Raw genomic sequence first — 238,206 nt, forward strand, 5'->3', positions numbered from 1 at the left:
AATAAACCTTAAGTGTTTCACTTCTGTGTAAATCACTATCCCACCTAGGATACATGGCGGTAGGCACTACCTCCCTGTGACAACTTTCAGTGAACCCTCCCTCTTCTACTAAATGGTCCTTGTTGCGAGCTAACCATTACAACCTTGTAGAGGTGTGACCTCTTACTAAATATATCGGGAAACTTACTACTCCCACATTTATATCTGAGTGCAGGCCTGACCTCACCCCCTTAACCATTGCTGAGGCATGACCTCATATAACATCTTCTTTGGGCATGACCTCTGCTTCACATCCCTACTTTAATCTGACACCCAGATTCTCAATGTGGGAGGCACAACCTCCCTTTATTTAAGTATATTAGGCACAACCTCAACTTAAACTTTCGAGGGTACACGACTCTTGCACATTTTCTGACATAATCACTCTGATCTCTCTGTCATCCTTGGTACATTTCAGATCACTTAGCGCTATACTTCCATCCTTACCAAGAATGATCTACACGTTCAAATTATTACAATTTGGTTTCGTTTTGCTAGGACCAAACAAAAACATGCATGGTGAAAAGTCATGTTGTAGTGCTAAAAGTCTTTGTTATATTGCACAACATAAACCCTTCAATGCCTCAAAAAAGTATTAGCTTTATCCCACTTATACTGGCTCAAACATCTTGCCGTACCAGGCATACATCACGCAGATACAATTGTCTAGCAAGACAATAACTGATTTCTATAAAGTCCATAAATGTCCATTAATAATCTACAGATAGTGCCTTTGACATAGTAAACCACAACATCCTGATCGCACATCTCTGTCACACCCTGGGAATCACAGGTCAGGCTCTGGTGTGGTTAACCTCCTTCCTTTCCAACCACCCATCCCAGGTGGAACTTCGTTCCTTTCTCTCTACTATCACCCTCTCAACCTGCGGCATTCCCCCCGGTTCTAACCTATCCTCCTGGTTCTTCAATGTCTACATGGCTACCCTGGATCGTGTGATTGCCACTTTCATCTCTAACTTCTATTGTTATGTGGATAACATGCAACGCTCCTTCAGGCTACCCTCAGCCACCTCCTGTACCTCGCTCGTATCTGAGGGTCTGTCCGCACTTCAGTCATGGTGTGCTGCAAACGACCTCTGCCTCAACGCCAGTAAGACGGAGATAGTTCACATTGGGACTCGTGCTCCCGCTTTCCCACTCTCACTCTGACCGGCCTCCCTTGGCCCTGCGCCTGCAACCACCTGCGAAGCAAAAAACCTTGGGGTGATCTTCGACTTCACTCTCTCCTTCTCCACTCACATTTCGGACATCTCTATAAAGTCCAACTACCAGCTCTTCCTTTTCTCACCTTCCCCCAGCGGATCACTGTCATCAGAGCCCTGGTTCTCTCAAGGCTGGACTACTGCAACAGCCTCTTCCTCATCCTCCCTGCTTCCGCCCTGCGCCCTCTGCAACTCATCCAGAACAGAACCGCAAGACTTATCCTTGACCTCAAGCCCAGGTACTGCATCTCTCTGGCGCTTAAATCCCTCCACAGGCTCCCTGTGGCTGCAAGGATCAAGTTCAAGACCCTCTGCATTGTCCACAAGGCTTTCTGTAACCTGGGGACTACCCTACCCAAATACTGTCCCTCCCGAGCCCTACGTTCATCTACCTCCAACCTTCTTTGAGTGAGCCAGTTCTCCAAGCAGGGATTTGGAGGGAGATCTTTATCTTCTGCAGGGGCATCCCTCTGGAGTAGCCTCCCTGCCGCCCTCCGTCTTGAGCCTGATCTCCTTAAGTTCTGGAAACTCCTTAAGACATTCCTCTTCTCCTTTTCCTTCTCTCTCCCTCTACCCTGCTAACCTCTCTCTCTTCTCTATCCCTCTCTCTCTCCTTTTTCCACACAGCATGCCGACTCGCCGCCGGGTGTAGCTCAGAGTCTCACAAGTCCCTGGCACCCTTGCCAGTCCTCTCGCACTTGCCTCCGGGCCTGCACTTGCCCCATTGCTACTGCACTTGGTCAATGCAACTCTCAGCACTTACCCAGTTTATGACTGACTGGGCACACTTGATTCCCCCCTGCACTCACCCCCCCAACCAGGTACTGTCTGTGCACTTGTACGATCTGAACGCACCATGCCTTGAAGATCGTCTATCTTCCATGTCTCCCCTCCTTGCATGGTGGGGCCTCAATGCACTTCGAAAAACTGCAGAATCGTCGTCAGACCTATTTGCTGTTATATACACTGTTAATTGTATTATATGCACTTACTCTGCCTGTGCAGACTTGTATCATTGGGAAATTCAAGGGCTCTGAATGACTGTGTTTCTCCTTGTTCCCTCCCTCCTTGAGCCCTTTGAAACACTTGCCTTGTGAATAGGCGCTTTACAAATGAACATTACCATACTAAACCATACCATTATTTTTCAAAAGGCAGCCTACATGGAATGCCGCTCCGGCAAAAACAAATGTTTGCTGAAGCAGCGGTCTGTCTTCTTACGGCCCAATTTCCCCCGTGTGTGGGGTTGACTTGTTTGAGGGCACTGTGGCAGACGTGGCGCACAGAATGGGCCAGAGGAACTGAACACAGAATGGGGGAAGTGAGAGCAGGGAAAGTGAGACTGGTGAGGTGAGCCCCGAGGGGGGAGGAAGAGCTGACAGAGAGGGTCAATGGGGGATTACTTCAAGCCAGTATGTGGGAACAACGTGGGCGAAGGAGGCGTCTCCCCTTCCATGTATGATCCACCAGCGACAGCAAGAGAGCACGGGTGAGTAAGAAGGTAGTGCGGAGCAGATCCGAATCAGTTTTATTCTCACTCCAGTGTCCCGTAGGGCTTTCCCTCATGTGACCCAGGCTACCGTTCCTGCAGTGACCCATAGTACACACACTCCAGGGAACCATGGTGCCCTGCTTCCAGTGGCCTGTGCTACTCTTCTTCCACTGACCCCTTCGAACCCTCCCAGTTGCAGAGGCAGCTCTTCCTCCACTTAGCATGGAGATGCTTACCACTCTCCAGTGATACTCTGCCCCCTCTCATACCGGTCAACACACACGCTTTACGCAGGTATCACCCACATATGGAATCAATTCACTCACCCGCCAAGCCCCTTGCCTATCCATAAACTTCAACGGGCTCTCACCAAAAACGAAATCCTCTGTTATCACCCGCCATAGCGGTTCAAAAGGTTTAGAGGTATGACCCTCGCCACTGAGAAGGCCCTGCTCTCACAGTACCACAATAGGCAGAAAGAAAGAGACTTTAATTCAGCTGTAAGGTTTCTGGAACCCATTTATTGGATTAAAAAGCACATAATGACACAAATGAAAACCTCCTTCCCAAAGCTTCAGGCTTGTTTATATTTGCCTGCACATCCCCTGTGGATTAACTTTTTCAGTTTCATTCAGTTAATTTATGCTTTTAGTTGCTGCTCTGATGTTTTGCTTCCTCGTTTCCTCAGCATGTGCACGCAAGCACAGTACTCAGGCTAACGCCACTTCCGGGATGGGCGGGAGCTGAAAGACCTCTGACATCTTCCGACTTCCGGGAGCACCGTCGCTGTCTGGCTCTGCATCTTCCGTGCTGTCATCATCCTGCGGGGATGAGAAAGAGGATTTTACTCTGAAAGCAGCGATGTAACTCCCCGCCCGGGTCCCTGTATCGGCTGAGCATGTATGGCTATTGTGCCAAGGAGAGAGCACAGGAGTGGCCATATTTGAAAAGTGCCATTTACATCCACACTAGAACTGACCACACATAGGCCAAGCTGCTATATATGGGCCATCACATAGCACACAGAGTTCTATTATTTTAGATGCTCTAAAACAATTATACTTCATACATCAACAAGAAAATGTTATTATGTTTGCAGTACTGTTGCATTATTGAGGGAGTGTAAAACCAGATTGTGCTCCAATTCAATATGTGCACCACAGGTTTGCATTCAGTGATGTATAGAGTGGCAGTGAATACAAGTGTAAATTGAAGCAATGATCAGCATTCTAAAACAATACATCGACAGCACCACAAGTGAAAGCACTGAAAGTTGGGGCAGAGAGCGGCAATGCTATGGGCAAGAAGTGCCAGGTATTGGTTGAACAGCCAGGGAGAGAAGTTAGACCCTTGGGGAACACCACAGGTAGAGATGGAGATAAATCAGAGGAAGGACCCAAGTTGGACCTGGGAGGATCGATCAGAGAGGAAAGAAGTCAGCCAAGCCAGGGCCTGATCGGTGATCCCCAGATTATCACAGAGACGTTGAGCGGGATGGCATGGTTGACTGTGTCAAAGGCAGAAGAGAGATCAAGTAAGATGAGGACACAGGGGGTGTTGGAATAGAGGTTGGAGAGCAGGTTTTCACGGATGTTCAGGAGAGCAGTTTCTGTGATTCTGGCAGCTCTGAAGCCAGACTGATGGTCCTGGGGACAAGCAACAGATTCAGTATGAAGATTAAGCTGGGAGATGGTCAGCTTTTCCAGGAGTTTGCCCAGGAAAGGAGTGATAGCGATTGGGCCATAGTTAGCCAGGTAGGACGGGTTGGCAGAGGGTTTCTTAAAAAGAGGGTGCACAAGGGAGTGCTTCAGGGGGGAAGGAGAAGACTCCAGTGGCGAAGGAGTGGCTGCAGAAGTCAGCCAGAGCAGGAGCCAGGGTGTCAATGTGGTCCTTGATGGATTTGGAGCAACAGGGGTGAACCTGTTTTGACGAAACTTTCATAGATCAGACTTGTCTAGAAACCTTGTCTGGGGAGACAGAGGAAAGGCAGAGAAGGGCCTGAGGAAGAGCATGGAGTAGAGGGAGGAGGAGGAGAGGAAGAGAGAGAGGGGAGGATGTCCTGAGTTTTAGAGATGAAATAAGAAGCCAGAGCCATGCAGAAGGCCTGGAGAGGTAGAGACTGCAGCAGGATTGGCCTGTTCCTTTCGGATTCTAAAGAGCTCTGCCGAGTTGTTAGATGCAGCAGAGAGACGCAGGCTTGGATGTGGGCTCTCTTCTTGGTGTGGACAGAGAGCTGGTATTGCCTTTGGAGCAGGCGGCAGGCCAGTTTGACAGAGGATGTACCGGAATCACACCATTTCCTCTCAGCCACCCTACACTTGGGTTTAAATGCTGTGCCCGGGACCCCTCTCTGCTTGCACAGAGAGAGGTCCTCTCCTCATGAAAAGTATCATGGATCTGATCGCCCCTGAAAAGCCAGTGACCTGGGGTTAGACCTGGCATTCTCCAGCATGGGGTCTGGCATGGATTCACATGCTCATGAATATTCCCCATCGTCAGGCTGGGAATCCTCGGTAAAGAAAAAATCAGTATCAGTTTCGTTTCTGATCTGTCTTTCGTAGTAGTAACCAATCACTGATATCTGCGTCATACTGACCACAGCCAATGACTGCCCTCTACCTAAGCCCCGCCTCTGGCAGCCATCTTCAGATTTTTACCGCACGTTCAAGTGTTGGGATCCTCGTGCTATTGCTCTCGAGCGTTAGTGCTATTTTTTCACGTTTTTTTCTCAAAAAACTTCTATTTTTCGGTCAACAGAGCCTCAAGCTCCACCGTTTCTTCATCCGATCAACGGGGACCCGTGTCGGATTCGTCTACGCCCCTCAAGGGTGAAGATTTCGTCGAGCCACACTTTTGGAGGACTCCAGAAGTTTCTCAGGCCCATCTCGGACATGGCCCAGGAGAAGGGAAGCTCGACGCCCGGAAAGCTGTTCAGGGTCTGCCCTGGATGCCAGCTTCAGAATGTCTTTAAGGAGGACGAACACTCCCTTTGTCTTTACTGCCTACATGAGGACAAGACGCACGTGGAGAAGGACTGTGCGTTTTGCGGCAATATGTCGGAGCGGACCATGAAGGACCGCCATCAACGTCTCGCCAACTGGCTGGAAGGGAAGAGCCCGTCAGGCGAGAAGAAGAAGAAGAAGTCCGAGCGGTCTTCGAAGACCTTTGAGGACGCCCCGACGGGGGTCCAACACAAGGCCAAGCACCGCGAGTCCGCTGGAACCGTGAGCGCCGAACGGTCGGGCTCTATGGGCGCCAGGCAGGGCGCATCCTCCCCGGCGCCATCAACCACGAGCCAACGCTCTGGCTCGGGTAAGAGGAAGGCCGAGCACCCGGCGAAGCTCCTGGAGAGACCCCGGTCGAGCTCGAAGGTCCCATCGGAGGGGGAGCGAGGCAGTGACCCTCCCCCCAAGGAGAAGGCGGTGAGCGCACCTAAGGTGGTGAAAGCCTTAATCCATCCGGCCAAGGCCTCTATCGAGACAGTCGCGGCGGCCCTGGCACAGCCTGTGGAGGCTACACCAGTGGTGGCAACCTCGGGGCTCAGAGTCTCCCTGCCACCGCGGAGGGAGTCCTCTTTTATGCCCATCGACAGGACCCCCGTGAAACCTCCGACGGAGAAGAAAAAGGGGGGGCAGGAGGTCGTCGTGGATTCGGCCTCAATCTCTGAGGAAGAGCTGATCGAAGTCTTAAGCCACGGCGTTGGCGTGGAAGAAGACCAGCCCGTCGGGAGGGACCCCGACATAGGAGACGACGATAACGTCGAGGGTGCCGACAGGGCCCCTGACCGCCCGTCGGACTCCCCTCAACCAGTGCCGCAAGACAACTCGGCGGACATTTTGTTGGCTATACAGTCCTTATGCTCGGAGATAAGGATGAGACTGCCGTTACCACCAGCGGAGGAACCGCTCCCGACGGGGGACCCGGAGCCAGGCCCTTCTGGGAGCCCTCCCCCTAAGAGAAGAAGGATTCATCCTCCACCTCCTTTTCAGCCATCGCGCCCTGTTCAGCCCTCCTCCCCGTCCACGACTCGTGGGGATGATACGGGGACTGACACGGCCGCGACGGGTACGGACGACGAGGTTTACGACGAGGATCTGCCGTCGTCACCTCCCACCCGGGCTTCCCCGCCCGATGAGATTGGATCGTTTCACTCCATGATCGCCAGGGCATCCGAGCTTTTCCAGCTCTGCCCGGAAGAGAAGAAGAAGGTAGGTTTCCTTTATCAACGGCGCGAGGCCAAGAGGAAGACGGTCCTCTCTGTACCTCTACTGGACGATATTTGGGATGAGGGCCTCGCCCTCCTCAAGAACCCATCCATGACGCCGGCTAGAAGGGATCGGTACGAGAAGAAGTACCGGGTCCCGGACGCGGACCCCTTGTGCCTTCGGGCACAGCCGACCCCGGACTCGGTCGTCTCCGTGGCGGCCAGGAAGAAAGCGGGGGGGCGCGGCCTCTACGTCGACCTCTCCGCCGGACGGCGAGGGAAAGAAATTAGATACGATGGGACGCAGAGTCATCTCGTCTGCAGCGACGACGATTAAGGCGGCCAACGCCTTGGCTATCGTAGCCCGCTACGACAGGGAGTTGTGGTACAAACTGGCCCCCCTGCTGGACTTCCTACCGGACGACAAGAGGGTGGAAACCCTAGAGATCTTGCAGGAAGGAGAGGTGGCTTCGGACCACGCCATTACGATTGCGAGAGACATCGCTGACACTGGATTTCGCCAGTTGGGCAACGGCGTGTGCCTTAGGCGGCGTGGATGGCTCAAGGCTACTGACTTTCGTCAGGACGTGCAGACCAGAGTCTTGGACATGCCATTCGACGGAAACAACCTGTTTGGGAAAACAGTGGACGATTCCCTTCAAGCCATCAAGGCAGACACGGAGACGGCCCGGGCTCTTGAGGTTCTCCAGCAACGGCGGCCGCCCTTTCGGAGAGGCGGAGGCAAACAGGGTGCCTCCAAAGGTTCCGGCGGCGGATTTTCCACCTACCGTCAAGCGGCCCGTTCGTCGTCGCAGGAAGCTTACAGGGGACGAGACAAGTCGGGCGGACCCCGCCGTCGTCGCCAAGGAGGACAAGGCAGCAAAGCCTCCTCGAAGCAGGACTGAACCGGCCATGGGGTCGGGCCCCCACCGAAGCACCCCGGTGGGAGGCTGGCTGGCGAGCTTCATCAGCGTGTGGGAGTCCATCTCCACCGACCGTTGGGTGCTGGACGCCCTAGCTCAGGGTCACGCGCTCGAGTTTCTAAAGAGGTGCCCGCGCGTCCCCCCTGTGGCCAGGAAAGAACATCACGTCCCTCAACTTCTCTTGGAGGTAAAGGCGATGCTCAAGAAGGGCGCCATCAAGCCCGTCCCAAAGAGGCTTCGGGGCTCCAGAGTTTACTCAAGATACTTCCTCGTGAAGAAGAAGACGGGAGGATGGCGTCCCATCCTGGACCTACGACGGCTGAACAAATTCATCAAGGCACAGAAGTTCCGGATGGTCACCCTCCAACACGTCCTGGGTCAGCTGGAGGAGGGCGATTTCCTGTCGTCGTTGGATTTGGAGGATGCCTACTTCCATATTCCCATCCTAAAGGGACACCGAAAGTTTCTCAGGTTCGTGGTCCAAGGGCGTCACTACCAGTTCAGAGCCCTTCCCTTCGGACTGAGGTCGGCACCCAGGGTGTTCACCAAGTGCCTCGCATCGGTGGCGGCGCAGCTGCGCCGAGAGGGGATCCACGTCTACCCCTACCTGGACGACTGGCTCATCTGAGCGAAGACGAAGGAGCTCGCCGTGGAGCACACAGCAAGGACCGTCCAACTTCTCACGGACCTGGGTTTCTCCATAAACTACGCCAAGTCCCACCTGGTGCCCACGCAAGACGCACTGTTTCTGGGAGCGAAGCTCGACACAGTGTCGCTTCTGGCCTCTCCGTCGGAGGAAAGGACGAGGGCCATCTTGGGCAAGGTGCAACGGATGCTGGTTGCGGACGAGGCCAGAGTGAGGTCCCTCAAGTCCCTCCTCGGAATTATGTCTTCTTGCATTTACCTCATCCGCCTGTGCAGGCTCCGGATGCGCCCGTTGCAGGAGTTCCTGGACGCGTGCTGGATCCAGACGACGGGCAGCTTCGAGGAGAGGATCACACTCGACGAGAGTTTCCGACGAGCAATCCGGTGGTGGGGCACCCGAGCGCATCTGACGGCAGGCATGGACTTCCAGACCCCCGGCCACCAGGAGACAGTGACCACAGATGCCTCCCTGGAAGGGTGGGGAGCGCACACCGAAAATCTGCACGCGAGAGGCATTTGGCTCCTGACGGAGAAGTCCCTCCATATCAACGTCCTGGAGCTCCGTGCAGTATTTTGAGCCCTCAGGTCCTTTCATCCGTCCTTCAAGGGCAAGGTGGTGAGGATCTTCACCGACAACACCACCACCATGTTCTACATCAGGAAACAGGGCGGAACCAGGTCCCCAGCCCTGTCCATGGAGGCGCAGGATCTGTGGCATTGGGCCATCGCCCAAGGGATGTTTCTGGTGGCGTTTCATCTGGCGGGGATAAAAAACACCATCGCCGACTCACTCAGCAGGGAGCTGCGCTCGTGCCACGAGTGGGAACTATGACAGGATCTAGTGGACCGCCTCTTCCGACGGTGGGGCACACCCCAGATCGATCTGTTCGCGACGGCGACGAACTCCAAGTGCCAGAGGTTCGCCAGCAGGTTTCCCCAGCCGAGGAGCATGGGCGATGCTTTCTCGTTCCCCTGGGAGGGCCTGTTTCTATACGCGTTCCCTCCATTGCCATTGCTGATTCGGCTCATCAACCAGCTGAAGAGGTCACGGTGCAGGATGATCCTCGTCGCACCTGCGTGGCCGAGGCAGATATGGTTCCCGGACCTTCTGGACTTGTCAGCGTCCCCGTCAATCAAGCTGCCAGTGGACGCGGATCTTCTCTCCAGGGAAGGAGGCGCCATCCTCCATCACGACCCAAAGTCGCTGAGCTTGCAGGCCTGGCTCCTGCAGCGTTAGAGTTTGGAGGATACGACATACCGGCCGACTGCAGAGAGGTTCTTGCAAAGGCCAGGGCGTCCTCAACTCTTAAATGCTACGGACACAAATGGAAGAGGTTCTCTGTCTGGTGCCACGCACAGAAGATTGACCCTCTACGGATTACGGCTCCCCAAGTACTGCCGTACCTACTGACGCTGGCCAAAGCTGGACTGGCACACGCGTCCATCAAGATTCATCTTGCTGCGATCTCCCGATACACCAGAACCACGGGGCGGACGTCTTTGTGGTCCCATCGTCTGGTGAAAGAGTTCATGAAGGGACTGTTCAGATCGTTCCCGCCGGTGAAGGCTCCGGCCCCGGCGTGGGAGCTCAACGTGGTGCTGACCAAGCTCATGGGACCTCCGTTCGAGCCTCTGCACTCGGCTCCGTTGAAGTTCTTGTTGTGGAAAACAGCGTTTCTTGTGGCCATCACCTCCGCACGACGGGTGGGAGAGATCCAGGCCCTTTCCTGCAAGGCCCCGTACTTGACTTTTCACGACACGAGGGTAGTGCTCAGGACGCACCCCTCCTTCATGCCCAAGGTGCCGTCGGACTTCCACCTCAACAAACCCTTGGTGTTGCCTGTTTTCTTCCCGTCGCCTTCGTCGCCGGCTGAAAGGACTTTGCACTCGCTGGATGTGGCCAGTGGCTGCATGACGCAATGTTGTTGGGGGGATGAGGGGAGAGCACATTATGGTGAATTACAGTCAGTGGCGTTGACTCTGAGAATATAGAAGATAATCCTACATGAGAGTGCCCCATGACCTACAGCCACAGCCAATGGCATGCATAGAAGATAAGGTGCGGCATGTGGCAGAGGGCCCACAGCTAGAAGTGATGAAGATGATCCTACAGAAGGGCAAGACGGAGGATCAAGAGAAATGTGAGCAGCTCCTGGGGGACCTGCAAGGGGAGGATGAACAAATGATGCCATATGTGAATGCGGAGAAAGAACAAGACAATTGTATCGGCGCACTACAGGGATGGCCAGGTGGCCCATGGCCACAGAGGACTGGCAGGAGCACGTGGACAGTTGCATGACTTGTTGGAAGAAGAAATAGAAACAGGAACTAAAGAATGAGCTGTTCAAGCCGATGCATGTGAAAGGCACGCAGTGGGACGACTGGCTGCCATTTGTCCTCAATGGCCAATGAGTGAGAGATGGGTCACCGACCAGGTATTCACCATACAAGATGTTATTTGGGAGAAATATGCCACACACTGAAAAGTTGTTGCTGCAACTCACTGCGGGTGTGCCTAAGGACTGAGAGAAACTAAAGACTGCCTATATACTGGATACAGAGACACAACTTGTGATTGACAGTGCAAATGAACATAAAAGACACATGATGGAGGTGTTGTTGGTTTTTAGAGTGACAGGAATGCTCAGAGATAGAAAGGGAGACATATAGCTATGACTGATTTTGTCGTTTTAGATGCACCCTAGATTATGGATGATGGTGGTGCAGAGTGTTCATGCTGTGCAATGCAGGGAAGTGTTTATGCAGTACAACGCAGGGAGGGATGGCTTTAGATGAGTTAGGACACAAATAAGTTGCCTTGTTTTGATAATGTTTTTCTGTTGCTTATTGTGTATGTATATTACAAAATAGTTTTATTGCAGTGTGCTCTATGTAGAAATAGTGCAAGGCTTTGGGCAGCGATTGTAGTGGATCATAGAAAAAATGAGAAGGAAGGAGAAAACAAGTGGGCATGTTACCAACTCTGATACTGCATTTTCCTTTGTTTTTTCTCGAGGCCCCTGTGATGCGATGAGACTGGGCTACAGCTGAACACTTGTGCCAAGCCAGGTTACAGTGCTGTGTAATGCGTATTACGCCTCAGGCAGCCCCTCCTGAGAAGTGCACAGCTGACAGCACTGCTGGATCGGATCCCCAAGGCCAGAGGTTGCCTTGCAGATATGACAGAGAAAGCATATTGCAACTGCGGCTATATTCCTTCCCCCTTTTTGTTATTATACATGCTGTTTCATGGGTGGAGAATGGGTTTAGCCACTCCATTCTTATATAAGGATGAACCACGCCATGGGGGGAGGGTCTACAGCAGTGAGCAGCCCTCCCATGCGCTGGTCTGTTTATATTACATGCCATTTCTCTCTACTTCTGGTCTCCTGTGCATTATTTGTGTCCTGAGTGCCTGAGATGTCGTGGGGGATCAGGATGCCCTGTAACAGAACCGAAAGCGGCTGTCATAAATCACCAATGTATCAATTGAAAAGGATACAGTAACCAAAAAAGGATACAATTGGTAGGGCTCTTCCGGATCCTTTTTCACACGACTTGATTGTAGGTAGGTCAAATTAGATCTTCCAAATGATACAACTCTCTGACTGATAAAACAGGCAGAGAGATGGATCACTGGAAAGGGCGTGGGTATTGTATCGTAAGTATGCCTAGGATAGATAAAGTATCATAAGAAACTGTCCCAAACTCAAATCACTATGATAGCACAGTATTAGCATTAATTCAAAACACTGACCTTATGGCAAAACTGAAGAATTCAACGAAAGTCTCTTGAAGAAAACCAGGAGTTGAAACAACGATAAAGGAGGGGAAGATTAGTAAGGGAGACTTATCCCGAACGGCACGAGGCTCACGCTAGATAGCGGGTGGGTGCACCACAGGATAGCGTCCAAAGTACTGTGCACAATCACCTTCCAATAGTTCATGAAATACTTCCTTTCCCACGAAGAACAAAATTAGATTTTCACCTGTTAACTGTCACAGGCACCAAAGGTTCAAAGTAGTTCAGAAAACCACGTGCAGGATTGCACGCGACAGCGTACACGCAGCCAGGCCAGCCGCGCTTGGAGACAGCGTTTCCGTGTAGAGATTTAGCAAGCGAACAGGATACATGCAGCTCAGGACAGCCGCGCTTGAAAACAGCGTCCGCGTGTGGAGATTTGGCACGCAAACAGGATACACGCAGCCCAGGACAGCCGCGCTTGAAAACAGCGTCCTTGTGTAGAGATTTGGTACGCGAACAGAATACACGCAGCTCAGGACAGCCGCGCTTGCAGACAGCGTCCGCGTGTAAAGATTTGGCACGCGAACAGGATACACGCAGCTCAGGACAGCCGCGCTTGCAGACAGCGTCCGTGTGGAGATTTGGCACGCGAACAGGATACATGCAGCTCAGGACAGTCGCACTTGCAGACAGCGTCCGCGTGGAGATTTGGCACGCGAACAGGATACACGCAGCTCAGGACAGCCGCGCTTGCAGACAGCGTCCACGTGGAGATTTGGTACGCAACCAGGATACACGCAGCTCAGGACAGCCACGCTTGCAGACAGCGTCCGCGTGGAGATTTGGTACGCAACCAGGATACACGCAGCTCAGGACAGCCATGCTTGCAGACAGCGTCCGCGTGGAGATTTGACACGCGAACAGGATACACGGCTCCAGGAATTAGCGTGTGGAGGAAAACACGCTCAAAAAAGGCCAAAGAAGTTGCTGAAGGGAATGCGAGGACGCAGGTCCGGAGTTCAGCTACAAAACGCCAAAAATGAATTAATCAGAAACAGCAATCGATGTTTCCACGCTGCTTATGTACGAACTGCCGTGATACACGTGACGGAACTAAGTCACGTGAATTTTAACGACGTGAAAAATGCAGACGTCTTTTTCCGGGCAATGCATCGAACAACCTCCATTTCAAATAGAATGGTCTAGTGGTTCTATGGGCGTAACTCATTTTGTATGGAGAGGTCGTTCCTGGTCCAGAGATATGTCCAGCAGGCATGACAGCGGCAGTGCCCAAAATGCTTTCCTTTATGCCACTCCGCATAGATCCTAACTAGGGCCATGAGCTGTTGTACTTGCCCCTTGTGTGACCTCCGATGGAGTCGAGTAACACGGCTGTGTGTTCTTCAGATATAAAAGCATATCTCAACCTGAGATAGGAAGTCCTTGAACTCTGGAACATTGTCCTTCATGTATGTCCAATGTAAACGCATCACCCCCAGTTATAGGCCTCAGCGGTGGGATACCATGAGTTTGTTTTCATCTGGATTTATTGTTAGCCACATAGCATTAAAGGTGTGCAGAAGATTCGATGGAATATCCACTTTAACTGGAATATGTTCAACCCATATCAAATAATGGGTTGAAGTTGAAAGCTCCAATCTCATAGATTTCATATCTGCACATAAATAACTAAATCAATAAGCATGTGGGTGTCCTGCAGTGCTGCAATCAGGTGGAGGGAGGATGACAGTCTTGTGTTCTTCGCCTCACTACTTTCACCAATGTTCAAGTGTAGAGTAGGGTGTGGGATGACCCATTAAGTCAAACCTTTGAGCTGCCGGGTAAGTTCATGCTGCTATGTTGCATGCTAATGGGTAATCAGATAATATATGAGAAACATGTACAATATTAGTCTGAGGAGATACTTCAAAAGGCAACACAAAAAAACACTCAAATATGGAAAAAGAATGTCATGGAGATGGAGTGTGTGTAAAAGGAGGCAGTGGATTGGCTAGGCTCAGATAAAGAACTGTGGACCACTCTTGTTATTCATACCCCAGACACTGTGCTACCCAATGTGTGGCTCAAATAAGTAACTCATGCAGGAGCACCCATGACTCTTCCCCTTGGGGGCCTCCCACATGGTCAATGTCTCTACTGCTCCACATACGGATGCTGTTCTTAGAGCTGCGTCAAGTGTTGAGTTGGAGAAGTGGGTGATCTTGGTTCTATTATCTTGATCTAGCACGAAATTGTATGCAAATGTACCTCCAATGATCCACCAGTGCATTTCAATCTGTGATGTGTACAGGCGCAATGCTTACTGTTTACTTCTCCAGCATGAGATCTGGCATGATTCACATACTCATGAATATTCCCGTCGTCAGGCTGGGAATCCCCAGTAAAAGAAGCTTTAAAACTATATTTCTCCTCTAAACCAATCACTGTCCTATGGGTCATACTGGACAGTCCTCTCCCTAAGCTCCACCCCTGGTGGTATTCTTCAGATTTTTACTGCATGCTTTAGTGTTGGGAGTGCTCTTGTTGCTCTCCAAGCTATTTTCATATTAAGAGGTCGGCGGAGATCGAACTACATCAGATCTTTCCAGAAGGCCTGGGGTTGGGCCTGCTGTGCGCCTTCCCACCATGGCTGAAGAAAAGAGATGCCTCTTTCAACTCTTTAAACTCTGCGCCAAGTGTGGATTAAGGGACGTGTATGTCGAGGATCGACTCCACAAATGCCTGTATTGCCTGCGTCCTGACCAGGATGAAGAGGTATGCAAGGTCTGCCAGGGATTTTGCAAAAAGACAGAAAAAGACAGCTACAGCAGACTGCCGGCCTGGTTAAAATTGGGTAAGGCCTCTGACTACACTTAGGGGGATGGTCAAGCTTCTCCCAGGGCTGGCCAATCCCATGAACGCACTCCCTCGGAAAACAGGTCAAGATCCTTTGAGGACGCCCCGCCTACAGGGGTCCAAAAGGAGGCCAGGCCTCCTGCCCACTGGGTTTGCCATGGCTGCAGGGCCCAGCGCGGGAAGGACAAGGTCGTTGTCACCATCTACTTTGACGGCAAGCCTACCGGTTAGGGGTGCTTCCTCTAAAAGAAAGTCCTTGACTCTGTCCAATCTCTGCCTGCCATCGGCGGATAAGACATCGAAGGAACAATCAAAAGGGGGCCCTTCAATGCCCCCCTCTGCGACACCATCAATATCGGCAGCTCTGCCAGCCAGGACAATTTCAGCATCCACATCCACCCCCATGAAGGCTCCTACTGCCCCATTGACCTCCTCGACAGCCATCACTTCTTCATTGAAGGCGGGGCTACCCACGAGGGTAGTGTCCATGGTCACGACCACAGTTATTCCTCGAGTGTTGTTGCCACCAAAGGCGTGAGACAACTGCTGTGACGCCTGCAAAGGCCCCTGAGATGAGGACAATTGCTCTGGCCTCCCCACCCAAGAAGTCAAGGGAGAGGGGAATAGCTCCTGCCGACCCTAAGAAGGGTGCAGGCCCGCGGGCTGCCCCAGAGAAGCCGGTACACATTTATACCAACTCGGACAAGGGCGACGATGATCTGCCCGAACGTTACTATTCAGACCATGAAGGGGGGGGGTCATGGACTCCTCTCAGTGGGAGGGTCCCCGCGGAGAGAGTCCAGTTCACCACATCGCTGAAGAAAGCACATCAGTCTGGAACTTCCAACACTCTTTCCTTTCACACCTCAACCGAGGGACATGTCCTTGGACATACTACCTCCACTGCACATGGTCTCCAAAATCCAGAAGAGGCTGCCTCCCACACCGGGCCCTGCTTGACCCAGGAGCCCTGCAAGGCAACCTCCAGAAAGTCTGCCATGGCGCAAATGCAAGGCTAAGCACCCACTTGGCCCTAGGCTTCACTCGACACCTCCGCCTCCACCTCCTCCTTGGGAGATAACTCCGGGAGATCCGGCAACGGACACCGACGAGGCAGATAACTACATACCAGCAGACGGGGAACTGTCAGGCACGGATGCACCCCACAGGGCCTCTCCCCCGGATGAGGTCGGCTCGTTCCATGCCATAATATCCAGGGCCTCGGAGCTGTTTCAGCTAGTGCCTGAGGAGACTAAAAGGGAAGGGTTCCTTTACCAGCGACAGGAGTCCATTCGGAAGGCCATCATGTGTGTCCCCTTGCTGTACGATATCTGGGAAGAGGGCTTGGCCCAAATGAAGACCTCAAGCACCGCTCCTCCTAAGCGTGATAGATTTCAGAAAAAGTACAGAGTCCCGGACTCGGCCCCCAAGTGCCTGAGGCCCCAGCCTTCGTCCGACTCTGTCGTCTCTGCTGCGGCCAGAAACCGGTCGGCTAACCCGTCGTCTGCATCCATGCTGCCTCCAGACCAGGAGGGGAAGAAGCTGGATGCGATGGGAAAGAGGGTAATCTATACTGCTGCCAGCACCATTAAGGCTGCTAATGCCTTGGCCGTTTTTCCAGCTATGACCGGGAACTATGGTACAAACTTGGTCCAGTTCTGGAATTCTTACCTGACGATAGGAATGTGGATGCTCTGGCGCTGTTCCAGGAGGGGGAAGTGGCCTCAGACCATGCCATCACAGTGGCTTTGGACATCGCAGACACAGGTTTCTGGCAAATGGGCAACGGAGTGTCTCTTCGGCGGATGGGATGGCTCAAAGCAACCAGCTTCAGACCGGACGTTTAGTCCAAGGTGTTGGATATGCCATTTGATGGTGAGAACCTGACAAGAATGTTGATGAGTCTCTGCAGGTGAACAAAATGGACACAGAGACTTCGCCTTCCCTGGGTACCCTCTATCAACGTTAGTCGTCCTTTCGTTCCTCGAGAGGAAAGTCTGGGCAGGTCCTCCAAGGGATATAACACCCCTTATCTTCAACCTTCACGCTCCTCATCACAGGAGGCGTACAGAGGTCACTCTCAGGCATACAGTGATGGAGAACAGCATCAGTGCCACCCCCACCAAAATGTGCCTGCACCGGCCGTGGACTCTGGCCTCCACTTGTGTACCCCAATGGGTGGCCAGCTGGCGAGTTTCGTCAGCATGTGGAAGACCATCACTACTGACCTCTGGGTGCTGGATGCTCTCTGCCAGGGGCACACCTTGGAGTTCCAGCACAGGTGCCCTTGTATTCCTGCTGTGGCTTGACGAGAACAGCACGTGGCGCAGCTGCTGCAGGAGGTCGATGTCATGTCCAAAAAGGGGGCGCTAGAGTCCGTACCCTAGTGCCTCTGGGGCTCTGGAGTATACTCGAGATACTTTCTGGTCTGAAAGAAGGCAGGATGGCGGAGGCCGAATCTAGACCTAAGACGCCTCAACAAGTACTTAAAGTCCCAGAAGTTCAGGATGGTCACATTGCAGCACATGCTCGGCCATCTGGAACAAGGCGACTTCCTGGCATCCCTGGATCTGAAGGACGCCTACTTCCACATCCCCATCCACCGGAAAAACCACAAATTCCTGAGGTTTGTGGTCACGGATAGCACTATCAGTTCAAGACGCTCAGCTTTGGCCTGAACTCAGCCCCAAAGATCTTTACAAAGTGCTTGGCTCTGGTGGTGGCGTATCTTCATCTCAAAAGCATCCCATTCTACCCTTATCTGGATGCTTGGCTCGTCCGATCCCACCCCCACAAATTGGTGAGCGAACACACAACAAGGACCGTGCAACTGCTAAAGGATCTGGGATTTTCCATAAATGATCCAAAGTCCTGCTTGGAGCCATTGCTGAACGGTCTATTTCTGGGTGCCTGTCTCAACAAAGAGACGTGTCTGGCATCACCCTCGGACGAGAGGGTGGTAGCCATCCTGGGGAAAGTACAGCATCTATCGTCAGCGTGGTCGGCTACGGTGCGATCCATGAAGTCACTGCTAGGCATGATATCCTCCTACATCAACCTTGTCCCTCTATGCGGGATACACATGAGCCCTCTCCAGGAGTTTCTGTATGCGAGGTGGCTGCGGGTCTCAGGATCCTGGATGGACAAGATCACCCTCAATGAGGAGTGTCGACGGACGATACGATGGATGGGCATGCGCCCTCACCTATCAGAAGGTGCCCCATTCCAAGTACTACCGTACCATGTAACGGTCCCCCCGGATGCTTCCTTGGAAAGTTGGGGGGCCCACACCGGACAGTTCCACGCCATAAGCCTCTGGATACCAGAAGAAAAGGCTCTTCACATCAACGTCCAGGAGCTTCGGGCCGTCTTTTGGTCCTCAAGTCCTTCCTGCCATCATTGAAGTGCAAGGTGAAGATACTCATTGACAACACCACCACCATGTTCAACAATCAGCAGCAGATTGGGGACCCGCTCGCCGGCTCTCTCCAAGGAGGCCCAGGAGCTGTGGCACTGGGCTATTCATCAGGACATGCTTCTCATCCCATTCCACCTGGCGGGCACCAAAACACCATTGCAGACTCGCTCAGCAGGGAGCTACGTTCTTGTCACGAGTGGGAGCTTCACCAAGCCCAAGTGGATCTTCTATTTCGCCAATGGGGCCGGCCCCAGATCGACCTCTTTGCGGCAGCGATCAACTCCAAGTGTCAGAGGTTCGCAAGCGGGTTCCCACGGCTGAAGAGTATGGTGGATGCTTTCTCGTTCCTGTGCGAAGGTCCCTTGCCTTACGCCTTCTGCTCCTGCTATGAGTGAGCAATACACTCGGTGTCACTGCAGGATGATAATGGTCATTACAGTGTGGCCGCGGCAGATCTGGTATCCAGACCTGCTACGTCTGTCGGCAGCACCATCCATCAGGCTTCTGCAACTTCCAGATCTGCTCGCCAGAGAAGGAGGAGCGATTCTACACCATGACCCAGCGTCGTTGAACCTCAGGGCCTGGCTCCTGCAGCCCTAGAATTTGGACATTATTTGTTACCTACGGAATGAAAGGACATCCTGGCCAAAGCCAGAGCTGCTTCCATTTTGAAGTGCTACAGCCATAAATGGAAGTGATTCTCCATGTGGTGTCGGGCGCAGAAGATCACTCCCCCGCAGCTCTTTCCATACCTGCTTTCCTTGGCCAACGCTGGACTGGCTCACGCCTCTATCAAGGTGCACTTGGCTGCCATATCCCGTTACACCAGGACACCGGGTAGACCTTCCTTGTGGTCTCACAGACTCGTCAAGGGGTTCATCAGGGGCCTCTTCAGGTCTTTTCCACCGGTGAAGGTTCCAGCTCCAGCTTCCGGTGAACCAATGCATCAGGCCCCCCTGAAGTTCATCTCGTGGAAAACAGCGTTCCTTGTGTCGATCACCTCGACCATGCCGAAAGTGCGAGTTCCATCTCAACAAGCCTTTGGTGTTGCCTGACTTCTTCCCGAATTTGTTGTTGCCAGCAGAGAGGGCATTGCATTCGCTGTACGTTGCTCATGCTTTGACGTTTTGCGTGACATGCACGAAGAGTTTTCGGAGGACTTCTCAGTTTTTTGTCAATTTTGGACCTATAACTCACAGAAAGGCCTTGTCAAAGGCTTTCATATTCAGGTGGATCTCGGGCTGCATCATGTACAGTCATCGGCTGGCAAGGCTAGCAGGACTCTTCCGGGCCGGCAGAGAGCCCGTTCCATCAGAGCTATCGCAGCAACAACAGCGTTTCTCTCTGGTTTGCCCCTGCTCGACATCTGCAGGGCTGCTGCATGGAGGTCCATGCACACATTCAAAATGTTCTACTGCGTCGACAGGGATGCCAGGGAGGGGTCCTGGGTCGGCCAAGCGGTTCTATGCAACCTGTTCACTTGAGGTGAGTCTGTTCCAGGGGTGAGTGTTTATTGCTTCTGTTGAGCCTTGCCACCTTCCATGGTTGTGTGTATGTACTGCTATGGAATTGTTAGTCATGAGCATGTGAATCCATGCCAGACCCCATACTGGAGAAGGTTTAAGGTACTTACCTGTAACTCTTGTTCTCCAGCATGGGTCTGGCATGCATTTACATGCAAACCCCCCCCTCCTTCCACTCTGTTACTCTTCTTGGTCCATACTGCCACTTTAGGTGCTTACCAAATCTGAAGATGGGAACTAGGGTTGGAGCTTAGGGAGAGGACTGTCATTGGATGGGGGCATTATGACCCAGAGGACAGTGATTGGTTTTGAGGAGAAATACAGTTTTAAAGCTAAAGTGAAACTGTCTTTCTTTCACAGAGGATTCCAGCCTTACGACAGGGAATATTCAGGAGCATGTGAATCCATGCCAGACCCCATGCTGGAGAACAGGAGTTAAAGGTATGTAACTTAAACCTTCTCTTACAATACCGACGCATTGAATTCCTCTGCAGTTGTCTATTCTCACGCCTATCAAATAATCAAACCTATTCTAGGGCTTCTGTATCTGGCCTCCAAGTGAATCCGATATTTAGCATGATGCAGGAGATTTTGGTTGGGGTGCCATTGTTACGGTTGCCCTTTTTGATAGACTAACCTTCCGATTTATTTTTATCCACAATCATACCCCATTTTCAGCATCGCGGTCCTTTCATCCTGTCTTCTCCTCTCCTTCTGTAGGATCTTTGCTGTTCTTTGGAGAGGCAGCCTTGAAATGATCTGATACTTTAGAATCCTATTTTGGGCACTTGTGTCCTGACCCAAGTGCCTACATATGTAAATCTATGGTTGGCAGCTTCAGACTGCTTCTGACCCTCCTCTTTCCCTTCTTCCCAGCATGCGGTCTACATCACAATAATGAATTACGGTAATAGCTAATATCTTCACTCTACAATTACCTCTTCCATGCACTGATTACACTATTACGTTTTGAGCTCTCCCTTGCAAGACATGTCTACAAAATGATAGGTGGTAACATAATGTGACCGGGAAGTGTATGTTTGAGAGTTGCGACCTAAGGAGACACCACGCTCCTTGTACCCTGGTTTGTGTGTCCACCTCTACTTCTAAGGTCTGACCTATGATTTAGTTGGTTCCATGTCATTTCATCGTGGGATGAAATTTCACTGGGTTTTTTTCCGCAGATATATTATAACAAAAAAACAATTTTTAATTTATTTTTTATTTTTAGGGGGTTCCCCCCTCGTTCCCCCATCCCCTTTAATTTTGTATCAATTCCCGAACACCCAAACCCCATATATTTTTCGAACCCCCTAAAAATTCGATGAGTTTTTTCGTTATGAAAACCGCAGCAAAAAAACCCATGATATTTCATCCTGCGATGAAAGGACGTCGTACCGATTTAGCTACCCTGCAATCGTATTCTCCAAACTCTGTCTTAATGTGTAGTTGGTGTCTGTGTTGGATCTCTTTGTGTCCCACTCCCCAGACCACAAAGCAAATGAAACATGTAAACCAGGGGGACCTTTGAGAGACAGCGAGATTAAGGGGATGGGAGAAAGAGGTGGACTCAGTCTCTGACCTTAAGCGCCAGTCCTTTGCCAATGGAGAAGGTGTAGGTGAACCGGGGCAGCTTCTGGCTTCTCGGGACCTCCGATAGTGGAGGCAGGTGGAAGGTCTTCTCCAGTTCCTCTTCCCTGTCAAACAGTGCCCGCCGTTTCTTCAGAAGGTGCTGGACCCTGAGCACTGTGGTAGGGGTGAGCAAATAATGACAGCGGATCAGACATTTGTGGAAGCTCTTTACAGTGTCTGCTTGCCTTTAATCACAGCTATATGGAGTGAAAAGAGAAATGAATCTTGCACATTCTTGCATACTACTACTCAAGGTGGATTGAAAGGATACGCGGCCTCTTTCAGAGGTTGTAGGTAAATCTGCCGACTTACAATTGAAATTGTACTTTGATTTCAGTTCAGCCTGTTACAGCTATGGCGAGTTTCCTAAGTATTTTTGCAATTTGATAAGACTTTTTGCTGGCTGCACCTGGAGCTTGGTACACTGCGACTGACCAGTGTCTTAAACAATAATGAAAAATAAACACAAGGGGCCTCATTACGAGGTAGGTGGTAAGGGATTACCGGCACCGGTAAGGGCACCGGTGCCGGTAATCCCTTACCACCCTATTCCGAGGTCCCTTAGCGGGTCCCTTCCTTAACACCTGGTTTTACCAAATTGCAGTACCGTTATTAGCTCCATACCCATTCCCATTGAGCCCTATGGGGGCTTGAATGGGGAATGGTTCCCGGAATGGGGACTTACCGGGTCCTCCAAGGTTGGAATGACCCGGTAAGTCCCTATTTCGGGAACCCGGACCCGGAATGCGGTAATGGGGTAGCCATGGTGCAAATAGCACCATGGCTACCTCCTACCTCATAATGAGGCCTAAGGCCTCCTTTAGGGGCGCTCCAAAGTTGATTTTATCTCAATTTGGTTCTTGCAGAATGTCAGTATTTACTCATGCATCAATTCAAAACATTAATCACTTCATGACTTGTCTTTTCCTCTTAGGTTTGTTCATACAGATTATCAATATTAACATGTATTCAATTCATACATATTGCATGATTTCATAATTTTTTTTTCCCTTGTCCTTCCCTCTACATGTGTTTCCCCATCCTTTTAGGTGGTTCTTCTGGAGGGATTGTTGTCTTTTCTGTGATTGTCTAAGTATTTTATAAGTGATTCCAATCTGAAAATATCTGTCTTTTGGCTGTGGGAACAAGAAATAGCTAGTCATTGACTCTGTCTACATAGGGTCCGTGTTATTGTATTGCATACCATTTGCATGTAATACATCATGTGTACTTACTTTAGCTAATTCATCAGTATCTCTTTATTATCCTTCCATAATATAACCTATTAGGTTCTGAGTAAATTGCGATTCCTTTCTCTTTGTCTGTGTTTGGCCATACGGTTTTTTATTCAATTAGCTCTAATTTTGAGTATTGAGTTTCTGTTCTGAAAAAGAGAGACAAAATGGAAATGTAGTATCCCATTCTATGTGGTGTTTTAATTATACATTCTATTTTGATCTATTATGAATTTCCTGTCAATCTGTTTATCAAAGATTGAAAATGTAATGTCCCATTCTAGGTGGTATTTTAATTATACATTCCATTTTACTCTATTTGGCATTTCGTTTCAATCTGTTAGCAAAGTTGTTACCATTGCCCATTTTTCTTACCTTATTTCTTTCTGGACGTCTTTCTTGTAGAAGTCTGAAACCGCATGTAGAATCGGATCGGATCATCCGATTCTAAGATGGCTGACTTGTTTATATGTGTCATTTACGTGATAGACGCGATGAAATCATGGCGTACTGAACGCGATTTGCGTCACGGTCGCCGTTTTCGTCGCGATTTGCATCACGATCGCCATTTTGTCTTGGGAGATGTGTTACACGGGCCCATGTTAATGCATATTATAAATACGGAGAAATACGGAGAAAGCTAAAAATGCGGAAGTTGTCATATCTGTTATCAAGTGATGTCTATAACTTACCATTTGGATTCTCAGCTATATATTATGAAGTATCATACATCTTACTTATTTAGGCATTTGTATATCCTAATATGTGTTGGGTGATATCTGTAAGGTGGCATCTGTCTTCTGAGGTGTATGTTGTGAAGTTATTCACAGATTCTGATTCATTCATCGAATAGATTATAAAAAGAAAAGAAGAACATTTTGATTATATAAGCAAATCTTGCTGGTCAAAAACCATTTTGCATTGTCTTATTGTTAGAACCTGATTCTATTTGACCGAAACATTACACAATAAGATATGTGCTAATCTACCAATTGTTAAAGAAAATGACCCATTTCTGTGTCACAATTCAGGCCACTATTGTAGCAGTCCAGATTGCAAATCCAAATTGCTTCTCTTTGATGTAGCATTTTTTCTCTGTTTCCTCCCCTTGGTGGTGCTTTGACTCGTTCCAATCCATAATATCTTATTCCTTCGATATTAGCGTTGCAATATTCAGATTCAAAATGTTGTCCTAATGGATATCTGAGGTCTTTGTTTTTGATTGTTCTTAAAAGTTCTGAAAACCTGATGTTGAGTGCCCAGACTGTACTTCCCACATACAGTTTGTCACAAATGCATTTTATCACATACACCACAAAGTTTGAATTGCAATTTATGAAGTCCTGAATTTCGTGTATTTTACCATTCGGTAATGTTATTTCCTTCTTCCCATTGTCTGCATGTTTGCAGTAGTTGCAGACACCACATTTGTAGTTACCTTTTAGTTTTTCTGTCGGCCATAATGTACTTTTTCCCTTAGTTGATTTTTTAAGTACAAAATGTGAAGGACATAGCATTTGCTTGAGGTTTTTGGCTATTCGATAAGTTATGCTTGGATTCTCATCGATTTAATCTGTTAGGTTAGTATCCCGTTTTAGTAAAAACCAATGTTTTTTGAGACTTTTTTTCAGGATCATATGGTCCGTGCTGTACGATGTGATGAATCCTATTGCATCTCTGGGTTGCTTGTTCGTTTTTTGAGGTTTGTTTTGAAGTAGTTAATTTCTTGTAAGTAACTTTGTTTTCTTGTAAGCTTTCATTAGTTGTCGTTTGCAATATCCTCTTGCATGAAATTTAGCAAGGGCTATGTCTATATGTTTTATCATTTCATCTTCCTGTGTACAATTTCTTTTTATCCTCAAGAATTGTCCAAAAGGTATGTTATGAATAATGTGTTGCGGATGATTACTGTCTGCATGTAGAATGCTGTTGCCAGACGTTGGTTTGGTGTATAGTGTGGATTGTATTTTATTATTTTCTATATAGAGCTCCAAGTCTAGAAAGTGGATTTGGTCAGTGCTCTCTTCCATTGTTAGTTTCAGATTGTATTCGTTATTGTTGAGGAACATGTGGTATTCTTGTAAAGCCTTTTGGCTGCCTCTCCAGATGACTAGAACATCATCTATATATCTCCCCCAGAATACAATGTTATTTTCCTTGTTGAATGCCTTGTGCTGCCATGCATGTTTTAGTTCGAAATTCCCCATACACAGGATTGCATAGGACGGGGCAAATTTCGCTCCCATTTCGATTCCTTGACGTTGATTGTAGATTGTATTGTTGAATAGAAAGATGTTGTTCAAAACAAAATTTAGCATTTCAAGTATCATGTTATTTTGTTCCAAGTATGAGATTGATCTTGCTTTGAGAAAGTAATTTGCTGTTTCCATTCATTGCAAGTGCAAAATACTTGTATAGAGTGCGGTTACATCAAAGGTTACCAATCTGAAATCGTCTTCCCAATCAATGAAGTCAAGCTGTTGTATGATATGTTTTGTGTCTTGCACATACAATGCAAGTCTTGCTGCTAAAGGTTGCAAGTGTCGGTCTATATAAGCCGATATTGGTTCACTCACTGATCCAATTCCATTAATGATTGGTCTACTGGACGGTATCTTGTTGTATTTTTTATGTATTTTGGGTAAGAAATATATTGTTGCTAGTACCGGGTGTTTATTTCTCACATAGTCATACTCAGCGTCTGTTAACAGTCCATTCTCATGCAAATGGGTACTCATGGTATTCCATTCCTCTGTGATTTTTTGTAAGGAGTTCTTCTTTAGCTTTTCATAACATTCACTGCCATTTGTATGTTGTCTGTTGTGTTTAAAAGGACAATTTTGCCTCCTTTGTCCGCCTCTTTTACTGTGATTTCATCTTTGTTACTTAGATCATAAATGGCTTTTCTTTCTTTAATATTCAAATGGTATGGGTTCCACTTGGTTGACTTCTTGGACATGTAGTTCCTTTTTAGGTCTTTCGGTACTGCCAGTACAAAGATGTCAATTGCATTTTCCATTGCTGTTTGCGGTGTGAATTTTGATTTAGGTTTTAATTTTGATGTTTCTATTAAACCAATGTCTAAGTGTAAATCTGACACTACTGTTTCCATTGTATGTAAATCCTCCATTTCTCCAATGTTTAGTAGATTGACTGTTTGTTCTGTATCTAACACTGTTAATTCCGATGGCTGTGGGTTTTCTATGTATGGTTTGTTCGTTTTGGTTGCTGTGGCAAAGAATATTTTCAGTTTTAGCAATCTACTGAATTTGAAGAGATCCAGGTATTTTTGGAAAAAAATTGATTGATTTGTTGGGCTAAAGGAGAGTACTTTGTTCAATGCTGTAACCAATTCTTCCGGTAGTTGAGTTTGTTAAATTGAGTACTAGGTTATCTTCTGGTGGGGATTTTTTGATCTCGTTTGCATCCTTGAATTTAGATTTACTCGTGTTTGGTCTTTTCTTGCCTCTTCTGCCCCTCTTTGTTGGCCACCATTTTTGTTTCCATTTTGTTGATGCTGGTTTCTCAATTGTTGTGTACTTTGTGTGCTTTGATAGAGTGAATTGAAATTTTTTACCGTTCGGTAATGTTATTTCCTTCTTCCCATTGCCACCCGATTCCATGATGTTACCATGGGATTAGAAGTAGTGGTAAGGCTGCGTAAATCCACATTTTTGGCGTCCGTAGGTCTTCATGGGGATATCTTATGGATTTACTATCAGCTGTAATACCGCATGGTAAATCTGCAGATTTTTGGCTTTAAAGTGGAGTATTTTTCTCGAGCATCGTGCCGGAGTTACATTTTCCACTTCAATGTAAAACATGGAATTCGGTGGGGTGGTGAAAGTGGAGGTAATTCAATTCCCGCCCTAAAAGTGGCAGTAGCAGAATTCCTGACTTTTTTACCACACTGCCGAACTCATAATGAGGCCCACGTATCTGACTTGTAACAATGTTGTCTCCGGCCACTTTAATGGGCAACATTAGTTATCTTTACCCATCAGGAACATTGCAACACAATCGGAAAAAGAGTGACGTTGGTCTTTTCTAAAAAGCACACCATCAGTAATCCTTCTTGAATAGGGCGAGGCCTGTATAGGGGTGCACATATGGTTTGCTTTGCAACCTTGTGTATGTTATAGGTCCCTTCTTCAGGAGGGGAAGTCTGATGTATATACGTCAATAAATATCATTTTACTATTTTTCATAATGAAGTGTGTCAGAGATATGTAATTTGGATCAATTAGATGAGATTCTGTGAGCAGGTACTCGGTGCAATTTCATGGGGAAGTACTGAGAAATGCAAATTGTGCACATGCTTGCATATTTTCATAGTTTTTATAGAAGGTACTGGAAGATGTGGCTGCATGCTTCACTCTGTTAAAATGTAGAAAAAACATCATCTGAAATTCTAATGGATTCCTTCCTCCAAGAAACTCCTCGTCTTGGGATGGATCGTCTCTAGCGCCAGCTATCTTTGAAAACTTTATTAACCACTGTTCTTGCTTTGTTCAGCGCCATTGATCACCCAGACGACAAACTTGACATTGCGGCCAGTATATATGGATTCACCACGCCCTATATGGATTCACCACTCCCTAGACCACAGCTCCTGTTTCCACACTCTATATGCTTCTGGAACGCCAGGTAGCTCTGCCGCCTCCTGAAGGCCTCAGGCTTCAAGCCCTCTTCAGACGGTGGAGGGCAAATGTCAATTTCGGATCACCACAAGTTGTGTTTACACCCTTGAGGAGGACCATGACATAGGATTGCGGCTCCTGCCAATCGATACACTCTGAGGCCATGAGGGCGTGTGCTACGAAGTGCTTTGCCTATTTCCACAAGGGTGGAAAGAGAACACCTTCGAAGTTCCTTGTATTGGAGTCCACGAAGGCCAACGTTGAAGAACCCGTCGGAGCGAACTTCATTCATTATGGATATGAAGAAGAAGAAACCACATAGGGACTCCGCCAGACATCATTCTTCCCTGTCCTCTAGGAGTCACCCCTGGCGCTCCACAGATACTTCTGAGGAATTACTCTCACGTTGAATGTACCTTTCCCCACCAAATCCGCGTCTGTGGCGGAGTGGGGTGCCTTCGAGCATCTGCTGCTTGACATGGTCACCATGGCCCTTGCTCCGGTGGTGGAGCCAGGGCCCATCTATCTTAGAGAAGGCAGCAGTGGCACCTCTTTGGACCACAACCGCACGCCTGTTGCCTCGGTTCTAGTTCCATGGTGAAAACTCCTCCATGCCGGGGTTGTCTGGCCCTGCATTCTGGTGCCAAATCCACAGCTCCAGACCCCGCCCCTCACTTCGGCGGGCCAGTGCCTCTGATGAAGTAAGTTTCTCTCAAAGATAACTAAGATCTTTGATGAGGATGGGGTTGCTATCCCTTGTTGCTTGGAGCCCTTATACTTTGGAGAGGCAGAGGACTTCCCTTGGGGGCTCTATGGTCAGGGTGCACTGTTTTTTTTCTGCTGACTGTGGTGAATCATGGGACGAGCAAGATGACATGTTTGATGACTGAACTATTTATTCACACAAATACTCCGCTCTATCCCTAAGAGTCTATGTCAGCACCTAAGGAAAGCTATATCTCGAAAGGGTGGTCGTCAGAATGTTCAGAAACATAAGATTGTTCCCTTGTCCAGAACCTAACTTACCCAGACCCCTATCCCTACCACTTATCCAGATAAGAAAGAACAATCCAACAAAACAAAGCAATGAGTTCCTGCCCTAAAGATCAAGTGGTGGTTGACTTCTGACCCCCTGTTCTGTCTATTGCTTCAGAAATGGCTCCCTGGCCCAATGTCCACTAAACACGATTGTCTTTTTCGCCTCCCCTGTATTGAATAAGTGTCTTTTTCCTTTCTCTGGTCTTACTGGTTTTTACTTTTATCTTATACCATATACCGGTTCCAGGTGTTTAGTACTTTTGGCTTTGGTAAATCTGATTACCGGTTGTCTATGTGGTTATGTATTTAACAGGTCCCCAGATCGTTTTCACCCCTTCCCGGGGTTGCCTCTGTCACCCATCTCCTGGTTGGTTTCCCTGTCTGCTTTGGAGACCTTTCGTTTGCAACACCCTTCCTGATGTTGTCTCTGTTTCACCCCCTATGAGGGTCTGTGTCTCACTCTGCTTCAGGGTCCTTTGGCTTTCACCACTTCTTGGGGACATATCTGTGGCACCCCCTCTAGGGGTCAGTTTCATACCTTGCTCCATGGTCCTTTTGTTTTCACCTCTTCTTCGGGTCTGTTTCACTCGTACCGCACACCCCCAAGCAAACATGTGCCTTTTGCTGTCCCGCGGTGCTCCTCCGATCAGGTCTGTTGGTGAGGCAGTGGGGCTTCTTTTCCTCATCTACTGATCATGTAGTGTGAGCTGCTCCACTCTTCTCACCAGTATCTAGCGGCTTCACAGAGGTGTCTCTGCATCTCCTCTTGCCCCAGAGACTCCAGCGTTTCCTGCCGAGCTGCCTGTGCCGGACCTCCTTCCTCTTTGATGCAGCTCATCGTCCGAGGCTCCTGCCCGTCACCGAAAAGCCTTGTGGTGCAAGCTGTCATGGAGGATCGGAAGATGACAACCTTCTTCACTTTGCCCCATTACAAGAAGCTGGATGCCATGGGGCTGAACGTTTTTGCATCGGGAAGCCTAACTTTTAGGGCTGTTAAAGCTACCTGCACTCTGGCCAGATACTTGTTCTCCCTGTGGAGTGTGATAGGTGAGGCTATGAAAAATGTGCTGACCCAGGAGATGAAGGGCTTAAACTCTCTAGTGGCAGATGGCATAGAGGCCGCAACACCACATCTTAGTCCGACCTTGACACAACGTACAGTGTGTCACGTGCGACCGGTGCTGGATCTGTCCTGTGGAGGCGATCTGGATGTGGACCTCTTGGTTCTCCCCAATGTCCGAGTCAAGCTTCTGGACGTGCCGTTCGATGGGAACAACATGTTTTGGGCAAATGCTGATGAGTCCTCACTGAAGCTCCAAACCTCTAATGCCACAGCCAATTCCTGGGTCTTGCGGTCCAGCAACCATCAACCTTCAAGGGGTCATTCATTTTGACCCGTCTCTGTTGCCCACCAGGGCACCCTTCAGCAAACAGTCGCAGCATCACACTACCTTCCCCAGCCAAGGGAAACACAGAGGCACCCGGAGATAAGGCTTTGCAGCCTCCACACTTTCAAGCAAAGGAAGTACTTGAGGTTCATGGTTGGCATCACCCACAAACAATTCTGTATTTTGCCGATCATCCTTACCTCTGCACCATGGGTCTTCCCCGAGCTCTTATCAGTTGTGGTGGGTCATCTCAGAAGGCAGAGGATTCGTGCCACCCCCTCCCCGCATCCTGAACAACTGGCTCATTCGGGCATGCTCACCAGACCTGGTGTCCAGCACGATTGTATCACACCTGCCCGCAGCTATGAACTTTAGGCTTCTGCCTGAACTTCAAGAAGTCTCATATTTTGCCATCCCAGGTTCTCCTGTTTATAGGAGCAGCCCTGGACAGCCGCTTTGTCCGGGCCTCCCAACCTATGGATTAGTTGATGAATGTCTTTCATATAGTGTGTATCTTCTGGTCCCAGAATGTGTTCCAGGCCTCTCTGCAGCGATTGCTTTCCTCCCCTCTGTGTGAAGCAAGTGTATCCTAGATCCGATGGGCAACACTGTGGCCATGCACTAACTCAAAAAACAGAATAGAAAATGCTATATACATAAACCCGCAGGGGATGCCTGTCCCACGCCGCCCTTGGACAATGCTCATTATGGACTTCATAGTAGAACTACACTCAGAAAACAGATTTGACATGATATGGGTGGTGACTAATTAATCTGATAAACTAGGGAAATGAATTCCCTGCAAAGGGTTACCCTCTGCGCCCAAGGTAGATGCTCTGTTTTTCTGTCATTGTTTTTGTTCATGTGGCCTTCCCACTATCGTCATTAAGGACCGAGGCACTCTTCATTTTATTTATTTACTTCCTTATAACATGCCAGCATCAGGGCGCACATTAACACAGTGGACATGACAGATGAGAACAGGACAAGCCCTGACCTGAGAGAAATGAGAGAGATTCTGGCAAGCCCGAATGAAGATCCTCAGGATAGACGCTTGTTCAACAGCCAATCGCCCTCAAACCAAAGGTCAGTGTTCACAAGGCCTGTGTAATCAGTACCATGAGGATTGGTTGCCAGTGCTACATATCACCAAAATTCCACACACAACGCCACAGGTTACTCTCCATTCTATGCCTTGCAAGTCCAAGATCCCACATCTCTTTCTGGTGGATACCAGACCTGTAGTACCAATCCATGCAGCCAATCATTGTATAGCCCATTTGTCAAGGGGCCATGCCTTTGTTTTGCAACACCTTCACAAAGCACAGGCAAGAGACTTGCTACAGTCAAACGAAAAGTGCTGTTCCGCTCCCGAGTACAGAATTAGTGTTCGGGTTTGGTTATCCATGAAATACCTGCATCTAGAAGGAAAATACAAAGTATTACCATTTTTTGTGGGCCTTATACAATAACGCAGGTCCTCAAACTGTTACTGTAAAACTCAGTCTGCCTCGTTCCTGGAAATTCCTCCCATATTCCATGTCTCCTTAGTAGCCCCCTGTATGCAAAAAGTACACATCCCTCATAAAGCACCACCAGTCATAGTGGAAGGGACAGAAGATATGAGGTTTACAAAGTGCTAGCGAGTGAGAGGAAAACTACAGCACTTACTGGATTGAAAGGTCTATGGCCCTGAAGATAGATCATGGGAATCGACAGACCAAGTCCACCCCCAATTGGTGGCATGATTCCATCGACTGCATCCTGCACACCTGCGTGGTACATGGGCATTGTGGAGTGGCACTGTCAGACCACCCCGGCGAGGCCGCTTCAGGAGCCGACCGTACGCCCATTCTGGCAGATTGCATGGTACCTTGGAGGGGGAGCAGGATTTCCAGAAAAAACATTTCCCTGCAGAGCCATGTGCGGTTGGTAACCCATTCACATGATCTGTGGCAATCACGTGACCCATGCAACTGACATACTACGAGGTTGCGCGGTTAAAGTTCTCTGCACCTAAACAATGCTTTTCAACATTGCCGGTGTCGAGGGCGCTAGAGAGCCGTCCAAGATGGCAGCCTCCCTGTGAGCTCGGTGTAGCTCCCACGAATATCCTGAAAAATCACTGCTTCCATGGGGTGTATTCCGACAGACGCTGCCTCCCCCTTGTAGAGAAAGCGATTCCTCGCAGGGGGATATATTTATTTCATCGATCCTGTGGACGTGCGTGGCGAATCTCCCACAAGAAGGTGCCACCCCCTCTTCTCCGCGGACGCAAGGCGTGGCCTGCGTGGGCATCCGCGCGGCCGGTGAAGGAGCGGCCCGCCGTGCGCTGACTCGACCCGGAGGGAGTTGGCGTCATCCAGCAGGTGCCCCGAGCGGCAAGAGGTCTGGCGGCCGCTGAGCCAACACGGAACCAGTGGAGCCTGGACGAGCTGACAGGAGAGAAAAAGAAGAAGGCAGTCGCCCGGCCCGGGCGGACAGGTACGAGCGCTCCGCGCGCCTCTCTGGCCCCCGTGGCCGCAGCAGCTGTCGCACAAATCCCTGGGTCTCCCCAAGTGACAATCATATGATCGGAGGCCATCGGAGCATTAGACGGCTCCCAGTCCGGGTCCGCACGCAAATTGGGGCCAGCGGCACTCCAGGAGCGCTGTCGCGCGGTGCCAGGAGGCGACGCTGGGCAGCATAGGAGGCCCAAGCAGCTGCAAAAACCCGGTCCCGGGGTGCGAGGAGGGGCGCACGCGAGTGGCAGCGGTGACAGGGCCGCGGTCCGTAAAGCGGCAGACACCGGCGGCACTGCACCTTCTCACCCCAATGAAAAAGACAACCACAGCCTTAAACAACCCAGTTTCTCAAAAGCCATCATAGACACGCCAAATCCTTACCTAACCTGCGAGGCAACAAGTCGACGCATCCCTCCGGGGGGGTCCAGGAATAGCGGTCACAGTAGTGGGACTAACATCAGTTTGTGAACGCAGACGCCTTAGCCAACGCTCCCGCTTCCAGTCGGCACGTTCCCACAGCCCCTCCCTACTTCCACCAGTAGGTCCTAGACCCGCACTGCTCACCAAAGGTGGTACAGGAGTTCCCATAACAACAGCAACTATGGGGAAGACAGACAGACTCCAGAAAAAATTCAACTTCGAGGGCTCTTCAACCAAAGCACCTGCAGCCAGTAGTCGCTCTCAGTCCCCTACTCACAGCACAATCCAAGATGAGGCTATGGCGCAGGATCTTGATATTAGAGAAATCCTGCTCGACCTGAAAGCCGGTATAGGCAGCCTTGGGAGCAAACTCGACACCCTCTCATCCTAAGTAGACATGCTCCAGCACAGAGTAGAAAAGGACGCAGACAGAATGGACACGGTGGAACAAAGGGTATTTAACCTCGAAGACGGCTCGACCTCCCTAACATCCAGAGCGACCACACTAGAATCACAAATGAAAGCGGTATGCGCCAAAAATGAAGACTTGGAAGGATGCTCTAGGCGTAATAACATCAGGATAGTGGCCGTTAGAGAGCACCAATTGGCTACTAGGATGGAAGATCATGTAGAAAAAATCAGCATCGAGCTGTTTGGAGAAGAGGTCCTTTCCAAGATGTTCGTTGTCGAAAGAGCCCAGAGAATACCGAATACGAGGCCAATCCCAGGAGCGAACCCTCGTCCAATCATAGCGAAGTTGCTTAATTATAAAGATCGCGACACAATTCTGAGAGCCGCCAGAGACAAAGGTGACCTCCAATTCGAGGGGGACAAAATTCAGTTTTTCCCAGACTTCTCTCAAGCGGTACAGGCGCAAAGACGATCGTTCACAACAGTGAAACGCAGGTTGCAGGAAAATCAAATTCAATACTCGATGCTGTTCCCAGCCAAGCTCCGCATCCAACACGAGGGCAGAACCCAATTTTTTAATACACCAGAAGAAACAAGTGACTACCTGGAACGCTCCGGATGCAGACCTGTCACAAATAACGGCAGATCACAAAGAGGCAATGGACCCAGAAGAGACCCTCTGTAACTTTCGCCAGACGGTTACACATTATTAAGGCAAAGTATCACCCAGGCGCAACTACTTTCACCACCACGGAACAAATCTAGTAACAGACGTGGAGAACCAGCCCCTCTTGGAGGGCCACCAGCGCCCCATGCACAGCAACATTGGCTGTTTTGCCAACTAGAGTTAGTTCAGTATGGGCCAGTTGGGGGTTGCCCACTCAAGGGAGAGATCCCAGTTCCAAGAAGTCACCAAGTATCTTGCACCCTCATCTCTCGCTAACCTCACCACGGAAATCAAGCAAGCAGAAGCCAAGACCTCAGATTCCCCCCGAATGCATTGACTCCACACCTACCGTTGAATCTCAGCCCAGCATGTCAATGAAATCTCCCTCACGAGACAATGACGACATATAAGATTGCCACATGGAATATTCGTGGGGGCAACCACCCGGCGAAAACGAGAAAGATCCTCCAATACTTGCGAAGACACAAAATTAGCATTGCCTTTCTACAAGAAACACATCTCACAAAGTCCTCGGAATCTCATTGGGCCAGATCATGGGGCTGCCACTGGTACTTCTCATCCTATTCGTCATATGCCAGGGGAGTCGCGATACTGATAGATAGGAGAACGAACTTCAGTCTGATCGACTCAAGGAGAGATACCGAGGGGAGAGCTCTGCTGGTGAGAGGAATACTAGCCGGAAAAGAGGTGGTCCTGGTTAACTCCTACGCTCCCAACACAGACAGACCAGATAACTTCAATTGGGTGTTGTCCAGAGTGGGAGAGATGATCGCAACGACCATTATATGGGGAGCGGACCTCAATACCCCACTCGACCCCAAGCTTGACAAATCACACAATACATCATGGTCGCCCTCGAAAGCCAGTGCCCACGTCAAAGAGATCTGCCACGCATTTGGTCTAACAGACACATGGAGAAACCATAACCAGAACACCAGAGAATACACATTCTACTCAACAGTTCACCACTCTAGTTCACGAATCGACTATATCCTAGCCTCAGCCCGAAGCCCGTTTGAATGGGGGAAAAGCCAAATCATGCCAAGGTCCTTTTCAGACCACTCCATGGCCGTACTTGAAACCACCCTAGCAGGCTCCACAATCCCTGGTCTTCATTGGAGATTTAAAACAGGTTCATTAACTGACTCCGTTTTCGCAGCAGAACTAAGCTAGGAAATAATCTCCTTCCTTGATACGAACAAAGACTCAGTCGCCTCAGCCAGTACAGTGTGGGAAACACTCAAATGCTATGTGAGAGGAATATGCCTGGCAAAAGAAAACTGCATGCTAAAGCAAATCCGCAGAGAACTCACGGATAATGAACATCGATTAAAGGACCTAGAACTCAAATCCTCTGTCTCCCCAGACCCACGACTCCAAGCTAAGATGAAAGTGGAACTCAAGAACTTTAGAGAAACAGCCGAAAGAGAACTAAAATTCTTGGGCCGCAGACATCAGATTAGACAATATGGAGAGGGTCAAAAGACTGGAGCCTTGCTGGCTCGCCTACTCGCGATCGATAAAGCTCCACCTCGCATCGAACGTATAAAGAATGCACAAGGCCAACTGGTATATACGGAAGAAAACATCTGCGAGGCATTCTGCGACTTCTACCGCACCCTGTACAGCTCAAAGGGTGCCGCAGATCCAGGAACAATACAAGAGTTTCTTAATGACACTGAACTTTACTGGGTCAGCGCAGAACTACGAGAACCCCTGAACGCCCCGATCTCACTGGAAGAGATCCAGGAAGCAATAAAGGCCCTCCCAAACACAAATGCTCCGGGTCCAGATGGACTTACTGGAGAATTTTACAAAGCACACGCTTCAATTGTGGCTACCCTTCTAGGTCAGGTCTTCGAGGAGTCGATAGAACGAGGTTCACTCCCACCCACGATGTGCGAAGCCAATGTGATGGTACTATATAAGACCGGCAAACCTGCAGAGGATTGTGCCTCATACAGGCCGATCTCTTTAATAAATCTAGACAATAAAATCCTGGCAAAGATTCTAGCAACAAGGTTGCTCCCTCTGATGCCGGCGCTGGTGCTCGGCGACCAGGCCGGCTTCATCCCAGGTCGTAGCACAACCTATGGCATCAGGAGGCTGTTCGGCGTGATTGAGGCTCTTGACCCGTCACAAAAGGCAATTGCAGTCCTCTTGGATGCCGAAAAAGCGTTCGATTCCGTCGAATGGCCCTTTATGTTTGCAACGCTCAGGCAGATGGGTCTAGGCAACTTCTTCCTTAAACTAGTGTCATTGTTGTACAACAAGCCACGCTCTTACATCACAGTAGGTAACACTAGGTCCCCAAGCATCACACTGGAACGCGGAACAAGACAGGGCTGCCCGCTCTCAGCCCTCATCTTCGCCGTGGTGATGGAGCCCTTGGCGTCGAGGCTACGGGCCGAACATCGTCACCGCGGATTGAAACTTGGGCCCCATAAATTGATAGTTTCTCTCTACGCCGACGACGTCATGTTATTCGTCAGCGATCCCCAAAAAAATCTGAACCCTGTAATGAGGGAAGTGATAAAATTCGGGAGAATGTCAGACCTCAAAACAAATCATTCTAAATCAATAGTGTTTCCTTTAACCCCTCACACGACAGAATTCAGGGATGATCATGGGTTCAAATGGGAAAAGTCCAAAGTGCGCTACCTGGGCATTTATATGTCCCGCAATCATCACAAGGCATTTAGAGACAACTACCAAACAGTGTTACACTCCATACAAGAACGTGTCCAGAGATGGAAGTCTCTTCCGCTGACGCTCTGGGGCAAGACCTCCCTGACGAAAATGGTTTTCCTCCCTAAACTGCTCTATCTCTTTACGAATATCCCACTACTCGTACCCAAATCCTTCTTTCAAAAAGTCAAGAGTTTGAATATAGAACCACTCTGGGCCGGGAAACCAGCACGAGTGGCCTACAGCACCCTAACGTTGCCAACAGCGAAGGGAGGCTTGGCTCTCACAGACGTTGAAAAATACTATTGGGCGGCCCAGGCACAATTTCTGAGTCATTGGTATTCGGCTCACTATATCCGCCCGCAAGTGCAAGTGGAAAGAGCCCTAGCGTCCCCTGACCTGCTTAGCGCGGTCATTATTAGCAATCTCCCCGTCCCACACAAGACACTAAACACAGTATTATCCACATACGCTATCTGGAAAAAGATGGCCAAAGAATATGGCATAACCATACGGTATTCCCCCCTACTTCCCATTAAATTCATCCCCGGAATACCCCTCACAAATGAAAAAGTGTTTCTCATATGGGTAGACAAATTGAACCTTCAATCTCTGGGAGATCTGTTCCCGGAGGGCACCTTTCTAACCCCACAAATGGCCAAGGACAGAGGAGCTAATTCTTCCCTAGATGTATTCCTTTATTTAGACTACGCCACACCCTCCAACGGGTATTCCCCACGTTCCCTCAGCAGCCTCCCACGTGGACCCTGCTACACAGTGTGATCCAAGCTCAGGGAGAGGGAAGATTGGTGTCAACCTTGTATAAATCCCTTCCACAAGACACTCGAAAGCCCAACCCCCGAGCCCAACGGAAGTGGGAAACAGCCATTCTGGAGCCAATACCCACAGAAGACTGGGCATACATCCTCCGACAAACCCAAAAAATCGCACTAAATACGAGAAATAAATTAATCCACTTTAACTTTATTTACCAAACGTACTACACTCCAGCCAAGAAAAAGAATCACCACCCAGAGACTTCGGCCCAATGCGAAAGATGCTCATCCGATAACGCAGATTTCTTCCACCTGGCATGGAGCTGCCCAGGCATGCACCGCTTCTGGTCCGCCGTCATTCAGAAAACTTCCAAAATTGTGGGAGAACAGGTAACCCTGCTCCCCCTGGGAGCCCTCCTGGGACTTACCAGACACATGCAACCAGCATCACACAGACTGACGGCACTCCTCATGGTCCTGGCCCGGAGAAGAGTAGCAATGACATGGGGCAAAGGCCCGCTTCCCAAGATTGAAGACTGGGAAAAAGATATCATATATTGTCAAGACCTGGACACAGAATTCATTAGAACGCTTCCATTACATGCGCGTCCCCCTGATATTTGGGGTCCATATGTGTCATACCTGATGAACAGCATAGAATCCTCAGACTCAGAAACCCCAAAATCTCAAATAGGACAGACCGGGATAATTGGTCCTTTAGAGAAGATCACTCAGGAGTGAAAGCATCGAACACAGTGTTGACAAGGCATCTGCACAGAATACGGGAGACGCTAGGGGGGGAGGTGACTGGGAAGGGATGGGTATGAGGGATATTGTTTAATGTGCACCCTGTTGGTGCAATGTTTGATTTCTCTTTTTGTTATGTACAGAAAATATTAAAAATAAAGTTAAAAAAAAAAACCATTGCCGGTGTCTTCGTTTGGTAAGCAGCACTTTGACGTCTTGTAGCAGTGAATTGGATTTCTGTTTTGTTTTTGGTCTGCTGTTGGATTTCTCCTTTTGGACTAGACGTTTGGGTCCTTTCTTCGGATAAAACAGACTTCTGACCTAGGCCCCTCTCTGGATCCCATCTTTGGATGCCCTCATCGGACTTAGGTATTTTGGTATTCTCTCTTGGAGATATTTTGTTTTATTAACTTTTCTGGATCCTCTCCTGTTTATCTGGACTTGCTCTACTGGAATCTTCTGTTGTTTCCCTTTAGTTGCTCCATTGTTCCACCTTCACTCTTTTCTTGTCTCTGTGTTGTTTGGCAAAAGGGTTTTCTGGCCTATGGACACTCATTTCCTGACACGTCCTGCAGAAAGGCTTCTTCTATTGCCAACAGTTGGCCAAGGTAAGGTCAGGAAGAGAGGGGGAGAGGAGAGCGGAAACCAAGAAGATATGAGGTATTCTAACCTGTTGTTGTTTTTCTTGCAGCTTGGGTGAGCATCCAACGCTGTGTTCCCCTGCCTTTCCATCGGATTCCTCCAATATCACGTGATTTCTCTGTGACTTTGGTGTGGTCGGAGGAAAGTCTCTCACCTCCAGGACTGCTTTGCGGTCTCTGTAACAAGGGCTTTTCCTTCTAAATCCACAATGGTATGCAGATTTTGAAGGGTTTATGTAACCAGTTACTCAAATACCATTTACTTGTTCCTTCATGGGATGTGAACTTGTCGTTGGGCTTCCTTATGGCGTCTTTGCTTGATCCTTTGCATTCTAGTTCTTTCAGATGCTTAAACTTCATCACTTCAGCAAGACGGGTGAGTCATGGCCGCTGTCTGTTAAACATTCATATTTGGTATTTTTTAAAAGGGAAGGTCACTTTGAGAGTCAAACCCAGTCGAGGTTGTGCCGGAATTTAATATCTCTCAGAAAATCCATCTTCCTGTGTCCTCCCGCCCTCGACTCATCATTCTAAATCGACGAAAATATACCATCATCTGTACCCTGTGAGGACTCTCAGCAATTGTTTCACTTGGATGAGGGACACCAGGAAAGATTACCATCTCTTAGTGAATTTCACTGGTGCTGCTGTGGGCTGGGCCCATCTTTAAACAGACCCTGTCCAGGTGGTCTGTCCACTGCCTTTCTGAATGTCATGGTCTGGCTGGGAAGGATGTACTTGATAGCAGAGGGACAACCCGCTGGTCTTGGAACCAAGACCACGCAGAGCAGCAGAGGTTTGAATCCCAGATCCACACTTAGAATCCAAACTCGGGTATGGTATTATGTGTGTTGTAAAAAAACAATTAAATAAATAAATGGTCTCTGGGCTCATTCCGCTAAAAGCCTGGTGGCAACTCTGCCTTGCATAGGCGATTCCTAATACTGGACATCTGCCGAGGGGCTGTGTGGGCTTCGCTGGACACGTTCGCCCAGCATCACTGCCTGGATTCCCGGTCAAAGCTTTGACGCTCACTTTGGCTGAGCTATTCTCAGGAGTTTTCTGTTGTAGGTGCTGGTTTCTCACTCTCCTCCCTCCTCCATATTTCTGTACTGTTGCTGTCAGTCTATATAATATGGTCATGTTCTTTTGTCGCCGTACCAACCTGCCCGTCTTGGTGAATAGCTTGTACACCACCTGCTTTTCTGCGTTCCCTCAACCCCTGCATGTTCGGGGAAAAGGAGCAAATGAGGTGACGGGGCGCCAAAGATCCATATGTACTAGCCCTGATGGCGCGTCTGGTAATCAGTGGCACTGGGCAGGACAGACACGGAGCAGCACTGAAACGCCTTGTGGCTGAGAAATGTTCAGAAGACAGCTGGCGCTGGCAAAGCTATATCTAAGATGAGGAATCTGTGGAAGGAAGCACTGATTTATCAGAAAGAACATTACTGAGAGGTCATTAATTTGTTCTTCTGGGAAACCGGTTCTTTATGGATGTTTGTTATGCACCCTAGGGTCGCGTGTCACCTCCTCCCCTGTGCTGTTCCTGAGAATTTATCAGAACTCCCGGTATTACAGGCCACTTGAGAAGCCTCTCATCTGAGTGATATCCTGGTACCCAGAAAGTGGGCCCAGGCCCTCTTAGGAGTTTGTGTAACATGAGCCTCTTGACAGCAAAAGAATGGCACAGATATAGAAAGAATTAAAAGAATGTCTGGTTATTGCAAAATATTGCAAACGCGCCACAAGCTTATGTAACATTTGAAAAACAATCAAATAAAATGAATCGAATCTATTTTAGAATATACAAATTAATTTAAAATAAAATCTGATTACAGCAGTGGTAAGTGAGCGCTCGTCTCGCTGATAGACCATACCTAGTTTGATGCTGTCAAACCACCAAGAACAGCGAGAACGTATTATGACTGTGAACTGCCTCCCGCTGCCCCACGCCCAGCCTTTCTTCTTTTTTGCACAAGAACATCTCTTTTCATGAACATAATGGCTGTTCAATTGCCTATCACCCCTGTTTTCTTACCCAGACTGCAACTTTCTATCTATTGCATAGGGCCTCATTACAACCCAGGCGCTCCCGTAATGAAGGGTGCCGGTACAGGACCGGCACCGTTCATTACGGGGCGCCCTATTAAGAGGTTCCCTTGCGGGACCCGGTAAGGACGCCTGGTAAAACCAGGCGTCCTCAGCGGGTCCCGCAGGGGGACCAAGGAGCTAATAACGGGCCTGTTATTAACAGGCCCGTTGTTAGCTCCCTCCCCATTCCCATTGAGCCCTATGGGGGCTCGAATGGAAATGGGGATGGACCGGGTCCGGTTTCCCTGAAGGAGGTAATACCGGGCCCGCAAAAGTCAGAATGGCCCGGTAGTTCCCCATTCAGGGAACCTGGACACGATTTTGGAGGCAGCTATGACTACCTCCAAACTCGTAATGAGGCCCATAGTCTGTGTTATTTCCACAGCAGTGGATTTTTGTAGTATTTTTCTATTAGTTGGTATTGCATATGGTGAGTTTAATATATATTTATATATATTTGTATGGAACCTTGATTTGACAGTCCTTTGTTTTGGAATGTTGTACTATTGTGTGAGTCGCTACTGTGGAAATAAGCCATGAGACGGAGGGCCAATACTGCCCCAGGTAATGCCCTCGGGGCCATAGTTACAGTTAATGAAGCCCCGGGGGCATTACTGTGGGTGGTATTGGCCCGTCGTCGAGGGGCTTATAGCCATTAGTACCCCGGCCCGTTACACCGGGGTACTAATAGCATTTTTTACTGTTCCGTGTTTCGGAAAAGAAAGAAAAAAAAATAATAATAAAATAGCCACCAGGAAAAGGAAAACGTAGTCTGTTTTCCCTTTCCATGGCGGCCATCGGGAGCGGATGCACTGGGAACAGAAGTGTTCCCAGCGCTTTCGCTCCTGAGAAAAGAAGAAAAAAGAAGGAAGTGGGGTTGTGGGGTGGGGAGGTGATAGTATGGAGGGGAGGAGGGAAAAAAAACTTACCTGAGTCCCCGGCGGGGGACGAAGGCAGCCTCCAGCCTTGGGGAGGCTCGGAGCGGGGATTGCCCCGTTTCGAGCCTCTTCATTGGCTAAGGCTGCCCCCCCATCGGCAACAAACGCAGGCACGTAGGTGCCTCCACGAGATTACACCGAAACGAGCCAATCACGTTACGTGTATCCCGTGGACACACCCACGCCGGGTACTAATGAATCACATTCACTCCCATCTTGAGAGTATAGCCTTCCCTCAGCCCACATTACCACAATAGGTGAAGGAGGTTTATTGCTTGACTGAGCCTGTTTCACCTTTATGATTGGGAACACTGTTGTTTTGTAGCAGTTTGAGGGCTCTACAGTTGCTTTAGCATCTACTCATCCTTGTACTCATGTGGGCAGAGGTCCTTTCGTCACATCGCCACCATCTCTTGTGCTCCGGTTTGGTCTATCTTTCGCAGAGGATGGTAAGAATTCATTAAAGGCAAGCATGCTGTATTATTGTTTGTCCTAGTTAGGGCATTTTCCTGAGTTTCTTTTTTGTTTTTTTATACAAGTAAAGTGCCTTTTTCTAAATAATGAATAATATTGTATCATTGTCATTGTTTTCTTATATATTGAGAATTTTCTGCAAGTTTTGATGTTCAGTATTTAGTATGGACTTGGCGTGAGCTGGCACATCGTCATTCTTTCACTATATCTTTCAAAAAATGGATTTAAACTAAAAATTTAGCAAATTAGAGTTAAAATGAGTCATTGTCTAATGTATCAATTCCCCTTGTTAGACTGCACTTCCCCCTCTCAAAACCAGCTGACATTTTATCTCAGGTTGCAGATAAATACTGCATCCGATGATGTTAGCGGTCCCAGGCTGCAATATGCTGTACTAACATTTTATAGCCCTTCAGGTTCATGCATTAAGTAAACCATCAGAGCATGCCCTCAGATATCACCAGAGCTGCTAAATTCAATCCGGAGAGAGAGGGGGATCATTCTGAACTTCCCAACAGGCAGGACAGTTTCTAGGCACTATGGTGCCAGGCGATCATTGCATCAATTCTTGAGAAACTAACCAAAGTACTCACTCAAGTATCCTTATCCTGGAAAAATCCTGGATGGGGAATCCCAAAGCAACTGTGGCAGTGCCAGGAAAGAGGTTGGGGCCTTTCAACCATTTCAATAGAAAAGGGCCTGGAGCCTCAGGCTGGCCCTAGCAACTGCCCTCAGGTTACCAGTCAGCAGTCTATAACACTGCAATATATTCCTTTATATATTACTTTTGTTTTGGGGTTAAAAAGGGGTAGTTCAGTCAGAAATGTTATTGGCCCAATCGATCGGGAATGTTTTTTAGAGTATACATCGATCATTCTTAAAACAAATTCCAATGTAACTTACCCGAGTATTTCTCACTTTAACACATGCGAAAACAACAGGTCGGGTACCGCCATCTTGTGCTAATGTTATCCGTTGAACGATCACCCTAAGTTCAAGTGCCCTTGCAGCACTAATTCAGATCACTCGCCCCTCAAGCTGACATCACTGGACGCTCATCATGAGCTCCACCTATTTTAATGACGTTAGTGGGCAGCGTAGCCAAACGTACCCTGTCATCACCAATGTTATATCGTTATCTAACGCAGAACTCGGAACATAAACATGCATATCCACAAACAGATGCAAAACTTTAATTTCTTTTTACAAAAATGATAAAAACGGTTTATTTTGAAAAAAAACAGCAATTGTCGTGAGCTTAACAAGTACTTTTAATTTTGTCATAACGCATGAAAAGAGGTAATTAAGCCCATGGAAACATGGGGTAACTTTTTCCAATAGAGGTCATAGCTAGCGAACATCGCCTGGGTCTCATTTGTTGCTTAACTGTGAACCGTGATCTTATAATGCTTACATTTCTGCTTCCGTTCATCGATCGATTAATCCGAGTATTTGCATTCTTCACAGAAAGTTGTTATCTTCCATCGCCGATCTCTGATCCGACGCACATGTCGTTCCGTTACAGAGAAGTAATGAGTGGTTTAAATTTGAAATGCAACACTTTCACTTCTGCACGTTTTCCGCAACCCCATACACGTGTTTCAACCTTGTTGGGCATCATCAGTGAGGTGAAGCTGCGCCCCTGGGTCTCACCCTAAGTTACCAGGGGAACCCAGACGTGGAGCCCTTACTCACTGTTCTTAGAGGGGCGCAGCTTCACCTCACTGATGATGCACACAGTTCATATTTATGTTAACTATCAATTTAAGTTACAATTAACACGTACAATGTCTATTATTTGCGTCAAATTGAGCATTCATCCGTTACAACGTAAATCATGTAGCGCACAGCACACTTGCCATCCTCACTTGCATCAATAGTATTTAAAACTTTGCTTAAATTGTGTCTTGTGTTTCTATTCTCCCTATGTGGCGGATGACCAACCGCTTCGAAAGACAGATCTCAGTAACAGAAACGTAACCTTCCTACGTAAGCATTCAATATAGTGAATCTTATCACTTCTTTGTGGATAGTCAACACATTTTGGCCTTCAAATTTGTAGTGCAGTGGATTCAAGAACACTTACCAGTGCAAACCCTTCATCCAGCGTTCACAGCGTGTTGGAGGGAGTTTCGTTTTGGGAACACATGTCACAAAATTGAACAATATTAATGGCAAGCTCTGCAGTGAAAAACAACAAAATATTTCAAGTATCCCACATATGAAAATATTTAGTTCCATTTGAATGCGATCATTGTGCCTTGTCCCACAAGATTTATGTATTATTTCAAAGATGACCCTAGGCGAGGTGCAGACAGGCTCGAATTTCCCTCTATTTCAATAGGGCAATACCCCAAAAAAGAAAGTGTGGCTCAGTTCTTTGGCCGAAAGTGGGCCACTACCTTTCTGAAATAAAAGGAATTCTAATGCAAAAGTGGTGGGTTAATATATAGAGATGGCACAGACGGACTGGGAAGGGAGGGGGGTAAAGGGGCGATTTCCCACCAGGGTGGGTGGACTGTTGCAGCTAGGGCAACACATGCAATGAGCAACAATAAAAAGAAAAAAGTTTACGCCACTAAAATTCCAGCGTGCCTCGCTTAAGTTCAGATTTGAGAGGCTTACTGGCGTCTGTGTATATCTATTCCAGCAATCATATTGATTTCTGCATTGATGCATGCGCGCCTGGTTGTCCTCCACGTGTGGGCCTCCACAGTAAGATGTAAATGTGCAAAGGCCACAGGCGCATGTTCATAGTGCACATTGGCAAGACATTCCTTTGCTCGTTATTTCAATGTTGGCTAACCCTGTGGCACATAAACCTTTAGTATATTGCAATCTGCAGCAACCTATCGTGATTCCTACTTTCCAGTGAGGTTAGACTTCATTTATTTTATTTATTTATTGGTTATTTGTAAAGCATCTCTACAAAAAACGGTCTTTCAAGGAGCCACAAGACAAAAGGGGAAGGGGGGCAGGGAATAAAAAAACAAGAACGGTCCTACTAGGCCTTGTGTCATTCGGATCAAACCTCGGGGTCATCTCCGACTCCACACTCTCCTTCTCTCCTCATATATCTGACGTCTGTAAGAAGTCACACTACCAGCTGCACCTCCTCAGAGGTATCCTTCCCTTCCTCTCCTTCCCCCAGAAGCTCACTGTCTCCAGAGCCCTGGTTCTCTCAAGGCTGGACTACTGTAACAGCCTCTATCTTAATCTGCCTGCCTCCACTCTCCGCCCTCTGCAACTTATCCAGAACATGACTGCGAGACTTGTCCTTGGCCTCAAGCCCAGGGACCGTATCTCTCCAGGACTGAAATCTCTACACTGGCTCCCAGTGGCTGCGAGGATTAAGTTCAAAACCCTCTGCATTGCCACAAGGACCTCTGGGGCCTGGGGCCTAAATACCTTCAACTCTCTCTTCCTAAATATCTTCCTTCCCGAGCCCTTCGCTCATCCGTCTCCAACTCCCACAGGGTCAGCCGCTTCTCCAAGCAACGAGCTGGGGGTAGATCTCTCCCCGCGGCAGGGGCCTCCCTCTGGAACAGCCTTCCTGCCTCCCTGAAACTTGAGGAGAACCATCTCCGGTTCCGGAAGCACCTCAAAATCTTCCTCTTTGCTTCTGCTTTCTCTCTCCCTCTCCCCTGCTAAATCCTTCACTGAAACTGCACTGAATCTGCAACTGGGCCACTCTCACCGACCTCGGTCCCTGGCCCAGCCACTCTCCACTTGCACTGCCTCCCTGGCAACCCCTGCACTGCGGGACTGTCTCTGTATCCCTACAACCCCCCCTTCCCAGCACTTGTCTGCACTTACCTTGCACTTGCCACCAGCTGCCCTATTTATTTATTTTTATTCTACTTACCCTGTACTGCACTTCCCCCCTCCCCTTCCCCTTGCACTTTTCCCTTCCCCCTACCCCTGCACTTGCGCGATCTAAATGACACCTGGCCTAGTAGGATCGTTGTCTGTCTTCCCCTTGTTCCCCCCACCCTGCCTCGTCACGCCTTGAAACACTTGTGTATAGGCACGTTACAAATGCCATATCATATCATATCATGCAAGAAAAATAGCAAGATGTGCAGGGGTAGGGGGAGAGGTGTAGGTCGGGACAGAAGGGAAAATGCTAGGGCTGGAGGGAGGTGCAGGGCTGGAGGAGGTATACAAGTGCAGAGGGGAGGAGGAGGGGGGGGAAGAGGGCCAATGGGGCTAAGCAAGCTCTAAGGCGAGGCCAGGTGGGCAAGTGCCAGGGGAAGCAGGGTGTGAGGACCACATGCAAAATGTGTGGATGGGGGCGGACCAGGCTCAGTAGGGATGCACACCCCGCCAGGCTTGTCAAGGGAAAGGGGCCCAGAAGGGCAAGTGCAGGTTGTGGGGCGGCAGGAAGACAGGGTGCTGGGGTATACTAGGCGTGGAGGGCCTGGTGACCTGTGGAGCTCAGAAAGGACCAGGCAGCCAGTCAATGAGACAGAGTGGGGGCTTTAGCAGGGGGGAGGGGGATTGAAGAAGAGAAAAGTTGGGTCTGGAGAATCTTCCGGAACGTAAGAAAATCAGGCAGAAGCCTGAGAGGGGCAGGGAGGCCATTACGAAGGGATGCTCCTGCCGAGGAAAGAGATCTACCCCAAACTCTCTGCTTGGAATAATGTCTGATCTGCAGAGAATTGCAGCTAGATGACCAAAGGTCTCTAAGAGGGAGGTATGTAGGGAAAGATCCGGATGTAGTTGGGTACCTGGTCTCAGAAAGCCTTGTGGATGATGCAGAGGGTCTTGAACTGGATGCCTGCAGCAGCCGGGAGCCAGAGGAGATATTTTTGGGTTTGAGAGATGCGGTCCCTGGTCTTGAGACCAAGGATAAGTCTCACAGTCCTATTCTGGATGAGTTGAAGGGGCGAAGGGAGGATTCATGCAGATTGATGAATAGGCTGTTGCAGTAGTACAGCCTGGAGAGCAGCAAAGCTCTGGAGACATGGAGTTTATTTATGTCTGCTGCTCCAAAGTTGTTCTTATATTCTTCAACTATTGTTCATTACAAACAGGGCTCGAAATTAGGATAAGTGTGCAGCTGGTGTAATCGCCAGGTAGTAGCTGCATCCTAGCATTTAGGTGCGGTGCTGGAGATGTCAGTTGGATGTGTGCAGTCTGGTGGGTAGACATCCAGACTGGGCTCTGGCTGCGTTAGACCTCTGAAGGACGCATATGTGAGCAGCTATGCTGGAATGTGCTCGGCTAGCTGCGTTTTATTAGGGTGATGAGGTCGTATTCGTAAGTGAACAGCTAGGCCAAATTACTCACGGGTGTAGCTGTGTTCTAGTTGAGTGATGGTGTATAGTAGAGAGTAAGAGTAGTGATGTGATGTGGTGGTTATCTTTAGCGCACCCAAGACCAGGCACTGTATCTGAATTTCCTGTTGTCTAAAGGAATATCTGTGAACAGGATGGTGGGAACATAGCAACAAACAGACACTTAGAGACAGGGGGCGATATGGTCTAGAGAGGGATACAGATATATAGCATATTTAGGGGGGATACAGATATATAAAAACAGCATGGGAACAGGGGGGCAGGGTGCACAGTGATACACGTGTGGGGCGAATTCCATCGAATTCTGCTAATTCCATCTGCCGCATTCATTCCGTCCGCTCCGTCCATTCCTTCTACTTCATCCACTCTATTCCATCCACTATATCCATACCATCTATTCCGCCTGTTCCATCCACTCTATCCATTCCACCTATTCATCCACTACCCATTTCAGCTATTCCATCCACTCTATCCATTCCTTTATTCCATCTACTCTATCCATTCCATCCACTCTATCCATTCGTCCATTCCATCCACTCTATCCATTCCGTCCATTCCATTCACTCTATTTAAAGGGCGCCTGGCGGAGTCCTGATATGCCCAGGAGGGTACCTGTATATGAAATGCTAGAAATCAGGATGAGAGATCCATATGCAGCTATCTGGTTAGGACACTTTTTTATTTTTATCTCCAACCAATTTTTTGCACAGATGATAAAATTAAATATTTACAAGACTTTCGATAAGCACAAAAGTAGTGTGGACAGATATTCCTTTAGACAACAGGAAATACAGATGTGTATCTACCTCTCTAATTTCGAGGTGGAGTTTCCAAAGTGATGCACAAGTACAATTTACAGATATGTAGGAACAAGATTCGACAGGGTGCTACCCAGGTCTGTAGTAGGTCCGGGGTTACTAAACAAAACGGTGTACACAAGACTATCTACAAAAACATATACAGGGTTTTAACAGTTGTGTCACAAAACATCGACCGTGAAGTGTTTCGGCCATCTATGGCTGGAGAGAAGCCCGAAGTAGCTGCAGCGTAAGGGGCACCAGGAGCAACCACTGCCACAAGGAGAACGGCCGATTTATTCACTCCGCTCCTAGACTCACCAGGCTTATTCTTCCAGCCTGCGGGACCCAAAAACTTCTGACTCGGTCCCAGTAACCTAGTGCAATGGGCACTTCACAGTCCTGTAAATAATTAAGGACCCTCAAGCACAGCGCCCCCGCTGCAACTCCAGCAGACAATCACTCTAACGGACAGTACCACGCTCAAAGCATTCATCCTGATGAAGGCCACCACTACTTCAGGCTTCGCTTCAGCCCTAGATGGCCGAAACACTTCAGTGTCAATGTTTTGTGACACAACTGTTAAAACCCTGTATATGTTTTTGTAGATAGTGTTGTGTACACCGTTTTGTTTAGTAACCCCGGACCTACTACAGCACCCTGTCGAATTGTGTTCCTACATATCTGTAAATTGTACTTGTGCATCACTTTGGAAATTCCACCTCGATATTAGAGAGGTAGATACACATCTGTATTTCCTGTTGTCTAAAGGAATATCTGTCCACACTACTTTCGTGCTTGTCGAAAGTCTTGTAAATATTTAATTTGATCATCTGTGCAAAAAGTTGGTTGGAGATAAAAATAAAAAGTGTCCTAACCAGATAGCGGCATATGGATCTCTCATCCTGATTTCTAGCATTTCATATACTCTATCCATTCCATCCACCTTATCCAATTCATCCATTCTATCCATTTCATCCACTCTATCCACTTCATCCATTCTATCTATTCCAGTACATCTATTCCATCCACTCCATCCACTCCATCCATTCTATCCATTCCGTCACTCTATCCATTCATCCACTCTATCCATTCCGTCCATTCCATTCACTCTAACCATTCCATCCATTCCATCAATTCCATCCACCCTATCCAATTCATCCATTCTATCCAAATCATCCATTCTATCCACTTCATCCATTCTATCTATTCCAGTACGTCTATTCCATCCACTCATCCTATCTATTCCATCCACTCTACCCATTCCATCTATCCCTCCCACTCTACCCATTCCATCGATTTAATCAACTCTCCCCATTCCATCTATCACACTCACTCTACCCATTCAATCTATCGCATCCACTCTGCCCATTCAATCTATCCAATCCACTTTACCCATTCAATCTATCCCATCCTTTCTACCTATTCAATCTATCCTATTCACCCTACCCATTCCATTTATTCCACTCACTCTACCACTCTATCCTTTCCATCCACTCTATCCGATTCCATCCACTCTATCCGATTCCAACCGCTCTGTCCATTCCAACCACTCTGTCCATTCCATCCGCTCTGTTCAGTTCATCCGTTCCATCTACTCTATCTGTTCTATCCACTCTATCCAGATCCATCCACTCCATCGAGTTCCATCCACTCCATCAAGCTCCATCCTCTCCATCCACTCCATCCGTTCCATCCACTCCATCCAGTTCCATCTACTCCATCCAGTTTCATCCAGTTCCATTCACTCTATCCGCTTCCATTCAGTCCATCCGGTTCCACCCACTCTATCCGTTCCATCCACTCTATCCATTTTGTTCGTTCCATCTACTCTATCCATTTCATTTGTTCCATCTATTCTATCCAATCCATCTGCTCAACCGATTCCATCCACTCTATCCATTCCATCGGTTCCATCTGCTCCATCCGTTCCATACACTCCATCCTTTCCATACACTCCATCCAGTTCCATCCACTCCATTCACTCCATCCACTCCATCCAGTTCCATCCACTCCATCCAGTTCCATCCATTTCATCCAGCTCGAGCCACTCCATCCACTTTATCCGTTCCATCCACTTTATCCATTCCATCCACTCTATCCGTTCCATCCACTCTATCCGTTCCATCCACTCCATCCACTACATCCAGTCCCATCCACTCTATCCAGTTCTTCCATGTCATCCAATTCAAGCTATTCTATCCATTCCATCCACTCCATCCATTCATTCGATACATTCGATCCACTCCATCTGTTCCATTCACTCTATGCAGTTCCCACCAATTCCATCCACTTCATCCAATTCCACTCCACCCATTCCACCTATTCCATCCAATCCTGTGGGTAGGATCGGAGGTCTTTGAACACCAGGTAGACACCAGGTAGACAGTCTCATTGTGTGTTTCGTCATTGGGTTGATGTGGGTTCAGACATATCTTTAGGGTGGTTGTTCGTTTTATGGGAAGAGCCATGTTTTTAGTAATTTGTGGAGTGATAAATAGTCTTGGGTGTGTCGGTCGTTAGGTGGAAGTGAGTTCCACAGAGTAGGGGCCATAACTGAGAAGGAGGATCCTGACGGAGCTGGTGGTTGGGATCACTAAAAGAAGGGCGGAGCTTGATCTTAGGCTGCGTGGTGGCAGGTAAGGTTTTAGCTTCTCTTGCAGGTATAGATGCCGGTCTTGTGCACTGCACGGTGAGTGATGCACAGGGTCTTGAAAGTGGCCCTTTGTCCAACTGGGAGGCAGTGGAGGGTTCTGAGAGCTGGAGAGGTGTGGTCTCTTGGACCCAGCGCTAGTAGCATTTTGGCAGCAGCGTTTTGCGCTCTTTGCAGTTTATTAAGGTGATATGCCGGGACTCCAGGGTAAAGGGAGTTAGCATAGCCCAGTCTCGAGATTATAATGGACAGAACAGCGGCAAGTCTGTTCGGGAAGGAGAGGTAGGGAAAAATGCGCATAAGAATTTTGAGATGGTAATGACAAGATTTAGATACACTGTTGATTTGTCGGGAGAGGGTTAGGTCAGAGTCCATAGTGCATCCAAGGTTTTTTACTGTGGTGGAGGGGGTGGGTGGTTGGCCCACGGATGGGGGCCAAGGCAGTGGACGGGGGAGAAGCTCAGTGTTGCCCCACACCATGATTTCGGTTTTAGTGGGGTTCAGGAGGAGGTGGTTTATAGTCATCCATCGGTCGATATCAAGGAGGCAGGCTGCGAGGTCGGGTTGAGAGTTGGAGTCTGAGTTGAGGAGTTTAAGGATGATTTGTGTATCATCGGCATAGTTGTAGCAGAGGATATTGTGCGAGCGGATGAGGGTGGACATATAGGGGTTGAATAGGAGGGCTGATAGACATCCGCCCTGCGGTACTCCAGTATTAACTGGGCGAGCTGCCGAGGCAAAAGGGGAGAGGAGGGTTATTTGTTTCCTGTTGTTGATGAAGGAGGTGATCCATTTGAGAGCGGTTCCATGGATTCCTAGGGAGTGGAGGCGGTCAAGAAGGATTAAGTGGTTAATTTTGTCGAAAGCGGCAGTGAGGTCTAGGAGAATTAGTGTAGCGCATCCTGCAGAGTCTGCAGTGATCTTAAGATCAACCCAGATTGAGTTCTGTGTCGCGGCTGAAGCCTGATTGGGCGGGGTCAAAGAGGTTGTTGGATTCAACAAAGTCGTTTAGTTGGGAGTATGCAGTTCGTCGATGAGTTTTGCAAGGAATCTGGTGTTAGAGATGGGGTGGTAATTTTTGGGTTCAAGGGGGTTGAGGGATGTTTTTATTTAGAAGAGGCTTGACATGGCCAATTTTGAAGGCATCAGGGAAGATTCTAGAGCTGAGGGAGTCATTTAGGATGGTTCTTGCATATTTTCCTGCGCAGGTGGATGAGAATATTTCTTTGAGGTCTGAGGCGGGGCGGGGGTTTATGGGGGAGCCAGAGGGTTTACAAGCAGAAAGAAGGTTGAGAAATTCATCTCTGGAGATTGGTTTGAAGGAGTCAAAAGTGGGTAAGGTCAGTGTTGCGGCAGCGGGCAGGGGGGTGGTTGATAGGGTGGTCGGATTTTGGGACGGGGAGAGGAGGGCCAGTTTGTTGTTAAGGGAAGTCATTCTGTTGAGAGCGGTGGTGTAGAAGTGGAGTGAGAGAGAGAGTCGCAGAGTGATTGCGATAGGGTAGATTGGGTAGAGGTACAGGTGGGTTTGACGAATTTGGATATGATTCTATGGAGTTCCTTGCTGCAGTTTACACAGTTGAGAATCTGATTGTTGTAATGGGCCTTTTTGACTTTTCGGATTTCTGCTTTATAGTTGCAATGGTGCAAGGCGAAGGTGGATCTACTGAGAGTGGTTTTTCGCCATTTACGTTCCAGGGATTTGTTTAGTTGTTTGACATTCCTCAGCTCAGGAGTAAACCATTTGGGAAATGGTCCAAGGCATTAGGAGGAGCGGCATGAGGGGGTGAGCGGAATTAGTGAGTCATTGAGCCATGCGTCGAAGGAGTCGATGGTTAGAGATTCATGAGGGGGGGTAGCTGTGGGGGGTCTGTGAAGCAGGGCTTCGGCTAGGTCATGGAGGATCTTTAGTTTGTTCCAGCATTTGCGGCGAAGGGGGGCGGTGGGTTTGGGGTTGGGGGCAAAGGCAGGGGAGAGGATGGAGAAAGGGACGACAAAGTGATCTGACCAGATGATTGGTAAGGGGGGGGGGTAGATGTATCAGGTCATGGGAGCTGAAGATAGCATCTCGGGTGTGCCCTTTAGAATGAGTTGGGCCGTTCATGGGAAGGGAGAGGTTAAGCGCATCTAGGCTGTTGACCAGTGATTGGGTCATGGGGTTAGTGGGGATGTATAACCAGATATTGAAATATCCTAGTAGAGTCATGGAGGGGTGGTTTACTTGGATGGTGGCTATAGAGTCACACAGGTTGGTTGTGAAATGTCTGTCATAACCGGGAGGTCTGTAGATGATTAGGAAGCTGTGGGAAAATGTCGGATGCAGTGAAAGTTTAACAAGAAGGGATTTGCATGATGGAGTGCATGTCTGGGAGTCGACGAGTGAGATGGAGAAGTGAGATTTGAAAAGGACTTCCAAGCCGCCTCCTGATGAGGGTCTGTTGAACGGGATGAGGGAGTAGTCGGGGGGGGGGGGGGGGGGAGCCTCATGAGCAACAGGGGCAAAGACGTCAGAGAACCAGGTTTCCGTGATTGTCAGAGGAGAGGAGGTCACAGATGCTGTGTCTGTTTTTTGCTACAGAGCGGGCATTAAAAAAGATGCATCTGACTTTGGAGTGGGGAGTTGTCGTGGAGGTTGTAGGGGTGTGTGTAACAGGTTTAAGGGGGTGGTGGGGGTGGGTGGGGGCATGGAGCTTTCAAGGTTGGTGGGGCAGTGAGAGGAAGGGGAGGTAGGGTGTCTGCGGTTTCCTGTTGATGAATGGTGGGGTCAGGTCGATGGAGGTTGGGAAGAGTAGGCGTGCAGAGGCGGATGTGAGAGGGGGCAAGTAGAGTTGGGAAGGCAGGTGCCGGTGGGCAGTTGGTCAGAGGGCGGGGAGGGATTAGGGTCCGGAGATTCTTGTGTGAATCTCAAGGGGCTGGCGATGTCAGGTGTGTGGGGGGAGAAGTCGAGTGAGAGGGGTTGGAAGCAGGGCGAGGGTAGGGGGGAGTGTGGTGATGGTGGCGGGTGGGAGATTGTGTGGTTGGGTCGAGGTAGGAGAGGTGAGGAGTAGATAGTCATAGAAGGGGACCAAGCTCATTTTCTACTTTTCAGGATTTTCAGGGCAGACATTGTGTGAGAGAGGGTGAAGGGGGTCGGAGGGTGATGGAGAGGAGGCCACTGTTCTTGCCAGGGCGAGACGTGCAGTTTTTAGAGAGGAGAAGGGATATGGCGGGGGGATGTTGGCTGGTGTCGATGGGGGGACAGGGCTGGGGGAGAGTGAAGGAGGAGGTGGGTCTGGGTGGGGGGGTTGGTGTTAATTCTGTGTTGGGTTGGGGGGTGGGGACTCTGGGCTCTCGTTTTAGATTTCGATGGGTGGTGGGAAGTGATGGTGTGGTGTAATGGTGCGTGCGGGGTCGGCATCGGAAGTGGTGGAGCCCTATGGGGTAGGTTTCCTCGTGATACAGACACTATTAGCGCCCGGCGGTAACTGCACCGGAATGAGGACTACTGCTGAGAAAGCGGCACTAATAGAGCTACCGGAGTCACCTGCATGGAGGAGGCACAGGCATTATACACTGGTAATCCCAGCGCTATTAGTGCCGGTGGAAATTGTATCACCGCCGGAAAGGGAATCATCATGGCAGCCATTTAAAAAAAAATCAGTCCATTAAATATCGCCACTTCCTGCGCCCATCCAGTCCTGAAAAAGCAGCAAAAATGTCCCAGGAGAGGATAAGAGGCAAAGGGGCCGAACAGCGCCTGCGAAAACCAAAATTCAGCTATGGGAGATGAGGTAATAGCCCACTGTGAGGAACTCTATGGAAGTCAGCAAAGGAAGACCACTGGGCAGCGACGGACAGCCATTTGGAACTCCATCTCCCAGTAGATGACAGTCTCAAGTGTCCCCATGATGGTGAGAACTGCCGCAAGCGGTGGAAGGACCTGAGGGTCAGGGTGCATTGACCGCTGTCCCAACACCGCCAGGAGTCCATGGCGACAGGAGGAGGCACTGTTGAGCCAATGGTCCTCACCGCCTTGGAGGAGAAATGCAGCACAGTGCTGGACCTTGAGGGGATAGAGGGAGGCGGCAGTGTGGAGTTGGGAGGCAAGAGGTGAGTGAACCCCCCATGTCTCAACAATAGCCGGTCATGTGGCACAGCAAGTAGAGCACTCGCTTTGACATCCGTGCAGAGCCTGCTAACGCAGGTTCGAATCCTGGCAGGGCCAAACTCAGCTTTTCATCCTTCCAAGGTCGATAAATGAGCACCACACACCGTGGGTAATAATAAGCAGCGCTCAGATACCTGAGGGTTCGTAGCACTGAATAAATGCTAAATTATTATTATGCACAAATGACAGCCCAGCATAAAATGCCCCAGTGGACAGGGACACAAGTCAGAAGACCCTGAAGCTGGGCATGCCAACAGGGCAGAGTGACGGGGTGGCACATCAGCCACCCTCCACAGCAGCCATCGGGCAAGGCACACAGGGCACCTCTGAGCATCACAGCATGGGAAGAGGAGGCAAGTGAACCAAACAAATCTCATGCGCACCACACCCCTACTGGTGCACCCTGTGCCAGTGGGATTGAGAGGCCTGAGCACACGTTCCCCACACCGACATGTGCCCAGCTTGCCAATAACTGTGCAGCACAGTACAGCCCTGCTGGCTGCGCAGCAGTGACCCATAGAGCCATGACAGTGCCATGGAAGAAGCCACCACCCCCCACCATGTGAGTGTCACCCGGGGAAGGGATGTGGGGCATGAAGGACCACAAGCATGCATGTCAGACATAAGCTGCCCCAGCATGGTCACCCTGCCCTACCCAAACACAGGCCCGTCGCCATAAGCAACCCCATGACTGTGGACCCACATGCATCCTTTCATGGCCAACAATGCCCACTTGCCCATATGTGTGGTGTCACACTCTGTACCATAGCAATTCTGCCAACACCCGCAGGGGAAACCATACCTGGCGACATTTCCTATGTTTCCTACAGGCACTCACGCATCGCCAGAGGCTTAAGAGGAGGATGAGGAGGTTTCAGGCCCATCAGGAGTGCCTCTTCCAGGCCCCAAGGTTTGCCACCACAGGCCCTACAACCCTGCAAAGGCCGACACAGGCCACACTAAGGCAGATGTCCCGGCGCATAACACTGCAGCAGGGCAGGGCCAAGTCGACACCATAGAGCACCAGGAGCGGTGCAGGGCACACTGCACCCACACCTGCAGCAGTAGGCACGGACACTGAGGCCACACCTGCTGCCAGGGCGACTCAGGAGCTACAGGGGGACTCTGCCAATTGTTACCACCTGCCGAATGCCAACAATCCCTAGTAAGCCCTCCATGCCGCCAGTGCAGAGGGACACCAGAGCCGGATGTTGACACTCCATCATATGGCTCCCCTGCATACAGCCCTGGCTCAGTGCAGAGGCCCTCACCTAAACAGCGCTGTCCGACTTGCAGCGTGCTGTTGCAAAGGCTCGGAGACATGGAGCACAGACTGCGGGAGGTGGAGGAGATTGGTCGGACTAACTCCGCACACCTGCAGGCCATCAGAGACAGTATCCAGGGGGCTACCCACAGGGTTGTGCGTGCCAATGGCGCGGAACAAGGCCGAGACTGCACTGATACTGTATGCACAATGTGTCAGGGAAATGACATAAGACGTCTCTGCACTAGCCAAAGCCATCCAGCAGAGGACAGAGCTCTGGTGACAGGCTCTGTCCCATTCACCTCCTCAACACCCACAGAGGGGTCACAGCAGGGCACACTGCGATGACAGTCGCAACGCCTTCTGTGCTCGAAATCACCAGTGGCAGGCAAGTAGGGGGGGTGAGGCTATGACTGTGAATGACTCTGGGACACTGATCGCCATGAGTGTCCATGCTGGGGAGTTGGTGATGAGCGGGGGATTGTGTGGTGGGGAGTTGGTGGTGGGAGGGGGAAAGGGGATTATTGGGGCACTTCTTTACATAAACACTGTTAAACTTTGCCATTTTGAGGACATTCATGGTTGTGTCATTGTCATTTTATTGTTTGGGTGGCGTTGAACAGTCATGCATGGCTTGTGCAATGTGAATGTGTCAAAAGAAATTGTGTATCAGTCCCTAACGTGCTAATCGCCCATCCCTCACGTCATTTGTGGCAATGCATGCATTTGCCTCAGCCTCAGGCACTGCTTCCTCATCCTCTGGGGGTGGCACATCCACATCAGGGGGTAGTGGGACATTTCTCCTCAGGCAGATATTGTGCAGCATGGCACACACAAGCACGATTTTCCCAACTTTCTCTGGAGCATACTTCATGGCTCCACCACTATGGTCGAGGCATCGGAACCATGCTTTTAGAAGGCCAAAGGTACGCTCGATGCACACACGGGTCCTGCTCACTGCAATATCCTGAAGTGTTTGTGGATCACGCATAGGGGTCCTTAGCAAGAGCAGCTGTGTGTATCCGGAGTCACCTGCATGACGGGAGGCACAGGCATTAGACACAGTGTAGGGTGTGGACTTACACAGTATCTGTTCAATGTGCTACTTGTGCATGCACATCAGCCTTCATTCCACGGTATTGGTCAATTCCATGTCTGTGCATGCGGTGTCACTTCTGTCATGCATTCTTAGTGACATGTGCAGCAGACATGGTGGCTGTCATGTGGCAGTGTATTTCCACCTTGCATGTGGCATGCTGGGTTCCCCATGGACCCTCCCTGGGCATCTGTGGGCTGATGGGTGGCCATTGTGGGCTGGCCACACATGGGTGCATGGCTGTGGTACTGGCAGGGTTGTTGTGTGTGGCAATGGGGCCATTTGTCAGCATTGATTTGGTAAATGCGTGTTGCATTGTGGTACCTGTAGTCATGTTGGTGTAAATGGTTGCTACTGTCTGTGTACTACTGCTTCTCCATGCAGGTAAGTCTGACATGTGCATGCTCCATGGCCTGTACTGTGGTGATAGTGTGGGTGGTGGCGGAGTTCAGATTTTGCGTTCACTTGTCATGCCATCCTTTGTGTATTCATTTGCATCCCAACCCCCTCCCCCCTTTTGGGCATGTGCTTTGCGGTGCCTGTGTGCTGGCTTTTCTACTCACCCGCTGTCCAGGTCCGTTGTCATCTGTGCCTCTCCATGTATCCTGGCAGTGTGCTGTTTTGTAGGACCATGGCATCATGGGTGGAATTAGGGTAGCTGGCACAGCAGTGGGTGATGTACAGGTTGAGGTCACAGGTCACCTGCACATTCGGTACACTGATTCTTGGGCCTGGCGGGCCACCAGCGCAATATGGTTGCAGTCCAGGGCAGCAATCACATTTGGCATTTGGGCAATGGCATAGAACTGTGCCTTCATGACATTGAGCTGTGCTGGGGTGGGTGGCAGTGAGATGTGTCATTGCCCTTGCCGCAGGACTTGAAGCACCTGGGCCAACACTGCACAGAATGTGGGCTGTGCCATGCCATGCATCATGGTCACAGAGTGCTAGAAGTGCTAGAAGGTGCCAGTTTCAAGAAATTGTAGGAATGACACTAGCCTCAGCAGTGGGCGTACAGCTGTCCGGATGTTGATCCTGCTCCCTATGTCGTCCTGTATTGTGGTGAGCAGCTCTGTTATGGTCTCCTTGTTGAGGTGGTACAGGGTGACCAACTGGCTGTCAGTGAGGGTCCAGGGGGAGGGCCTAACACCGGGGATCGGTGCACACCTTGCTTGGGCTCTCCTCCTCCACCTCCTCCCACCCCCTGTACTCCCGGTGCCCTGGCCTGTTTGTCCTGCCTCTCTATTTCCAGGTGCAGCATGAGCAGCTCACAGTGGCTAGTGGCAACATGTGGTGCAGAAACAGTGTTTGGGGTAGGGGAGTGCCTTATGTAGCCCTCTGGTTTGTATTGGGATCCCCTGTGGCTTCATTTCAGGCACATGTTGTCAGGGTGCCCAGGTCCTAGGCGCAGGAGCGACGAGGTACCAACCACCCCCTCAATGGTCTCAGTGCCTGCAAGTCAAAGCTTACACAGGCCTCTTGAACCAGAGCGGGGAAGGAGGGTTAGGATCTCGATGGGTGCATAGGTAGGGGGATTTTAGGGTAACCGGATTGAGGTTTAGGGAGAGATTATGGATGGGTATGGGGATTTTTGGGTGAACGATGGCTGCACACTTTCCTCAAAACTGGCTGAAGGTTCTGTTTAAACACCTCCACATGTAAAGATGTTTCCCTTCACATTTCCTTTCTGAACAAACAGTATGTGCCCCCCATGAACACGAAGACTAAACATGTTAAACATCAAACGATTATTGGCAAAAGCCCATCGCAGTTTCATGAGCACAGTCACATGCACAGCACACTTAGCTTTTGCTTCAGTATTTTTAGTCCTGTCCTGCAAAGGCTGTCGAGTCCTGTGCCACGTCCTTGCAATCTGAGTCCAGGTTCACATCAGGTTCAAACTAAAAGAAAACAAAGGACAAGCATTAGCGGATGCCTTTTGGCTCTGTCGGTCTCTCACTCCCATTCACTCGTAAAACACGCATTCAACACTTAGTGTGCTTCAAGATTCTCAAATTGCTATGGGCGCGTTGCCGCGCGTGGCTTGCTATTTCCAGGTTTAGCGGTTTGGCCCAAACGCGGTCTTTTAGTAGACCGGGGTTTTACGGTTGGCCCAAACACGGTCTTTCTTCAGACCGAGTGCCATAAGATGTACTTATCCGTCTCATGCGCCTTTCCGGCGTATTCTCCGCAAGACAAATGTAAAGTAAAGTATAACACACTCTTGTTGACTTTCACACATGCGCCAAAAGACTCCCATGAACCCGCTCACTTAGCTTTTTCGTGGTGCGCAGGGGCTCTGAAGGGGTCGGGAAATGCCCCCTGCGCTTCCCCTAAGGGTTTCAGGATCTGCTAGAGTTAAGCGGTACTTATCTTCTGTCTGCGAGGGGCCGGATCACTGTTCCAGAGGCTCTGGGCCCCTCGCGTGTGGATTCCGGGGAGCTGCTGGGCTCACGTCCTCACTCCTCAGCGTCTCAAGCACAAGCCCCGTGCCTTGGGGCTTGCGCATCCGCATTTGTCGCGCGCCACACCCAGCGCGGCTTCCCATTGGCTCGCGGGCCCGCGAAGCCTGCTGGGAATTGTAGTTCCGGCGGGCTGAACGCTGGATCAGTCTGCAGAAAGGGCACAACAGCCCTTTAAAGTACGGAAACCCTCTGGATCTGGGTTTCTTCATGGTCCCTGGCCCCACAGCCCCAATAGTACTGGGCCTAAGGCCAGTCTTACACCTGACACATGTGTTCATTTACTGCGCTGTGTTTGCAGCAGTATTAGCTCCAGTTTTTGGCGCTAATACCACCGAACATAGACGTGTGATGCAACTGTGTTTGCGCCACGTGTGGCCGGGGTGTAATAGCGCTGGGTGCTTTTACAGTCAGCAGTATTTGTGCCAGCTCATGATCCAGCAGGGTGGTATTGGTAGCGCTAATTCCGTTAGCATCATTTTTAAGGGTTACGTGCAGACTTGTGATGAGGCCCAATGTATTTAGGTTCCTTTATAGCCAATCATCCAGAGGCATAGTGGTTTGCGATTCCATGGTGGTGGATAAGTCCTCAACACTAGGAAGAGTGTAATCCACATCACGAGCACAATCGTCAATCAGTAGCAAAGATGCTTTAATTATTTCTGTGTGTGATATTTCCAATGTTTCCACAAGTATTAAACCAGGGAACATTATCTGTTTCTTAGATAGCATTGTTTTAGAGGGTGTGGATTGTCTGAGCGGTTCTGCAAGCAGTTCTAAAACTTCTTCTGTGTTGTCTGTTTCTTCTGGGTGCCGTTGTGTGCTGTAACAATGATCCAGGGTTACTTTCCATGGATCACTGCTGACATTGGGCCTCATTCCAAGTCTGGCGGTAATCCTGGCGGGTTGCCACTGGACTTGAAATATTTACCAATGCCTGGCTTACCGGAATCACCAGGGGATTACGACCCCGGCGATCGGGAAGTCTGGCACCTGTAAATTGTTAATCCACATTCCCATTTGAGTCCAACAAGCACCGGCACGATGCCGGTGCTTCCGTGAAAGTTTGCGGGCGGGTGCCGTTCCGCCCGCCCACAGACTCGTAGTGTGCCGGTCTGGTAATAACGGTGCACCATTGTTACCGGACCGGCACACTTGTAATGAGGCCCATTCAGTTCATAATCCGGCCACTGGACATCTACATCACGACACTGAATCTTGCGAGGACCCTGCTGAGCCTCAAAATGTAGCTGCTCCCAAGTGACAACGGTTTGGCAAGCGACATCATTAGTTTGTGTAGTTGTCTGAGTCTTTATGCTCCTCTTCTTCCTAGGCCTCTAATTGAGGAGAAAAAAACATGCTTAATTTATAGCACACATACAGAATATATGAATTACAACATGAAAATGTAATATCAATGAAATAACTGATAAACCACTTCTTTTGTAAATAAAACCGTTCTGTTATGTACCTTTGTTTTCCGATTTTTCCTTGAAACAGTCAAATTGGATTTGCCGACCACCAGCTGAAAAGCAGCATTTTGAAATTGTATAAATCTGTTATGCTCCCACAGGGGCGTCGGTCGGACCCGGACAGCTGCGGTCTCCACCCACATAATGCGTAGTGCAGCGATGACTGACTGGATCTGCCCTCCTAATCTTGTCTGCTTAACCCGTAGAAATATTCTCCTGCAAGTGGAGAGATGGATTTAGCCACTTGTGGATTGAAGTGATGGCACCCCCACAGTCCTCCCCAACTAATCACCTCCGAAATGCCCTCACAGCAATCTCACCTTATGTTCTTGAAAGATGAGCTCTCCATCCTGCGTGGATTTGCAGGGGTGCGTCGATTCCAGTTACTTCACTGGTTTGAAGGCTCGGGAGAGTTCCGGAGAGTATTGACTCTGAGGTTCCTGGTGAGGACCAGTATTAAGTTCATAGAGTTCAATATGGCCAATGTTCAATCTTGTTCCCCCCCCTTCCTTTCTTGTCTTGCAGCTGGCTTGTGAAAAGATGCTCTTGTGGCAGCTGGTGGCGCTCAGGTAAGAGTCTGTATTACCCGGCGCTGTCCGGTAAATGTTGCACGAGGAAAATGTGTTTTGTCTCTCTTTACAGATGCGGCATGTGAAAATATGGAGAGTCACAAAAGGATGCCTCCGGTGGTAAATCAGGTAAGTCTATGGTGGTAAGAATTATATTTGTTGGTTCCCTCGGCTCACCTTGTGGTTTTCTTTTGTCTCCTAGGTGCCGAAGTTCGGCGAAGAAATGATGGAGGAAGCGCCGACCCAAAGGATGCTGTGAAGACTGGTGAGTATGGCGCGGCGCTGCAGCTGGAGGTGCGGCGCATGCAGAAATGATGTTCTTTACAGGTCCGGAGACGAGATGGATCCAGAATCAGGTGTGGAATAGAAATAAGTTTGTTTTCTAACCTTGTCCCTTTCTTTCCTCTTTGTTTTAGGAGCTCCGGATTCGAGGCGGGCGTAGCAGAAGACTGGATGCAGGCTGCAGGCACGGTGAGCGTTACGCTGCTGGATGCAGAATAACGCGAAGCGTGTGTTGCTGGTTGGGTGTGGTTTAAATAGCCTCAAAAGTAGTCCCAGGTAAGAAGTCTCTAGAACCACACCCGAGTAAAAAATAGTCCCTGTAGAAAAATAGTCCCTTTCAGGCTTCATGTTGGATTGGAGTCATTTGCAGCATGGTCTGCCTGAGGTAAGTAATGACTAAGGCGCCAGGACTGATTCCTACTATGAGCCTGGCGCCTAAGGCGCCAGGACTGAACCCAGATAGCCCCTAGCCGGGGCTGCTGAGGTTTTACTAAATGTCTAGATGCCTGCTCCTGGGGCTGATGGGCTTGGTCCGGATGCCTGGGGGTAGGCATCATGACAAAATCTTGATATTTGCTCTTTTATTTAAAGAATTGTATATACATATATAAAAAAATGTCACTATGGAAACCATTAAATCATATTAAATATTACATCACAGTTAAAATGAATGATAACTGATATTTCATAATATCTTATGTATACCTCTTGTCCATGTGTCTCTTCAATTTCGACCGCTTCAGTGGTACATTCCTTGTACATAGCAAATTCAAAGAACATGGATTAAATTGTTAAACAATTTAATGTTAAAATATTTGATCTCACATCTTGAGAAAGTTGATTTAATGATTGTCGACCTTACAATATCAGTTAAACTATGTAAAAAGATATGATTTATTGCCTGATTAAAATGTTTAAATTAATATTGACATAAAGTTGAACACCGTGTACATGTACATTTTAAAAATACATATTTGAAAACTGTACCTGTAACCTTCAGAGATGTTGCAGGGAGTTGGTTGGAGTTCACCCTGCAAAACATATTGATTAAACTGTGACCCCTTTAATGCGTTGTAATGTTATTTTCTTTCACCGATTCCATTTTGCGCTAAGTAGCTAAAGGTGTATAAACGAAAACATACGCCATTAATATAGTGAAAGGGTCTGTTATTCAGTGACAAAGTACATTTATTTGAAGGTTTACTTCCATTGTTGCATGTGTTTCTGTGATAAATACATCACGGTTGTTGAACTAATGCTTTGCAATTTGCTGACAATATTGCAAATGATCAAAAGAATATGTTATCTTACATGTAAAAAAGATATTGTTAATCAATAACTATTAGTATATAGATCAATAAATGATCACTTCTCATACCTCATCCTCCAGACCGGTTGCAGTACAAGAATAGTACTTTGTTGAAGTTCCAAGCTTCGCCTATATAACAGGAATTGCAATAATAAAGATGAAACATCAGCAACAAAAAAATGAAATGTAAAAGATGGTCGATATTGACAAGGAAGACTACAAAAGTTAAAATTATACATAACAATAATGAAGGTTTTAAGTTGAACTTGAACAAATAATTATTTTGTATAGTCGCATCTGAAGGAATATTCTAAGAAATTACTTAATAGGTGAGTGAGGTTGCTGTTGACTCCGGAATAGGGGTCGATGTAGCATCACAGTCCTCTAATCTATGTATATATTCTCCAGCATGGGGTCTGGCATGGATTCACATGCTCATGAATATTCCCCGTCGTCAGACTGGGAATCCTCGGTAAAAGAAAAAATCAGTTTCAGTTTCGTTTCTGAACTGTCTTTCTCCTAATAGCCAATCACTGGTCTCTGGGTCATACTGCCCCCAGCCAATGACTGCCTCTACCTAAGCCCCTCCTCTGGCAGCCATCTTAAGATTTTTACTGCACGTTCAAGTGTTGGGAGTCCTCGTGCTTAGCTCTCGAGCTTTTATTGCGTATTGCGTTTTTTCAAAGAGTTTACTCTTATTTTTTCAGTCAAAATGAGCCTCAAGCTCCACCGATTCATCTTCCGATTAACAGGGACTCGTTTCGGAAATCTCTACGCCCCTCAAGGGTGAATGTTCGTCAAATCTCACTTTTTGAAGGATTCCAGAAGATCTTTGAGGCCTACCCCTCATGGACATGGCCGAAGACAAAGGAGACTCAACGCCTCTGTTTAGGATCGGCCCAGGATGTGGACTACAGAACGTCTTCAAGGAGGATGGGCACTCCTGGTGCCTCTACTGCCTGCACTCTGACAAATCGCACGTGGAGGAGGCCTGTGCTTTCTGCAAGGACATGTCCTCCCATACCATGAAGGAACGTCACAAGCGTCTCGCTGACTGGCTGGAGACGAACAGCCCGGCGACAGGTGAGCCCCAGCAACATTCTTCTCCCAAGAGAAAATCTGAGTGGTCTTCTAAGACCTTTGAGGGCGCTCTGGTGACGGGGTCCCAACACTAGACAAAGCACTGCGAGTCCGCGGGCACCGGGAGCGCTGTTGGTACGTGCTCCGCGGCTACTAGGCCGGGCGCAGCATTGCTGATGCTGTCAACCACGAGCCAATGCTCCGGCTCGACGAAAAGGAAGTCGGACAACCCGGGTAAGCTCTGGAGAAGGCCCGATCGGCTCAGACGGAGAAAGCCAGAGGGGAGCGAGGCATTGACCCTCCCCCCACGGTGAAGGCCTCAGACGCGCCTAAAGTCATGAAGGCCCAGATTCGCCAGACTAAGGCTTTGATTGAGGGAGTGGTAGCATCCCTGGCGAAAACCGCTGAGGCGGCCCCAGTGGAGACGGCCCCCAAGCCAAGAGTTTCCCTGCCCAACCGGAGGAAATCGTCTTTCCTGCCCATCGATAAGACCCCCGTGAATCCCCGAGCTGAGAAGAAGGGGGGGTGCGCGATAGTCCTACCGGACTCAGATATCTCCTCGGAGGACGAGCTTTCGGGCTTCAAGGCAGTCCTTGACAAAAGGTTTGTCGAGGTCAGGTCCTATGGGAAGGACCCCGATGAGGCGGATGTGGAGAGCGACGAGGGAGCCGACGAGGAATGGCAGGTCGACAAGGAACCGGAGGACGCCACTGCCAACGCTCCCGTCACAACTGCTGCCACCACCAACTAACAGGTCGGAGGACATCTTATTAGCCCTGCACACCCTGTGCTCAGAAATAAGGACAAGGATGCCCTTGCCTCCGTCGGGCGATCCAGCGGTGCTTGGACCATCAGGGAGCCCTCCATCAAAGCAGAGGCGAGTCCACCCACCCACGCCCTTCCATCCTTCTCCTCCTTCCCCTCCGCCAAGGGACGCGACGGAGACCGAGACGGCAACAACGGGAACGGACGACGGTGGCGACGACAGTACGGATATCCCGTTGCCTCCACCTTGCGTCACCTCCTGATGAAATTCTCATGTTTCACGCCATGATCGCTAGGGCCTCAGAGCTTTTTTAGCTACGCCCTGAAGAGCAGAAGAAGGAGGGAGTCCTTTATCAGCGACAAGAGGCCAAGAGGAAGACCGTGCTCTCGGCCCCGCTGTTGGACGACATCTGGGACGAAGGGCTGTCCCTCCTGAAGAACCCATCCTTGGCCCCGGCAAAGAGAGACTGGTACGAGAAGAAGTACCGGGTTCCAGACTCTGCACCTATGCGCCTCAGAGCACAGCTGTCCCCAGACTCGGTGGTCTCTGCGGTGGCCAAGAAGAAATCGGCAGGGGCACTGGCATCAACTTCCACTTCCATGGGACGCCGGGTCATCTCGTCTGCGGTGACGTCCATTAAGCCAGCTAACACTCTTGCTATCGTGGCCCACTACGATAGGGAGCTGTGGTTTAAAATCGCCTCACCCCTAGACTTCCTCCCAAATGACAAGAGGGCAGAGGCCCTTGAAATCTTGCAAGAAGGGGAGGTGGCTTTGGACCATGCCGTAACGGTGGCCACGGACATCGCCGACACCGGCTCCCGCCAGATGGGCAACGTCATTTGCCTTCGCCGTCGTGGTTGGCTCAGGGCCACCGACTTCCATCAAGACGTACAGGCGAGGGTACTGGACACTGCAGGCCATCAAGGCAGACACCGAGACGGAGACAGAGCATCCATCACAGCGTGCCTCCAAAGGATTCAGTGGCAGCTCTTCTTCACAACCGTCAAGCGGCCCGTTCTTCGTACCAGGAACCCTACAGAGGCCGCAGCAAGGCCGGAGGACATCGTTGTCGTCGCCTACGGGCCCACAGTGGTAAGGCCTCGGCGTAGCAGGACGGAACCAGCAGTGACATTGGTCCCCCACCCGAGCGCCCCGGTGGGAGGACGGCTGGGGAATTTTGGCAGAGCGCGGAAGTCCATCTTCGCTGACCGTTGGGTGCTGGATGCCCTAGCCCACGGACACACTCTGGAGTTCCAAAGGAAGTGTCCCTGTTTCCCACCTGTGGCCAGGAAAGAAAGCCACATTCCGCAGCTGCTGCTGGAGGTGCGAGCAATGCTGAAAAAGGGCGCAATAGAACTCGTCCCAAAGAGGCTCCGGTGCTCCGGAGTATACTCGTGGTACTTCATCGTCCGAAAGAAGACCGGCGGTTGGTGGCCCATTCTAGATCTTCGCCGCCTCAACAAATACATAAAATCCCAGAAGTTCCAGATGGTCACCCTTCAGCATGTGCTGGGACAGCTGGAGGAGGGCGACTTCCTGTCGTCGCTGGATTTGGATGATGTCTATTTCCACATCCGCATTCTCAAGGGGCATCGAAAGTTTCTACGCTTTGTGGTCCAAGTGCGGCACTACCAGCTCAAGGCCCTTCCCTTCTGTTTGAAGTTGGCCCCAAGGGTCTTCACCAAGTGCCTGACACCGGTGGCGGCGCGGCTGCGCCTGCAGGGGATCCACGTCTACCCCTATCTGGATGATTGGCTCATCCAAGCGAAGTCAAGGGAACTCGCCGTCGAACACACAACAAGGACTGTCCGCCTGCTCACGGAACTGGGGTTCTCGATAAACTATGCTAAGTCCTGCTTGGAGCCATCACAGGATGCTCAGTTCCTGGGAGCCAGACTCAACGCGGTGGTGCACCTAGCTTCGCCGTCGGAGGACAGGATAAAGGCCATCCTGGGCAAGGTACAATGGCTGTTGACCATGAAGGTTGCCAGAGTGAGGTCCATCAAGTCCCTGCTTGGCATGATGTCGTCATGCATCTACCTCGTTCGGCTGTGTATTAGTTCCTCGACGCCCAGTGGATGCAAGCAGCGGGAAGCTTCGAGGACAAGATCGCCCTTAACAAGACATTCCGTCGAGCGATTCGGTGGTGGGGTGTCCGTGCTCATCTCGCGGCGGGCACGGACATCCAAACCCCAGCGCATCATGAGACGGTGATGACGGACGCCTCCCTGGAGGGATGGGTTGCGCATACCGGAAATCTCCAGGCAAGAGGCCTGTGGCTTCCAGAGGAGAGAACGTTACACATCAATGTTCTGGAGCTCTGAGCCATGTTTTTGGCCCTCCAGTAATTCCTTCTGTCCCTCAACGGCAAGGTGGTGCGGGTCTTCACCAACAACACCACCACAATGATCTACATTCGGAAGCAGGGGGGCACCAGATCCCCATCTCTCTCCATGGAAGCGCAGGACCTATGGCACTGGGCCATTGCCTAGAGGATGTTCCTGGTACCCTTTCACCTGGCAGGAGTGAAAAACACTGTCGCCGACTCACTCATTAGGGAGCTGCGCTCTTGCCACGAGTGGGAACTTCAGCAGGATCAGGTGGATCTACTGTTTCGATGATAGGGCAATCCCCAGATCGATCTGTTTGTGATGGCGACGAACACCAAGTGGCGGATGTTCGCCAGCAGGTTTCCCCAGCCGGGGAGCATGGGGGATGCGTTTTCATTCCCCTGGGACGGCCTGTTTCTCTATGCGTTCCCACCATTGCCGTTGCTCCTACGATTCATCAGTCAACTCAGACGGTCCCGGTGCAGGATGATTCTCATTGCACTGGCGTGGCTGAGGCAGATATGGTACCCAGACCTTCTGGACATGTCAGCGTCCCCTCCAGTCAAGCTTCTAGCGGACGCAGATCTTCTCGCCAGGGAAGGAGAGCGATTCTGCACCACGACCCGGGGTCGCTGAACCTGCAGGCCTGGCTCCTGCAGCGCTAGAGTTTGGAGGATACGAGAGCCCAGCAAACTGCAAGGCGGTTCTTGCCAAGGCCAGGGCTTCTTTGACTCTTAAGTGCTACGGACATAAATGGAAGAGGTTCACCGTCTGGTACCGTGCACAGAAGATAAACCCTCTACGGATTACGGCCCCTCAAGTGCTGCCGTACTTGCTGTTGCTGGCCAAGGCAGGGCTGGCGCATGCCTCTATCAAGATCCATCTTGCGGCTATCTGGCGGTATCTACCGCTACACCAGAACTCTGGAGTGATCGTCGCTGTGGTCGCATCGCCTGGTTAAGGAGTTCATGAAAGGACTTTTCTGCTTGTTCCCGCCGTTGAAGACTCCGGGCCCCTTGAAGTGTACATGATATTCTGCACCTTGAGCTATCCCATCCACCCAGCCCCCTTGTGAGTACGGTCACAAGTGTGGACTGCCATTGATACCAGAGGGTGGATGGGTGTGAATGAGGCGAGCTCAATAGGCCCGGAACAATGTTCAAGGGACACATACTTAAGCTGATTGAGGGGACAGGGTCTTCAAAGGGGAGTCTGGAGACACCGGGTCTGGGGTGGCCATGTGGATAAGGGTACCCATGTGAAATAACCCTTTGTGGTGTACATGATATTCGGCACCTTGAGCGTTCCCATCCTCCCAGCCCCCTTGCGAGCGCACGCCTACAGGTGCGAACTGTCATTGATGGCGGAGGGGCATGGATGTGGATGAAGCAAGCGCGATAGGCCAGTAAACCTGTTATAGCACAAACATCTTTTACAATACTCTTAGATGTTTGGGCATGTTGTGGACTTACAAAAAATGTCTAACAACTTTTCAGATTAACTAATTTGTTATTGTTTTTGTTTAGTTTGGTAAAGTGGATGGCAATGACACTACAAATGATACTGCTGCGGTCGAGGTACTGTCTGTATAAATCCACAGTATTGTGCATGGTCACTGGGGAATTTGTCACAAATGGCTCGAACCACACATGTAGGTATAACTCGTCAAATGCGAAATCCCTGTCTTCCATGAATCCCCCATGTAAAGGCACGACATGCCACAAGTCTGTACCACCTGTGTAGTAGATACCGAAAGAGTTTATTCAGTGGTCGAAGTGAGCGGGAGCGGTTGGGATCGGTGCGCCTCTACTTTTTTTAATTACCTTTTACAGCTCCAATACTTTTATTTTAAAAAGAAGCCATTCCGGAATAGTTTAGTTTTAAAATAAAAGTGTAGGAAGAAGTTGAAACTTGCACTTTCAGTGCACTGCACTGAACGTTCCCTTAAACAGCAGGTGCAAGTGTTTGGGAGTGTGTATTGTGTGTGGGAGGTGACGTGGTGATGGGGTTTGTGAGGAGCTGGGGCAGGCCAGCAGGGAACATAGTTCCACAACTTCTTTCCATACACTTCGACCACTGAGTGTATTTGAATGAACCCAATAATTGCATTTTTCTTTTTTAACTACTTTGTCAAATGTAAGGCATTGTTATGCTTTAAAAAGTACCCTTTCATGCAAAGTACTGACAGTACTTGTGATTTCAAGTAGAGATCAAGTAGAAATGTGAACGCACATTCCAGCAAAAACAGTTTGGGAGACACTTCCAAGTGTGAGAAACTTAATTGTTCGGACGATTAATCTAAAGATGAACACTTTGGTTTCAGATTAGAATGATTATTCAATTTACTGAAAACTTCTCCCGTCAGTGATCCATCAAAGTTATATTGATGTAGGGGAATAACATATTATGTTAGCCGCCTCGGTCGTCAAACACACAACATAGAGTGAACGTACTCGTTACTTGGCTTACGAGGGTAAACTGTACCTCGAAGTTCCTGCATAAGGCCCATCATCATTCGGAACACAGATCTTGTAAGGCAGGCGGCCCTGAAGTCATGCAGCTCAGTAACACATTGCAGTGGTGTGTCTTCTTCTGCAGTGTAGGCCAAGCAGCCACAGTTTTCTCTGCAACAGCAGTTCTCCACCAGAGTAGGCATAAGCTTACAACGATCGCAGGTACACCAAGTGGAAACGTGTTCCATGCGACTGGGTTCAGGCTCCGGCGATTGATCCTCATGGCTTTCATCTGAATCCTCATTGCCTCAAGTTTTTTCCCTTTCAAGGATTTCCTCTTCTGAATATTCAGGCTTGTACAGGTAGGGCTGAATTGTTGCCTTTGTTCCTGAATAGTGAAGAAGCACAGAATCAACAGTGAGGTAAATAAAACGTGTTTGTTTATTTACTGTAAAAAAAAAAAAAGAGGTTTCCCATTAACATTGACCGTTAAAGAAAGGCAAGTGAAGATACAGCCATGTTACCTAAACACACCTGAAAAGACAAGATTAATGGGCTCAAACCTTACAAGTTTGCAAGGACACATGTTTAAATATGGTTTGGTAAAGACATTTGTCCATAACGTAAGAAATGAAAAGCAACTACTGAGTTCATTCATTTTAGGCAGCATAAGTGCCGGTTCTCAGTGTGTCGTCCTTGGCAGAGACCTGAGCAGAGCAGAAACAAGTCAGGGAGGCTCGAAATGAAATACGCTGACACGAAGGAAAAAGAAACTCCAACGATGTGTGATCTGAATGGGTTTGTTTACACTTGTCAAGGGACGAGGTGTCTTGCCATTTCCATGGAGACACGTCAATGGATTACGCACAGAGGACAATGACATGAGACGTGCATTGGCGTTGTGAAAAGGGGCATGAGTATCTAACGATGTCAGCTTGTAGGGCGGGTGATCTTAATTAGTGCCATGAGGGCACTTGAATTTAGGGCGATGGGTCAATGGATAAGATTAGCACAAGATGGCAATACCTGACCTGTCGTTTTGGCATGTGTTAAAGTGAGAAAAACTGGGTAAGTTGCTTTGGAATTTGCAGCTGCTTTTGCTGGAGCCCTTCCAGCCGTCACTTCCCTTGGGGTATACAGAAGTGTTAGCACCTTGTTGCCTATTTACACTGGTTGCTCCACATCAGCCATTCGTTGACAAATAAGGATTTATAGCTTTGCAGTGGCCATTTAGGAGCTCATGTTCCATAGGGGCATAACAATAAAGGAAGGCATAAAAGCATTGATTAAGTCTTTAATGCCATCCATTAACACCATGCCCCATTTTCAATCACTTGTTTGACTGAGAGGAAGGGCGGGATGCAACTTGTATATATTTATACACACACACAGGAGGAACAATGCTCTTTTGATCACAAAGGGAAGTACAATAGATAAGAAATCAGATCCATAACAAACGTGCTGTTTTTGCTCAAAATTATCAATAGGATTGCCTATATACAATACCAGAAGTTCATAGACACCAACAAACTCTTGGCTAATGAGCAATCCGGTAATAGGGCCAAACATGGAACAGAGATTGCGCTTCTGGATCTCCAGGCCAACATTGCTGGTTTGTTGAGAAAGGAAACACTGTCCTACTTATGTTACTTGATCTTTCCTCAGCATTTGATCTTATAGATCATGATCTCTTGGCTGAGAGATTGAAATCAATTGGCAGATGTTCCCCTCTAGCAATAAACTGGTTTAAATCTTTCTTAGGTCCAAGGACAGCCGCAGTTGTAAAAGGTCATTTCAGCTCCTTAAAAACACTGCTGACCTGTGGTGTACCGCAGGGTCCATGCATGTCAACTCTGCTTTTTAATATTTTCTCAAAACTCCTATGAGATATGCTTGAAAATATGGGTGTTCAATTCACAAATGACACTGATGATATCCAGCTGGTCTTTGAATCGTCAGGCTCCTATGAAAAGGATGTGCAAAGAATTAAAGTGTTCAATGCCATCCAAAAGTGGATGGCAAACAATTCTCTTGCTCTCAATGAGGCAAAAACAGAACTCCTGATTCTTGGCACACCTCAAAAAACAGGCAAACTAAATCAACAATACAAAAGAATCAAGATAAATAACAGTTTCATTGAAGTATCAAAACATGTTAAGACCTTGGGCATTTCTATGGACTCACATCTCTCGTATAAGAGACAAGTCTCCTACTTAAAATCCACATGCGCCTTCTACATCAATCTTATATGGCAAATTCAACCTTATCTATCACAGCAAAATCTAGTGCTGATTGCAGGAGCTATAATTAATTCCAGACTGGACTACTGATATAGCCTTTTGATGGGTACCTCTAAGGGTAACATCAAAAGATTGCGGAACATTCAGAATGGTGCAGTTAGAGCTGTCTGGGGCTTGAGCCGGCCGGGAAAAAACGTCAGTAGCCAGGAAAAAACTTCACTGGCTGCCAGTTCAACAGCGTATACAATTTAAATGCTCTGTATGACCTTTAAATGTCAGACAGGCATCGCTCCTAATTATCTCACCAAGAGATTAACTAAGGCTCCGGTCCAAAGAACTCTACGATCTAATGGAAAAAAAATCTCCAACAACCAGGTAAAACTTTGGAAACTGTGGGTGGTACAAATTTTACACACTGGCTCTGATGATCTGGAATGCTATGCCATCGCCCATAAAAAAACAGCACGTCTCTTACCATCTTTAAGAAACTGCTTAAGACGCACTTGTTTGACAAAGGAGAAGTCGAATAGAATCTCTTTTTCATTCTTCTTGCAATCTTGTGTTCCATGTTGTCATTGTTTTCGTTGTGAGCGCTCTGAGGCCTATGGGTGATAGGGTGCTATACAAAAATCAGGATAGATAGATAGATAGATAGATAGATAGATAGATAGATAGAGTTGACTGGCAGCTGTGAGCTTATTACAATGGGGTGAGTTTGAGAAATGTTCTGACAAGGTTGTTGAGAGAAATAAATGGAACAGTTACAGAGGACAATGTATAAGGACAATGAAAATTGGACATTTGTCTGCCACCTTCCTTCCTCTATGCCATACAAGCTGTCATGAGCACTGTTTCCAAGGAGTCAGGACAAGCCCAACATCCCCGGAAGCAGGCTCACAACCCCCGCCCCTGGTCCCAACCGACCCCTATCGGGGCCCTCTGGACCATGTCCTGGCGCCGTTGGCACCAGGCTCATAAGAATCACCAGTCCCGGCGCCAGAGGTGCCGGGCTCATACTTTGGATAAAGGTGCTTGGGTGGACTTACCTGTAGCAGACCATGCTGCATACTCACCTTCACAAGTCCTGGCAAAATGAAGCCCCAGCCTTCTGCTGGGTGGGACTATTTTTCCGAATCTGGAACTACTTTCTTACCTGGGTGGGGCTGGCATCACTCCTTGACTCTGGAACACAGGAACTCTTTTTCTCTTGGGTGAGGCTGAGGAGGAAGACACCTAATCACCTCAACACTATTTAAACCACACCCGATTGGAAGAATGTGCTTCGCGTTATTCTGCATCTGCAGCAGGACGCTCACCGAGTCAGCTCCAGTCTTCTAGTGATATCTTCTGCTCCAGCCTGTGAAAACAAGTCAGATCTTCACTTACCATCCAGGAATCCAGTCTCCGGCTGCACCTGTCAGCAAAGGAACATCAGGTTAGCAAAAGGCAACGCTTTAGCAGCCGCGCTTACTTACCTGAAACCACAGCATTTTCCGAATCCCGCGGCCTTTACCTGCAAGACAAAGAACTCCGGTCAACGTTTTAGCAGCCGCGCTTACTTACCTGAACCCACGGCATCTTCCGAATCCCGCGGCCTCTACCTGCAAGACAAAGAACTCCGGTTAGTGCAGAAAAGGGGGGAATTGGACGCAATTATATTTTCACTTACCGGAGCTGTGCGCTCCTCGCCATCTCCTCTTCTGCTGCATCTCCGCACCTGCAAATCAAGAAAAAGACATTAAGAGGTGCGAATAAACTTGTCAGCAAGCACATTACTTACGTGCTCCTCCACGTGCACGGACCTTCATACTTACGTGCTTCCGTATGCTCAGCATATAGCATTTCGGCACCTAAGAAATAAAGGCAAAGACTTCATTAAAAGGTGCTCTCGAACTTTCAAACCGACCAGCATCCGCTCATGCAGAAACGACGGCATCGCTTCTTCAGCAGCTTTAAACCTCTGAGGCTACAAGAGACTTAAAGCAGTCCCAGTGAAGTAACTGGAACCCAGCGCCCCTGCATCAGTCGCAGGATGGAGAGCCCAGCATTTACATATCTAAGGTGAGAGCTCATTCAGACTTTGGGCCTCAGGGAAAAGAACGAATAAGGAGGAGAAGCTCAACCAACAACCAGCCATTAATCCCTTTTTCTTCCGCCTGCAGACACCTTACTCTACAAGTCATACATTCCATAAGAGTAGGTCCGGTCCAGAGAACCATCCGAGTCCTGCGCTTCTCAATTGAAGACACGGTAACTGTCCAGCCAGGATCTGCGCCTCCGTGGGAACCAGGTGAGCGTTACAGAACGCAAAGCCCTCCAATAACTTCCTACCCAGGCGCAATGGAAACCTCAGACACTGACCAACTAGCCCAGCTATTAGGGGAATTAAGAGCAGAGGTACATGCAGCCCGCCAGGAAACGAATGCCCTGAGGAGAGAATTGATTGTATCAAAAGAACGAACTGATGATCTTGCCAGACAGTTGTTACAATCACAAGCGGGGCAAACCCCTTTGCCTACGGGAGGGAGCTACATTCCTGAAGCCTCGGCCAGTCCGGTACAAATCAACCTACCCGGAAACGTGCCTTTGGCTCCGCCCGAACGCTTCTCCGGTGATCCTAAGAGGTTTGCGGTTTTCATCAACCAGTGCCGATTGCACTTTCTGTGTAGACCAGCTGCTTTTCCGACGGACCAGACTAAGGTAGCCTTTGTGCTTTCATATCTTAGCGGCAGTGCTGCTGATTGGTTGGTTCCTCTAGTTGCACAGGATGATCTGATTCTTCACGATTTCCAAGCATTCCAGACCAGCATGGAAAGACTGTTTGCAAGACATTCCCAGGGCCAGGCCTTGGATAACGAACTCCTTTCCCTACGGCAAGGCAATCAGGATCTCCTGGCTTATATTGCGTCATTTAATAGGCTAGTAGTTGAAACCAGATGGCCCGAGGACAAGAGGATCACGCTGTTCCACAGAGGTCTGCGGGGAGAACTCAAAGATGTTCTAGCTCAGGTAGTGAATCCTCCTCAGGATTGTTCTGAATACATCGATTTAGTGGTCCAATTGGATCACAGATTGCAAAACAGGAAGGCAGACCGCTCCAGGTTCGAAACTCGAGTGTTCTCCAAACCACAGAATTCCACCAAGGGAACTGAAGCCGTAGAACCTATGCAAATAGGGGTCATGAAGGGCCCTTTAACCCAGAAAGTACGCGACAGGAGACGACAGTTGCAGTTATGCCTCTATTGTGGAAATTCAGGACATTTCCTTCGAGAATGCCCAGTGAAACCTTCAAAGAAGACAGTGGGAGCTTCTGATAAAAATACCGAAAGGCCGGAGCCGGGAAACAACCTCGTCCGACAAGTGTAGAGGTCCGCTTGCCGAGCATTAAAACCAGTTCTTTGACCTCGCATTTCATAGTTTCAATGGTCCTCATGAATCCAGAGCAACCGGATCGTTTGCATGCTATTAAAGCATACATTGATAGCGGAGCAATTGGTAATTATGTAGACCACGAAATGGCTTCCAGGATGAACCTACCCCTCTGTCCTAAGGCAATTAAAGATGTTATTACCACAGTGGATGGTACGGAAATAGCTTCTGGACCAATGACCCATACCACCACGGAAGTGACGTTATTAAGTCAAGATGGACATTGTGAGGTGATCATGTTCGATGTGATCAAGGCTCCTCAATTCCAAGTAATATTGGGGATTCCCTGGTTGGAGAAACACAATCCTCAAATTGATTGGCGAGCAAAGACAATACGGTTTCCAGAGTGTGCCCCCACTTGTTATCCTCGACCCAGTATTGGACTAGCAGCGACAACATCCGAAAGTCCGCAACTGCCTATAGAGTATCAGGAATTCCAAGACGTTTTTCAGAAGGAGCAGGTGAATACTCTACCTCCCCACAGGTCATACGACTGTCAGATAGACCTGATACCCGGATCCACTCCCCCCTGTAGTAGAATTTATGCCCTTACCGAGCCTGAAAATCTTAATTTGCGACAGTATCTGGACCAGTACCTAGCCAACGGATTCATCCGTCCTTCAAAGTCTCCAGTATCCTCAGCTCTGTTCTTCGTGCCGAAAAAAGAAGGTGACCTTAGGACCTGTATAGATTATCGTGCCCTGAACCAAACCACGGTAAAGAATAGGTATCCCTTACCTCTAATTCCGGAACTCCTTGACCAAGTTAAAAGCGCCTGTATATACACCAAGCTAGAACTTCGGGGAGCGTACCACTTGGTACGGATCAAAGAAGGCGACGAATGGAAGACGGCCTTTCGCACCAAGTATGGACTATTTGAATACCAAGTGATGCCCTTTGGTCTTTGCAATGCTCCGGCCGCCTTCCAGTACTTCATGAATGACGTTCTTAGAGAACTTATAGACGTTTGTGTAGTCGTCTACATTGATGACATCCTTGTGTACTCATCTTCTGAAGCAGATCATCAGAAACACGTAAGAGCTGTTCTTGAAAGGCTTCGCCAACATAAACTTTTTGCCAAGCTTGAAAAGTGTGTTTTTCATGTCACCGAGGTCGAATTTTTAGGTTTCATTTTGACACCCAACGGGGTCCACATGGACTCGAGGAAAGTTGACGCTATCATCAAGTGGCCATCACCAACTTCCGTGAAGGGAGTACAAAGCATGTTAGGTTTGGCCAACTTTTACCGCAGGTTTATCCCGGAATTTTCACGAATAGTTCAGCCCATTACGGCTCTTTTAAAAAAGAATAAACGTTTCGAGTGGACAGCAGAGGCAGAACAGGCCTTTCAGGAGTTAAAAGCCAAGTTTATCTCAGCACCTATATTAAAACACCCGCGCCCGGACCTTCCTTATATCGTTGAGACCGACGCCTCCAGCTTGGCAATGGGGGCGGTTTTATCACAGAGGGATCCAGAGACTAACCAGTTACACCCTGTGGCATTCTGGTCCCGCAAGTTCTCGGCGCCCGAAATCAACTACACCAACACTGATAAAGAACTTCTAGCTATTAAGTCCGCCTTCAAGGCCTGGCGGCACTACCTCCTTGGAGCCAAACACACAGTCACAGTAATCACCGATCATCGCAACTGACAGTATTTGAAGACTGCTAAAGCTCAATCCTCCAGACAACTTCGCTGGGCTCTGTTTTTTGCCGAATTTGACTTTGTAATCACTTATCGTCCAGGCAACAAGAATGGCAAAGCAGATGCCCTTTCCCGGATTGGAATGGAGGAACACATGGTCAATCCTGAACCCGTACCTATAATTCCCGAACAAAGAATCCTGGGCCTGGTTTCCTCGCAATCCATCGAAGATATCGAAGCAAAGGCCAAACAACTTGTGACTCCTTCAGATCTACAGAACTGGCAACAGAAAGGAAAGGACTTCACCGTGTCTAAGGATTTGCTTTATTTTGAAGGACGACTATACTTACCTGGTACTGATTTACCAAGACAGGTAATCTCTTGCTACCATGATTCTTTAATGGAAGGACATCCTGGCATTGCCAAAACCTCAGAAAAGATCAAGAGACACTTCTGGTGGCCGTCATGGAGAAAGGATATCAAGGACTTTGTAATGTCTTGTGGGGTGTGCGCCCAAAACAAAAGTCAGAAAGAAAAACCAGCAGGCCTATTACACCCACTAGACATCCCGCCACACCCCTGGCATACCCTTTCCATGGACTTCATTACTGATTTACCCTCATGCTCCGGATACAACACCATTTTAGTAATCGTGGATTTGTTTTCTAAAATGGCCCACTTCATCCCACTGAAGGGCTTACCCTCAGCTTCAGTCCTGGCCCGAGAATTCCTCGAAAACATTGTTCGGTTACATGATTTCCCTTCAATATTGATCTCAGATAGGGGAAGCCAGTTTATATCGCACTTTTGGCGAAATTGCTGTCGTCTAGCTCAAATCGATGTGAGACTTTCAACCAGCCATCACCCCCAGACCGATGGGCAAACCGAGAGGACAAATCAAACTCTGGAACAATATTTACGTTGCATGCTGCAACAGTCGGAAAGTAATTTGAAAGACATCCTTTGGATCGCCGAATATGCCTACAACAATTCGATCCATTCAGGAACCGGAAAAAGTCCCTTTTACCTCTTATACGGGATTCACCCTCGAACCTCCAATCTTGATCCACCTCAGGATCTCGGAACACCTGCCGTAGATCATCTACACACTGCTATCACTCAAGCTTTCAAGGAAGCCACGACCCATCTTCAACTAGCCAAAGAACAGTATAAAAAGGGAGCAGACCGACATCGAAGGGAGGCCCCCCAATACCGGGTTGGAGACCTAGTTTGGTTATCCACTAAACATTTAACTCTTAAAGGACCTCGCACCTTCAATCCAAAATATCTGGGATCATATCCTGTCACCGCCATAATAAATCCAGTGGCTGTCAAATTGGGCTTGCCGTCCCACATGAAAATACATCCAGTTTTCCACGTATCTCTACTAAAACCAATGCAGCCTGGAACCCGATTGGCTAAAGCTCCAGAACCTATTCAAGTTAATGGAGAACTCGAATTTGAGGTTAAAAACATCCTGGACTCCAAGATCATTAAGTCCAAGCTATACTATCTGATTGACTGGAAGGGCTATGGGCCTCAAGAACGATCATGGGAACCCTCTGAATACGTCCACGCACCTCGCCTAATCAAAAGATTCCACCGAACTTTTCCCGACAAACCAAAACCCCCGGGGGAGACAATTTTGGGAGGGGCCTTGAGGGGGGGGGGTGCTGTCATGAGCACTGTTTCCAAGGAGACAGGACAAGCCCAACATCCCCGGAAGCAGGCTCACAACCCCCGCCCCTGGTCCCAACCGACCCCTATCGGGGCCCTCTGGACCATGTCCTGGCGCCGTTGGCGCCAGGCTCATAAGAATCACCAGTCCCGGCGCCAGAGGTGCCGGGCTCATACTTTGGATAAAGGTGCTTGGGTGGACTTACCTGTATCAGACCATGCTGCATACTCACCTTCACAAGTCCTGGCAAAATGAAGCCCCAGCCTTCTGCTGGGTGGGACTTTTTTTTCCGAATCTGGAACTACTTTCTTACCTGGGTGGGGCTGGCATCACTCCTTGACTCTGGAACACAGGAACTCTTTTTCTCTTGGGCGAGGCTGAGGAGGAAGACACCTAATCACCTCAACACTATTTAAACCACACCCGATTGGAAGAATGTGCTTCGCGTTATTCTGCATCTGCAGCAGGACGCTCACCGAGTCAGCTCCAGTCTTCTAGTGATATCTTCTGCTCCAGCCTGTGATAACAAGTCAGATCTTCACTTACCATCCAGGGATCCAGTCTCCGGCTGCACCTGTCAGCAAAGGAACATCAGGTTAGCAAAAGGCAACGCTTTAGCAGCCGCGCTTACTTACCTGAAACCACGGCATTTTCCGAATCCCGCGGCCTTTACCTGCAAGACAAAGAACTCCGGTCAACGTTTTAGCAGCCGCGCTTACTTACCTGAACCCACGGCATCTTCCGAATCCCGCGGCCTCTACCTGCAAGACAAAGAACTCTGGTTAGTGCAGAAAAGGGGGGAATTGGACGCAATTATATTTTCACTTACCGGAGCTGTGCGCTCCTCGCCATCTCCTCTTCTGCTGCATCTCCGCACCTGCAAATCAAGAAAAAGACATTAAGAGGTGCGAATAAACTTGTCAGCAAGCACATTACTTACGTGCTCCTCCACGTGCACGGACATTCATACTTACGTGCTTCCGTATGCTCAGCATATAGCATTTCGGCACCTAAGAAATAAAGGCAAAGACTTCATTAAAAGGTGCTCTCGAACTTTCAAACCGACCAGCATCCGCTCGTGCAGAAACGACGGCATCGCTTCTTCAGCAGCTTTAAACCTCTGAGGCTACAAGAGACTTAAAGCAGTCTCAGTGAAGTAACTGGAACCCAGCGCCCCTGCATCAGTCGCAGGATCGAGAGCCCAGCATTTACATATCTAAGGTGAGAGCTCATTCAGACTTTGGGCCTCAGGGAAAAGAACGAATAAGGAGGAGAAGCTCAACCAACAACCAGCCATTAATCCCTTTTTCTTCCGCCTGCAGACACCTTACTCTACAAGTCAGACATTCCATAAAAGGAGGTCCGGTCCAGAGAACCATCCGAGTCCTGCGCTTCTCAATTGAAGACACGGTAACTGTCCAGCCAGGATCTGCGCCTCTGTGGGAACCAGGTGAGCATTACAGAAAATGTTCCAGCATGCATTTTAAAGTCAGCGCTAATGCTGGAGATCCCTATGGAGTCTGCTGGCTTTATGCAGCATCATAAAGCCAGCAAAGCCCATAGGGATCCATTTTACATGCAGCGTGTACATTTACAATTGAATGATGTCAGGCATCGGGCAGCGTTCAATTGTGAATACTGCTTACCATGCATGTACGGTAAGCAGCGTTCACAATTAAAAGTAAACGCTGCTTGGCATGACGGAGAGAAAATATGCAGTGTAAAAGTCGTGCGTGTAGGCCGCCATTTGCCGTGCACATTTGCACTCTTCCATGCAAATGATGAAATTTGGCGGCAGGGACCTGCCTACGCCTGAGTGCAAACGTATCAGGTTCCTGCCGTCCAATTACGAATAGGAGCAACATTAGCTGTTTAGTGCTTCAACTCCCTGCTGGCTAGCCGGCCGCCTCAACCCCTGACGCTGTGTCTTTATTATAAAGTATATACCCCACGGGTGCCTCAGACTGTTTACTGCTCTAATTAAAATGGTTCTTTTATAACGCGCTTAATACCAGGAGTGGTTTCTAAGCGCGGGATCGAGATTTGATCCTATGTTGCGCTGCATTGTCTGGCTTCCAAGACAAACACGTTGCCCCTGAACTAGCCTTCCTAAACAAGGAGGAGCCCCCAACCAGTGCTTTAAGTGGGGTGAGACATCGAGGTGGGGGCGGCTCTCAAACGGGGCATGTCCTAAGAGGTAGGTGTGGCCTAAATAGTGCTACCATACATTTTAAGAGGAATTGGAATACCGTGTTGTCGAGGTGAACACTGCAGGTTTTTTTTTAAAGTAAACAATCAATTCAGGATCTGCTGAGTTAATACCTTTTATGCCTGTATAAAAGCTGTTGATTCTTAAGAACCTGTTCTTTTTTTTTAAAGCAAAACACAATCCGCACTGTTCGTCTTCATAGCAAGGTAGTCCAGCCAAAAAAAATGGATTAAACGAAGCTACGAAGTAAAACTTCCCTTTAATTGAAAGTCAGTTTGAATAATTCATCCAGCAGCATAGTCCTCAATGGTGTGATGGGCCTAACAGCTTGTCACAGCAGGTGGGTATTAATGGTCGCCTATCACGCTGCTGGGGCCCCTGCTTTGGCTGTTGCTGGCAGCAGTTAATCGCTGTGGGCTTGGGCCAGAAGAAGGAAACAAGCAGCCCAGCGCCCATTACCCATCACTACATCTGGCAGTCTTTGGTGGTGACCGAGTGGGCAAAAACGGAAACGCGGCCATCCCCAGTAAATGTGCCTGCACTACCAACAAGCACTTCACGTTTTCAGCCACACGATGGCTACTTCGCATAACGTTTTCTATTGCAGAAATCATTAGTGGGGCTTGAGGCCTGGGTCAATAGCAGCTTTTTGATGCTACCAGGGCTCTGCCCTGATGAGATCCGGCCCACTTAAAAACCATGTCCCCAACTAGCCTATAAGGGGAACAAATTAAGAAAGCGAATGTCCATACTAAAGTTATGGAGAATGTTTCAGGACGAGGAAGAGGGCCTGATCCAGCGACAGCGGATGCTGAGCCAACAGGATCCAGAAGGCGAACGGAGTTCGCTTCCCCTACGCCCCCTCAAACTGCGGGTGTAGACGCAGTAATTGTACCCCGTAAGGGAGTTATAGGCAGCAGCGGGATACACCAATCCCACCTTCTCACCTCCAGCGTATAGCCGCGAAGCGGGGGCAGAATGGGACCCGCGAGTGAAAGGAGCGCAGCGAAATGCAGGCGAAGTTAAAGAAGGATGACAGGGGTTAACAAGGGACATGAATTAATAGGTCAGAGCAAATGGGTAGGCGGACAAATATTACTTACACTGGATGGGAAGGCCGCCAGTGAGACAGGGTGCGAGACTGGATGGGAAGGCCGCCAGTGAGACAGGGTGCGGGACTGGATGGGAACGCCGCCAGTGAGACAGGGTGCGGGACTGGATGGGAAGGCTGCCAGTGAGACAGGGTGCAGCACTTGATGGGAAGGCCGCCAGTGAGACAGGGTGCAGCACTTGATGGGAAGCCTGCCAGTGCGACAGGGTGCGGGACTTGATGGGAAGACCGCCAGTGAGACAGGGTGCGGCACTTGATGGGAAGCCCGCCAGTGAGACAGGGTGCGGCACTTGATGGGAAGGCTGCCAGTGCGACAGGGTGCGGCACTTGATGGAAAGCCCGCCAGTGAGACAGGGTGCGGCACTTGATGGGAAGCCCGCCAGTGAGACAGGGTGCGGGACTGGATGGGAAGGCCGCCAGTGAGACAGGATGCAGCACTTGATGGGAAGGCCGCCAGTGAGACAGGGTGCGGCACTTGATGGGAAGCCCGCCAGTGAGACAGGGTGCAGGACTGGATGGGAAGGCCGCCAGTGAGACAGGGTGCGGGACTGGATGGGAAGCCTGCCAGTGAGACAGGGTGCGGTACTGGATGGGAAGCCCGCCAGTGAGACAGGGTGCGGCACTTGATGGGAAGGCCGCCAGTGAGACAGGGTGCGGCACTGGATGGGAAGGCTGCCAGTGAGACAGGGTGCGGCACTTGATGGGAAGCCCGCCAGTGAGGCAGGGTGCGGCACTTGATGGGAAGGCCGCCAGTGAGGCAGGGTGCGGTACTTGATGGGAAGCCCGCCAGTGAGACAGGGTGCGGCACTTGATGGGAAGCCCGCCAGTGAGACAGGGTGCGGCACTTGATGGGAAGCCTGCCAGTGAGACAGGGTGCGGCACTTGATGGGAAGGCCGCCAGTGTGACAGGGTGCGGGACTGGATGGGAAGGCCGCCAGTGAGACAGGGTGCGAGACTGGATGGGAAGCCCGCCAGTGCGACAGGGTGCGGTACTGGATGGGAAGGACGCCAGTGAGACAGGGTGCGGCACTTGATGGGAAGCCCGCAAGTGCGACAGGGTGCGGTACTGGATGGGAAGGACACCAGTGAGACAGGGTGCGGCACTTGATGGGAAGCCCGCAAGTGCGACAGGGTGCGGTACTGGATGGGAAGGACGCCAGTGAGACAGGGTGCGGCACTTGATGGGAAGGCCGCCAGTGAGACAGGGTGCGGGACTGGATGGGAAGGCCGCCAGTGAGACAGGGTGCGGGACTGGATGGGAAGCCCGCCAGTGAGGCAGGGTGCGGCACTTGATGGGAAGCCTGCAAGTGCGACAGGGTGCGGTACTGGATGGGAAGGACGCCAGTGAGACAGGGTGCGGCACTTGATGGGAAGGCCGCCAGTGAGACAGGGTGCGGGACTGGATGGGAAGGACGCCAGTGAGACAGGGTGCGGCACTTGATGGGAAGCCCGCAAGTGCGACAGGGTGCGGTACTGGATGGGAAGGACGCCAGTGAGACAGGGTGAGGCACTTGATGGGAAGGCCGCCAGTGAGACAGGGTGCGGGACTGGATGGGAAGGCCGCCAGTGAGACAGGGTGCGGCACTTGATGGGAAGCCCGCCAGTGAGGCAGGGTGCGGCACTTGATGGGAAGCCCGCCAGTGAGGCAGGGTGCGGTACTGGATGGGAAGTCTGCCAGTGAGACAGGGTGCGGCACTTGATGGGAAGCCCGCCAGTGAGACAGGGTGCGGCACTTGATGGGAAGCCTGCCAGTGAGACAGGGTGCGCCACTTGATGGGAAGCCCGCCAGTGAGACAGGGTGTGGCACTTGATGGGAAGGCCGCCAGTGAGACAGGGTGTGGCACTTGATGGTAAGGCCGCCAGTGAGACAGGGTGCGGGACTGGATGGGAAGGCCGCCTGTGAGACAGGGTGTGGGACATGATGGGAAGGCCGCCAGTGAGACAGGGTGTGGCACTTGATGGGAAGGCTGCCAGTGAGACAGGGTGTGGCACTTGATGGGAAGGCTGCCAGTGAGACAGGGTGTGGGACATGATGGGAAGCCCGCCAGTGAGACAGGGTGCGGGACTGGATGGGAAGGCCGCCAGTGAGACAGGATGCAGCACTTGATGGGAAGGCCGCCAGTGAGACAGGGTGCAAGACTGGATGGGAAGCCCGCCAGTGCGACAGGGTGCGGTACTGGATGGGAAGGACGCCAGTGAGACAGGGTGCGGCACTTGATGGGAAGCCCGCAAGTGCGACAGGGTGCGGTACTGGATGGGAAGGACACCAGTGAGACAGGGTGCGGCACTTGATGGGAAGCCCGCAAGTGCGACAGGGTGCGGTACTGGATGGGAAGGACGCCAGTGAGACAGGGTGCGGCACTTGATGGGAAGGCTGCCAGTGAGACAGGGTGCGGGACTGGATGGGAAGGCCGCCAGTGAGACAGGGTGCGGGACTGGATGGGAAGCCCGCCAGTGAGGCAGGGTGCGGCACTTGATGGGAAGCCTGCAAGTGCGACAGGGTGCGGTACTGGATGGGAAGGACGCCAGTGAGACAGGGTGCGGCACTTGATGGGAAGGCCGCCAGTGAGACAGGGTGCGGGACTGGATGGGAAGGACGCCAGTGAGACAGGGTGCGGCACTTGATGGGAAGCCCGCAAGTGCGACAGGGTGCGGTACTGGATGGGAAGGACGCCAGTGAGACAGGGTGAGGCACTTGATGGGAAGGCCGCCAGTGAGACAGGGTGCGGGACTGGATGGTAAGGCCGCCAGTGAGACAGGGTGCGGCACTTGATGGGAAGCCCGCCAGTGAGGCAGGGTGCGGCACTTGATGGGAAGCCCGCCAGTGAGACAGGGTGCGGTACTGGATGGGAAGTCTGCCAGTGAGACAGGGTGCGGCACTTGATGGGAAGCCCGCCAGTGAGACAGGGTGCGGCACTTGATGGGAAGCCTGCCAGTGAGACAGGGTGCGCCACTTGATGGGAAGCCCGCCAGTGAGACAGGGTGTGGCACTTGATGGGAAGGCCGCCAGTGAGACAGGGTGTGGCACTTGATGGGAAGGCCGCCAGTGAGACAGGGTGCGGGACTGGATGGGAAGGCCGCCAGTGAGACAGGGTGTGGGACATGATGGGAAGGCCGCCAGTGAGACAGGGTGTGGCACTTGATGGGAAGGCTGCCAGTGAGACAGGGTGTGGCACTTGATGGGAAGGCTGCCAGTGAGACAGGGTGTGGGACATGATGGGAAGGCCGCCAGTGAGACAGGGTGTGGCACTTGATGGGAAGGCTGCCAGTGAGACAGGGTGTGGCACTTGATGGGAAGCCTGCCAGTGAGACAGGGTGTGGGACATGATGGGAAGGCCGCCAGTGAGACAGGGTGTGGCACTTGATGGGAAGGCTGCCAGTGAGACAGGGTGTGGGACATGATGGGAAGGCCGCCAGTGAGACAGGGTGTGGCACTTGATGGGAAGGCTGCCAGTGAGACAGGGTGTGGCACTTGATGGGAAGCCTGCCAGTGAGACAGGGTGTGGGACATGATGGGAAGCCTGCCAGTGAGACAGGGTGTGGGACATGATGGGAAGGCCGCCAGTGAGACAGGGTGTGGGAGCAAAGAAGTGCAGAGAAACAAAGACGCAGAGGAAGAAGCGAGAGAATGGGTAGAGATAATGGAGGAAGTGCAGAGAAGGGAAAGGGGAGAAAGGGAAGAAAACGCAAGGGTATGTAAAGAAAGGGAGCCAGCAGAAGCATGAGAAAGGGAAGAAAGGGAAAAGGGAAAACAGAGCTCGAGGACGTAGCAAAAAGTAAATCGGAGGAAGAGCAGGAAAGGCAAGCAAAGGAGGTTAGAAGTCGAGAGGCTCTTTAAAGAACGTTGATGCAAGGAAAAGGATGAACGAAGAGCTGAGCGAGATAGAGAAGAGAGCAGAGAGGGACTTTCTGAGGTCTTTTGCACTGGATGTGTGGGTCTCAGTAGCTGAACAGCAGAGGGCGCTGCCGGTCAGTACTGAGGTCTTTTGCTCTGGATGTGTGGGTCGGTCTCAGTAGCTGAACAGCAGAGGGCGCTGCCGGTCAGTACTGAGGTCTTTTGCTCTGGATGTGTGGGTCGGTCTCAGTAGCTGAACAGCAGAGGGCGCTGCCGGTCAGTACTGAGGTCTTTTGCTCTGGATGTGTGGGTCGGTCTCAGTAGCTGAACAGCAGAAGGCGCTGCCGGTCAGTACTGAGGTCTTTTGCACTGGATGTGTGGGTCGGTCGGTCTCAGTAGCTGAACAGCAGAGGGCGCTGCTGGTCAGTACTGAGGTCTTTTGCTCTGGATGTGTCGGTCTCAGTAGCTGAACAGCAGAGGGCGCTGCCGGTCAGTACTGAGGTCTTTTGCTCTGGATGTGTGGGTCGGTCTCAGTAGCTGAACAGCAGAGAGCGCTGCCGGTCAGTACTGAGGTCTTTTGCTCTGGATGTGTGGGTCGGTCTCAGTAGCTGAACAGCAGAGAGCGCTGCCGGTCAGTACTGAGGTCTTTTGCTCTGGATGTGTGGGTCTCAGTAGCTGAACAGCAGAGAGCGCTGCAGGTCAATACTGAGGTCTTTTGCACTGGATGTGTGGGTCGGTCTCAGTAGCTGAACAGCAGAGGGCGCTGCCGGTCAGTACTGAGGTCTTTTGCACTGGATGTGTGGGTCGGTCGGTCTCAGTAGCTGAACAGCAGAGGGCGCTGCCGGTCAGTACTGAGGTCTTTTGCACTGGATGTGTGGGTCGGTCTCAGTAGCTGAACAGCAGAGGGCGCTGCCGGTCAGTACTGAGGTCTTTTGCTCTGGATGTGTGGGTCGGTCTCAGTAGCTGAACAGCAGAGAGCGCTGCCGGTCACTACTGAGGTCTTTTGCTCTGGATGTGTGGGTCTCAGTAGCTGAACAGAAGAGAGCGCTGCCGGTCAGTACTGGGGTCTTTTGCTCTGGATGTGTGGGTCTCAGTAGCTGAACAGCAGAGGGCGCTGCCGGTCAGTACTGAGGTCTTTTGCACTGGATGTGTGGGTCGGTCGGTCTCAGTAGCTGAACAGCAGAGGGCGCTGCCGGTCAGTACTGAGGTCTTTTGCTCTGGATGTGTGGGTCTCAGTAGCTGAATGTCATGTCCTCGGGTAGTTCCTACGACCTTGTCCCGACACCCAGTCCAGTGTCCTACCCCTCCCATTCACCTGTCTCCCGGTGCTCACGTAGGCAACCCCGGTTGGCTCGCGCGCTGGCCAAACAAACGCCATACACCCTGCAGTCACGATTGCGGCCGTTTCTCCATTGGCAGTTGCCTTGGAGATTAGGCCACCGCTGGAGCAGTAACACACTCGCTCGTGCTGTTTTGGCCCGATCACGTGACCCGAGGAAACGGTCACGTGCCCCGGTTTCGCGGTCACGTGACTCCGGTTGACATCATGTGACCAGGAAGTGGACAATATATAAGCAGTGCAGTGCCGGTATCCTACGCTTCACAGCTGGTTTACCAGGAGTACTCTGTTTGACCTTCTTACCTGTATTGCTTACCTGGCTTCCTTGGACTTGGCTTATGTTTACTGGACTTCTTGTGGATCACGTTTGGATTTGGCTACATCGGCTTTTCTGCTCATCACGGCTCCTGACCCCGGACTGAACTACGGACTTCCTCTGGATCTCGTTCTTGTTTATCCCATTGGTGTAGACTGCTCTTCCTGGCCTCAGACCTTCGTCTGCAACGGATCTCTGTTGGGCCTCTCTGGTTGCACCTCTACACGGGGAATCTCACTCTCCAGTTGGTGGCTGCCACCTGATTACCTGGGGCCCTCTTCAATACACTCTCCAGGTGGAGACTGGCGAGGTACATCTAGACCTATCCCGCAGGGTGGGTCTTTTGCCTACGTGAGTCCCGGAACCATCCTCCCGTTCAGGTTTTCCATCCCTTTCATCAGGTCCCCGGTAAGACTCTGACTGTATTCGGATTATTGTATGTAGTGTCCTGACTGCTTGGTATCTAATCATTGCCTTTTTCCACAGCTGCCTTGGGGTTCCTAGTACTTCGGTTCCGGCTTCGGATTATCTCCACCTGTGGCCGCAAAGGTTGCACAGGGAGTGATTTAGTGATTCTCCCTGTGCGGCACTTGGGGACAGAGGTCTTCTATATCTTCACGACTCTCAACACAAGACAGACTGTGAAGCCTTGTCGTGCAAGATATGGAGGGTGCCGCCGAAGACCCCCTGACTGCTGTCATCCAAGCAATCACGTTACTACGAGCCGATATGGTGGCGGCTAATACCGTGGTCCATCAGCGTCTTGACCTGTTACAAAGCACCCAACACCCCTTACCCTTGGACCCGGAGCTCGGAGACGCCCCTCCAGCATCGATACCCCTTGTACACCCAATCCCGACTCCCTCGGCTCCTGTTCCGGTGGTTTTGCCTTCTCCCTTTCCTTTGGCTGCCCCAGAAAAGTTCCATGGGGACCCAAGAAGGTTTAGGACTTTCCTTAACCAGTGTAAGTTGCACTTCTTGTGTCGACCCCTTGTTTTTCCGGATCCTACCACCAAGGCGGCATTCACTCTCTCTCACCTAGCCGGCACGGCTGCTGCTTGGGCAAACCTGCTGTTAGAAACCAACCATCCTGCCCTCTATGATTTCGATCAGCTAGTATTGGAAATGTCCCGAGTGTTCGACACCAGGTATAAAGCACAATCCCATGATCTAGAACTACTGGACCTGTCCCAGGGGAAGGGCTCTCTTATTGAATACATCACAAGATTTAACCAACTGGCAGCAGAGACCTCCTGGCCTGAAAGTAAGAGATCGGTGGTATTCTATAGAGGACTAAGCAGCCCTATGAAAGACGCCTTGGCTATGGTTCCGTCTCTGCCAGTCCAGTTCCCGGCCCTGGTGGACCTGGCTCTCCAAGTAGACGCACGACGCTCCGAACGCAGGGCTGAGGCCGGGTTTTCCCAAACGGCCAGCTCTGCTATTCCGTCGTCGTCCTCTGAAGCCACCGGTGAGCCGATGCAAATAGGAGGTGTTAGGAGTCCCATCACCTCGAGAGAGAGGGAGCGCAGAAGGGCTGAGAATGCCTGCTTTTATTGCGGCTTAGGGGGGCATTTTGTGAAGGAGTGTCCCCGGAGACCCAGACCCAAGAAGCAGGTTTTTCATCCAGCTCGATCCTAGATACGGGGGTAGGATCGAGCTCCCCATGCCTTTCCCCGAAAATCGTTCCGTCATTTGGTCAGATCAGGCCCATTCAGGTAGATGCCACCATACAGCATGCCCCTGGGATTATCCACCCCGTGCGGATTATTATCGATTCCGGGGCCTCCGGGAACTATATTGATATCGCTCTGGCTCGGACATTGAACCTACCCCTGATCAATAAACCCCGACCCGAACCAGTTCAAGCAGTTGATGGGACGGAACTCGCTTCTGGTCCCATTAAGCAACAGACCACCCCCCTCGTCCTCACTATCCTGTCAGTCCATAGGGAAATCCTCCATTTTGATCTGATATCCACGCCTCAGTTCGGCGTCATAGTAGGCATACCCTGGTTACGAGAACATAACCCGCATATAGATTGGGGAACGGGACACGTCCATTTCGAATCTGAACTCTGTCAGAACTACTGCCTCCCCGTGGACAGTGAAACAGACACACCAGCATTAGCACTCGGTGCTGTCGCCCAACTCACGATACTGGGCGACGACATTCCCCCTGCCTCACACATAGTGGGTTTAGTCACCGCTCCCATCCCTGTGGCTTATCAGGATTACACTTTGCTATTCGATCAGGGCTCCTCTGAAGTACTCCCTCCTCACCGCTCCTATGACTGTCCAATCGACCTTGTGCCTGGGGCCTTGGTACCTTCAGGCCGCATCTATTCTTTGTCCCTATCGGAAGACCTGACTCTTAAGGAGTACATTGATAAGGCGCTGCGTTTGGGTCACATTCGTCCTTCCAAGTCGGCTGCAGCCAGTCCCATATTCTTCGTGCCCAAAAAAGAAGGCGACCTTCGTCCCTGTGTGGATTACCGTCGGCTTAACGCCGTCACGGTGAAGAACCATTATCCGATTCCACTCATCTCTCCCCTCCTGGACCGGTTAACCCACGCCTCCATTTATACCAAGCTGGATTTGCGGGGGGCATATAACCTCGTCCGCATCCGAAAGGGTGACGAATGGAAGACCGCCTTCTGTACGCGGTATGGCCTTTTTGAGTATACGGTCATGCCCTTCGGCCTGTGCAACGCCCCTGCCACCTTCCAACATTTCATGAACAACATCTTCTCGGACATATTAGACACGTTTGTGGTGGTGTATCTTGATGACATTCTCGTCTTCTCTCACACCCTGGAAGAACACATACAACACGTACGAGAAGTATTGTCCCGACTGCAAGAACAATCATTGTTTATCAAACCCGAAAAATGTCTGTTCCATGTGTCTAACGTGGAGTTTCTAGGGTTTAACATCACACCTGGTGGTCTGGCCATGAATCATGCCAAGGTTCGAGCTATCCTCGATTGGCCAACACCAAAGACCCTAAAGACTTTGCAGTCTTTCTTGGGTTTCGCCAATTTCTATCAGCGCTTTATCTCTGGGTTCTCTTCTCTCGTGTCGCCTCTTACGTCCCTTACCAGTCCTCTTGTTCCTTTTGAATGGCAGGAGATACACCAGCAGGCTTTCGAGGCGTTGAAGAACGCTTTTACCACTGCCCCGGTACTCCAACACCCCGATCCCGAACAACCATACGTCGTTGAGGCCGATGCCTCTTCCTTTGCGTTGGGGGCGATTTTGTCACAGGTTTGTCCCTCTACAGGGCGGTTGCATCCTGTGGCCTTCCATTCGCGTAAGTTCAGCCCCGCAGAATCCCACTATACCGTAACCGAAAAGGAGCTACTGGCGGTAATGGACGCCTTCCGAACTTGGCGTCACCACCTGTTGGGGGCCAAACATAAGGTTACGGTATACACAGATCACAGGAACCTGCAAGACCTGGCGGCCTTGAAATGTGTAAACAGTAGACAGGTCAGGTGGCATCTGTTCTTCGCCGCTTTCGACTTTCAGATTAAACACCGCTCTGGTACAGAACATAGCAAGGCGGACGCTTTGTCTCGCTCCCCTGGGGGGGTTTCGTTACCGGTGTTTCCCGACACACTCTTACCCCGGGGACATGTTGTCTGTACATGCACACCCCCTCTGGCACTACTAGAAGACATTCGTTCCTGGGTTCAAAGGCACCCCGATCAGCTGTCAGAATGGGATCCCACCTATCACAACGGTTTGCCATATGTACAGGACCGTCTAGTACTCCCTACCACTGACACCAGAAACCTAGCCCTAGAGTGGTCCCATGACGCCCCGATCAATGGTCACCCGGGCCAGGCCCGCACCTTGGATCTCTTGAAACGATGGTGTTGGTGGCCGTCCATGAGGCACGACGTGGGCTGTTACGTCAACACATGCTCAGTCTGTGCTCAGGGTAAACATCGTAGGGGTCGTCCATTGGGGCTACTGCGACCCTTACCCGTGCCACCAAAACCCTGGCACACCCTGAGCATGGATTTCGTAACCGATTTACCCAAGATCCAGGGTTACGACACCATATGGGTAGTGGTCGATGTCTTCACCAAGATGGCTCAATTCATCCCTTGTCATGGTATCCCGTCTGCCCCTGCCTTGGCCAAGTTATTCTTTGATAACGTTTTCTGCCGCTACGGCCTTCCCTCTGTCCTGGTGTCCGATCGGGGCTCTCAGTTCACGTCCCGTTTTTGGCGTGCATTGACCGCTCTTCTAGGTATCGATGCCCGGTTCTCCTCCGCTTATCACCCGGAAACCGATGGCCAGACCGAGAGAACAAATCAGTCCATGGAACAATATCTGCGTTGTTTGATGCTACAACAACAATCAACCTGGTTCCAGAACATACATTACGCTGAGTTCGCCTACAACAACGCTACTCACTCCTCCACGGGTCTCTCTCCATTTTACGCCATGTATGGCCAGCATCCCAGGGTCCTCCCTATCCCCGACATCTCTCCCACCGAGAACCCTGCAGCAGTGGCCTGCGTTCGAGACATGTCAGCCCTCCATACCCAGGTCCTCGTTCATCTGCAGGAGGCACAGGCATCCATGAAGGCCTCCGGAGACGCTAGGCGTACCATGGCCCCGTTGTATCCGGTTGGGTCCCGGGTTTGGCTGTCCTCCCATCATCTCCACTTGAAGGGCTGCCGCAAACTCATGCCCCGTTTTGTGGGTCCTTATGTTGTTTCCCATGTCATCAACCCGGTGGCCTATCGCCTGGTTCTCCCCTCCTCTTGGCGGGTACATCCTGTGTTTCACACCTCCCTCCTCAAGCCCTGCCCGTCCTTGACGCGTCTTCGCCCTTCTCCTGCCCCCGTGTCCCTGGATGCACCTGATGTTTTCGAGGTCTCGGGCATATTGGGGTCCCGTTTCCTTCGGGGTCGCCTGCAGTACCTTGTTGACTGGTTGGGTTACGGTCCGGAGGAACGCACCTGGGTCCCCGCCTCGGATGTCCATGCCCCTCGCTTGATCTCCCGGTTTCATAGGGAACATCCTTCCTGCCCACGGGGTCGTGGGCCTTTGAGGGGGGGCTCTGTCATGTCCTCGGGTAGTTCCTACGACCTTGTCCCGACACCCAGTCCAGTGTCCTACCCCTCCCATTCACCTGTCTCCCGGTGCTCACGTAGGCAACCCCGGTTGGCTCGCGCGCTGGCCAAACAAACGCCATACACCCTGCAGTCACGATTGCGGCCGTTTCTCCATTGGCAGTTGCCTTGGAGATTAGGCCACCGCTGGAGCAGTAACACACTCGCTCGTGCTGTTTTGGCCCGATCACGTGACCCGAGGAAACGGTCACGTGCCCCGGTTTCGCGGTCACGTGACTCCGGTTGACATCATGTGACCAGGAAGTGGACAATATATAAGCAGTGCAGTGCCGGTATCCTACGCTTCACAGCTGGTTTACCAGGAGTACTCTGTTTGACCTTCTTACCTGTATTGCTTACCTGGCTTCCTTGGACTTGGCTTATGTTTACTGGACTTCTTGTGGATCACGTTTGGATTTGGCTACATCGGCTTTTCTGCTCATCACGGCTCCTGACCCTGGACTGAACTACGGACTTCCTCTGGATCTCGTTCTTGTTTATCCCATTGGTGTAGACTGCTCTTCCTGGCCTCAGACCTTCGTCTGCAACGGATCTCTGTTGGGCCTCTCTGGTTGCACCTCTACACGGGGAATCTCACTCTCCAGTTGGTGGCTGCCACCTGATTACCTGGGGCCCTCTTCAATACACTCTCCAGGTGGAGACTGGCGAGGTACATCTAGACCTATCCCGCAGGGTGGGTCTTTTGCCTACGTGAGTCCCGGAACCATCCTCCCGTTCAGGTTTTCCATCCCTTTCATCAGGTCCCCGGTAAGACTCTGACTGTATTCGGATTATTGTATGTAGTGTCCTGACTGCTTGGTATCTAATCATTGCCTTTTTCCACAGCTGCCTTGGGGTTCCTAGTACTTCGGTTCCGGCTTCGGATTATCTCCACCTGTGGCCGCAAAGGTTGCACAGGGAGTGATTTAGTGATTCTCCCTGTGCGGCACTTGGGGACAGAGGTCTTCTATATCTTCACGACTCTCAACACAAGACACTGAACAGCAGAGGGCGCTGCCGGTCAGTACTGAGGTCTTTTGCTCTGGATGTGTGGGTCGGTCTCAGTAGCTGAACAGCAGAAGGCGCTGCCGGTCAGTACTGAGGTCTTTTGCACTGGATGTGTGGGTCGGTCTCAGTAGCTGAACAGCAGAGAGCGCTGCCGGTCAGTACTGAGGTCTTTTGCTCTGGATGTGTGGGTCGGTCTCAGTAGCTGAACAGCAGAAGGCGCTGCCGGTCAGTACTGAGGTCTTTTGCACTGGATGTGTGGGTCGGTCTCAGTAGCTGAACAGCAGAGGGCGCTGCCGGTCAGTACTGGGGTCTTTTGCTCTGGATGTGTGGGTCTCAGTAGCTGAACAGCAGAGGGCGCTGCCGGTCAGTACTGAGGTCTTTTGCACTGGATGTGTGGGTCGGTCGGTCTCAGTAGCTGAACAGCAGAGGGCGCTGCCGGTCAGTACTGAGGTCTTTTGCTCTGGATGTGTGGGTCTCAGTAGCTGAACAGCAGAGGGCGCTGCCGGTCAGTACTGAGGTCTTTTGCTCTGGATGTGTGGGTCGGTCTCAGTAGCTGAACAGCAAAGGGCGCTGCCGGTCAGTACTGAGGTCTTTTGCACTGGATGTGTGGGTCGGTCTCAGTAGCTGAACAGCAGAGAGCGCTGCCGGTCAGTACTGAGGTCTTTTGCTCTGGATGTGTGGGTCGGTCTCAGTAGTTGAACAGCAGAGAGCGCTGCCGGTCAGTACTGAGGTCTTTTGCTCTGGATGTGTGGGTCGGTCTCAGTAGCTGAACAGCAGAGGGCGCTGCCGGTCAGTACTGAGGTCTTTTGCTCTGGATGTGTGGGTCGGTCTCAGTAGCTGAACAGCAGAAGGCGCTGCCGGTCAGTACTGAGGTCTTTTGCACTGGATGTGTGGGTCAGTCTCAGTAGCTGAACAGCAGAGAGCGCTGCCGGTCAGTACTGAGGTCTTTTGCTCTGGATGTGTGGGTCGGTCTCAGTAGCTGAACAGCAGAGAGCGCTGCCGGTCAGTACTGAGGTCTTTTGCTCTGGATGTGTGGGTCTCAGTAGCTGAACAGAAGAGAGCGCTGCCGGTCAGTACTGAGGTCTTTTGCTCTGGATGTGTGGGTCTCAGTAGCTGAACAGCAGAGGGCGCTGCCGGTCAGTACTGAGGTCTTTTGCTCTGGATGGGTCGGTCTCAGTAGCTGAACAGCAGAGAGCGCTGCCGGTCAGTACTGAGGTCTTTTGCTCTGGATGTGTGGGTCGGTCTCAGTAGCTGAACAGCAGAGAGCGCTGCCGGTCAGTACTGAGGTCTTTTGCTCTGGATGTGTGGGTCGGTCTCAGTAGCTGAACAGCAGAGAGCGCTGCCGGTCAGTACTGAGGTCTTTTGCTCTGGATGTGTGGGTCTCAGTAGCTGAACAGCAGAGGGCGCTGCCGGTCAGTACTGAGGTCTTTTGCTCTGGATGTGTGGGTCTCAGTAGCTGAACAGCAGAGGGCGCTGCCGGTCAGTACTGAGGTCTTTTGCTCTGGATGGGTCGGTCTCAGTAGCTGAACAGCAGAGAGCGCTGCCGGTCAGTACTGAGGTCTTTTGCTCTGGATGTGTGGGTCGGTCTCAGTAGCTGAACAGCAGAGAGCGCTGCCGGTCAGTACTGAGGTCTTTTGCTCTGGATGTGTGGGTCTCAGTAGCTGAACAGAAGAGAGCGCTGCCGGTCAGTACTGGGGTCTTTTGCTCTGGATGTGTGGGTCGGTCTCAGTAGCTGAACAGCAGAGAGCGCTGCCGGTCAGTACTGAGGTCTTTTGCTCTGGATGTGTGGGTCTCAGTAGCTGAACAGCAGAGAGCGCTGCCGGTCAGTACTGAGGTCTTTTGCTCTGGATGTGTGGGTCGGTCTCAGTAGCTGAACAGCAGAGGGCGCTGTCGGTCAGTACTGAGGTCTTTTGCTCTGGATGTGTGGGTCTCAGTAGCTGAACAGCAGAGAGCGCTGCCGGTCAGTACTGAGGTCTTTTGCTCTGGATGTGTGGGTCTCAGTAGCTGAACAGAAGAGAGCGCTGCCGGTCAGTACTGGGGTCTTTTGGCTGAGCTGTCTGCAGGTCGCTGAATCGGCACTGAACAGGGTCCTGTAAGGAAGGACTGGCCTGCATTGATGGAACTGGGTGTAAGGACTGGCCTGCATTGATGGGACTGGGCGGGCCTCTGTACTGAAATGTAGCAGGAGGGGGCGGGGCTGAGGTACCTTGGCAGATCTGTATGCGTCTGAGCACTGAAGTAACGAGGCGTGCCGCTTTTTGGCCCTGGTGGGAATGAGGTACATTGTCGGAGCTCTGTGCTAGCCTCACCTCAGTGATAGACATACATCGGCGGAGATGTTCAGGTCTACAAAATAGCAGGCCTTTCTGCGGGTGGGGGCCGAGGTGCATTGGAAGAGCTGCGGCATGGCCAGGTACTGCACTAGGAAGTGATTCTGCACAGCGGCTCCGGCACGGAGGGGCATTGCCTCTGCTATGCCTTCTTGGTCCTAGAATCGAGAACGGCGGAGTGGGGGTTGTTGTGGGGCCCTGTCCGGATCACCGGGCGGGCCCCTGCGAGTGCCGGGAGCACCCGATACGGACCATCCGCGCGGCGCTCATGCTGGGACAAAGGAGTGGGGGTCACCCCACTCGCTCCGGAGCACTGGAGCCACCCATGTGTCTGGGGGCACCCAGCACACGGCAGCCCCGGCTCTGGGGGCACCCAGGCCGGGGTTGCACAATCCAGCCATGATCTCATGGCTAGCCAACAGAGACGGCGGCGTTGCCCAGCAGGGGTGCCGACCTCATGGAGGGCCCCGTCCCTGGGCCTACTGCACGCGGTGCTGCACCAGCAGGGTGCACACAAACAACGACACCGGAGTCAGGATCACATGGACTGATGAGCCGGAAGCGGCTCCTTCGTTATATTAGATTGGGCACATGGTTCCCCCAGGTGACCAAGAAAACAACTCTAGGAGATACCATGTCTCCCAACAGGGGTGACATGCAACAGGGGTGGTCCTCTGGGTCTCGGTGGCAGAGGGCCTCCTACATGTCCCAGAACACTTCTAATTCTTCTGCATCAGAGGCAACTGGCTTCTGGCGGCTGCAGGCCAGGACTCACAGGATGGAACTGCAATAGGGGCAGCCATGCGTGGGTCCCAGCCATGGAACTGCGAAGGGGGTGTGAGGCAGGACTGAGGTACTTGGAGAGAGCAGTGTGTGGGTCCGGCCGGGGGTATGAGGACAGAGAACCGTCCTAAGATCCCACCATGAATGCATGCCTCACCCCAGCGTGTTAATGTTGGTGGGCCCCAACCCCAGCCCATTGCTGCTGCGTGGGCATCACCTGGCACTAGGCCAACCAGCTGGTTCACCTCACCCCCCTCAGACACGGGCAGCAGCAGCACATCCAGCTGGACTGAGGAGCCTTCTTACCCCCAATGATCTTTACATGGAAGCTCCAGGGGTGGGATGGAGGCCCTGCTGCGGTAAGCCGGACACACATCACTACCTTCAAGGTGTGCTGGGGGAGTGCTATGGCCACCTCAGGGCTTCTAGGCACGGATGTCGACTTTACCTTGAACTGAATCTCAGGCGATCGATTTCTTACCCATCTAATCGGGTGCCAAGACTCTGGGAGTCTATATAGTCCCCAAGCTCTCTTTCTGAAGAATATACGTGTTGTGTGTGACCCTCCCAAGTGTATTGCCCTTTTAAGATTGGGAGTGTTGTGTGTGACCCTTCCAAGTGTAATGCCCTTTTAAAATGGGGAGTGTTGTGTGTGTCCCTCCCAAGTGTATTGCCCTTTTAAGATTGGGAGTGTTGTGTGTGACCCTTCCAAGTGTAATGCCCTTTTAAAATGGGGAGTGTTGTGTGTGTCCCTCCCAAGTGTATTGCCCTTTTAAGATGGGGAGTGTTGTGTGTGTCCCTCCCAAGTGTATTTCCCTTTTAAGATGGGGAGTGTTGTGTGTGTGTCCCTCCCAATTGTATTGCCCTTTTAAGATGGGGATTGTTGTGTATCCCTCCCAAGTGTATTGCCCTTTTAAGGTGGGCTATGACTGTGTGATGGCCCCACCTAATAAAAGGAGCCCCTGCATGCCCGTGCCTCAGAACAGCTGCGGGCTCCAACAAAGGAACTGCTGGCTCCGTCCCTCATTTCAGGCCTGCAGGCCCATATCATGTGATCACGGTCATGCAGACCTGGCCTGCAGGCCCACAACATGTGACCACGGTCCTGCAGGTCCATGCTGGTCTGGGCCCCCCAGTCAGCTTGGTGCTCTGGGTCCACCCCAGGCACCCTCCATCTAGGATGCTCCTGGCATCCATGGTGCTCCTGGCACACAGGCGATGCCCCCATGGCTTATCAGGGTCCCGCCCTGAAACAATCATAAGTCCTGGTGATCCCAGCAATCCCAACAGGGTGCTGGGCCCCCCAGCATCTGTGGGGCTGGCCGTTTGCCCACGGCTAGTCACAATTATGGCGATGAGGAAGAAGAGACCACGGCGTGGTCGGTTGCCTACGAGGAGCAAAAAAGCGGATGCAGCATGCACCGCCATGAAAAAGGAGGAGTGGATGCCATGCCCAGCCCCTGCCAGCGGATCCTTCCTGGCCACGGCCCTCTGTGAAGAGGGTGCTTGTGCGGCCAGAGTGAGGGCCGGCCTGCAGCCCCTGGCGGCTGTCATCAAGTGTTGTCAGTTTATGAGGGAGAAGATGCCAAGCTCCAGGGTCGTAGCCCCCAAACGAACCTACCACCTGCGGCATCCACCGCCGAGTCATCTTGCCTGCTCCTGCTGTGGTAGAATGTGCGGGCTCCACGAGCAGTGTTTGCTGTTTCCAGACAGAAAGGAGGTGAGCGCTCATCCCGCCCCACCTAAGCCTTCAAAGAGATTCCGGGCGGGCGGACAACCGACCACCCCACAGGCTCTTCTTCCTCGTCGCCATTATTGCTTGGCCAGCTGTGGGCAAACGGCCAGTCTCACAGGTGCTGAGGGGCTCAGCACCCTGTTGGGATTACCGGGTTCACCCAGACTTATGATTGTTGCAGGGAGGGACCCTGATAGACCCTGGGGGCATCACCTGTGTGCCAGGGGCCGGAAAGTATAAGGGGACAAGGAGAAGCGACTGACCCTAAGGGAGTTGGAGGCAGATGAGCGAAGAGCTCGAGAAGGGAGATATTTAGGAAGAGAGAGGTGAAGGTATATCGGTCCCAGACCCCAGAAGGCCTTGTGTACAATGCAGAGGGTTTTGAACTTAATCCTCCCAGCCACTGGGAGCCAGTGCAGAGATTTCAGTCCTGGAGAGATACGATCCCTGGGCTTGAGGCCAAGGACAAGTCTCGCAGTCCTGTTCTGGATAAGTTGCAGAGGGCGGAGAGTAGAGGCAGGCAGATTTAGATAGAGGCTGTTACAGTAGTCCAGCTTGGAGAGGACCAGGGCTCTGGAGACAGTGAGCTTCTGGGGGAAGGAGAGGAAAGGAAGAATACCTCTAAGGAGGTGCAGCTGGTAGTGTGACTTCTTAGAGACGTCAGAGATGTGAAGGGAGAAGGAGAGTGCAGAGTCGAAGATGACCCTGAGGTTTTTAGCCTTGCAGGTGGGAGTGGCAGGAGGGCCAAGAGAGGCCGGCCAGAGAGCTGCAGGGAAGGAGGGAGTGGGTGTGCCGATGAGTAGAATCTCAATCTTACTGGCATTAAGGCAGAGGTCGTTGGCGGCACACCATTCCTCGATGGCTGACAGTCAGAGATGAGGGAAGGAGAGGAGGAGGCCGAGGGTAGCCTGAAAATGAGCTGGGTATCATCCGCATAGCACTGAAAGTTGGGACAGAGAGCGGCGATGCGGTGGGCAAGGAGTGCCAGGTATTGGTTGGACAGCCAGGGAGAGAGGTTAGATCCCTGGGGGACACCACAGGTAGAGAAAAAGATGTCGGAGAGGAAGGACTCAAATTGGACCTGGGAGGGTCGGTCGGAGAGGAACTAAGTCAGCCACGCCAGAGCCTGACCAGTGATACCCAGGTTATCACAGAGACGGTTGAGCAGGATGGCTTGGTTGACAGTGTCAAAGGCAGAAGAGAGATCAAGCAAGATAAGAACGCAAGGGGTGTTAGAGTCGAGGTTGGAGAGCAGGTCTTCACGGATGTTCAAAAGAGCAGTTTCCATGCTTCTAGCAGCTCTGAAGCCAGACTAATGGTCATGAAGACAACCAACAGATTCAGTGTAGGGATTGAGCTGGGAGATGGCCAGTTTCTACAGGAGTTTGCCCAGGAAGGGAGTAATGGAGATTGGGCACTAGTTAGCGGGCAGGAGGGGTCGGCAGAGGGTTTCTTAAGAAGAGGGTGCACAAGGGAGTGCTTCAGGGGGGAAGGGAAGACTCCAGTGGCAAAGGAGTGATTGCAGAAATCTGCCAGAGCAGGTGCCAGGGAGTCGATGTGATCCTTGATAGTTTTGGAGGAACAGGGGTGAACCTGTTTCGACGAGACTTTCATAGATCGGACCTGTCTAGAAACCTCGTCTGGAGAGAAAAGGGGAAAGGCAGAGAAGGAGGGAGGAGGGGTGGCTGCAGAAGGGCCGGAGGAAGAGCAGGGAATAGCGGGAGGGGGGTGAGAGACGGAGAGTGAGGACAGGATGTCCTGTGTTTTTGAAATGAAGTGAGAAGCCAGTGCCGTGCAGAGGGCCTGTGAAGGGACAGGAGAGGTAGAGACTGCGACAGGATTGGCCAGTTCCTTGCAGATTCAGCCAAGTTGTTAGATGCCGCAGAGATGCAGGCTTGGATATGGGCTCTCTTCTTGGTGAGGACGGAGAGCCGGTATTGCCTTTGCAGCAGGCGGCAGGCCAGTTTGTCAGAGGATGAACCTGAAGCACGCCATTTCCTCTCGGCAACCCTACACTTGCGTTTAAGGGTGAAAAGGTCTGAGTCGTACCAGGAGTTACACTTGGCTTTGGGCTTCAGGCGGATTCTCATGACAGGGGCAAGGATATCGAGAGTATCAGATATAGAAGAGTGGACCGTGGAGAGGGCTGTGTCAGGGTGAGAGTCAGCCAGGTGGAGTGGAGGGGGTGAGAATGTGGCGGCGAAAGCCTCAACTGACACACGCTTCATGGGTCGGGTGAACGAGAAGGTGGGTGGCAGTGACGGAGGTGGCTTCGCCTGCGGGGTAGGGAGGGTGAGATGGGAGGATAGGAGAAAGTGGTCACTCTAGGAGAGAGGAGTGGAGAGAGGGACAGAGAGGGAAGGTCTGAAGAGATCAGAACATGAAGAGTGTGCCCTGCAGAATGAGTCGGGCCAGAGGGGAGAATGGTGAGGGAGAGAGAGTCGCAGAGGTCGCAAAAGAGTTCAGAGGGGGGACAGAAGGCATCCAGGTGGATGTTGAAGTCTCCAAGAAGGAGGAGTTGAGTGGTTGAGGCCAGGAGTGAGGAGGAGAGGTCTGCCCACTCAGAGAGGAAGGAAGAAACCTACCCAGGTGGCCGATAGATAGTAGCCACAGTTAGGGAGTGGCTAGGCGAAAGAGAGAGCCTGCAGACGAGGCATTCAAAAGAGGAGTAGGCCTGCGTAGGGATGACAGAGGCAGGAATCCACATGTAAACATGTTTCCCGGGCCAGCTGGCGGTGAAAGAATGAAGCGCTCCAAGTCTGTGCAAAGAAAGAAGCGCTGCGCATCGGAGCAAATAAAACAAATGTATATGGCCCCCCACAGCGATCTCGGTCCCTAAGGCAGTGAGAATATACATGCTCCGGTGTCAGAGCTGTGAAAGTGAAAGCCCCAGTAATATCCCGGGATAAGAGGCAGTGACTAATGAAGTGCTCCACGTCGGAGTGTGCATGATAGAATGCACATGACGATCAACCGATCTCGGGGCCAACAGGCAGCGACATGAAAAGGGCTCTGTACTAGAGCTATGAGAGAAGAGGGAAAGTGCCTGATGTGGGTCTGTGCACGGTGCTCGAACAGCATGAAAAGAACTGGAAAGGTAAAGGTGCTCCGGTGTGTCCCTGTGCTCTGTGGCTGGAGAGAGTAACCATGCAACAAAGAAAGGCGTCTAATGCCTGGGGGAGAAAGGGTGCAGCACAGACCAGCAATGAATAAATGAGGGCAAAATATCCTGCCACTAGTGTCACACTGTCGGCCCTGAAAGTGGCCCCAACACCCTTCCACTAGTGTCACACTGTCTGCCCAGCAAGTGGCCCCAACACCCTGCCACTAGTGTCGCGCTGTCTGCCCAGCAAGTGGCCCTAACACCCTGCCACTAGTGTCACGCTGCCTGCCCAGCAAGTGGCCCTAACACCCTGCCACTAGTGTCGCGCTGCCTGCCCAGCAAGTGGCCCCAACACCCTGCCACTAGTGTCGCGCTGCCTGCCCAGCAAGTGGCTCCAACACCCTGCCACTAGTGTCACGCTGCCTGCCCAGCAAGTGGCCCTAACACCCTGCCACTGGTGTCGCCCTGCCTGCCCTACCATCCATGGACCCGGACGATGTGGCCCCGGGTGCGGGTCACTGCCAGCCCGTGAACTGGGATATCACCTGCCTAATTCTCCTGCCAGGGGAAAGGGAAGCTAGGACTGGCCATGACTGCTTCCCCATCAATAGCAGTGACTCCTGTCTGAGGGAGTGTGGCCCTGGCACCCGCCACTAAGAAGAACTGTAACAAGCAAGCAGGGGTTGCAGCTCTGTATGAATTCTTGTGTGCCCTCCTGTGCCACTACAGTAAAGTGACACTCCTGCCTGGGGGAGCGTAGCCAAGAAGAGGAGGTGAGTAACACTCTGCCACCCCATGCCCTGTCAACATCAAGAGGCATTCCCGCCAGGGGAACCTGAACGTGGCGCAACCTAGACACCCTGCTATCCGCGACTCGCTGCCTGCCCCCACATCAAGGGGGCCTGAACGTGGTGCATCCTAGATGCCCTGCTAGCTGTGTCTCATTGCCTGCCCCCACATAAAGGGACTGGCTGAGCCTGAATGTGGTGCAGTCTAGACACCCTGCTACCTCTGTCTCGCTGCCTGCCCTCACATCAAGGGACTGGCTGAGCCTGAATGTGGTGCAGTCTAGACGTCTTGCTACCTCTGTCTCGCTGCCTGCCCCCACATCAAGGGACTGGCTGAGCCTGAATGTGGCGCAGCCTAGACGCCCTGCTAGCTGCTAGCTGCGTCTCACTGCCTGCCCCAGCACCAAGAGACTAAGCCAATGTGGTCCCTGGTGCGGCTTTGCCGGCCTTTGAACTGTGCCATCAACGGACCTTGACCTGAACGGACACTGATGCAAAGTGTACTGGTCTCCTGCAGTCCTACAAGTGCTCGGAGAAACCTCAGTTTTTAGATGCTGTGAGCCTGCGTGTAAATTATATGCTTAAAGTGGTCCTAGGTAAATGGATGCAAAGCTGTTCTCCAATAGTTTGTTGGCATCCTCTAAATGGTGCCAACAGCTAACAATGGTGTCATTCAGTGGCGGAAGTCCCACTTACCGCAGGTTAATAAAGGGTCTTGTAAAACGTCCCCCCCCCCAACTGTCACCCCCTGAATATGTGCAGAGTGTTCGATATGTGTCATATATCTGCAACTAGTTGAGTCCCTATGTCTGTATCATTGGTCTGTCCTATGATTCGTCTACCCTACAATTCCCAAGTGGTACAAGTATTGTCCTGTAGTGGGGTGCGGGGGATCATGTATGTTTCGGTAACATTTGTTTTGTTTGTTATGAAAAAGGAGGAGTATTCTGTGTGACCCTCCCAAGTGTATTGCCCTTTTAAAATGGGTCATGACCTAATAAAAGGAGCCCCTGCCTGGCCGTGCCTCAGAACGGCTGCAGAGTCCAACAATGGAACTGCTGACTCCGGCTCCCATTTCGGGCCTGCAGGTCCACACCCTGTGATCATGGACCTGCAGGTCTGAGCCCCCCATATCTGCCTGGTGTCCTGGGTCTACCCAAGGCACCCTCCATCTAGGATGCTCCCGGCATCCATGGCGCCCCTGGCACCCAGGCCGTGCCCCCATGGCCTGTCAGGGTCCCGCCCTGCAACAATCAGAAGTCCGGGTGACCCTGGCAGTGTGCCCACAGCTGGCCCCCCAATAATATGAAAAGAAATCCAGGGTGCCTTCCACCCATAAAGTTCTGCTCAACCGTGCAAACCGTCCTCCTCCCACGGCAGATAGCCCTCCATTCTCACCCGGCCTCTATTCTCACCCTCTGAAGGCCGCTGTCTTCCTCTCCCATGCCGATGATGCTGCAGACAGCCCTCCATTCTCACCCGGCCTCTATTCTCACCCTCTGAAGGCCGCTGTCTTCCTCTTCCATGCTGATGGTCCTGCAGACAGGCCTCCATTCTCACCTGGCCTATAGTCTCACCCTGAATACCGCCATCTTCCTCTCCCATGCCGATGATACTGCAGACAGGCCTCCATTCTCACCCAGCCTCTATTTTTACCCTGAAGGCTGCTGTCTTCCTCTTCCATGCCGATGATGCTGCAGACAGGCCTCCATTCTCACCCAGCCTCTATTCTTACCCTGAAGGCTGCTGTCTTCCTCTTCCATGCTGATGATGCTGCAGACAGGCCTCCATTCTCACCCGGCCTCTATTCACACCCTGAAGGCCGCCGTCTTCCTCTCCCATGCCGATGGTCCTGCAGACAGGCCTTCCTTCTCACCCGGCCTCTATTCTCACCTTGAAGGCCGCCGTCTTCTTCTCCCATGCCGATGGTCCTGCAGACAGGCCTCCATTCTCACCCGGCCTCTATTCTCACCCTGAAGGCGCCGTCCTCTTTTTCCGATGCCGATGCTCCTGCAGACAGGCCTCCATTCTCACCGGCCCCCCATTCTGACACTGAAGGTCGCCGTCCTCCTTTTACCATGCCGAGGGAACTGCGGCAGGCCTCCATTCTCACTCTGGAGGCCACTGCACTCTTCTCCCACATCGATAGTCCCGCAGACAGGCCTCCATCCTCACTCGGCCTCTATTCACACCCTGAAGGCCGCCGTCTTCCTTTCCCATGCCGATGGTCCTGCAGACAGACCTCCATTCTCACCCGGCCTCTATTCTCACCCTGAAGGCCACTGCACTCCTCTCCCACATTGATAGTCCCGCAGACAAGCCTCCATTCTCACTCGGCATCTATTCACACCCTGAAGGCCGCCGTCTTCCTCTCCAATGCCGATGGTCCTGCAGACATGCCTCCATTCTCACCCGGCCTCTATTCTCACCCTGAAGACCACTGCACTCCTCTCCCACGTCGATAGTCCCGCTGCCAGGCATCCATTCTCACTCTGCCTCTACTCTCACCCTGAAGGCCGCCAGACTCCTCTCGCACGTCTCTTGGGAGGTTAGTTACAGAAGTCCTGATGACCCAGAAAGGGATGGGGAAACATCTCCTCGCTCTCTCCCGAACACCTGATATCTCAGGAGTGGGGCTTGGCTCTCTAATGAGATTGGGAAATGGCTCTCTGGAGGGCGAGGGGGTGGGTTACAGAAGGTGTGAAGACCCGGAAGGGGATGGGGAAACGTTCTCCTCTCTTTCCCCCGGTACACCTTGTAAAACCAGATATTGTATGGAGAAGCCTGGTTTGTTATCATGAGAGAATCATTACCCATTTAGGGATTTAGTTATCCATCATTCATTCTGATTAGTAGTGTGATATTAGATTATCCATATTATGTAGCCATTTGCGTTTGCTATAGAATGAGGCCTTTTGTATTTGAAGTGCCTTGTAGAGACATGTTAAGACATATGTATTATGTATGCATTGTAGAGACACCACGCATGAGTGTGCACTTAGAGTATGCATTGAGACAGTATGTATAGCGCTTGCCATTGCGAGAGAGAGTAAACGCTAGAATACATGAGACCTATGGCATTTTGAAGCCATTCTGAATGAGATAGAAGAGAAGCGCCACGGCCTGCGAAAGAATGTTTTGAGTCACAGGGGTATGAGGAATGAGTAAACAGTTTGGTTGTTCAGACACAGATAACGTGACTCTTGTGCGAGTGGAGAATCGGAGAAGGGATGGCTTTATTATCAGGCCCTGGGCTGTGTGCGCAGACAGAGAGCAAGGAGCTTTGCACAGAGAGACAGAAGAGAGGGATTTCAGTGGAGTGAATAGAGGAATATGGAAGGAGATGGTATGGTGTTATGTAACACAGATAGCATATACAGGATAGGCTGAAATGTCACGATGACAGAACACGCAGTGCATCACAGACTTTCAGGCACTGCTCGGATTTAGAAATGCTGACAGAGAGAGAAATTAGTGAATTCTTAATGTAACTATAGAGATGTATGTACATCATTTGACACTATAACTGAGCAGTACTGAATTTTTAGATGGCGATGGAGATGACTCTGAGATTGTAGATGTAGATAGAGCTGACTCTGAGATCGAGGGAGTTTGGATGGAGCTGGTCTCTGAGATTGAAGAGAGACGTTTGGCTGGCATGAGATCGAGAGGCGAATGAAAGGAAGTTGCCATTGAGGGAGAAGTGTTTTGGTGCAGCAGAATCCGATGGTTTTGGTAGTTCGGAAGCTTGGGGAAGCATTCTGATGAGAGCAGAGTCGAGGACTTGGCAGAGGGAGGTGGAGACAAGAGACATGGCAAGAGGGGAGTATTGCTGATATGAGACCTAATTGATCTGGATAAGACACGTGCCAATGAGGAATAAGGACAGATACTCACAAAGAGCTTTGGGTTTGGAGGATGGGGAAATCAGACAGGGATTGTCTAAGAGAGAGAGTGTGAAGTGTGGTGTGGATTGGAGAGGAATGATGAGGATTGGAGAGGAATGCTGAATGCTGACACTTGCCATATGTATGAATACACTGGATAAGGCGCTATTAGATGGCTTTCATTAGAAGCCTGTAAGGCTTACAGTTATTGTATTGCATTGTAGATTTGCACCCAAAGCATAAAAGGTGCACATTTGAGATTTGCATTATAGTAGTGTTTGCATCATGCATTGCTGTGCATGAATACATGTATTCTATTGTAATAATTGAAACTGACTTGTGTGTTTATATTCGTGTCCATTGTTATCTTATTTCTCGTGTTATTTCTTAGTGTTAGGTTATGTTTGTGTGTCCATAGCATAGTTGTCAGGGACTCAGGTAGGCAGAGACAAGGACAGGCTAGGCGTAGGGGTGTTGTGGGTACTGTTTTGGGTATTGGAGGGGAGAGACAAACAAAGATGCAACCATACAAAAGGCTGCTTTGCCCCATGTGCAGGAGAAAGGGACTAAAGACTGCGTTTCCCAGCAGCCGGCGCCAAAGGACTACAATCCCCAGCATGCCCAGGGACGTTTTGGGCCAATCAGGAACCAGGAAGGGCGCGGCCGCCCCATCGCGCATGCGCAGAGCCCCGAGCACGGGGCTTGCGCTTGAGACTCCATGCCGACAAGACGTGTGGACCGGAGCTCCAGCAAAACTACACGCGAGGGGCCCAGCCCCACCCGAGCAGCAGCCCGGCCCCTCGCCCACACGAGATAAGTACTCCTCTTTGCTCAGGGCCCAAAGGGATCGAGGGGGAAGTGCAGGGGGCGAATGCTTGCCACCCCAGAGCCCCTGCACAGCTACGAAAAGCTAAGTTTTTAGAACTTCGGCGCTCAATGTGCCGGCGGCATTCTTTTGGGATACATTGACCTGTGCACGGGCGTTTAGCCATTTGGGGTGTTTCCGCCTCTTGGAGACCAAAGCATATCCGTGAGGCGAAAACACAGCACCGGAGACACCTGCCACAGTTTTAGGGCACAAATCGATCACGAGGGTCTGCAGGAAGACTGCTTGTGCATTCGAACATGTTTGCAGGGATCTGCAAGGAGATCGCTTGCGTAGCATAGTGCAATAGCACTATACAGGTCTTGAGAGAGGCATTAGAGAGTGTGTCTGTGTGAGTGAGTCTGCATGAGGTGAATGCAGAGAGTAACAGAGGGCATGTTCTAATGCTTGTTAATTTCTTTTAGCTTGGACCTTTTGAAAACAACCCTTCAGACGTGCCAAGGACGTGACTGCTCTTCATGGACAGGACACAGAAGACCAGAGCTAAGTTGCATGCTAACTCCTGTACTGTTCCGATGACTTAGGGTTAGGCAGAGTTAAACTGTTCTTATGTGCAAATTGGTGCTTATGTACAAGTAGCTAGTAAGGGCTGAGAACACCAGAACAAAAGTGAGCAGCAACCAAACTTTCCCAGTAGAACTCCCCATTCCCACCCATAACCTCTACCTCACCCTCAATCCGGTTTACCTAACTCCCCCTACCTATCCAATCATCGAGACCCTAACCCTCCTTCCCTGCTCTGGTCCAGGAAACCCGTGTAAGCTCTGACTTGCGGGCTCCACGACCAAAGTGGGGGTGGTTGGTACTGCGTCGCTCCTGCGCCTTGGATTCTGGACTTCGTGACAATAGTAACGTAGGAGTAACACAGTGCACAATCGCCCTGAGATACAACAGCAGGGGGGGCATAGTGAACCACACCCCCCGAGGTCGATTTGGAGACTAGCAAGTGGTCGCCCATAAGGGGCTAGGCCACATGTAATCATGTTTTTAGGAACTAACAACCTGATATCCCAGGTGTTGGATATGCTTCTCTGGGGACATTTATTACAGAAGGTCCGATGACCTGAAAGAGATCGGGAAACCCCTCTACTCTCCCTCCCCTGAACACCTCATATCTCAGGAGTGGGACATACCTCTCTGGGGAGGTTGCTTACAGGCGGCCAGATTTCCTGGAAGAGGTTGAGGGAGCCCCACCCCTACATACCTGAACATCTGTTCTCTCTCTGGGGCCAGTCTCGAGGCATTGACTGAAACCTGCTGTAACCTCTTGACTCTGCGCACGTGGCAGCTTGACTGCATCCACTCTTCACTTAGCAGATGGGCCCCAAAGTCGCCATCTTGGAGAGTCCTCAAAACCCGCATCTTCTCCATTTTCTGATATTATAAATGTAATTTTTCTGTGCCACCCCCTGCACAATCTGCTCAAACCAGTCTCCGCAAGCGCAGCCTTGGGCACGGCTTAGTTAGGGAAAGAGCCCTGGAACAGGAGCTCGAGTTCGAGTGATCTGTTTTATATCATTGTAACCTGCAGAGCAAGCGCTATGAATTCAAGTCAGGGAAACTCAAACGTGTCCTTTTTGAGTTGCCTTTATCTCAGTTCATTAAAAAAAAATGCACCATGTACCACAAAAAGAGAAGTTCTAAAAAGGACAAGCTATACCTAATTGAAATAGGTGAGTTCAGAAAGCGTACAATACACCCTCTGAAATGGGGGAAGTCTTTACAAAGTCGTGGTGCAGGCTGTTTTTCTGCAACTTGGTACTCCTTTCATCAGTCGCAAAAGGCTTAAAGACAGCAGCAGTCACGTGGTATGACGTTGATCGGGGTTTAAGTGGGCCGGGACTCGGCTCTGCCATGGAACCACAATTGCTTCTTACAGGGGCCAAGCTCTCTGATCTGATTTCCGGGTCCTTATTTTCATAGAAGTCACTACATTCATGTAGTTTTGCATCTGAATCAAATGTATTTAGCAAATTATGATGTTTGAATGATATTGTCTCGTAATTGGTTCAGCTGTGACAGGCTTATTTTTGTAGCCTATAAGACAATAAAAAACAAAAAAGTCTCTACATTGATGTCTGGCAATACTGCTCCTGTCCAGTAGATGCCACTGTTCACCACTGTATCTTTTGTAATACTCTGAATGGAATATATAATAAATAATACACATGATATGTTTGTAACGGATAATATTTGTATTAATAACGTTAATAAATACCTAGGAATCCTGGTTTGCATTCGAAAGGACTGAGCGATTGGAACCTGCATTGACCTATTTTGATTTCATGTTGTTTCTGTATTTAATTAAATATTGTTATTCTCTTCATTTTTTGACTGCTCATTATATCATGTATGACGCACCTTTTTAAATCGATTTTGCTCCCTTTCATGTCCAGTAGGATAACCCACAAAACAAAGGAGGCGATTGCTGGAAGTTTTAGAATTAATCATAACCTCTGGCATTGCTCTGGGCCACCCTTCAGACCATCGTTCTTCGCCTGCCCAGCCATTACAGAAGGGGGAGTACAGTAACCCCACTGTGCCAGTTAGGCCTCCCAGCTGCTAGGCCACACGTCCATATGTTAATGTTAATGTTAAAGGAGATTTGTACCGCACTATCACCACCGGAGTGGTCCCCTGGCGCTCTGGCGGCTCTGAAAGAGGGAGGGAGGGCGGGTGAGTTAGTGGGTGGAGGTTGGAAAAGTGCAAGAGAGCAGTGATGTACTGTTGCCAGCCTCAGCCCGGTGGGTCCGTCGGCTGGGCCTGGGGTGTATGCAGCCGGTAGTCGTCGTGTACTGATGTGCGGGTCTATGTGCATTTATTGTTTTGTTGTTGCAGTGTGGTGAAGTTTGTGCGGTTTGTTGTGCTGGAGGTTTGTGGTTGTGTTTGGTGTTAGGGAGAATTCTCTCTTTAGGCTGAATTTCCTAACCTAGTGAGTCCCCCAGCAGCTTTGCTGGATTCCTGGAGTTGTTTTTTTTCTCCTGCCAAGAGTGAGACTCTTTTTCTCCCACTCTTGGACATGATTTGTGGTGTTCCTTTGACTGTTAATGTGTTTTATGGGCTATGGGGTCCTTTACTCCATAGGGTCTCATGTGTTTTTACTATGTGTGTTACACAGCACCCTCCGTGCAGTAACACAGGGGTGTCACAGTGACACCCCACCATAGACTCCATACCCTGGGACTGACTACTGTCTCCCAGGGCATGTAAAGTCACCATTGGCTTTACTAGTCCCAAATTATTAACAGAAACCAGTACAAACCATCATATTGTGGACCTACTGGTCGGGTCAATTCGATTGCCCCGGGGTCTGTTAGTCGAGGGGGCACGTCTCCGTCCCCCCTGATCGAGTTTTGGCTGGTGGCAGTGGAAACTTCTTTTTATATTCGACCGCAAATATTTTCTTTTGGGATTTTCCCATTGTTCGAGGCTACCAACTTTAATTATTTAATTCTCATAGCCTCGAACATACCGCCGGTTTATTTATTTAATAATAATTCGCCGGTTGGTATTTTTTGCCACGACTCAATTCTAAAATGCCGTTTGTGTTCTCTTCTGTGACTCCAACCCATGTCGAGCCCTTTGTTCCCCTTTTTGGCGGGCTTCTCCACAGAAGCCTCCAAAAGTGGTGCCACTCTGTCTGGGTACCACAGGGTGTGGGAGGGGTTTTAGGCACCCTGGACTGAGTTACCTTGGTAACTCAAGTCGCACTCTTGTGTGATTGGCCCAAGTGGTGAGCCGGCCGGCTCACCACTTAGCATGTTTGATTGACAGCTAGGCTGAATGAATGGGGGTTTCTTGCATAAAAGCAGGGCTTTTGGGACTGGAACTTCAGAAGTCACCACAGGACCTGAGAATCTGATGAGGGAGAAGCTGAGCCGACCTACCACGACGACACCACCGTTGGAGCCCTGCGGAACCGACTCACCACTTCCCGACGACAGAGAAGATCTCCCGGCTGGAGAGGCTTCTTCCCCTGACTGGTGGGCACAACCAGTTTTACCTTCTTTTCTTCTCACCCCAGACCGGTTTGTGGTCGAACTGCCCGTGCCAAGCACCCCGGCAGCCGGATAGCCACTCACCACTGAACCGCGAATCAACGGACCGCTCCTTGTACCTGAGAAACTCTGCGGCTGGTTTCTTCCCTGGCAGTGCAACGGACTCCTGTCTTCCTCCACGACGAGATCCTCTCTTCCCCCGGACGAAGGACCGACTTGCATCCGCTGCCAGGAACAACTGCCCCCACTGGAGCATTCTCACCACTTAAGGTACCGTGTCCGCCAGGCCTCCCTTTCTAAAGATTGCTACAAGGTAATAATAACCCCTTAACCTTCTGGACTGGCCGCCTTGACCCCCTAACTGGTCCCTTTCTTTGGTCCAACTCCTTTTTGAACCTTTACAAGACTTTTGTGCACTGCAACCGTGTGACCTTGGAAACATTTCGTTTCGATCCTCTTAAAGCGGATCCGGCCTACTGACTCTGAATTCACGGTTTTACTTTGCCTTCCTCTCTTGTCATGTTCTTGTAAAAGTGTTGGGATCTGTTTCAACTTATTCTCTGCTTTTCTCTCCCTTTTTAAACCGAATTATTAGAGTGCCATCTACGTTAAGCGCTCACCGCTGTCTGAAAATAAGTGGGGCTTTACTTAAGACTTGTCTTATATTCTTTTAAGGGAGTGTATATCTTTTAGTGACCGTGTTTTTGAATTGCTTACTATTAGTGCCTGTGTGTTTTCCTAGATGTGGTTTTAAATAAATAATTATATCTCTTTTACACCAAGCCCTGGTCAGCGTTTACTTGTTCTACTGTGTTCTCTTGACCTATTGTGAATACTCTGTATACTGCCTAACTCTTCTTGAGGGAAGTCTGACTGCTCAGCCACAGCTACCAAGTGAATCTGTGTGGTACAGACTGCTACCAAGTGGGTTTACTGCCAAACACCTGTAGTCCTAAATCTTTTGCAGTGGTCCCAGAGGGAACTGCACAGGTTTCTGCCTAACATTTGGTTTGGAGTTTGAGAGGTGTATGCGGAGGAGGAAATTGTTAGTGGTCTCGGTTAGTTGGCATCTATATCCTGGTTGACCAGTTGTGCTCGCGTAATCTCGCTCGATGGGGTGCTTGAGAATCATGTGCCTCTGGAGGTTCGTGCTCGTTTTGTATACGAGGCCCCTTGAGCATCTCACTGCCTCTTCTGCCCGTTCTGTCAACAGCGTTGCATGCTCCCCACCCCCACCCACATGGCCAGTGCACCTGCCAGTGTCCATATCGTAGTTAGTGCGGTCATTGGTGGTACCTAGTTGTAGCTATACAGCGGTTGGGGATGGTAAGAATTGGCTGGGGTTGTTGCCTCCGTGGTTCTCGCATGTGTACCACTCTGTCTGGCGTCACCCCTCCTAGTGCCCTGAGTGCTTATCAGTCGGTTCTGGGGCTTGTCAGTGTCCTTTCCGGTTTAGTTGTTTGTCTTACTGCTGCTTTGGTTTTAGTCTCTGGTATCGAAGAGCCAGGTTTTTAGTAATTTTCTGAATTTAAGGTGATCTTTGGTGTTCCTTATTTCTTTTGGGGTGTTGTTCCAGGTTTTTGCGGCTAAGTGGTAGAAGGCGGTGCCTCCGAGGTTTTTCTTGATGTAAGGTTTTAGTACTATAGTAGATGGCCACCGGCCCAGGTATTTTTCTCGGGCTGTCCTATTGTCCGGTGTAGATGCAGTGTGTCCCCTGCGACGGCAGTCGTCTGAGCTTCAAGAGTTGCAGCAGGAGCGGCCTCGGAAGGTGTGTGTCAGCCAGGGCCGAAGGGACCTCCTGCAGTGTGCCCTGGAGCTGTCATCTACAGCTCTGCTGTCAGAAAAGGGCTGCCCAGCGGGCACCATTTAATTCTGTGACATGGGGGCAAGTACACCTCCAGTGACCCTTTCACGTGCCAACTCTGCATGACAAGTGCTAATGTCGGGGCTGTTCATTTTGACGGCCCGTATGCATTTTCAAGGCAGGTGCCTCTCAAGCTATTTGGTGTGTTCGTGAAAGAATATGTCTACATAAAAAATGTACAAGCCGGTCTGCTTGTCTGAAAGTGCAAAAAAAAAAAGAAATACTTGTTTCTATACCGCCCATTTTATTCACACTGGCTGCCTGTTTTCAAAAAGGAAGGAAGCAAGCAGCCTTTATTAATAATACAACCACCCACAGCAGACTTCAGACGTCTCCTTCTTGCAGTGCCACGTGTGAATAGGGCACCCAGGCAAGCCTCCGTTTTTGAATTGTGTCACAGCTCTGCCGTGAGAAATGAGAAGCAAAACTACGAATACCAGGATGCACCACTCGCACCTGGCCTACACGGTGCGACGCAATATGCATCTCTGTTTCACAGCCAGCATACAGGCCAAGGAGGCAGGGGTGGGAAAGAAGCCGACTAGTGGGCAGGGTTGGCCTTTTAGCCAGTCGCAATCTGCATTTGCTTTGCGGTGCACACATTTGCGTGAACTACAAGTCCCAGAATGCAATCGGCAGTTGAATAAACAGCTCGGGCTGGATGGGAGGTGTCAGACATTTTATGAGACCTCTTCTCCATGCTTAAGCCCTTACTGGAATGTAGTTCCTTCTCTGTAGATTGGTCAGGCAGGCCAATTTCTAGAGAGAGTTACACCAGTCCTGGATTCCCGGCCCACCTCAACCTTCAAGGCTGCTGCTAAATGTAGAACTGCATTCCCATTGGGCACATGAAACGTCACTGTCGTGCAAGGGAGCGAGATGCCTGTTATATCGCTCTATGCTATGGATCCCAAGTACAACAACAAGGATAACATGGGAGATTTAATAACAGGCCAGGGGGAATGGGGGGAAGTCAGTCGCAGGTCAGAGTACCCTGCTCAGCCTCTTCTCATCTCACACAATGAATACGGTTCTGGTGGGAAATCTTATCTGGCAGGATTTCATGACTGCCCTATGTCTCTAGAAGGTTTGTAGGGTTTGTATAGTCGGCTTAATCCTAGATGTAGCTTATTGAGGTTTTAAACTGTCTTGCTCATATGAAATGAATGTGTTCGGGCAATATTGGCAATCTAACTCTCATTTTGTCACTATGCATTTCTTTTGGAATGTTGGCTTGGTGGGTTAACGTGCCAGCTGCTGTTATTTATATATATTCTCCAGCAGGGGCTTGACCCAATGAGCTATTCTAGGGATTTACTGACTCTCAAAAGTTAAGGTTTCTAGGAATGATTATACAGCTGCTTTTAAAACTAAGAATGTATTTTTAGACATTAAATGGTCAGTGCCATCTATTGATTTGGTAAGATAGACAAGTGGGTTAATGCACATCTTGATCCAAATCTGAACAGCACAATACAGATCAGCCTAACCCCCAGGATTGGCCCGGATACTTCAGGTTTTTGGAGACATTCCCTGGGGAGAGTGAGAGACCTACAGATTTCTGGTGTGCACAGACGTCTAAGTAGGGGCGGGGGGAATAAAGCTTGAACCCCCTACCGCCAATCAAACCGTGGCAGCGCACAGGGTCCTCAGCTCAGCAGGAGGAACGTTTCTATCATGCACGTACAATATGAGGTCAAGTCTCCAAGTGGTGGACTGGTCTCAAATCCTAGCTTCATCTTTTAACTAAAGTGTGTGATCCTGGGCAAATCAGTTTATCCTTCTGTGCCTTATCCAATCTGAACTACATAAGCCCTATGTTTTCATAAAATAGAGGAAGATGTAATATATATATATCAGATTTCCCCAGATGTAATGAATTAAAAGTCATGATTATAAATTACTATTGTTAAATTTCTTCTATTCTAGATCACTAAAAATGTTGGCATGAGTGTGTGTGTGTGTGTCGGTTAGTGTTATTATGCCCAATCTTTTTTATCCAGGGAAATGACAATGGCGCGCGGGGTTGGGCGCGCGCTGCAAATACCAGACATTTCAGAGTTTTTGATTTCAACTGTAGGCAGGTCTGGCTTGACAGAACCAGCTCAGCTGTCCATTGTTCCAAGGTAAAATAGTGTATGGCATATCATTTTGCGAAATGTCATTTTAGCCATGCATAAGACATGTTTTATTTTAATAATGCAGATTGCTTTTCAAAAAACGTACATAGGTCAGTTAAAAACATAATTGCTAGCATAATTTTTTAATTCCCCCTTGCTATTGTACTGCAGTTTTTGAATCCATGAAAGTGGTGTGACAGGAGGTGGGGTTTCTACAATGTGGGTGTGGCTAGTAGCCAGGTTTTTGCGTCAAACAAATGAGGCAACCCCAGTGTTTAGCTATTCACAGTTCTTAGTTTGTGCCAAAATATCGTTTTGTGACTGGTTTGCCCCCTGCCCCCAGATTCCATGTCTCACATAAAACACGTCTACATTTGAAAGGTGCATTAACCAGGGAGCTATTTTGCCATTTTATGAACCCTTGCTTTAATGACGAGCAGAGGGCTGTGCTGCATCCATACCTGGAGGCCTCTTGGCACTTGCCGGCGATCGTGTTGTCCACATCTTCCGGAACCCTGCCCAGAATGGCAGCAAACTTGCAAATACAGCCTCATGTAACTCGTGGAAGAGGTCGGGCGGGGGGGTGTGCACGTTGAGCGACTTCTCCACGGCCTCAATGGTTCTCTGCAGCAAATCCTCCTCCATGGCGAGCTGGAAAATCATTAGAAGGTTAAGGTAGGTTCACCTCTGATATAACCCTCCGCTGACACATTTTCACACCACGTGTCTCCCATAGACTTCAATGGACTCACCGCCCCACACTCAGTTACCATTGACTTCAATGGGAACATCACCACATTCCTATTGAAGTGGCTCATTTGAAATGGGGATGTAATCCCCCAAAGGACAATGTATGCGGTTCTCTCTGGGGGATTTTGATAGTTTTCTGGTTGTGGTGGTAATGACGGGCAAATGCGCTGTCAGGTCGGCAAACGGTGGGCGCCGCCCTTAGTGGGGACACCCACCCAGCGGACACAAGGGTGAAAGGAAGGAAGGACAAGGTGATGGCCCCCTTGCACGGGCGGGGTGGGGGGTGCAAGCACATCACAATGGGGGCAACGGAGGGGGAGCAGGACCAGGAGAGGGGCTATATAAGGCTTCCGGCCTCCTAGGTGCGCCCTCTTGGTCCGGCTGCCCCTTCCAGCTCAGAGGAAACCCACCCACGTGTCCCACTGCCGATTCATGGTTAAGTTACAGTCTTGAAATGAGTTGATGTTTTCTCTTCCAGAGCGCCCAGCGGATGTTATATGGGGACCCCAAGAAAAAGCACTGACCGATCCCAAAGGGGACTGCACAGCCAATAGCTTAGAAGTACGGCGCCCAGGGGTACTAGACTCAGGGGAGGCCTGGGGAAAAGGGCGGCTTTAGGGGGCTTGGAAGTCCTTCCAACACCAACGCGGGGGGTGTGGGAAAGTAATGGGAGAACGTAAACTGGGGGAAAGTGAGGGGAAGTTTTGGGGGACGGGAAGAATTTGGTTACAGGAACAATTGGGTAAAGGAAGGAAGGATTTCGGGGAATGGATAAGGAGGGGGTAAGGAAGGAGTTGGGTAAGGAAAGAATTGGGGGAAGGGGAAGTATCTGGGGGAATGTGAAGAGTGGGGGACGGAGAGGCATCTGGAGGGAGTAAGGATTGTCTGGTCTTGAAGGAATTAGTCGGTTGGAATAGACTTGCTGGCGGGTGAAGGTACTGGAAGACCCAGGGAAGAAGAATGCGGGGACTGGGGGATGGATTCGATTAGTATTAGAAGGATTTAGGGGGGCAGGCAAAAGCACTTGGGGAACCAAGAGGGGGCGCCTAGGAAGAACCGTGGGGGATGGTTAGGAATAGAAAGAACTGAGTAATGGAAACCAAGGGGAGGCAGAAATGGAATATAACCAAAGGGGGCGAAAGCACTGGGGGAGGAAGAAGAGACTCAGGAATGACAGAAGGGGGGGCGTTAGATGGGGAAAGAGGCCCGGGGGGGAGAAAGAAAGAAAAATTGGAAAATAGAACGAAAGTAAGAGAACAAAGAAGAAGGGTAGAATGGGAAGAAAGAAACTAAGCAATAGAAGTACAATGTTAGAATGTTAGAAAGAACAAATGAATAGAAAGATAGAATGGAAGAAACGTTCATGAATAGAAGAAAGAAAGAAGAAAAGAAAAGAAAAGAACAAAGAAAGGGCCATGAGCAGAGAGGTGCGGGTCTACTGACGGGGTCATCTGGACACTGACGGGGTGGGGGTGCTTAAGCAGCCACACCCAGCGTAGAATAATCCTGAGGTGTGGTGGAGAGACGGATAAGATAGCTCCTGGCTTCATGCTTCAATAAAGCTTTCTGCAGCTTTTGTGAGTTCCACCTTTGAAAACGGGTCCTGCCTCTTTATTTCAGGGAATCCTCAGGAGGTCTTTGCAGGGTGGGGCTGGGGGAGGGTAGTAGGCTGAATGAGGTGATGGATGCTACAACCATGGGAGGCACAGTTGTGGGCTGTCCCCGCTATGAGGCCCGTGAATCCCAATGGTCCAGAGTTTCCACCCCGACCACAAAAGAAGCCGCAATCCCGGCTGCCATGTATATGCACGCCGGCTGACATTACAGTGGGTCCCTACGGATGCCACCTGCTTTTTACAGGAGTGATTGACAGGCACGAATGGGGTTTGTAGCCTTTCTGTGTGCATCGAAATTAGATGGAGGCAGCTTTCCTGCACTGAGCAGGAAAACGCATGCAGCGGATTTTACAGGATGCGGTCCCACACATAAGCTCCCTTTTAGGTGGAGTATTTGCCCGCAGGAGAGGAAGAGCGAAGCAGAATCGTAAGTCATGACCGTGCCTCGGCTCCCCGTACAAAAAACCGAAAGTGAACCATAACGTGCATTTCATATATACAAATTGTACACTACACTTTTGCGCATGCAATTTCCTTCACGCTCAACAAACAATCGAACAATCGACCAATTGCCCACATATTTGCCCATTCTGCCGAAGCTGAGGCCCGTATCTTGCTTTGTACCATCTACAGCCCGCTGCAGCACCTCCCCTGTCCCCAAAATGGTGGACGCAATGCGGCACCACAGCGAGGCTGTGTCCTGTTGCTAAGCAACAGGGATGCTTTTAATTGTTTCAATTTCTCCCGGCAGGCGGATACGCTGGCGGCATACAGCAAAGGCCAGGACAAGGCCCTGTCTGCCCCTGTTCGCCACAGGGCGCAAAGAGTATGTCTTTCTACAACGGCCCGGCACCGTGCCTGCGAGCAGGCTACGCTGAAACGCAGGTACTGTGTCACCACGTAATCTGAAACAGCGTATGCTACTTACATACTGACGACAGCACTCAGATTCTGCCCACTTTGAAAAGACTTATTTGCTTCAACATACCTCGTTACTGCCCGGATTACTGCACAGCCCCACCGTTGCAAGCAGGGAACCATCTGAACATATTATTGAATATTGACATTGTGAAATACGATCCTTGCTTAACATGAAGGCGGCCATTACAGATTTGTCCTTTCATCTAGCATATCCCATGACTAGGTGCTAGCCTTCAGCATTACGTATCTGTCGGCAATCGGCCATGTTATTATCTCATCATCCGCCAGTAATCGGATCCTCCGATATATGACTTGTTCACACGCGTTATGAGTATTGCTCTGCTTATTACAACCCGTTAGTTCGCTTGCCTATCCATACCTTGAGCAACTCAAACACATGTGGTAATGTTATTTTGCCACATCATTTGTTTAGCATGTGCCTTGGCTTGATTCCCGCATTATCATTACTTCCCCATCGCATCGTATATTATCTAAAATTCCCCACTGCCTATCCAAGCAACGTGTGTTGGTCCGCCTTGTTCATGTTAAATGCGGTATAGGACTCCTCACTGCCCTTCCAAGCTACAACTGTAACTAAGTTGTCTATAGCTTACCCCACCAATTATTGCGCTAGCACTATATTTTGTAACTAGCACGCATCACCCCACACCGTGTTACCACGGAACTCTGCACTCATCACATTACTGTATCTCCCACTATAGTGTCAACATTGTGTACGGCACTGACTATTTTGCGTACCCGCACCGCATTTTGCTTATACTGTTACTGTATTTCATGTAGTGAGGAACAACAGAAATTGCATACTGCATTGTCTATATTGTGTACTGGACAGTATACTGCCCACATTGTGTACTACGCATTGCCTATATTGTGTACTGGACAGCAAGAAACTACATCATGCTTAATTTACTCTGTACTCTCCCATTTATACTTGCTATTGCCAGAACCCACACTAGGCAACCATTTGACTCTGATCAGATGGAACAACCACTGCCCCTTACCATGATCCCCGCCATAGCCACTTGCCCTAGGATCAAAGCCACCCCCTTCCTACCAGCACTCAACTTCAACAGCCTGGATGCCACACTCAGGCCGACCCTATTCCTACCCAACCTACTACCAATTCCACCATGGAATAACAAGGGTACGCCATCTAACCCCACTATCAATAAGAATACCTTAAGCCTCTTTACAGGCCTACCTACCGCCTGCCCTAATTTGAATGACAGACGGTCTATGCTCCCAGCGCACCCCCTGGTCTCACCACCTCACAGCCAGCATGCCAAATACGGCCCTAAAGTCTCAAGGGGCTTACAGACACTAAACCGACCCAACATAGACAAAACACTAATCAGAAAGAACCCACACCCAGAAACAGCCAACTCAGCAACCTGAAGCAGTCCATCAAAGGTGCCTTAATAAACGGCAGGTCCCTTGTAGCCCATGCGACCGAGATTGCAGACACCATCGTCTCCACCAACCTAGACTTCCTTGCAGTAACAGAATCCTGGCTGCAGGCTGCAGCAGGCCCCTCACTTGTACTAGCAGTCCCCGATAATGACTCCATCATCAGAGCTGACAGACCCAATTCCAGAGGAGGAGGCACCGCCATCATCTTCAGAGCTACGCTAGACATGAGAATAGCTCCCTCAGCTCCCCTCTCATCCTGCAAGCTTCTCTCAGCTAAACTCCAAATGTCGCACAAAAGTACCACCACAATACACCTAATATATAGGCCTCCTGGGCCCTTAGCCTCATCCGAGGAAGACATTATGACACTACTTACCGACAATACCAAAACAACTTTGCAAACCTTAATCTTAGGAGACTTCAATTTAGGCTATAACGATCCCAAGGACCCCCCAGCAATCTCCTGAGATAATGTCCAGAATGAACATGGACTTACACAAAAAATTACCCAACCTACTCACGAGAAAGGAAGGACCCTCGATTGGGTAGCAGATCTAAATTGTAACATCACAATGAATGAGATTATACCTCAAACATGGACCGACCACTACCTTCTCTCCTTTGAGCTTAGCATTAACAAGCTACTGAATAAATCGTGCCCTATGGCACCGCCGTGTCCCACCAAAACCAAACGTAACATCACGGCCGAGGCTATTTTACCGCTAGTAATCCCTGCACTTAGCACACTACCTATCACTAATGACCCCAACTTACTGGTAGACGCCTACAACGCATCAATGGCCAAAGCTATACATAGTCGCACCTCTTAAAATGCGCAACGGGAAACAAAGAGCACACATGAATTCCTGGTTCACCCCTGAATTAAAGATGCTACGATCTGAAAAGAGGAAACTTGAAACAATTTGGAAAAACATCCTTTCATTAGAGAACAAAACTAACATAGCTAACATTACTGCCAAATACAAAGACCCGATCCTCCACACTAAGCGGGATACCTTCAACAATAGAATAAAGCAAGCAGGATCCAGCACTAAAGAACCCTTCAACATACCAAGAGAGCTGGAGAACCCTAACCCACCCACAGATCTATGCCTAAAAGACAAACCTTGGTGCACAAGCATTCAAAATGTGCTCTCCAACAAAATTGCCAGCCTTCAGACTAAAATAGCAGACAAACAGTGTCAACTAATAGATTCTACTTCAACTTCACCTCCACCGGCAACCCCCTCGCAACAGCCCTCAGGCTTCAAATTTACTAATGTATCGGCACCAGAGGTACAAAACATTATAGCCTCATTGAAACCTTCTAATTGCCAGGGCGACAGTCGTCCAGGACAGATCATCAAAGACGCGGCCAGAGACCTGGCCCCATTTATTACCAAATGAATCAACGCATCATTCTCCAGCAGCATTGTACCTAGCAACCTGAAGGAATTGTGGGTACTACCGTTACTCAAAAAACAAACGCTAGACCCCACGATCCCTACTAACTACAGACCTATCACCACGGTCCCCTTCCTGTTAAAAATCCTAGATAGGGTTGCGTACTTGTGAATCCAAGACTATCTAGAGACTAATAAACTCCTGGGAACACGACAATCTGGATTTAGACCTCAACATGGGACAGAAACCACCCTTGTCCACCTCAGAGGCCAGATTGATGAACTTAGAAGATATAGGAAGCCTTGCCATCCTAATCCTCCTTGACCTGTCGTTGGCATTTGACCTTGTCAACCACAAGGTACTCTGTGATCACCTCGCCACGGCAGCGCATTACTCTAGGTCCGCCATCACCTGAATTCAATCTTTCCTCAACAATAGAACCATGCAGGTCTTCTCACCCTCTGCAGCTGCTGAACCCATACCCATCAATTGCGGCATTTCCCACGGTTCTTGCGTTTCGCCCACTTTGTATAATATGTTTACAAAGCCCCTGTTTGATAAACTAGACCGTCTCAGTGTCACCTACACAAACTATGCAGGTGACACCCAGATGCATATACAGGCAAGCTGATAAAGGCCTGTAGACCTCTGCATTCAACGGAAAGTTGTCTAATTCTAGCTAGAGCACTCATACAGTCCAAACTGGACTATTGTAATGGTCTCTACTTAGGTGCTAACAAGACTGTACTCAACAAACTCCAGATAATGCAGAACAACGCCTTCAGAGCTGCCTTAAATATGCCAAGAAGAGAGCATATCTCAGCTACCAGAAAACAATGCAAATGGCTGTCCATACAAGAAAAGATTGAACTCAAAACTCTATGTCTTACCCATAAAGTGTTGAACTACACAGCCCCTCCATATCTCACGGACAAAATCACAATGAGATCATCCACACAAATTACCAGATCGTCCAACACCTCCTGTCTAGTGGTCCCCAGTTATAATCGAAGAGAGCAGGCGGGTCCAGTTTACCGGTCTTGGCCGCCGAACTGTGGAACACTCTCCCCTCTGACATTAAATCCATCCAAATATTTGCCAACTTCAGGAGAAGTGTCATCTCGTGGTTACTGAGCAAGAACTAATCTGGTTCGTTCTTCATGTATCCTATCACTAAGATGTAACTGTACCTAGCAATCCCTCCATGTATGTACTCTCTGTTCTATTCACTGTAATCTGTAACTGTTATTATTATTGTAATCTGTAACCATATTCTTACTTCTTGAGCGTCCAGATACCCCTGGGTCAGGTGCGCTATATAAGTACAATAAACAAACAAATAAACAAACAAACATGAGCCCCTCTGGCTAGGAAATCCACCCAAGATGGCGCTGATGGTAAGTCAAAATGGATAGCTTGCCTCCACCTAAACTCCACTGGAGATCCCCCACACTACACACCCGCCACATGTGGTGGTGCTCTGGGACTGGAACCCCCAAAACACACACATTAAGCTATCACTGCTCACTCCGACTGTTAGGGAGAATTCTCATGTTATGGCTAATTTCCCTTACCTATAGAGTCCCCCAGCAGCTTTGCTGGATTTGAAGGGTTTATTTCTTTTTTACCTGCAAAGAGTGAGACTCTTTTTCCCACTCTTAGGCATTTTTGCTATGTGTGTTCTAGGCTATTTTTGTGTTTAATGCCTATGGGATCTTTTTCTCTCACCCATAGGAACCATCTTTATTCACATGTGTTACACAGCACCCTCCGTGCAGCGACACAGGGGTGTCGTAGCGATGCCCAAACATAGACTCCATACCCTGAGACTGACTACTGTCTCCCAGGGCATGTAAAGTCCCCATTGACTTTACTAGTCGATTATTATGAACTTAACCAGTACACCCCATCTTAAAATGGAAGTACTGGAAGGGGTTAATAATTTTTCCCCTATGTTCATTTTCGAGAGGATACCTTAAAGTCCCCCTCTACAAAGTTTCTGGCTGGTGGTAGTGGTTACTACCTTTTATATTCGACCGCAAATATTTCTCTATGGGATTTTCTCATTGTTCGAGGCTACCACTTTTACTGACAGCCTCTAACATACCGCCGGTTTATTTTATTATTAACTTTACTCCGGTAGGTTTTATTTGCCAGAACTTTGATAAAACTTCTTTCTCGAGTCTTACTCCATTTTCCTAACCCAGGTCGGGGATCCTTTGTTCGTCCTTTTGGCGGGCTTCTGCCAAGAAGCCCTCCTTTCAGCGCCACTGAGTCTGGGGTGGGTCTGTTGTTTGGGAGGGGGAGTAGAACCCCCGGACAGAGTTGCCGCAGCAACTCAGGTCACACTCTAACCTGATAGGCTGGAGGGTCTCCCGCCAAGAAGATCACTCCACTGTGTGAGTGACAGCTAGGCTGTATGAATGGGTCTCTTTCTGCTTAAAAGCAGGGTCCTGAGGACTGGAAGAGCAAGACGTCGCCACTGGAACTACGGAACTGAAGGGAAGAGAAGCCAGAGACATCTTCAGCATCTACACCAAAGGTGAAGCCCTGCCGGATCGTCTCACCACTTTTCTTCCACACGATGAGAGGAGATCTTCAGCGGAGGAGCTTCCTTCCCTTGAGCTGGTGGGGTCAACCAGTTCACCTATCGCACCCTCAGACCTGCCTTGGTTGACTTGACAGTGCCCCGCACTTGAAGACCGGATAGCCAGGCAGCTATCGACTACTTCGTTTGGCAGCACCGCGACTGGTTTCATCCCTGGGTAGTGCAGCGACTCGAACCTTCCTCCACGACGCGAGCCTCTCTTCTTCTGTTGGACCCCTCGACCTACAGGAACTACCAGGAACAACCGCCACCGCAGGAGCCACTTCTCCACGTTTAAGGTACATTGTTCCGCCAGGCCACCCTTTCTCTGTGGTAGCGCTCAAGGTGTTTTAAATCCTTTAACTACTTGTGGGGTCAGCCACCCTCTCTCTTAACATTGTCTTTCGCCTTGCATCTACCTCTTCAAAGGTTTTCTACTAAAGACTTGACTGCTGCTACAAGAACATTTTTGCTCCTAAGCTCTTGGTCCTGTACCACTGACTCTGGCTCAGACCTATTGACTCTGGCTGATTAGTTAGATCTGCTCTCACTAGATTAGTTTTCAATGAGAACTGTGTTGATGCACCTAAATCTTCTAAACCCCTCTTCCTTCCTACTGTTTTAACTTGTGGAGTGCCATTCTGCTCAGTTTTCATTCACTTGTCTTTTGGTTAAAGTGTTACTGTGCATTACTTGTTCACAAAACTTCAGGGAAGTGTTGCTAGGGGGTGTCTGAAGATATTTCGGTTTAACTTGTACTTTCTCTCCCTTTCGTTGAATGGGTAGAGTGCCATTTGTAGGAGGTTTTCACTGTTCCGTTTTGCTCAGTTTTCACTATACCGCAAACTTGTCCACAATTGAATAGGGAGTTGTATATGCTTTTCTTTTGACTAAACTTAACTTACTTTATTAACTGTGATCTATGTGTTGATTTAGAAGTGTATAAAATAAATATATATTCTCTTTTTAATACAAAGCTTTGGTCAGTGTTTCCTTGTTCCATAGTCTAATGGGCCTATTGTGTAAACCCTGAATACTGCTCATCCCCCTCTTGAGATAAGTCTGACTGCTCAGCCACAGCTACCAACTAAATATTTGTGGTACAGACGGATACCAAAGGGGATTTATTGCTCTCACCTGTAGTCCTAATCTGGGGTAGTGCTCCCTAAGGGAACTGCCCTGGAATCTGCCTAACACCGACACACCTCAAGACTCCCGTCCCCCTGCCCAGACCTACCAAACCAGCGCAGTGCAAAAGGATCCTTTCGAGGTCGATAAATGAGCCCCACTCACCGTGGGTAAAATAATAAGCAGCGCCCAGAAGCCTGAGCGTTCGCAGTGCTATATAAGTGCAAATTATTATCATTATCAGAGCTCTCTGCCCATCTCCCACACCATGAATCATAAAGTGTTTAAACAGCAGTGTCGAATAACAAGAAGACACCTTGCCCTCTGCGTTGAAGGTTGGCTGGTTGCAGTGAGCAGAGTTTAGCAGGCAAGGGTGAGGCCCAGGACAGGCCAGCCAGGCATGTCAGCCCCGTGTGCGCCTACCTGCAGGCCGTGTCCGCGAAGCCTTTGTAGGCTTCCAAGGTCTCCAGGAGCTCAAGGCGTTGGATGTCGGCCGGGTGACTTGCGTCTGGGGTGTTCCTCTGATAGTGTGAGGCTGGCTTGTCCAGCCTCCAGAGTTGCTTGCCGGGTCCTGATACCCTCCTTGTTGTGCTGCATGCAGCGTGCTCCCGCGGCAGGAAGGTTTGGTGGCTACGCATTTCCCAGGTGGTGCCACCATCTCACTTCCAGGTGGTCCACTCTCTTGGGAGGCCCATGGCATCTCCCATTTTTGATATACGGGGTAGGAGTTCTATAGGAGGGTGGTTCCTATTATTGGCCAAATCAAAGTGCCATTTTGTTTTCGTGCGCCTGCTCCTCTGGTCAAATAAGACTCTCTGGATTTCCACTCCACCACCTAAAGTCAGTGGAGTAACTTTGCTGAAAATGTTGGGGCTGGGGAGGGACATGACATCTAAAGGAAAGGGGCCCCTGCCAAATGAGGGTGGCAAACTGGTGTGCCACGAAAGTCAGGGGGAGGGGAGAGACAAACAGCCACTACACCCATCCCTACAGTGACAGCCTTAGCTAGGCTCATGAAGTATTGCATCTGTTGAGCACACATGCATGCAGTGGTGTGTGACTCAGGCGGCTGACTTGCCTGTTACACTCTATCGTCTCTCGGATTAACATGTGTACACATGTTGTGCCATACTGGGCCCTCAAGCAGCAAAACCTACCTAGCATTGCCACTGGCCCTGAGGAGCTCTAGAAGCGACTCCTCCATGCTGACAAAGTTGGCCCCTGACCTTGGCTAGATGCTGTGTCAGAGATGCCTGGGGCCCTCGACCCCTTCATGGACTTCACAAATGCCAACCTGCAATAGCTGGGGCTGGGGGTCTTTGAGAAAGCAAATGGCAACTTGGGAAACAGATTCACGAAGCCAATGCTTCCAGGTCGCTACTGATCAGGAGAAGGAGGGGCGAGGGGGGGGTTGCGTGGGATTGCTCCGAAGGGACAACCAAACTGTAAGTGCCAGGCTCCAGAGCTGCCTCCAGCGATGACAGTGCGCAAGCGCCACCATGCCAGTGTTCCCAGTCACATGTCGGAACCGTTACTGTGTTATCCCTCTCACGATGTTGTGATGGAACCTACAGGGGCCATGCCTGCTCCTCTTCCTCTGAAGGGGGGGTATTCGCCTGCTCGTCTTCCTCTACCCATACGCGCCGATTGCCTGCTCCTCACTACCCATGCATACTGATTGCCTGCTCCTCACTACCCATGCATACTGATTGCCTGGTCCTCACTACCCATGCATACTGATTGCCTGGTCCTCACTACCCATGCATACTGATTGCTTGGTCCTCACTACCAATGCGTACGGGTAGCATGGTCCTCACTACCCCTACATACTCATTGCCTGGTCCTCACTACCCATGCATACTGATTGCTTGGTCCTCACTACCAATGCGTACGGGTAGCATGGTCCTCACTACCCCTACATACTCATTGCCTGGTCCTCACTACCCATGCGTACTGATTGCCTGGTCCTCACTACCCATGCATACTGATTGCTTGGTCCTCACTACCAATGCGTACGGGTAGCATGGTCCTCACCACCCATACGCACCGATTGCCTGGTCCTCACTACCCATGCATACTGATTGCCTGGTCCTCACTACCCATGCATACTGATTGCCTGGTCCTCACTACCCATGCGTACTGATTGCTTGGTCCTCACTACCAATGCGTACGGGTAGCATGGTCCTCACTACCCCTACATACTCATTGCCTGGTCCTCACTACCCATGCGTACTGATTGCCTGGTCCTCACTACCCATGCATACTGATTGCTTGGTCCTCACTACCAATGCGTACGGGTAGCATGGTCCTCACCACCCATATGCACCGATTGCCTGGTCCTCACTACCCATGCATACTGATTGCCTGGTCCTCACTACCCATGCATACTGATTGCCTGGTCCTCACTACCCATGCGTACTGATTGCCTGGTCCTCACTACCCATGCGTACTGATTGCTTGGTCCTCACTACCAATGCGTACGGGTAGCATGGTCCTCACTACCCCTACATACTCATTGCCTGGTCCTCACTACCCATGCGTACTGATTGCCTGGTCCTCACTACCCATGCGTACTGATTGCTTGGTCCTCACTACCAATGCGTACGGGTAGCATGGTCCTCACTACCCCTACATACTCATTGCCTGGTCCTCACTACCCATGCGTACTGATTGCCTGGTCCTCACTACCCATGCATACTGATTGCTTGGTCCTCACTACCAATGCGTACGGGTAGCATGGTCCTCACCACCCATACGCACCGATTGCCTGGTCCTCACTACCCATGCATACTGATTGCCTGGTCCCCACTACCCATGCATACTGATTGCCTGGTCCTCACTACCCATGCGTACTGATTGCCTGGTCCTCACTACCCATGCGTACTGATTGCCTGGTCCTCACTACCCATGCATACTGATTGCTTGGTCCTCACTACCAATGCATACTGATTGCTTGGTCCTCACTACCAATGCGTACGGGTAGCATGGTCCTCACTACCCCTACATACTCATTGCCTGGTCCTCACTACCCATGCATACTAATTGCTTGGTCCTCACTACCAATGCATACTGATTGCTTGGTCCTCACTACCAATGCGTACGGGTAGCATGGTCCTCACTACCCCTACATACTCATTGCCTGGTCCTCACTACCCATGCATACTAATTGCTTGGTCTTCACTACCAGTGCATACTGATTGCTTGGTATTCACTACCAATGCATACTGATTGCCTGGTCCTCACTACCCCTACATACTCATTGCCTGGTCCTCACTACCCATACGCACCGATTGCCTGGTCCTCACTACCCATGCATACTGATTGCCTGCTCCTCACTACCCATGCATACTGATTGCTTGGTCCTCACTACCAATGCGTACGGGTAGCATGGTCCTCACTACACCTACATACTCATTGACTGGTACTCACTACCCACATGTACTGATTGCCTGGTCCAGGGTTGGACTGTCCACTAGGCCTCTCTGACCGTGGCCGGGCCGAAATCGTTCAGATTAACTTAACTGGTCTGCTGTTAAATCTCAGTTACCAGTTTAATGGTATCCACTACAGAATTATTGCTCATTTTACTATAGCCGGTATGATAGCTCAGTGGGTTGTGCGCTCGCTGCTGCGATGTATGTGTGATCTGCAGGTTCGAATCCGAGCAAGGCCATCTTGGCCTTTTATCCTTCTTAGGTCAATAAATGAGTACGAACACAGGTTGGGTGATATTGTGTGCATATTTGTTCTATAAAAAAGAGCTTAAGCGTAAGTGCTATACAATAACATATTATCATGTGGCCTTGGACGTCTGCTTGCATTCACAGTAATTTGACAATATGGATCTATACACACAGATATTAATGAGTCATATGGTGATCCATTCTTATATAAAATGTATATCACATTAGCGAAATAATAACCCTATTTTATGTAGTGTACTTAGGAACAATGCTATTTAATGGCACTTCCTGTTTTTTCAAGGGGTGAAAGGTCGTGTTTCATCGCTTCCCGGGACGTCATTTTGGGGTGGGGTCAAATGACATCACTTTTGGTGATGTCATCAGAGGTCAACTGTCGAGGGGCGAGGGGTGGGCCACTTTTTTGAGGCGAGCGGTGGGCCACTTTTATTTTGGGTGACCGGGCCAATTTCTTGTCCCAGTCCGACCCTGGCCTGGTCCTCACTACCCATATGTACTGATTGCCTGGTCCTTGCTACCATGATCTCTAAAGTCAGGTCCCACAAAGTCAATCAGATGGAGGTTGTGTGTCTGCTAGGTGTGTATTCTTCAAGAAAGGGGGCTGTGCTTCAAATCCTTAAGAGTTTGACTCTTTGACAGGAGACCTGGGATGAAAGACTGTGGGGTGGAGGGAACCTTTTGGTTGCATTCTAAGCCTCTGCTGTATGGAGGGCTTTTCAAGTGTGTTATTCCCTCAGTGGGCAAACTCTTCGTGTTTATAAATAAAGTCTGCGTGAAGACCTTAAAGCCCAGTGTCCAGCTGTGCTATTCCTCCCCATTGCCTACATCAGAGTTTGCACCTTGTAAAATGCAGGTGGTATAATGTGAGTCGTTGCCGTTCAGTCTATTAGTTAGGGACTGTGAAGATGCCGGAGGGCGGTGGCCTGTACCTCCGCTCTCTATATGGTAGAGGGGAGGCACAGAGGACCTCTGCCAAGATTCTCTATTATTGGTACGTAGTCGAGCAATCAAGGCCTAGCTTCTCGGGAGGGGATGCGGGCTGGTTCTTAAGTACAGTGCAGTCCCCAAGCACCCACAAAGGAATGTCCGCACACTGTATTGGTTAAAACACAGTCTTTATATAATTAATATTCAAGGTGATATACAGTTCTAAAGTGGTACCACTAACGTTATCAGATCTCATTAAAGTGCATACGGTCAGAATGTCACACAGATCAAAATAAAGAGGAAACCAGCAGTAGAGAGAGGAAGGAAAGCAAGATGGTTAAACAACTGGCAGAATACTGGTCACTACCGTTAAACACAGTTCTGTGTAGAGATCCCCCCACCAGGGCAACCTGTAAAGCAAAGATGTATCACAAGCCCAGTCCTTATATTGTTCACACTAGACTTCCCAATAGTTCTGCAACCCCAGAGTACCTGGCGTTGTAGTGTTCCTGGTCCGGGAATCAACAGCCCTTCTTGAGTGCCCTCCCTTTAAGGCAGGAGTCACGGGTCGTCAAACGTCTGACGGAGAACAGGTCGAGCTACGACGGTGAAGTGACAGCTTCGTTCCTAGCGGTGCTCATTGACGGGGAAGCGTAAACGTCCTGCAAGGAAGAGGCATGCGGGGCACCTCGGTGTCGATAGTTCTGGACCGCAAACAGTTTGAAGAACTGTGGCCTAGCAAGGGCGTTGAGTCGTCGGCGTCTCTGTGGTCTTCGGGTGGCGGGAAACCCACCGGTGGATGCTTCTCGGCGCGTCGTCGGTCAGGCCTTCTCCAGCAGGATACAGCGGCGACGATGCGGACGAGAGCGTCCTTGGATTCGAAAGTTCTTAGGCAAAACGGGAGCACGGCGGCTCCGGTCTGCGACAGCAGTCGTCGACAGTGGTGGACAACATTCCGAGCGCTTCTCCTTGGAGTTCTGCAGCAGTCCCTGTCTCGGGTCGGCAGCCTGTCGAAGGTCTGTCTACCAGGGAGCTTAGGCAAAGATCAGCTGGTGCACGATGGTCCCTCGTAGCTCGGGAAGAGGGCGCCTTACCAGGTCCTCTCTGGGTCAGTCCTTAGAGGCCCAGCAGCTTTCAGATTGCGAAGGAGAGCAACAGCAATTCTTCTTGTCCAGCAGAGCTTCAAGGTCAAGCTTTAGTTACTCCAGGTACTCGTCGTAGTAGACTTCAGCTTCTGAACACGATTCCTAGCAGTGAGAGGTCCCCAGATATACTGTTGATCTCCCATTCATTTCCGCTGGGTCACACTCAAGCAACCAATCACGACGAAGGGCATTCGTGCAGGCAGCCAATCAGGCACACGGTGCATTCAGGCCATTCACTTCTCTCCAGACACTCACAATAAGTTATGTGTATTGGGACAAGTACCGAGCCATTCAACAATCCACACTGCATTCATACCGGTTTCAGGCAGGGCTGTCTCAGTCATTGTGTCAACCACCAGATACTAGACACCCACAACATAGAATGCGTATTCGTCACACACTCCATTCACCCAGGTCCCACCCACAGGCGTACCCACAACATACGGTCGTTGAGAAGGCTCCAGTCAGTCTGGTCAGCACTTCCCCACACTACCATATATGGAACTTTCACCCAACAGCCAGCCAGGGGGAAGGGACAGAGGCAGGGCTTCCCGGGACTTCGGGAAGATCAAGGTAACAGGTGATGGAAGGCAAGAGGCTATGGGGGCCATTTTGTCTCCATCAGGAATCTACCGATTCCAATGACAGGGTCTGTGCATCCCAAAATGGAGGACGCTCAGGGCACCAGTCATTTCAGCACGGAGCTGCCACCAGCCCGTACCCTGCTCTGTGGGCCACACACAGGTGCCCAAAAACATACACTAGGGGCACAGGGTTGTACCCCCACCCATGGGTGCCATAAGGGTATCCCATGGGTCTGTTCACCAAACCAAAAGAGAGAGCTGCACCGCCAGGAGTCCCAGATGAACTCCTGCACGGAAAACACGACAGAACACACGATAAAAAGCAGGAAAGGACAAGGATACAGACCTTCCATGGAGACGAGATAATCGCTACGCTATGTACGATACATCCTAATATGGTCAGATCACTCCTTGGTCCTATTCTGGTTGCACTTTCCTAGGAAACCGTGGTACCTGATGACTCCACAGACAACAACCGTAGAGCAAAGCTGGAACACCATCCAATTGGAAATCGAGCAGAACGAATAAACTGTATATCCGCCAAGTTTGTCCAACTCCAGGCCCTGGGATAAATTTGCATGCAATGATTCTAAATGTAGGCATATTTTTCCTCATGAATATTAATGAGGGATATCCTGAAAACAGGTCAGGATCCCGGCCCACGCTATCGTATAGAAATGTCCATTATAGTAGTACAAAGGACACTGAAGCTCCTACTCAATGTCTTGAGATGTGCTTACTACACGCGTGTGATGCTCTTGCTTCTACCACAGCTGGGCAGGGCAAATCCCTATCAGGAAAATACCCTAATTGACCCCAGGGCATAGCTAGGCTTAATAACAGATCAGATGAGTGGAAATGGCCCAACCCATGTATCATAGAAAACCAAATGAATAGGCTCAAGGCAGGGGAAGGGAATGTTGTTACACCCAAAGTTTATAAACACCCCCCACAAAAGAGTTATTTAGAATCCTTAAGGAACTCTGAGCACTGTCATCATCTCAGCCCAAATCTCCTCTTCTTGAAGCATCTGTGAAGATCCTGCATCTCTCTGTAGCTCTACAGTACCTTCTACCTCTAATGATATTGCACCTAAACACAATACTACCCATCGATGCTAGCAATGAAAATGATCAAGAGAGAAGCCAGGAACCGACAAGCTGCTATACCTTCTATCCCTAATGATATTGCAGCTAAACACGCTACTACCCAACAGGGTAGCAATGAAAATGATCAAGAGAGAAGCCAGGAACCAACATGCCTTTATACCTTCTATCCCTAATGATATTGCAGTTAAACACGCTACTACCCAACAGGGTAGCAATGAAAATGATCAAGAGAGAAGCCAGGAACCAACAAGCTGCTATACCTTCTACCCCTAATGATATTGCAGCTAAACACGCTACCACCCAACAGGGTAGCAATGAAAATGATCAAGAGAGAAGGCAGGAACCAACATGCCTTTATACCTTCTATCCCTAATGATATTGCAGCTAAACATGCTACTACCCAACAGGGTAGCAATGAAAATGATCAAGAGAGAAGCCAGGAGCCAACACCCCTTTATACCTTCTATCCCTAATGATATTGCAGCTAAACATGCTACTACCCAACAGGGTAGCAATGAAAATGATCAAGAGAGAAACCAGGAACCAACCAGCCTTTATACCTTCTATCCCTAATGATATTGCAGCTAACCACGCTACCACCCAACAGGGTAGCAATGAAAATGATCAAGAGAGAAGCCAGGAACCAACACGCCTTTATACCTTCTATCCCTAATGATCTTGCAGCTAAACACACTACCAACCAACAGGGAAGCAATGAAAATGATCAAGAGAGAAGGCAGGAACCAACATGCCTTTAAACCTTCTATCCCTAATGATATTGCAGCTAAACACACTACTACCCAACAGGGTAGCAATGAAAATGATCAAGAGAGAAGCCAGGAACCAACACGCCTTTATACCTTCTACCCCTAATGATATTGCAGCTAAACACGCTACCACTCAACAGGGTAGCAATAAAAATGATCAAGAGAGAAAACAGGAACCAACACGCCTTTATACCTTCTATCCCTAATGATATTGAAGCTAAACACGCTACCACCCAACAGGGTAGCAATGAAAATGATCAAGAGAGAAGCCAGGAACCAACACGCCTTTATACCTTCTATCCCTAATGATAATGCAGCTAAACACACTACTTCCCAACAGGGTAGCAATGAAAATTATCAAGTGAGAAGCCAGGAACCAACACGCCTTTATACCTTCTATCCCTAATGATATTGAAGCTAAACACGCTACCACCCAACAGGGTAGCAAAGAAAATGATCAAGAAAGAAGCCAGGAACCAATCAGCCTTTATACCTTCTATCCCTAATGATATTGCAGCTAAACACGCTACCACCCAACAGGGCAGCAATGAAAATGATCAAGAGAGAAGCCAGGAACCAACACGCCTTTATACCTTCTATACCCAATTATATTGCAGCTAAACACACTACCACCCAACAGGGTAGCAATGAAAATGATCATGAGAGAAGCCAGGAACCAACACACATTTATACCTTCTATCCTTAATGATATTGCAGCTAAACACGCTACCACCCAACAGCGTAGCAATGAAAATGATCAAGAGAGAAGCCAGGAACCAATCAGCCTTTATACCTTCTATCCCTAATAATATTGCAGCTAAACACGCTACTACCCACCAGGGTAGCAATGAAAATGATCAAGAGAGAAGCCAGCAACCAACACCCCTTTATACCTTCTATCCCTAATAATAGTGCAGCTAAACACGCTACCACCCAACAGGGTAGCAATGAAAATGATCAAGAGAGAAGCCAAGAACCAACCAGCTGTTATTCGATTAAACCCATGGTCAGAGAATATATCCATGCCCTGGTTAATGGAAGCAAAATGTCTGGATCAGCACTAGACCTCTCGGGTTAAACGTGTTTCTCTGGTAGAAACCTCTTCTAATTGAACCAACTCCCCATTAATCTCAGGAGTGGTTTCGACGGATTATAAAATGTCCACTGATTTAAAATAAACCTCTCTAGATCCGACTGATTTGCTTAATAAAAAGCCAACATGGAGTCTTCCTTTCCTGGTAAAAGTTACTGAAAGGGCTGTAATAAGGCACGCTCAGGCTTCCATTGAGGCCAATCAGCTCGTCAGTCCCAGGTGGGGTTTAGACTGGAAAGGAGCACCCAATCAGTGGTTTTGCCCCTGCTGAAGGACCTCAGGCAAGACCTGGCGAAGGGCTAAACTCTGGTCTTTGTTCCAGTGGCTTTCTCTCTGCAGCATCCGACATGATGCCATTCTCATTAAGCGCGTCCACGCGGAGGCACTTGATGGGTGCAAATCTTTTCTTTCCGTGCACCTTGCGGCATTCAACGGGATGCGTGTTTTTCCTAATTGAAGACCGTGGCATGCAGCGTCCCATGCTGCTTAGCCAGATCGCCTCTGCCGTTCAATATATAGTTGCTTCCACCGATTGATCTGTTGGAGTCTTGCGGCTTTTTAGCGCATAACTACGTGGACGATGCCTAGTGGATGGTAGATCTCACAGCTGAGACCTAAAAGTGCCTATTTTCAACTTGGAGCAGTGAAAAGAGTCTATGGAGAGTACATGTGGCCATTGTACTTGTCTTGACAAGGATCAGCCATGCACAGTATTAAGCAGAGAGATGCAGGGCTCAGATGCCTTGACAAGGATCTGCCATGCACAGTATTAAGCATAGAGATGCAGGGCTCAGATGTTGTGACAAGGATCAGCCATGCACAGTATTAAGCAGAGAGATGCAGGGCTCAGATGCCTTGACAAGGATCTGCCATGCACAGTATTAAGCAGAGAGATGCAGGGCTCAGATGTCGTGACAAGGATCAGCCATGCACAGTATTAAGCAGAGAGATGCAGGGCTCAGATGCCTTGACAAGGATCTGCCATGCACAGTATTAAGCAGAGAGATGCAGGGCTCAGATGTCTTGACAAGGATCAGCTATGCACAGTATTAAGCAGAGAGATGCAGGGCTCAGATTTCGTGACAAGGATCAGCCATGCACAGTATTAAGCAGAGAGATGCAGGGCTCAGATGTTGTGACAAGGATCAGCCATGCACAGTAGTAAGCAGAGAGTTACAGGGCTCAGATGCCTTGACAAGGATTTGCCATGCACAGTATTAAGCTGAGAGATGCAGGGCTCAGATGTCGTGACAAGGATCAGCCATGCACAGTAGTAAGCAGAGAGATGCAGGGCTCAGATGTCGTGACAAGGATCAGCCATGCACAGAAGTAAGCAGAGATGTTGTGACAAGGATCAGCCATGCGCCGTAGTAAGCAGAGAGATGCAGGGCTCAGATGTCGTGACAAGGACCAACCATGCGCAGTATTAAGCAGAGAGATGCAGGGCTCTGATGTCTTGACAAGGATCAGCCATGCACAGTATTAAGCAGAGAGATGCAGGGCTCAGATGTCGTGACAAGGATCAGCCATGCACAGTATTAAGCAGAGAGATGCAGGGCTCAGATGTCGTTACAAGGATCAGTCATGCACAGTATTAAGCAGAGAGATGCAGGGCTCAGATGTCGTGACATGGATCAGCCATGCACAGTATTAAGCAGAGAGATGCAGGGCCCAGATGCCTTGACAAGGATCTGCCATGCACAGTATTAAGCAGAGAGATTCAGGTCTCAGATGTCGTGACAAGGATCTGCCATGCACAGTATTAAGCAGAGAGATGCAGGGAGCAGATTCCTTGACATGGATCTGCCAGGCATAGTATTAAGCATAGAGATGCAGGGCTCAGATACCTTGCCAAGGATCTGCCATGCACAGTATTAAGCAGAGAGATGCAGGGCTCAGATGTCTTGACAAGGATCAGCCATGCACAGTATTAAGCAGAGAGATGCAGGGCTCAGATGTTGTGACAAGGATCAGCCATGCACAGTATTAAGCAGAGAGATGCAGGGCTCAGATGTGGTGACATGGATCTGCCATGCACAGTATTAAGCAGAGAGATTCAGGTCTCAGATGTCGTGACAAGGATCTGCCATGCACAGTATTAAGCAGAGAGATGCAGGGCTCAGATGCCTTGACAAGGATCTGCCATGACCAGTATTAAGCAGAGAGATGCAGGGCTCAGATGTCCAATGCATGAGTTGTTAGTTTGAAGTGTACAGGGTTGTAGTTGCCAGTGCTTGGTTGCTCATTCCCGAGGATACCTGGGCCTGAATACCAACAAATGCAGGGCTTGGGGTGCATACCACCAGGGCATGATGCAGGCCTCTTCTGGCAAGGGCTATAGAGCTCTTTAGTTGGGGACCATCATGCTATTGAAGTCAATATATGTGTATATAGTGATAAAGGGGGCTCGCATTCTGGCCTCTCCGACATGTCGTCCAGCGGTGGCTGCTGAACAAGGGCATTGTTCTGTGCTGGTCATGTCCCGCACTGATGGGGTCTTCCTGTTCATCAAGCTTTCTGGCCTCCCGGAATCCATCACTATGTCTTCACTGGTGGCCATGCAGGGATGTTGGGGCATTCCAGCACTATGTCTTCACGGGTAGCCATGCAGGGATGTTGCGGTATTCCAGCACTATGTCTTCACTGGTGGCCATGCAGGGATGTTGGGGCATTCCAGCACTATGTCTTCACGGGTGGCCATGCAGGGATGTTGCGGCATTCCAGTACTATGTCTTCACTGGTGGCCATGCAGGGATTTTGCAGCATTCCAGCAGTATGTCTTCACGGGTGGCCATGCAGGCATGTTGCGGTATTCCAGCACTATGTCTTCGGGTGGCCATGCAGGGATGCTGCAGCATTCCAACACAATGTCTTTACTGGTGGCCATGCAGGGATGTTGAGGCATTCCAGCACTATGTCTTCACTGGTGGCCATGCAGGGATGTTGCAGCATTCCAGCACTATGTCTTCACTGGTGGCCATGCAGGAATGTTGAGGCATTCCAGCACTATGTCTTCACTGGTGGCCATGCAGGGATGTTGCAGCATTCCAGCACTATGTCTTCACTTCTGGCCATGCAGGGGTGTTGCGGCATTCCAGCACTATGTCTTCACTGGTGGCCATGTAGGGATGTTGCAGCATTCTAGCGCTATGTCTTCACTGGTGGACATGCAGGGATGTTGCGGCATTCCAGCACTATGTCTTCACGGGTGGCCATGCAGAGAAGTTGCAGCATTCCAGCACTATGTCTTCACGGGTGGCCATGCAGGAATGTTGCGACATTCCAGCACTATGTCTTCACTGGTGGCCATGCAGGGATGTTGCGGCATTCCAGCACTATGTCTTCACTTGTGGCCATGCAGGGGTGTTGCAGCATTCCAGCACTACGTCTTCACTGGTGGCCATGCAGGGGTGTTGCAGCATTCCAGCACTATGTCTTCACTGGTGGCCATGCAGGGATGTTGAGGCATTCCAGCACTATGTCTTCAATGGTGGCCATGCAGGGATGTTGAAGCATTACAGCACTATGTCTTCACTGGTGGCCATGCAGGGATGTTACAGCATTCCAGCACTATGTCTTCACTGGTGGCCATGCAGGGATGTTATGGCATTTCGGCACTATGTCTTCACGGGTGACCATGCAGGGATGTTGCGGCATTCCAGCACTATGTCTTCACGGGTGCCCATGCAGGGCTGTTGCGGCTCTCCAGCACTATGTCTTCACTGTTGGCCATGCAGGGGTGTTGCGGCATTCCAGCACTATATCATCACTGGTGGCCATGCATGGGTGTTGCAGCATTCCAGCACTATGTCGTCACTGGTGGCCATGCAGGGATGTTGAGGCATTCCAGCACTTTGTCTTCACTGGTGGCCATGCAGGGATGTTGCGGCATTCCTGCACTATGTCTTCACTAGTGGCCATGCAGGGATGTTGCAGCATTCCAGCAATATGTCTTCACTGGTGGCCATGCAGGGATGTTATGGCATTTCGGCACTATGTCTTCACGGGTGGCCATGCAGGGATGTTGCGGCGTTCTAGCACTATGTCTTCACTGGTGGCCATGTAGGGATGTTGCGGCATTCCAGCACTATGTCTTCACTGGTGGCCATGCAGGGATGTTGCGGCATTCCAGCCCTATGTCTTCACTGGTGGCCATGCAGGGATGTTGCAGCATTCCAGCACTATTTCATCACTGGTGGCCATGCAGGGATGTTGCGGCATTCCAGCACTATGTCTTTGCAGATCTTTCTCTCCTCTTTCTCCTTTTCTGATGCCTCCATGCCCGTATCTCTTCTTGACTCTCAGCGATCCAACCTTGGAAGTCCTCGCGCTACTTTTCCCTTAGCCCCTCAAAAACTGAAATCCTTTACTTCCCCCACTGCTCCCCCTCTCACGTAGTCCCTGTATCCTCTCTGTCTTCTTCCCTTTGATTTCCACTTTCCTTCAAGTGTTGCCATGGTCTTGCTCCCTCTGTCTCTCACATCTTGTCTCTCCTTACATCCCTGCACATGTTCTCTGCTCTCAACATCTTCATCTTCTTTCTTCTCTTAAGCCTACATGCGCTCCCTTGCAGCTCCGCTCGTTTTCCCTCATGGCCCCAAAACTCTAGAATGTCCTTCCTCCTGATATCCACCCATCCCCCTCTCTACACATCTTTCCTTCTCCTCTCAAGGCTCATCTTCTACATTGTGTGCCACCCGGGGTCTGTGTACACTGGGCATAGGCTCAGGATCTCCGGGTGCCTGCTAGGCAGTGCAATACATGTACCTTAAAATGGCTGAAGGAGGGTTACTAATTGCGGAACCTACAGAATGTCAATTTACAGAATGTGCAGGGGCAACCTTCCAGCCATAGGCATGTAATGGGATTTACAGCTGCATAAAGAAACATATTGTTCTTTGAAAACCAGTAGGCAGTTGTCAATTTGAATCGGTTACCGACGAGGCTGTCCTGACCGCTCTCTGTCAGCTTAAGTCGGCCTCGCCAGCTGACCCTGTTCCTCTCCATGTTATCCAGGCCCTTCCTCAGAAGCCAGACCTCTGTTCACAGCTGCTCTTCACTATTCCTTCTCTTCTGGGGGTGATTCCTGCTCCCTTGAAACATGCGATGGTCACCCCGCTTCTGAAGAACCCACACTTGGATCTTCTTTAGATGTTAACTATTGTCCTATACCTCTTGTCGGTTCTTATGCAGCTTATGGAGGTAATTGTAACTCCTCAACTCTCCCACTTCTTTGAGGCCATTCACCTTGTAAACCCTTTCCAGTCTGGTTTCAGACCTCTTATGGATACTGAATATATATATATGTATTCTCTGCTTAGTTTTAACGATTCCCTGGTGACCTTCATGAGCCAGACTTATCAGTCGCTCCCGGACCTTCTCAGGTGGAATGATTTTGTCACCACGCATCACCCTCCCTTCTTGGATGTAACATCTATCACATTCCATAAGGCTGGCAGACCTAGCCTCTCAAATATGTTTTCCAGTGAGGATTGTCTACTTCCAATTCTCGCTTGAGAATACTTCAACTTGTGTCCCCTTTCATCGCCTCTTCCAACTCTTCTCACGGGACAGGCACAGAAGTTATCTCCAAAACTGCTTCTTGGTCTGTTTCTTCATCATTCACTTCCACTGTGGATGTCATCCTCGATAGGCAATCTCGCGCAAATTTCTTCACTCCTTGTAAATATTTGACTACACAATTATATTCTGAACTCCTCATGCGAGCAGAGACCTTGTCTAAACCTTTCTACGCAATTATTTCTACCAGAGGTTTGTAATCAGTGCGAAACTCAAAGCGCGTGCCCCAAATGAAGTTGCTAAATTTCCCTGCAGCCCACTTGATAACGAGGGCTTCTTTTTCAATCGTAGCATACGCCTTTTCAGCTCCTTTCAATAATCGTGATGCGAAGGCTATGAGGAACTCTTTCCCACCTTCTTCTTGTGTCACCACCGCGCCTAGGCCACCATTGCTGGCATCCGTCACTATGATGGTCTTCCTGCCCCTTCTAAAGCTTTGCAGTACAGGAGCACTCGCCACGGCTTTCTTAATGAATTTAAATTGCACTTCACGTTCTCTACTCCACACAAATGCACTCTCTATTTTGACTTGTTCATGCATGGACACAGTGTGATAAGCAGAATCACAAATGATTTTGGAGTAATACTCTGCCATACCTAGTAAAGTTCGAACTTCTTCACGACATGGGGGACTTGGCATATTATCAATGGCTTCTACCAACTGTCTCTTAGGACGTATTCCTTCAGCAGTAATAACATGTCCTAGATACTCAATTTCTGTCTATTCATCTTGCATTTCTCACGATTTAATGGCATCCCTGCAGTATGTAGCTTCTTGAATACCTTATTCTTTTTTTTTTAAAAAACCTTTATTTTTGGTCTTTCAACACACCATACAAATACGCACCCACATTAGGGTGGATTTAACTTTACGCCGTCAACCAGTGCCCCAACCCCCCCCTCCGAGTCCCTCCCCCAGCCCTTGCCGCACCTCCGCATTGTCCCCATTGTGCATCATTTCAGCCTCCCTGCGACCCTGTGGTAATTTCTGTCGGCCCGAGTTAAGACTGCATCAGGGTGTGTTCCCAGCGTCTAGTGGTCCCTCTGAGGAGGTGTCGGCCTCACTTATCAGGAAGGATATCAGCGGGCCCCATATGTCGGGCGGCCGCGCGTGAAGCGGGAGGAGTTTTATGAAATCTGCTTCTGTGCCCTGGTAGTAGAGTAAGTCTTTCCGCCAAGCGGTGTAGGAAGTTGGGGGGCCGCGGCCCCATGCCATGGCAACTCCCCTGCGGGCTAGTGTCAGTAGGACTCCGGTCAGTTTCCTCGACGGCGTGGATAGCAATCTTGTCATTCCCAACAAAGCTGCTGCGCATCTCGGTTGTACTACTTCTCCCACGATTGTGGATGTCGATCTAACACTCGGTTCCAGAATGGGGCTACTTCAGGGCATTCCCATGCCAGGTGAATGAAGCTCGCTGATAGAGTACCACATCTCCTGCATTCGGCCTGGGTGTCGGGATGGTGTTTATTAGCTTTTTCCGGTGTATAATAGGTTTGGTGGAGGAAATTAAAATGGATAAGTTTGAGCTGGGAGTTAAGTGCAATTTTCTGGGTCTGATTCAGAATGTAGCCCCAATCAACCTCCGATATACTTGCATTTAGCGCTCGTTCCCATCTTGTTTTCGCTCCAGAGTTGACGGGGGGTGTTCCGGTGGTAAGTGCTTTGTAAATTTGCGACACCAGCCTGCCTTCCCCCTGTGGTTGAATGACATCATGCAGTAACTGCCAGGTCGGTGGCTGTCTCGGGAAACCAGGCAGGTGGAACTGCATAGTGTATCGAGTTCGGAAGTAGAGGAACACGTCCAGTGCTGAGTTGCCCCCTTTCTGTTTGGCTTGGTCAGGGGTCAGGAAGCCCTCCTCTGTGAATAGGTCTCCTAGGGATTGTATGTGTAGCTTGTCGACCCACTGGTGAAACACTTTCTCTGATGTTAGGGGGATTCCAGGAATAAACTTGACTGGCAAGAGGGGAGAGTACCTTATCTGCACCCCCAGTTTATTTGCTAGCGACTTCCAGACCTTGTATGTTGTGAGCATCACGTTCATTGTGCGGTTCGGAACGGGAAGTTGGCTGAAAACCACGGCAGTCAGCAAGTTGGGAGTTGCCAAGGCCCTCTCGACCTGTACATGGGGGCGAATCGTTTGCGTTGCGTACCAGTGGCTGAGGTACTGTGCTTGGGCTGCCCAGAAGTATTTTTCCATCTCGGGGAGGGCTAGACCACCGCTGGACACAGGAAGCGTCAGTATTGTGTACGCCACTCTGGCTGGTCTGCCAGCCCACAGTAGATCCAGAACCAAGCTTTTCAGCCTTTTCAAGAAGGATTGTGGTAGTAGCAGCGGGATATTGTTGAAGAGATACAGTAATTTTGGCAACATTACCATTTTGACTAAGGAGGTTCTGCCTCAGAGTGTCAGTGGGAGCGTCTTCCAGCGTGTGACCTTGTCCTGTAGGGACTTAAACACCTCCTCATAGTTGTCCCGGAATACCTCTTGTGGGTCCAGTGACAGTTGGATTCCAAGATAACGGACCCCCGAGGTTCTCCACTTGAGTCCGAAGTCGATAGCGAATTGTTTCGTGTCTCGGGTCCTTGGGAAGACGACTGATTTTGAGTGATTGGTTTTCAGTCCGGAGGCCGCCCCGAATCTGATGACTTCCCGCATGACCGGGTTCAGATTGACTTCTGGATCCCTTATGAATAGTGCTACGTCGTCGGCGTATAAGGATACGATGAGTTTGTGTGGGCCGATGGTGAGTCCCATTTGTTGGCGTAGTTCCCGCAGGTTGGAGGCCAGTGGCTCCATTACCAGAGCGAATATTAGTGCTGACAGGGGGCATCATTGTCTTGTACCGCGCTGCAGGTTTATTGATGCTGATTTTGCCTTGCCCACTATGATATTAGCTTGTGGATTGGTGTACAGGAGAGAGACAAGTTTGATAAAGCGGGCCCCTAGCCCCATTCTGGTGAGAACCATGAACATGAACGGCCACTCCACTGAGTCAAATGCTTTTTCTGCATCAAGCAGGACCGCGATTGCCTGGCCTGTAGGATCTAAAGCCTCGATGATTCCAAACATTCTCCGGATGCCGAAGGTCGTATTGCGGCCAGGTATGATACCTGCCTGGTCTGCTAGCACTAGGGCAGGCATCAGGGGAATCAATCTATTCGCCAGGATCTTAGCAAGAATTTTATTGTCCAGATTGAGCAGGGAGATCGGGCGATACGAGGCGCATTCGTCTGGTGGTTTTCCTGATTTGTGTAAAAGAATGACATTGGCCTCACGCGAAGAGTGAGGAAGGGTCCCAAGCTCTAGCGCTTCCTCGTACACCGCTGCCAGCAACGGAGCCAGGGGTTCTGCAAAGGCCTTATAAAATTCTCCCGTTAGGCCGTCAGGGCCTGGTGCTTTGGAGGGTGGTAGGGTCTTTATGGCTGCTTTAATATCTTCCTGTGAGATTAGTTTGTTCAGAGGTTCACGTAGTTGATGTTCGACCCAGTAGAGTTCTGTGTCTTCCAGATATTCAAGGGGGAGGTTTGAGTATTTCGGCAGCTTGGCACTGTAAAGATCTTTGTAGAATAGGCTGAATTCCTCTGCTATCTTTTCGTCAGTGTGGACCCCTTCCCCTTGCCTAGTTCTGATCCTTTCGATTTGGGACTGTTTATTGTCGGCTTTAATTAGATTTGCCAGTAAAGCTCTTGGTTTCTGGCCCTCGCCATATTGGCAGACTTGGTTGGTGCGGTGTAGAAATTTAACCTCACGTTCCTCTGCGTCGTTGAATTTCTGCAATTCCGTCTTCAATGCCGCTGCAGCTTCCGGGTTGTCTTTGTTCGCGTTCTGAGTTTCGAGCTGTTTTAATTTATTTTCGCTGTTTGCAAGCTCGCCCCTAATCAGCTTGAGAATGCCATTTTCTTTGGCGAGGCAGACTCCTCTGATAAAGCATTTAAATGATTCCCAAATTATGCTTGCCGAGGGGACCGAACCCAGGTTGGCTTCTAAGAACACGTCAATCTCCTCTCTTAATTCGGAGGTAAAGACCTCGTCCCGCAGTGATCCCTGTTTGAAGCGCCAACGTTGTAGCGGCGGGGTGAGGCTAGCTGGCTTGAGTTTAAGGAAGATTGGCGAGTGGTCCAAGAGTATTCTCGGGTGGATGTGGCACCGGCCACACGCCAGGGGGCTGTTAGTTGAGGTAAAAAAGTAGTAAATTCGGAGGCTTGTATTATGGACTGTAGAATGAAAGGTGTACTTGCGCCTTTCCCCATTGGAGACTCTCCACGTGTCCTGTAAATCAAATGCTTTGCAGATTCCTTTATCTGGAGAGCAGCTTTTGAGGTTGGTTGATGTATGGCCGATGATCTATCTCTCGTAGGGTCCATAACCGTGTTCATGTCGCCGCCCCAGACAACCGTGGCCGGGCCGAGCGCGGAGAGCTGTGTCAACACCCAGCCGAAGTTGTCAGGGCCATCCACATTCGGAGCATATGAATTGACAAAGGTCACTTTCTGACCTGCGACGATGCCACTCACCAGTAGTGCTCTGCCCTCCTCGTCTTTTGCCGTGTGCAGTAGCCGGTAACTGAGCCACCTTTGTATGAGGATCGCAACTCCTCCCGAGTACGTGGAGTAGGATGAAAAGTATCTGTGGCAGCCCCAGCTTTTGGCCCACTGGCGGTCTCTCCCCGGCGTAAAGTGCGTCTCTTGAATCAGGGCCACGTCTACATCGTGGCGTCTGAGATAGTGCAGAATTTTCCTAGATTTAGCCGGGATGTTACCTCCTCTTATATTCCATGCTAAAACGTTGAATGGGGCAACTTTGCTTTTATTTCGGATCTCATTTCTGATTCAGCTGGTGGCCGTGGTCTGGTTGAGCCAGAGCTGCTGACTGGGTCTGTATGTGAGGGATGGGAGTCATGATGCGATGATGAATATGGCAGCGAGTAGGCAGCAGGCAGCGAGCGGGACAATCGGGAACTGGTGGCGTTGAACTTCTCCATTAACTTTCTAATATTCAAACTTCTGGCAATTCCCAACTGGCCCAAGACGTAGCTCTCCCGAGGTTGGGCAACCCTGAACATGCTCACCGGGAGGTTCCGACTTTCCCAACCCCAAACCAAAACGGCCCTTGGAGTCTCCATGCCGAGACGTGTGGTCCACACCTCGCCGGGCAGACTCTACTCAGGCTAACAGTAACTTAACAGTAGCTGAGCTAGGGGCAACCGGGGTCTCCCAAGTGTCCCAGCCCCGACTTGTGCTGCTGTAAATGGTCTGGCCCACTCAATGCTGCTGTGCCGGGTCTTGTGTCCAGCTGTGTCCAACCGTTTAAGGAGGGTTCCTGGGGATTCTGTCTCTTTGTGGTCTGGGGCGAGCCTGATTCTGATCCGGGAGCCCTGGACGGTCCAGGAACAAATTTGCTTCATCTGGAGTTTGGAAAAATTGGACCTTTCCCTCGTGTTGGACTCTTAAGCGTGCTGGGTAAAGCATGGAATACGGCAGTTGGCTGTTGCGGAGTCTCTGTTTGACGCTTGCAAATGTTTTCCTTTGTGACTGTACTGCCGGGGAGAAGTCAGGGTAAAAATGGATTTTGTCCCCGTCGTGGCTCAGTTTGCCTTTTTCTCTGGCGAGGTGGAGCAAGGAGTCGCAATCTCTGTAGTTCAGCAGTCTTGCTATTATGGGCCTAGGGGGAGCCCCTGGAGCAGGTCTTGTCGCGGGAATCCTGTGGGCTCTCTCGATTATGAATAGGCGGGATAGGGTTTCGCGGCCAAATAGAGTGATGCATAAGGCTTCCACAAAGTCTTCCGTTTTCTCCTGCATTTGATGTTCTCTCACACCGACTATCCGTAGATTATTCCTCCTCGACCGACCTCCGAGATCCTCGCACTTGGCGGCGGTTAGTTTCATTTACGATTCCAGCTGCGAAACTCTATTAGTTAGGGTTGCCGAACTGTCATTGATATTTGACACACTCTGCTCCATCTCGTTTAGGCGTTCGGCCTGGGAGTCCATATGGTGTTGCATGAGATCGACTTTGGACGCGAGACCGTCCATTTTGTTACTCAGGCTGCCAATGCCTGCTTTTAAGTCAAGGAGGATTTCTTTGATTTCAAAGGGGTTCTCAGCCACTTCATCCTGGTGGGAGCATTTGGACGATGAAGCTTGATCTTTTGGGTGGTGAGGGGCTCTGGGGGTCGGGCCACTCTCAACGATTGCTTCCTCTGAGATTTATCGTTTTTTCCCATCTTGGCTGTGAGAATGGAAGCGTCGAAAATGGGTTGCAGGTGGTCTAGTTGTGCCTCGAACGCCCTCGGGACCCACCTCCGGATCGGGGTGGCCGCGGCTGGTTGTATGTGGTGCTTGATCAGCAATACGGGGTGGCGGGCGAATTTCGTCGTGCGCTGTGCTCTTCCACTGTTAGCGCAGCCCCCTTGGTGGGTTTCAGTGGAAGACTGGCGTAGGAAGTATGTTACCCGATATGCGAGCATGGGTTGACTGTTGAGGTGCTACGTTGGCTCGTGTCAAAGATGTTTACAGAGGCTTTCTGCCAGCTCTTCCTAATTCAGGGGGCGAAGTGTTGGACAATTCCTTGTGCCCCTGTTTTGTAGTACAGGGCAAGTGTTGGGCTGCGGCAGGGAGGATGCTCCACCCCAAGTGGTGGGGTTCAGGTCGTCCGTGTGTGCGGGTGCCGCACCCGTCCCGGCCCAGCGGGTTGCAGGAGTGAATGGTTTGCCGGGGGGCGCTGTGCTGCTTGCTTGCCCCTGCCACTGCGGGAGAGGCCGCCGCCGAGTCCCGAAGTCGGAGGGGGGCGGGGACCGCGCCGTCTCCCCACCACTCCTTACCTCCTGGGGCCCCGGGAACGACCCTTTCGCTCGTCGCCACTAGGTGGGTGTGGGGGTTCTTGCTGGGCCGTTGGACGCCGTCCGGGGTCTGTCGCTCCACGGCCCTCGGCTGGGAAGCCGGATGCCGGAGCCGCAGGTGCAGATCCCGGGCATGGGGGAGGCCCTGGCGTCTTACGGCTGACTCTTCCGCTCTGGCGATGGCTCCAGGTGGGGTGAGGGGGGTGGTCAGGATCTCCCGCCGGCCCTCCGCTTTTCGACGCGTGTTCCCCAGGCCGCTGTCGACTCCTTGCCAGGATACTGGGCCCCCGTCTCGTGGGTGGCTGGGGGGGCGCGTCGGGCTCCGCAGTGAAGGAGCTCAGCTCTTGATGCGCGGGGCTGAGTGGCCGACCCCGCGAGTCACGGCAGCCGGGCCTCTCGGGCCGAGTCTCGGGCTGGGAGCTCCGATTTTACATGAAACTTCGGGATGGCATAGCTGGGGACATCAGCAGTTCGTGTACAGGCAGACTGGGGGTCAGTAATGCCAGGATCCACAGGATTTTCCAGGATTGATGCAGGGCTACGAGGGAGCTCTGACCTAAGCGGCCATCTTGGATGGCCCTCTAGCGCCCTCTTTGAATACCTTATTCAATCTTTCATCGTGAAGTTCACGATTGTGTGCATAAATCAAGATGTCATCCTGAAAGCATAAAATACCTTTGTCCTCATTAAACAGTCTGTGCATGTCTTTCTGGAAGACCGAGGCTGCTGACACCAGGCCGAATGGCATTTGTTTGTATTGGAATAGCCCAAAATCTGTCAAACACTTGGATTCTTCATGGAATCTTACTTGATGATAGGTCGAGGTGAGATCTAAGGTTGAAAAATGTTTTGCAGGGCTTATAGTCGATATAATCTCATGAATGTTGGGTAATGGGTGTATCTCTCAGACTTCACATTTATTGAGTTCTCTCATGTCTACACAAATCCTGAGTTTTCCTGAGCTTTTCCATAAAACAACTAAGGGCGATACTCATTCCGCTGCATCTATACTCTCTATGATGTTTTGGTCTTATAATGTATTTAGTTCTCATTTGACTTCTTCTCTCATAGATAAAGGAACATTGCGTAGCTTCTGTGCCACCGGTATACAGTTGTCTTTCTTTATCTTATGCACAAACCAACGTAAGCAGCCTATTTGATCCTGGAACACTTCATCCATTATTTTCTCCCCGTCTTTAGCATTTTCAATAACAAGTACTGTCTCCTCTGCATTGGGGTCTAATTTCACTTTAAGCTTTCTTTGGTGTGTCCACCTGAACAAGGCTCTTTTTCCCTTTCTTGTTACATATACTTCTTCTTTGGCTTCCCTACTTTTAATTTTAAAGTGGCCCAGAACCACCCAATTAACTCCATTTTGACTCCTCTGTAACCTCTGAGATTGATATGAACTTCATTAAGATAGTCGCGACCCCTTCTCTCCCATTCATTCTGTGGTAAGAGTGTCTATTTAGCACCTGAATCAATCATCATGGATGGTGAAACTCTGTCCATCTGTAGAGTGGCTTTGGGACTGTCTATTTCTTCTTTGTCATCTACTATCATTGATATGCACTCATCACCCTCTTCCTCACTGTGATCACTAACAATCCAATTGGTGGAAATGTTTTTTGTTCCTCCAACACCTTGCGAGGTGACCTTTGCCTTTACATATCCTGCATATGATTTTCAAAGCAGGACATTCCGGGTTATCTGCCCAATGATCCGCACCATCACAGATGAAACATCTCCTTGGACTGCTCTGCTGTAGACTGTTTCTTACCCTTTCGTGAAAGGGCACTCTCCCTCGCCTGTCGCCTCTTCATGTGGGTTTAAGGCACTCTCTTCATTCTTTCCCCTGTTTTCTTCCTCCTATATGTACTATCATTGATGGTCGATGTGGCATAATTTACTTTTGGTGTGGCTGCAGGCTGCAGTACAACTTCTGTCTTTAAGTTAGTGTCCTTTATTCTGTTCTCCAGGACTTGGACACACTTTTCTGTGTATGACACTTCTTTGGTGACTCTCAGGACTGTGTCTAACGCGGGATCATCTTCTGCCCATTGTTTCTCTCTGACTTTTGCACTGCTGCACCCTAGCCTGAATTGATCTCTGAGACGTTTGCATGTTCTGCCCAACTTCCTTAGGCTTGTAATATATTGCTCCATACTTTCACCATCCACTTGTGGCATTCTAGTATTGTGCTTGATTTTTTTCAGAATGTTTACTCATCTTTTTGACTGTTTTTCCATATTCATTGAGGTTTTCACCCTCATTTTCCAGTAGATCTGATAGATTCTCAAGTTTGTCTTGCCCTGCGGCACCCAGACAATGTGGCAGCAGCGATCTCCTTCTCTCAACTCTGTGATTAGTTCCACGTATCACACTGGTGCAGTGTGCACATGATTGTATCCATCTCTTCCAGGGGATTCTGGACTCCCCTATCTCTGGTATAAACAAGGCCGGTGTGGGAACACCACCAAATGCCCTTGTAGTTGTTAGGAAGAATTCTCTTTAAAGGCGAATTTCCCTTACCTAGAGAGTCCCCCAGCAGCTTTGCTGGATTTCCAGGGTTTATTTTTTTTACTCCTACTAAGAGTGGGACTCTTTTTCCCACTCTTAGTTGTATTTTGATATGTGTTTCAACCTATAATTTGTGATTGTGGGCTGTGGAGTTTGTCTCACTCCATAGGTATCATCTTGTTACATGAGTGTTACACAGGACCCTCAGTGCAGTAACACAGGGGTGTCATAGTGACCCCCAAACATGGACTCCATACCCCGGGACTGACTACAGTCTCCCAGGGCATGCAAAGTTACCATTGACTTTGCTAGTCAATAGTTATGAACAAAACCAGTACACACCATCTTACTATGGAGGTACTGGGAAGGGTTAAATAGTTTTTCCCTGGTGTTCATTTGCGAGAGGGTACTGTCCAGTCCCTCTCCAAAGTTTCTGGCTGGTGGCAGTGGTTACTACCATAAATATTCGACTGCAAATATTTTCCTATGGGATTTTCCCATTGTTCGAGGCTACCACTTTTTATGATAGCCTTTAACATACCGCCGGATTATTTTATTATTAACTTTACTCCGGCAGGGTTTTTTTGCCAGATCTTTGATAATATTTATTTCTCGTGTCTTTCTCTGAAATCCAAACCGAGGTTGGGCCCTTTGTTCGTCCTTTTGGCGGGCTTCTGGACAGAAGCCCTCCTTTAGGCGCCAGTGAGTCTGGGGTAGACAGTGGGCCTCATCACGACCCAGGCGGTAAGTTACCGCCTGGGCCGTGACTTTACCATTCCGACCTTGGCGGGGCGGTAAGTCCCCAATCCCCATTTACCCTTCCCCATTCCCATTTTTGCCCCATAGGGCATAATGGGAGTGGGGAAGGCGTTAATTACGCCACCGTAAATTACGGTGGCGTAATTAACTCCATGGTCCCTTAGCGCCATGGATTTTAACACCTGCTAAAAGCAGGTGTTAAATCCGCCATGGCGCTAAGGGACCTCGTACTCAGGCGGTAAGGGTCGGCGCTGTTTACGGCGCCGTAAACCCCTTACCGCCTGAGTTGTAATGAGGCCCAGGATGTGTGGGAGGGGGAATAGGCACCCTGGACAGGGTTGCCTAAGCAACCCAAGTCGCACTCTGCCCTGATAGGCTGGGGGGTTATCCCGCCAGGATAACCACCCCGCTGTGTGAGTGACAGCTAGGCTGTATGAATGGGGGTTTTTCTGCATAAAAGCAGGGACCTGTGGACTGGAAGACAGACGTCGCCACTGGACCTAAGAAATCCGAAGAGGAGAGAAGCCGAAGACATCTGCAATGACTGAACCACAGGTGAAGCCCTGCTACAGATCCTCACCACTTTTCTCCAATGACCAGAGAAGATCTTCACCTGCAAGAGCCTTCTTCCCTTGAGCTGGTGGGGCCAACCAGTTTGCCAATCACCTTCCCAGACCTGCCTTGGTCGAATCGCCAGTGGCAAGCACTAGGAGACCGGATAGCCAGGCACCCGTCCACCACGACCACGATTTAAAGGAGCGTACCTTTTATTTCGTTTTGCATCACTGTGGCCAGCTTCTTCCCTGGGCATTGCAGTGACTCGAACCTTCCTCCACGACGAGAGCCTCTCTTCCTCTGCTGGATCTCCCAAACTGCAGGAACTGCCAGGAACTACCCCCACCGCAGGAGCCTCATCCACTTTTAAGGTACCCTGTTCCGCTAGGCCTCCCATTTTGTTGGGTACTGCTAAAGGTGTTTTCAATCCTTTACTTACCTTCTGGGCTGGCCGTCCCTTTTTTCTAACATTGTCTTTTTACCTTCTGCACCCTCCTTTTTAAACCGTTAAACAAAGACTTGACTGCAGCTACTAGAACCGTTTGATCCTGAGCACATTGCCTTGTACCACTGACTCTGGCACAGGCCTATTGACTTTGGCTATTTCAGTTACAACTGCCTTCCACTGGCGTAACAGGGGCCCCCGCACCGCCTGCGGTGTGGGGGGCCCCGCGACCACATGTTCTGGAAGGGGGCCCCACTTGGAGTGTAAAAAAAAAAAAAGAAAAAAGAAATGTTTTTTTTTTTTTTACATTTTCTTTTTGAATTCACTCTGCATTTCTATAGAAATGATTTCTGTAACAGAAATAATTTCTTTATGAAGGCAGAGTGAATACAAAAAGTCTGGTGGCTACCCCCACCCCATGACATGAAGACGTTAGGCTGGAGGCCTCCATGTCATGGGGTGGGGGAAGCCCTATGACTTCAAACATAAATAGTTTATTTTTGAAGTCACTCTGCCTTCATAAAGAAATTATTTCCGTTACGGTTCAGTCCTTAACGGAAATAATTTCTTTATGAAGTCAGCGTGACTTCAAAAAGAAACAATGGGCCTCATTACGAGCATGGCGGTAGCCGTGCCTGTATGGCAGGCACGGTTACCGCCATGCTCACTACCGGCACCACCTCCCGTGATTGGGCAATAACCGGCCCATTACAAGATGAATGGGCCGATAATTGCCCATTCGCGGGTGGCGGTATTGTCGGGCTCCCGATCCCCATTCTGCCCAATAGGGCAGAATGGGGGTGGGGAGCATGGTTGCGCCGGCACCTTTGATAACGGTGCTGGTGCAATTACAAGTTATGCTTGCGGGTGGCGCACAGCTCGCCAGGTAAGACCTGGCGAGCTGTCAGGAATCCTCGAGCAGAACTCCTAATGCGGCGGGACGGTATGAATGGTGCCAGTGCCTTACCGGCACCATTCATACCGTCACCGCCAGGGTCCTAATTAGGCCCAATGTATTTTTGAAGTATTATGGCTCCCCTCAACCCATGACGTGTGAGTGTATGGTGAAATGATGCACACTGAAATGTATGGGTGGCTGCCTGGGTGTGCCTGTATAGTGAAAATGTCCACTCTTAAGTGTATAGGTGACTGTCTGTGTGAGGGTATGGTGAAAGGGTGCACACAAATGTATGGGTGGCTGGGTGTGCGTGTACGGTGAAAGGATGCACACTTAAATTTATGGGTAGGTGCCTGGGTGTGGGTGCCTGTGTGGTGAAAGGTTGCACACCTAAATGTGTGGGTGGCTGCCTGGGTGTGCCTGTATGGTGAAAGGGTGCACACTTAAATGTATGGGTAGGTGCCTGGGTGTGTGTGCCTGTGTGGTGAAAGGTTGCACACTTAAATATATGGATGGCTGGGTGTGCGTGTGTATATATGGTTAATGGTGTGTGCTTGTGTTCAGGGGCGCAACAAAACCTACATTTCAGGGGGGCTAACTTTTCAAATGTTGGGAGAGGTGCTAACTTCACGTGTGGTGGGGAGGAGCAAACTTATTTGTGTGGGGGCATCTAACTTCTTTATGCATTTTAATGAGACTATTCCAGTGCAGCTTCAATGTTACAAGCAGTTAACTCTCTGGTATAGGTCTGAAAGCACCCACTTATGGGCTGCTGTGAGAATGACTGGTCTCCTGTTTCCGCTCTACCCTTCCAATCACTCCCCTGGCATGCAAGTACTAAACCCACATCACAATTTCAATTGCTTAAAAAATGTGGCATTTGAATGCAGGTACTAACAGTGAAATGATGTACATTAGTAATTGCTGGGCTGGGCCCTTGTTAATGGCAAAACCCAGGTGCTGTTTAACATCTGTGTCCTTTTCTGTCCAGCAACTGCTCTGAAGGTCAGCCAGGTCAAGTCAACATAGCCCACAATTTCAGTGGGGAGGAGGGAGACCGGTGGGGGGAGTGCTGAAGCCCAGTCAGCTCAATGGTGTTCCACCACTACTTGTGTTTAATGCCTTGATTAATTATTGGTAATCTTCTTTACACCTATCCCTATTCTTCCTCATCCCAGTACTTGTGTATGAGGCAGTACTTTTGTATGAGGCACTATGCCTCATACACAAGTACTGGGATAAGGTATGGGTACATGAAGGTAATGCCTGATTTAGCTACATGCAATCTTCATTACTCGTAGTCCCACTCTTCCTCCAGTACTTACCAGTGAGGCAAGGAGCCTCACAAGTAAGCACTGGGACAAGGAAGAGGGACGTGGAGGTAATTCGGGACCAATGAGCGGATTTTGGAGGCTGGGGTAGGGGATGGCAGGAAAAAGAGATGTATGGGGGATGTAGGGTTGTGCAATAAATCATAATGGTCGTCCATGTCCAGGCTAAGCAGGCATGATATGTGGTATTAGTGGCTAGAGAGGCATTTTGTTGCAGCCAGTCTAGTCATTCCTCAGTTTGGTATGACTTTTTTTAACTGGGCATTTCTGATAAAGCAGTCCTGCTAAGTGTAATTACCTGGCTAGACTGGCATTTGGGTTTTGCCAGTCTAGCTGTTTCTTACTGTGGCACTGTATATTGTTCTGGGCATCTGTGTAAAATGATATGTTATGATATGATAAGTCATATATAACGCACCTGTACACAAGTGTTTTTAGTCACGACAAGACAAGAGAAGGAAACGTGTGGGAGGACAAGACAAATGATCTTACTAAGCCTTGTGTCATTCAGATCGAGAAGGAGAAGGGCAAGGGGAAAGGGAGGGGGGAAGTGCAAGGGAGAGGGCAGGGGAAAACAGGGCAGCAATGCTCTGAGTAAGTGCCGCCAGGGCAGTGCGGCTCTGGATAGTACATGGAGAACAATGGACTGGAGGGTTACAGTTACAGCCCCTCATTGTGTGGTAGGCCTGCAGGCAGTGCAAGGGTGACTGATCAAGAAAGAGCCTGGACTCAGTGAGACAGAGGGTAGCCAAGCAACCAGTTGCTACAGCGGACAGGTAGGTCAGGTAGGTCAGCAGGGAAGGGGGAGAGAGAAAGCAGAGGAGAAGAGGAACGTTTTGAGCTGCTTCCGGAACGTCAGGTGGTCCGGCTCAAGTTTGGGAGGATCAGGGAGGCCATTTCAGAGGGAGGTGCCTGCAGGGGAGAAGGACCTACCCCCCCCACTCTCTGCCTGGATAAGTATCTAACCCTTACGGCTCGAGAAGGAAGGTATTTTGGAAGATAGCGTTGGATGTAGTGCAGATACCAGCCCCAGAAAGCCTTGTGGACAATGAAAAGGGTCTTTAACCTGATCCTTGCATCCACCGAGAGCCAGTGGAGAGATTTCATGGCTGGAGAGATACAGTCCCTGGGCTTGAGGCCAAGGATAAGTCTCGCAGTCCTGTTCTGGATTAGTTGCAGAGGGTGCCGAGTAGAGGAAGGCAGATTGAGAAAGTGGCTGTTGCAGTAGTCCAGCCTAGAGAGAACCAGAGCTCTAGAGACAGTGAGCTTCTGGGGGAAAGTGAGAAATGGAAGAGTCCCTTTGAGGAGGTGCAGCTGGTAGTGGGATTTCTTGGTGATGTCCGAGATGTGAGGAGAGAAAGAGAGAGTGAAGTTGAAGATGACACCAGGAATTAGCGAGATAGGAGAGTAGGCTGACGGGAGCCTGAAGGAAACCTGAGTGTCATCCGCACAACACTATAAGTTAGAGGAGAAGGTAGAGATCAGGTGGGTCAAAGGAGCCAAGTAGAGGTTGAAAAACCAGGGTGAGAGGATAGAGCCCTGGAGAACGCCACATGCAGAGAGAGGTGGCGGAGTGAACGTGACAAAGTTGGACCTGGGGGGGCGGTCCAAGAGTAAGGAGGTCAGCCACTCCAGGGCCTGATCCATGATGCCCAGGTTCTCACAAAGTCAATTGATCAGGATGGCGTGGTTGACCGTGTCGAAAGCAGAGGAAAGTTCCAGGATGATGAGGACAGAAGGAATGCTGGAATCAAGGTTAGAGATCAGATCTTCACAGGTGTTCAGGAGAGCAGTTTCAGTGCCTCTGGCAGCTCTTAAGCCAGACTGATGGTCATGGAGACAACCAACAGATTCAGTGTGGAGTGTAAGCTGGCAGTTGGCCAGCTTTTCCAAGAATTTGGGAGAGGGGAAGTTCCAGTGCCAAAAGAATGATTACAGAAATCGGACAAGACTAGATCGTGTCAATGTGGTCCTTGATGGTTCTAGAGGAGCAGGCGAGTACCTGTTTCGACGACACATCCATGGATGGGACTTGTCTAGAAACCTTGTCAGGTGTTAGAGAGAAAGAGGAGAAAGGAGGAGGAGAGGGAGAGATGGCCAAAGGGGGCCGAGAGAGGTAGAGGGAGAGGAAGAGGAGATAGTGGACAGGATGTCCTGAGCTTTAGCAGAGAAGCGAGAGGCCAAAGCCGTACAGAGGGCCTGTTGAGGGAACAGGAGAGTTAGAAACCGCAACAGGATTGGCCAGTTCTTTGCAGATTTTAAAGAGTTTGCCTGTGTTGTTAAAGGCCGTAGAGACACAGGCTTGAATGTGTGCTGTGTTCTTGAGTCTTATTGCTTCGACTGGCATTTTTGTGCAACTAGTCTAGGTATGTCTAAATGTTACTGTGATGTTATTATGTGTCTACACTGGTCTACATTGTGCAGCCAGTCTAGGTATGTCTAAATGTTACTGTAATGTTATTATGTGTCTACACTGGTCTACATTGTGCAACCAGTCTAGGTATGTCTATATGTTACTGTGATGTTATTATGTGACTACACTGGTCTACATTGTGCAGCCAGTCTAGGTATGTCTAAATGTTACTGTGATGTTATTATGTGTCTACACTGGTCTACATTGTGCAACCAGTCTAGGTATGTCTAAATGTTACTGTAATGTTATTATGTGTCTACACTGGTCTACATTGTGCAACTAGTCTAGGTATGTCTAAATGTTACTGTGATGTTATTATGTGACTACACTGGTCTACATTGTGGAACCAGTCTAGGTATGTCTATATGTTACTGTAATGTTATTATGTGTCTACACTGGTCTACATTGTGCAACTAGTCTAGGTATGTCTAAATGTTACTGTGATGTTATTATGTGACTACACTGGTCTACATTGTGCAACCAGTCTAGGTATGTCTAAATGTTACTGTAATGTTATTATGTGTCTACACTGGTCTACATTGTGCAGCCAGTTGGACATGTTTTTATTGTGGCATGGCATTTTTAATAGCAAAGCATTAATGTTCATGTGCCCTGTTGGTGACTTGCATGTTTTGGGTTGCTGTTACCCTACACAACAATAGCAAACACTGTGGCTTTTTAGTGAATTTTTCACAGAAAGTGTGCTGTATATTGCATTAAAACACATATTTATATCTTTTTCCTAGTGCAGTGTGTGGCATACCCCTTCAGCAACAAGTTTGTGCATATTGCGCAAGCGTGGTAATCTAGGGCGGCCCAGAGTGTGGCGCGACTCGTGATTTGTTGCCGAGTTGGGGGGCCCCCTCAGTATGGCTTGCAGGGGGGCCCCCAGAGCTTGTGTTACGCCACTGCTGCCTTCTCTAGATTGCTTTTCATAACGAAATGTGTTGGTGCACCTGAACTCTTATAACCACCTTTCCTTCCCCTTTATATATTGTTGAAGTGCCATTTTGCTTGGTTTTCACCCAAGTATTGCTTATGCTAAAGTACTACCTTGCCTAACTTGTTCACAATCCAATTGGGAAGTGTTGCTGGTGTGTCTAGGAGTCTAACCCTGTATAACTTGACCTTTCCCTCCCTCTGAAGAAATTGTTAGAGTGCCATTTCTGCTAGATTTACACTGTGCCGTTTTGCTCAGTTTTCACTCTTGCTCAAACTTGTGTACCATTTAAACAGGGAGTTGTGTCTACTTTTCTTGAGTTGTGTGTTGAGTTAAGAGTGTGTAAAATAAATATATATATTCTTTTTGATACAAAGCTTTGGTCAGTGTTTCCTTGTCCCGTAGTACTGTAGGCCTATTGTGTAAATCCTGAATACTGCTCATCTCCCTCTTGAGATAAGTCTGACTGCTCAGCTACAGCTACCAACTAAATCTTTGTGGTACAGAATGATACCAAAGGGGATTTATTGCTCTCGCCTGTAGTCCTAATCTTCTGTAGTGCTCCCTAAGGTAACTGCACAGGATTCTGCCTAACACTGGTGGTGAGATTGATAAGGTTACAGTGCTGGGTTATCTGTGCTGGGTGGTGGAGAGTATTGCTTGTTGGGGTTGCAGTATAATTGATTGTTCTAGCATGCGGTGCTATGGGTTGCTGTCAGCATTTAATTTTGTTGCCCGTACATACTGTATAGTACGGTAATGCTGGCTGGCATCTGATGGCGTGATAGTGATGTAGCAGTAACTTTTTTTTCCCTGTGCCCACGTATTTAGGTTAATGTAGTAAAGTTCTGGTTGCAATGCTGTGCGCGCACTGGCAGGCACTGTTCAGAGAGAGGAGCAACGTCATTGCCTGTATAATAAGGCTAAAACAGTAATATTCCGTGAACGTTATCACATTGTGTGCCTTCAAGCAGACGCTGTACAAGGGGGAGTGATTGGCCACCGTACTGTCACAAAGCTGATAGGGGAGATCAAAAGGAGCAGTGCAGCTTACCGTCTGTCCGGCCTACCTGTTAGATGCAGGACCTTATCATCAGCCTCTCATGCGTTAAGGCGGCTGCCGGGCTTAGTGCGTTCCGGGTATCCTCCGTGCCAGGTTTGTAATGAAGGGGGAACACGGAGGCCTTATGTGTATAAATATAATTTAACAAGTGAATATGGTACAGAGCCCCCCAAGCCTTCTCCCCCCGTCGTCTCCCATCGTCTCCCTTGCCCTCTCCGTTCTCTCCTCGAATCCTACTCCGCCAGCTGAGGGATGCCCGCACAGAGTTGAGGCGTGGTAGTGCCGGGGGAAGCACTACACTCTAACGATCTTGCGATGCCGCCGGTCCGCGAGGAGGTCGAGCTGCTGATTCTTCTTCTTGACCACTCCGCAGCCTTTGATACAGTTGATCGGGACATTCTCCTGCTCCGTCTGGAACGGGCCGGCATTTCTGGTACTCCTCTTGCTTGGTTATCTTCATTTCGTACAGATCGGATGCAAAGAGTATCTCTTCGCTCCTGCCGATCTGCCCCCACTACTCTCTCGTATGGTGTTCCTCAGGGTTCCTCTTCGTCCTCTGGCTGATCTTATCTCTGAACATGGGGTGCACTTTTACACCTACGCTGATGATACACAGTTAGTGTTTCGTCTTCACTCACCAACAACTGAGCCCCCATAAAAACTGAAAAGCTGTTTATCCGCAATTGGGGAGTGGATGGAAAAAACTGGTTGAAACTGAATGGGGAGAAAACAGAGGTCCTGGTGATTGGCCCTCCTAATTCCAATACATTATGGGGTACAGAGTACTGTCCGGAATCTTTGGGCCCTTGCAATGCCCATAGCAACTCAGTAAAATGTCTGTCCCTGAAACCTTTGCCGTCTGCCTCTAGAGAAGCCAAAATTGCCTCAGAATGCAACTCTGGCTTCAACAAACTCAAAGTACTCAGGAAGATTCTCCCTTGTCTTCTGACTGAATGAATGCCGGGCGATGGTGGTTGCCTCGTCCATCATGAGATCCTTAGATTACGGCAATGGAATTAACCTTGGTCAACCGGTTTATCCGATTCAGTGTTCACAAATTCTTCGAAATTCGGCAGCCTGACTTGCTCTGAGTGCGCCCAGACTTACTCCCTCCCGGCCTATGCTGCACCAGCTTCATTGGCTGCCAGTAAGTTCTCCAATCCATTAAAAAATATCCTGCATTACTCGCCGAGTAATTCACAACTCGGGTGCAGATTATTTTCAATCCAAAATGGCCCGTTATCATCCCACTAGATGTCCACGCTGGGCCTCACAAAACGTACGAAGAATTCCGCGTTATCGTAGAGCGTGTGTAGGAGGGCGCTCTTTTTTGGTTCTTGCTCCTACTTTATAAACGCCCGCCCTCCCGACCCTTGTAAAACTAATGACCACCTTCGGTTTTGGAAAGGCTTTGAAATCTCACCTATTTTAATTTCCTAGTTGTGTCAACTGGCCCATCTGTTGATCGGCACTTGCAGCGCCTAGATGCCTTTTGGCCATAGTTCGCGCTTTATGAATCCAATACCATACCAGTGTGCAACTGCGGGCACCTTTAAGAAAATAGGGTATGTGTTCTGAACACAGGGGTCTATTCATGACTTTTACTGCATGGAAAATGGAGGTGCACATCTGGTAGATGTAGGGCGAGAGAGGGTCAATGGTCCCATCCTGGGTCAGTTCATTTAACACTAAAAAAGATAAGACCGCTCAAGGCAAAATACACTGGCGGCAAGTATGTCCTTCTAGAGGGAGGAATCCTGGGACATAACCTGGAAAATCCCTGGGATCTGAGGGCTTCAAGGATAAGGAAATGCCATCCTCACAGGGAAGGCGTTTCGGGAAGGACCCTGGATGGATCCTTCAGACTATAATGTGCTAAGAAGCATCCATATAAGGCGCTAATTCAGCATTACCCCAGCTGATCCACAAAGTGACAACTGCCAGTTCATCCTGGTCATCCACTCCTCGCAAAAAGCCTCAGAACTTGTGGACCTTAAATAAGGGCCTAAAGTCCTGCAGGAGTCCGGCTCACGGTTTGCGAGCTCTGACATTTCGGTCTGTGCCTCCCAATATCATATTCAATGTCAACAGCGTATGCACAGAAGGTCCTTCTCCATTTGGGTACCACTTCAATTCCAAATTAAATAGTCAGTGTGGCATAACATGGATTTCCCAGGACTAGCAGGGTGATCTGATCAACAAAGCCAGAAGACAACTCTTCCGGACCACATATCGACAACAAATTCCAATGCTACTCTTCCAAACCCCCATTAGGTGAGGGCACAAGACATTGACAATGGAAATCCTGGGTGTCTAATATGACGAATCCTTGGATGTTGCCCCTTTTTCCCTGGGGGGGCCCCTTCCTGTAATAATATTCCAGGAAGAAAGCGGTATGTTCACACTACATCCCAATCGTCCTCTTCCTGTATTTTTAGACACAGCACACTAATCCCTACTGTGACGAGGAAGATGCAAGGAGCAATGCATAGTGCCCGACAGAACCAACATGAGCAGTCTAGACTTGGAACAAGTACTGAGATGAAGAGGAGTTGTCGAAGCATGAAGACTATGCCTTGGACAATCTCGAGCAGTCTAGTTGTTGCTGACTGCTCATTGGTGCAAGGGGAGAAGAGGGAAACAAGGAAGTGGGATCAAACACACCCTGGAGGAAGAAGGAGCAGAGGAGTTATGCTGCAGGAGATGGGACTGTAGACCAGAGTCCCTGCCAGACAGAGGAGGAACCTTTGCATGCTGGCGAAGTACTAAGGACTGGGGGAAGCCCAGGAGAATCCCTCTCCAAGGTACCTGACAAAAAATCTAGCCCTCTCTGAAGGGACCAGAGGTCAAGACCGCCCCGGAGGCGCATAGCGGCAGACTGGGAGGCCGAGAAGGGAGAGAGCTGCTATGGAAGTCGGTCCAGTAGAGAGGGACAGGTCAATGAGCAGAGGAGGTGAAACTTCTGGCCTCCCTGAAGGTCGGTACGTGTGGAGAGAAGGTGCTACACCGACCAGAGCAAGACAGACAGTGTGGAGTGGCCACGGTTCGGAGAAGGATGTAGAGAGAAGGGGAAATCCCACTGCAGACCACATGCATCCAGGAAGACCCGCGACCATCGTAGACCATGAGATAAGGTACGCAGACGGATGGGGAGGTGCCAGTAAAAGCAGTAGTGGAAGCAGTAGAAAGACCAGGGGAAGGGAGCCCCCACGCCCCAGCACCGTGATCTGCCCAGGAAGCCAGGAAGCCTGGGCAGAACTGAATTGGAAGAAAGCCCGAGAAAGGTTAGGGTGAGGGAATCACCCCCCTAATATTGAGGGTCGACTACCTCGTGGTGCTTGTGAAATAAAAGGAAGAAGCCAGAGGGCCGGGAGACAACCCCGCTGGCACAGAGGACGTTTGTGTGGTAAGAGACCAGGGGTAGGTAATCATCCCGCCTGGTGGAACTGGAACGTTGAGACTTTGAGAACTGTCAGGAGGAGGGAAACGCTCCTGAACTTTGGTTTTGAATCTTCTGTTTAGCACCCTATTTTGGGAGCTTTGTTTTCTACAGAACCCTGGAAGCTACAGAGAAACCCATTTTCACCTTATTCTTAGTTTCAGGTGTAAGGGACGGAAATAGTTTTGCACACAGGACGGTGGACACATTTTGATTTGGACATCCTGACAAAGACATTAGTAACTTTGGTTGTAGCAAAGAAACAACTCTTAGCTTTGGTGACCGGTAGGAGGAACCCCAACCCCTTTTTACTTTCAATACAAGTGTATAGCAATCACAGTGCCACCTGTGTGTCGTTTGCTTTGTTCTGCATCCTTACACTAAGCTGAAATGGCTGGCACCCATTATTGAGCAAGAGACGCCCCAAGATAACAATGGTCATTGAACCGTTCATAAATGGTAACATATCTTGTGTTTGCCCCATAGTATTCAAGCCAAGGAGCCATCATGAAACTTAAGCCATACTGAAGCCACATTGGGCACTGCACCATTTCAAACATGAGGACATACTGGGCAGCTGTCCCTTTGAATACCAGCCTGTTAACCTAAGCAGCTATGTTGAAATCACTGTCCTGACACTACACAGAGGCTGCAAAACACATCTGCAGACTGTGGGAGGCCAATGCAAAACACACACTCCTTTCCAACTGTGTTTTTTTTTAGTATTTCCCTTCAATATGTTCCTAAAAGAACATGAATATTTTTTTAGTATTTACTGGCGCCCATTTTAAGATGATCAGTGTCTAATTTTGAAGAACATATTGGATGTGAATAAGGATTACTTTCTTAAAATGCATTGTTCGCCATGCTGAGAATTGTGAACTGTGTTTGTGCACAGGGCCTTATGTGTTCCCTGCTTCCTGTTTTATGGTCCGGCAGATAAGGCAGTCCTCCCAAGCCTGCATTCCACGGAGACCATCCCTTCACTTCCTGATGAATTGTCCATTGTGTATTCAGTTGACGCTCGTTTCCCACCGCACCATCTAGCGAAGAAGCCTGTTTAAATTTGAACAGGTGTGCGCCGGTCCACCTCTGCATAATACTTCCGGTTCCAATAAGAGGTGTCCAAACCTGCACTTTGCGTGATTTAAACTGAACTAAAATGGCTTCAAACCTTTCTTTGCACTTTCTTTTCATGAAATAATAAAGACAGTTTGTTTTTTGATTTCTTCCTTCTTAACTTAGTTATTTTCCTTAATCAATGTCTCTTTATTTTCACAATTCTTCATTTTCACAGAGTTATAAATTGGTACCCAGTAATTTTTACGGAAAATAAAACAGAGTGGTAAATTTCACTGAACACCATAAAACAGAAAAACACAGAAAATATTCAATAAATATATAAAGGGTACTGGGGTAAGGGGTTCGAATGAGTCGGGTTGGGGTGGCGTTATGAGGGTCGAAAATCAGGGGGGTTGGAGGGGACTCACCCGCAAATTTGGTTGCAATGAAATGTACCACTCTGAATTTTCCATCTGTAAAATCACATATAACCTTATCATCACTATGTCCCAATTTGAAAAACATTCGGTCATGGGCTAGTCTCAATCGAAGTGGTATGATAGTGCAGAAGGGGGTGGAGCCTGCCACTTGAAAGTTGGACACGGTATGCCTCCTTCCTCTACTCTGCTTTGACTTCATTCCACCCTTTCGCTTCCAAGCCCATCTCCCTCACCAGCTTTTTAAATAAAATCCCTCCCTTTAATGATTTCATGATTCTACCCCATTCAGATATCCAATGCTTCTGTCCATTGCAGCCCCTGACTCTTCCTGCATCCTTACTTCACCCCTCCCCCTGCTGAGCTGTTATCCTATCAATTGGACATTTGCAAAAGGCACCATATTGGAGCTACGGGAAACACCAAGGACCAGTGCCTGGAACGAGCCTATTCGGAAAGCCGCAAGTCCAGGCTATACACTCCTAAGAGTCCTTCAGAAGGTCTCCCTGTTTCCTAAGTAGCTTCATACCTGCAGTGAAGGGTCCAACTTGGAGGTGAGGAAGCAGTCTCTTATGATCCAGGCTTTCTTCTGCAGCAGGGTCTTGTCGGGTACGTCATGGTAGGCGTTCTTGAACTTTTTCACCTCCAGGCAGAAGTGGAGATGGTTCTCCAGCAGGGGGAGCTCCTCCAAAGGGCCGTAGGTTTGGAGGTACTTCAGGAAATGGAGCATCTCCAGCGTGGGCCAGCCTTCGGCCGCCAGCTCCAGTGACCGGGACAGCGAGGCCTTATCGTCCGCAGTTGGCTGAGCCCGGACCGTGTGCTTCATCTTGGCCCTCCTCTTCTTCAAGCGCCGTCGGATCAGCTTGGAAGCCACGGCATACAGAATGGGCTGAAGCTGGGACCACCCCTCTGCTCTGACCTGGGACGGGTCAATGCCACACTCTTCAAGGCCTTCCACCATGTCCTCCCAAAAGCGTCCAAAAGACTCCCCCAGAAGGGAACGGAGGTAGGACCCCATCTCTTCCAGACTCGTGTCGCTAATTTTTCCATTGGTCCACTCAGACCTCAACTTTTTACCAAGGTCTTTTGGGACTGGGTTCAACGCCAACACACTATGAGCGTCATCCATTGCCAAGAAACGTTTCACAAGCGCAAGGCGCCTCTTTCTGACCTTGCCCACTTGGCAGTCCTCCAGTTGGCGAAGGAGCTCCAGCACCCCCTGCAGCTCAGCAGTCTCTGTGTCTTGCACCAACCTCCTGTAGATGTTGAACACCGCCCTGCTCTGCAGGAGTTCCGAAGGAGGACCCCTCAGCGTCTCAAAGTCCTCTTCATCATGGGGGTGCCTGGAGCTGTGCAGGTTGGAGGAGGCCATGGTTCTCGACCTCTTCTTCTTGTGGGGGCCTCGGCCACCATCAAAGCTGAATCGAACATTTCCTCTCCCCTGTCCAGCCCTGCAACAAATATAAGAAGGTCAGGAACAGGTGCAGTAGAGCCCAGCTCAGCCACATCAAAGTATCCATCAGAGTGGACTGTGGACTAGTTCATGTCCTGCCACCATCACATATGGGTTGAGTTTAATTGTTGCGCTTTTCAGTGTCTCAAATCAAGGTGTTGTCACGTGCTTTGCTGGCCGCTAACTAGAAACGATCACTTAAATTCACTTTCCATCTTTGCATGCAAACACTTGTGGCATATTGCCAGATATGAAGCAGTCCTTGCAGCAGGGATCTGCAACCCTTCGCTCTCCAGATGTTTCGGACTACGATTCCCATGGTATCTGGCTATTGACTATGCTGGTTAGGGAGGATGGGAGTTGTAGTTGGAAAGCCAACGGTTGCAGATCCCTGCCTAACGACATGGCATTTGGCTTTGCAATGATTTGGGCCACGTGGCTATGCCTTAAATTCCTCAATTCACTGGTATTATGAAGATGGCTGTGTATCAAACACACACACACACACACACCTGGATGTGGACAACCATTGCCATGTGACAACATACTGCAGTTTCTCAGGCAAGCACCAGGCCTGATAATTAGCACTAGGTGGTATCACAACCCTGCCCGGCAACAGCCAAGCACCCAATGCTTCAGGAAAGGGGTACTCAATATGTTGACAATCTTCAGAAAAGGCACCCACCCCTTGGTTTAGAATGGGGGGGGTCAATGTAGTCCATGGCACTCAGGGATCCCCTTCAAACTCTGCTGGTTGTGGCTCATGGGGGCACAAGCCACCTAATGAACACCCCCATATATGGATGTTTAGAGAGAGAGGAGGTGATGGCCTGGAGAGGAGGCCTAGCACGTGGATTTGTGGGTATAGTGTTCTTTCATCGATGGGTGAAATTTCGATGGTCCCCCCCCCCAGTACATTGTACCTAAAAAAACTCATTGACATGTTTAGGGGGTTTTAGAAAAGTATGTATAAGGGCTGGGGGTGGTCGTAAATAGGTTAAAAAAAGAATAGAGGATGTGGGGTTTGGGGGGAACCCCCCCAAAATAAAATAGAAATAATTTCGATGAGTTTTTTCGGTAAAAAATACTCGGGGGGGAAAAAGACATCGAAATTTCACCTGTCGATGAAAAAACATAGAACCGATTTATGCAGGCGTAGTTATCCCGATCCCCTGGCCGTGGAAATAGTTAGGGGGTGCCCTGCTCACTAACAACTCATCCCCGCCCAAATGGCGCCGACGTGGGTCTCCTGTGAAAGGCGCCTGAGGCTACACGTTGCACTCTGTTCAACTATCCAGCCATCGTACTATGCAGTGTCTTTCTGCACCAATAGGGTGAGGTCTCTGGATAATGCTAGTCCAACTGAAGCTGGGATGTGTTTCGCCCCTGCAGGCTTTTTCAAGGCAAGTCGCGTATTAGGACATCCCCTATAGCGTACATTTCAAAAAGCCAATAACAGCATGGCTGGACGAGTGCAGCCTGTATGAATGTAAAGGAATCTAAAATGAAGGAGCATAATATTAAGATGAGCACGAAGATCAAATGTCAAATAAAAAAATACAAAAGATGTGAAATTCTGCCCCTAAAGCAAATTTAGGGGAATCAGAAATTTTCAAAAATAGATTACATTTGGAAAGAAGATTGTGGAGATCCTTGAACAGTGCCCTAATAAGGAGTATTGCAAGCTTGTCAAACAAATGACTTCCGACAATGTATTATTTAAAATATTCACTGTATGGGATGTAGTAATACACGGCTTGCCTTGAAGAAGCTCGCAGGGGCGAAACACATGTAGACACTTCACCTGGAGTACGACTAATATCCTACCAGCAGATACTAAAAGCTTATAACTAAACCCTGTTAACCTATCACCTTCTAATTGTGTTACTTTGTGTGTTAGGGAAGCCAGTTACTTATACCACACCATTTCTCTAGAGCGCAGGTTAGAGTGCCTTATTCTGGAAGCATACGCAGCAAGTATTAATCAGTGATAATTAATCCGTAGGGCCCAGGAGCCAGGGAGTACTGGTTCTACCGCCTTGTATCCATCCACTAGTAAAACTAAAGTTTCATGTCTGGGAGGTTTTGAATTAATCATAACATCTGGCATTTCTCTGTGCAACCCCCTGACCCCTCCTATCATCGCTTTTCCACCTTCCATGCCAGTACAGAAAGGGAAAGACCAGGTGCAAATCAGGCTTGTTTCCACCCGGAAAAGGGGCAGTCCAGCCAGGACTGCTGATGACATGCCTTCTGCACGTGACCACACGCATCCCCGGGCATGTGTCGGCCACATTGGGCCTTGTTATTGAGGCAGGGTCTCGAGACCCATGCCTGGGCACACCTGGCATTCCTGTGTTGACATTGAATGGGTATGCCCAGGTGTGGGTCCTGGATTTGCCATGCCTCGAGACCCAAGCCGCCCCTCGCAGAGGATGCGGGATGAAGTTTAAACCTGCCCGGGGTTGCCTGTGGTCTCGTGCTTGTGACCAAGCAGTTTGTTCATTTATTTTATTATTGGACATTTGTATGGCACCTATACAAAGTGTTTCCAGGCCCCACAAGATGGTGGGGGGGAGGAGGGGACATGGGAACAAAAGTAGAACAAAAACTGTTATATTGGCCCAGTGCATGACAAGGTGGTAAGTGTGGAGAGTAGGGGTAGAGGGTGAAGTGCAGCAGAGTGGTGCCCACAAGGGATAGGGGCGGGCAAGTGCTGGGCGGGCCAAGGCGGCAAGTGGAGGATGGCATGATGAGTGCGGTGGATAGGGAGGACCAGGTTGGGCTAGTCCGGGAAAGGGATCCTGAGGGCAAATGTTGGCAATGGATTCTGTAAGGACTAGGAGGGGGTGGTCTGGCCCCTGTATGAATCAGAAGTGACCAGGCCCCAGTCGCAGCGGCAGAAGGAGATTTAGCACGGGAGGGGAGAGGGAAGGAAGAGGAGAAAAGGAAAGTCTTGAGAAGTTTCTGGACCTTAAGAAGATCTGGCTCAGGCCTGAGGGGGACAGGGAGGCCGTTCCAGAGGAGGGCAATAAACTGAGGAAAGGGATCTACCTCCCAATCTACTTGGAGAACCGTTTGACTTACAGAGAGTTGGAGCCAGAGTACCAAAGGACTCTGGCCCAGAGGTATTTAGCGAGGGAGAGCTGGATACAGAGAGGTCCCAGGCCTCAGACAGCCTTGTGGATGATGCAGAGGGTCTTGAATTACATCTGTGCGGTCACCGGGACCCAGTGGAGAGATTTTAGTGCTGGAGAGATGCGGTCCCTGGGCTTGAGGCCAAGGATAAGTCTTGCTGCCCTATTCTGGATTAAATGAAGAGGGCAAAGGGAGGAAAGAGGCAGAATGAGAAAGAGGCTGTTGCAGTAGTCCAGCCGAGAGAGAACGAGGGCTGTGGAGACATTGAACTTCTGGGGAAAGGTGAGGAAAGGGAGAATGCCTCTGAGGAGGTGCAGCTGGTAGTTGGACTTCTTGGCAAGGGCCTTGATGTGAGTGGAGAGAAAGAGAGGGAGGAGTCAAAGATGATCACAGGTTTCTTTTGCCTCACAAGTGGGAGAGGGCCCAGGGAGTGAGGCCAGAGAGAGTGGGGGAACAAGGAGCAGGAGTCCCAATACTAAGGATCTCTGTCTAACTGGCATTAGGGCAGAGATCATTGGCAGAGCACCAGGCCTGAATGGAAGGGGACGAAGAGGAGGGGGTAGATGAAGGCAGGTTGCAAGAGAGCTGTGTGTCATCTGCGCAACACTGGAAATGAGGAGAGAAAGTGGAGATCACGTGGGCCTGGTAGATGTTGAAGAGCCAAGGCGGTAGGATAGAGCCCTGAGGGACACCACAGGTAGAGAGTGAGTTGGAGGAGAGAAGATGTGTTTGAGAGGAAGGAGGTCAGCCACGCCAGTGCCCAGTCAGTGATGCCAAGGCTATCATGGATACAGTTTATGAGGATGGAGTGGTTGACTGTGTCAAAAGCAGAAGACAGATTGAGGAGGATCAGAACAGAGGGAATGTTAGAGTCCAGGTTGGAGAGTAGGTCTTCACAGATGTTCAGGAGAGCGGTTTCCATTCCTCTGGCAGCCCTAAAACTGGACTGGTGGTCACCGAGGCAGCCGGCCATTTCGGTGTGGAGGGTCAGTTGGGGGGTGACCATCTAGCGAGAGAGGCAATGTTGTCCTAGATGGTTCTGGGGGAGCAGAGGGTCACTTGTTTAGAGGAGACTTTCATAGAGCGAACAACTCTAGAGATCTTGTCTGTTTTAATAGGAGAGATAGAGGAGAGTAATGGGGAGGGTATGGGGGAAAGAAGGCAGGAGAAGGGGTATGTTGGGGGGGAGCAGGTGACAGGGAGGACAGGATGTACAAAGTTTTGGAGGAAAAGTGGGCAGCCAGTGCTGAGTTGAGGGCCTGGGAGGAGGAGACTGCGGTAGGATTGGCAAGTTCTGTGTTATGGGAGCCTCCAGAGATGCAGGCTTGAACATGAACCCTCTTCTTGGAGCAGATGGAGATACAGTATTGCTTTTGGGGCAGGCAGCAGGCCTGTTTGTCAGAGGATGAGCCCGAGTGCAGGCTTGGACATGAACCCTCTTCTTGGAGCAGATGGAGATACAGTATTGCTTTTGGGGTAGGCAGCAGGCCCGTTTGTCAGAGCATGAGCCCGAGGCCTGCCACTTCCGCTCTGCATCTTTGCACTTGCGTTTCAAAACGGCCAAATCGGAATCATACCAAGAGCTGCATTTGGAGGCAGGCATCACGCGGATCCTCCTGACAGGGGCAAGGATGTCCAGGCTGTTAGAGCTAGAGATTTGGGTTTGACTGCCGCTTTTGCAGTGGGACCAGTGCTGTCATTGGATTTGGGACCCAGCTCCCCAATCCTGGGGAATGCATGTGCACTCCCGGGTGCACTTTACATTTATTTTTTAACGCTGCAGCAGCGCATGTTGCACGTTCGTGTCGAGGGCCAGGATTTGAACCCGGCTTGCTAGGTTGAGAGGCGAGACACTTCCCCACAAGACCACCTGAGGGTCTGCGCAGGAGTGCTCTGAAATCCCATGTCAATGGTGCGCTGCACGGGAAATATTGCTCTGCATTTCTATTGGGGTTTAAAAGGCGGCACATTTTGTACTTTGCTGACCACATTATGAGAAATTTGGCTAATTTGCAGGTGCTCATGAGTCACCTTCTGAGGGGCTGAGAGGCAAATGTTTATAGGGGTGACTAAACCCCCATGCTGAACCCCCCTCTTACCTCTGCGCTAGGTGGGACCCCCCAGTAAAATAAAAGTCAATTTCCAGCACTGGGCGGGTCCAAGCCTCATTTGCATATGATCTTTCCCCTTCTGGAATGCAATGGCAGAAGGAAAGGCAATAGTTTGGGGGCGTTGCCAGGAGTTAGAATGCATTCAGAACCTTTCAGCCATCACCCATCTGTTTCAGTCAGGCTAACTGGAGCCATTGACGGGTGGTAGTTGGCGGAGCCAAGCTGCCAGTGAATGTTGGGCGGTGAGGAAGGTGGCACTGTCTTGCTAAATGCCTGGCTCGCTAGTGGCGGAAGCCCCCGCGCCAAGGGCAGAGGGAGGGTGCCCCCCGGAGCCCTTTGAGGCACAGCTCCAAAAGAAGTGCAGCAAACAGAGCCCAGTCTGAGGCCAGCCAAGCCCATAACAAATAGAACAAGATAGCTCAGTGAGTAAGGCACTATACACCAGTTCAAATCCCAGCATGGCTGACTCAGCCCTTCATCCTTCTGAGGCGGGTGGGTGTAATACTGTGTGATCAGGTCCCCAGGATGTTGCCTGAGGAGAGAGACTGGCGAACTCTGGGGGCTGGAGGGAGTTGCCCACTCCATGATAAGACTCGAGAAGGCTGTAAATGGGGGATCCCCAGGAGCTGTCCCAGACCTCCCTCAGGTGATGTTGAGGGGTCAGGGTAGTTTAAACCATCTCAGAGCACCTATGTGTTACACAGAGCTATATGTAGAGAGATATGCAGGGGTCAACCTCGGGGGAAGAAATCAGAAGGAAAAGCAGCTCCCGAACGAGGATGGGCAGGGGTGTTGCTAGGTCTGGAAAAGACCCGGGGCTAGGCTAATGTCGTAACTGTCGAGACTGGGGGCTAGCTATAGCCTTTTGGTTGTAGCTCGGAGCTCCTGAGATTCTATCTGGGGCTACAACCAAATGACCAGGGGCTACAGCCCCCTTAGCCCCCACTAGCAACGCCTCTGAGTATGGGCCCCTCTTTTGGATCAGAAACTGGCTGGCCCCCTGTGGACACCACCCGATGGGCATCTACATGGAGCCCAGACTTCAGCTGAAGGGGCACCTTGACCTGGCAGCCGGGAAATGAAACCTGGTCATTGGCCGGAGTCCAGTAAACCAGAGGGACGCGGACAGAGGCCTTTCCATGGGACTAGCGCCCCGTTTAAAATCAGCCTCTTGGTGTCTCAGCTCTTAAAAGTGGGCAGAAGCACTAAATGATTATTACCCACCTGTGCCAATAAGCAAGGTGGGTGCTGTCAGGTGAAGCCGCCACACTCATAATGAGGGCCAATATTCCATGTGCCAATAATCACAATGCCAACCCTTTGAGCTTTCGTGTAGTCATGGGAAAAGCACTTGCCAGGCACTTGCCGTAGTGGCAATAACTGGCCATTCATGCTAGCAGGTGCAAAATGCTGCGAGTACCAGGGCATCTAATAACAGTGCCTGGCAAATCCCTAATACTTTTTCACAAACCAAAACTGTTGGCTTTGCTAATGCTTGTTTTTAACAGGACTTCAGTGAAGGACAAGCAGAGTGCATATAAATGGAGTAGCTGGAGGCAGACCCGGTTAAGACATTTTTGTTACACCAGCAGTGGGTTTACTGCTCCAATTAAGTTATTAACTTTGAGGAAACACTGGCAGGCACTTTGAGTGCAAAGTTTGATGATAAGGTTTGATTAAAGCGAGTTCCCATGAGGAGGTGTTTAGGGCGGGAAGAGGCAGGAACTGGGTGGGAACTGCCATAGGGATTAGCATGGCCATGAGCAGGCAATGGGTGGGCAAATAACCAGACAACACCTATAGATGCTTTGTCCCTCCTCGTGTGCATTTCTCCCTATCTGTACTATAATGCAATAGTTTTGATTATAGGGGGCGCAAGCGCCACATAGTAACTCAAATAATACACGTGTACCTAGACTAAAATGTTGGGGAGCCTGGGGGGCAGGGGGCTGTTTCTCAGGAAGGAAGGGCCCCCATAAACACGTCTTACCAGTGACTTTGACATACACTCATTTCTTTAAGTGGGATAAGAAATGATGGAGTCGCAATGAGTTACCCAACAGTACCCGGGGCGTGACCTAAGAAGTGCCTGGCGGGGCCTTCGAGCCGCAAGGAGCTGAAGCTGTGTGGCCTATGAAAGTAAAGACGTAGCCCACAGACGGGGTCCCGTTTTTGGACCAAGCAAGAGCCCACAGAGCAACAGAGGTTCGAATCCCGGATCCGCGCTTAGAAACCAAAATCAGGTACGGTATTAGGCGCATTATAAATAAATAAATAAATAAATAAAGGTGCGCTAAATATAATATTCATGAACAGTGAAAATACTTTCTAAAACTAAAAAAAGAATACAAATAAAATGATTGGGTCTGCTTATGTATTAATGCATTCATTTTACATAAAAGCAAGGTTTGAATATATGTGGCTGCAAAGATCAAACAGTTTATTCTCTATATTTCCCCTTCTAAGTATCAGAAAACAATCGGCCTCCAATTGTATGAAACAGTCCATGTGGTTTTAAACAGGGGGTAGAGTAACATCTACTGGGCAGCGGCGGTATTATCCGTTGAGTTTTTGATGAGAAATCGGGTCGGGACGTCATTTCGGGAGCACTGGCACGGCCCCTGCATAGTTGCCAACATGATCCCTTCCAATCTGTAGGTAGTTATCCAGTCCTGTTATTTTCTTTGCATTCTAGGACTTGGAGTACTACTTTTCCCCTTAAAATCAGACTACAACTCCCATAATGCATTGAAAAATACAGGTTCTGGACAAGCACATACAGACTGGAATGGATGGGATTGGCAACTATGCCCCTGCAGGAGAGTCCTTTTCTGGCTTGGCTCACCCCTACATCCCTACATATAGCTCATTGAAGACAGCATCTCGCAAGCTGTCTTTGCTTCTCCCAGCTGCTAGGATTGTTAGGCCCCCTTCCTTAATAGTTTCTTTTTTTGGCACCACAGTTCCCTTATCTTTTATTGGGTCGATTGTATTGAAAAAGGCTTTTTTCAGACTGTGTTTCCTCAGGTCACCCTTAGGACAGGGTGATTGCGGGTACACTGTAAATTGGTTCACCTCAATAAGCAGGGCGTTAAATGGGGTAGTAAATTGAGGGGGGAGGCTCTCGTTAGGGTGCGTCCCCTAAGTACACGTTCTTTCACCACGCCCCCAACAAGAACCCCCAGCCCCCCAACCCTTGCAGTCAAGGAGCTGAGGTTAAAGAAATGCCTGCGGGGGTCCCTGACCCTCCCAGGCAACCCTTTGACCACATGGCTTCTTTAATGCAATGGGCTGCCTGCTGCGTGATGTCTCTTTGTTCCAAAACAGGAGTGGGACTGGGTTGGTCAGCCTTTCCTTTTGTTTCTGAGTAAAGAGCTAACACGCAGTGAAGCCCTTTCACCAAGCACGGTTAATGAAGGTGACGACGAACACAAAAAGCACCGCAAAATGGAGGAGGCACTCCCGATAACCCGGGCAGTGTCCCCCTCCGGACTTCCCCCTCTCGGGAGAAACGGAAGGCGCCGCACTCAGTGCGGCAAAAGGCAAGGAAAGCCCGCGAAACAAGAAAGCGCGGCGAAACTTGGGGAAAGCCCGTGAAGGGCAGACAAAGGAAAGGGGAGGGGTTCCCCCTTTATAACGGGCAGGGTCTGTAAGGAAGGCAGCATCCAGCCGCTGCGAAGGACGCCCGCCCAGGAGTCTCGGAAGGAGCTTTTCGTTTTTGCAGCAGCGCTGGGCGGAGGAACCGTCAACAATAGCCAGAATCGTGAGGAAGCAGAGGAAGCATCGCCGCCGTGAGGAGAAGAAGAGCCGTGGGCACAGGCGGCAGAGGAGCTGTCGGAGGGACACCTCACTGCCAGAATGCGATCATAACAGCAGCGGGCACCGCTGTCGGGAGGAGAAGAAGAGCCGTGGGCTGCAGGCGGCAGAGAAACCGTTGGAAGGTCGCATCGCTGCCAGAAGGGAACCACTGCGGCGGGTGAGAAAGCCGCGGCGTTCCCAGCGAAAGGTGGGGCTGTCAAAGGGACTCCTCACCGTCGACGGAGCACAGCGGTTCCCCCCCCTGCAAACGAAAGAGCCGGGTAAAAACACCTCACTGCGGAGCCGCTGCGGCCTGCGGTGGGGAACGCCACAACAACCGTCTGCCTTTGAGGAAGAGGACACGCCGGTGCGCTTCGATCGTAAGGAAGAGGAAGGGTCGGAGTAGCGCCCAGAGTGGCATCCGGGGTCATCAAAGCGACGGGTTGCCGAAGACCCGACAAGGAAAGCCCCCAGGTTACTAGCAAGACACACGGCAGGGATCACCCCTTTCTGATCCTGCAGCAGAGCTGAAAACTTTGGGGGCAACAAAGGACACGTATTGGGGCAGCAAAGGACAACTTGGGAGCAACAAAAGACAGTAAGTCGCGCATTGGCCCTACTGCCTCATAGACAGCACCGCACCCGCCGGGCCGGGTGAAATCACGTGTGCGGCGAGTCCAGCCTCGCACGGCAAACCCACTTCTCTTCGTGACGAGGAACACGGGGGTGCAGAGCGCACGGCCCCAGTCGGTCAAGAGGAACAGGCAAGCATTGCCTGAATATAGCCTGTTAAGATCATACAACAACAATCATGGATCTGGAGGCTTTCATCTCGATGGCCAAACTGGTGGTGGCCAAACACGGCAGCAATTGGATGGAGGCTTTGGCCACGCAGCCAGGGCAGGAGCAGCCAGGGACCAGCGAGAACCCTGAATCTCCATTGATGTTCCAAGATGAGGAGGATATGCAAGAGCAGGAAGGAGAAGAACACAGGGAAGAAGATGAGCCAACTGGAAAGAGGAGGAGAGTGATGACTCAAAGGGCCAAGGCGAGCAAAGAGCAGGCTGCCAAGAGCAAGAAAACTAGAGCAGCCGCAGCAAGAAGCAAGGGAAGGACACAGGAGGTTGTAGCCGTACCGGCACTGGAACCTGTGGAAGCGCCAAGGAAACAGGGACCACCCAGCACGCCTGCAACCAAACCGGTGGCTGCGAGGGAAGAGGGACCCACATCCTTGGAGGCTGTGAAAGGTATGGTGATGCAAAGTATGCAGGCATGGGGGAATGGGGGCAATGGTCCACTACTGAGTGGGAATGTCAATGCATTTAACCAAATGGGAAATGGGGCAGCGGTGCTACAACAGGGAGGGATAGCGCCAGGTCCAGGGGGCGGGGTATCGGGGGGTTATCAGCAACCTGGAAGCCTCTCCAGCATGGGGGTTCCAGGAACGGGGAGCCAGTGGCCGGGGGTGTGGCCCGCGTCACCAAGCTTGAATGGGGGGATGCAACAGCCACAGAGTCAAGGGGTCAACACGGTGGCTGGTGTTGATGCCGGGGCCCTCAATGCACCGCAATCTTCACAAATCCAACAACCTATACCGGGGACCGGCGCAAGCCCAATAAATGGTGGGTGGCCCGGGGAATCAGTTGGGTTCAGCTGCAGGAGGGGCAGCTCAGCCACCCACATGGTGGGGGCAAGGGGTAGCTAACACAGGGTTACCTCCGGGGCCCAGTTCCAATGTCGGTCAGGACGGGGTTTGGGGTGCAATGACGCAGTATGGGAGAACAATGCCGGGGTTTGGCCCGGTTAGGTTGGCAGTCAATTCTTTATCATGGCACACACCAATGGCAATCAAGGAAAGGGTATGGAGGAAGGAATTCATAGAAATCCTGGATTTTGTGGGGATGGAGCCACTGGGAAACGGATTAAAAGAATTATCTGAGAAGGAGAAGAGGGATAAGGAGACACCCAAGACGGAGGCTACCATGCATAATTGGTTAAAGGCATTCTTGGTATATACTTCAATAATGATAGAAAAATACCATCAGGATGCTTTAGCAATGCTGGCATATGGGCATTACATCCAGGATATTTATTTGAAACGGGGGGCGAAGGTTGGCTACAGTATGATCGGGCATTTCACTTGAAAATGCAGGTATGGCCAGCTCTATCTTGGGATAAAATGGATGTGGGCGGGTTTTTGGATAAATTAGTGCTCACAGGGGAAGGAGGTGAAAGAGCCACTGTAGAGAAGCCTCAGGTTTGGAGGGGCAGGGGGGGGTTCACCCGGCGGGGGAGAGCATCCTTTCGCAGGCACTCCTCCTGGAACAGCATAGCCAGCTACCAGGCGGAGCAAGCTGACTGCTGGAGGGTCAGTTCAGAGGAAGGTTGCCCCTTTGGCAAATCATGCCAATTTAGGCACGCCCGCGGAGGTAGTGGCAAGGAACGCAGCTCCTCTGCCAGCGCGGGGAGGCGCAGGAGCAGCCCAAAGGGGAAAAATAAGGTAAAAAAAGGATGAGGTTGAAAACATGATGTCAAGCTCGTCCCGGAAACAAAGATGTAATGGTTTGATTAAAATTGGGCTGCCAACCCCAGTTAATTTACAAGCAATGACTCTGTGGTTAAATACTTATCATAACTGTGATGGTGCTAGATTGTTGTGGGAAGGTTTCAGGTGGGGGTTCAGGATCCCATGTACGGCAGTAAGAAGGGGCACAGAAGCGTGCAACCTGCGGTCAGCGCTAGGGATGCCAGAAGTGGGGGCACAGAAAGTGGCCAAGGAAGTAGCCTTCGGCAGAGTGGCGGGGCCTTTCAGGCAGCCACCAATGCCAAACCTAGTAGTCTCACCTCTAGGTTTGGTCCCCAAGAAGGAGGAGGGCCAATATCATTTGATCCATTACCTCTCTTTTCCCGAAGGGAAGTCAGTCAATGATGGGATTAGCAAGGAAATGTCCAGAGTGCATTATACTTACTTTGAGGATGCAGTGGTGAGAGCGCCTGGGAGGGGAGCCCTTATGGGAAAGTCTGACATTGAATCAGCATTCCGTTACTACCCATTCATGCTGAAAGTCAACATTTGTTGGGTTTTAAGGTGCAAAAACTATACTATTGTGATAAGTGTTTAGCGATGGGGTGTGCCATCTCCTGTGCTTATTCTGAGGCATTTAGCACCTTTCTGGAGTTTGCAGTAAAGCAAGAGTGCCGGGAAGGGGCAGTGGTCCATTACCTCGATGATTTTCTTTTTATCGGGGAAAAGGGGTCTAAAGAGTGTGAGAACCTCATGGGTACTTTTCGGAGGCTGATGAAGGTAATGGGGGTTCCTCTAGTCAGGGAGAAAACAGTGGGCCCAGTGACCTGTCTGACCTTTCTGGGGATTGAGATTGGTTCATTGAAAGGGGAATGCAGGGCACAGGACAAGGTGACAAAACTGAAGGGGATCATTAAGGGTTTAAGATGTAAGAAGAAGGCATCCATGAGGGAACTCCAGGTCCTGGCAGGCTCCCTCAATTTTGCAGGGAAAGTCATCCCGGTGGGTAAAACATTCGCAAGGAGTGTGGAACTGAAAACAGTTGGGCTGCAACATGCAGGACCACACGTCAGGCTAGGGTCTGAAGTGCGGGAGGCCCTGGCCATGTGGGACACCTTTTTGGACGACTTTAATGGGGTGTTAATTTGGCATAGCAAAGGGAACAGTGAGGACAGGCGCAAGTTGTTCACTGATTCATCTGGTGCATTGGGGTTCGGGGCAATCCTGGACAGCAAGTGGTGTGGCATGGCATGGCTGAAGGAATGTCAACGGAAAGGGGTCAGTAGGGACATCACGCTTTTGGAGCTCTTCCCCATTGTGGTAGCATTTAAACGGTGGGGGGAACAGCTGGCGAACAGCAGAATCATGCTCTGGTCGGACAACTTAGTGGTGGTCCAAATCATTAACCAAAGTTCCACCAGTGGCAGAAGGGTTTTGCATCTGTTGAGGGAGCTTCAGAGATGCATGCTAGAGAGGAATATAGAAGTACGAGCCAGGCACATTCCGGGGGTACAGAACACGGCAGCTGATGCTCTCTCTCTCGTTTACAGTGGGTGAAATTCTGAGAGAGCTGCCCGGGACCAGAGAAGGCGATGTCTCCGTTCAAAACTCAGTGGTTGGACATGATTGGGGTAATCTGAGTACTCTCATCCAGACGGCTCTGGCTCCAGGCCCCAGGTATAAGGCTTGCTGGGAGCGGTACCTGAATTTCAAACGAGAGGTGCTAGGAGAAAACCAGCAGGAGTCGCCGGTGAGGGCCTTCGTGGGTTGGGGCTGGCGTGAGGGGGAATCCAGGTCATGGATGGTTCACCATCTAGCAGCTATCGCCCATTTCTGTAAACTGAAGGGGGAGAATGATCCTACTAAAGAGCACCATATTGGTATGGCATTGAAAGGGTGGGCCAAACAAGTAAAGTCTAGAGGGGATGAAAGGAGGCCCATTGACGTGGTCAAGCTCCAGAAGGTGGTGGCTTGCCTTGAACAAATCTGTCACGGGGATTATGAAGCGGCATTGTTCAGAGCTGCTTTCACGTTAGCTTTCTTTGGGGCATTCAGGGTGAGTGAACTGTTACCAGAGAACAAAGGTGTAAAGGGGATGAGATTTTTGCAAATGCAGGATGTGCACTGTTCAGAGCTACAGGTGACATTGTGGCTAAAAAGCTCAAAGACGGATCAGGAAGGCAAAGGGTGCACAGTGTCTTTACAGTTCATCACAGGGAGCACAATATGCCCAGTCAGGGCGGTGCAAAGATACTTCAATTTGAGACCTCCTTCAGTAAAGGAGGCTCTGCTACTCATCCACCAGGATGGTTTGGCGCTAAGTCGCTTCCAGTTTAGGAGAGTGATGGAGCTGGCGTTAGAAGGAATTGGGGAGACGGAAGGGGTGTTTGGGACACACTCATTCCAGATTGGGGCTGCTACAGCCGCAGCAGGTGTTGGCATGGGGGAGGTGGCAATCAGACAGATTGGGAGGTGGAAATCTGGTTGTTTCAAGAGATATATCAGGCCCAAACAAATGTAAGGTTTACGTGTTCCCTTCTTTTTCCACCAGCACCGGCCCGTAGAAGGAAGAGATCAGTATGAGTGGGAGGACACTCTTTTGTGTCTAGGGCAGGGGCAAGCTGGACGGATGAACAGGAAAAGCTAACGGCGGGCGAGTTCAGGATGGGATGGCACAGGGTGCCAGGGATGAAATGGGCGCAATTGCAGGGGCAGGTGCGCAGATTGTTGAACATTGAGCAAAAACCAGACATACTGGTTATCCACTTGGGGGGTCATGATTTGACAAGTTTGGGGAGGGGGCTCTGATGCGTGAAATGAGGTTCTCATTGCAGGAACTGGCAGGACAACTGGGGGAAACAGAAATTGTTTGGTCAGAGATCATCCCGAGGCCTGAATAGAGAGGTGCAGATAATCACGCAGCAGTGGAGAAGTCCATGCGGAAGCTAAACTGCACAATGGCAAAGTTCTGCAGAGGCAGGGGCTTTGGGCAGATCAGGCACGGCCTGATTAATCTGAAATCTCCAGAGTACTTCCTCAAGGATGGGGTAGACTTGGCCCCATTGGGCATGGAGCTATTCGTTTGGAACATCTGCACAAAAATCCTGGAAATGTAGGAGGAAGGGGGGAGTCACGGTGGGCGGTAACCCTGGCGTGGCGGTGTTTGGCCGGATAAACACATGAGACAGACTCCGGATGAGCCAGGGGAAAGCAAGAAGGGTCTTTGCTCTTCACAGACCCAGCACCCCTTGGGAGCCTAAACAGCAGGGGCATCTGGGAGGAACAACTAGGGCTCAGCTTCCCCCAAGGAAACGGCACTCTCCCCGCCCAGGAGCGCCGGCAGGGGCTGGAGAGGCTTGGATGCAAAGGTTGGGAGAGTTGGGCCTATTCTGGATGCTTGGGGAAGGAAAGGGGGAAGCTGTTTATTTTGGACACGGAGCAGTCGCCACATCTTATGAGTATTTTTCCACAAATGTGTGCAGTGTGGTTTTGGTTTGGTGTTATTGTGGAAGAAATCTGCGGCCTTTTATGCCAAAAAACAAACAGGTCTCATCCTACACTTTCCTGGGGGGAAAGGGGAATGAGCTACGGATATGTGTTGGATACAAATGGATGGATGTCAGGGTTATGAAGGTGACGATGAATACAAAAAGCACTGCAAAATGGAGGAGGCACTCCCGATAACCCGGGAGTGTCCCCCTCCGGTCCTCCCCCTCTCGGGAGAAAGGGGAGGCGCCGCACTCAGCGTGGCAAAAGGCAAGGAAAGCCCGCGAAACAAGAAATCGAGGCGAAACTTGGGGAAAGCCCGCGAAGGGCAGACAAAGGAAAGGGGAGGGGTTTCCCCCTTTATAACGGGCAGGGTCTGTAAGGAAGGCAGCATCCAGCCGCTGGGGAGGATGCCCGCCAAGGAGTCTCGGAAGGAGCTTTTCATTTTTCCCACCCACCAACCCTACGAACAGAAGAAGCAGAAATACCTGGTCGTCGACGTCGCAGGACGACAAGGCGTTGTGGCAGTGTTTGGCCGAACAAACACATGAGACAGACTCCGGATGAGCCAGGAGAAAGCAAGAAGAGTCTTCGCTCTTCTCAGACCCAGCACCCCTTGGGAGCCTAAGCGGCAGGGGCGTCTGGGAGGAACAACTAGGGCTCAGCTTCCCCCAAGGAAACGGCACTCTCCCCGCCCAGGAGTGCCTGCAGGGGCAGGAGAGGCTTGGACGCAAAGGTTGGGAGAGTTGGGCCTATTCTGGACGCTTGGGGAAGGAAAGGGGGAAGCAGTTTATTTTGGACACGGAGCAGTCGCCGCATTTTATGAGTATTTTTCCACAAATGTGTGCAGTGTGGTTTTGGTTTGGTGTTATTGTGGAATAAATCTGCGGCCCTTTATGCCAAAAAACAAACAGGTCTAATTCTACACTTTCCTGGGGGAAAGGGGAATGAGCTATGAATATGTGTTGGATACAAATGGACGGATGCCAGGGTTATGGGCTTCCTGCTGCATGTTAGCTCTTTACTCAGAAAGAAAAGGAGAGCTGGCCAAGCCAGGCGTCCTCATGTTTCTGAATGAAGAGAGACATCACGCAGCAGATTTAGCTGAAGCGCTGCTCGGTAACACGGCTGACTTCAGGTGTCAGCATTTCGGATTAGAAAAAAGGAAAGGCAGCCGTGTAACCATGCAGCGCTCGGCTAAATGGCTGCCTGAGAGGTCGGCGTGTTTGGGGGTAGTTGGGGTGAGCCCCGGCAGGGCCTCGGCTTGGTAGCCCATCTCAGAGACTGTCGGGACCTGACCCTGGCTCAGGAGCCCATCTCAGAGACTGCCGGACCTGGATTCGGCCAGCCCTGGCCCACTTAAAGCCCTGCTCACATGTGTACAGTCACAGTGCACTCCAGCCCAGACTCAGAAATGTTTGAACGTGTTGCCCAGGGCGTGGGTAGAAATCTCTGGACTTCCCGATGCCCCTGTTGCCCAGCACAGCACAGCTGCACCAGAGGGGTGCACGAGGTGAAAGTTTGCACTGGTCTTGCATGTGCGGACGCCCCTGCCGGGGGTAACGGATGCCTGTCTGCTCGGTTGTAACTCGATGGCTCTCCTCCTGCAGTGAGCAGGGCCGGCTCACTTACCCAGGAGGTTTTTAAGAAGTCATTTGAGGAGTGGAGGAGGTGGAGGGCCATTAATTAAATATACATGGGGGAGAAGTCAGGGCTTCACCTGCCTGAGCCAGTCCCTGAACCGGATTCTGGAGCTCTTTAAGTATTAATACTGAATAGATGTTGCCATCGAACCTGTGCCCAAAGGCTTCCAGTTGTGTCTGCTATCTGGCAGCCTCTGCAGCTGTGCTTGGTGAGGGTACCATCGCTCGTGCTGTTTACTCCTGGCAGGTGCCAGCGATTGGATCCCTGGTGGCGCTTTGAAACACCTCGGCGGCCCACGTGACCCCGGAACTGAGGCGCTTGCACGTCCGCAGGCCGAGGCTCGTTGAATGTCGTGATGCACCTGGACTCTGGGATGAGCTGGAGTTGGTGGTAGCCCCCCTGGAGATAGGGTGGATGTCATGCGCTGCTCCCCTTTTATCACCTGGAGGCTGGAGCCCCATAGTTACACAAACGTGGACCTCCAGTGGTTGTTTTCACTTGATTGTAGCAACCTCGGGCAAAACCCACAGTGTGGGTCCAGAGGCGGATTTAACGGTCGCCAGGCAGACAAATGGCGAGCAGGCCCCTGTGCTCTGCCATGCCCCGCCCCTCCCCTGCTCAGTCTCGGTAGGGCACCTGTGCACTTCTATTTCATGCCACGCATGATGCCTTAATCACTGCGCCCTGGTGTGCCTAGATTCCATACTTCAGGGTACATCATTACTTGAAAATGATGGGCTCCAGCAACCATGCTTGCTTGGGCTGTGCAGGGCAGGCCATCAGTAGTGGCATAACGAGGCCCCCACCGACAGTGCTGGGGGGCCCGCACACCCAATGTGCTCACAGGGGGAGCACAGCGTCAGCTGCAGCAGGGGGCACTCCACGGTGGAGGGCCCCAGCCCGCGGCTGCTGGACTTTGACGGCTCTGTGCTACCCTTGGTGGGCGGCCTGGGACGCTACCCATGGCTTCTGGTGCTGCTCACCTGGATCTCCGCTCTCACCTGGATCCCCGCGCTCCCGCCCCAGCCCTACCCTCAGCAACCACTAGCATTATCTCATTGTAACGCCAAAACGCTCATCAGGTTACAGTCTGCTCTATCCCCCTCCCCCCTCTTTGCCAAGACACTGAATCTCCCACACTGTCCAGGCATGGAGTGCTGTAGAGTGGGCGTGTGAGCCCACCGAGCTTGCTTTCATTACACTCTGCATCTGCCTTGTAGAGACGTTTGGCATTGACCTCCCACTGACAATAAACCCCAAAGCTAATGAGACGGTGAATTGTCAGTCACAGATAACAGCCACCATTACAGATATTGCTAAAGTGCATCATGCAGGTGTTCCAAAGTGGCGCGCACTCGGGCTCGGTTAATACCGAGCTGTGGTCCAGGCCTTTAAGGGCAGACTTTCACCCATAAAATGCAGGGGAGAGGGCTGGTTGTGCCATGTGGAAATGTCGAGTGGTGGTTCCTGGGAATATGGGGCCATGCACTAAACAAACAAAACTCAGATTCAGTTTCAGAACCAACAGCATATGTATTATAAACAATATCGGAGTGTATTACACAACTTCTCTTATTACATGTCTTAAATCACTGAAAGTACAGTGGGCGAACTCGATTTTTCAGGTTTCCATTATCTTGCATTGTGGGACTTTTTCGTTACCATTTAGGAAGTGAAAATTAAAGCCACAATCTTCCCAGGTATACAACTTCATATCAGTATTTTAAAGGTTTGGCAATGAAAAGGGTCAATAATGCCTTAAAAAGTATGCAAATCACATGATAAATTAACCTGATTATATATATACACACACATATATACACACACACCCACACATTATAGAAATAGGACATGCAGAAGAATGTGAATATACATTTATTTTCCCCACCCTGAACGCTAGGTTTCCTGTATAAACCAAGAGAAACCTGGTGAGGAGGCCCAGATGTCACACCCCCAAAAACAGAAAACACAACTCGCAAAAAATGAATCATTTATCCCTAAAGTTCATCATTGTGCAACTCTGCCCTCTCTAGGCCCCGCCTTCACGACACGCCCACTTGGGGCCCTCTGTCATTTTTGCCCACGGGGACCTTTGCCTTAAATCTGCCACTGTGTGGGTCTCTGGACTTTCTCTATCGTGGTTGTTTTTATACAAAATGCAAATTGCATGCAGAGGACCCGGTCCAAGTGAGCAGCACATTCCATTCCCACGGAATACTATCAACCGATCTCAAGGGGTCTGGGAGGCTACCACCAATCAGGGACGCCAATTCACCAAAATGCCAGGAGTAGCGGAAGTGACATCACAAAGCCAGTGACATCACAGGAAGCAATGTCCCAGGAAGTGGTGTGACAGGAAGTGACATCACAAAACCTTTGACCTCCCACCCCCCATTCTCCCGCAAGCGGACATTGTTGCAGGGAGTGATTTCACTATGATGGAACGTCTTGAGGCAGTACAAGAAGTGGCACAGGTCTAAGATGAATGCACATATATGTTACGTTATCCAATATCATCCTGCACTTATTATGTGTTCTGCTGCCTCGATGTGCTACTGGGCAGCCAGGTGATGTCAGGAACAGCCAAGATACTATGGGGGAACTGCTCCCCCATATTCCCGTGCAGCCTCATATACCCAGGCGCTGACGCTTGATGGTGGGATAGTCAATGTCAGCTAAAGCCTCATATGTCCAAGCATTATCTGCACGTGCCAAAAGCAGACTCAAATGGTCAGGTGTGGCCTTCTTATGGCCTGCTTATGGCCTTCTGCTTTTGGCATTAGGCCCCGAGCCGAGGGACATCAGCCGTTAGACCAGGGTACTAATAGTTACTTTTTAAAAGTTGCATGACGCCTTCGGTGTTGCTCAACAGAAGAAAAAAAAGACAAAATGGCTGCCATGTAACGGGGAGAAGGGACTGTATGTAGTCAATTCTCCTTTTCCATTGCAGACATTGAAGAATGAATAAAAAAGTAAACAAAAAAGATGGCTGCCATGGAAGGGGGAAAATTAACAATACGTAATTCCTTCTCCCTTTCCTTGGGGCCATTGAAAAAAGTAAACAAAAAGATGGCCGACAAGGAACGGGGAGATGGGACTACACATAGTCCCTTCTCCCTTTCCATGGCGGCCAGAACACAGCTGCAACCGGCCCGACAAAGGCTTTGTCGAGCTGGTAACGATACGGCGAGGGCCAATGTGCTGGCTTGTTAAATCATCATAAATCGGGTACGGCCTCAGATGCTCAGGTGTTAAACTGTGTAAACTGTAGCCTAAAAATGCTCAATTCGTGCCATCATTTAATGCCAGCAGCATGCTCAAATTCCAGGTACAGTTATCATATGGAAGCACGTCTGGTGCAAGGAGCTTTGCTTTCAAAGGCCATGTAACATATCTCTTCCATCAAACCCCCACTCCTCCACCGCACACCCAGTCAGGAGCGTTTCTACGTGCACCCTGTCCCCCTGTACACGAATAGTATATCCTGTGCCTCTGATTGGGCTTGCAAATCTTAAATTGTCGAATATCTCTTCTAAAAAATCCCCCATCATGTAAAGTGGCATTTGTTTGAACTTGAGCTGCTGTTAGCAATACAGTTTGGCTCTTTGCAGATGAAGCTTGGTACATACCCGTCTTTCCCATATATACATCTTGACTCACATGCCCCTTAACTGGACACCGGGCACCGCTGCCAACCCCAAGCACCATATTTGAAACATGCAAACCTTGCTGACTCAGTGCAACTAAAATTCTTTTAAAGGACAGGCACTAGAAAGCAGCAGTCCATTGTGAAGAGCTAACGAAAGTCTCTCTGACCCTAGCCTACTCCTCACACGTGGTGGCCTATAGTTACTTCACACATCTCACTGAAAATGTCACATTTGCTGTGCCCTGTTTGTATACCTTTTTCTCTGTATCCCACTAGAAGGTACGAACAATGGAACTCTTTCAACTCCCAATATACATTAGTGGTACCAGTCTCCATACACTTTCTTACTTTGGCATTGTATTTGTACTTTGTATGAAATGTAAGGCATACTGGATAAGTGTTATTACGTGGCTAGCCTTGCCTACATTGGTGCTGTCAGTTTGCTTTTATTTTCTTACTGAGGGATTGTATTTGTTACTTTTTATTTGGTATCAAGGGTAAAGCAAATAACACGAGTGTTTTATGCGGCTAGACTGTGTTACATTGGTGGATCCAGTCTGCCCATGTGTGATTATGTGGTATACTGGACTATGTTGGTATAGCCAGTCTCGTACTTTCTTTCTATGGCATGGCATTTTTATTGTCTGGGAGTCCTTACATGGTCATACTAGCATATATTGGTGCAGCCTGGATGGACATGTATGGGCACAGCCAGCATGAAAATGTTTTTTATACTTGCATATTTTGTGGGGGAAAGGCATCATAGAAGTGTACTGGAAAATGGTCCTGCACACTGTTGGTGGCTTGCATCTGTTGTGTTTTTTCGTGGTCTCCCATACAAAACCAAATGCAAACTGTCTGGCTGTTTACCCAATTTATCACAGAAAGTACTGTAAAATGCACCATTTTAACCCATTCTCTTAAAATATATCTTGGGGAGAGAACCCCCCAGACCCTCCCCTGGTTTGTTTCGGGCTGCAGTAGTCCAAGAATCAACAGCCCACACGGATGACGAGCCAGCCAGCATCGTGTTGGTAGGTAGAAGTGGGGCGGGATTTGGGCAGGTTGCAGAGACTGGGGTAGCGAAAGTGAGGACCGTCTAGCAGGAGAAAAGAGTAGATAGGAAGGCCAAGCAGTAGGCAAAAGAAGCAACTGAGTTTGCTAAGCGCAAGGGTGAAGATACGAGTTGTTGTAGACTGGTGAATAAGAAATTGAGGAATGTTGGGATTACTACTAGCAGTAAAGGCAGAGGTAGCAGTGAATTGTTGCAGACATAGGTCGCTATCAAAGAGGACCACAAGACTGTGAGCAGGGACGTCATTTCACCAAAAAGCCAGTGGTCGCGGAAGTGACATCACACAACCCTTGACCTCTGATGTCATCGCAGGAAGTGCTGTCATTTGACCCCACCCCAGAGTGATATCACGGGAAACGATAGAACATGACCATTCACCCCTTGACAAAACAGGAAGTGGCATCACATAGCATTGTTCCTAAGTACACTACGAAAAATATGGTTACGATATCACTATAATGTGATATAAATTTCATACAAGAATGTATCACCACATGTATCATTAAGATCAGTGTGTATAGGCCCATATCGCCAAATTACTGTGAATGATGTGTTATTATATAGCACTCATGCGTAAGCGCTTTATATAGAACAAATATATATGCAATATCATCCAACCTGTGTTGGTACTCATTTATCGACCCTCAAGAAGGATGAACGGCTGAGTTGAGGTGTTTAAGAACAGACTAGGGTTGTGTGATGTCACTTCCGCGACCACTGGCTTTTTGGTGAAATGACGTCCCTGCTCACAGACTCACCTCCTGAAGTGTGCCTGAAATAAACCTTTAATGAGTCTAGCAATTATTGTATAAAATTCCAGAAAGACAAATTATTTGGTATTTCTAGTTTTCCTTATTTAGTGTCACTGCTGAAAGTGTTAGACTTGTGGAAACCCTGTTCTTTTTTTGTAATTTAAAAAAAAAAATGTAAGAGGCCTGAACGAGAAAGCCAGCCACTCCAGAAGCAAAGAGCCTCATGGCACTGGCCACGACACCGGAGCTTGCATTAAAAAAAGAGGAAAAATTACTTTTTTTTCTTTTTCTTTTTTTAGGGGTAGCAAGGGAGACCTCGGGGGTCGCAATTGCGACCCCTAAATGATGTCCCTGACTGTGAGCCTTGAGCAAATGAGCTAGAATGTCAGGTTGGAAAGAGATGGGAGAGGGGTGGGGGGGATGGTGTTGGAAGCCCGAATAATGGAACATTCCATTTTTGAAGAGTTCAGCATGAGAAAGTGGAGAGCCATCCAATCAGAAAATGCAGGGAATTTGTCATCTTTTCTGAGATGGCTGGGGCAAAGGAGAAACATTTTGATTGCCATCAGCAAACAGGTGATAGTGAAAGCCAAAGGATGAGATGAGTCTTCCTGCGGCAGAGGTATAGAGCAGATGTCAAATGACAGATGCTTGGTTACGCTAACAGGGAGAGGGGTGAAGTCGGAGGTTTGCACGCTCCAGGAGATTTTGAAGGTGCGACCTTTGGAACCCACCTCTCTCGTCAGTGCTGTTTCACCGCATTTGGTGGAACGGCCAGCTCACAGCGGCAGAGTAAGAGTACATTTAGTATGAATTTTTAGGGTAGTGTGGGGCGAGGAAGAGGTTATGGGTCTTGCACCCCATAAAAAACACCACAAAAAATACAGTGGCACGGCATGCATGATATGATATGATATGGCATTTATAACGCGCCTAAACACAGGTGTTCCAAGGCGCGAAATGTACCACGCCCATGACCTTCAAACTAAGAGACAATCCAGGTCAGAGCAGATTTCTGAAACCCCAGTGACTGAGGAGGAGAGAGGAGTGGTTGACAGTGTAGAAAGTGTCAGAGGTCAAAAGGAGGAGCATAGAAGAGATTTAGAGTGTTGAGCATTAGCGAGAACGTTGGAGACATGAATGAGTGCAGTCTCGGTGGAGTGTTTAACATGGAAGACAGATTGAAGTCTCCAAGGCCAGTCTCCTGGGAGAGGAGTTCCCACTCAAGGACCTTTGACTAATGGGTAGGCGGGAAAGCGAGCAATAGTTTGACAGGACGGTTTGTCTAGCTGAGGGTTTCTTCAAAAGAGGTGAGACAGTTGCAGATTCGATGAAGGCAGTGAAGAGTCCAGTGGGGAGAGAGCACTCAAAGAGCTCAGAGAGAAAGGGAAGGTGATTGCGACCAAGTCTTTAGCCATTTGAGGAGCAAACAGGTCGATGGGAGTGCAAGCTGGCTTGGCACTGTAGTTTGCAAAGGTGGTGGACACAATGAGGGTTGGGGTGGCAGAGGAGGGTTGTGAGAGTGCCACACATTTTAGAGATGATCTCAGAAGAGCTTGAACTTATGCTGCATATGCTGTTATCTGTGTGTGAATAAAGTTTGCACTTTTTCTGCCAGTGATGAACCTGTTTACTGAGTTAAGAAAGTGTCAGCAGGACCCACCTTCAGGAAACACAACTCATGACTTAACCAACAGACTGAGAAGCACCAGGTGGGGCATTTTAGGCACGCTTTGTGGGAATTGACAGTATTTAAAGAACATTGGGAAGTAAAATTGGTTAAAACTCCCAGCTCCACAATGTATCAGCAGCTTTATTTAGGAGAACTAGTGGAAGCCAAGTTTCCGCCATGACTCGGTTCCAGCCCCTGACGGGCTGATCGGGAGACGGGCTGGCCAGGAGGCATGGCCACCGTCTCATTTGTAGAAGCGAAGCTTCCGCCATGACTCGGCTACATCTCCTGATGGGCTGGCCAGGAGGCATGGCCACCGTCTCATTTGTGGAAGCAAAGCTTCCGCCATGACTCGGCTCCGCCCCCTGAAGGGCTGGCCGGGAGGCATAAACACCGTCTCATTTGTGGAAGCAAAGCTTCCGCCATGACTCGGCTCTGCCCCCTGAAGGGCTGGCCGGGAGGCATAAACACCGTCTCATTTGTGGAAGCAAAGCTTCCGCCATGACTCGGCTCTGCCCCCTGAAGGGCTGGCCGGGAGGCATAAACACCGTCTCATTGTCACTTTCAGGGTGGCCCTGTGACAGTAATCAGCTTGGCGGGAGATCTCCACTGAATGCCCAGATGGTGCGTTGGGTAGCATCCCCCCTTCCCAGGGATGGTGAGGGACGTCCCAGACCCATCCTCCTCCCAAGTATCCAAGATTACAAAGGAATTCCCTCTGCTCAAGAGCAAAAGGCATTTCTTTGCCATTTTAGAAGCTTGAAAGGAGGATGCTATGGGGGATACCACTATCCCTGAATTAGCGGCGGCGGTAGGAACGCTACCACCACCCAGCAACACCCTCTGCCTTTATTTATAATTATACATGATATGATCGATTTTTGCCACTCCTGCCTGTTATTTTTATTTCTAATCCTGCCTGCTCTGGCCATTGTTTTTAATCTAGACTGCTCTGGTTATTGTTTCTAATCCCGCCTCTACTGGTAATTGTTTTTAATCTCTCCTGCACTGGTCAGTGATTCTAGCCCTGCCTGCTCTGGTCATTGTTTCTAGCCCTGCCTGCTCTGGTCATTGTTTCTAGCCCTGCCTGCTCTGGTCATTTATTCCATTCCTACTTGCTCTGGGCATGGTTTCTAATCCTGACTGCCTGCTCTGGTCATTGTTTCTAATGTTTCTAGCCCTGCTTGCACTGGTCATTGTGTCTAGCCCTGCCTGCTCTGTTCATTGTTTCTAATCCTGCCTGCTCTGGTAATTGTTTATAATTCTTCCTGCACTGGTCATTGTTTTTAGACCTGCCTGCTCTGGTCGTTGTTTAGAATATCACCTGCTCTGGTCATTGTTTCTGGCCCTGCCTGCACTGGTCATTGTTTCTAATCTCGCCTGCACTGGTCATTGTTTCTAATCCTGCCTGATCTGGTCATTGTTTCTAATCCTCCCTACACTGGTCATTGTTTCTAGCCCTACCTGTGCTGGTCATTGTTTCGAGCTCTGCCTGTGCTGGTCATTGTTTCTAGCCCTGCCTGCACTGGTCATTGTTTCTAATCCTGCCTAATTGGGTAATTGTAAGTAAGTGAGAAAAAGAGGATCCAAAATGGAACCCCCCCCGTCCCCTGCACACCTTTAAATTGCGTCGATATGACGCCTAAACATTGATTAAAAACAACTTGTACGTGGTTCAAAGTAAGAATTTACAATTTGAAAGCACGTGTGGCTCTTTCTAATAATACAATCAGATGTATGAATATTACAACAAGTGATGTTTATTCCAAACGCAAATAGTAGAGAAGATTGAAGTCATTGTAGATGGCTGACGTGTTTCGAGATACCAATTCTCTTCTTCTTGAGCCATAAATCATACATACGAACTAAAATGTAAAGAATACAATGGAAATATAATCAGGGTTATAAAGCTCTCAAGTCAAGACCGCAGTCTGTATCTAGTGCACATTTACTCATTTATCATAGACTGTAAGTCACCATTTGTATAAAGTAACATAGCCCCAAGGCAGCAACCAGTTTCTGTGTGGACATTTCTAATAGTATATGGTGATTATCCAAAGCCACAAACAACCCAACCAACGAATAGCCGCCATGATCAATTTAGATGGAAAGAAAAAAATTGAGTTGTCCTTTTAGAGTTAGATAATGCCCTATGGGCTAGATATAAGCTCACCATCAATGGGAGGATCCTTAGTCCTATTACGTTTGATGATGTAAAAGGGTAGTGAGGGTTCAATCAGTCATGGGAGACTCCATCGGGCATCAATTACACGGGAGCCCCAGGTCCTACAATGAGTGGTCTAGGGAATTAATGATATTTAAAGTAGCACAGAGCAGCAGCTTATACATTGTGGAAAAAACAGATAGTTAATGATGTGCAAAGAATGGGCACAGGGCTGCAACATAATCGGCACAAATTTGGAGCGGTAAAGAAAGTAAGGGAGGTACTCACCCTGGCAAGGTGAGTACGTGTGCTTTTCGCCAATTGCCAGTGGAGTCCGGTAACTTGCATGCAAAGGACAACGTGGAAGCACTAGGTAGTGCTGAAAGATACACGGTTTGTGAATATAAGAAATAGCACAGAGGAGCTACGGATCAGTAAAGGAAAGTCTTAGAGTGGAATACAAAGCCGGCACAATGCTATGTGTGGATGCAGGAACTTACTAGTGTAAACACGATACGCGATTGTGTATTGGAATCTTCGTCCATCGCAGAGCCGATCTCAGAAGTGGCACACTAACGAGCCGGGAGTAGATAGAAACTGTTGCTAAGCAGGGGGCTCTCCGTCTGGAATGAAGGACCCTCCTGCACGCGTAAGACTGTGTATGTAGTTTGTGATATGTAGAGGTGGAAAACGGACTCATGTTGCAATACATAGATTGAAGAAAGTTCCTAAGTGTCTGTCCTTGATGGCGGCCATATTTGAATGTACTTGTAAGGGGTAAAGTAATGCGAGCTGATATGACTCGAAGCTCTAAGGAGTGTAAAAGAAAAAGGAAAACGACTAAAGGGACTATAAATGCAGGTTTATGCGAGTTAGAGTTGGTTGGCTTTGGATTTACAAATTGCACAATATAGATTATTTTTTATTTTTTGAACAGATGAGAGCACTGTGGGTAAACCATAACAAGGTCTGCTGTATAAAGTTCAATCGACAGTAATTCAAAGTAAACAAGATCTGCATGTTAACATAGTTCTACAGTGCATTGTAAAGAGTGGGAACATTAGGTGACCATCCAATTAGATTAAATGATACTGTGTAATAGGCAGAATGGGCTATCTATAGAGAGCACCTGATTATTTTTTCAAAATTAGAGGACTCATTATAAGTGTCTAATTAATTGAAGCATTTCAGCGAGAACTCATCATTGAGGCCCTTAGGGAGTAGTGTGTTCAAGGTGTGGATCCAGTATTTCTCTCTGCGAGAAAGTATTGACTGATAGTTGCCACCTCTGTAGGGTTTTTTAACTACTTCTAGGACCTGATATTTGACATGAGCTACAGTGTGGTCATTTTCCATAAAGTGTCTCGAGAGAGGTGAATTCATGTTTTCACCTGATATTAGATTTGTGCTCTGTGAGCCTCTCTTTAACTGACCTTGTTGTTTGACCAATGTAAAGTTTGCCACATGGGCACTTGATCGCGTATATCACACCGGTGGACATACAGGTGGCAAAATGTTGTAGTTTGATCTTTTTACCCGTGTATGGGTGAGTGATACTGTCCCCCTTAGTGACGTTGTTGCAGTGTGAACAACAAAGGCATGGGAAAGTTCCAATTTGTCTTGTTTGTAGAACCATTTGTTTATCCTTTGGAGGTACTTCCGCTCTGACGAGTTTGTCTCTAAGGTTCTTACCGCGCCTGATGGCCATCATGGGTGCCTTAGGAAATAACTCTTTCAGCGCCTGGTCGTTATGGAGAATGTTCCAATGTTTCCTGATGGTTTTCCCTATCTGGAAGCTTTGTCTTGAGTATTTGGTGATGTGTAAGAGTGGTGTTTCTTTAGTTTTTGCTTTTGGGATCAGCAGATCTTCTTTGCTGATGAGACCAGATCTTTCTTTGGCTGCATCGAGAATAGTTACAGGATATCTTCTGGCTTCAAATTTTTCAAAAAGTTTAGTGCTCTCTGTGTCGAGACCTGCAGGATCTGAGATTATGCGTTTAAGCCTCAATTGGGTAATTGTTCCTAATCCTCCCTGCACTTGTCATTGTTTCTAGCCCTGCCTGTGCTGGTCATTGTTTCTAGCCCTGTCTTCTCTGGTCATTGTTTCTAATCCTGCCTGATCTGGTCATTGTTTCTAATCCTCCCTGCACTGATCATTGTTTCTAGCCCTGCCTGCTCTGGTCATTGTTTCTAATCCTGACTGCCTGCTCTGGTCATTGTTACTAATGTTTCTAGTCCCTGCCTGCACGGGTCATTTTTTCTAGCCCTGCCTGCTGTGGTCATTGTTTCTAATCCTGGTTGCACTGGTAATTGTTTCTAATCCCACCTGCACTGGTCATTGATTCTAGCCCTGCCTGCTCTGGTTATTGTTTCCAATCCTACCTGCTCAGGTCAGTGTTTCTAATCATGTCTGTTCTGTTCATTTTTTCTAATCCTTTCTCCTCTGGCCATTGTTTCTAATCATGCCTGCATTGGTCATTGTTTCTAGCCCTGCCTGCTCCGGTCATTGTTTCTAACCCTGCCTGCTTTGTTCATTGTTTCTAATCCTGTATGCACTGGTCATAGTTTCTAATGCTCCCTGCACCGGTTTTTGTTACTAGCCCTGCCTGCACTGGTCATTGTTTCGCATCCTGCCTGATCTGCTCATTGTTTCTAATCCTGACTGCTCTGGTCATTGTTTCTAATCCTGCCTGCTCTGGTCATTGTTTCTGGCCGTGACTGCCTTGGTCTTTGTTTATAGCCCTGTCTGATCAGGTCATTGTTTCTAATCCTGCCTGCTGTGATCATTGTTTCTGGCCCTGACTGCACTGGTCATTGTTTCTGGCCCTGCCTGCACCGGTCATTGTTTCTAATCCCGACTGCTCTGGTCATTGTTTATAGCCCTGCCTGCTCTGGTCATTGTTTCTAATCCCGAATGCTCTGGTCATTGTTGATAGCCCTGCTTGCTCTGGTCATTGTTTCTAATCCTACCTGCTCTGGCCATTGTTTCTAATCCTGCCTGATGTGGTCATTGTTTCTAATCCTGCCTGATTGGTCATTGTTTCGAATTCTGCCTGTTCTGGTTCTTGCTTCTAGTCCTGACTGAGTGCTCTAGATTGTGTATGTAAAAGAGAGTGCTTTGATTTGACCTTGTTATGAAAATAAAGTATAAAACGTGATGGGGAAACGGCAGCTTTTGGCTGGCAGGACGTGCAAGTGGGGAGGGGACGTAGCCATGCCACACAGGATTGTTAGTGGGGGTGAGATAATGGAAAAATTACCCTTCTCATAGGGCGGCAAAAATCATTGAACCTTCTCTCATCCACTTAAGCACCTGGGGCGGGGGGAGCAGCCAAGCAGGTTCCACGGATCATGGGCTGAAACCGCTGATCTCGACCTGCATTCCACAGAACCCTCAGGGTGCTTCCCCCACCCCAGACTGCCATCTTCTTCCCACCTGTCTTTTTAAAAATATTCCCAACCATCCTCAATAGCCCGATTTACCTGATTGTGTCGGTGGTGAGGCCCGCCGCTGCTTCTCTCCATCTCCCTTTGCCGTCCACAACGGAAATGGAAGAGGAGCCCCGCCTTACATCTCTGTGGTGGCCATCTTGGAACTGTCATGGCGTCCCGTTCATTCATAGAAAAGACCCTGCTATCAGCACCCTGGGTTGCTTCTTTGGTAACCCGGGGTACTAATGGCATTAGTAACCCGTTCCATGGGCTTCACTGGTGGAGGTGGGGGGTGTTAAGTCCCGGTGCCCTCATTAAACATGCTTGCTTCGCCCGGGTCTTTAACTCAGGCTGCCGGGCTGTTAGCCTCCGGTGTAGCCCGTGCAACGGGTTACAGACACCACATTGTAACGCCTATGAATTATGCCGCTGCCACATGCCCGGTAACCCTCATGCCCTTACAGGCCTCCAGCAGTCAGATCCAATCACATGGATGCTCACCATCCTATTGGCCCACACTGCCCTGCTGCCCAAATGGTTCTAGCCTGCATTGTTTGTATTGCTGCACTGCCCTGCTGCCCAAATGGTTGTAGCCTGCATTGTTTGTATTGCTGCACTGCCCTGCTGCCCAAATGGTTGTAGCCTGCATTGTTTGTATTGCTGCACTGCCCTGCTGCCCAAATGGTTCTAACCTGCATTGTCTGTATTGCTGCACTGCCCTGCTGCCCAAATGGTTCTAGCCTGCATTGTTTGTATTGCTGCACTGCCCCGCTACCCAAATGGTTCTATCCTGCATTGTTTGTATTGCTACACTGCCCTGCTGCCCAAATGGTTCTAACCTGCATTGTTTGTATTGCTGCACTGCCCTGCTGCCCAAATGGTTCTAACCTGCATTGTTTGTATTGCTGCACTGGCCTGCTGCCCAAATGGTTCTAGCCTGCATTGTTTGTATTGCTGCACTGCCCTGCTGCCCAAATGGTTGTAGCCTGCATTGTTTGTATTGCTGCACTGCCCTGCTGCCCAAATGGTTGTAGCCTGCATTGTTTGTATTGCTGCACTGCCCTGCTGCCCAAATGGTTCTAACCTGCATTGTTTGTATTGCTGCACTGCCCTGCTGCCCAAATGGTTCTAGCCTGCATTGTTTGTATTGCTGCACTGCCCTGCTGCCCAAATGGTTCTAGCCTGCATTGTTTGTATTGCTGCACTGCCCTGCTGCCCAAATGGTTGTAGCCTGCATTGTTTGTATTGCTGCACTGCCCTGCTGCCCAAATGGTTCTAGCCTGCATTGTTTGTATTGCTGCACTGCCCTGCTGCCCAAATGGTTCTAACCTGCATTGTTTGTATTGCTGCACTGCCCTGCTGCCCAAATGGTTCTAGCCTGCATTGTTTGTATTGCTGCACTGCCCTGCTGCCCAAATGGTTCTAGCCTGCATTGTTTGTATTGCTGCACTGCCCTGCTGCCCAAATGGTTCTAGCCTGCATTGTTTGTATTGCTGCACTGCCCTGCTGCCCAAATGGTTCTAGCCTGCATTGTTTGTATTGCTGCACTGCCCTTTCTAACCTGCATTGTTTGTATTGCTGCACTGCCCTGCTGCCCAAATGGTTCTAACCTGCATTGTTTGTATTGCTGCACTGCCCTGCTGCCCAAATGGTTCTAGCCTGCATTGTTTGTATTGCTGCACTGCCCTTTCTAACCTGCATTGTTTGTATTGCTGCACTGCCCTGCTGCCCAAATGGTTGTAGCCTGCATTGTTTGTATTGCTGCACTGCCCTGCTGCCCAAATGGTTCTAACCTGCATTGTTTGTATTGCTGCACTGCCCTGCTGCCCAAATGGTTCTAGCCTGCATTGTTTGTATTGCTGCACTGCCCTTTCTAACCTGCATTGTTTGTATTGCTGCACTGCCCTGCTGCCCAAATGGTTGTAGCCTGCATTGTTTGTATTGCTGCACTGCCCTGCTGCCCAAATGGTTCTAGCCTGCATTGTTTGTATTGCTGCACTGCCCTTTCTAACCTGCATTGTTTGTATTGCTGCACTGCCCTGCTGCCCAAATGGTTCTAACCTGCATTAATGGTATTGCTGCACTGCCCAATACTGCCTTGCTGCCCAACTAGACCAGCCTATTCTCGAGCAACTGTTTGCACTGCTCGCCATCCGCACAAGGGAAATAGCTCTCACCCTCTTTCAACTACATACATCTCCCACCACAAACACCCTTAACTGGGATCTCTCTGCCAGCCCACAGACTCTACCACCAACTGCTCCCGCACAAATATGGCACCCTCACTCCCTTGCTCTCACACCATACCACCTATGCCATTCCTACCGGCCCTATCTACCACGAGTACAGCCACTTCTCACCACACCTGCCCTTGTAGCTCGAACCCTACCTCACCCCATCCATACACCTAAATACTATCATTCTAGACCTATGCCCCCCACATAAGAAATCTAAGGCTAGACGGCCGTTCTAATCAACGTGCAGCCACCTCCAAGATACTTCAGGCTAAACACGCCCAGCCTACCCCACAACTAGTAAAGCCACACCTAACACATCTAGCACAACCAATACTTCTCACGATACCTTGGCACCAAATATACAAAAAACAACCAGAAAACTCAATTCCAGTGCGCACTTATCAACTCACGCTCCCTACCAGCTCATGCAACTGAGATCCATGATCTCATCAATGACCTAGACCTAGACATATTAGCCATAACTGAAACCTGGCTACACGTAGCCTCTGGACCAGCTGTCTGCCAAACACTACCACCAGGTTACATCATCCTGCGTCAAGACAGAACCACTAGCAAAGGAGGAGGGATAGCCCTAATCATCAAAGAAACCCTCAGCGCTAGACAAATAAAGACCAACAAAGCGGACAACTTCAACTCACTATCAGTTAAAATATCCCCCTCGCCTAATGACACTATAACAATACACATAGTCTACCGCCCACCAGGCCCAACCCTAGACTTCCAATCGAACATCACCCACATCCCAGGCAATAACCTGAAAGCAAACTCCAAAGCTATTCTCTTAGGTGACCTCAACCTGGGCTTTAAAGACCCAAAAGATAAAAAGAGTAAAGCCCTGGCCAAAGCTCTCCTAGATCAAGGCTTTACACAACGAGTAAATGAACCTACCACCACCAAAGGTCGCATCCTTGACTGGATCGCTGACCACAACTGTGTGGCTGACATTATTTCTAACACCCCCAGACCATGGACAGATCACCACTTATTACGCTTCTTCATTCCAGCCAAAACAGCAGGGAACCCTTAGCCACCTGCACCAGCTACTATGGCAAGATCAAAAAACTGCTCACCGCAGACAGACTAATCCCGCTCCTGGAAAAGTCAGTGCTATCCCATGCTACCTCCAAAGACCCTACAACACTAGCTGAGCTCTACAACAACACACTAAAAGACATAGTAGAAGTAGTAGCTCCACTTGAAAAGAAAAAAGCCAAAAAGATACTCCATGCTAACTCCTGGTTCACACAAGAACTAAAGGATACACGCACTGTCAAAAGGTCAGCACTAACTGCTTGGCAGGCCAATCCCTGCCCTACCACAAAGGACTCCTACCTCACACTCGCTAAACAATATAAAAAGGCCATCTCTACAGCCAAAGGAGAGACTTACAATGCCAGAATTGAGAAAGCTAGCTCACAGTCAAAAGAGCTTTTCACCATATACAATGAGCTTACTATTCCCACCGCCTCCGCTCTACCCACTGAGAAAAACTCCACATGGTGCACGCCATGTTAGACAAAATTGAAACACTCAAAAAGAAAATCAAAGCTCAATTTGAGAAACTACCCAAATTCAACACTGCTCCAAAGCAGTCCACGTACAAACCAGATGTGAACATCAAAAATAGCAGTAAACCACCTAAAACCTTCACTTTCAGAGAAGTGACCATTCCAGAAGTCCTCCACATTCTGCAGCACATCAAACCTTCACTGTGGAAAGGTGACATCTGCCCAACCAACCTAGTCAAAGACTGCGCCACTGCACTCGCTCCTTTATGACCTCCTTCATAAACGCATCCTTCGCCCACCAGTACAGTACCCACCACCTTCAAGGAAGCCTGGGTGAGGCCTCTACTAAAAAAGAAAACTCCCTCGACCCGGATTCTCCAAACAACTACTGCCCCATTGCCATTCCTACTGAAAATTCTAGACAAAGCTGCATATCTAGAGATTCAAGCTTATCTAGAAACACACAACATCCTGGGTAAAAGACAATCAGGCTTCTGCCCCCACCACGGCACAGAGTCAGCCTTACTCGACCTTAAGAACCAACTACTCGAAACCATGGACAAAGGCAAAACCTCACTCCTCCTACTCTTAGACCTCTCAGCAGCCTTTGATCTGGTTGACCATAAGATCCTTTGCAAACATTTTACTGACACAGCCCACTTCTCTAAAGAAGCTACAGCATGGATCACCTCCTTCCTGGATGGTAGAGCTATGAGAGTCTCCTCAGACCAAGCATCGGCCACACCCTCACCCATCGAGTGTGGATTCCCGCAAGGCTCATGCACCTCCCCCACGCTCTACAACCTCTTCACTCTCCCACTATACAGTGACCTAGAAGATTTCGGCATAGCCTTCACCAACTATGCCGACGACACACAAATTCTCATGCCCTTAACAGGCAACTACAACCAAGACCTCAAAACCCTCCAAGAAATTACGCCCGCACCCAGGCTTGGATGGCGGCAAACGGCCTATGTCTAAATGGGGAAAAAACAGAACCACTGCTAGTAGGTCCCAAAGAAGCCTTAAAACGCCTCGACAACACCTACAGCTCCTTCATCATCGAAGACACAGTCATCAGTACGGCAGCCCCAGTGAAAACCCTAGGCGTCTCCTTAGACTCCACATTATCGATGGACAGACAAGTCAGTGCCATCTCATCAGCAGCAGCCCACACCTCTAAAATAAGAAATGCTGTGAAACCTTAACCTAACACAAAAGAACCCCCTCAACATCGCCAGAGCCACCATAGGCGCAAAACTAGACTACTGCAATATCCGACTCTTGGGCACATCCACACAAACGATTACAAACAGCACAAAAGAACGCCCTAAGAGCAGCACTCAGCATTACTAGGAGAGAACACATCTCCCAGGCCAGAAGGGACGTCCACTGGCTCCCAGTCAAAGAACGTATGACGTTTAAAGCCCTCACCATCACCCACAGATGGCTCACCCAATCTGCGCCAGCTTACCTAGTAGAGAGAATACACCAGACACCATCACATAGGCCTAAACGTAACAAATACTCACACCAACTCTCTCTCCCAGCATTCAACAGAGTGAAAGCGGGAGGAACCAGCTAAGGAGTGAACAATCCCTCTCCACCTTCAGAGAAACACTGAAAACAAGACTGTTCAACTAAACTGTCTAATACTCGGCCCTTCCTTCAATACTCTTCCTCTGTTACCACGGGACACTTGATTCACAATGCTCATTGTCATCTGCATGGTACCTTTGTTTGTCTCTGTACCAAGCTGCATATTCTGTAACGGCGCCACGATGCCTCCGGGCCGCTGGGCGCTTGATAAATCCAAATAAATGTGCAATGGGCAAAGGGGTGTCCCTGTGCATGAAGACAGCGTCGGGAGTGATAAGGAATGGCCGTGTGGAGGCCAGCGTCAGATAGACACATACACAGTGAACAGGGCAGATGCCACCATTTGCAATATATCCCATAACACACACACCAAATGATTGGCACGTATACACAGTGCTGCAGCCAAATGGCGCATGGCAGCGTGTGGCATATGACAGGCATGGAACTCTGCCTGGCGCAATTCCATGCATATAAGAGGGCCACGTGCCACAGGATGTGTGGCTGGACTGGCGGAAGGTGCCAGGCATGACAGGGGACCCTGGCACCCCTGCTCCATGCGCGAGTCAGGTGAATACTCTAGAGGGCTGTCCCTGAACCTGCCCCATGCCCCCTTGACCTCGCACGCGCGCCCTTCTGCACACACCTGTCACTTCTCCGCCTTCCTGCATCTGGGCTGCCATCCACTTCGTCCCCGGGTGATAGGTAAGAGGCTGGCACACAGCACCTGCAAGGCAAAGCACAGCACATTATGTTCAGCCTAGGAAGATAACTCAGTGGGTTGAGCACATACTGTAGAGACCCGAGTGTAACCAAGAGGTCTCTGGTTCTGTTTCCATTGCTGGTCAAATACATTCGGTGGTTAATAATCTGCAGATCGTAGTTCACAAACTCAGTAAGGTAACCCAGTGCGTTGAGTGATCACTGAAGAGATCTGCGAGCAAGCTACAGATTACGTCACTCAACTCCAGTAAAATAACCTTTTCTTTCTGGGTCTTCCTGAAAACATCTTTCCACGCCCTGGCGTGGATAGGAAGGCTGGGGGTGTGTGTGCGTGATGGGGCAGGCGGGCGGGGGTGTAAGGCGCTGGAGTCTGCAGCCCACCCTCTTTACAGGTAATGTTTCAGGTGCGGGGGCGTTGCTGCATGGGGCTGGGCGCGCATGCACGCGTTTCTGAATAGAAGAGCGCAGGAGTGTTGGAGGCTCTGCAGGGAGCGACGCAGGAAGGGCTGCGGGGAGTGTTGAAGGCTCTGCAAGGAGTGACGCAGGAAGGGCTGCGGGGAATGTTGGAGGCTCTGCAGGGAGTGACGCAGGAAGGGCTGCGGGGAGTGTTGAAGGCTCTGCAAGGAGTGACGCAGGAAGGGCTGCGGGGAATGTTGGAGGCTCTGCAGGGAGTGACGCAGGAAGGGCTGCGGGGAGTGTTGGAGGCTCTGCAGGGAGTGACGCAGGAAGGGCTGAGGGGAGTGTTGGAGGCTCTGCAGGGAGTGATGCAGGAAGGGCTGCGGGGAGGGCTCCGGGGAGTGTTGGAGGCTCGGCAGGGAGTGACGCAGGAAGGGCTGCGGGGAGGGCTCCGGGGAGTGTTGGAGGCTCGGCAGGGAGTGACGCAGGAAGGGCTGCGGGGAGGGCTCCGGGGAGTGTTGGAGGCTCTGCAGGGAGGGACGCAGGAAGGGCTGTGGGGAGTGTTGGAGGCTCTGCAGGGAGTGACGCAGGAAGGGCTGTGGGGAGTGTTGGAGGCTCTGCAGGGAGTGACGCAGGAAGGGCTGCGGGGAGTGTTGGAGGCTCTGCAGGGAGTGACGCAGGAAGGGCTGCGGGGAGTGTTGAAGGCTCTGCAAGGAGTGACGCAGGAAGGGCTGCGGGGAATGTTGGAGGCTCTGCAGGGAGTGACGCAGGAAGGGCTGCGGGGAGTGTTGGGGGCTCTGCAGGGAGTGACGCAGGAAGGGCTGCGGGGAGTGTTGGAGGCTCTGCAGGGAGTGACGCAGGAAGGGCTGAGGGGAGTGTTGGAGGCTCTGCAGGGAGTGATGCAGGAAGGGCTGCGGGGTGGGCTCCGGGGAGTGTTGGAGGCTCTGCATGGAGTGACACAGGAAGGGCTGCGGGGAGGGCTCCGGGGAGTGTTGGCGGCTCGGCAGGGAGTAACGCAGGAAGGGCTGCGGGGAGGGCTCCGGGGAGTGTTGGAGGCTCTGCAGGGAGGGACGCAGGAAGGGCTGTGGGGAGTGTTGGAGGCTCTGCAGGGAGTGACGCAGGAAGGGCTGCGGGGAGTGTTGGAGGCTCTGCAGGGAGTGACGCAGGAAGGGCTGCGGGGAGTGTTGGAGGCTCTGCAGGGAGTGACGCAGGAAGGGCTGCGGGGAGTGTTGGAGGCTCTGCAGGGAGTGACGCAGGAAGGGCTCCGGCGAGTGTTGGAGGCTCTGCAGGGAGTGACGCAGGAAGGGCTGCGGCGAGTGTTGGAGGCTCTGCAGGGAGTGACGCAGGAAGGGATGCGGGGTTGTGTTGGAGGCTCTGCAGGGAGTGACACAGTAAGGGCTGCGGGGAGTGTTGGAGGCTCTGCAGGGAGTGACGCAGGAAGGGCTGCGGGGAGTGTTGGAGGCTCTGCAGGGAGTGACGCAGGAAGGGCTGAGGGGAGTGTTGAAGGCTCTGCAGGGAGTGACGCAGGAAGGGCTGCGGGGAGTGTTGGAGGCTCTGCAGGGAGTGACGCAGGAAGGGCTGCGGGGAGTGTTGGAGGCTCTGCAGGGAGTGACGCAGGAAGGGCTGCGGGGAGTGTTGGAGGCTCTGCAGGGAGTGACGCAGGAAGGGCTGCGGGGAGTATTGGAGGCTCTGCAGGGAATGATGCAGGAAGGGCTGCGGTCGCAGGACGAAGAATATAGGCGGCTCTACAGGGAATTAAACAAGAGGCACTGCGTGGTGTATGGAAGAGGCTTGTGTGTGTGTGTGGGGGGGGAGGGGAAGGTCTTCGGAAGGGGCACAGGGGCGACACAGGGGCGAGCCTTGCGGCAGGGAGTTCAGGGAGTTCGGCTGCGTGCAGTGCTGGATGCGCAAAGGCAAGGAGTGGTGAGAACCAGAATGGGCTGCAGATAGTGCAAGGGTTTGGGGGCGGTGCTCCAGGGGGACTGGCATCAAGGAGCCCTCACCCCAGGCTGCAGTGAGTGGAAATCCTCACCCCTTCATGGATGAAGCTCAGCTGCAGGAGTCCTCAGCTCTGCCTGACAGCTCCTCTGCAGGATGTGGGTGAAGACGGAGGGAGTTCTCAGCTCCTCTCCAGGACAGGGACGACCCTGCAGAGAGTACTCGGGTCCTCGGGCGATCTCCTTGGGGCGATCCTGCAGGCAGCCCTCAGCTCTCCTTGGGGGTGACCCTGCAGGGAGTCCTCAGCTCTCCTTGGGGGTGGCTCTGCAGGCAGCCCTCAGCTCTCCTTGGGGGTGACCCTGCAGGCAGCCCTCAGTTCTCCTTGGGGTGACCCTTCAGGCAGCCCCCAGTCCTCCTTGGGGTGACCCCGCAGGCAGCCCTCAGTTCTCCTTGGGGTGACCCTTCAGGCAGCCCCCAGTCCTCCTTGGGGGTGGCCCTGCAGGCAGCCCTCGGCTCTCCTTGGGGTGACCCTGCAGGGAGTCCTCAGCTCTCCTTGGGGTGACCCTGCAGGGAGTACTCAGCTCTCCTTGGGGGTGGCCCTGCAGGCAGCCCTCAGCTCTCCTTGGGGGTGACCCTGCAGGCAGCCCTCAGTTCTCCTTGGGGTGACCCTTCAGGCAGCCCCCAGTCCTCCTTGGGGGTGGCCCTGCAGGCAGCCCTCGGCTCTCCTTGGGGTGACCCTGCAGGGAGTCCTCAGCTCTCCTTGGGGGTGGCCCTGCAGGCAGCCCTCAGCTCTCCTTGGGGGTGGCCCTGCAGGCAGCACTCAGCTCTCCTTGGGGTGACCCTGCAGGAAACCCTGCGCTCTCCTTGGGGTGACCCTGCAGGGAGTCCTCAGCTCTCTGAAGTGACCCATCAGGCAGTCCTCATCTTTTGGGTGACCCTGCAGGGGGTCCTCGGCTCTCCTTGGGGTGGCCCTGCAGGGGTTCCTCGCCTCTCCTTGGGGGTGGCCCTGCAGACAGCCCTCAGCTCTCCTTGGGGTGACCCTGCAGGGAGTCCACGGCTATCCTTGAGGTGGCCCTGCAGGGGGTCCTCGCCTCTCCTTGGGGGTGGCCCTGCAGGGGGTCCTCGCCTCTCCTTGGGGGTGACCCTGCAGGCAGCCCTCGGCTCTCCTTGGGGTGACCCTGCAGGCAGCTCTCCTTGGGGTGACCCTGCAGGGAGTCCTCGGCTCTCTTTGTGGGTGACCCTGCAGACAGCCCACAGCTCTCATTGGGAGTGACCTTTCAGGCAGTCCTCATCTTTGGGGTGACCCTGCAGACAGCACTCAGCTCTCCTTGGGGTGACCCTGCAGGCAGCATTCAGCTCTCCTTGGGGTGACCCTGCAGGAAGACCTCCGCCTCCTTGGGGTGACCCTGCAGGGAGTCCTCAGCTCTCCGAAGTGACCCATCAGGACGTCCTCATCTTTGGGTTGACCCTGCAGGGAGTCCTAGGCTCTCCTTGGGTGGCCCTGCAGGGGTTCCTCGGCTCTCCTTGGGGGTGGCCCTGCAGGCAGCCCTCAGCTCTCCTTGGAGTGATCCTGCAGGCAGCCCTCAGCTCTCCTTTGGGGAGGCCCTGCAGGGAGTCCTCGGCTCTCCTTGGGTGGCCCTGCAGGGGGTCCTCGGCTCTCCTTGGGGGGTGGCCCTGCAGGCAGCCCTCAGCTCTCCTTGGGGGTGGCCCTGCATGCAGCCCTCAGCTCTCCTTGGGAGTGGCCCTGCAGGCAGCCCTCAGCTCTCCTTGGAGTGATCCTGCAGGCAGCCCTCAGCTCTCCTTTGGGGAGGCCCTGCAGGGAGTCCTCGGCTCTCCTTGGGTGGCCCTGCAGGGGCTCCTCGGCTCTCCTTGGGGGTGGCCCTGCAGGCAGCCCTCAGCTCTCCTTGGGGGTGGCCCTGCAGGCAGCCCTCAGCTCTCTTTGGGGTGACCCTGCAGGCAGCCCTCAGCTCTCCTTGGGGGTGGCCCTGCAGGCAGCCCTCAGCTCTCCTTTGGGGAGGCCCTGCAGGGAGTCCTCAGCTTTCCTTGGAGTGATCCTGCGGGCAGACCCAGGCTCTCCTTGGGGTGACCCTGCAGGCAGCCCTCAGCTCGCCTTGGGGGTGGTCCTACAGGGAGTCCTCGGCTCTCTTTGTGGGTGACCCTGCAGGGAGTCCACAGCTCTCTTTGGGGGTGACCCTGCAGGCAGCGCTCATCTCTCTTTGGGGTGGCCCTGCAGGCAGCCCTCAGCTCTCCTTGGGGGTGGCCCTGCAGGCAGCCCTCAGCTCTCCTTGGAGTGATCCTGCAGGCAGCCCTCAGCTCTCCTTTGGGGAGGCCCTGCAGGGAGTCCTCGGCTCTCCTTGGGTGCCCTGCAGGGGGTCCTCGGCTCTCCTTGGGGGTGGCCCTGCAGGCAGCCCTCAGCTCTCCTTGGGGGTGGCCCTGCAGGCAGCCCTCAGCTCTCTTTGGGGTGACCCTGCAGGCAGCCCTCAGCTCTCCTTGGGGGTGGCCCTGCAGGCAGCCCTCAGCTCTCCTTTGGGGAGGCCCTGCAGGGAGTCCTCAGCTTTCCTTGGAGTGATCCTGCGGGCAGCCCCAGGCTCTCCTTGGGGTGACCCTGCAGGCAGCCCTCAGCTCGCCTTGGGGGTGGTCCTACAGGGAGTCCTCGGATCTCTTTGTGGGTGACCCTGCAGGGAGTCCACAGCTCTCTTTGGGGGTGACCCTGCAGGCAGTGCTCATCTCTCTTTGGGGTGACCCTGCAGGGAGTCCTCAGCTCTCCTTGGGGGTGGCCCTGTAGGCAGCCCTTAGCTCTCCTTGTGGGTGGCCCTGCAGGCAGCCCTCAGATTTTCTTGGGGGTGACCCTGCAGGCAGCCCTCAGCTCTCCTTGTGGGTGGCCCTGCAGAGAGTCCTCGGCTCTCCTTGGGTGGCCCTGCAGGCAGCCCTCAGCTCTCTTTGGGGTGACCCTGCAGGCAGCCCTCAGCTCTCCTTGGGGGTGGCCCTGCAGGCAACCCTCAGCTCTCCTTTGGGGAGGCCCTGCAGGGAGTCCTCAGCTTTCCTTGGAGTGATCCTGCGGGCAGACCCAGGCTCTCCTTGGGGTGACCCTGCAGGCAGCCCTCAGCTCGCCTTGGGGGTGGTCCTACAGGGAGTCCTCGGCTCTCTTTGTGGGTGACCCTGCAGGGAGTCCACAGCTCTCTTTGGGGGTGACCCTGCAGGCAGCGCTCATCTCTCTTTGGGGTGGCCCTGCAGGCAGCCCTCAGCTCTCCTTGGGGGTGGCCCTGCATGCAGCCCTCAGCTCTCCTTGGGGGTGGCCCTGCAGGCAGCCCTCAGCTCTCCTTGGAGTGACCCTGCAGGCAGCCCTCAGCTCTCCTTTGGGGAGGCCCTGCAGGGAGTCCTCGGCTCTCCTTGGGTGCCCTGCAGGGGGTCCTCGGCTCTCCTTGGGGGTGGCCCTGCAGGCAGCCCTCAGCTCTCCTTGGGGGTGGCCCTGCAGGCAGCCCTCAGCTCTCTTTGGGGTGACCCTGCAGGCAGCCCTCAGCTCTCCTTGGGGGTGGCCCTGCTGGCAGCCCTCAGCTCTCCTTTGGGGAGGCCCTGCAGGGAGTCCTCAGCTTTCCTTGGAGTGATCCTGCGGGCAGCCCCAGGCTCTCCTTGGGGTGACCCTGCAGGCAGCCCTCAGCTCGCCTTGGGGGTGGTCCTACAGGGAGTCCTCGGCTCTCTTTGTGGGTGACCCTGCAGGGAGTCCACAGCTCTCTTTGGGGGTGACCCTGCAGGCAGCGCTCATCTCTCTTTGGGGTGACCCTGCAGGGAGCCCTCAGCTCTCCTTGGGGGTGGCCCTGTAGGCAGCCCTTAGCTCTCCTTGTGGGTGGCCCTGCAGGCAGCCCTCAGATTTTCTTGGGGGTGACCCTGCAGGCAGCCCTCAGCTCTCCTTGTGGGTGGCCCTGCAGAGAGTCCTCGGCTCTCCTTGGGTGGCCCTGCAGGCAGCCCTCAGCTCTCCTTGGGGTGACCCTGCAGGGAGTCCTCGGCTCTCCTTGGGGTGACCCTGCAGGGAGTCCTCGGCTTTCCTTGGGGTGAGCCTGCAGGCAGCCCTCAGCTCTCCTTGGGGGTGGCCCTGCAGGCAGCCCTCGGCTCTCCTTGAGGGTGGCCCTTCAGGGAGTCCTCAGCTCTCCTTGGGGTGAGCCTGCAGGCAGCCCTCAGCTCTCCTTGGGGGTGGCCCTTCAGGGAGTCCTCGGCTCTCCTTGAGGGTGGCCCTGCAGGGAGTCCTCAGATCTCCTTGGGGGTGGCCCTGTAGGCAGCCCTCAGCTTTTATTGTGGGTGGCCCTGCAGGCAGACCTCAGTACTCTTGGGGGAGACCCTGCAGGCAGCCCTCAGCTCTCTTTGGGGTGACCCTGCAGGGAGTACTCTGCTCTCCTTGTGGGTGGCCCTGTAGGCAGCCCTCAGCTCTCCTTGGGAGTGGCCCTGCAGGGAGTCCTCGGCTCTCCTTGGGGGTGACCCTGCAGGCAGCCCTCAGCTCTCTTTGGGGTGACCCTGCAGGGAGTCCACAGCTCTCTTTGGGGGTGACCCTGCAGGCAGCGCTCATCTCTCTTTGGGGTGACCCGGCAGGGAGTCCTCAGCTCTCCTTGGGGGTGGCCCTGTAGGCAGCCCTTAGCTCTCCTTGTGGGTGGCCCTGCAGGCAGCCCTCAGATTTTCTTGGGGGTGACCCTGCAGGCAGCCCTCAGCTATCCTTGTGGGTGGCCCTGCAGAGAGTCCTCGGCTCTCCTTGGGTGGCCCTGCAGGCAGCCCTCAGCTCTCCTTGGGGTGACCCTGCAGGGAGTCCTCGGCTCTCCTTGGGGTGACCCTGCAGGGAGTCCTCGGCTTTCCTTGGGGTGAGCCTGCAGGCAGCCCTCAGCTCTCCTTGGGGGTGGCCCTGCAGGCAGCCCTCGGCTCTCCTTGAGGGTGGCCCTTCAGGGAGTCCTCAGCTCTCCTTGGGGTGAGCCTGCAGGCAGCCCTCAGCTCTCCTTGGGGGTGGCCCTTCAGGGAGTCCTCGGCTCTCCTTGAGGGTGGCCCTGCAGGGAGTCCTCAGATCTCCTTGGGGGTGGCCCTGTAGGCAGCCCTCAGCTTTTATTGTGGGTGGCCCTGCAGGCAGACCTCAGTACTCTTGGGGGAGACCCTGCAGGCAGCCCTCAGCTCTCTTTGGGGTGACCCTGCAGGGAGTACTCTGCTCTCCTTGTGGGTGGCCCTGTAGGCAGCCCTCAGCTCTCCTTGGGAGTGGCCCTGCAGGGAGTCCTCGGCTCTCCTTGGGGGTGACCCTGCAGGCAGCCCTCAGCTCTCTTTGGGGTGACCCTGCAGGGAGTCCTCGGCTCTCTTTGTGGGTGACCCTGCAGGGAGTCCTCAGCTCTCTTTGGGGGTGACCCTGCAGACAGCCCTCAGCTCTCTTTGGGGTGACCCTGCAGGGAGTCCTCAGCTCTCCTTGGGGATGGCCCTGCAGACAGCCCTCAGCTCTCCTTGGGGTGGCCCTGCAGGGAGTCCTCGGCTCTCCTTGGGAGTGGCCCTGCAGGGAGTCCTCGGCTCTCTTTGTGGGTGACCCTGCAGGCAGCCCTCAGTTGTCATTGGGATTTCTCAGCTCTCATTGGGAGTGACCTTTCAGGCAGTCCTCATCCTCGTGGTGACCCCGCAGTGAGTCCTCAGCTCTCCTTGGAGTGATCTTCCTGCAGGACTGTGCCGTATCGCCGCTGATCTCGAGGGTTCACCTGATCTCTGTACGGCATCAGGTGACGCCATGCCCGGGCCCTGTCCACCCCCCCCCCTCCCCGGACACTCGGTGTCACATTTAAGAATCCCATGCATTTTGCATTAGTGCGGGTTTCATGGGTTTGGGGCTGTTATAATGTGCCCAGTGCTCACCAAAGTGCCGCTGGCAGCACAGCGGGAACCCCATGGGCACTGAGGTCACCAGGCTCACAGAAAACAAACCACAGTGACCACGTAGGCATGCGTGCAGTTTATAGCGCCCACTTCCGGTGTGGCAGTTCAAGTGTGGCCGTGCTTGCTAAGTATGAGAGTCCCTATGTGTGGGTGGCCCACAGGGTGCGCTTCACTGCGTGTGGGAGTCCGGCAGGGAGTGCTTGACTATGTGTGGGAGTCCAAAAAAGATTACTCCCCGTAGTGACACCTGTACCCATAGTCCTATGTCCCCTTTCTGCCATATCTGGGTGGCACTCTCTGGGCTCTCAGCAAGGAAGAGACCTGCACAGATAAACATCATTCTCATCACTGGCAACGAAAGCTGAAGGGCGCTACACGCTGGCGGGGGCTCGAGGGTGGCACACATTAGGCTGAAGGGCGCCACACGCTGGCGGGGGCTCGAGGGTGGCACACATTAGGCTGAAGGGCGCTACACGCCAGCGGGTGCTCGAGGGTGGCACACATTAGGCTGAAGGGCGCTACACGCCGGCGGGTGCTCGAGGGTGGCACACATTAGGCTGAAGGGCGCTACACGCTGGCGGGGGCTCGAGGGTGGCACACATTAGGCTGAAGGGCGCTACACGCTGGCGGGGGCTCGAGGGTGGTAAACATTAGGCTGAAGGGCGCTACACGCCAGCGGGTGCTCGAGGGTGGCACACATTAGGTTGAAGGGCGCTACACACTGGCGGGGGCTCGAGGGTGGCAAACATTAGGCTAAAGGGCGCTACACGCTGGCGGGGGCTCGAGGGTGGCAAACATTAGGCTGAAGGGCGCTACACGCTGGCGGGGGCTCGAGGGTGGGGCTGAAGGGCGCTACACGCTGGCGGGGGCTCGAGGGTGGCAAACATTAGGCTGAAGGGCGCTACACGCTGGCGGGGCTGAAGGGCGCTACACGCTGGCGGGGGCTCGAGGGTGGCGCCCATTAGGCTGAAGGGCGCTACACGCCGGCGGGTGTTCGAGGGTGGCACACATTAGGCTGAAGGGTGCTACACGTTGGCGGGGGCTCGAGGGTGGCAAACATTAGGCTGAAGGGCGCTACACGCTGGCGGGGGCTCGACCGTGGCAAACATTAGGCTGAAGGGCGCTACACGCTGGCGGCGGCTGAAGGGCGCTACACGCTGGCGGGGGCTCGAGGGTGGCAAACATTAGGCTGAAGGTCGCTACACGCTGGTGGGGGCTGAAGGGCTCTACACACTGGCAGGTGCTCAAGGGTGGCAGACATTAGGCTGAAGGGCGCTACACGCTAGCGCGGGCTCGAGGGTGGCAAACATTAGGCTGAAGGGCGCTACACACTGGCGGGGGCTCGAGGGTGGCAAACATTAGGCTGAAGGGCGCTACACGCTGGCGGGGGCTGAAGGGCGCTACACGCTGGCGGGGGCTTGAGGGTGGCAAACATTAGGCTGAAGGGCGCTACACGCTGGCAGGGACTCGAGGGTGGCAACATTAAGCTGAAGGGCGCGACACGTTGGCTGGTGCTCGCGGGTGGCACACATTATGCTGAAGGGCGCTACACGCTGGCGGGGGATCGAGGGTCGCAAACAGGCTGAAGGGCGCTACACGCTGGCAGGGGCTCGAGGGTGGCAACATTAGGCTGAAGGGCGCTACACGCTGACGGGTGCTCGAGGGTGGCACACATTAAGCTGAAGGGCGCTACACGCCAGCGGGTGCTCGAGGGTGGCAACCATTAAGCTGAAGAGCACTACACGCTGGCGGGGGCTGAAGGGCGCTACACGCTGGCAGGGGCTCGAGGGTGGCAACATTAAGCTGAAGGGTGCTACACGTTGGCGGGTGCTCGCGGGTGGCACACATTAAGCTGAAGGGTGCTACACGTTGGCGGGTGCTCGCGGGTGGCAAACAGGGTGATGGGCGCTACACGCTGGCGGGGGCTCGAGGGTGGCACCATTAGGCTGAAGGGCGCTACGCGCTGGCCGGGGCTCGAGGGTGGCAACGTTAGGCTGAAGGGCGCTACACGCTGGCGGGGGCTCGAGGGTGGCAACCATTAGGCTGAAGGGTGCTACACGCTGGCGGGGGCTCGAGGGTGGCAAACATTAGGCTGAAGGGCGCTACACGCTGGCGGGGGCTCGAGGGTGGCAAACATTAGGCTGAAGGGCGCTACACGCTGGCGGGGGCTCAAGGGCGCTACAAGCTGGCGGGGGCTCGATGGTGGCAAACATTAGGCTGAAGGGCGCTACACGCTGGCGGGGACTGAAGGGCGCTACACGCTGGCGGGGGCTCGAGGGCGGCACACATTATGCTGAAGGGCGCTACACGCCGGCGGGTGCTCAAGGGTGGCACACATTAGGCTGAAGGGCGCTACACGCTGGCGGGGGCTCGAGGGTGGCAAACATTAGGCTGAAGGGCGCTACACGCTGCCAGGGGCTCGAGGGTGGCAAACATTAGGCTGAAGGGCGCTACGCGCTGGCGGGGGCTGAAGGGCGCTACACGCTGGCGGGGGCTCGAGGGTGGCAAACATTAGGCTGAAGGGCGCTGCACGCTGGTGGGGGCTGAAGGGCGCTACACACTGGCGGGTGCTCGAGGGTGGCACACATTAGGCTGAAGGGCGCTACACGCTGGCGGGGGCTCGAGGGTGGCAAACAGGCTGAAGGGCGCTACATGCTGGCGGGGGCTGAAGGGCACTACACGCTGGCGGGGCCCGAGGGTGGCAAACATTAGGCTGAAGGGCGCTACATGCTGGCGGGGGCTGAAGGGCGCTACACGCTAGCGGGGCTCGAGGGTGGCAACATTAAGCTGAAGGGCGCTACACGTTGGCGGGTGCTCACGGGTGGCACACATTAAGCTGAAGGGCGCTACACATTGGCGGGTGCTCGCGGCTGGCACACATTAGGCTGAAGGGCGCTACATGCTGGCGGGGGCTCGAGGGTGCCAACATTAGGCTGAAGGGCGCTACACGCTGGCGGGGGCTCAAGGGTGGCAAACATTATGCTGAAGGGCGCTACACGCTGGCAGGGGCTCGAGGGTGGAAAACCGGCTGAAGGGCGCTACACGCTGGCGGGGGCTCGAGGGTGGCAACATTAGGCTGAAGGGCGCTACACGCTGGCGGGTGCTCGAGGGTGGCAACCATTAGGCTGAAGGGCGCTACACGCTGGCGGGGGCTGAAGGGCGCTACACGCTGGCAGGGGCTCGAGGGTGGCTACATTAAGCTGAAGGGTGCTACACATTGGCGGGTGCTCGCGGGTGGCACACATTAAGCTGAAGGGCGCTACACGTTGGCGGGTGCTCGCGGGTGGCACACATTAGGCTGAAGGGCGCCACACGAAGGGGGCTCGAGGGTGGCAACATTAGGCTGAAGGGTGCTACACGCTGGCCCGGGCTCGAGGGTGGCAACATTAGGCTGAAGGGCGCTACACGCTGGCGGGGCCTCGAGGTTGGCACACATTAGGCTGAAGGGCGATACACGCTGGCGGGGGCTCGAGGGTGGCAACATTAGGCTGAAGGGCGCTACACGCCGGCGGGTGCTCGAGGGTGGCAAACAGGCTGAAGGGAGCTACACGCTGGCGGGGGCTTGAGGGTGGCAACATTAGGCTGAAGGGCGCTACACGCTGGCGGGGGCTCGAGGTTGGCACACATTAGGCTGAAGGGCGCTACACGCTGGCGGGGGCTCGAGGGTGGCACACATTAGGCTGAAGGGTGCTACACGCTGGCGGGGGCTCGAGGGTGGCACACATTAGGCTGTAGGGCGCTACACGCTGGCGGGGGCTCGAGGGTGGCACACATTAGGCTGAAGGGCGCTGCACGCTGGCGGGGGCTCAAGAGTGGCAACATTAGGCTGAAGGGCGCTACACGCTGGCGGGTGCTCGAGGGTGGCAAACATTAGGCTGAGGGGCGCTACACGCTGGCGGAGGCTCGTGGGTGGCAAACATTAGGCTGAAGGGCGCTACACGCTGGTCGGGGCTCGAGGGTGGCACACATTAGGCTGAAGGGCGCTACACACTGTCGGGGGCCCGAGGGTGGCAACATTAGGCTGAAGGGCGCTACACGGTGGCACGGGCTCGAGGGTGGCAAACATTAGGCTGAAGGGCGCTACACGCTGGCGGGGGCTGAAGGGCCCTACACGCTAGCAGGGGCTCGAGGGTGGCAAACATTAGGCTGAAGGGTGCTACACGCTGGCGGGGGCTCGAGGGTGGCAAACATTAGGCTGAAGGGTGCTACACGCTGGCGGGGGCTCGAGGGTGGCAAACATTAGGCTGAAGGGCGCTACACGCTGGTGGGGGCTCGAGGGTGGCAAAATTAGGCTGAAGGGCGCTACACGCTGGCGGGGGCTGAAGGGCGCTACACGCTGGCGGGTGCTCGAGGGTGGCAAACATTATGCTGAAGGGCACTACACGCTGGCGGGGGCTGAAGGGCGCTACACGCTGGCGGGGCTCGAGGGTGGCAACATTAAGCTGAAGGGCGCTACACGTTGGCGGGTGCTCGCGGATGGCACACATTAGGCTGAAGGGCGCTACACTCTGGCGGGGGCTCGAGGGTGGCAACATTAGGCTGAAGGGTGCTACACGCTGGCGGGGGCTCGAGGGTGGCAAACATTATGCTGAAGGGAGCTACACGCTGGCGGGGGCTCGAGGGTGGCAAACAGGCTGAAGGGCGCTACACGCTGGCAGGGGCTGAAGGGTGCTACACGCTGGCAAGGGCTCGAGGGTGGCAAGATTAAGCTGAAGGGCGCTACACATTGGCGGGTGCTTGCGGGTGGCACACATTATGCTGAAGGGCGCTACACGCTGGCGGGTGCTCGAGGGTAGCAACCATTAGGCTGAAGGGCGCTACACGCTGGCAGGGGCTGAAGAGCGCTACACGCTGGCAAGGGCTCGAGGGTGGCAACATTAAGCTGAAGGGCGCTACACATTTGCGGGTGCTTGCGGGTGGCACACATTAAGCTGAAGGGCGCTACACGTTGGCGGGTGCTCGCGGGTAGCACACATTAGGCTGAAGGGCGCTACACGCTGGCGGGGGCTTGAGGGTGGCAACATTAGGCTGAAGGGCGCTACACGCTGGCGGGGGCTCGAGGATGGCAACATTAGGCTGAAGGGCGCTACACGCTGGCGGGGGCTCGACGTTGGCACACACTAGGCTGAAGGGCGTTACACGCTGGCGGGGGCTCGAGGATGGCACACATTACGCTGAAGGGCGCTACATGCTGGCGGGGTCTCGAGGGTGGCACACATTAGGCTAAAGGGCGCTATACACGCTGGCGGGGGCTCGAGGGTCGCACACATTAGGCTGAAGGGCGCTGCACGCTGGCGGGGGCTCGAGAGTGGCAACATTAGGCTGAAGGGCGCTGCACGCTGGCGGGGGCTCGAGGGTGGCAACATTAGGCTGAAGGGCGCTGCATGCTGCCGGGGGCTCGAGGGTGGCAACCATTAGGCTGAAGGGCGCTACACGCTGGCGGGGGCTCGATGGTGACAAACATTAGGCTGAAGGGCGCTACACGCTGGCGGGTGCTCGAGGGTGGCAAACATTAGGCTGAAGGGCACTAGACGCTGGCGGAGGCTCGTGGGTGGCAAACATTAGGCTGAAGGGCGCTACACGCTGGCGGGTGCTTGAGGGTGGCACACATTAGGCTGAAGGGCGCTACACGCTGGCGGGGGCTCGAGGGTGGCAACATTAGGCTGAAGGGTGCTACACGCTGGCGGGGGCTCGAGGGTGGCAACATTAGGCTGAAGGGCACTACACACTGGCGGGGGCTCGAGGGTGGCAAACATTATGCTGAAGGGCGCTACACGCTGGCGGGGGCTCGAGGGTGGCAACATTAAGCTGAAGGGCGCTACACGATGGCGGGTGCTCGAGGGTGGCAACCATTAGGCTGAAGGGCGCTACACGCTGGTGGGGGCTGAAGGGCGCTACACGCTGGCGGGGGCTCGAGGGTGGCAATATTAAGCTGAAGGGCGCTACACGTTGGCGGGTGCTCGCGGGTGGCACACATTAAGCTGAAGGGCGTTACACGTTGGAGGGTGCTCGCGGGTGGCACACATTAGGCTGAAGGGCGCTACACGCTGGCGGGGGCTCGAGGGTGGCACATATTAGGCTGAAGGGCGCTACACGCTGGCGGAGGCTCGCGGGTGGCACACATTAGGCTGAAGGGCGCTACACGCTGGTGGGGGCTCGAGGGTGGCAACATTAGGCTGAAGGGCGTCATACACGCTGGCGGGGGCTCGAGGGTGGCAACATTAGGCTGAAGGGCGCTACACGCTGGCGGGGGCTCGAGGGTGGCAAACATTATGCTGAAGGGAGCTATACGCTGGCGGGGGCTCGAAGGTGGCAAACATTAGGCTGAAGGGCACTACACGCTGGCAGGGGCTCGAGGGTGGCAACATTAGGCTGAAGGGCGCAACACGCTGGCGGGTGCTTGAGGGTGGCAACCATTAGGCTGAAGGGCGCTACACGCTGGTGGGGGCTCGAGGGTGGCAACATTAGGCTGAAGGGCGTCATACACGCTGGCGGGGGATCGAGGGTGGCAACATTAGGCTGAAGGGCGCTACACGCTGGCGGGGGCTCGAGGGTGGCAAACATTATGCTGAAGGGAGCTATACGCTGGCGGGGGCTCGAAGGTGGCAACCATTAGGCTGAAGGGCGCTACACGCTGGCGAGGGCTCGAGGATGGCAACATTAAGCTGAAGGGCGCTACACGTTGGCGGGTGCTTTTGGGTGGCACACATTAAGCTGAAGGGCGCTACATGTTGGCGGGTGCTCGCGGGTAGCACACATTAGGCTGAAGGGTGCTACACGCTGGCGGGGGCTCAAGGGTGGCAACAGTAGGCTGAAGGGCGCTACACGCTGGTGGGGGCTCGAGGTTGGCACACATTAGGCTGAAGGGCGTTACACGCTGGCGGGGGCTCGAGGATGGCACACATTATGCTGAAGGGCGCTACATGCTGGCGGGGTCTCGAGGGTGGCACACATTAGGCTAAAGGGCGCTATACACGCTGGCGGGGTCTCGAGGGTGGCACACATTAGGCTGAAGGGCACTGCACGCTGGCGGGGGCTCGAGGGTGGCAACATTAGGCAGAATGGCGCTACACGCTGGCGGGTGCTCGAGAGAGGCAAACATTAGGCTGAAGGGCACTACACGCTGGCGGAGGCTCGTGGGTGGCAACATTAGGCTGAATGGCGCTACACGCTGGCGGGGGCTCGAGGGTGGCAACATTAGGCTGAATGGCGCTACACACTGGCGGGGGCTCGAGGGTGGCAAACATTATGCTGAAGGGCGCTACACGCTGGCAGGGGCTCGAGGGTGGCAACATTAAGCTGAAGGGCGCTACACGATGGCGGGTGCTCGAGGGTGGCAACCATTAGGCTGAAGGGCGCTACACGCTGGCGGGGGCTGAAGGGCGCTACACGCTGGCTGGGGCTCGAGGATGGCAATATTAAGCTGAAGGGCGCTACACGTTGGCGGGTGCTCGCGGGTGGCACACATTAAGCTGAAGGGCGTTACACGTTGGAGGGTGCTCGCGGTGACACACATTAGGCTGAAGGGCGCTACACGCTGGCGGGGGCTCGAGGGTGGCACATATTAGGCTGAAGGGCGCTACACGCTGGCGGAGGCTCGCGGGTGGCACACATGAGGCTGAAGGGCGCTACACGCTGGTGGGGGCTCGAGGGTGGCAACATTAGGCTGAAGGGCGTCATACACGCTGGCGGGGGCTCGAGGGTGGCAACATTAGGCTGAAGGGCGCTACACGCTGGCGGGGGCTCGAGGGTGGCAAACATTATGCTGAAGGGAGCTACATGCTGGCGGGGGCTCGAGGGTGCAAACATTAGGCTGAAGGGCGCTACACGCTGGCGGGGGCTCGAGGGTGGCAACATTAGGCTGAAGGGAGCAACACGCTGGCGGGTGCTCGAGGGTGGCAACCATTAGGCTGAAGGGCGCTACACGCTGGCGGGGGCTGAAGGGCGCTACACGCTGGCGGGGGCTCGAGGATGGCAACATTATGCCGAAGGGCGCTACACGTTGGCAGGTGCTTGCGGGTGGCACACATTAAGCTGAAGGGCGCTACACATTGGCGGGTGCTCGTGGGTGGCACACATTAGGCTGAAGGGTGCTACACGCTGGCGGGGCTCGAGGGTGGCAACATTAGGCTGAAGGGCGCTACATGCTGGCGGGGGCTCGAGGATGGCAACATTAGGCTGAAGGGCGCACACGCTGGTGGGGGCTTGAGGGTGGCACACATTACGCTGAAGGGTGCTACACGCTGGCGGGGGCTCGAGGGTGGCACACATTAGGCTGAAGGGCGGTACACGCTGGCGGGGGCTCGAGGGTGGCACACAGGCTGAAGGGCGCTAAACGCTGGCGGGGGCTCCAGGGTGGCAACATTAGGCTGAAGGGCGTCATACACGCTGGCGGGGGCTCGAGGGTGGCAACATTAAGCTGAAGGGCGCTACACGCTAGCGGGGGCTCGAGGGTGGCAAACATTATGCTGAAGGGAGCTAAACGCTGGCGGGGGCTCGAGGGTGGCAAACATTAGGCTGAAGGGCGCTACACGCTGGCGGGGGCTCGAGGGTGGCAACATTAGGCTGAAGGGCGCTACACGCTGGCGGGGGCTGAAGGGCGCTACACGCTGGCGGGGGCTCGAGGGTGGCAACATTAAGCTGAAGGGCGCTACACGTTGGCGGGTGCTTGCGGGTGGCACACATTAAGCTGAAGGGCGCTACACATTGGCGGGTGCTCGCGGGTGGCACACATTAGGCTGAATGGTGCTACACGCTGGCGGGGCTCGAGGGTGGCAACATTAGGCTGAAGGGCGCTACATGCTGACGGGGGCTCGAGGGTGGCAACATTAGGCTGAAGGGCGCACACGCTGGTGGGGGCTTGAGGGTGGCACACATTAGGCTGAAGGGCGCTACACGCTGGCGGGGGCTCGAGGGTGGCACACATTAGGCTGAAGGGCGGTACATGCTGGCGGGGGCTTGAGGATGGCACACATTAGGCTGAAGGGCGATACACGCTGGCGGGGGCTCGAGGGTGGCACACATTAGGCTGAAGGGCGCTACACGCTGTCGGGGGCTCGAGGGTGGCAAGATTAGGCTGAAGGGCGCTGCACGCTTGCGGGGGCTCGAGGATGGCAACATTAGGCTGAAGGGCGCTACACGCTGGCGGGGGCTGAAGGGCGCTACACGCTGGCGGGGGCTCGAGGGTGGCAAACATTAGGCTGAAGGGCGCTACATGCTGGTGGGGGCTGAAGGGTGCTACACACTGGCAGGTGCTCAAGGGTGGCACACATTAGGCTGAAGGGCGCTACACGCTGGCGGGGGCTCGAGGGTGGCAACATTAAGCTGAAGGGCGCTACACGTTGGCTGGTGCTCGCGGGTGGCACACATTAGGCTGAAGGGCGCTACACGCTGTCAGGGGCTCAAGGGTGGCAAACATTATGCTGAAGGGCGCTACACGCTGTCAGGGGCTCGAGGATGGCAACATTAGGCTGAAGGGCGCTACACGCTGGCGGGGGCTGAAGGGCGCTACACGCTGGCGCGGGCTCGAGGGTGGCAAACATTAGGCTGAAGGGCGCTACATGCTGGCGGGGGCTGAAGGGCGCTGCACGCTGGCGGGGGCTCGAGGGTGGCAAACATTAGGCTGAAGGGCGCTACACGCTGGCGGGGGCTCGAGGGTGGCAACATTAAGCTGAAGGGCGCTACACGTTGGCTGGTGCTCGCGGGTGGCACACATTAGGCTGAAGGGCGCTACACGCTGTCAGGGGCTCAAGGGTGGCAAACATTATGCTGAAGGGCGCTACACGCTGGCGGGGGCTCGAGGGTCGCAAACAGGTTGCAGGGCGCTACACGCTGGCGGGGGCTCGAGGGTGGCAACATTAGGCTGAAGGGCGCTACACGCTGACGGGTGCTCGAGGGTGGCACACATTAAGCTGAAGGGCGCTACACGCCAGCGGGTGCTCGAGGGTGGCAACCATTAAGCTGAAGAGCGCTACACACTGGCGGGGGCTGAAGGGCGCTACACGCTGGCAGGGGCTCGAGGGTGGCAACATTAAGCTGAAGGGCGCTACACGTTGGCGGGTGCTCGCGGGTGGCACACATTAAGCTGAAGGGCGCTACACGTTGGCGGGTGCTCGCGGGTGGCAAACATTAGGTTGAAGGGTGCTACACGCTGGCGGGGGCTCGAGGGTGGCACCATTAGGCTGAAGGGCGCTACGCGCTGGCAGGGTCTCGAGGGTAGCAACGTTAGGCTGAAGGGCGCTACACGCTGACGGGGGCTCGAAGGTGGCAACCATTAGGCTGAAGGGTGCTACACGCTGGCGGGGGCTCGAGGGTGGCAAACATTAGGCTGAAGGACGCTACACGCTGGCGGGGGCTGAAGGGCGCTACAAGCTGGCGGGGGCTCGATGGTGGCAAACATCAGGCTGAAGGGCGCTACACGCTGGCGGTGACTGAAGGGCGCTACACGCTGGCGGTTGCTCGAGGGTGGCACACATTATGCTGAAGGGCGCTACACGCCGGTGGATGCTCGAGGGTGGCACACATTAGGCTGAAGGGCGCTACACGCTGGCGGGGCTCGAGGGTGGCAAACATTAGGCTGAAGGGCGCTACACGCTGGCAGGGGCTCGAGGGTGGCAAACATTAGGCTGAAGGGTGCTACACACTGGCGGGGGCTGAAGGGCGCTACACGCTGGCGGGGGCTCGAGGGTGGCAAACATTAGGCTGAAGGGCGCTACACGCTGGTGGGGGCTGAAGGGCGCTACACACTGGCGGGTGCTCGAGGGTGGCACACATTAGGCTGAAGGGCGCTACACGCTGGCGGGGGCTCGAGGGTGGCAAACAGGCTGAAGGGCGCTACACGCTGGCGGGGGCTGAAGGGCACTACACACTGGCGGGGCCCCAGGGTGGCAAACATTAGGCTGAAGGGCGCTACATGCTGGCGGGGGCTGAAGGGCGCTACACGCTAGCGGGGCTCGAGGGTGGCAACATTAAGCTGAAGGGCGCTACACGTTGGCGGGTGCTCGCGGGTGGCACACATTAAGCTGAAGGGCGCTACACATTGGCGGGTGCTCGCGGGTGGCACACATTAGGCTGAAGGGCGCTACATGCTGGCGGGGGCTCGAGGGTGCCAACATTAGGCTGAAGGGCGCTACACGCTGGCGGGGGCTCAAGGGTGGCAAACATTATGCTGAAGGGCGCTACACGCTGGCGGGTGCTCGAGGGTGGAAAACAGGCTGAAGGGCGCTACACGCTGGCGGGGGCTCGAGGGTGGCAACATTAGGCTGAAGGGCGCTACACGCTGGCGGGTGCTCGAGGGTGGCAACCATTAGGCTGAAGGGCGCTACACGCTGGCGGGGGCTGAAGGGCGCTACACGCTGGCAGGGGCTCGAGGGTGGCTACATTAAGCTGAAGGGTGCTACACATTGGCGGGTGCTCGCAGGTGGCACACATTAAGCTGAAGGGTGCTACACGTTGGCGGGTGCTCGCGGGAGGCACACATTAGGCTGAAGGGCGCCACACGCTGGCGGGGGCTCGAGGGTGGCAACATTAGGCTGAAGGGCGCTACACGCTGGCTGGGGCTCGAGGGTGGCAACATTAGGCTGAAGGGTGCTGCACGCTGGCGGGGCCTCGAGGTTGGCACACATTAGGCTGAAGGGCGCTACACGCTGGCGGGGGCTCGAGAGTGGCAACATTAGGCTGAAGGGCGCTACACGCTGGCGGGTGCTCGAGGGTGGCAAACATTAGGCTGAGGGGCACTACACGCTGGCGGAGGCTCGTGGGTGGCAAACATTAGGCTGAAGGGCGCTACACGCTGGCGGGGGCTCGAGGGTGGCACACATTAGGCTGAAGGGCGCTACACGCTGGCGGGGGCTCGAGGGTGGCAACATTAGGCTGAAGGGCGCTACACGCTGGCGGGGGCTCGAGGGTGGCAAACATTAGGCTGAAGGGCGCTACACGCTGGCGGGGGCTGAAGGGCCCTACACGCTGGCAGGGGCTCGAGGGTGGCAAACATTAGGCTGAAGGGTGCTACACGCTGGCGGGGGCTCGAGGGTGGCAAACATTAGGCTGAAGGGTGCTACACGCTGGCGGGGGCTCGAGGGTGGCAAACATTAGGCTGAAGGGCGCTACACGCTGGCGGGGGCTCGAGGGTGGCAACATTAGGCTGAAGGGCACTACACGCTGGTGGGGGCTGAAGGACGCTACACACTGGCGGGTGCTCGAGGGTGGCAAACATTAGGCTGAAGGGCACTACATGCTGGCGGGGCTGAAGGGCGCTACACGCTGGCGGGGGCTCGAGGGTGGCAACATTAAGCTGAAGGGCGCTACACGTTGGTGGGTTCTCGCGGGTGGCACACATTAAGCTGAAGGGTGCAACACATTGACGGGTGCTCGCGGGTGGCACACATTAGGCTGAAGGGCGCTACACTCTGGCGGGGGCTCAAGGGTGGCAACATTAGGCTGAAGGGTGCTACACGCTGGCGGGGGCTCGAGGGTGGCAAACATTATGCTGAAGGGAGCTACACGCTGGCGGGTGTGAGAGACGGGTCTCAACGACCGGTGGGGGGTGTCTGTACTCCCACTCCCTATATGGTGGAGGAGAGGCACAGGAGACCCCTGCCAAGATTCTCTATTCGGTAGCAATGGTCGAGCAATCAAGGCCTAGCTCCTCAGGAGGTGATGCAGGCTGGTTCTTAAGTACAGTGTATCCCCCAAGCCCCCACAAAGGAATATCCACACTCCGTATTGGTTAGAACACAGTCTTTATATAATCAAAAGTTAAGGTTATGTACATTTATCATGATAACTCACTTTGTACTCTGGCAAAATCTACAATGACAAATATTTACAATTCTAAAGTGGTACCACCCTAGAGCTCATTGAAGTGCATGAACAATACTGTACAATATCACACAGACCAATAGAGTGAAACCAGCAATAGAGAGAGGAGAGAAAATAAGATGGTTGAGCAATAGGCAGAATACTGACCCCTACCACTAGGCACAGTTCTGTGTGGAGATCCCCCCACCTGGGCAACCTGTAAAGAAAGATATAGCACAAGCCCAGTCCATATATTGCTCTGCAAGTCTTATTCTCTCCTATAATGTTTTTACCCCCCCAATGTACCTGGTGGAGTCGAGTTCCTCGAAAAGGCGTCGACAAACGTCGAGGGACTCGCTGGTCGGCGACGGGGAATTGACGGCCCTTCTTGAATGCCTTCCCTTTCAAGCGGGAGGCACGGGGCGTCGAACGTCCGTCGACAAACGAGGTAGAACGATGTCGAAGAGGCGGCAGCTTCGTCCGAGCGGTGCTCGTCGGCGTCGGGGCGTCGGCGTCCTGCAAGGCGGAGGTGTGCGGGGCACCTCGATGACAATAGTTCTGGACCGCAAAGATTGTAGAGACGGGAGCCCAGCAAGGGCGTCGAGTCGTCCGAATCTTTGAGGTCGTCGGGTGGCGGGAAACCCACCGGCAGGTTTCTCCTCGGCGCGTTGGTCGGCCTCGACTTTCTCCGGCAGGATAAGCGGTCGACGATGCGGTCGAGAGAGTCCTTCGATTGAATGTTCTTAGGCAACGGAGCGGACGGCTCCGGTCGTCGGCGGCACGGCGTCAAGTGGTTCCCACGGCTGGGCAACACAACTTCGACGGGCCTCCAGCGGTTCCACAAACCTGCGAACCCTGGTCGACGGCAATGGACTTCGACGGCGTCGATGTCCGGGTGCTTCACTTCGATCTCCTCGGCGGTCCTGTCTCGGGTCGGCAGCCTTTCGAGGGTCTGTCTTCCAGGGCGCTTCGGCGAAGATGGAGCGGTGCTCGATGGTCCCTCGGAGCACGGGAAGAGGGCGCCTTACCAGGTCCTCTCTCGGGTCAGTCTTCGACGATCTCGGCAGCCTTCGGATCTGTCGAAGCAAATGCCACAGCAAGTCTTCTTCTTCCAGCTGGACGTCGAGGATCAGCAGTTCCAGTTACTCTTAGAGTGGAGACTCAACTCCAGAACGCTTCTGAACGCTTTTGAACGTTCCTGAACCAACTACCAGTGGTGAGAGGTCCCCAGATATACTATTCTGCCTCTCATCCACACTGTTGGCACACACTCAGCAGCCAATCATACTGCAGGGCATTCATGCAGTCAGTCAGCCAATCAGGCACACAGTGCATTCAGGCCACACTCCTCCCTTTCAGACACTCACAACAAGGAATGTGGATTGGGACAAGTACCCAGCCATTCAACACTACACACTGCATTCAGGCCAGTTTCGGGCAGGGCTGTCTCAGTCTTTGTCTCACATGCCAGAAACCAGACAACCACAACAAGGAGTGCATATTGGTCACACACTCCATTCACCCAGGTCCCACCCACAGGAGGTACCCACAACATACAGGGAAGGCTCCAGTCAGTCTAGCTGGGCCTTCACAACAACACCATATATGGAACTTCCACCCAACAGCCAGTCAGGGGGAAGGGACAGAGGCAGGGCTTCCCAGGACTTTGGGAAAACAAGATAACAGGCACTAGAAAGCAAGAGGCCACAGGGGCCATCTTGTTTTCTATCAGGAATCAACTGATCCCAATGGCAGGGCCTGGGTATCCCAAAATGGAGGACACCCAGAGCACCTGTCAAATTCAGCATGGAGCTGCCACCAGCCCATACCCTGCTCTGTGGGCCACCCACAGGTGCCCAAAAACATACACTAGGGGCACAGGGTTGTACCCCTACCCATGGGTGCCATAAGGGTATCCCATGGGTCTGTTCACCAAACCAAAAGAGAGAGCTGCACTGCCAGGAGTCCCACATGGACTCCGGGGCAGAAAACATGACAGAACACACGGTAGAAACAGAAAAAGGACAAGGATTCAGAGACCCTGTCCCCCAGATGCATTTCCAGCATCACAGCGGGGGCTCAAGGGTGGCAAACAGGATGAAGGGCGCTACACGCTGGCGGGGGCTGAGGGTGGCAAACATTAGGCTGAAGGGCGCTACACGCTGGCGGGTGCTCAAGGATAGCAACCATTAGGCTGAAGTGCGCTACACGCTGGCAGGGGCTGAAGGGCGCTACATGCTTATAGGGGCTCGAGGGTGGCAACATTAAGCTGAAGGGCGCTACACATTGGCGGGTGCTTGCGGGTGGCACACATTAAGCTGAAGGGCGCTACACGTTGACGGGTGCTCTTGGGTAGCACACATTAGGCTGAAGGGCGCTACACGCTGGCGGGGCTCGAGGGTGGCAACATTAGGCTGAAGGGCGCTACACGCTGGCGGGGGCTCAAGGGTTGCAACATTAGGCTGAAGGGCGCTACACGCTGGCGGGGGCTCGAGGTTGGCACACATTAGGCTGAAGGGCGTTACACGCTGGCGGGGGCTCGAGGATGGCACACATTACGCTGAAGGGCGCTACATGCTGGCGGGGTCTCGAGGGTGGCACACATTAGGCTAAAGGGCGCTATACACGCTGGCGGGGGCTCGAGGGTGGCACACATTAGGCTGAAGGGCGCTGCACGCTGGCGGGGGCTCGAGAGTGGCACCATTAGGCTGAAGGGCGCATCACGCTGGCGGGGGCTCGAGGGTGGCAACATTAGGCGGAAGGGCGCTACATGCTGGCGGGGACTCGAGGGTGGAAACCATTAGGCTGAAGTGCGCTACACGCTGGCAGGGGCTCGATGGTGACAAACATTAGGCTGAAGGGCGCTACAGGCTGGCGGGTGCTCGAGGGTGGCAAACATTAGGCTGAAGGGCACTACACGCTGGCAGAGGCTCGTGGGTGGCAAACATTAGACTGAAGGGCGCTACACGCTGGCGGGTGCTCGAGGGTGGCACACATTAGGCTGAAGGGCGCTACACTCTGGCGGGGGCTCGAGGGTGGCAACATTAGGCTGAAGGGTGATACACGCTGGCGGGGGCTCAAGGGTGGCAACATTAGGCTGAAGGGCGCTACACACTGGCGGGGGCTCGAGGGTGGCAAACATTATGCTGAAGGGCGCTACACGCTGGCGGGGGGCCGAGGGTGGCAACATGAAGCTGAAGGGCGCTACACGATGGCGGGTGCTCGAGGGTGGCAACCATTAGGCTGAAGGGTGCTACACGCTGGCGGGGGATCGAGGGTGGCAACATTAAGCTGAAGGGCGCTACAGTTTGGCGGGTGCTCGCGGGTGGCACACATTAAGCTGAAGGGCGCTACACGTTGGAGGGTGCTCGCGGGTGGCACACATTAGGCTGAAGGGCGCTACACGCTGGCGGGGGCTTGAGGGTGGCACATATTAGGCTGAAGGGCGCTACACGCTGGCGGAGGCTCGTGGTTGGCAAACATTAGGCTGAAGGGCGCTACACGATGGCGGGGGCTCGAGGGTGGCAACCATTAGGCTGAAGGGCGCTACACGCTGGCGGGGGCTGAAGGGCGCTACATACTGGCGGGGGCTCGAGGGTGGCAACATTAAGCTGAAGGGCGCTACACTTTGGCGGGTGCTCGCGGGTGGCACACATTAAGCTGAAGGGCGCTACACGTTAGAGGGTGCTCGCGGGTGGCACACATTAGGCTGAAGGGCGCTACACGCTGGCGGGGGCTCGAGGGTTGCACACATTAGGCTGAAGGGCGCTACACGCTGGCGGAGGCTCGTGGGTGGCAAACATTAGGCTGAAGGGCGCTACAAGCTGGCGGGGGCTCGAGGGTGGCAACATTAGGCTGAAGGGTGTCATACACGCTGGCGGGGGCTCGAGGGTGGCAACATTATGCTGACGGGTGTCATACACGCTGGCGGGGGCTCGAGGGTGGCAACATTAGGCTGAAGGGCGCTACACGCTGGCGGGGGCTCGAGGTTGGCAAACATTATGCTGAAGGGAGCTACACGCTGGCGGGGGCTCGAGGGTGGCAAACATTAGGCTGAAGGGCGCTACACGCTGGCGGGGGCTCGAGGGTGGCAACATTAGGCTGAAGGGCGCTAAACGCTGGCGGGTGCTCGAGGGTGGCAACCATTAGGCTGAAGGGCGCTACACGCTGGCGGGGGCTGAAGGGCGCTACACGCTGGCGGGGGCTCGAGGGTGGCAACATTAAGCTGAAGGGCGCTACACGTTGGCGGGTGCTCGCGGGTGGCACACATTAAGCTGAAGGGCGCTACACATTGCGGGTGCTCGCGGGTGGCACACATTAGGGTGAAGGGTGCTACACGCTGTCGGGGCTCGAGGGTGGCAACATTAGGCTGAAGGGCGCTACATGCTGGCGAGGGCTCGAGGGTGGTAACATTAGGCTGAAGGGCGCTACACGCTGTCGGGGGCTTGAGGGTGGCACACATTAGGCTGAAGGGCGCTACACGCTGGCGGGGGCTCGAGGCTGGCACACATTAGGCTGAAGGGTGCTACACGCTGGCGGGGGCTCAAGGATGGCACACATTAGGCTGAAGGGCGCTACACGCTGTCGGGGCCTCGAGGGTGGCAAGATTAGGCTGAAGGGCGCTGCACGCTTGCGGGGCCTCGAGGATGGCAACATTAGGCGGAAGGGTGCTACACGCTGGCGGGGGCTCGAGGGTGGCAACCATTAGGCTGAAGGGCGCTACACGCTGGCGGGGGCTCGAGGGTGGCAACATTAGGCTGAAGGGCGCTTCACGCTGGCGGGTTCTCGAGGGTGGCAACATTAGGAGGAAGGGCGCTACATGCTGGCGGGGGCTCGAGGGTGGCAACCATTAGGCTGAAGGGCGCTACACGCTGGCAGGGGCTCGATGGTGACAAACATTAGGCTGAAGGGCGCTACAAGCTGGCGGGTGCTCGAGGGTGGCAAACATTAGGTTGAAGGGCACTACACGCTGGCAGAGGCTCGTGGGTGGCAAACATTAGACTGAAGGGCGCTACACGCTGGCGGGTGCTCGAGGGTGGCACACATTAGGCTGAAGGGCGCTACACGCTGGCGGAGGCTCGCGGGTGGCACACATTAGGCTGAAGGGCGCTACACGCTGGCGGAGGCTCGCGGGTGGCAAACATTAGGCTGAAGGGCGCTAGACGCTGGCAGGGGCTCGAGGGTGGCAACATTAGGCTGACGGGCGTCATACACGCTGGCGGGGGCTCGAGGGTGGCAACATTAGGCTGAAGGGCGCTACACACTGGCGGGGGCTCGAGGGTGGCAAACATTATGCTGAAGGGAGCTACACGCTGGCGGGGGCTCGAGGGTGGCAAACATTGGGCTGAAGGGCGCTACACGCTGGCGGGGGCTCGAGGGTGGCAACATTAGGCTGAAGGGCGCCAAACGCTGGTGGGTGCTCGAGGGTGGCAACCATTAGGCTGAAGGGCGCTACACACTGGCGGGGGCTGAAGGGCGCTACACGCTGGCGGGGGCTCGAGGGTGGCAACATTAAGCTAAAGGGCGCTACACATTGGCGGGTGCTCGCGGGTGGCACACATTAGGCTGAAGGGTGCTACACGCTGGCGGGGCTCGAGGGTGGCAACATTAGGCTGAAGGGCACTACATGCTGGCGAGGGCTCGAGGGTGGCAACATTAGGCTGAAGGGCGCTACACGCTGGCGGAGGCTTGAGGGTGGCACACATTAGGCTGAAGGGCGCTACACGCTGGCGGGGGCTCGAGGGTGGCACACATTAGGCTGAAGGGCGCTACACGCTGGCGGGGGCTCGAGGATGGCACACATTAGGCTGAAGGGCGCTACACGCTGTCGGGGCCTCGAGGGTGGCAAGATTAGGCTGAAGGGCGCTGCATGCTTGCGGGGGCTCGAGGATGGCAACATTAGGCGGAAGGGTGCTACACGCTGGCGGGGGCTCGAGGGTGGCAACCATTAGGCTGAAGGGCGCTACACGCTGGCGGGGGCTCGAGGGTGGCAACATTAGGCTGAAGGGCGCTTCACGCTGGCGGGGGCTCGAGGGTGGCAACATTAGGTGGAAGGGTGCTACATGCTGGCGGGGGCTCGAGGGTGGCAACCATTAGGCTGAAGGGCGCTACACGCTGGCAGGGGCTCGATGGTGACAAACATTAGGCTGAAGGGCGCTACAAGCTGGCGGGTGCTCGAGGGTGGCAAACATTAGGCTGAAGGGCACTACACGCTGGCAGAGGCTCGTGGGTGGCAAACATTAGACTGAAGGGCGCTACACGCTGGCGGGTCCTCGAGGGTGGCACACATTAGGCTGAAGGGCGCTACACACTGGCGGGGGCTCCAGGGTGGCACACATTAGGCTGAAGGGCGCTACACGCTGGCGGGGGCTCGAGGGTGGCAACATTAGGCTGAAGGGTGCTATACACGCTGGCGGGGGCTCGAGGGTGGCACACAATAGGCTGAAGGGCGCTGCACGCTGGCGGGTGCTCGAGGGTGGCACACATTAGGCTGAAGGGCGCTACACGCTGGCGCGGGCTCCAGGGTGGCACACATTAGGCTGAAGGGCGCTACATGCTGGCGGGGGCTCAAGGGTGGCAACATTAGGCTGAAGGGTGCTATACAAGCTGGCGGGGGCTCGAGGGTGGCACACATTAGGCTGAAGGGCGCTGCACGCTGGCGGGGGCTCGAGAGTGGCAACATTAGGCTGAAGGGCGCTTCACGCTGGCGGGGGCTCGAGGGTGGCAACATTAGGCGGAAGGGCACTCCATGCTGGCGGGGGCTCGAGGGTGGCAACCATTAGGCTGAAGGGCGCTACACGCTGGCAGGGGCTCGATGGTGACAAACATTAGGCTGAAGGGCGCTACAAGCTGGCGGGTGCTCGAGGGTGGCAAACATTAGGCTGAAGGGCACTACACGCTGGCAGAGGCTCGTGGGTGGCAAACATTAGACTGAAGGGCGCTACACGCTGGCGGGTGCTCGAGGGTGGCACACATTAGGCTGAAGGGCGCTACACGCTGGCGGGGGCTCGAGGGTGGCAACATTAGGCTGAAGGGTGCTACACGCTGGCAGGGGCTCGAGGGTGGCAAACATTAGGCTGAAGGGCGCTAAACGCTGGCGGGGGCTCGAGGGTGGCAACATGAAGCTGAAGGGCACTACACGATGGCGGGTGCTCGAGGGTGGCAACCATTAGGCTGAAGGGCGCTACACGCTGGTGGGGCTGAAGGGCGCTACACGCTGGCGGGGGCTCGAGGGTGGCAACATAAAGCTGAAGGGCGCTACAGTTTGGCGGGTGCTCGCGGGTGGCACACATTAAGCTGAAGGGCGCTACACGTTGGAGGGTGCTCGCGGGTGGCACACATTAGGCTGAAGGGCGCTACACGCTGGCGGGGGCTCGAGGGTGGCACATATTAGGCTGAAGGGCGCTACACGCTGGCGGAGGCTCGCAGGTGGCAAACATTAGGCTGAAGGGCGCTACACGATGGCGGGGGCTCGAGGGTGGCAACCATTAGGCTGAAGGGTGCTACACGCTGGCGGGGGCTGAAGGGCGGTACACGCTGGCGGGGGCTCGAGGGTGGCAACATTAAGCTGAAGGGCGCTACACTTTGGCGGGTGCTCGCGGGTGGCACACATTAAGCTGAAGGGCGCTACACGTTGGAGGGTGCTCGCGGGTGGCACACATTAGGCTGAAGGGCACTACACGCTGGCGGGGGCTCGAGGGTTGCACACATTAGGCTGAAGGGCGCTACACGCTGGCGGAGGCTCGCGGGTGGCAAACTTTAGGCTGAAGGGCGCTACACGCTGGCAGGGGCTCGAGGGTGGCAACATTAGGCTGAACGGTGTCATACACGCTGGCGGGGGCTCGAGGGTGGCAACATTAGGCTGAAGGGCGTCATACACGCTGGCGGGGGCTCGAGGGTGGCAACATTAGGCTGAAGGGTGCTACACGCTGGCGGGGGCTCTAGGGTGGCAAACATTATGCTGAAGGGAGCTATACGCTGGCGGGGGCTCAAGGGTGGCAAACATTAGGCTGAAGGGCGCTAGACGCTGGCGGGGGCTCGAGGGTGGCAACATTAGGCTGAAGGGCGCTAAACGCTGGCGGGTGCTCGAGGGTGGCAACCATTAGGCTGAAGGGTGCTACACGCTGGCGGGGGCTGAAGGGCGCTACACGCTGGCGGGGGCTCGAGGGTGGCAACATTAAGCTGAAGGGCGCTACACGTTGGCGGGTGCTCGCGGGTGGCACACATTAAGCTGAAGGGCGCTACACATTGGCGGGTGCTCGCGGGTGGCACACATTAGGCTGAAGGGTGCTACACGCTGGCGGGGCTCGAGGGTGGCAACATTAGGCTGAAGGGCGCTACATGCTGGCGAGGGCTCGAGGGTGGCAACATTAGGCTGAAGGGCGCTACACGCTGGCGGGGGCTTGAGGGTGGCACTCATTAGGCTGACGGGCGCTGCACGCTGGCGGGGGCTCAAGGGTGGCACACATTAGGCTGAAGGGCGCTACACGCTGGCAGGGGCTCGAGGATGGCACACATTAGGCTGAAGGGCGCTACACGCTGTCGGGGCCTCGAGGGTGGCAAGATTAGGCTGAAGGGCGCTGCACGCTTGCGGGGGCTCGAGGATGGCAACATTAGGCGGAAGGGCGCTACACGCTGGCGAGGGCTCGAGGGTGGCAACCATTAGGCTGAAGGGCGCTACACGCTGGCGGGGGCTCGAGGGTGGCAACATTAGGCTGAAGGGCGCTACACGCTGGCGGGGGCTTGAGGCTGACAAACATTAGGCTGAAGGGCGCTACACGCTGGCGGGTGCTCAAGGGTGGCAAACATTAGGCTGAAGGGCGCTACACGCTGGCGGGGGCTCCAGGGTGGCACACATTAGGCTGAAGGGCGCTACACGCTGGCGGGGGCTCGAGGGTGGCAACATTAGGCTGAAGGGTGCTACAAGCTGGCGGGTGATCGAGGGTGGCAAACATTAGGCTGAAGGGCGCTACAGACTGGTGGGGGCTGAAAGGTGCTACACGCTTGCGGGTGCTCGAGGGTGGCACACAGGCTGAAGGGCGCTGCACGCTGGCGGGGGCTCGAGGGTGGCACACAGGCTGAAGGGCGCTGCACGCTGGCGGGGGCTCGAGGGTGGCACACAGGCTGAAGGGCGCTGCACGCTGGCGGGGGCTCGAGGGTGGCACACATTAGGCTGAAGGGCGTTACACGCTGGCGGGGGCTCGAGGGTGGCACACATTAGGCTGAAGGCGCTACACGCCGGCGGGGGCTCGAGGGTGGCACACATTAGGCTGAAGGGCGTAACACGCTGGTGGGGGCTCGAGGGTGGCAACATTAGGCTGAAGGGCGCTACAGCTGGCGGGGGCTCGAGGGTGGCACACATTAGGCTGAAGGGCGTAACACGCTGGCGGGGGCTCGAGGGTGGCACACATTAGGCTGAAGGGCGCTACACGCTGGCGGGGGCTCGATGGTGGCACACATTAGGCTGAAGGGCGTTACACGCTGGCAGGGGCTCGAGGGTGGCACACATTAGGCTGAAGGGCGCTACATGCTGGCGGGGGCTCGAGGGTGGCAACATTAGGCTGAAGGGCGCTACACGCTGGCGGGGGCTTGAGGGTGGCACACATTAGGCTGAAGGGCGCTACACGCTGGCGGGGGCTCGAGGGTGGCACACATTAGGCTGAAGGGCACTACACGCTGGCGGGGGCTCGAGGGTGGCACACATTAGGCTGAAGGGTGCTACACGCTGTCGGGGGCTCGAGGGTGGCACACATTAGGCTGAAGAGCGCTACACACCGGCGGGTGCTCGAGGGTGGCACACATTAGGCGGAAGGGCGCTACACGCTGGCGGGGGCTCGAGGGTGGCAACCATTAGGCTGAGGGGCGCTACACGCTGGCGGGGGCTCGAGGGTGGCAACATTAGGCTGAAGGGCGCTACACGCTGGCGGGGGCTGAAGGGCGCTACACGCTGGCGGGGACTCGAGGGTGGCACACATTAGCTTGAAGGGCGCTACACGCTTGCGGGGGCTCTAGGGTGGCAACATTAGGCTGAAGGGCGCTACACGCTGGTGGGGGCTGAAGGGCGCTACACGCTGGCGGGGGCTCGAGGGTGGCAGACATTAGGCTTTTAATCCTGGCTGGAGGTGGAGCTCCTGTTTCGCCTGCTGGAGGTCTTGACCTTGCTGGCGGTCCAGTGCCCTGGCCCCGTCCAGCCTTGCTCTGGGAACGGGAAAGGACCCAATGTGCCCACCTGGGAGTGAATGCCAGACCCCGGAGGATAAGGAATGGGTGTACATATCCTATACTGACAGCTTGACTCCAAACTATAAGGAACTTCTCTATACTGTGACAATGCATAGGGGGCATTAGTGGGAGCCTGGGGGACTGTGGAGGTCACGCACTGCCCCCTACTCTGTGGAGTGTCCCCTAGAGGGGGTGCAGGAGGAACTTCCAGAGTCCATCTAGCCCGTGCACCTATGTTGCCCCCAGCCCCGCTGCCATACCACCAGGAACAACCTTACAGGCATGGTCTAGTAAAAATTTTTATTGTCCCTACGGGTCGGCCATGTTTTTTTAAGCCTAAGTGGCTCGATTTTAGAAAACCTTCCTATGGACCTTACCCGAGTTTTCGTCCATTAAACGCACGCGAAAACAATCACCAGGTAGCCGCCATTTTCTGATAATCCTATCTTTTCCTCGATCGCCCTGGCTGACCTGCTTTTGCTGCACTAAATCAATTCCCCTGCCCCTGAGCCTGTCATCAGCAGACTCGTACCGCCCATTTCCCAACGCCAAAGCACGTCTTGTGTCAACATTCGCTGCGCTTCAGCTAATGACGTGTCGCCATGGAAATGGCAGGACGCCTCTTTCCTCAATAAGTATAAACAGACCGTTTCACAACACACAGCAGCAGATTTTCGATTCCATTCCTCTCTCTGTGTTACTTTGAGTATTCTGTGACTCGTTTCAGTGCTCTGGTCAGCTACCTTCGCCGCTTGTAGCCCGTGTGAACAGATACCAGTAAGACCGCTGTAAATTATTTTAGTTTGTTTAACACAAAATGGGTACAATAATGCCCTACATGTACGAGCCCGAGTATACCGAGGAGGAACTACTGGAAAGGGAAGCACGCGAAAACGATGGGGATTCGGATGGCAGTTGGCAGGACGAATCAACAGATGAAGAGCCTGGGCCTAGTCGAATGGACGGCGTCTCCACCTGGTGCACATGCAATCGGTGCAAGCTAATGCCAACTGAGGACGAGAACTGCTGCTGCCGAGAAAACTCAGGAAGCCTGGCCTACATTTCGGAAGGCGAGCCACGACCGCAATGCATCACCGAGCTGCCAGACTTCAGGGCAGCCTGCCTCACACGGGCCGTGTTGAGAATAATGATGGTGCTTATGCACGAACTTCGCGCAACTGTTCGTCCTCGTAATCCGAGTAACGAGTAAGTATACTCTGCTTGTCATGCCACTCCTATTTCATGTTCTTCTACTATATCCAAAATTACATCTACAAAATTACATCTACATATCATTGTAACGCATGTAAGTCGTTCAATAGTGTGCATTGTCTAGATAGCATTTGTCCGTGCAGAATGCCATTAGTTACGAGAATTGTCATTGACAACAAACGTTTATTAAACTTATCTTGGTCATTTAAAAACAGTTTGTTTCATTCCTTTTCACAGGTAGTCCAGGCTGGTGGCCTATCGTTCCTTTACATGGTGGCTCCACGGGAGGCTTGGGCACCGCGTTCGAAGAGTGATACCCGCCTGTGCCGTTCGTGCCATAAGAGAAACGTTCCCGAGTGACAGCGGTCAGTACAGGGGATTTTCTCTCGCTGTGCTGCAACCTGACCTGTATAATCTTTAAAGTCTTGTATTTTTGTGTCATGAAAATAAGATACAAAATAAAACACCACATATATTTTAACAACGGTTGTTTCGATTTTTTCAAATGAATCAAGTATGTCTCCATTCAAGGATGGACGTCAGACATCTGTGCTCCGAATGGGTGAAGGTCTGGTCGCTGTGAAGCAGGGTGGTCACTATCTATCTAAGCTAACATAACATATTCTCGATAATGCATGCACTAAATAACACTTGTTCAAAGTCTTTCAGTGGGTTATGTCTCTATAAAAGTCACACATATGTCTATACTAACAATTACCATTGGATTATACAGGCCTTAGGGTCTTGACCACTATAATACACCGGTTGAAGTGTGGGTTTGTGCTCACACGAATCTCCGGTATGTGGCATTTGTTATTGATAAGCAGCGATATACTGATATAAAGGCGGTTGGCGCTGGTGGATGCGCGCTGGCATGGGGGGCTGTCGGGGGCGCGAAAGGCCAAGGTGCCAAACTACATGTACACTTCAAAAGGTGTCCCACGCCAAGGGGCCATCGGTCACATGGCCTCCTCAGACCCTGTGTCTCCAGCCAGGCCTCCCCTTGAAGCAGGCCGCCCCCCTGCAATCCACATAAGTGTGTCTCCATTCAGCAGTCTTCCTGTGCCTTATCTGCACGCCCCAGGCCCATCCATCCCACCCCCCTCTATCATAGGCGGTTTGCGCCGGTGTATGCGCGCTGGCATGGGGGGCTGTCAGGGGCGTGAAAGGCCAAGGTGCCAAACTACATGTGCACTTCAAAAGGTGTCCCACGCCAAGGGGCCATCGGTCACATGGCCTCCTCAGACCCCGTGTATCCAGCCAGGCCTCCCCTTGAAGCAGGCCGCCCCCCTAAGACCACGACATACATACGTCATTCATTCACAAACACACCCCTGTTTCTAATACTTTATAAACCACTTGATATGTCTCATGAGAACATCTTTGTGCTTTGCAAGTCAACTCCTGAACGTGTTACCTGGCAACCACTGAGATCTACGCTAATCTGCTCGTCGTCGTGCTATCCGTGAACTTCTGTGACCGCTTAGAGCAAACCCATCAGTGTGCTACCTGTGGCCACCCACCTATTCTCCTGCAACATACTGCTCTGCTTGCTGAATCCAACTGTTTGTTGGTCAAGGTAAGGCCATGTATCCTAGTCATATTTCGCAGATTTTTAAATTTCTATCTATTTGCGAGTTGAGTACACAATAGTGCTAGGTTCATTGGTCTCATTGCTATTGAGTTGAGTTTCCATTGCTATGCTATCAATAGATCTATTTATTTTCATCTGTGTCTATTGTCATCGAATTGCACCCTTCGGGGGTCCAGTCTATAATGTAAGCATGTTTCCTTCTCGTGCAATACAGAACATCCAAGGGATGAGTCACATGTTCAGTTTTTAGTCACATCATTTATACATTTCTGCAACTTATGCAAATACTAAGCCGCACATAATGAACTGGTATAGTTCCTGCGACCAAAACAAACCTTGCATTGATCATTGTATGATTCATTTACTTTTATATCAAATCTTTATTCTTGAAGATTGTATAATAATGTTGATATTTACTTTTCAGATTTATCAACAATGCCTGCCTGTTCGATTAGCGGTTGCCCTTCGAAGACCCATGCGAAATCTGAAGGCACTACAATGCATGTATTCCCGAAAACTGTTGATCGAATAAGAGAATGGGTCAGACATTGCGGATATCTACTGGATGAGCTGGAAAGTAGAGTCCAACAAGTCTTACAGGACAAGAGGGGTGATCGATACCGCATCTGCAGCCGGCACTTTTCCTTGGACATGTACACAACATCTTGGGTAACAAAGAAGAATAAACGGCGAACGACACGGAAATTGCTCGAAAACGCTATTCCCACTCTATTCGTTCACATTCCGCCACCGGTGAGTCAAGTGTCCGGATTTAGCTTTAGGCCTTGCGGTAGTGTGTAGGTATCCGAACGGATTAATTGATATTGTAGGTGTTCTATCCCTTGTAATAATTTCGATATTGATATGAGTGTATAGTTTTTTGAATAATGACATTTACCAATATATTCTTTTTCGAATTCATAACCCACAAATGCATTGTATATATATGGGAACAGGGAACTGTGCTGTATTGAGCATTTTACAAGTATTCTGTCGCCTTACATAGCTATTTTTAATATTGGCATTTCAATATCAATCATTAATTTACCTTTACAACTTCTTGACTATCCCTTGAATCTGAAGCAAGAACATTCTACATTCTTGACGTGGTCGCAGTTATCAACTGTCTAGCGCGTATCAGGTAATCTTACTAGGCTAATCCGCTACAGACCTGTTTTATGCATGTCAAGTAATATTTTTATTTTATCGTGTAATCATTTTACCGAATGTTTGGTTAGTGCTTTCCAATTGATATACACCTTAGTTATCGTCCACTGGTGTTTGTTTTCAGTTATAATTAGTGTTATCCATACTAATGCAAGTACTGTCTTTCAGGGAGATGCTGAAGCGTCCGCCACATCTACAACATTTCTAGATGTTCAACAGCTGGAGGTATGGATACTGACAGCTCCATCGAGCGTCATCATCAGAGCTGGAATTCTTGTCGTTTGATTGTTCTACACAATGTTTCATTCGTGGTTAGCCGTTGATATGTACCTGTGCTGTCGACCCCAGGTGTGTGTTATGTTTTCACTATTGTAATCCTCACTAATGCAAGTACTATGTTTCAGGCAGTTGATGGAGCGTCAACCCCTGCACTTGATGCAGAGCCTGACATTCAAGTAATTCCAGGGGAAGTGGAAGCGGGACCATGCGTATACGAATCGGCGCAACAGCTTTCGGAAGTGCGCACTACATTTGCAACATCCATAGATATTCTTCAGCAGCACGAGGTATGGATAATGACAGCTCCATCATGCATGATCATATAACGTGATTCCATTTGCTATACTTTCTTCCCTATTAACACAAGTGCTGTGTTTCAGGGAGACGACGAAGCTTCCACTACAATCACAACATCCAATTTAGATGATGCAGATGTAAATAAATCGGAGAAATAAGTCGATTAAATGTGATCATATTTAGATTTTCCTTGATTCTTTTGGACAATGCATCATTTGCAGTTATCTCTTTATATGTACCTGTGCGTTCGACCCCAAGTGTGTGTTATGTTTCCAATATTGAAAACCATACTAATCCAAGTACTGTGTTTCAGGGAGACGACAGAGCTTCCACCACAATCACAACATCTCATTTAGATGATGCAGATGTAAAGGAATCGTTGAAATAAGTCGATGAAATGTGATCATATTTGGATTTGCCTTGATTCTTTTGGACAATGCATCATTTGTGGTTATCTCTTTATATGTACCTGTGCCGTCGACCCCAAGTGTGTGTTGTGTTTCCAATATTGAAAAGCATACTAATGCAAGTACTGTGTTTCAGGGAGATGCGGATGCCTCCTCTCCAATACAACCATTCATGGCAGTCCATGCAGAGCCAGAGGTATGGATACTGACAGTTCCATCGAAATAGATCATCACTGGTCGAATACTTGTCCTTTGATTGTTGCACACAATGTTTAAATCGTGTTTGGCTATTGAGATGTACCTGTGTGTTCGTCCTCACGTGTGTTTTATGCTAACAATATTTTGATACATAGTAATGAAAGTACTATGTTTCAGGGAGACGATGGAGCCTCATTCCGTGCTGTCTATGCGGATACAGAAAATATAGTCGTTGCAGCGCAAGAGGAAGGGAGGACATGCGGAAACGAATCGGAGCTACAGCGTGCAGATGTTGAAGGTCGAGCCAAAAAAGTTGCAAAGAAAAAAAAACAAAAAAAGATTAGTTACAAACAGTTCATAACTTTAAAAAAATGTTTGTGCTGGGGACTATTTTATGTTTTTTTCCAGTCAATTCTACTACACTCCGTCTTGTGTTTAAACTGAACACCCCTTTTCCAATCTCTCCTCCAGTTACCCGTGGGTGTCAGAACTATACACACACAGACAGTGAAGCGAATGAGAGATGTGGCTTGCCAGACCGTGTACACTATGGAGGAACTATTAATTGAGGCGAGGCGTGTTCAGGCTCGAGATGCTCATGTCCAATGGCCAAAACATGAATTAACTGTGTTTGGAGACTACGGCAAAGTTGCATTGGACCATAGCTACAGTGCGACCGCACCACCACAAGAAGATGTTATTGAATGTATTGAAGATAGCTCTGAAGTAGTTTCAGATCAATTTACACAATCTACACCCGCCAAAAATTTTACACAATCTACACCCGCCAAAAATTTGCCACCAAAAAACCTGTCGACATTGTTGTGTTCTCCCATCAATGTTGAAGTAATAGATGTCGAAATGACAGAGAATGAACCAGCCGCAGCATCCATAGACGCATCAGAACTTGATATCAGCGATATTACTTTCCAATGTGTTGAAATCTCCACAACGTCACAGGCCGAAACAATGTTGACGCAGGATGACAGTCTAATGAAAGAGAGCAAATACATTGTATTCGACAGTTGTTTGATGGAAATTATAAGTATGCTGAAATGTGTGCATTCCATTAGAGGGAAAGTATGTGGGAAGCCATTGATTAATGTGACTTGTCAAATAAAAGGCAGTAACGTCAAAATAAATGCCGCCTGTAGATCAAATCATAGGTTCTCATGGTCTGCACAACCGATGCTGGGGAAACTGCCAGCAGGCAATCTACTGTGTGCAGCTGCATCACTTTAATGGCTCCAGTTTTAGAAAGTTAGAGGCTTTCTTTCAGTTTGTGGGACTCCATTTCATTTCTAAAGCGCTGTACTACATATACCAACGTGATTATCTGTTTCCGGCCATTAGTGATGCTTGGAAAATTGAACAATTGTCTCTAGAAAGTACATTCGAAGGCAAATGATTCAGGCTAGCCGGCGATGGACAGTGCGACAGCCCTGGATTTTCTGCCAAGTACTGCACCTACCACTTTCAGGACATGGATAGAAAGAAAATTGTGAGTTCGGTGGTCGTGCCGGTAACACAATGTACATCGTCAGTGGCCATGGAGAAACTAGGATTTATAAAATCAGTGGAATATCTACAATCA

General features: G+C 51.4%; 1 protein-coding gene across 1 annotated transcript; it reads right to left on the minus strand.

The window, feature by feature from the left end:
* Positions 1 to 3,282: 3,282 nt before the first annotated feature.
* LOC138468346 (uncharacterized) lies at positions 3,283 to 200,221 on the minus strand. The gene is made up of 5 exons (XM_069608865.1): positions 200,146 to 200,221; positions 163,769 to 164,690; positions 116,255 to 116,444; positions 21,651 to 21,814; positions 3,283 to 3,575 (listed from the first exon to the last, which is right to left on the minus strand). Exons 2-5 carry the CDS (start codon positions 164,609 to 164,611, stop codon positions 3,465 to 3,467), a joined length of 1,308 nt encoding a protein of 435 aa, XP_069464966.1. The 5' UTR covers positions 164,612 to 164,690; positions 200,146 to 200,221; the 3' UTR covers positions 3,283 to 3,464.
* Positions 200,222 to 238,206: the final 37,985 nt, after the last annotated feature.

Source organism: Ambystoma mexicanum, chromosome 4q (assembly GCF_040938575.1).
Source record: "Ambystoma mexicanum isolate Mex_15411 chromosome 4q, UKY_AmexF1_1, whole genome shotgun sequence".
NCBI classification, from domain to species: Eukaryota; Metazoa; Chordata; class Amphibia; order Caudata; family Ambystomatidae; genus Ambystoma; species Ambystoma mexicanum.

Bases quoted from the DNA above. Each gene is read 5' to 3' on its own strand.
- LOC138468346 (XM_069608865.1), bottom strand. From the start codon at position 164,611: ATGGCCTCCTCCAACCTGCACAGCTCCAGGCACCCCCATGATGAAGAG. The intron at 21,815-116,254 runs GTATGGATGCAG...CCCCTACCACAG, and splicing joins AAGTGCCAAGAGGCCTCCAG to TGCTCAGGGTCCAGCACCTT. The intron at 3,576-21,650 runs GTCAGAGACTGA...TCATCCCCGCAG, and splicing joins GCAAAGGACTGGCGCTTAAG to GATGATGACAGCACGGAAGA.